The 288,358-nt window shown below is 44.6% G+C and overlaps 4 long non-coding RNA genes and 2 pseudogenes across 8 annotated transcripts; 5 read left to right on the top strand and 1 right to left on the bottom strand.

The window, feature by feature from the left end:
* The first annotated feature begins 3,064 nt into the window (after positions 1 to 3,064).
* Positions 3,065 to 3,343, top strand: LOC144299716 (protein S100-A10 pseudogene; annotated as a pseudogene).
* A 20,376-nt stretch (positions 3,344 to 23,719) lies between these two features.
* LOC144299718 (uncharacterized) lies at positions 23,720 to 25,298 on the top strand. The gene is made up of 2 exons (XR_013366382.1): positions 23,720 to 24,303; positions 25,045 to 25,298. It is a non-coding gene; the product is annotated as an uncharacterized LOC144299718 (long non-coding RNA).
* A 742-nt stretch (positions 25,299 to 26,040) lies between these two features.
* LOC144299719 (uncharacterized) lies at positions 26,041 to 27,746 on the top strand. Its single transcript, XR_013366383.1, has 2 exons — positions 26,041 to 26,565; positions 27,574 to 27,746. It is a non-coding gene; the product is annotated as an uncharacterized LOC144299719 (long non-coding RNA).
* Positions 27,747 to 29,964: 2,218 nt separating this feature from the next.
* LOC144299476 (glyceraldehyde-3-phosphate dehydrogenase pseudogene) lies at positions 29,965 to 31,105 on the top strand (annotated as a pseudogene).
* Positions 31,106 to 79,291: 48,186 nt separating this feature from the next.
* On the bottom strand, positions 79,292 to 107,766 carry LOC144299715 (uncharacterized). 2 transcript variants are annotated; one of them, XR_013366379.1, is made up of 5 exons: positions 107,382 to 107,766; positions 90,260 to 90,357; positions 88,117 to 88,222; positions 87,234 to 87,360; positions 79,292 to 82,113 (listed from the first exon to the last, which is right to left on the bottom strand). It is a non-coding gene; the product is annotated as an uncharacterized LOC144299715 (long non-coding RNA). The 2 variants fall into 2 exon arrangements; XR_013366380.1 differs by lacking the exon at positions 90,260 to 90,357 and having other exon boundaries at positions 107,382 to 107,746.
* Positions 106,255 to 272,448, top strand: LOC144299714 (uncharacterized). Of its 4 annotated transcripts, none has more exons than XR_013366376.1 (3): positions 106,255 to 106,345; positions 266,676 to 266,830; positions 268,025 to 272,448. It is a non-coding gene; the product is annotated as an uncharacterized LOC144299714 (long non-coding RNA). The 4 variants fall into 4 exon arrangements; XR_013366375.1 differs by lacking the exon at positions 106,255 to 106,345 and adding an exon at positions 145,883 to 145,981; XR_013366377.1 differs by lacking the exon at positions 106,255 to 106,345 and adding an exon at positions 145,903 to 145,972.
* Positions 272,449 to 288,358: the final 15,910 nt, after the last annotated feature.

The raw sequence follows: 288,358 nt of genomic DNA, 5'->3' as shown, positions 1-288,358 counted from the left end.
GGGATGCTACAGTTGCACCTGGAGAAGCATGGTACCTCTGGTGTCATGGGGCTGGGAGGGCCATGGGGCCTCCAAGCTTCAGGTCTCCCACTGGTAAAGGCCTGACTGCTGGTGAGGAGGCCCCATAGAGGTCAACAGGAATGAACTCGACCTGCAGAGAGCAGGCATTTCTGAATCCCGTTCCCATTCCCCTGGGGGTGCTGGCTCTTGCTCTGGACCACACCACTTCCCTCCAAGGGCATCAAACTCCCTCCCAGACACATGGACTTGGAACTCTGGTTCTTAGTGGATTCTGGAAGCATTTCTGTCACTGGCAACTAGAAAAGTCCTGGGCAGTAGAATGAAGTTCAACCAATATTTCCTGAATGTCAACCTTTTTCAAGGTGGCCTGCAGGCCCCTTATGATGACCAGAGAGGGAGCGAGACGTGTCCCGGGCAACCCCGCTGCTTGTAAGCCTTACTGTCTCCACAGTCTATTAATAAGCTTTTCTATGCTGAGAGGAGGTGGAGCCAGACCTGGCCCATTCTGCACGCTGACGTGATTTCTTAACCAGATGCTGTAAATATATACAAAGGATATTTCTGAGAGACAGTACAACCAGGGAGGTAGTAACAAATGGCTGCTATTTGCATACATTCAGCACGTCCTAAGGAAGTTTACAACACAGGTGGCCTAGGGGAAACATTCCTATTCAAAAGAAAAACCAAAGAGAATAACCAAGAGCATTTGAGGTAATGCTTTGAACTTGAAAAGAGAGGTGTTAAGTGAGAGAAATCTGCCATAATTGTATGCCCTCCGTGGAGTGAGCTCTCCATTCATTTAAAAATCTCTGTTGAAAGGAGCAGGTGTGAAGGAAAGAAGAAGGGGAGGGGAGGCGGGAGCCTGTGCTTTTCTGGGACAGACGGATCAGTACACCATCCTGATGGGGTCCTCTCTGCCCGGAGGCCCCACTATGACATCTTTGGTCACCATCCCCCAGTTCCCTAAACTGGCTATCTCTTTTGAAAGCCCCTCCCAGGGTCCTGCTGGCACCTCTGTTCCCAGCTTTTGGCTGTAAAAACAACTCCCCAAGTTTGAATCCTGAGCCTGCCACTTTCTAACGCCTACACGGGGAGCTGGAAACTTGGGACACCGTGGACGATGATATGAACTGCATCTAACAAGCGGGCAGGTTGCAGAGGGCCTGGCTCCTGCGCAGCTGCGGGGCAGGGGCCGGCGTGGCCAAGGGTCCTTGTGAGCACCACCCAGGGGCTCCTGCAGGAGGTCAAGGGGACCCATAGTGAGTGTATGGAGGTGGTCAGTGGGATGGGTAGATGCCGGGTAGCTCAGGAGGGGCAGCAGGAGCAGAAGGTGCCTGGGTCTCTCTTGGTTTGTGCACCTCTCACTAATGCAGCAGCGTGCAGAGAACCCTGCCCATCTGAACCCGAGCTCTCGGTCTGTGCCCCTTGCAGAGGGAAGCTGGCAGCGCTCCCACCTTTGTGTTTAAATGGTCCTGGCATTTCACATTATGATATTCTGTGAACATTTCCCTATGTACGTTCTTCTAGGTGTAGGCTGTTACCTGCTTCAACAGCTCAAATGCTGCAGGCAGAAAAGATATAATTCTGACAGACGTGCGGAGTCGAGCCCTGCAGCTAAATGTGTTAGTGCTCCAGAACTGCGCGCTCACACACGGTGTGCTGTGGCTTGCTGGCGCATTTGCACTTCTAAGGGGATATTTAGAGCAAGACACAGACACCCGTGGGCTAAGCAGTCTGCTAAATTCACCTCATGGGACCATCCCCTAGGAGTATCAGATGTTTGTCAAATTAGGCAAATTGATAGGATGGGGGTCTTGGGTGTGTGACTGCTCAGAGAATTCCAGAAGACTCTTTGAGGAACAAAAATGAGCTCTCAATGGTAGGGCGAATATATGAAGATGAAGTCAGTACTGGAATCAGATTTCAGGAGAGTCTGCACTAGATAAAATGATGCGGTTTTTACTCAGTATTTGGGGGCCCTCTCTCTGTTTAGTTCTGGGACTACCAGTAAGACTGTCCCATGTGAAATTGCTGACATCTGACCATTTCAACACAAAATTACAGCGTGATGTGGGTAAGTAAGCATCAGAGATGGATGCCATTTGTAGTCAGTGGACTTCTAGGTTTGACTGAGTAACCAACATGGCAATTATTATAAATTTCAGATCGCTGTCATAGAGTGGCCTCCTCTCTCAGTTTAAATTAGAATAAATGAAAAGTCAAAGTAAACTAGGGTACAGCTCTACTAGGGCCAGCGTGCTAGGATTCACCACACAAGGATAGAAATATGAAATTTTGTTTGCTCTCTTATCCATCGTTGCTCTTTGTGAGAGTCTGAAATATGGTGAAATATTCTTGCTAACAACACACTCTCTTGATTTCATTCACTGTGGAGAGCTGAAATGTGACAGAACTTTCCAGTATCACCCACCCTCGGCTCCCCCACCCCAGTGACCACGCACTGGACATTTGGGGTGTGCTCCTTAAGGATTTGACTTCATTTCGTCCTTTCAGTAATCAGGGAGGTTGCTGTTGGCAGGTTAACTCTGACTGACTAGTGTGGAAACTGAGGCACAGAGGCAGGAGGGTCCTGCGCAGGTCGTACAACCCGTAAGCAGCAGAGAAAGAACTCTGGTGGATTGGGTCCAACGCCGGGGCGTCCCACTCTCTGTAGAACATCTCTCCATGCAGCACAGGAACATATGTTCACAGTGCAGAGTTGGGTGAGTCTTCAGGAAAAGTCAGGGTCCCGCGTCTGCTCTGCGCAGTCTCACAGTCAGGCTGCTGCCAGGAGAGACCCAGAAAACAATGATCAAAGGCATGAAGATGAGATAAACCATTGAGGGCTTTCGTGCACAAACCAGAAAGATTTTGATGTTTCAGGGGCTTAGGATCTTTAGAAATTGGGCTGAAATTAGCTTTATAAACCACAAGAATGACTTTAGAAGGCTGCACTCGGCTCACTGGCTGTGCATCCCAGCCAGCCACCGTCCCTGCCGCTGCCACTGCACCTCTGGCCAAGGTTTCAACAGACCTCACTGAAATGCCACCTCAAATGGAACATGCCATGGAGACCATGATGTTGACGTTTTACAAATTGCTAGGAATAAAGTCTACTTGACAGGGGAGGACTGAGAGGACTCATGGGTTTCGGATAATCAAAAAGATCCTCTGTCCGTGGACAAAATAATGTAGGACTGAGACCAGTGCTGAGATGGCAAAGTGAAACTTCTTCTAGAGCTTCTTTTCACCACGTGCTGGGCTCTTCATTACATACAACGTCTATTCTGTAATACACATGAAGCAGGTGGGCAAGAAGTAGGCAACATTGACGACACTCCAATGAGGGTTCTCCCGAAGAGTCTCTTAAGGAATCTGTCCCACGGCTTCCCTATAGAACGGATTCCACCAGCAGATCAGGACCCTCAGAAAATGTACAAATAAAATCCAACCCCTATTTGAGAAGCAGAGAAAGAAGTCAGTGAAAGCCAGATAAGCTTTTGACTTTTACATTGCTTGCACCCTCTTCTCAAAAAACAAATTCCTTTTTAGTTCCTAAATAAATAAATAAATAAATAAATAAAGGCTGCACTCTTTCTGATAGGAGAAGTTAATGCATTTCTTTTAAAGAACATCGAAGTCTATGAAAATATGGGGCTTTGTAAAATACTTTTGTCAACACACCGTTCTTTGCCATTCATGTCTCTATTTCTAATTGCATGGGCTGTTTCAGGACCAAAGGACACTGTGTTCTAGAACATAGCTCTTGTAGGTAGGCTCCTGAAGCATCAAGAGTCACTCAGTACGTTGGCGGAGATACCCTAGCAGCTCATTGGATCACGTCTGTGCCTTTAGACTCCTGGCATCTAGTAGGTGCTTCGTGAACATCTGCAAAGGGACTGTATTTGGCGATATTTGCCCCAGGAGCTGGGGAGGGAAGAGCAAAAAGCATCAGGTTCCTACTCTGATGAGCTTAGATTGTAACAATGAAGGATACACACAACACACAACAGATTGAAATGAACTATTTCAGAGGTAAATGATATAAATAGAAAGCAAAGGTGGTGAGTGCCTCTCTGTCTTTACAGGGACCAGCCAGGGGGCCTCCCTGACAGGTGCACAGGAAGGAAGTGAACCACAGAAGATGGTCCTGCCCACAAAAGACCCCTCCCCGGCAGCATCAGAGAGAGGGGACATGCCTTCGGAAGTAAGCATCACCTACTATTTACATGCAGGGGTCTTCAGAGTCTGCACAGAACTTCACACAAACATATGCAATAGAGTGAGGGAGCCCATAAGGAGATGTCTTATGTCTTCAGGAGATGAGTGGATGCACCTTGGGATTGTCCCCTGTATTTCCTGGGAGAGCCACTTGGGCTAATTCCAGAGGTGAGGGTTTCTCAGTTCCGAGGTGGGAAGGTCCATGGCCTTTGTATTGTAAAGTCAAAAGGCCTGCCACCACCCTGTCCCCAGTTGGGGCCTGTTATGTGTTTTGGAGACACTCCAGAGAGGAGGGGCAGCCCTTTCTCCTCAAACGTAGTGTCTTCGTTTTACCTCCACACAGGCGGAGGGACCTATTGCACAGGCTAGCAGGTGGCAGTGTGCTGGGTATTTGAGGAAGGTCAAGGAGGAGGGATGGAGGGAGGATCGAGAGGCAGGAGGAGGGGAGGGAGGGGTGGGGGAGGGAGGGAGTGAGGAGGGGAGGCAGCCACTGATGTGCTTTCACTGTACTTCATTTGAGGAAAAAGTTTGCAGAATACTTAATATGACTGGAGGTCATTTAAGGTCATTAGCTCTCATTGAATTTTGCCTCCTTGAAAAGGCTGATAATAATAATTATTCTTATAATAGCTGCTACTTGCAGAGCAGATACAACAAGCCAGGCACCCTTACACTACACACACACACACACACACACACACACACACCCCATATGTACATACTACCTGCAGCACACGTGTGGCTCTCACAACAAGCCAGAGTTAGCTGCTGCCATTGTCATCGCCGCGGACACAGAGGATTTGAGTAACGTACACAATTTATTGTACTTTCTCATAGTTGCAGAGTGTTGAGAGGGGACCAGATTCAGATCCAAATCCCAGGCTCCAGGACCCCGAGGCCATGCTCTAACCATTACACGGCACTGCCTCTCTGGTCCCCTGCTCTGCATCCCTTTGTCCTTGGAGAGGATGTCCTTGGAGAATAACATCGCGCCACTAGCCTCTCCGACGCCCTTCCCACCCAGATGGGAATATCTTTCCTGATTTTAGGTTTCTAATTACTACATCTGGAAATCTCCCTTTAATTACTTTGCCAATAGGTATTAATACCCTCAGTTGGGAGCACCTGGGTGGCTCAGTCAGTGACGTGTCTGCCTTTGGCTTAGGTCATGATCCTGGGGTCCTGGGATTGAGCCCTGCGTTGGGGAGGGGGAGTCCCTGCTCAGCAGGACGTCTGCTTCTTCTCCCTCTTTCTCTGCTCCTCCCCCTTAATTCTTTCTCTCTCTCTCAAATAAATAAATAAAATCTTTTAAAAAAAGACCCTCAGTGTGTTCAGTAAATTACATGTATCCATCCTACAAAAAGGTCCATTGACTCTATTTAGTTATTCATTAAAACTCCTTAAAGATGTTCAACAACCCTTTTGTATTTTTAATAACTTGAATGAAAAGCGTTGAACATTCTGGTATAGAAGTAGTGAAGATCACATTATTGAATCACATTTACATAAAAAAGTCAATTGAATGTAGGATAGAGATTTCGTCACATGAAATCATTTCCCAGGGTAGGAGGCATCTGTGATGTGGGTGGCAAGTGCCCTGTGTCCTCCTTGTAGGTTGAGGCCTGTTGTAATCAATGGAGCTTGAACCATCCCCACTGGGTCGTAAGTCCTAGGAGAGCAAGGACAACGTCTCTCTCTTCACCTCCCAACCCCCGTGCTTTCATAGCCCAGAGCAATGTTTGGAACATCAGAGCATCAGTAGTATCTGTTGAAAGAATAAACAAATGGATGACTGAATGTAGACCTGTTCAGAACGCCCCTAGATGCATACTCTACAAATTAGCAGTGGTGACCGAGCTCTGGTCCTGTGTATGGGCCACATTAGCACCATTAATGTCAGAAATTAATCTGAACACCTAGAGTGGGCCTTGGGTTTGCCCACTCCCCTCTTCAGTTTGGGCAAAGGTAGTATCCCACGCTGTGTCCATGCCAGGTGTCACTAATCAATCATAGCATTGTCTCAGAAACCTTGTGACCTTGACACCCCACGTACACACAACTGACCTACAGAGGTGGCAGGGCATGTGGATACTCTCGACCAGCCCTCTGAAGAAGCAGAGTTGGAGCTTTGGGAACACAGACAAGTCAGCAGAAGAGGGAACAATGGTGGTACCTTTTTGCTGTGCCTCAGACATCTGTGGTTGGAGTCACCCTGCAAGCTGACTTCCTTATTGCTCCAAACCCCTTTGCAGTTCCCCAAACATTATCACACTCGGGTTGGAAGCAAACAGGTGCCCCAGCACTATCATTACAGACTGTTTCTTTAACCACAGGGGAGAAGAATACACCCTTACCCCATCTTAACTCTTTATTGACTCAAATAAAAACCATCCAGAAAGCCATTGAGCTGCATTAAACCTAAGTATTTAACACATACAATAAGCAAGGCATGATACTCTGGCGTGCTGATAGAGGCGATCAAAAATGAAAGACGGGAAATAAATTACAAGGTGCAAGTGCCATCATGAGAATAAATACACTGAGTGGAAGTGAGGCGCCCCAGTTAGATAAGAAACATCGCGCAGCGATCCTGGAAAGGTCGTGGACCGCAGAGCCCCATGCAGCCACCCTGCCTTGGGTGGAAAATTGTCCTGCAACAGTCTACCCCTTCGGCTCACCTTTAAAGTCAAAGCTTGTTAGGAGCACACTCTGCCAGGGCAAAATCGCTCACTGTCTCTTCTTCCATAAAAAAAAGGAAACAGCAGGTGTCTCCCAGCAGCACTGTCTAGGAGTGCCAACAGGACAGGAGTCAAAGTGTATGTTTCCTCCTGCTTTGTATGGACACATTCCAAATTCTGGCAAAATGAATTCGTTTTAGTGGGTGTTGGCTCACTGCAGTTTTGCTTTGAGGCATCATGAAGGTTAAGGGATTGGTGTTGCTATTGGATATTATGCCTCTAATGGAGGAGGCACAGACAGCCCAGGTCAGAAGACACCCGGACACAGCAAAGGATTTCAGATGGAAGGAGAAGCCAAAAACGCAGGTGTCTCCAGGATTGTGATGATATGCTGTGGTGTTTTCCATGCAAGCAGAGAAGGTGAGATGGGTTAACATTATCCCTTTCCCCCTATGCCTTATCATCTGTTAGGAGTAGTGGTGATTACTAGTAATGATAAGACCTAACCTTTAGCACTGATTAAGAGAACCAACATGTGAGCTAGTGACAGCTGTCATCTTGCCCATCTTACCATCGATGGCATGGTAGATGGCAGCTCTTCCAGGTAGAGTGTGATGGAATCAAGACTTGGACCCAGGACACCTGGCCTCAGAGTCTGTGTCTAATCATGGTGCTACACAGAGTTTCCCTGGCATCGCTCCTATCGTCCTCCACTGTCCTGAGGAACTAGAGTCTCACTATAGGCATCTCCCACATACGAACAAAAAAGGGCATGTTTCTCTCTCAGCTCCCTAGCAGCTGCTTCCAGAAATTTCCCTTTGATTTCCTGTCAATATGTTATAAACATCATCAATTGCACCTAGTGTCTTCTTGTCTCCCAGTCAGAAAAAGCCACACTGCAGTCATCAGCTGCTCATTGAAAATCACCTAATGACATTTATCAGTACTTTTATGGTATTTAATAGCCAGGAGAAAAATGCATCATAAAAGAGCAGTGATGGTGAGGAACAGGTTCTACATTACATATAAAAAATCAGATTGAACTGTAGGAAAGAACATAAACTGGTTTATTTCATTGGGTTAAAAAATACGTATTCCATATTGTAAAGCAAGGAACTCAGCACATGCTTGACCACAGATTTTGAGCACCCAGCAATTGTTCTTCCCTTGCATTTCCACAGTTTTAATTAACAGATGTTGTGTCAACTTGGCAGGTGTGAATTAGTTAAGGGCCCGGCCATGGGGAGAGTCTCCTGGGTTATGTAGGTGGCCCACTGTAACCACAGGATGCTCTCAAGTGAAAGAAGGATAAGGTCCGAATCGAATCGGAGGAGTGAGGGTGGAGAGGCGAGCAGGAATGCAGGTGGCTCCAGGAGCTGGGGAGGGCAAGGAATGGATCTCCCGTAGAGCCTCCGGGAGGAGCACAGCCCGGTCAACAACCATAGGATGCATTTCAGGCCTCAGACTTCCAGAACTGAGGCGATGCTCGTGTTGTCTTAAGCCACTATGCTGGAGGTAACTTGTTACATCAGATAGAAAACGGATGCATCTACTTTGAGGGGAAATTTTCCCAGGACTGGATAAGGCCTCTCCCATTAACTTCTGGAAACTCATAGCCTAGGGCAATGCATGGACCAGAACAGGCATCATAACCTACGTTGATGTAATGTGTAAATACAAAAATAAATGAGTGAGTGAGCGTGGATTCTGGCTAAAAGTGTTAAAAGCATCTCTAACTATAAATCCCACTAACTGACAAAAATGGCCTGGCTGTGGTCCCGAGTGTGGGCAGCAATATTCCGACACTTCTCCGGGCACCGGGCAGGGTTCCATCCCCTGGGCTTGGGGACCAGCTGCACTCTCTCCATGTCCTGTGGTGCAGCTGTAACTTCCCACGGGCCCTTTGCTCACCTGTGTAACCTGGGGCGGGGGGCAGAGGGGGGCACACGGTGGGCGGGGTGGGGGAACTGCACTAGGTTGCAGAGTCCACGCTGTGCAGATGCAATCTAGCTATCAGAGTTGATAGGGATTGAAGAGAACTGAGAATTAATTGATAGTATTTGCCAACTCTCTCTAGAGGCAGGAGGCACAGCCGGATCTTTGGAGTGTGCCCAGGTAGAAGGAAGGGCTTTTGGCAGCCGCAGTGGTGTTTCTGTTTAGCTGCTGACCTCCCCGGGTGGAGGCCTTTCTGAAAAGGCAGCTCACCTTCGGCCCCAGGCCGGTGTCACTGCATCCCTCTGGTCCAATGGAGGGGCAGTGCCCCTGACCAACAATTGCAGTTTGTTTCTTTACTCTGGAGAGGAAAACATCTTTGCTTTCTTCCCTCAATTACCACTTTATTAATTCAAACAGAAAACACCTCGGAAAACAAACACACACTTTAAATTAAACATAAGAATGCAACACACATAATGGAGCGCACAATAAGCAAGGCATTAAAATGGAGCATGCTGATCAAGGCAATCAAAAATGCAAAACGGAAAATAAATACTCAGGAGCAGCTGTCATCCTGAGAACAAATTCCCAGGCAGCAGAAGCAAAAGGTTGCAGCAAAGTGGAAAACTAGTAACCGAACAGCAGCAAGCTTGCTGGAGAAGACAGGCCCCCAGGCAAGAGGCTCTGCTTCTGCGTAAAAGTGAAGACCACTTTTTGCAAAATGTAATTGCTTTTAAAGAAAAAGCATGTGAGGAATGCAGTCTGTGGGGAATACAACACCTTGCTGTCATTCTATTTTTCTTCACCTAAAACCAAAGGAAAGCAGTAGAAGTCTGTTCCAATCTAGTATAAGTGTTTTCTGTGCTCCCAAAAGTCCTTGGAACGTGGGGTATGAAGCCTGAGACTCAGAAAGCGTCCCCACCTTCCCCAGCCCTTGCACCCATGATCCCATCTGGCTCAGGGGTGCTGCTCAGGAGAAAGGATTCTCAAAGCAGTCTAATTAATACTTTAAATCTCCACCTCCAATACAAAATAAACTTTGTTGATTCTTCTCTTTGCTTGTGTATTTAATCCTTTCCTTGCACCAGAGGTTCAGTTGACAATGAATAGAAGGTGAGTCATAAACCCACAGTCCAGGAGGTCATACACTGCCCCCTGGCAGTGGCCACCATCAGATGTAGGATAAAACTCGAAGTCACCTTCGTGACTTGGCACTGCCTCACTCTCTGGCCCCATCACGGCCCATCCTCCCCTTCCTGGCCACACCAAGCTCTGGTGTTCCTGTGAGATGGGAATTTTATCTCTGCTGACCTTTGTGCTCAGTTTCTTCCTCTTGTGAGTCTTTCCTCTATAGTGTCTGAAACCCACCCTGTCCCTTCACTTAGGTCCAGCACAAACATCCAGGTAAGACATTTGATCCACAACCCCCTCCCCCAGAGGTAGGACTGTTGTGCCCAAGATTGCGAATCCGAGAAACCACCAAGGAGCCGACACCGATGCAAACACACGAGGGTTTATTTACAAGCTCGAGCTTGGGTCCAAGTGCACCCGACAGGGACTTGGACCTGAGACTAAGAGGCTCAGCAGCTTTATAGGGGCCAGTGGCCCATGGGATACACAGAAAGTTGCACAGTCACGTTGGTCCACACGCAGGTGGCCGATGGAATTACACCTTACCCTATAGTATCCACTTGAGCTGGCCTATTACTTTGGTGAGAATCGGCGCGCACTTTTGGCGGGCACAAGGCCGGGTTACATAGTTATGAGCCGGTTTCCGATTAGGGTGTGCCCAGCGGCTCCACTAGGGCGAGGCAGCGCCTTAAGCAATAAGCAGGTCCTGTGGGGGTGATACAGGAGGTGGCGGGGGCAGCACAAAATGGAGTTAGTCCTGCTCTGCTTGTCCAGGGGCAAGGGATTTTGGTTAAATTTCCTGGGTCCCACAGGACCATTAGCTGGGAAATCAAGATGCTGATACAAAGACAAGGCAATCATATATCCTGCCTTCTGGCCCAGATTCTTAACCACCCACCAAGCTTCCCCTGTGTTTTCTACAAGAAGAATTTCTTTAAAAAATTAATTGCCCAGAGAGTGCAGTGGAATTCAACAGATTTTTTCCTTAAGAAATAAGAGTAACTCCTAACAGGCAGACTTTTGGTGTGCCAGCATGCTTCCAAGCCCTATCAATATAAATTATAACTACTTAATCCCCACAAGAGCCCTGCGAGACAGAAACTATTAATATTCCAGTGTTACTGATGACAAATTTATTTTTTTTTTCTTTTTTTTTTTTATTGGTGTTCAATTTCTGATGACAAATTTAATGCACAAGAGGTTAAGTAACTTGCTCAAGGTCGCACATCTTGAAATAGAGCTAGGATTCACACCCAGGTGGTCTGGCTCAGGATAGCCATGCCACGGAAGGCATCCATGTCTTCTAACGACATAGTTCAGTGACCAAAGACACAAAACCAGCCTCATCTATTTTAGAAAGAACCATATATCCAAGCTAAGCGAATTATCTCTTGCAGGCTATACATGTCTCAAAACCAAAAATTGAAGAAGAAAAAGTTTAATTGAATTGGACATCTCTATTTTGGAAAAGTTGTTTATTGGTATCTATTAAAACAGAACAAAATATATATACAATGGATTTTTTTCTTTCTTTTTTTTTTTTTTTTTTAGATTTTATTTATTTATTCATGAGAGACACACAGAGAGAGAGAGAGAGAGAGAGAGGCAGAGACACAGGCAGAGGGAGAAACAGGCTCCATGCAGGGAGCCCGACATGGGACTTGATCCCGGGTCTCCAGGATCACACCCCGGGCTGCAGGTGGCGCTAAACCGCTGTGCCACTGGGGCTGCCCTATACAATGGATTTTATTTAATCATCAAAAAAATGAAATCTTGCTATTTGCAATGACGTGGATGAAACTAGAGGGTATTATGCTAATACCCTCTGTCAGAAGGTAGACAGAGAAATTATAAATCAGAGAAAGGCAATTATCATATGATCTAATTCATAGGAGGCCTTTAAGAAACAAAACAGAGGATCATAGAAGGAGGGGAAAAATAAAACGAGATGAGGGAGACAAACCCTCAGAGAGGGAGACAAACCTGGAGAGACTCCTAATCATAGGAAACAAACTGAGGGTCGCAAGAGGGGTGGGCCTGGGGGCTGGGGTAACTGTGTGACGGGCATGAAGGAAGGCACATGATGGAATGAGCACTGGGAGTTGTATAAGAGTGATGAATCACTGACCTCTACCTCTGAAACTAATAATACACTGTATGTTAATTAATTGAAAAAAAGTTCGCTTATGTTGATGTGAAATAAATAGAAAAGAGAACACATAGCTTGAGATCCAATGAGCTCTTTCCTAAGTGCACACCCAACAGAAAGGTGTGAGGGTGCCCATCTAAGGAAAGATGCAAGAATGGTCATATCTGCACCATTTGGATGGGTCAGAAATTGGAAACTGCCCAAATGTTTATGGAGCCTAGGATGAATGAATGAGCTCACCAATCGTATGAGGCAGTAGTGAAGAGGAACGACCGACAGCTAGCGCGGCAGTAGAAGCGGAGCTCACCCATGTAACCCCGACGGCGCCAACCAGAGTTGCTGTGTGTTTATTCCCATAATGCTTAAGAACAGGTAATGCCCGTCTGCCCTCCTGGAGGTGGTTGCCCTTGGGGCGGGACGTGGCTGGAGGGGGCCCGAGGGCCTCTGGGGTATAGGTGGTCCCCGGCCTACTGGACAACCATATATACACTTTCCCAGGTGCGTTACATTCCAATGCAAAGGATTTTAAAAATTAAATTGATTTGCCCTCATTTCAGTATGTCCCACTCACCCTTAACTTTGCTTAGTACTTATTTTTTGTTTCCCTTCTTGAAAATTCAGGTATGTCTGAAATAATTATGTTTTCTTTGTTTTTCATGTTTTTTCCTCAAAGACAGCTTTTCCCATTGTAATAGACTAGTGATTACCTGGGAACTACTCATTGTTGTTTTATTACAACAGACCGAGGGGGTCAGAGAAGGTCGAACTCTCCTGGGATGGAGGAGGAGAGATTTCTGTCCTGGCCTCAGGCCCTCGGGTGCTGAGTCAGATCTGGGGATCCCAGCCTGGGAATTTCAGCTGGTGCCGGTCTGCAGCCAGGGAGCCAGGGGAGAGGGAAAGCAGGACAGGTCAGGGTGAGGGGCAAGAGGAGCCGGCCACCACCGTTTCTCATAAATGCTACCCGGAAAGGAAATGTGTACAGCCTCTGTGTTTGTTGACAAACCTCTAGAAATTTGTTTTGCAAAAATTCTCCTAGGAAATTATTCTGGGGGCGCCTGGGTGGCTCAGTCAGTGAAGCATCTGCCTTCGGCTCAGTTGTGATCCCGGGGTCCTGGGATTGAGCTCCCCATCGGGCTCCCTGTTGGGATAGGAGTCTGCTTCTCTCTCTCCCTCTGCCTCCTCCCCCTGCTCGATTTCTCTTACTCTCTCTCAAATAAATAAATTAAATCTTCTTTAAAAAAGAAAAAAGAAAATTTTGGAGGGGGAAAGAGTTACAAAAGTGATCAATCATGGTATCCAAAAAGGATTTATAACAGTAAAATGAATGAAACAGCTTAAATGTCTGACAACAGGGAAGTGCTGAAGTGTATTCCTGTGTGCACACGGGAATAGAGCAAAAGCATTAAGGAAACCAGGCTGGGAAAAGAAAGTACTTAATGACACAGGAAAATGGCAATTATAAACATTTAGAATTAAATCAAGTTACAGTGCAATGTGTGCAGCATGCTTTAAAAATCTATACCAACTTTAATATGTTTTTGAGTGAAATGGAGAATATTCTTCATACTTCCGATTAATCTGTACTTGAAATCTTAAAATTGCACTGAAACAGGATAATGGTTTTAGAAAAAAGAATGAAAAACTATATATCATTCCTTAGTAGAGCAAAGTAACTGCTTTATTCTTTAAAAGAATAATTTAAAAATAATTACAGATTCACAGAAATTTGTAAAGAAACATACAGGGAGGTCCCGTGCTTCCTGCACCCAAACTGTCCCAATATTAACATCTTGCAAACTGTGATTGCGTATAGAAATCAGAAAATTAATGACGTTGGTCCAATCCATGGAGTCTATTCAGATTTTAGGGTTACACATGTCCCTAAGTGTGTGTGTGTGTGTGTGTCTGAAATTTTATCACATGTACTGACTGTGAAGCCACCACCACAAGCAAGGAAGTAACTGTCCCTTGCTGCAAAGCCCCCCGATGCAGCTGTACTGTTTTACATTTCCAGTTTTTCCACAGCCTCACTGGCATTTGGTTTTCGGTGTGCTTTTGTGAATGTGTGTGCTTTCATAAGAAAAAAATGCAAAAGGAGCGTGTGGCTGGCTCAGTTTGTGGAGCATGTGACTCTTGATCTTTGAGTTGTGAGTCTGAGCCCCACACTAGGTGTAGAAATAACTTAGAAGAAAGAAAAATAAAAACATACCCAGGAAAGACTGCAACCACTTACACAAAAACCCATTAAGCACGGTGGGTGAGTGGGATTGCGAAGACTGCAAGTGATTTTTCTTGTTTCTCCCCTGAATTTTACACCTCAAGTGTGTGTTGCTTTAGTATTCAGAAAACAGGAAGTTACTCTTTTATTCAAGGAAGTATTTGGGACCTGGGGCATAGTCCATGGTGTTAGCCTTGATGGTTGAGATCGTACAGACTGAATTGTGCACGTTTCTACAGGTTCGTGCAACAACCGTCCCTCCCTGGCTGATCTTTATGAAAAAAATAATCTTGAGTTTGCTCCCTATTCATTATGTCACATTACACTATTGTGGGTACAGAAAATTTGAATTTAACCAAAACTTAAGTTAAACACAGGACAAGTTAGATTGGGATGCCTTGGTTAATTATAAATGAGTAAAAATACGAGATGCTTGAGAATCACAATTTTTAGTTGGCAGATGAAGAGGAAATCATAGCTGGTGGCATCTTGGTGATAAGGTATCTGAAGCAATCTGTTTGGTTTTGTTCTGAAATCTGAATTTGTTATTCCTTTCAAAAACCAGTTTACTCCAAAAAGGGACACATACAGGGGCACCTGGGTGGCTCAGTGTTTGAGCTTCTGCCTTCTGCTCAGGTCATGATCCTGGGGTCCTGGGATCGAGTCTCACATAGACCTCCCCACAAGGAGCCTGCTTCTCCCTCTGCCTGTGTCTCTGCCTCTCTCTGTGTCTCTCATGAATAAATAAATAAAATCTTTAAAGAAAAAAAAGGGAACACATACAGAGCCTATATTTAATGCTGGTTTTGTTATCAAAGTTTAATATTTTAATCTATTTTCATCTGAAACAAAGATTACAAATCGCTCTGCTTGTTATTCTGTTTTGCTCTACTCAATGGAGATCATTTTTTTTAAAGATCATTTTAACTAATCATTTTAATTTAATCATTTTTTTCTGACTTGCCAGAGTAGAATTCATTAGAACTGTGGACAGAGTGTATTTGTGCACAGGAGTTTTCAGAATTCCAGGGAAGTTTGTTGTTGCTGGGGTGACAGGCTTGAGATGGTAACTCATGCCACCACCACCCCCTGGCTCCCACTGCCCATGGAGAGAGAATACCTGTGACTTTGGGATTTTCTTCCCTTTTTTTCTGGAATCCCTAAAGTCTCCCTCTTCTTATTCTGGAACCTTCCAGAATAAGGACTTCCAGGCAAAGTCTTTCAAGCTGGAGGATTAGGCCAGCAGTCTTTATAGTAAGGCTGGTTAAAATAAATTAACCTGTTATCCTGAAATTTCTTACCTCTGTCAGAACACAAGGAGAAAATGCCAAACAGCCTAATTGCACTTTTAAGTTTTTGCCCAGACTTCAACTGACCTGTTCTTTTTCTCCGTACATGGTTGGATGAAAGTGGTACTTAGAGATTTCCCATAAAGGTCATCCTACTGTGGCAACAGAGGATAGGCCATCATTTCCTTTGGCCCTGTAGCCTCCTGCTGCTTCGTAAGACAGACTCGGGCTTTCACACTTTCAACTGAAGGCACAGAAATACGGGGGAGAGAAAGTGTGGCCCTGGTGACAGGCATCTGAGTCTCCCCTCCCCTAGTCTCCTGACCTATTTTGTTATGTGAGTAGGAGCAAGATGGTTGTTCTGACAAATGATGAGCTGTTAGCCTGTTTACAGAGTCAGCAAGAGTTTCTGGAAGGTTTTTTTCGTTGAGTCAGAGAGGATCTCTTAAGGAACATGGAGCTATGATTTCCTGAGTCCCTCTAGACCATGAATCAGGTTGACTTTTCTCAAGCAGAAAAAAAAAGGCATAAATCAAAAGAAAGATAAAGATGCATGCAGAGTGACGTTCCTTATGCACAGGTGTTATGATTTTTTTTTAATTTTTATTTATGTATGATAGTCACACACACAGAGAGAGAGAGGCAGAGACATAGGCAGAGGGAGAAGCAGGCTCCATGCACTGACGTGGGATTCGATCCCGGGTCTCCAGGATCGTGCCCTGGGCCAAAGGCAGGAGCTAAACCGCTGCGCCACTCAGGGATCCCAGGTGTTATGATTAATCAACAATTCAGCGCTGGAGAACTGCAGGCATAAGGCCTTCAGGTGCTATCGTTATACATGGATGCCTAATCCTGGGGCCCTCAGGGTACTTCTCTCTGAGCCTCACCACTGTCCTCTTGGGTAGAGAGAGGACAGGAACAAGACCCACTCCTGGTTCTTATGAGGATTCAATGAGACTGTGGGTGCAATGTGTCTGGCCCAGGGCCAGGGATCCAGTAAGTGCCAAGTGGAGTGCTCTGCGCTGATGCTGTATGTATGGCATTCTCAGTAACATGTGTTCATAATATAGCAACAGTCCTATTGTAATAATGAAAAGTGAAAGAAATAATTCACTTTTTTTTTTACAAGATTTATTTATTTGAAAGAGAGAGAGAGCACAGAGGGAGAGGGAGAAGCAGACTCCCATTGAGCAGGAAGCTTGACATGGGGCTCAATCCCAGGACCCCAGGATCATGACCTGAGCCAAAGACAGACGCTTCACTGACTGAGCCACCCAGGCGCCCAGAAATAATTCACTTTTATTTGGGCCTGTCTACACTTGCCTCTTGTGTGGGGGGGCATCAGAAAATAGGGATGTAAGTTGGGAGTTGTACCCAAGTCAGGGGTCACTGTGGAATTCTGTTAAATTCTAACCCTCTGGGAAGTCTGCAGAGGAGCCATCATCTCTCCAGCACCCAACACAGTGCCAGGCACATAGGGGTCCCTCAGTGAACACATGCGGACTACTGAGTAAGCCTTCAATGGGGGCACCTGCTCTTCTCTTCCTAGAAACCCCCTGGGGATCTGCCATGGCAGACAAAGAAGCTACTTCTTGTGGTTTGAATGTGTTTGGATGCATTTTAATTACAAGACCATTGGATAATAAAAAGAATAAGGATTATCACAAGAATGGCTGAATTTAGAGAAGTAGATATTCATGTATTGTGAGGAAGAGCTTTCTGATAAACGAAGCCATCTAAAACCTCGGCAGACCTCAGATGATTTTTAAATCCTCTGAAGGATGTGTATGTCCACGGTGAGGAAGGAGCCTCACAAAACAGAAGCAGATAACTTGCTCATAACCTTATCAAAAATTACTTCAGCTCTTCCATATTATCTACCCCAGAGTGAAGAATAGCGGAACACACGATTTGCCAGAGTCATGTCACTCCTGTAAGTCTGTGAGCTCCTGGGGACGGTTCCTTCCCTGTTAGAGCCAAGACAACATCCATATGCCCAGAATAGCACCTGCCATATTGTATATTCCTAGTAAATATGTGTTGACTGAATGAATTAATTAGAGGGATAGACCCATTAACCCAACTGTTTTCTCAACTTTTCTGCACCGGTGTCTCTCAAGCACAGCAAAGTCATTTCTCATGGGTACAACCCAGTTTTTTATAATGAGGCCTATTTTAAAACAGGGGGGCACCTGGCTGGCTTAGTCAGTGGAGCATGCAATTCTTGACTGGTGTAGAGATTACATAAGCAGATAAAAAATAAATATATAAAACAACCATGCAGGTTTAGACAGGTGCAGAGTCTGCACGATCAGATCTGAGTGGCACCGTGGGGAAGACATGATGGTATATGCACTGTCATTAGGGCCTAGACAGAAAGGGCTTTGGTTCCTTTTTTCAGAAGTATTTCAACCTCCAAAATTATGGAAAGTGTCAAGCCATGTTGTCGAATATCGCTGAGAAGTTATATTCCATGAATACATCAGTGAATGAAATCATGGGTGTCCCAGTCCTGAAGTGAATCCATAGCATTTCTGCATGAATATATACTGAGAATAGTGAATAACAAGATCTTCCTTAAAAGATGTTTGTAAAGGGGCTCATGGGTGGCTCAGTCGGTTGAGCATCTGCCTTCAGCTCAGGTCATGATCTTGGGGTCTTGGGATCCAGTCCCACATGGGTTCCCTGCTCAGTGAGGAGTCTGCTTCTCCCTCTCCCTCTGTTCCTCCTCCCACTTGTGCTCTCTCTTTCTCTCTACCTTAAAAAAAAAAATCTAAAAAATCTAAAAATCTAAAAAAAAAAAGGTGTGGTGGGTTTTTTTGTTTGTTTTGTTTTGTTTAGAACTTAAAATTTAAGTAAAAGTGGCATGATCCTGAATATTTCTGCTTGGATTAATAGCTAATGTGTCAAACTAGTATAAACCTAGAATCCAAAGTCCATTAAATTCCCTCCTTTAAATTCCCTATTTGAGAGAATTTCAGTGAGTTGCCAGGTAAGAGTCTACTACTAAATAATTTTGGGGATTAAGGTGATGTTGGAAACAGCTCTGCATAAACTGCCTTTGTAAATATTTACTGAGTCTGTTTTGCCCTAAAATGTTTCCATCAGTACCAAGATTAGGACAGCTCACATTTTCTCCTAATCAACTGTACAATGTCTATGTTACATAATCTATAGAAAATATTGATCTGGACATCACTATTAAGCTCACCTATGCCTCCCGAGGAAAGACTTTCATTTCCATAAACAACTTAAAGGGTAAGTAAGGAGAAAGTCCAAGCACTATGGTTGCTCTGCAAAGAATAATACCAAGAAGCTGCTACAATGTGTTTTTATAGACTAGAAGGTTCTCTGTACACAGGGAGGCCTATCTCAGGAGAAACTGCTTCTAGGGACCACAGTCAGATAGAGCAAGGTTCAAATCCCACCTCTAGGGACTCCCGGGTGGCTCAGTAGTTGAGTGTTTGCCTTTGACTCAGGTTGTGATCCCGGGGTCCTCGGATGGAGTCCCACATCAGGATCCCTGTGGGAGCCTGCTTCTGACCTCTGCCTATGTCTCTGTGTCTCTTTCTCTCTCTGTCTCTCATGAATAAATAAATAAAATCTTAAAAAAAAAAAATCCCACCTCTACTGCTTACCACCTGAGGGGTGGTGGACAAAGTACCTAACTTCTTTAAGCTCCAGATTTGACATCATTAAGTGGGGATGATGATAGGATCTACTTCTTACAGTTGCTACTATGAGTAAATTAGGTAAGAAGGTGCTTTTAAAGCTCTTAGCATTGGTGATTGGCACATAATTATGTACGTTATTGATCATTTTAATTCTTACAACTATTGCTATTATTGAGCTTTGAGCAGGTTTACTCTGCTTGCATTTTGAGGCAGAACTTATATCCAATGGAGATGTCATCCCTTAGAACAGGCTACTCTGTAAACAGCTCGTTGGCAGCTCTGATCAGGGATAGAGGCTGATCCTTGAAAGGAGAATACAAGTTGCTAAAGGCTGCTACTTGTTAACAATACTGGTCAGTTTGGTAGCATCCATAAGGAGTCAAAAGTCACATTTCCATCTTGGTTGTTAAATCTTCGATGTCTTGGAGAGACTGAGGTTTTTTTTTTTTTCTTAAGATTTTATTTATTTATTCATGAGAAACACAGAGAGAGAAGCAGAAACACAGGCAGAGGGAGAAGCAGGCTCCATGCAGGTAGCCCAACGTGGGACTCGATTCCGGGTCCCCAGGATCACACCCCAGGCTGCAGGTGGCGCTAAACCGCTGTGTCACCCAGCTGCCTGAGACTGAGTTTCAAGGAAGTGCACCTTTTAGATTGGTCTTCAGTAGGAGGGGTTCATTTAAGGGTCTTTGGTTTTAAAACCTCTGCCTCAGCAAATGAAGGATCTTATTAATAAAGTCTTCACCTTAAGTCTTCATCACCTTAATAATGAACTTCACCTTTCAGCCAAATTGGAGCTACAAGCATGAGATTTAGTCTCCCAGCTGCAACAACTAAAAACCAGATTAGAAATATCTGAAACATGTGTAGGATGCCAAAAGTAGATAAACAACAAAGGACAGAGAGACATGGAACATATGGTGAGCCCTACACCTGCTCCAGGTAGCTGTGTTGAGTTTCCTGACCGTGGAGTGGGATGGGGAGCCCTCTGGGGCTTGTGGGGAGCCCTCTGGGGCTTGCGGAGCCCCAGATCATAGATTTCCCCAGAAGCAGGGGTTGGGGAAAACCAAGCTTAGAGCTTGGAGGAGACATGACCAGGCAGAGACAGTGCTTTGTAGGTGTGCCTAGAGCCCCCCTCGAGTACACAGCTCACATGTGTGAGGTTAAAGCATGTGTGTGAGCAAAGACTTGCCAGATGGAACCGGAGCCAGCAGGCTTGGCACATATAGTGTTGGGAATGGCATCTGTCTCCATCAGCCAGATTAGCAAACCCTAGGATTCACGCGGGACTGGGTAAAGTCTGCCCAGGGGTCTTTCCTCAGTAGTGGAGAATGATTAACTTTCATTTGGGCTTGTTCCTTGCTCAGCTCACAAATCTCAAAAGCAAGACCTGTTTCCAAGTAACTGAACCATATCCCAGAGCAAAGCTCAAGATTTCTAAAATGCAAAAATGTCCAGCAGCCAACAAGGTAAAATTCACAATGTCTGACATCAAGTCAAAAGCTGAAAAAAACAAAACAAAACAAAACAAAACAAAACAAAAGCAAAGCTGTTAGGCGTGCAAAGAACCAGAACAGCTCACCAGTAATGAGGAGATCAATCAATCAACCAATCAATCAAACCATCCAAGAATTGATACAGCAATTGCAATGAGTAGGTAAAGACATTAAAAGTAATTGTCATGGTATTATTTATAGTAAGAGAATCAAGTTAAATTTTCTCTCTCATTTGTGAAAATATAGATTTTTTTTTAATTTTTATTTATTTATGATAGTCACAGAGAGAGAGAGAGGCAGAGACATAAGCAGAGGGAGAAGCAGGCTCCATGCACCGGGAGCCGGATGTGGGACTCGATCCCGGGTCTCCAGGATCGCGCCCTGGGCCAAAGGCAGGCGCTAAACCGCTGCGCCACCCAGGGTTCCCGATTTTTTTTTTTTTTTAATAACACTTTCCAGAAATCCTAGGAGGTCAAAGAAAAAATCCTAGGAGGTTTTTTTTTGTTGAACCCATACTCCCACTGTTTGTCATTCGCCACCCCACCCCCACCCCAAAGAGAAGTCAGTGTTTTCCTATTCCTGAGTATTTGGGCATTTCTAAACTTGTAGTGTTCCAAAAGACTTTCTTGATGATGTTAAATTTGGTTCTTTTTTCCAGATAAATTACGGTTCACTGGAAATCACACTTCAAACAATTGCTTCAAGCTGGTGTATCACCCAAAGGGGGAATCTAGGGTAAATGTGAACCAAAGTAGCAAAGGCATGTATATTCTTCAGCTTAATTTTGGGAGTCAAAGCCAGGAGCAAAGTGTCAGACAACTGAGGCTACCCATGGAAAATACTTCCTTTGATTACCTTTATTATATCCCAGAGGGTACACTGATGAACCCACGTGCAAGTCCAAGGGGTTTGTTTACTGATATGACAATATGCTCTATTACCTAACTTATGGGAATGAAAACAGTAATCTTTGCTGTTCCTCTATTGCTAATATCATTGCCCAAATTTCAGGACTGCAAATGGGGAGATTCAATCCAGAGGATTTGTAAAATGCCAAACTTGAATAACACTTTAATGGCATATTAAGGCTAATTTCATCCTGCTGCAGGATGGATCTGGTGCTTATTGCTTTGGGCATATGTTCCTGCGCTCAGGGAAGGGAGTGCTATATTAAATCAAGTGCGTTCTTCTGTACTTGAAAATACTGTGTAATAAGAAATAGATCTCCTTCTTTTTTGTATTGTCTCTTTACCTTTTGAACTTCACGGCCTGGCCTAAGCCCACATAATGCTTGAAGTAAGTGATTCGCTATAATTGGCCTAGAAGTAGGCCCAGGAAGGGAAAAGTGGTAGATGGTTCCAGTCAATTCATCTTAACACACGAAGAGTCTGTCTCTTCTATTTGGGGTGATTAGAATAACAGCACGGGCTTCTGCTCCTGGCCATGGTGAATTAGCTACTGGCGGAATAATCCCCCCTTTGAGGACGTGCCATGGAAAATAGGAACAAGGTGAATGAAATTTTACGACCCATATATTAAATCACAGAGCAGTACAACTCATTGGTTCGTAGGATATTCCTTTATTAATACATGTTTATATTTGCTATTTGCTGATAGATTCCCAAAGACAATTCACAGTACATTAAAACGTACACCAAAATCTCTCTTATTTTAGTGGGGAGTGAACAAGCAAATATATCAAGAAAGAAAGCAGGAGCTGAGAAATGAAGCTCATTCTTGTTTTCCCAGGAAATTTCAGCCTTCCTCCTTTCTAAATGTGGTGACCTGAATCCTCCAAGGACACACACCTACTATAGACTTTACATCTTCAGATTTTGAGTTTGGAACAATCTGTAGTTATAACTATCCTGTTAAGTCCTACCCCCTGAAACCTAAAGACAGCCTGGTAGTGACCACCATCATATTCGCCCTGTTACTTTTTTACCCCATTACCAAGGCTCCGAATCATGTGGGTAAGAAAGCAAAATTTAATTTCCTTCCCAGCAAATGTCACCACTGTGCCAGAGGACTAAGTTGGGAACACTGTTAGCAAAACATTTCATACAGCTTTCATGCTTAGAGTCAATATTTTAGCTTATAATTTTTTGTGTGTGTGGACTAAATGCTCACAAGAATTTCTTCTCAGTGTCACTTCAGCCACCCTGAAAGAATGGATGCCAGCATGGATTCTGTTTGGTGGCTTCACTGGGGAGCTCCCCAATACTGCTTTTTATGGTAATGAAACAACCATTTTCATGGAGGATGCGTGAAGCCTACTATGGCTACAAATGGTTTTCATGGCAGCTAGTAAAGGGAATCCTGGTGTCATTAGGACAGAGTTGGTCCATGTGCTTTGACATTATCCCCAAATGGACAATGGCAATTTACTTAATAATTAATTACAAAATATAGTATTAAAATTAATTGATTTTATAATAGTTTTGAATGTACAGAAAAGTTGCCAAGATAGTGCAGAGTTGCCATATACCCCATACCTGGTTTCCTTAGCCTTAACTTCTTAATGTCTTTCTTTTTTTTTTATTTTCAAAATTTATTTTACAGAGAGAGAAATTGTACACACAAGTAGGGGGAGTGGCAGGGGGAGAGGGAGAAGCAGGCTCCCCGCTGAGCAGGGAGCCTGATGTGGGACTCCATCTCAGGACCCTGGGATCATGATCTGCATCAAAGGCAGATGCTTAACCAACTAAGTCACCCAAGCACCCCAACATCTTAATCTCTACAGTATTTTTAAATCATAACCTTTGGTTCAGTATCCACACATTATTAACTAAAGTCCATTTTTATTTCAATTTCCTTAATTTTTACCTAATGTCCTCATTCTGTGCCAGGATCCCATTCAGAATATCACATTACATACCGTGGTCTGGTCTCCTTAGGCTCCTTTTGGCTGACTTTCTCAGATGTTCCTTGTTTTTTATGATCTTCACAGTTTTGAGGAGTACTAGTCAGGTATTGGATAGAATGCCCTTCAAACTTGGCTTGTCTGTTGTTTGTATCATGATTGGACACAAAGTTCTTTGAGATAATTTTTTATGTCTTTTAAAAAGCATAGCATAGGCAGTTTCAAGAAATAATAGTTTTATCACCACAAGAAATAATTCTTTGTCCTCTTTGCCCAGCACCCTGCAATGGTAACAGTTGTGACATCACAATTAGGACATTGGGGTTTGTGCAGCTCCCAGATTTTACTTCCCCTCCACCAGTTACACATGTAGCCAGCTGTGTGTCTGTGTGTTGGGGAGGAAGACCTCTCTCTGCTCTGTGGTCCTTCTAGCTGGACTGGGAATCAAACAGACATAAGACAAATGAACAGGGGAAAACCAAATTTAATGGGCATACCTATGAGGAATCCATGCATACAGGCAATTCCCCAGACAATAAGGCAACAGGAAGCTTCTGTGATCTAAGGAAAAAGTGGGAGTCTGAGGATACCAAGTTGAGAAATCTCATTGGCAAGAAGGTGAAAGCAGGTATTTGGAAAAACGAGGTCATTCTATTATGCAGATGAATTCCTTTGGGTTGTGGGGTCTCGGGGGCCTCATGAAAGCTTGTCCTCCCTAGACAGACTCTCCTTTTCAAGGTCAGTGTAGGTAGTTCTGGGGGAGGCAGAGAGCCTTTCCTGCATATGCTGGGTTTTGACTACTTTTAACTCAAAATAATCTTTTTGCCAAAGTGGCACATTTTGGGATGTCTCATCTTGCACCCCTTTGTGTGCCTGCATGTGTGTGTGTGTGTGTGTGTGTGTGTGTGTGTGTGTGATGTAGGAAAAGATGTTAAGGATCAAAGCCGATGGGCCAAGAAAGAATTCTTGAGATGTCTTTGGTGGAAAAAGGTAGTTTTATTAAAGCATGGGGACAGGACCCGTGGCCAGGAAGAGCTGCTGCCCCAGGCTTGTGAGGGATGACTGGTTGTATACTATGGAGCTGGGGGAGGTAAAGACAGGGAAGTTTCTAAAACGATTTTCATATACTAAAGAAGACCCAAGGATACTAGAGGCCTTGCTATTAACAGTAAAGCTAAGGTGGTTTTTCCCTCTAGCAAGGCATCAACATTAAGACAGTTGGGAGCTTCTTGGAGGAAACTTACACTCTGCCTGACTCACGTATTTGTCAATGGGCTGCAGGTTATAAGGACATTTAAATTTCTCTGTATTTAACTTCTGCCTTTACTCCCCCCATTAACAGCCTCTCCTTTTCTAAAATTTTTGTCAGCTCAAAAAACATTATATATATGGAATCACATAGTAAATGACTTTTCAGGATTGGATTTTTTCCCCCCGCTACGCAACATAATAGCCTGGAGATCCCTCCAAGTAATCATGTGTCTCAATGTTCTGCTCCTTGGATATGGCTCTGGAGTGTGCCCTGGTGTGGATGCTCTTCTGCTGACCCACTCACCTGCTGAAGGACACCTGAACTAATCCTTCTTTTGGGCTGTGACAAATAAAGTCACCGTGAACACACGACTGATGAGTTTTTTTCTTCCCTGGTAGGAAAGTAAACAAGCTCCAGATACAGCAAAACTCCTTTTCCATGATGGATTATTAGTATTTTTTTCCAATCTCCATGTAATGAGCAAGTTTCTGGTGAGCATCCCTTTGAGTTAAAAACCCTTGTCTCCTCCAAAACGTATCTTTGCAAACTATTCCCCAAATATATTATTTTTTTTTGGAGATTGGGCCTTAATAGTTGCCTCCCTCATCGCCTCAGAACTGTTTGTTATTTATTCCACTGCAGACCCAGAGTGGCCCCTCCTGTGTCTTGGGGACCCCTGCCACAGTCCCAGGACAGGTGTCCTTTACCTCTGGTTTTGACGATTGGATTCATGGTGTTGGAGAATTGGAAAGAGGATTCTGAGAGCAAAACACATCCCTCCCTTCATGGCCCAGTGGCCAGCAGAGGCGCTTTAGCTGTGCTTGGCACAGTGTTGAGGATCTGTGGTTTCTCTGTGTTGATTTTTTTCCCTTAAATATCTCCATTTTCCTTAAAACTGTATTTTACCCCCTTTTACACCTACGGCCATCTTCAGGATGGATATGAGCCCCTTGAAGACAAAGGCTGGAATTACTGAACACATCTCATTGCCATCTGCTGCCAGTTAACATAACTCAGGGAGCCTACGTGGACACACATTGAGGCTGGAGAGCGAGGTTCTCGTCTCATGAAGTTGAAGAATGAATCTCCAGGACAAAGGAGAGTGAGTAAAGTGTTAGAGTTGTATTAAGTGAAGATACAGAAAAAGCTCTCAGGAGTGAGAGGGGTCCGGACAGGGTGGCCACTGGGGGCTTGTAGAGTTGGTCTTTTATTGAAAGACAGTCAGGAACTTAAATCCTTTTAACATCTCTACTGATAGCATCCTTGAGTACAGACTAGTGATCACATTTTAATGGCTTACTACCTTTTTAGGGTCTGGTAATGTTTTTTGGTCACAAGTAGCTGTTAGAACCAGAACCCCTCTCCCTGATACCTGAGACAGGATGGTATGGCTTGTTTCTTCATCTCTGGTTTCCTTTCACCTTCACATTTTTGGAATTTTGTGAACCTGAACCCTTGGTCCCTTACCTACTGCTTCCTATCTGGCCCCGCCTGTTCCTTACTCAACAAGACTTGTCCAGACTCAAACCCTCCCCCTGCTGCCTGGAGGTGACTTATTCCTACAACCCTCCTGTTAAGAAAGACCAATCAGCCTTGGGGACAGAGCTACAGAATGGGAACTGGAGCCAGAGTGACTTGGTAAGTTGCCAAGGAAACATGAACCTCCCTAGCACTAGCACTGGTGTTGGGGTGCACTGACAAGTTAGTGCAAGCATAAGTGCTGGGGCAATCCATGGGTGGTGCAGGCAGGTTAACCATTCCCTAGCCTGGAGTAGATGGGACCTGTTCGGGCTGGGCTATCACAAAATACCACGGACTAAGTAGCTTACAAACAACAGAAATTTATCATTCGTGGTCTTGGAGGCTGAAGTCCAAGATCAGGGTGCCAGCAAGGTCAGGAGAAGGCCACTTCCTGTTATACCCTCATTGGGAAGAAGGGGTGAGGGAGCTCTGTGGGGTCTCTTTTACAAGAGCACTCATTCCATTCATGACCTAATCATCTCCCACAGTCACTGTGGGTAATAGGATTTCAACAGATGGGTTTTGGGGGGGACACTGACATTCAGACCATAGCGGTAACCAACTCTATGTTAGATATTACGGGAGATAATTTTTTCAAGTCCACTAGTTACCATCTGAAGAGCTTGCAGTTTGTCTGGGAAGACAAGATATAGCCCGTAGAAGGTGTGGGCAGGACATAAGGGCTAGACTGTATGGTGTAGACTGAGTGTGCTCTTGTGGTTTGGAGCCAGCCGGCTCATGGCTGAGGTGGGATGGATGGGGCATCCATGGTTCTCAGACGGGACATTGCAGGGGGAACAAACAGTGGAGTTGAGGTGTAGCACGCACGTGGGGAGGTGGCAGGTTGAGCTGGATGCAGAGACAGGAGATGGGGTTCTTCCAAGTCCCCCGAGCGGGAACCCCAGCAGACAGGAGCTTTTACCGCAGAGCCAGACTGCCCGGGTCTGAATCCCAGCTCTGCTGCTGCCCTCTCGGGGACCCCGGCAGGCCCTCAGTGTCTCTGCACCATGCTTGTCTGTAGAATGGGGATGCTAATCGCTCCTGGAGCAGTGCCTGATACTCAACCCAGGGGGATAAAACACTTAACATGGTGGCCTAAAAATAATTTCAAACCTCTCAATGCAGCGTATTTAAGATGTACATAGATGCGGGCAGCCCCGGTGGTGCAGCGGGTGATCCTGGAGACCCTGGATCGAGTCCCACGTCAGGCTCTCTGTATGGTGCCTGCTTCTCCCTCTGCCTGTGTCTCTGCCTCTCTCTCTGTCTCTATAAATAAATAAAATCTTAAAAAAAAAAAAGATGTACATAGATGTTAGTGGGTAATTTTACCTGGAAAGATATTTAATCATTCTTTAGATGGTTCCTAATAATTCCATTATCCTTTCTTCTACCTTCTCAAAGACACCCACCTATACACCTACCAAGAGCAAAGACCCAGCTGCAAGAAAGAGGTGATCGATAGGACATTCCAAAGAGGCTGTAACTCTCAGGGCACAAATTCCGGCCTAACAGGCTGTATTTGGAGGGAGGCCCTTCTGCATCTTGATGTGGGTCTGGAGCCCCCAGGGCAGGGACTGGGGCGTGGCTGGTCCCCGACAGGTGTTCTCAACATCTGTGCTAGCTGGGGACCTGGCTGGGCCAGGTGGCCACTGTTCATGCTCTGGCCTTCTCAGAGAGGCCAGGTCCAGGCTGCCCGAGCCTTCTGGACTTGGAACATTCTGTGCAGGTGAATCTCAGGTGAAAGCCTCCTGCCTCCTAATTTTAGAGTAGCCAGCTCTCTTCCCGAGCAGCAGAGCCTTGGCTTTCTCCAGTGTGGCTTTCTCCAGCTCCGGTTCTGCAGTTTGTCATCATTGATGTAGCTACAGACTGCCCCCCACCCTGCTGACCCAGCTTCAGTCCAGGCAAATGCAGAGAGGCCCAGGGAAGAGGGGATGGCACCCAGTTGCTGCCAAACCAAGCTCCCAAAGAGGGAACTCCCTCCCTCCCAGAGGGAGATAAGCAGGGCAGTGTTCTGCAGAGGAAGGTGTCAGCCCTCTTCTTGCCACTGGTCTCCAGGCTCTGAGGCCAACTGGGCCAGGACCTGGGGCCCGATACCCAGGTACACCTGTCTCCTTAGGATGGGGGATGTCCTGCCTGCCAGGGAGGGTGTATGGGAGGATGGACGTTTCCAGTGGTCCCATGTGCTGCCTCCCATGTGATGACATGAGAGTGGCCTGCGGTGAGTTTTACACCATCTCTACTTCCAATCTCCACCAAATAAAATATTTTAGAGATCCATAAAGACTATCTACTTCCAACAAAGCCATCAAGAGTGGAAACTAGTGCCACTTCTGGAAGGACCACATTTAGGAGTAGGATGAGCCTCCAGAGCCGTGGGCACTTATTCAACATGACCCCACGGAGTTGGAGCAGACCTGGGTAGGGAGGACAGGCCGTCCCCTGTATGCATGTAGATGAGACCAAGTTTCATGTGTGTGGGACCTGATTTGAAAGTTCAGATGCAGGGTGGTTGCTGCTCCCAATACCCTGAGATCTGTCCATCCTGCGTGCCCACCACAACGAGTGGCAAGGATCCCAAACATGGTGGACGTCGTCGAAGGCCAGGAGAAGCTGTGCTGCACTGTTGGTACATAGCTCAGCTGTGGGCTTGCCTGGATGTTCCCTAGCCCAGTCTTATTTTTAGGTTAAAACTGCCCACTTTAGGGCAGCCCCAGTGGCTTAGCGGTTTAGCGCCGCCTTCAGCCCAGGGCGTGATCCAGGAGACTCGGGATCGAGTCCCACATCAGGCTCCCTGCATGGAGCCTGCTTCTCCCTCTGCCTCTCTCTCTCTCTCTCTGTCTCTTTCTCTGTCTCTCTAATAAATAAATAAAATCTTTAAAAAAACCCTGCCCACTTTAGAGGTGTCCTTGGTTCAAATCAAAGAGTAAAAGTCCTCTCCTGCCTTGTTCTCTCCAATTTACAGCCAAGGATCTGACTCTTTAAAGACAAGTTTCCTGGGACCATCTCCATGGTGGTAGGTGTGCTGGGGTCTCAGTGTGAAGGCAGATCTACCACCCCTGGTTCATGTCCCATCCTCCCATGTGCTGTGCACCGATGTGGTCCTGGGGGCCTCCTGGCCACCTTGACAGTTGAGGCCCGGCCTTCAGGAGCTCACACACAAAGGAGGGAGGGTTTAGACCGTGCACAGGCAAATGAATAAACCACACACACACACACTCACACACACACACACATACACACACACAGAGGACTTCTAGGTGAGGATAAATGCTATGAAGGCAATAAATGAGGTGGTTTGATGAAGAGAGACTGGACCAGGTTGTTGGAGCTGCCAGAGGCAGCTGGGTCCAGGAGGCTTCTCCAGGAGGTGGCGTGAGGACCGAGACCAGGAAGTGGCATGAGGATGTCCCTCTAAGGAAGGAGGGGGCAAAGGAGCTAAACCAGGAGTAGGAGCTCCAGATAGCTCTCTGCTCCTCCCTGTTTGACAGACAGCCGCATCTTCTGGTGTAGGGCCAGCCGCGTCCCCGAGACATGATGGTGAAGGTCAGAGTGAACGGATTTGGCTGTATTGGGCGCCTGGTCACCAGGACTGCTTTTAACTCTGGCAAAGTGGATATTGTCGCCATCAATGACCCCTTCATTGATGTCAACTACATGGTGTACATGTTCCAGTATGATTCTACTCACGGCAAATTCCACGGCACAGTCAAGGCTGAGAATGGGAAACTTATCATCAATGGGAAGTCCATCTCCATCTTCCAGGAGCGAGATCCCGCCAACATCAAATGGGGTGATGCTGGTGCTGAGTATGTTGTGGAGTCCACTGGGGTCTTCACCACCATGGAGAAGGTTGGGGCTCACTTGAAGGGCGGGGCCAAGAGGGTCATCATCTCTGCTCCTTCTGCTGATGCCCCCATGTTTGTGATGGGCGTGAACCATGAGAAGTATGACAACTCCCTCAAGATTGTCAGCAATGCCTCCTGCACCACCAACTGCTTGGCTCCTCTATCCAAAATCATCCATGACCACTTTGGCATCGTGGAGGGCCTCATAACCACCGTCCATGCCATCACTGCCACCCAGAAGACTGTGGACAGCCCCTCTGGGAAGCTGTGGCATGACGGCCGAGTGGCTGCCCAGAACATCATCCCTGCTTCCACTGGCGCCGCCAAGGCTATGGGCAAGGTCATCCCTGAGCTGAACAGGAAGCTCACTGGCATGGTCTTCCATGTCCCCACCCCTAATGTGTCAGTTGTGGATCTGACCTGCTGCCTGGAGAAAGCTGCCAAATATGACGACATCAAGAAGGTAGTGAAGCAGGCATCGGAGGGCCCCCTCAAGGGCATCCTGGGCTACACTGAGGACCCGGTTGTCTCCTGTGACTTCAACAGTGACACCCACTCTTCCACCTTTGACGCCGGGGCTGGCATTGCCCTCAATGACAACTTCGTCAAGATCATTTCCTGGTATGACAATGAATTTGGCTACAGCAACCGGGTGGTGGACCTAATGGTCCACATGACCTCCAAGGAGTAAGAGCCTCCTGGACCACCAGCCCCAGCAAGAACAAGAGGAAGAGAGAGGCCCTCAGCTGCTGGGGAGTCCCTGCCCCAACTTAATCCCCCAACACACTCCATCTCCTGATCTCCAATTTACATCCTAGACCTGGAGGAAGGGGAGGGGCTTGGGGAGCCCTACCTTGTCATGTACCATCAATAAAGTATACTGTACCCAGCCAAAAAAAAAAAAAAAAAAAGGAGCTCCAGACAGAGATGAGGAGGGGCAGAGGTTGGGGCAGGAATGAGCTTGGATGGGATCCCTGGGTGGCTCAGCAGTTCAGTGCCTGCCTTTGGCCCAGGGCATGATCCTGGAGTCCCGGGATCGAGTCCCACATCGGGCTCCTGCATGGAGCCTGCTTCTCCCTCTGCCTGTGTCTCTGCCTCTCTTTCTGGGTGTGTCTCTCATGAGTAAATAAATAAAATCTTAAAAAAAAAAAAAAAAGGAATGAGATTGGCTTGTTCCAGAAACAGAAGCAGACAGGGTGGCCAGAGTGAGCATGTTGACCACCTGACCAGGTAGGTTTGAAGCAACTGGTTCTAAGTCTACTGAAGACCGAGGATAGCTCCAGCAGATGTTTTAATTACTTGTTCTTTTCCAATAATCTCTTACCTGGATGGCTGCAGGATGTGAACTGCTTCTCTTAAACCATTTGTGTGCCATCAGGGAAGTGACAAAGGCACCACAAGTGGACAGGAGTGTTGTTGACTGTGTGTCAGAACAGAGGCCTAGCGGTCTCATGGTGGGCGTGTGCCATGCATGCTTTCTCGTCAAAGGGGTTGATGTTGTCTCAAGAAATTCCACCGGCCAAGGCCATCTCCCACTCTTGCCCTTACAGTGATTGGTGACTCCTCCTTTGTTGTGGTAGCTGGAAGCTTTGTGTTCGCTTACATTACAATGAAAGCTGGTTTTACCTCTGGTCAGTGCTTCAATTTTCCACCAGGCAGGCTGGTAACAAAACTCATCTTTTAGGACAAACTAAACCTTGTTTTGTCTGTTGAGAATTAGCTTAAAATCTGCCAGAGACCAGGCTCAATCAGAAACGGCAGCCTTGGGCCATTTGGTGAAGGTGAATCTAATTGAAAGATTTGCAGAGTTTAATGGAAGCAAAACGGAACGAAATGTTGACACGCTAATCTACAGAAACAAAACATGAAATCACATGTGCTATAAAAAGGATTTAGAGACAGGTTCACACATTTGAGGAAACTCAAAAGCTTAGATGTATTCAATGCTATAATTTATTGTACCTCATTTTAGGCATGATACGGTGTCGGGATCACATGGAAAAATGGTTCTTATCATTCAGAGAAATGTACTGAAATATTTATAGATTATCCGTTGAAAAATCTGTCTCTGAAGGGATTTTCAGAGCTTGTAAACACTTGTGGGCACAGATGATTTTCAAGGCTCTGCTTCTCTGGGGAGGCTTATGCGGACCTGACTTTGTGAATGTTTGCGGATCAACTCCGGGTTTCCACCCATCATCACACAGCCCAAAGATCTCATACAGTCCCTCCGGACTTTTGAGGTTGTGCTTCTCAGGTACATGCTCATGATGAGGTCTTTCAGCTACACGTTTGTTTCCAAATATGCAGTATCGAATCCTTCAGGCGCTGGCTCTACTCCCATGTGTAATAGAAGCTTCCGAATGGGTGGCCATGGTGAGAGCCCCTTACTGAAAAGTCCACGGAATGAAGCAATTGCGTGGACATAGTGATGGGGCCCGGTGCCGTGTGAGACTGGAAATCGTGCTGTGTAAGTTGTGCTGAGTTATGATACAGTAGCCCATTATGGCACCATCTCCATCCCCATCGTTAAGAAGCTCATCCGTTTCTTTGATAGAAGTCCTTTTTGCGTTAGAGCCAGTGCTTCGCTCAGGAGAGTAGGCTGATGGGAAACGGGCATTTGCTGTGCGGAGGGCAGGGTGCGTGGTGGAAGGGGTGCCCCAGAGTGCGCTTATACCCTAGCCACAGAGCGGTGGGTACCGAGGGCTTGAGTGGTAAATCTTTCTTTTTAACAGGTGCCTTTTGCATGCTTAGATCACAGGGAATTCTAATATTAAATACATGATTACGATAGACTTCTCCATCAATAAATTAACAATAATACTATTAATAGAAATGATGAGGGCAAGGAGGGGGAGGAATGTGCAATGAGGCACCATATTCCTTGTGGACCAGCTCAGGAATTGGTTCCAGTCTCACTGTGATTGCTCAGAACTCTCCACTCTATCACTTATTTGCTATTTTAATTCTCAGATGAAGATATCATTTCTACTCTTTATTTGCCAGCAGCAGCCCTGGCCTATTCCTGCTGGACTTCCCCTCAGTGCTGGGATGAAGAGGTTGCCCACTGTCTCTCTCCACAGAGGCTGGTTAAGACATTGTTCTGGTGCATCTTCACCAGAGAAATCTCTCACTGCTGCATGCCGAGCAGTGTGGGGACCCCCTGCTGCAGCGGCCCAGGAAGCAGACAGCCCCTCACCCCTGGCCAGATGGCTGGCTGGGGGCGATTGTGTCCCTCCTGGCTCTGGGGAAACTGGAGCTGCCGACACCTGGACCCCACAGGGCAAGTTTCCATCACTCGGTGTGAAAGAGCTCCATCCCTCAAATGCATCTCTTGTTAGTTGGAGCATAGTTCAAGCAGAGAGAAATCATGCGTCGAGTGCTGCTTTCATTTTGGCCAGCCCAGGGGGAAAGGGTTATTATCGTTTGAAATAAAAGCCCTGGTTCATGTCTGAGAACCACTTGCGCCATGGTGAAGACCTTTGGAGAGGGGCAGACCTCAGTGACAGTGACTGTCCATCGCTGTACCCCGCTGCGGAGGCACCACAGTTTCTGTTTTTCCGCCTGCGGAGATGGGACGCTGGCCACCACCTCCCGGGGCCCTCCGGGGCTGCATCCATCCTGCAGGTTAAATCCTCAGCTCCGTGTGTGCCCCAGCCAGGGAGCTCCTCTGTGAGCGGAGTGGCGGCCTTCCTCTAGTTGCACTGGAGCCACTAAACCCCTCCTCCAGCTCCAGAAAGGTCCTTTGTTTATTGTCAGCATGGCCACTCTTGGTGGAAAATGATGTTTCCCACAAAGCTCAGGAGTGTAGGCTTCAGTGTCAAGTGTGGCACAAGCCCCACTAGCCCAGGGATCTGTGTGTGTGTGTGTGTGTGTGCGTGTGTGGCTGGCATTGCTCTGCACATACTCCTGGTGAGGAAGGTGTGGTCTGTGGGTTCAGGAGGGTCTGCTCATTTATAACTTAGTTTTAAAGTTCAGTTTTGGGGATCCCTGGGTGGCGCAGTGGTTTGGCGCCTGCCTTTGACCCAGGGCGCGATCCTGGAGACCCGGGATCGAATCCCATGTTGGGCTCCCGGTGCATGGAGCCTGCTTCTCCCTCTGCCTGTGTCTCTGCCTCTCCCTCTCTCTGTGTGACTATCATAAATAAATTAAAAAAAAAAAAAAATAAAGTTCAGTTTTGGTTGTGGGCTCCGTTATATGACAAGTCTGTTTCTCTGACTTGAGGGCCTGGGTTCTGTTCTTTTTCATCATGCTGATGGGAGCAAACACGTTGACCAGGTCAGGAGGAGTATGTGCCAAGGAGATTTAGGACTCAATTCTCTGTTTTTCTCTCAACATATCCATGCTATTTTTCTTATTCCATTTATAAATGCTTACCATTTAATTTAATTAACTTGGATGCAACCTTTCCTCCCTAAAGACCTATAATTTATGTAATGTAAGGTGCATGTGTGCTGTCCCGGCTTCTCTGAGTGGCACCACAGTGATGCTGAAGTTGCACTTGGATGACTTCTCCTCTGACCTGAAGGGTTGGCAGAGGCAGCACAGACCATACCTTCGATTAATGATTCCTCCCACTTTTCCTCACGAGAAAAGGACAGGTCTCCAGGTAGCCTGGATACTTCACAATGTTGTAATGGTGGGCAACTAGAAATTAAGCATCCATCTATTATGATGATGATGATGATCATGATGATGATTATCATTATTATTTGCAAAATACAGATTCCTTTATTCAGTACAAAATAATACGGATTATAGAAAGTTTTTCAAATGTACAGAAAAATAAAGTAAGGATACTTATTCAAACAAAAATGAAGCTTATGAATATACTGGTCTATTTTGTGCTTTTTTTCTATGCCTTTTCATATTTTCTTGTAATCATATTTATACTGCTTTGTATTCTGCCTTTTTCAACCAACATTAAATGTAAATATTTATCATATTATTTTAAGTTCTTTTTTTTTTTAAAGTAAGTTCTAAGCCCAACGTGGGGCCTGAATTCAAGACCTCATGGCGCTGACATCAAGAATGGCCAGCTCTATCCACGGAGCCAGCCAGGTGCCCTGTATTTTAAATTCTTCATAAACAGGAGCACCTGGGGGCTCAGTTGGTTAAGCGTCTGCCTTTGTCGGCTCAGGTCATGATATCAGGGTCCTGGGGTCTAGGCCCACGTCCTGCTCCCTGCTCAGTGGGGAATCTGCTTCTCCTTCTCCCTTGGCACCTCCCCCAGCTGTGTTCTCTCTCTCACATAAATAAATAAAATCTTAAGTAATTCTTCATAAACACAGTTTAATGTCTCTATAATACTTACTCTTTATGTATAAGTTTAATTTACTCAGTGCCCCATTTTCAGTATCAACATTCCTGACACGTAGTGTGATCTCTGTAGTATTAATAACAGACCAGCCGCAGTAACAGGCCGTGTTGAGTGCTTCCCTGGGGCCAGGTACCATGTGAAGCACTTTGTGTCATCTCCTGGGTCCTCATGAGCATGGAGGCGAAGTCTACTAGGATTGCCACTGGAAGAGTGAGAACACAGAGATGTAAGGGATTTATCAACATTCCCAAGGTCATACGGTCCAGGGTCAGGGTGGGCATCTAGTTTGAGGTGTTTGGATTGTGTTTGGATTCACGCCTGGAGGGGGATGTGAGGTTCCCTTCTGGTTCTGGTGCGGCAGCATAATGATCGTTTGTGGGAAGCAGGTGGCTGGCTGTGGCTGTGGCTCAGCCCTTGGTCCTCCTGGCTCTCTCTGGGGTCAGAGCCTCTGGGACCCCTATCCTCTCCACTCTCATCCTGTCTTCCTTAGCCCCTTTGCCAAATTTCTGAATGCTTCATGTGCAGATTCACTCATACACAGTGGGTCTCGGGATCAGATGCTTTCCACCCCATGGAGAAACTGAGGCTTGCAGGTGCTAAGGAACAAGTCCTCTGTTACATAGCCAGAGTGCGGCAGAGCTTGGATTCAAACCTGGTTCCTTGTGACTCCAAGGCCACAGCTCCTCGTCACTCTGCGAAGTTACTTGTCCTTATTAATGCCACTTTTCACTTGTTCTGGGTAATTTTGAAATTCTACTTTATTGCATTCAAGCTGTGTGTGTTACTGCCATCATGATAATCATTGACCACCAGGTTTATTTTAAGGATATCTTTCAGTTCAAAAAGACTTTTCAGTTTGGGCTTTCATAAAACAAACAAACAAACAAACAAACAAAAAACAAAGGGATAAGTAAGAGAGAGAAGGAAATACAGATAAAACACATTAGGAGAATATCAGGTTACAGTGAAAAGTACTTGCTTTGAAGTCTGATGCCTACAAATTCCAATCTTAAATCTGCCTTTTACTAGCTTTCTCCCCATTGATATTTTATTAAACTCTCTAGCTTTAAGTCTTTGTATCTGTCAAAAAGGAATAATAATAGTCCTTGTCTCATAAAATTGGCATAAAAATTCACTAAAACAATGGATATAAAATACTTAGCAGTGTCTGGTAGGTGGTGAATAATTAGGAGTATGAGTGAATGAATGTTGCAAAACAATCTTTTTTTTTTTTCCTTAAGATTTTATTTTTAAGCAATCTCTGTGCTCAATGTGGAGCTCAAATGCACAGCCTAAAGATCGAGTCACATGCTCCACCCACTGAGCCAGGCCAGATGCCCTCCAGAAAAACAGTCTCCTAATATCCCATGGTATTCTCTGTGTAATTGAATGGACTGCAAAGACATAAATGGTTGAGGAGATGTAAAGGAGCGTTGACCATCACTGGCCTTCATTGAATATTCACAAATGGAAATGAATAGTTGTTGAGAAGATACATGAAATCTAGAGGGGGAAATCGGGGTTGATCCAAATCAATACGATCCAGTCATTCGGAAAAAAATCATTCACTGATTGCACAGAGATGCTTTAAGACTATGGCAGGGCAGAGGGGGAGTGGTGGGCATGATCTCAAGTCCTCCCGGCTCACTGTCTTGCCGTAAATGTCAAGCCAAAATCAGGGATCTTGTCTTGGTTGTTTCCAACACACACCTGTAGTACAAGGAAGAAATTCCTGATGACATAATCTAAGCCTTTAAATTGAGACATCCCTGAACCTGGTAGACATTTACATCCTTACAGTCCTTTTATACCCTTAAAAAAATCATTCTCTCTTCTCCTACTAAAATTTAAGGCACCTAAGGAGAAAGACTCTGTGCTCTGTTTACCAAAATATTCCTACATTTACAGCAATGTCTATCACATGGTAGATACTTTCGTTTTAAGATTTTATTTTTAAGTAATCTCTACACCCAATGTGGGTCTTGAACTCACAACCCCGAGAGCAAGAGTTGCATGTTCCACTGAATGAACCAGCCAGATGCCCCCATGGTAGATACTCTTAAAAATATGTATTCACTGAATGACTGGTAAATATAGAACACTAAACTCCCATCTGGCTTTAAAGAGGATGTGGAAGATTGTGAGCACCATACAAAATTTCAAGTAGATACACTGTTGGGCCCTGGGAAGAAGTTGAGAAAGAATGCAACCAAGGAAGCCAATGAACAACTAACCATCTAAGTAGGATGGCGTAATGATGGTATCGATCATTTCCAATAAATGGAGCTGAAAATACACTGTAATTCTGTAACTGCTTACATCCTGTCTGAATGCATGTGTTTTGATTTTGGTGGCTCCATCATAAACTTAAATAATTCTATATTTGTGAATTGGCAAGTTCCTTTGTGTCTTGATTTCTGGTTTCCCCAATGTATGCCAATTTGAGGTGAGTTAAGAATAAAAAGTCTTTACTACCTTGATAAAGTTCTGTGACTTTACATTCATGACTCTGATAGCATAGATCGATTCAGCTTGGCTTTATTTTATTTTTTAAAGATTTTAATTTTAAGTGATTTCTACACCCAGCATAGGGTTTGAGCTCACTATCCTGAGATCAAGGGATGCATTCTCTACCGACTGAGCCAGCCAGGTGTCCCCTGTTGGTTTTAATTTAATTTCCTTTGAAAAGTGAAAATTTGGAGTTTCTTTTGACTTCATTCTTCAGGTGTCTTTTCTCTGTTGCCTTCCTGTGATGTCATACCCACCCAGCAAGGCCCACTTTAGAGCTTAATGCTGACAAGTCCTCAGAGGGTGGCTGTCTCTGATGAGATCCCCTAGAAGCAGAGCCCAAGACAAGGATCCAAGGGTGGGTGGTCAATTTAGGTGAAGGAAAGATCATCCAGGAGGTAGACTCAAGAAGTGAGACGAGAAAAGGTAGACAGACAATCAGGGAAGGGTCTGGTGTTCCAGTTACCTACCATCACAGGCTATGATGTGCTTAAACTCCCTGCAGAGACTTGAGAGACCAGGAGAAAATAAATCCCATACCCTTAATCCATGAGGGCCACAGGAGCTGGAGGCTGTGACCGATCCCCTCTCCTTATCCACGGATGAAGGCTCACTCCGCCTGCACCTAGGCCAGCACTCCCAGCCCGCGCGGGGAGACAGCACAGAGTGCAGGGCGCTGGGGGAGAGGCACGCCGGCTGGGTGGGGGCTCCTCTGGCAGACACCCACCTGGTAAGGGCAGGGGACGCGGGCAGGGGACGCCGATGACAGGAAGTTCAGGTTCTCATTCGTTTGGGGAATACAAAAAATAGTGAAAGGGAATAAAGGGGAAAGGAGAAAAAATGAGTGGGAAATATCAGGGAGGGAGACAGAACATGAGAGACTCCTAACTAGGAGTCTAGGAAACGAACTAGGGGTGGTGGAAGGGGAGGTGGGCAGGGGGTTGGGGTGACTGGGTGACAGGCACTGAGGAGGGCACTTGGAGGGATGAGCACTGGGTGTTATGCTATATGTTGGCAAATTGAACTCCAATTTTAAAAAAATACGTAAAAAAAAAAAAAAAAGAATAAGAAGTTCAGGTTCTCGTCGAGCACTCTTACCGGTGGTGAACTCGGAGGAAGGGAGGCCCCTATCGCAGTTCTGTCTGGGAACTAAAGACAAATGTCTGGGTGGCTCATTTCATGCTTTTTTGTTTGCGTGGTTTTTGTTTGTTTATTTTTAAATATTTTATTTATTCATTCACGAGACACAGAGAGAGGCAGAGGCAGAGGCAGAGGGAGAAGCAGGCCCCATGCAGGGAGCCCGATGCAGGACTAGATCCGGGGACCCCAGGGTCACACCCTGGGCGGAAGGCAGATGCTCAACCACTGAGCCACGCAGGCGCCCCTGTTTGTGTTCGTGTGTGTCCTTTCTTTCCCTTGGCCAGGGGTATCCAGTCCATGTCCCTCCACCCCGGCTGAGCAGGTCCTTTTATATTCCAGGACTCAAGCTGTGCCACTCAGGCCTGAGCCATTTCCGATTCTTTCCCTGCCTGTCCCCGTGACAGCTGGTGCCCCTCTCCTGCCAAGCCGCCCTCATTCCTGCTCCCCACGCTCCCCACAGAAGCCCACGTGACACACTGACCGTGCCCTCCTTATTTCAATGGCTCCCTACCTCCATTAGCCCAAATATGTCAGTGCAGCAAACAAGCACTCCCCCCCCCACACACACACTACATTTCCTAGTTATCATTTTTTCCCTTTCCTAGAACACACCTACCCAACAGTCCCTACTTCACCCTGCACACACTTCTTCCATGATAGCCCATCATTCTTTACTGCTATCATCTATTTACAAATCAGTCTTGGGGGGAAAAAGGGCAAAAACAAAAATAAGCACAAAAACAGATAAATTTGTCTGATCTGATCTGGCTCTGTGGCCTTGGTGCCAAACTCAGTGCTGGGAACACGGTGAGCATGAAGTAGGAGCTCTGTCCCAGGTTAGATCTGCTGGTGCTCTTGACCCTGCTCTACACAGGCATTAGTCAGAAGCTTGAGTAGAATAAGATCAGGTGGCTGCACACAAGCCCATAGAAACCTGGAGAATTATCTCAAAGTTTTCAATTAATTTCCACCTCTCTGCACAGTTAATTTTTTTTTCCACATCCAGTGTGGCAGGAAAACAGTCCCTTACGATATAAAATAACCTCTTACTGTTAAGAGAGGAACATAAAAAAAAAGTCACTACAATTGAAGAAGGACCTTCCATTCCCACCCAGCATGTTCTACAAGCGTCAAAACCTAGACATACTTAGGATTCGTTGAATCTACTGATAATTTTTAAAATGAGAACCTTAAGTTTTACATTCATTCTAATATTCTTGTCCCTATGGTGTTAGTATCTAGGGTGATTGCATGATCCTTTCAGGAGGAAATTAAGTCTGACTTTCTCTTCTTTTTTTTAATGGGAAATTTCACCATGCATCCAATAGAAAGGAGTCAGATGCTTACATGAACTCCCAAGGGCTCATCATTACTGGTTTCAACGGTTGTCACTTATACTAATCTTTCTCTGCACCCATTCCACCTATAATATTTATTTTAAACATGCCAGGTATCAAAGAACTTCAGTAAATACTTTATCTCTAAAGAGAAGAATTCTTTTTATTAGCATAACTGTAGCATCATCCCTACTTCTACTAAAATTAACAATAATTTCTTAGTACCCTCTGCTACCTAATCAGGGTTCATGTTCCCTGACCTTTTCAAGAATGGCTGTTTGCTGGTTGGTATGTGTGAGTCAGGTGTCCAAGAAAACCTCTTGCACATTGCACTTGTGTATCTACTTCCTAAATCTCTTGATCTATAACAGTCTCCCATCCTTTCCTTTTATGGTGGTGCTATTTATTTGTTGAAGAAATCATGGTGTTTGAATAACCATAAGGTTATTCATCGTGTGGACTTGACCAACCACATCTTTGTGATGTTGTTTACCCAAAGCTCACAGTTAATACTAGAGGTTTGATTGGATTTGGTTCATCTTTTGGAAGGATTAGTTCACGGGTAGTGCTTCCTATTGCATCCTATCTGGAGGCTCCAGTTCGCTGGTTGTTTTCCATGGGCAATGTTCCAAAAGATTCATGCAGAGAGATGCTCTTTTGATTCCAGATGGAGAGCTCAGGATTCTGTTCAAGTTTTGGAAGTGTTAATAATATATAAGTGATACTTTTTATTGTGTAATTTCTTATTTGGTTTATTGTCTAGGGTCTCTTTCTTGGTGTATGTATTGTTCTTCATAGGCCAAGGAAGATCTGTAACAGGATGACTGAGACTCTGGGAATCTACTTGTTGACATTTCCTAGAAGGGTCCAGTTAACTGCTGCTGACTTCTGGGCTAGAGAGGTCTTCTTTACATAGATTTCTCAGCCAAACCTGAGAAGGACATTATGTTTGGACATTCTTGGAAGAAAAAGAATCCTAAATCCCCAGGACCCTTCAAAATACTCCCTTTAGAGGCACATGCCAGACAGGTATCTCCTTCCTGTGGATGCCTGTAACATATGTAATCTATGTAGAAAATAATCTATAAATAAATGTACTTTGTAGGTCCAATGCTATTTAATCCAAGTTCCCTTGGGATTATTTTTATGGAACTTGGAACTATTCAGAAAATTATATGGCAGAGAAAAATAGCAGGGCCAGAAAGGGCTGGCTGTGGACCAGAGGAGCCAGCCCATGCCCCATCTGTAGTGAAGAGCCGTTGTTGGTAGGTGGCTGGCCAGGCTGGTCTGCATTCATTACACCCTTTGTGTTGAAGGCTGGCCCTGGGACCCGTTCTCACAATGGACTGGGAGCCAGTGATGTGTGCCACTTCTTAGCCTCAGCCTTAAGAAAGCCTTTGCCCTCTACTTCCTATCTCCTCCTCCATTTGTGGCCAGAGGTAGGTGACAGTGAGGCCAAAGTGACTGTGGAGCCACAGGATGGAAGGAGTCTGACTGTGATTCATGGCTAAGAAGAAAGTCACTTGCCAACCAAAATGCTTGCCTTGGACAGTTTGATGAGTGAGAAATAAATTCTGTGTTAAGATGCTGAATTTGGAGGTATGTTTATTATAGCAATCCAACATTTCCCTGACAATACAGAAGTATTGAGGATCATCACCTTGATATACCCTATAGTGCATAGGGTAGTTCTATCATAGCCTGATATAAGGACACATACATCTCAATGGCTACTGAGAAGTTGTCTTCTGTAAAATTTTAAATGTGCATATTTTCACCAATATGATTACTCCAAACCCGGATATTAGTAAGTCTTTTTTCTCAATCTTCCTAATTGCATTCACACACACACAGAGTTACCCTGATGACTTCTGAGTTTGAGAAGGATTTTATGTATTTTTAAAGCCTTTTTCTTTCTTTACATTCAAATGCTCTAACCATTTGAAGGGGGGTTGCCTGTATTGTTATTTCTAAAATATGGCAGTTCTTAAGATATCTGAATATTAATCATTTCTCTGTTAAATATATTATAACTTTTTAAAAAGATTTTAGTTTTAATTATCTCTCCACCCAGCATGGGTCTCAAATTCATAGCCCCGAGATCAAGAGTCACATGCTCCACTGACTCAGCCAGCCAGGCACCTGTAAATATATTATAGATACCATTCCTAATCTATCATCATTATTTTAATTTGGCCTATTGATTCATTTTAGTTTTTAAATTTTTCAAATTTATAAGTCACAATTTTTTGTTTCATTTATTATTATTATCATTAAGATTTTATTTATTTAGGGATGCTTGGGTGGCTCAGTGGTTGAGCGTCTGCCTTCGGCTCAGGGCATGATCCTGGGATCCAGTCCCACATCGGGCTCCCTGCATGGAGCCTGCTTCTCCCTCTGCTTATGTCTCTGCCTCTCTCTTTGTGTCTCTCATGAATAAATAAATAAATAAATAATTTTAATTTTTATTTATTTATTTTAAAATCTTTTTTTTTAATTTTTTTATTTTATTATTTATGATAGTCACAGAGAGAGAGAGAGAGGCAGAAACGTAGGCAGAGGGAGAAGTAGGCTCCATGCACCGGGAGCCCTACATGGGATTCGATTCCGGGTCTCCAGGATAGCGTCCTGGGCCAAAAGAAGGTGCCAAACCGCTGCGCCACCCAGGGATCCCTATTTTAAAATCTTTAAAAAAATTTTTTTTAAGATTTTATTTATTTATTCATGAGACACACACACACACACACACACAAAGAGAGAGAGAGAGAGAGAGAGAGAGAGAGGCAGAGACACAGGCAGGGGAAGAAGCAGGCTCCACGCAGGGAGCCTGATGTGGGACTTGATCCTGGGTCTCCAGGATCAGGCCCTGGGTTGACAGCAGCACTAAACCGCTGAGCCATCTGGGCTGCCCAAATAAATAGTTTTTAAACAAAAAAGATTTTATTTGTTTGAGAGAGAACATGTACATAAGTGAAGGGAGGGAGAGAGAATTTCAAGCAGACTTCCTGCTGGGCATGGACCACTCCCCCCCGCCCCCAAATGTGGGGCCTGATTCCAGGACTCTGAGATCATGACTTGAGCCACAGTCAGATACTTAACTGACTGAGCCACCCAGGAATGCCTAGGTTTCATTTACTATTAAGTATGTAGGAGCTTTCTTTCTTGTATCTAATACATATTGTCTTATATAATCTTCAAAATATTTTTGCAGTCTCATTATGCTTAGCTATCTACTTCATTAAGGTTTTAACTTTTTTTTGGAAGATTCAAAGTCTGGGATATTGTAGAGAGTTTGTGAACTTGTTACGTTGTTGTTACTATTACTATTATGTTCTTAGCCTGTGATGAATAATTTGAAAATCTTAGTATTTCCAGTAAGTAGTATTTTATTTTTTATTTTTGAAAGAGTTTATTTATTTTTAAATGATCTCTACATCCAATGTGGGATTCAAACTCACAATCCAGAGATCAAGAGTCACATCCTCCTCCAAACTGAGTCAGTCAGGTGCTCTCTGTAAGGAGTATTTTTTTAAAAAATATTTACTTCATGGGAAAAAGACAAAAAATTTAATATGAATTTGACTAATAATAAAACTGATTCTAGTATAAGCTTGTTCAATATATTTTGTTCTTTTACAGAATCTATGTGTGAGCCCTTTGCCCACATATGAATGACCATTCAACAAATAAAAAGATAAATTTTATTTTTAAAGGTTTTGCAAGAAAAATGTTTACATGATCATGAACTTTTTGGGATATTCCACATACCAGTGATTCTTACTAAAGAATGATTAAATAGTATATTCTCTGTTAGAAAGAGCATTTTCTAAAATGAAATAATCTTGAAAATAAAAATATCACACAAAATTCTAATATAATTTACATATAACAAAGAAATGTAAAATCTCAGTCCTATTATTCACTGGGTCAGGGGTTTATGTAATACTCCTTTTCCAAAAAGATTACACAAAATATAAAGCAAACACAAATAACGTGGAAGATAAAGTATAAAAACAGTGCAATAAAAGTCTCAAAATCATGAAATGCCAAAGGCTGAAGTTTATTACACAAGTTCATGATTGATTTGGTTTCTGTGAAGTACCAAATACTCCAAAATTTCATTTCAAGGCTCAAGTATTTGCCCAGCCACCTGGGACAGAGAGTTTATAGGAAAGTTTGCAGAAAATAAGAGTTCAAAGTTCTTAAAACTCAGGCTGTCTTTCTCCATCTCTGATTTTCATGGCTTTCCCCGGCCTCTGCTATTCTGCAAGGACAAGGTGACATGGGAGCTATTGTTTCCTGTTTCTCAAGGAGCCATGGACCCATACTGGAAACAGGTAGCTACCTGACCGCCCTGCAGTATGGCTGCTCACGTGTCCCCGGAGCCAACGCCCTACTCCACATGGGAAGAAGGATAAGATGAAGGGCTTTGTCCTCCCAGCTCCAGGCTTAGGAACTCTTGCCTGTTACATCTCAAGTGGGGATTCCTTTTCTGGGGAAGGAAGGACAAGATGGTGGCAGGGCAAGGTTGCAGGTAAAATTATCACAAACAAACATGCAATGAATCCCTTGTCCTTGCCCTGGTTTACGGATGGATTCCCAAGAAAACAAGGTATGCCCACCTACAAATCCAGAAGATGTGCAAAGGTCTCAAGGTCAGTGATGAGGAAAATAAGACAAATGGCAAGCAAGGGGGTGCAGACACACTAGAGAAGCAGGTTTTGTGAGTGTTTCATTCATGACCTGAGCTGAAGGCAGGGGCGGGAAAATTGCCTTTTGTCCTGTATTAACATTGAGGCAGCTGAATCTCTAGAGGAAGGTCACTCTACCTGTTTCAAGAATTTGTCAGTGGGTTGTAGGTAGTAAGGCCATTTAATCATTTGTCTTCTGCCTTAGTTTCCTATATCAGTGCTTGGCTTATAATGGTTGAAAAGGCTGGATGAGAGAAGTTCTCAATGACATTACTTGAGTACCCGGATATAATTGTGTTCACTTCTAGAATTTCCCTGGGTTTTGAAATTATGAGTTGATTTTTTTCCCCTTAAGACAATGTAAGTTAGGCTTACACCAATTATGCATTATTCATACATGAGAGATAAGCAAAGATTCTGCTGGATGATGTTCACATATAGATTTTTTTCTGACACTTGTATGTTTCAGACTTCATTAGCTGGTGAGGACAAATATGGCCCAAACTATGGACACATGCTCTGAAACACCACAAATGTTTATGGGTCCCAGGTCCATTGTGTCTCTGTGGAGAGGGTATCAGTAGCCCCATTTGCGGCTTACATGGTCTTAGACTGCGCTATCCCTTCATGAATCACTAACGCAAGAGTATGTATGCCCAAGTCAATGCGGTGACTTGCTGGATCAGGATGCATCCAGCCAAAAAAGCTTGTCATATTGAAATTGTTGAGCATTAAAATCAGCATAAATGTAATATAATTGATAAGGTCAATAAGACCTATATCCAGCAAGGTATTAGGCAGTGACCAAAAATAATTTTAAGACATTAATTTGCTCATTTGACAGTTATTTCTTGAGCAAGAAATATGGGTCTTCACCTTGGTTACGCCTCCTAAGACAACAGAGGAGGGAAGGTGTCTATCCTAACCATTATGCGGTGGTCAAGCTGGGCATTAACCAGGTAAACAAAGAGAAGAAATGATCACTGATAGCCGGGAAAGGGCTGTGACAAATGATCAGGGTCTGTGACAGAAAGAAAGAAGAGACTATTTTTCATAGGATGCTCTGTGAGGGGCCCATCTAAGATAAACGTATTGTGTTTAGTCAGAGGCCTAAAGAATGAGCAAATCTAGACAAGAATAGAACAGTGAAGAAAGTGTTTCTCAGGCTGTGACACTGTGATTTATAATAAGAAATGTATCTTTGGTCTTCATCCTGTTTCTGGCACAGAGCTTCTAAAATCTTTGGTATTTCCTAAGCGATGAGAGATTTAAAAGTGTCCTTTTGTTATGTAAATGGCCCATTCGGACCAAGCCTGAGGATGGGGACTGGTTGCCATGGTTGCCACCAACCTTGAATAGAGGGCTGGAACTTCCAGCTCCCTGCTCTGACGTCCTAGAGGTTCAATCCATTTCCAATGGCCAATAATTTAATCAATCATACCTGTGTAATGAAGTCTCCATAAAACCCTAAAAAAGAGGGAGTAGAGAGGGCTCCGAGATTGGTGAATATATGAGATGAGGAAATGCTATGAATGTTTAATGTTGTAGAAACATGTCCTAAATGCTGTCTATAGATTCAGTTCATTAATCTTCACTGCAACCCCTATTACTAAGCCCCTTTACAGATGGGGAAACAGAGGCCCTGAGAGATTAAGACACATGTCCAGTCCAGCAGTGCCACCTCTAAGAACATGCCTGATAGAAGCTAAAATACGCTCACACAAAGATTTACACACGTATGTTCATAGTCGCATTTTCCACAAGAGCCCAAAGTGGAAACTGTTGTGCCCAAGATTGCGAATCCGAGAAACCACCAAGGAGCCGACACCGATGCAAACACATGAGGGTTTATTTACAAGCTCGAGCCTGGGTCCAAGTGTACCCGACACAGCGGAGCAGGGACTTGGACCCCGAGGTGGGTTACAGCTGGGTTTTTTATAGGCTGGTCTAGGGGATTTTCAAAAGGGGTGGAGGAATTTCTCAAGTTCTGTTTACATTCTGATATGGGGCTTTCTAGGGCATTGAGCTCTGTTCTCATTCTGATATGGGCTTCCTGTCACTGGCTCGGGCTCTGTTCTCATGCTTTGAAGATTAAAACCGCTGTAACCCATGGATGTTTTCAAAATTATGTTAAGACAATGCAGCTGTATGGAGACCCATGGAGGATGGCGTTTGTGCTGCCCTCACTTAACATGAGCACCAGAGAGCTGAATTTATAGTTCCTTACATGAACAGGTGTGATCAACTCTCAGGAGAAAGCACATTATATATGGATGGATGAAAATGTGCACATTTTAAAATACATAAATGTGCGCCGTGTCACATGCGCACATACATTGCATGCTTAATGACTGATGGTTTTGGAGGCACATCCCATGTGTTTGTGACACAATATTCAAATCAATGGCGTGGGGCGCCTGGGTGGCTCAGTCAGTTAAGCACCCGCCTTCGGCTCAGATCATGATCTCGGGGTCCTGGGATAGAGACCCACATCGGGCTCCCTGCTCAGTGGGGAGTCTGATTCTCCTTCCTCTGCCCCTCCTCCTATGTGTGCCCTCTCTGTCTCTCTCAAATAAATGAAATCTTAAAAAAAAAAAAAACGTAATGAGTTAACGTGACCATTTATGATCTGTCTGGGATCTGTGTCAGTGGCCTGGGATCAGCTGCTGGGATGCTCAGGCCTCTCTCACTTGCTGCTACTGGAGAGTGGTTCAGGCTGCTGCCTTCTCAGGCAGTTGCAGGGCTGGATGTCCACCATGGCTCCTGGACATGGCAGTTGGTGCTGACACATGCATCGACACGTATTTTGCTCCTTACTTCTGAATGTATACACTGTTTGATTTGGTGCCCATGAACTTCCTGTAGACTCAGCTTCCCCCTTGGTAAGAGGAGAGGTAAAAGTAATCAGTGGGATGATCCGTGTGTTGGTCACAGAGCCATGCCTGAGCACCGTACTTGATAAAGTTGGCTGCTATTTTATTTACAAAGATGACAAAAGGATAATATACCTAAAGTGCCTCTTGCTGGGTCTAGCCCTTGGAGGCTGTGTAACAAATCATAGTCACAAAGTAGAGGCTTTTATGTTGCCATCCACGGACACACGTGGCTTTGTGAACACCAGCTGTCGGACCCATTGTCCTTGCTCCTTTGCTTTCATAAAGAAAGGTTAATAGAGAAGGCTTACCTAGCCACGAAGCAACTATGGGCTGGAATTTTATTGAAGATGAAGTCATTCTATTAGTGTTGCAGAATTCACCTATTAAAGACGGAATAAAACGAAAGGCAGATTTATCTTCATGTGCTTTTCCCTGTCCTTGAGATATGTCTTTTGAAAGCTGCAGGAGCTTTCTTTTCTTGAAACATTTAAATGTGTCCCTTTTATATCAGTAATAGTTGAATTAATGGAGGTGCTCAGGGCAAGCAGGGGACAGGCTGAATGGCAGGAGCTCTGGCCTCCTCCAACGGGTGTCCCTCTATAGAAACACAGTGCCATGTGTTGAATGTCAAGTAGATTAATATGTCAGACCCAGGAGCACTTGCCTGGTATCATTGTAGCATTTAGATCATTGAATACCGTAATAGCTTATTGTGTTGCTTAGTTAAAATATCAGATTTATATCATTCTTTGATGCAGGATTATTTTTTTAACAGTTTTAAAACCTTAAAAGTAAGGCAAGGTCTCGTCTGGACCCTGTACACAGAATTCTTGAAGCAGGTCAACTCTTGGCAACAGATGTATTTAGCTGGATTAATATGCACATTACCAAGCAAAGTTGAGTAGTTATTTAATGGAGCATGAAATGACTTCAATCTGTAAAACTCACTGTGGATTCGAAGCCTGACCTGCCTGTACTGAGTCCTGTAACCTGACCTGGGAGGGGTCTCAGGAGCTGTAACCTAATGACATAGGAAAGATGTTAGGGTTCGAAGCCGACACCAAGAAAGAATTCTTGAGGTGTCTTCGGTGCAAAAAGGTGATTTTATTCAAGAATAAGGACAGGATCCTTGGGCAGAAAGATCTGAACTGGGGTCATGAGGAGTGGTCCATGATATACTCTCAGCTTGGGAGACAGGGAGATCGAAAGTCTCCAAGGGGGCAGCCCAGGTGGCTCAGCGGTTTAGCGCCGCCTTCAGCCCAGGGTGTGATCCTCAAGACCCGGGATCAAGTCCCATGTTGGGCTCCCTGCATGGAGCCTGCTTCTCCCTCTGCCTGTGTCTCTGCCTCTCTCTCTCTGTGTGTATCTCATGAATAAATAAATAAAATCTAAAAAAAAACAAAAAAACAAAATAGAAAAGAAAGAAAGAAAGTCTCCAAGGAATTTGGAAGCAAGGTTTCCAGGACCTTGAGAGGGCTAGCTATAGCAGTAAGGAAATTCAGTCATTTCTCTTCTGTCTTTGTTTCCCACATCACTAAGACTAGGTAAGACCCCGCCTGACACATAACTCTCTTTTTAACTTTTCCTTTGCCGTGCAATTACAGATGTAACTGCATGAAATTATCTGCACCACCATTACCTTTTTTTTTTTTTTTGAAAGTCACATTTCTAAATGTAGTATCAAGTAAGGGACAGGTGGGACCAGACAGGGAGAAATAAGTAGGAGGCCACTGGATCAGGTTCACAAAATCCCCAAAATGTGGAGGTGAAAGGAAACCAGAGATAAAGAAACAAACCAGAGGATCCTGTTCTAGCTGTCAGAGGTGGGGTCTGGTTCTAATAGCTACTTGTGACCAATAAACATTACCAGATCCTAAAAAGGAAGTAAGCCATTAAAAGTGTTGTCACTAATCCTCTTGCAAGGATGCTATCAGTAGAGATGTTAAAAGGATTTAAGTTCCCTGACTGGCTTTCAATAAAAGACCAACTCTACAAGCCCCCAGTGGCCACCCTGTCTGGACCCCTCTCACTCCTGAGAGCTTTCTCTGTATCCTCACTTAATAAAACTCTATTGTTTTACTCACTCTCCTTTGTTCTTCAACTTAGCTCTTCCACTTCAATATTAGCTGGAGAGGCTAATTAAGGGCCGGAGCAGGAAGGGACAGGCATTAAGGGACTAGAACTGTGTGCCCCACTGCAGAGAAAAGCTAGCACTCACCTCCAGGTGGCTGTCTCTAGGCAATATAGATTCAAAGTTGATTAATCTTCCATATTTTATGTTATATTATATTTTATTTTTAAAAGTAAGATCTACACCTAATGTGGGGCTTGAACTCATGACCCTGAGATCAAGAGTCACATGCTCTACTGACTGATCCTGCCAGGCACCCCTCTTCTAACTTTAAAAGGAAGAAGGAGATGCTGTTTTTATATGCAATATTATATTTCAATGTCAATGATTAATTTAATTACAGAATATACACTGTGCCAGGCAGAGTTGACCCTGTACTGCCACTCCACAGAAGACAAAGGTGTGGTTGTCTTTTTGTCTTCAAGGTCCTTGGATCAAAAGGGAAAAGATCCCTTCTTTTTATCTTCACTTCATCTCTACACACTAGCCTGCTGTCTGACACATAAAAGAGACTCAATCTGTATTTATTAAGTGAATAAACTTGACAAATTAAAAGCTACCATGTATATAGTTGGCTTCCTTGGACAAGGAATGCTATTTATTCTAGACAAGAAATGTGAGAAATGCCATTAATTTCTAGCCATGGATTGCTTATAGTTACCAAGTTCCTTTGAGTTTGTTTTTGATTTCTTATTATGAAAGAAAAAGAGACAAGGATGTACAGTTTGTGGGCGGAGTATCATAACAGGAAGGATAACTCAGCTCTCAAATGCCATGCAAGTGGAGAGAGCACCATTACAGAGTTCATTGTCAATTTTTGCAATTTCAAGGTTAAAGAAAAGGGTCATTGGCTTGTTTTGGTTTCCATTAACTAAGACATTTACTAAGAAGCTTTCTAAAAATATCTCTAACTTATGCCCCAGGGCTGAGTGCAGCATGAATTAAAATCTACGCAAAAACAGCATTGAACTAACAAGAATATCATTAATATTATTAGTCCTCTAACCCTCTGTAAATGTCAGTGCCTGAGCTCCATTAGACACCACTTATTCTTTGGAAAATGAGATCACAGAAAATGTAAGGAACACATAGCCAAGCCCAGAAATGGGGATGCGAGTACGAGTCCATCAATGAGGAGCTTCCTGAGGTTCTGTGGAAGCCAGCCTGGGACCTGCTGTGCTCGCTGCCCATCTCACTTCTTCAGCCCCACCTCCCCACCCCCCCAACCCATCTGCAGGCCTGGCTGTGTAGCAGGACCCACCCTGTGTAGCCCGGTGGGTCCATGGATAGGCTGCTGCCAGCCCTTCTATGTTATCTTCCCTTTGTCTCTAAGGGAAGTCTTCACCAACAGAGACAGGTGTCCCAGCCAGGTCACGCCACCACACCTTGTATAGCACCTCCCTACACATGAGTGATTTTTCTACACATGGCCTAAAGTGATGGCATCATCCCACTGCTGCACTCTCGGGCTTCCACTCCCGGATTTTATGTTGGAGTCTGATCCTGAAAATATGTCTGTGGAGCCAGAGCTGGTGGTGGTCACCTGGACAGATTCAGCCACAGAAATGTCTTCTCCTTCCCTCCCCCATCCCCTTACTCACTCCCTCCTTCCTTCTGGGAGATCCAGGTCTTGGTTTCTGGCTCCAGCCAGAAGCTGTGTGTACTGCCAGCCGGCTGTGTGGCCTTGGACTGGCCCCCTGAGCCTCTATTTCCCCACCGGATAGTGGGGACCATCCACCTTGCATCTACCTTTTACTGTGGCTGGGAGTTTACAGAGGAACAGACAGGGTGACCACACATTATTGCTCAAGAACTATTTGTTGATTGCCTACAGTATAAGATAGAAGGAAAAAGTGAATTTTTTTTCTAACTCCACTCATATGAAGAACACCTTTGGGATTTTGGGGTCAATACCCCTCTAGCTCCTGGGAAGGTGACATGATGAGAGAAGTCCCAGGCTTTTGGTGGTTTTGCCTGTTACTAGGAAGGGCCAGTGCTTGGAACCCCTGGAGAGACTGGTCCATGCAGCCCGCAGGCTCCTCAGATGGGGGGTGAGGAGGACAGGACAATTCTTTGAGAAGGTTGCCTAGAGGCCGACTGGGCCCACAGGCAGGGCTCAGCTGCTCAAGCGTCTTGGGACAGGCCATCAGAAAGCAGGGGAAGGGGTGCTGCTGCTTTGGGCCTTTCTCCTAACACTGACCTGGAGCCATCGATAGGCTCTTTAGGGGCCTGGCATAGAAGAGCACCCCATCTTTGCTGATGCTCGGTGCCAGGCCTACCAGTTCTCAGGCCTCCATTTCACAGGCTTCTGGGAACAGCACATATAGGGCAGGGGGTGTAGCTCTTGTCCAGCGTGGGGTGGGGCCGTTGACCAGGATCTGCCCGAAGCTCTGCCCTCGGCTCCTGTTGGCAACACTGGGTGGGCAGGGGGAGCTGCACCCCGCTTTGCTGGCTCTCTATCATGGGTGCTGGGCAGGGCCCCAAGAGCTCCCTGGCTGCAGGACTTGTGGGTTGGGAGGGGTGAGGCCTCCTCCCCTTGAATCCTAAACATTAGGGTACCCGTCGGATTTTACTAGTTTGCTTGTAGAGAGCTCATTTGTCAAGAGGTGACTGTCACAGGCGGTCTAACACAAACGCATTCCCTACGATGCTCTGACGCGGTGGTTCTTGCTGCAGCAAGAGCTAAGGAGGTAGGAGAAGAAACACTGACATTGGTTCATTGTCCCTTTTCAGATCTTCTGATATCCAGCAGGGGAAACCAAGAACCTGGCTGGTTTCAGGCCCTGACCTCCTTCTCTCCAATCTCTTCTGGAAAATGGATAGGAGAACCACTGATTGACTGGTATTGTATCTTCGGCTTCCTGGCTCTCAGGGAAGTGTTCACCAACCTCAAATCAGAAATATGGATGCCGGCGTTGCAAAGGGGCCACGGGCCACTTAGAGACGTTTTACAAAAGGCTTATCTCTGCTCCCAGACAACAGGCAGCATTTATACAATAATCTGATTATTAGGATCAGGAGATCCTAAACGGGGGATCCTAAACATGGGGAGGCCCATGATGGGGAAGCCTTGTTAGGTGCATTGAGGTATATCTTTGTACTCGCTTTCCCAGGGAGCCAGGCCCTATTGTCCCTAGGGCAATCACATTGCTAAGAAATAGCAAAGGTGATTACTCTCTAAAAGGCATCCCTGTAGGAACTGAGGGAGAGAACTAGAAGGCAGTGAGCATTGCCTTTAGATAAATGGTCCAGAAGCCTGAGCTGTAAAAGGTACAGTGTCTACAGTCTGAAGATGGGGGCCGTGGTCTCTTCCACTACTTGCTCCCTCTGGACCCAATTTTTCTGTCTGTAAAAGGGATGTTGCATCCAAAGGTCAGGATCAATTACAAGGCAGGATTTGAAACACTCAGGCAAATTGCACCGGGGTAGGCTATTGATTCATAAACTTGGCTTTTGCTGGTTTTTCTGGCTAGACATTTACATTTAGATCCTCCTGACATTTGGTATAACACCTGCTCTTTCATAGAATATAGCATTCCTTTTAACCCAGTAGATACCTTACTAACTTTTAATATTTCAACCATTAAGGATGAAGCAAAATCCCAAATAAACCAACACTGGGACTTGTTAGCTATCTCAGTGGTTTGGTAGGAGAAGAGCATTGGATAAATGGCTTGCTTACGCATTGCTTTGTGGGCATCTGCTCTATTAACACTCCCCTCAGAAGGCAGAACCGAGGATGATCTGTTCTAGACAGTTCACTTTGAAAATAGGGAATATTGTCTACACCCAGGGACCAAAGAAGAGGAATGACTAGTATTTTGGAAGTTTTTATCCTTTCTGAAAGGAGCTCAGACTCCCGTTTCATAATGAACATTTCCTGACATGGCTAAATTGATGTGGTCATTATATTCACTACTTCAGAGATGACAGACAAGGGGTTAAAATACGTGTGGAATTCATTTATTCTGCATTAATATCGGACCAAAAGGCAATTCTCAGGAGAAGAGATAAAAATCATTAATAAGCACATGAAAAAAATCATTGATTATTGACAGAAGAATCATTGAAAATAAAAGAACAATGACAAGCTCTTACCTTCACTCATGGCAGGTTAGATACTTCTGGAATAACGCTAAGGTAACTAGCCTTCTCTTTGAGGGCAACAAGAAAGAATAAATGTAAATCACGGCAAGTGGGTTTATTAGTAGAGAATTCTCAGGCTAGTATCCAGAGTTTTTATAGAGACCCAGACCCAAGATATTGAGACGTCTCTTCTCCAGAGGTCAGTTCCCAAGGAATTAACTGAAATCCTGGAGTCTGGGAGGCTTGTTTAACAGCTGGTATGACCGAGGTGAAGAGGACGGCGTTTAGGGGGCACCAGATAGGGGCTTGATGCACTTGATGAGCTTCCACACTGTATTTGGGTCTTTTTAGGAGTAAATGTGAACCTGAATGAGGCTGTTCTTCACAAAAACTGCACCTCGGCCCAGTCCCATTCATTATTTAACCCCCAAGACACTGTCAACTAAAAACAGATCTAGACTAGGTAAGGAAAGGCTTTATGCAATATGATTTTTGCAATAAGGGGTCTGGGGACTCAGTGAGAGGAAGAAGGGTCATGATAATAGGGAAACACTCCACCTTTGAGATCAGCCAGGCTCTCCTAGCACAGGCTGAAAAGGAGCTTTTCTATTATAGGGAGGAGTGCCCAAGGCAGGAAGAGTCAGATGTCCCGGGTGGAATAATCTGGGGGATAGGCAGCACAAGTGATGGAGGAATATTTTCCTCAGAGGTCAGCTGATTTCAGGAGGGGCTGTTAGGAGAGGTTGTCCCTTCCTCTATGGCTTGAGGGTAGCTGCCAGGGAAAGGAGAGAAGCCTGATGAAAGTCTGGTCAAGTCAGATTAGTGGGAATTTTGTTCAATTGGTAGATGGGGAAAAACAGTTCTGCTAATCATATACTGGGCAAGGAATGGGAATTGGGAGGCTCTGTGTCTGGCCGTGGTATAGGTAAACAAGGGGTCACGTGCAATCTCACCTAAACCATATGCAGAAGGATGTTCTTCCAGTGACCTGGAAGGGTAGGAGGGAATTCCCGTTGCTGCTCGTTGGGAGCATGGAGCTCATGGAAAATTCGGTACTCAGGCAAGCAGGCCCATCTGCACCTGGCTGGCACCCCATCATTTGGGAAATTATGTGGCATGTTAAGAGTGGTCATTCTGGGTGCTGGCATTACAGATGCTTTTTCTTTCTTCCTGCATATCTGCAGTTCTATATTTTCTACCACTTGCCTCCGTTAGGTTGTTATGGTGTTAAATGAGACAGTACATGTAATCAGAAACACAACGCCTAGCAAATGGCAACTATCCAAATGTTACTTGTGGTTCTCATCATCATGATCATGAAATTAATGTGGGAAAATTGCTTTTTAAAGGAACAAAATAGAAAAATTAGGACCCTACAGAACCTTCCATTTCTATCAAGTTTCTCCATATGAACAAGCAAAGCCCAAACCTTGGCTCTTGCTCCTCTAACCTGATGATTATGAAGGTGTGTGTAATAAATGCCCCCTGAGCACAAAGGTGAGAAAATATTCCTGTGATTGATTATTGTCATTACTCAGCTAGGTAAGGTTCTTTACATGGGGGAGATCCAGGATTGTCTCTGCCAGACCCTGGGAGCCTTCTCCCATTCTAGAGCCATCTGGGGAGGTGTTGACTGTGTTATGGCATCATCTTGTCCTCTGTGGATGATGCTTTGTGGATGCTGGGAGCTCAGTTCCCATGCTTTTCTGTTCTGGCTTATTGTTCTGGAAGCATTTTAAGGGCTGGTTTTGGAGCCCCCCCCCCCCCAATCCTGAAATGCCTGCCTTTGGATTTCTTTTTCTTTCAATTTGTCCTAAAAATTAGAAAGGGAGGGAAATATTTCAAAGACTGCTTGATTTTTTATCCACTTCTCACTGGGTAATTTTGTCTGATAATATAGTGTGCTTTGCAGAAGCCCAGGATGTGGAATCTATGACAACTCCTGACACATGCTAGGAAGATGAAGAGGATTGTGTTCTTGGTCATTTCATTTCATTTTGAGGGTGACCTTGGCCACTTGGGACAGGGTCTTTACTTGGGCTTGAACATGTTTACAGCCCAATTTGGCTGGAGCTGGTGAGTCCCAGTGCTGTCACTCAAGCTAAATTAGAAAGTAAGGAAGGGAGCCACTGAGTAGAAAATCAGGTTATGGGCTTAGGCTTTAGAGTCCATTACATGATCCTGAGTTTATTCAAGTTAAATAACAACTGTGTGCCTTGGCTTCCATTGTCGTATTTGTAAAATGTGTCCAGAGACACCTATAACCATGACCAGCAGAGAGGGAGTGAGGCCAATAAATACCCCTGATTCTCTCTGCTCTCATCACCCACAGTTCTGCCTCTGCCTGCATTGGCTACACACTTCGGAAGTTACAGGGAAGGGAGCTCAGAGGATGCATTCCAGAGAGGGCTACCTCCAGGTAGCCTCTCCTGAGTGCAGAGTAGGGCCTGGAGGGGAAGGGTGCAAAGTGGGTCTGGAGAGGACACACTCAAGGCAAAGGAATGGAGAAAATAATGCCAATACGGTGGCAATCTCTCTTTGCTAAGCATTGTTCAGTGAACAACTGTAGAGACCCCAATAGCTCCCATCTTAAATCTATGACAACTTCCAATAATTCATCTAGAATCAGAAATGGTAACAATACCATCAGAACGAATAAACTGGAGCAAACAGGAACAGCAACCAGCATTTCTGCAATGCTTCATAATTTACAAATTTTTGTCATATATTAAATCACTATTGAACCTCCTAATGAAACTGTTCTGGTTAGCTCTTTAGAAACCATTTATAAATGAACAAATTGGAGCATGGAGGATTTGCTTGGCTAGGGTTAAGACTCATGTAATTTTAAAATATTGAGGTAAAATTAGCATAACATAAATTAACCATTTAACGTGAATAATTCAGTTGCATTAAATGCATTCACAATCATATGCAACCATCACTTGAGATCCAAAACATTTTCATCACCCCAGAAGGAAACCTCAACCCATTCATAATTTCCATTCTTCCCCAGCCTCTGGAAACTACCCATCAGCCTCCTGTCTCTATGGATTGGCCTGTTCTGGAGATTTCATGCAAATGGAGTCACAAATTGTGGCCTTTTGAGTCTGGTTTCTTCCACTTGGCATCATGCTCCTGAAGGTCATCTCTGCCTTAGCAGGTGCCATTGGGTGCTTCTGTGCGGTTTTCTGGCTGAATCATGTTGCGTTGTATGGATGGGCCATGCTTTCACCAGCTGAAGGACAGTTAGGGTGTTTCTACCTTTTAACTATTGTGAATGATGCTAGTGTGGCTCACTGTGTAACTTTAACCCATGTCCTGGTAGAATGTTCTAGGAGCTGGTTGACAAAAGCGTTGGAGCACAAATGTAGAATTCACCCTCTCTTCTTTCCATAGAATGATATGCTTGCCGGGCTCAGGGAAGGCCCTGTCCTAGTCCCTGAGGACACAGTAGTGAACATGACAGGTCTTGCCTCTCATGCCGCTGTCTAGTGAGAGAGACGGCTGGGAAACAGAGACAGGCTGCCAGGTGGCGGGAGGTGCAGAGAAGGCCAGGAAAGGAGTAGGGAAGCACCGTGGATCAGGGCCGCTGGCCCTCTCATGCTGAGCATCCTAACGAGGGTGTTCCGACAAGGGATTTCAGTGGAGCCCATGGAAATGCCACTGGGGCATTTCAGGGGAAGAGTGCTTTAGGCAAAATCTAACCAAGATTTGAATCCCAGCTCTACCCAACGGCAGCTATGTTGTCTTGAACAAAAGATAGGCTTAGTTTTTCCATTTGTAGGACAGGATAAAATAATAGCTGCCTCACATGGTTGTCTCCTTAGCACTTTGAGAATGCTATGAAGCGCTCTGTGTTTTAGCAGGTTTTCATTCAGATGTGCCGGGCTCTCCGCTGTGCAGTGTGAGTTTGGCAAATGCTTCGAGAGTGAAATCAGAGGGTGGCATTTACTTCTCTACACCTCTTTTCTCTCCATTTGAGGCCATGGCCCCTCAAGTCCTGGATTTTTTGGCAGCTGTGAACACAATTTTTGCCTCTCCATCCATGTGGGATTGCTAAAAGCCCTGCTGGATTCTTATGATATTTAATTCAAAAATACTCTCAAAACACATGCCTCCCACAACCAAAGCCAATTTGGCAGATGCTTTTCCAAGTGGGGCTGCCAGAAGCACAAGTACAGTCTCTAGTCTCAGGTAATCTGAAACAGCATCAGAATTCTATAGATATTGTTGCACTTAAAACATTTAGCAGTTGTTGTTAAAACGGACGTATCTTCCTTTCACTTTTCAACCCTTTTGCCAGGATCTGCCTTCAGTTGAGAAGCTGGGAAATCTCTGTAACGAAAAGCCACTTCCCTGGTCCGATGGACATCTATCTAGCCGGTGAAAGAGCATTCTCCCCTGAACGCCCTGGGTGATGCAAGTCATGTGACCAACAGTGCTTGGGGATGGTTATCCTACAAAGAATTGAGGAATGAGGGAAACGATGAATGTAAGAAAGAGGCTCGTCCAGTTATTCCCTATTATCTGTTGTGAGATTATTCCAAATAATCCACATACTGCTGTCCACTTCCAAGTCATGGTTTCTCTGTCCACATCTGCCTCTCTGTGCTGCTTGCTTATCTACTCACAGAGCTGTCCGGGCAATGAGGGACTTTGTGCGCCAATCACCTCCTGAATGCCCAAGAGGATGACATCCACAAGACAAGGGTTGCATTTGACTAATGCTGTTCTGATATGAGGTCACTTGAAATTACTTTTAAAATATTTGATTTCTAATTGAAGAAATAGAAAAAATCACCTTCCATGTTCCACTGGGGGAAGGTCTTTGCAATAGTTTCTAGAGCTGTGTTTTAGTCTGTTCAGGCTGCTGTAACACAATACCACAGACCAAGTGACTGTTGAAACAATAGAAATTGGGGCACCTGGGTGGCTTAGATGGTTGGGTGTCTGCCTTCAGCTCAGGTCATGAACCCAGGGCCCTGGGATCGAGCCCCACATCTGGCTCCCTGCTCGGCTAGGAGTCTGCCTCTCCCTCTGCCTCTCCCTTTGCTTGTGCTCTCTTGCTCTATCTCTCCAATGGATAAATAAAAAATCTTTAACAAAAAATTAACAGAAAAGGAGTGCTCACAGTTTTCGAGGCTGGAAGTCCAAGATGAAGACACCAATGTGGTCACCTTCTCCCAACGGCCTGCTTCGTGGCAACTGGAAAGGGCTTGGAGACTCAGCATCTGCACTGGTGTATTTGTACGAATCTTTTTGAGTCTGGGATAAAGTGACTTTGTTTCCTTAGGCCCTTATCTAAATCACCACTGATTTTTGGCACCACATGATCTCTGCGTTCCAAAATGTCCTTAGGTTAGAACAGTAAAATCTGCTTCTATTGGATTCAAGAAGCAGAACGTGACAGAATCAGAATGTAATTGGTCTGCAAAGCCACCTGTAGAATGTCAAGTGTCCTCTCCTGATCTCAGCCCACATACTCTATCCCAAGGGAACAGGTGGAGAGATGGTTGAGTAGAGAGAAGAATGGCAATGGCAGAAATGGGCACACGTTTGCTTTCCCCTGGACACCTGAGCTCCCTCCACCCCTTGCCTGCTTAGGTAAATTGAAGACCTTATTCCCTTATCTGCTTAGGAAATTTCAAGACTTCAGTAACACTCTGAATTGTAGATGCCGTGAGGTTAGGCTCACTGTGGTGCCTCTGGGCCTCAGTTTTGTTCCCTCTGTGATAACAAGATATTAGGTGTTTCCAACATCCTTTCCAGTATTAGAACCAGATACCAAGAAAGCCTTGGTTTCCACTTGATTCCTCTGGGACCCCTAGGCAGCTCAGTTCAAAGATCTCTGGGTTGGTGATCAGATTGAAGACATCCAAGCTACCATCTTCCCAGGAACCTGCTGTCCTTTGTTGCACCTGGCAGACTTCTATGATGGTGATGTGAGCACAGGGGTTCTGGCAGCACTTTGGGGTCTAGGTCTGGTTCCTGATGGAGGGACTCACTTAGCAGAGTGTCCTTAGCGGGGTCATGTCACAGCCAGCAGTGACCTTGTTTTCTCCAGCTTCTAGAGGCCTCCTCCATTTCTTGGCTCCTGGAGCTTACTATCCTCAAAGCCAGTGACATGCAGCCAGAGTGTCTCCCATGATGACAGTCCCCTGGTTCTTCCTCTTTGCTTCCTTCAGAATAAGGCATTGGGAATGGAAACACCTGCTGGGACCAGGCAAGTGAGGGGAAGGTGGCCAGACATCAGAGATGAAAGGAGAGTGGACCACCCATTCCTTAACTGTCATTGTGTGGACATGTGGCCCTTGCATGAACAGATATGTTGATTTTATTCAAGAGATGCCAAAAATTTAGAATTAGATTTTTATTGTTGGAAGCTAATTTAACATGGTCTAAGTCAATATCAAGAGAAGCAAAGAAGATTCAGAATAGATCTTTGAGAACCAAGGTAGCCTGCAGACATCAGGTGACAACCCCTGGCATCAAATGTGGTTTGGGATGTGAACTATGCTGAATTGTTTCAGATGACTGGTCTGTGCGCTGTGCCTTTGGCCTGGTGAGCCCAGTTGCTGAGTGTTCTAAGCAATCCTCCTGACTCAAGGCCATAGGGACCAGTTCTTGCTACTTAGGACATGGACTTCACGTCTGAGCCCAGAGCTATGGAAGAATGAGCTTGTGTAATTGATCATAAGGCAGGGTGCACAAAGTCTCCTGGCAAATTAAGGGCATTATCAATCCACAACTGATGGATTTCTTTCCTCTCTCCACTAATGTCTCAGCTCTGGGACGAATTTAAAGACCAGCTCTGAAAAACAAATATAGGAAAGAAACCATCAGAGAAAGTGAGGATAAACCTTTCTCCTGGAAAAGGTTAAAGGCCATGATCCAGTAACAATGTGTGGACAGGGTTCTCATTAAGCTAATGTGAGTTATATATGCAAACAGAGTCTATGAATACACAAGTTGCCTGTGTCTTGGGTTAAGAGATCACAATCATTTTAATGTTTCATGTTGTGTCTCATAATCTTAAATAGACTCATAAAGTCCACCTAGCAATATAATGAAAAGAAAACCAAGTTCTCCTTAAAGATACATTGATTTTCTATGGGCAAAGATGAAGCCAGTCTTTCTTTACATCTAGGTACTTCTAGGATCAGTCATTTCTATATGTTAACATGTTCCGAGAAAAAAAAAATAGCATTCTATTCCATAATGGAGGCACTGCGCCAAAGGTGCAGGGTTTTTTCAGTAGATAGAAATCATGAACCAATGCCCATGAGAAGCATCATCTAGGCAATGGATTTATGTTGTATTTGCAGTGAGTGACATGCTTTTTCTTTACCAGTTAATGAGATTCTTAGCTTTGTATGTATTTATCGGTGGTCATAAAAAAAAGAATCAATTCTTCAACCATAAATTTTATGAGGGCAGACATTAGATCTGTTTATGGGTCCGTGTCTACCCAGCATAGCACCTTGCACGTAAATAGCTCAAGCAATTTATGCCAGGGGTCAACAATCTTTTTCTGCCAAGGACCAGCTAGTAACTATTTGAGTCTTTTAGGGCCATTTATTCCCTGCTGCAATTCCTCATCTCTGCCATTGTAGCGTGAAAGCATCCATACACAATAGTAGCTGAGCAGCATGGCTGTGTTTCAATAAAACTTTATTTACAAAAAACAGCAAATTGGAGTTTGTTTGTGGGTCAAGGTTTTCTGTCTCCTGATTTGCACCACAAAGTGTAGGGTATTTGTTAACTGGTATGCTATAGAATGATTATAGCTAATAGGTAATTGGAATGTCAGAATTATTAGTTTTTTTAGCAGCATACCTGCTATTCAGTTGTAAACTTCACAAGGGCAGGTAGCATTTCTGTTTTATAAATTGATGTCTCTCCAAGTCCTAACAGAATGCTGGGCACACATTGCTCAGATACATGGATTGTTCTTGCACAAGTGTATGTAATTTGTCTTCTAAATCTCAAGGCTGAAGAATTTCTAAATAACATACATCAAATGGCAATAGCATCCAAAGAAGATGAGTGAGTGCCATGGATTTACTAGAGAAAGCTAACAAAAAGTAGGGTGAACAGGGAAACTCACATTCTAAAAAAGAGAGCTACAGGACTGATCCCCAAACACTTGTTTCCACGTCAAAATGAGGGCTTGATGCTGCCAGAAACCATGTGTTGGATGCATAAGTCACGTTTGTGAATGATTCCAGACATGAGTCAAGGATTTTTGACCTCAGTCTCTAAGATCCAGTGAATAATCAGAGTTATCAGGGAAAGAAGGACAGAATGTGAGTGGGAATTAAATGAAAAAGAAAAATAGTTAGAATCCTATCTCAATTCATCTTTTTTTCTGAGAATTCAATCTAACAGCTGAAATGAGGGCCAGACTGAAGCTTAGAGAAAAGATATGATGAAGAATTAGATGTTATCAATTCCTCTAAAAAATTTCTACCAGCATATAATAACTTTTCTGTTATTGACCACGTTTTGTTTAAAGATTTTGCTCCTAATTTTTGTTTCCTCTGTCCTCCCATAGACATGAAGCCAGAAACACCAAGTTTAATTCTGAGCTCTATCATTTATAAGCTCTGTTGTATGAGGTACATATCTTAGGTTCTTTCCTATAAATGAGGGTGTAGCAATTTTTATACGATGGAACAATTTCATATAAAGTAATATAACCTCAACTCAAATTGTCTTCAATGAAAAGACATTCTCTTATTCAACAACAGGAAGTCCAGTTTATACTGAGCTACAGAGTTGACTGATTCAAAAGTTCCTTGGGGTGGGGGTGGCATTCCCTTTTTCATGGTCTGGGTATCATCCTGGGTATGCCCTTCATCCTCAAGGAGATAGCAGGACTGCTGTGGTGGTATCCATCATTGCATCTAGACATAACATCCACTGCAACAAGAGAAATCATGTCTTTCCAAAGGCTCTCTGCAGAATGAATCAATTTTTTATGAAGGACTTACCAGCAGAACTTCCTTCTCCTTGGCAAATACCAGGTCATATCAATGGATGGACCAACCAGTGCCACTGAGAACCAATTGCCATTCCTGCAGCTAGAGTAAGAGGAGTGTCCCCAAGACTCATGGATCTGTGCAGGAGTGGACATCTGAGTGAGACTGGGACTCCACTGAGAGCAAGAGAGAGTGATGGTTGCTGGGCAGGCAACCAACAAAATTGACTGTAAAGGCCTACTTCATTGTTGCCAGTGTAAGGTGCCCTGCACATGAGTGCTAAGGTTATTTTCATAGGTTTGGAAACCTATAGACAAAAATCACAGAATGAATCCTCCTAGACCATTCAGGCCTTGGATCATTCAGTCTATCTTCCTGGTTTTATTAAACTTGTAACTTAGCATTTCTAACTAGAGCTCCAATATAGGGTCATAGAATGTTAAAGCTAAAGATCTTGGAAAATATTGTCTTCAGCCTATGCTTCACAAAGGCCCACAGTTCTAGAGGAGAGAACAGATAGAGAAAGAGGGACAATATTTTTCTTTACTGCAACAACCTCCCCCCCTTGTCAACATCCCCCCAAATATATGAAGTGATGATTTTTTTCCAGATACTGAACATCAGGCAATGAAGAGCTATGATTCCTGAGATACAGATGAGAAGTAGATGAGGTGAGCTGTATAGTTTTCCCCAGAGTAATGTCTGCAGAGAGATTCCAGACCATGGTGCAGAGAGGGAGAACCCAGGTGGAGCCTAGAGGTCTTGAGGAGATAGAGCTGGGAACCAAGGAGCTAGAATTTGCAGTGCAGAGTGTAGAGAGTTTCCCAGAGAGGGAGAGCTCTGGATCTTCAGAGGGTGGGCTTAGAGGATACAGTGTGTACTGATGTTTTTGTGTGAGGAGGGGACAATTTCCAACTAACTTTATGAGGCCAGGATCTCTGTGGGATATTGAAATATTATAGAAATGCATGCCACGTGAAGTAGATGCAAACATTTAGCGAATAGAATTCAGTGATACATACAAAGGAAATATATATCATGATAAAGTAGGACTATCCCAGGAATGGAAGGTTAGTTTGACATAGGCACATTACTCAATGCAATTCAACAAATTATCAAAGTAAAAAAAAGAAGACAGTTATCCCAATAAATGCACAGAAAGTATTTGACAAATGGAAATCATGTACCTGATCAAACTCTGCAAACTAAGTATACCTTCGACTCAGTGAACAGTGGCTATGACAATCCACACATACTAGTACTCATACTATTCATCCATGACAACCCACTCATGTAGTAATAAATGGTGAAAAAGTAAATGATCTCCACCTGAGATCAGGGCTGAGAAGTGTATGGGGAGCCACAAACCTACCCCCAGTTTTCATGATTCATAAAGAGGACCCATAGGACTCAGCATATAATTGGCTGTGATTTATTGCAGCTAAAAGACATGAAACAAAATCAGCAAAGGGAAAAGACACATCGAAATATCCAGAGGAGGGATCCCTGGGTGGCGCAGCGGTTTGGCGCCTGCCTTTGGCCCAGGGCGCGATCCTGGAGACCCGGGATCGAATCCCACGTCGGGCTCCCGGTGCATGGAGCCTGCTTCTCCCTCTGCCTGTATCTCTGCCTCTCTCTCTCTCTCTGTGACTATCATAAATAAATTTAAAAAAAATTAAAAAAAAAAAGAAATATCCAGAGGAAACCAGGCTTCAATTTCTAGGGTCCTTGCCAAGTAGAGTCACATAGGATGCACTGAACTCCCCCAGCAGCAATTTGTGACAACATGTCAGAAATGTCCTCTATCAGGGAATCTCATTAGAGACTCAGGGTGTTCACTGTGGGCTGGTCATTCAGGCCCCTATACCTGGCAGGTCCCCAAATTCCAGACTTCTGGAAGGAAAGCAGGTCCTCAGCATAAACCACACAATTTGCACAATTTAAGCCAGCCAAAGGCTTCTGAGGAGTGCAGTCTTACATATACTGTCTTTTTATACTGAGTTGGACTTTACACCATCTTAGATAAGGCAATTGTTGGCTAGTATCCACACAGCAGCTACTATAAAATTTAGGTGTTAGCTATACCTGGTCTGTATCTTGCCAACATAGAATCAAATTGTCTGCTTTCTAAGGCTGTTTTCTGAGCAGGGTGAAGAAATTCTCTGAATGTTGAAAGGTTTGTTTTAATCCTTCTAAGATCTGCTGACATAGAGATCATAAGTGTTTGCAAGAGAAATGTGCATTTATTAAGACTCTTGCCATGGAAAAATGTGCTTGGGGTGCTATGGCACAAAGGAGGAGGTTGGTAATTCACCTGTTCAGTATCTCTCTGGCTTGATCCTAACACTCCGCTACTATGTAAGTGGCTTGCTTTCTACCTACGAGAAAGGAATGCCTCTCTTGTCCTGGATTATTTTTTATTAATAAATTCTTGTGACTCTGACAGATGCATTTCTAAAAAACTGTGCAAATTAGTGACCCTCCTACTCGCTCTTTACTCAGAGAGAAACGCATCCTACTTCATCCACAAGTATCCACATCACTATCTTCTCATGAGAATCTTGGGGACACAGGGATGCAGAAAGATTAAGGAGGAGCTGCCCAGCGAAGACCCAAGGGGAGACATGGTCAAGAGTGAAACTTTGTCCATAAGCTTTTTGCACAATGTGGTGCATTGGAAAGAATAAAGTAAAAAACAATAGGCCTAATTGTATGTAAGTGATCTTCTGATTGAGAGGGAAATTGGATGATAGGTTGCAGTTTCCTCATTCCACTTAAGTGGGTCGTAAGATGCCCTGAGTAAAACATAGCCACCACCACCGCCACCACCACTGCCCCCCACCCCCGCCCCACAAGGGCTTTTGTGCATCATAAACGATCATTGTCTATCCCTTATTGTCTTCCTTCCCAGGTGCTTCCTCCCAAGGAGATAGACCCGAGGCGCTGGTGCGAGCAGGTGTTCAAGAACATTGCCCAAGTGACCAAAACATCCAAAAGAAATTTCCCGGAAGGTCTCTATGGAAGCCATTTCCCCACCCGGGCTGGTTCTGCAAGGCTGATGCTTTCATTATTATTTTTTCCCAGTACAAACAGGAGAGTAAAATCTAGAGCAAAGACCTTTGTGCATTCTATCTTGAGGTGCTTCTGTGTTCACCACCATTCTGACCCGCTTTTCTCATCGTTTGGAGACAAAGAAATTTCCCAGCAACACTGGCTGATAATAAGTAAAGAGGCTTTTTAAAAATACCCGGTGTGCATGTGACATTATTCTGTTGTCACGCACTCAATTCACTGAGTGAACCTCGGTGCAGAACACCATTTTAATGAAACGCTTTGCAAGTCTTAGCTGAAGAGATGTGATCAGCATTGCTGTTCAACAAATTGTTATGGATTTACTAAACCATGATTACATTTATATAAAAAAAACTTCGCATGAATAAAAAGGAATAAATATAATTAGTATTTGGCAGGGCAAGGACAGCTGAATAAAAATGTTCATCTTTTATTAATCACATACATTTTGCATAAGGAGATTATTTTTCCTGGTTTGAGCTAACATCACAGAATTATTGTACATAATTGTGGGAACAGTTGGCCTGTGACAATTTAATGGCATTTTGCAAAACCCTCATTTTGCAAGCTGCTCGAATCAGCCAACCTCTCCCAATTGTTTTCTTAATCGCAAATAAGTTCTGAGGACCGTTGACCCAGGCTAGGGGTTCGCACATAGTTGTTAAGTGTTACTAGTCCCCAAATCATAATCTCTGTCCAAATTCTACTGAGATGCCACCAGGGGAAGAACAATGCCTACGGTAATGGGCCGTGGCCACTGGCTTTGCTCTTAGTGTTCTGACCCTGGGAGTCTGCTCACTTCACATCTGCGCAGCTGGTGCATCACTTTGCTGGGGCTGCATAACAAAGCACCACAAACTCATCTCTTAACTGGCAGAAATGTACTCTCATGGTCCCAGAGGCTAGACGTCCAAGATCAGGTCATGGGCAGGGTGGGTTCTACATGAGACTCAGAGGGAGGATCCAGCTTCTGCTGGGTGCCAACCAGCCTTGCTGTTCCTTAGCTTGTAGAGGCAACGCTGCCATCTATGCCTTCATCTCTATTCATGGTGGTGTGCACGTGCATGCGTGTGTGTGTGTGTGTGTGTGTGTGTGTCTCCAAATTCCCCCTTCTTATCAGAACTCAGGTCAGATCAGATCGGGACTCCATCCTAAGGGCCTCATCTTAACTAATCACATCTGCAATCTTCCTATTTCCAAATATAGTCACATTTTGAGGTCCTGGGGGCTAGGAGTTCAATGCATGAATTTTTAGAGAATACAAGTCAACCCAAAACAACTGGCTACAATCGAAAGCTTCCCATGCATGGCTGCCTGAAGACCCGGAGGACAGAGTCACACAGTCAGAGGAGGACTGAGCTTTTCAGGAGTTGGGGGTGGGGTGGGGTGGAGGTCAGGGTGGCTAAGTAATGGAGAGAGACAAAGAGAACATTTTCTAATACTTGGGCCCAGGATCCAGGCATGCCTGAAGCCATGACTTTTTCGAATTATTCTGTTACTTCAGCACATGAACCCTCACATTCTCTTTTTCCTAAAACTAATTTTGAGATAGGCTTGTCACTTGCAACCAAACACCTGAAGTTAGCCTACATAGCATGGGATTCTTAGAAAGAAATTACCTTGAGGTTGGGGACACCTTGGTGACTCAGTCAGTTAAGCCTTGAGACTCTTGATCTCAGCTCAAGTCTTGATCTGAGGGTTTTGAGTTTGAGCCTTGCATTGAGTTCCATGCTGGGTATGGAGTCTACTTAAAAAATAGATTAGATTACCTTGGGGTAGGGATCCCTGGGTGGTGCAGCGGTTTGGCGCCTGCCTTTGGCCCAGGGCGCGATCCTGGAGACCCGGGATCGAGTCCCATGTCGGGCTCCCGGTGCATGGAGCCTGCTTCTCCCTCTGCCTCTCTCTCTCTCTCTCTCTCTGTGTGACTATCATAAATAAATAAAAAAAAATTAAAAAAAAAAAAGATTACCTTGGGGTAATGTTAAAATTGTACAAGTTTTTTTTAAAAAAGATTTATTTATTTATTTGAGAGAGAGAGAGAGAGAGAGAGAGAGAGAGAGTGAGTGCAAGTAGGGTAAGGGGCAGAGGGAGAGAATCTCAAGCAGATTCCAACTGACCATGGAGTCCGACAGGGCTTAATCTCACAATCCATGAGATCAGGACCTGAGCAGAAACCAAGAGTCGGACACAAAATGTACAAGGACTTAAAAAGTCCATTGCAGAAAAGGCATCTTTTATTAGACTTGCCTCCTGAAACTGTTTTAGTCATGCTGGCTCAGACATAAAATGACTTCCTACCTACAGCCCAAGTTATCCCACATAAGTGAGGCACTGTATATTTGAATCTGTACAATTTTTCACATATTAGGAAGGAGCCCCCCAATCACTTGGGTTTTTTTTTTTTTTTTGGCATTTTGAGAAAGACACAGTAAGTAGCCCAGGCAATCCCATTTGGTTGCATGCGTTGTTTCATAAACATTGATGAAACTCTTGTCAAAATCACTTCATACAACCCAAGAGAAAAAGGTAATGTTTTAAAATTTGTATAGCCTTTTAAGTCATTTGCTTAATATGCATGCGTAAAGTAACCAGTTAATGGTTGACCATAACCATAATAAGTGTGGCTATTTCATTTATGGTGAAAACTGTTTCAAAAATTGTAATTAGGAAAATAAAACTTAATCTAATTAATAACTTTCCAAAATGTTTTCTATGGGCTATTTATTGATATTCTGGGAAAAAATGTCCATTTCAAATACACACAGCCAATATGGGATTACACAAGGGTAAGTCTGTTCTTAAAATAGACTTCATACGATAGGACAGTTTTAAATTTATAGAAAAATTAAGACAATAGCACAGAATTTCTATGCTTAGTTTCCCCTGTTGGTAACATCTTAAATTTGTGTAATACATTTGTTACACTTGATAAACCAATAGCTATGGGTTAACTAAGTCCGGAATTTATTTAGATTTCTTATCTTTATTTAGTGTCTTTTTTCTGTTCCAGGACGCCTTCCAGGATCCTGTATTATATTTAGTCCTCATGTCTCCTTAAGCTCTTTTTGGCTGCAACAGTTTCTCATATCTTTGTTGTTTGGATGACCTGGACAGTTTTGAGGAGCTCAATATTTTGTATTGATGCTCTCTCCTCTCCCCACTGGAATTTGTCTGATGTTTTTCTCATGCTAAGACTGGGCTAGGTTTTACTGAGAAGATCCAGGGACAAAGTGCCATGTTCATCACATCCTATCAACGGTACATACTGTCAACATGACTTAGCACTGTTGATGTTGACCTTGATCACCTGCCGAAGTCCTGGCAGATCAGGTTCTTCAATACAGAAGAACCCTTTCCACACTGTCCCTTTGGGAGGAAGTCACTATGCATGGCCCACCCCCACGGAGTCAGGGTCAGGTCCCCCTCACTCAAAGTTGGAGTATTTGCATAAATCATTTGGAATTCTTCCATAGGAGTTAAACATCATGAATATGCCAGTGCTGAGTGTTGAATCCACACAAGGAAAAGACATTTCCAAATTTAATTTGACCACAGAACATTTTTAGGCAGGTGTCTTGTGGAATTAATATAGGATCCCATGTAACCTCTGCTTCTCATCATGTCAAATCAAATACGTACATGCCAGCAAGAAAACATCCTCCAAGGAAGCAAAAGTTTTTAAATTAATAAAATAATCATCTAGGGGCTCCTGGCTGGTTCAGTCAGACTATACAACTCTTGATCTCAGGGTCATGGGTTCAAGCCCCACACTGGGTGTAGAGACTACTAAAAAAATAAGCATAAAGATTAAAATAATAATCTAAAACTCATGCTATATATGTGTACACATAGGTGTATATACATATCTATATGCACACATGTACCCTTTTCCAGAAAATAGCCAACCCCTGAAAAGTAAGCACTTTTCTGACTTCAATCACCTTTCATTAACTTTGCTCCTCCTTAAACCAAAAACTGCATCTCCTTAAACTTTATATAAATGTAATCATAGAGTACGTTTAGTCCTCTCTCATAGAATATAAATTATATATAAAAATATATTTCTATTAAATATATGTATGTAAATATCCATGTAAATATATATATAATATTTATCATATATGTATATATAAATATATGCATATGCCATTATACATCTCTCACACACATGCACTCATATGCACACACATGAGCACGCACACAATACACACACACAGTGTATTGAGAAGGATGAAAGACAGGAAGCAAAGACAAAGGTTTTATATACCAGGCTCCACGCAGAGTACATGTGTTGTCTCATTCATTTCCTTAACTGGCTTGTAAGAAATGCACTACCTCACCCCTCTTTTGGTAAGTCTGCTGAGGCTCAGAGAGGCTCAGATATACTCCCCAAGGCCACAAAGCTTGTCCGGCAGAGCCAGTCTTCCCCTGGAGCCTGTCACATACCTGCTCTTTCTACCACCCAGCTCAGCTCTGTGTTGACAGACATGGGTGTTTCTGGGTGCAGGCTGCTGGAAAGAGAAAGTGGCATATTAGGAGCTGCCTTGTGGAGATAACACAGGGAACAGTTGCAGGAAATATTTCTCTGATAACGGGATGTTTGTACCTGCAGGTGCTGTTTTCAGCGGGACATAACAGGAAGCTCTGCTGCAAGTGCATCAACATCTATGGATGGTTTTACCTTCTCATGTGACAGTAAGTGCAGAGCTAGGGAGGCCATGGTTGGAGTGGTCTCAGTGCTGTCCTCGTGAAGCTAGCCCCTTGGGGCACCTGGGTGGCTCTGTCATTTGAGGGTCTTGATTTTGGCTCAGGGTCTTGAGATAGAGCCCCAAGTCGAGCCTGGAGTTAAGCCCTGAGTCAGGCTCCCTACTCTGCAGGGAGTCTGCCTCTCTTTCTCTCCTGTAGCCCCTCCCCCCACTCAAACTCTCTCTCTCTCAAATAAATAAATAAACAAACAAACAAATAAATAAATAAATAAATAAATAAATAAATAAATCTTTTTTAAAAATCCCCTTTTCTTTTCTTTCCCCAACATCCTCTGCCAGAGGCTTTCATCTTCATGGTCACAATATGGTTCCTCCTTCCCCAGCCATCACATACACACTTCTGGTAGGAGAGAGAGATGGTACAATGCTTCTCCTTGCAACCTGTGTTTTTTTTATTTGAGGAAAGGTGCTTCTCTAGGTGTTCCCACAAATCTCAGTGACTTGAATTAGGTCACAGAACCACCCTCAACCACAAGAGAGCTGCAAAGGTGAATGTTTTGCTTTTTGGTTTCTTTAGTAGAGGAAACTGGAGTGAGGGAGTCACGTATGATAGTAGAGTGGATAACCCAAGGTGTCTGCCACAGGGAATTACAACCTAAATGGAAGAACCCTCCCCCCACCACCAAAAGAAGAATCCATGCTTCCAGGACTCTAAGCAGTGAACAAAAATCCCACATGGTATTGGAGTATATCTGATGTGATCTAATCCGTACAGATGAATTTGTATACTGCTTCTAACAGGATGCTTTGAGACCATTTCCATTAACATTTAAAAATGACATATGAGTTTATTTCAGGAGGCATGCATCCTTTGAGACAAATGGGAGAGGAAATCGATCTGAAGCTGGGGGTGTAAATGGTATTAAATGGGAGTTTACTACCAGTGATAAAGAGCAGAATGAAAAGCTGGGGGCATCCCTGAGGATCTAGCACTCCCATCTGTGCAACAGTAAAGAAAGAACACGGGGACTCCTAATGACAGCTAACACCAACCGGTTCCACCACACAGTGGAAGCTCGGGGTACATTACAGCACTTAAATGCACATCTTCTTTCTGAAAGAAAAGTAGGTGCTTCACTGGGACCAGTGCCGTCTCTCATTCATCGATGATCAGGCAAGGCAGAGGGTGGCACGCACACCTGGTGCCACATTGGGAGGAGAGCCATGCCCGCTGGTTTTCTGGACAGGATCATTTGTTAGTAGATAGCTACCGTAGACAAGAGTCTGAGACAAGAGTGAGATGCACTATGCACTATGCACAAGTGCCCCAAGCACTTGGCAGGCTACAAAGTGCCCCTGACACTATAATAGTTTGCAGACAAGTTCCTTTACTCAGCTTGTCAGTAAACCAAAGTCACTAGGGGTGAAACCAGAAGTGTGTGTGGTGTGGATATTGATATATCAAACTTTTCTCAAGGGCTTCCTTAGAATCTTCTGCTAACCCATGGAGTCATAGACTTTTTTATAGTCAGGACGAGAACGGGAGATGAAAGGGACATGCATTGTAAAACATGTAAGGTTGAGAGAATGAACACTCTTCAAGTACAATTGAAATTGAAGTAATTATAACATTTTCCATGTCAATCTTGACTCCTTTTGTTAGAGAGGAATGTTTACTTTTGGAAAGAGGAGGGGTTGGAAGTATTCTCTGATTCCATTTATATTAGATTGAAGGGGATGCAAAGTTAATCCGAGGTGAAGGAAGTGAGGAAGGTGGTTGCTTTCAAGAGGTTGGTTATTTTCTGGAAAGGAGCTGATATTCCTGGGTGTTTGAACTACTATGTGTACTGATCTGGGTGATGCTTCTGTGAGTGCACAGATAGGCTTTAGGGGCAGGAGGTGCTCAGGGCAAGCCCTTCTAATAATCCCAGGAGAGAAGCTCTGCCTCCTCCAGCCTCCTCATCCCAGGTCTGGGGCCTCTGCTCACAAGTCGCATGACCAAGCACAGTGTCAGGGAGATGGGGATGGGTGGTTCTCCACTGCAATGCCACGGGGCAGGAGATGATAGCACACAGCATCAATACAGGGAGTGCAAGTGGCGTTAGGTATCCATTCTGTTGCAGTGCGACATTCTCTCCACTCTGCATGCTCTCTCTGCACGAAGCATCCTCACTGACCATGACCCCCATCAGACCCTTAATATGGTCCAGACACGGTACAAAGCACTTGGCATGAGTTCTCTCCCTAAATCCTCACAGCCACTCTGGCAGCTAGATGCAACATAACCACCACTGACACGTGACACGTCGCAGTTTCAGAGAGTTTAAGCAAATTCTCAGGGTTGCACAGAGCTGGTAAATGAACAATCTGGAAACTGGACCCTGATTCCAGAGCCCATACATGTCTCTCTCTCCTAAACTGTCCTTGCCAAAGGTGATGTGGGAGCATCTTCCTTCCTGCTCATCTTGACAAGTCTTGTTCTGGGTGGTAGAGGCAGCAGTGAACACAGCATACAAGACCCCTGCCCAAGGAGCTCATGTTCCAATACGGAGGGTGCACGGAGATAAGCAAACACAGAAGGAACTAACATAATTTTAACTAATGACGTGATGTTCCAACAAGAGAGCAGGCTGATGGAATCAAATGTCTCTAGGGTGTCAGCTGTGAGTGAGGGAGCCACAACTCTACGTAAATAGAGAGTCAGGGAGAGTCCTTTTGAGGAGGCAGGAATTCAAGGAGACTTGAATTCCCAGGGCCAGGAAAGACCCAGCTATGCAAAATCCAGGGAAATAACCGATCCAGGAAAAAAACAAGTGCCAAACAAGTGGCATATTTGAAGACAAACGAAAAGTTGAGTATGGGGGATCCCTGGGTGGCGTAGCAGTTTGGCGCCTGCCTTTGGCCTGGGGCACGATCCTGGAGACCTGGGATCGAATCCCACGTCCGGCTCCCTGCATGGAGTCTGCTTCTCCCTCTGCCTGTGTCTCTGCCTCTCTGTCTCTCTCTGTGTGACTATCATGAATAAATAAATAAAATCTTAAAAAAAAAAGTTGAGTATGGTTAGAAACTAGAAATCTTTTAATTTCTCACGGCCTCAATCTCTTCCATGTCAAATAGGAATTAAACTCTCTGCTCCCTTAGCTTGGCAAGGGTAATTGTAATCTCGTGTCTAAAACCTCATCCTACATTTTGAGATGATCTAGAAACATAAGCGAGTAAGATTACATATACATAAGTGTAGCTTAGGATAAAAGTGAAATGACATTTGGCAGTGGGTTTTCTTGCAGATTTCCCCCACTTGGCATGCAGGCGTCACTCCAGGATGGCTCGTGTCTGCTGTGACCCATCAGTTATCGGGCTGTGATCAGCATCTTGAAAGGCTAAGGGTCACACTTATTAGTTTCCTATCGCAAATGTAAACAATGACCATAAATTTTGTGGCTAAAACCACATCATTTTGAGCCACAGAGAGTTAGATGACCCTTCTGTAGGACTCGGATCCCATGTTCAAGTCCAAGTGTTTTAGTGGGTTTTGAGTGAAGTGTCCTTCCACTTGGGTGAGGGAGAGAGAAATCTCTTAGACATTCCACCCGTGAAATCTGAACACCCAGCAGTAGCAGGACCACAGTTCAGCCCAGTGGACTGAGCGCCTCAGCTACCCAATCTCCTGCCCTTGAGCTTGTGTTTGTGAGAGAAAGTGTATTCAGCACACCGGTCGCATAAGTACAACTGATGAATAATATATTGAGACAAATCTCAAATCATTATTCTCTGTTACCAAGAGCTTATGTTTTATCCATTTTAACAAAGGCTTTACATGAAGCATTGTGATGACCTTTTTATGGGAAAGGCACAGATGGGTCCTAGTGTACCGTGGGTGCACACAGTTTTTTTTCTTGACCAAGGATTCACATCCATGTCCACTTTTCCGCAAGTTTGTGGTTCTTCTCTTACCCGTCACTTCTCACTTCATTTCCACCCAGGAAGATGACATAATCCTTGGGGTTTTGATAGTTTGTGAAAAGTAACCATACCTAAAGAGAATCCCTCTAATCAGTAATTCTTTTCGATGCCTTATGTGCAGAACTCTCATGTTTTAGTATCTACTCCAGCACAGAATGGCTGTCTGTCTGCGTCTGTACTTTTATGCAAGGAGGTGACTGAATATGTCCTCTCCCTGAGACCAGCACAGTACCCTTGTCATTCCTGGTGACTCTGGCCACCCTCTCCATTAGGCAAAAATAAATAGTAATGCTATAGGAATCGTAGAGTTACAAAGCACTGCTGTTTGCATATTTATAGATTCTTAAACTCTGGTTAACTCAGAAGGGGATCTGAGAGAATTTTGGAACATATGAAGCTACCTGTAGGGTGGACAAATACAGATGTTTAAGGCCATCTTTACTTTGTGTGTATCTGTCAAGCCTATAACTTCTTCAATCCCATCTGTGCAATAGCACCTGGGGAAGCTCTGAAGATGATGTAAATGGAAAGACATACAGAACTCAGAAGAGCACCACACACACACACACACACACACACACACACACACACACCCCACCTAGCTGCTCTTATATCTGTGGTGTGGTTATAACCGTAACACTTCCCCATATAGTTGAGGCCATGGGAAAAGTGAGAAAGCCCTGGGTTGGGCACATGGAGATTGATAGAATATTAGGACCCATTACTAATGCCATTAACCATGATTTTTCCAGGTCTAAGGACATACACCTGGGGGCGACTTCGACCCTGGGGCCATCAATTTCGACTTGCTGCAAACCCCTTAAGTGGCCACCTGGTTTGTAAGGCAAAACCCTGGGCAGGGAAAGGCTCCTTTCTGCTAGGAAACACTCTGGACCTGAAAAGCTCAACTGGTTTGTCACCTCAAGCCATTCTGTAAGGCGAAGAAGAATATGGCATTTTTATAGCTTGGGATCCGCTCTGCAATTTTATGGAGTGCATATTAGTAGCAATTATAGCATCATTGTCAGGGAATTGCTCTGTGGAGATTTAAGAAGATCTCTATGATGTGGCCCAGGGAGGAGGGCCCCAGGATGAGGATGGGCAAGGGGACTGGGCTCCAGTCTTGGGCAAGGAGTCCCCTTTCACTTTGCCTGCTGCTCCCCCAGGCCTGGCCCTAGTGCGGGCTCAAGCAATTTACTGACAGCAATTATGGGACAGTTTTAACTCAGTGAAGGTGGCAGGGGCCAGACCAGGGCCAAGCAAGCAAATCTCTAGGGTGCAAAATGTGAGGAGTCCCTTGCTCTCTGGCGGTGCAGACCCAGGGCCAGCATCAAATGCTGGGCCTGTTTCACCCTAGTCCTGGCCCTGGAAGGTGATTTGTACCATGTAAAAGTTCAAGAAAATAAGTGTGATGTTATTCTACATGTTCATCCTCAACTAAATATCTCTAAATTGTCCCTTCCTTTTTTAAATTGGTCTGTAATGAATTATCTGAATTAATCCATTGCTCTTCTAGCCTCCTGAGTTGGAGCTGAAAGGCCTCTGGGCAGTCAAAGATAATTGATGCTCACACCTGACCTGCATGAAGCTTCATGCAGAGAAAGGGGCAGAAATAGTAAGTGGCTTTTTGAACTAAAGATGAGCTATCTCACAGCTGGTAGCTCCCCATGCCCTTGCCTTGGGGGGGCCACAAGCTCCGGCCCTGAATTTCTGCATGTTCGCCTACCCGTGGTTGCCCCAGGTGATGTTCATGGTGATGGACACTAGCTGAGACCCCACTGCAGGCTGCTCCCAGCATCCGGGCAGGAACCACTCAAACTCCCCAACAAGAGAGCAGCAGGAGAGCTAGTGGTCCAGTTTATAGGTGGCAAAGCTGAGGCTCAGAGGGGTGCAGACACACCCCTAAGGACCCTTGGCAGGTGGCAAAGCATGCCTGGAGCTCCAGCAGGTAAAGGGGAGCTCCATGTTTCTATTGGGCCTGCCATTTGTGGACCCCGTTGGAATGCCCTGCAGGTGTGGGTTGGGTTGCGCCACAACGAAGCCAATGAGGATATTTATGTTCCTTTGCTGTGCACTCCCAGATCATGCTAGTGGTACTGGGTTCAGTTTACAGCACTTGGTTTCATCTTTGTCCTCCCCTCTGTGAAAACAGGGGCTATATCTGTCCAGCTTGCCCCTGAGACCCAGCACTCAGTGTGTCGTGGTTTACGGCCCTGCAACATCAGCTGGAAGGATGATCCCAAAGCCCATGCTTTTTCCTCTTTCCACTTTACACCTTTGACTGATGTCATGAATATATCTTTTTTTTTTAAGATTTTATTTTTTTATTCATGAGAGACACAGAAAGAGAGAGAGAGGCAGAGACACAGGCAGAGGGAGAAGCAGGCTCCATGCAGGGAGCCTGACGTGGGACTCCATCCTGGGTCTCCAGGATCAGGCCCTGGGCTGAAGGTGGCGCTAAACTGCTGAGCCACCTGGGCTGCCCAATATATCTTTTTTTTTTTTTTTTTTTAAAGATTTTGTTTATTTATTTGACACACAGAGAGAGAGAACACAAGCAGGGGGAGCAGAAGGCAGAAGGAGAAGCAGACTCCCTGTTGAGCAGGGACCCCCCTCCCCAACATGGGGCTCAATCCCCAGACACCGGGATCATGACCTGAGCCAAAGGCAGACACTTAACCAACTGAGCCACCCAGGCACCCCCATGAATATATTTTTAAAGAATTATTATAGCTTTTTCCAGTTTGAATCCTAAAATATGAGTTTCCCAGATCCAGCTGACTGGTATTAATTTAACTGATCTGATGAGTTTGTTTAAGGGCTCACTTGTTTTTTTTTTGTTGTTGTTGTTGGAGAGTTATATAATTTTTCTTTTAACTAAATATGGATAAAATCAGAAAGTAAAAATAATGTTTTTTTTAAATCAGGTGATTGAATCTAGATTTAGCTAGAGTGATATGCTCAAGGAGAAATATGCTAAGACAAAAGTAGATTATATTTATTAATTCTCTTTAAAATTGAACTCCTATAAATAAAAATCAGGAGGGTTCTGCACAAAAGGATGGGATGTGAATGCCTCTGGGGCTGGAATGATGAGAAAAAGGAAGATATCATATTTTCATAAAAATATTTCAATGTAAAGATGTATGTAAAAATAAAATGTTTATGGATAGTTTATAATATGTATAAAATGTATTCTGAAATATTAAATGGAAAAAAGATACAAAGTCATGAGCACAAAGACACTGTAATTATCTTAGTAAATGCAGAAAAAGCATCTGACAAAATTCTATTGTCTATAATGTTAAAAGTAAACATGTAAAACCATTAATAGAAGGAAAACATGTTGACCTCTGATAGAATATCCACAAAACATAACGTACAGCAAATATCATATCTAATGGCAAAATATTGAAAGCTATCTAAGTCTAGAGGTGAGACAAAGATCTTCCATATCACCACGTCTATTAAACATTGTGTGGAATTCCTAGCCACTCTGATAAGTAAATGGAAAGAAATGAAATAATTGAGGATTAGGAAGGAAAGCTGTCATTGTCTGTAGATGGCATGATTATATATGCAGAAAACCTAAAAGAATATACAGATAATTTTTTAAATTAATAAGTAAATGTAGTAAGGTTACTTGCATAGAGATCAATATAAAAAATCAATTATGTGTTTGTATCACAGTAACAGACTGAGAAAATGAAATTAAATAATGTTGCCATTTAAAACCAAATAAAAGGGCAGCCCCGGGTGTTTCAGTGGTTTAGCGCCGCCTTCAGCCCAGGGCGTGATCCTGGAGACCCTGGATTGAGTCCCACTTTGGACTCCCTGCATGGAGCCTGCTCCTCCCTCTGCCTGTGTCTCTGTCTCTCTGTGTGTCTCAAATAAATAAATAAATAAATAAATAAATAAATAAATAAATCTTAAAAAAAAAATGAAACCAAAGATACAATAATGAAGGCTAAATCTAGTGAAAGATATTCAACTTCAACAGTATAAAGGACAAAGCAGCATTTGGGTAAATTAAAGATATGCAAAATGGGAAATACCATAGTTCATGAACTGAAGTCTTTTTTTTTTATTTTATTTTTAAATAATCTTTATACCCAACGTAGTGCTCAAACTCATGCCCCTGAGATCAAGAGTCACATGTTCCACTGATGAGCCAGCCAGGCACCTCCATGAATTGAAGTTTTAATGTTACAAAGGTGTTAGTATAGTTTCAGTGTAACTCCGATAAAACTCTCAGAAGATATTTGACCAGCAGATTCTAAAATTGATGTTGAAAACGTAAACGGCCAGGAATATTCAAGAGAATCTTTAAGAAAACAGGTGGATTTAAAGAAATTACTCTATCAGATAGAATAAAATGCCTTGTTATTTTATCAATATCCTGTTGGACCAGAGATAGAAAAAAAATCAACCAAAGGAACAGAATAGAACTCCCCAAGACATGGCTGTATGGACACCTGACTTATGTCACAGGTGGCCCTGCAATGTGTTGGGGGAAAGGGTCCCTTTTTAATGAATTGGTGCTGGGTTCATCAGATATTACCCAGGAAAAAAAATAATGATGATGACTATTATCTCACACCATACACAAAAATCAGTTTCATGTGAATTGGTGAGCTATATGCAAAGGTAAGTCACGGGATTCCTATAAGAAAGCTTACTGTTTGTGTAAACAAAGATCTCTTAAACCAAACACAAAAGCAACAGACACAAAATCAAACATTCATTCATTTGACTACATTAAAACTGGGAATTTCTGTTCATCAAAAGACTATATCAAGAACACAGAAAGACAAACCATAGAATGAGAGAAAATATTAGCACATATAAAACCAACAAAAGGCTTGTATCCAGGACATACAAGAATTCTGCAAATCAATAAGCTAATGACATTCATACCTATTAGAAAAATGGCAAGATTCTTGAAAAGACACCTTTAAATATCAGGGAGTGTGTAGTGGTGGTTGATACCCACAATCAATAACTATATCAAAATATTTCCAACCTCCTTCACCAGAGAAGTACAAATTAAAACCACAACGAGATAACTTACATACAGATGGCTAATAAATTTGAAAGCCTGACAAATGTCTAGTATCAGTGAGGATTTCGACTTACTGGAATTCTCACACACTTCTGATGGGAATGAAAACCTGTCTAACCTCCGTGGAAAAGTATTGGTCATTATCTACTAAAATGGAACACATTTACACCCTCCGATCCAGGAATTATACAAGTGCACCAAAATGCATGGACAAAAGTATTACTAGCAGCATTATCAAGACAGCCCCAAATCAGATACAACCTACATGCTCAGTACAATGGGCAAAAATAAGCTTTGGTATATTTGTACCAAATATGCCAAAGACAAAGTGTATTGAGTATAAAACAGGAATGAATGCATGGCTGATAAACACCAAAGATAGGTGACTCTCTCCAACCAAGTGAGTTCAGAATGAAAGCAGCAGGGCAACCAAATATACTTACTGTGACAATTCTATCTGCCCTGTGGTGTTAGGACATGGGACCTGGAGAAGCTAAGATGGATGGGTAGGTGATCAGAAAGGCAAACCACAAGGGATCTGGGTCCTGGGGACATCCCTGATGTTTTATTTATTGACCCTGGTGGAGGCTGCATATGTGTGTTTGCTTTGTAATAATTCATCAAGCTCTGCGCTTCTGAAAGTACATATACTTTCTGAAGTTCTGTTATTGCTCAATAAAAAAAGCTTTCAAAAATTGTTTGTAGGCATCAGTCCCATAATATTTAAGTAAAAACTATTGGACAAACTTGTGCCATTTATGCAGTGCTCTGTATCTTGCCATGAACAGTGATGAATTTGCATTTGTTCCCGGGAATAACATTGCTGTATTATTTGCTCAGAATGTACATGAGGGAAAGAAGTCTCAAATCAAATCTTGAATGTCATGAGCCACATTCTCTCTGGAACTCTAGAGGCGAGCATTCTCTTGTCTATGGAATTTGCATTGTGTTTTTCCTGGACCCTATAACAATAGATGAAGGAGAAATTGGAGCAGCTAGATATTTTGCTGCAAGCAGACAGTATGTGTAATTATGCAGATTTATCCGTGAGTTCATTTTCCCTGATGAGATTCAGATCCACAAAAATGAGATTGCTAAAGACCAAATAGAGTGGTGGATATCACACTTTGCTATTGACCCTGAAAAATGCAGGGATGGTGGGTTAAAATTATGAATTGAATATGCTCTTAAGAACTGGATGGCTCTCATTTATTGAGACGCCCAGCACACTTCATCTTTATAAGATTAGTAAGAGCTATGGGAGTCTCCACAGTGAACTCTGACTCATGTCATTTATTCTGCATCAATAAATATATTCCATTACCCTGGAGCAAAAATAGGCAGGCCTATTCTCAATTCTTTTGTAGGAAAACATTATCTTGTTTTATTTGGAAGGTGGGGGAGAGATGACATTTATAGAGACGGTTGATCAGCATTAGAATAAAATATTGATCTAATAGTCTGAGATTTCTCTTTAGAAGAGACTTCACCATTAGCAAGAGGCCCCTTCACCTGCAGGGACCATTCCAAGACTCCCAGCAGGTGCCCGAATCACACATAGTACCAAACATATGCTTTATTTGTACCTATGCATACCCACCTGTGACAAAGTGACGCTTATACATTAGGCACACGGAGAGATTAGCAGCAGTAACTAATAAAGAATAGAATACTTATAACAATATATTATAATAAAAGTAACGGGAATGCGCTCTCAGTCTCCCTCTCTCAAAATATCTTCTTGTACTGAGCTCACCCTTCTTCTTGTGGTGATGGTGTGGGTGACGGAATGTCCCCGTGATAAGAAGTGAGGTGAGTGACACAGGCATGCGATGTACGGTTAGGCTGCTGTTGACTCAATGATGCATCCGAAGGAGGATCACCTGCTTCGGATGATCCTGGCAGCATTCTTTGGCTTTGGCTTCGGCTTTCAACCACGGGTACCTGAAACCACGGGTAAGGGGGCGACAGTAGCAGATCATCTTAAAGAGATCCATATGCAGATGTTAGAACCTACTTCTGCTAAGGGCGAACAGTACAGTGAATAGCAAACGTGGTATATGCAAATAATTTCCATTATAAACATTCTTTTCTCTTTCCATAAACTACGGCAATCACAATAAAAATGATTAACTGTGGATAAGAAGAAAAAGGTAGCAATTGGGAAGCTGAGGGAGGGCATTTATGTTTGGCTTCATCAAATTATGTGCCTTTTTATCTTCTGTACTAATGGATTGTACTTAGAAGCTTTGCATATTCTAATTCATTTCCCCAGCCTGCAAACTGTGTGCCTTGTGCTGAACCAGCTTCCTAAGGCCCAGCGGACAATCCTGCGTCTTGGTTTCACCTGCAGTGTGCTTAGTGTGGATGGGACGTCCGGTCTGAAATAGTGGACCTCCTGCCCATCGTGGCGCTTCAGATCCGGACTCTCCCTGTACATCTCCCTGTGGGCATCTGCCATTCACACCACTCGCTGGGTTTTGTTCCCAAGTGATGAGCAAAGCAGTGTCACTGGAGATCCAGATCTCACTTGCTCAAAAACCCCTCCACTGAGTGAAGCTGCCACACAGCCTGCATGCTGTGGCCCCTAGAATATTTGCACTGTGACAATACGATCATGAATGTGGACACTGATGCGGACACTGGAATGGGGGTGGATTGCTTGGTTTTAAAGTGTCCCCCAGATGTGATTCAGATTATGGTCTCAAAAGTGATCAAGTCTGCCCTCTTGCTTAGGGAAGCTACTGGACAAAGTTTTCCACCAAAATGAGGGAATTAACTGAGAAAGAAATACACAGGGGATGGGGGCGGGAGCTGGGGCTCTGCCACAGGAAAGGGTGCAGAGGATCCCCAAGGTGATGGTCAAGGGAGCCCCTAGGGTGGCTGTGCAGGGACAGTGGGGGGCAGGTCAGCTGGGGGCTCTTTCCAGAAGACAGTCTGGCCTGAAGTGGTCTGCTTCCTGCTCTATTAAATGGAAATAACCTGATGGCCTCCTGGGCTGCTGTGAGGAGCGAATATGTTGCATATAGTTCTTGATCTTGCTCCATCCCCTTTCCTAAGAAAGAATTCCATTTCACATGTAAAATTTCCAGTTTCAGTTTTCTGCCCATCCAGAAGCAAAAAAATGGGAAATTACTTTTCCACCAAAGCGTGAGTTAATGTCACAGTTTGTAAATTGTTTTATTTTAGGAATGACATCGGATACATAAGAAACGACTATAACTCATAGCCATATTCTTAAATAAAACCATCCCAGTGGCTCATTATTGGATTGGATGTTAACATTTGAGTAAAGCACCGTATCAGGAAAGGAGTATTGAAAAGGCAGGTGGCTCTCCTTTCTCTCTCTCTCTCTCTCTCTCCTCTTTCTCTCTCTCTCTCTCTATTAAAAGGCCACGGCAGAAACATAAATTATCTGCTCTCAAAAGAGCCTCAGAAAAATTTCTTTCCTATAGCTTCAGATGATTTAAAATTGATCTCCTATAGCTTTGCCCTACTTTTATATTTTTAGCCGCAGACAAAATCATGGTTCTCAATTGTCTGGCAAAGCACTTTGAGGACTCAGGGTACAGCCACGTCGTTATTCTCAGGGTCTGCTCCGGGGGATCTCTTCCCTTTGTAATCCCGTCCTGGAGAGAAGAAATGTCCCACCACTTTGATTTAAACGCCAATTCCAGGCTGCAAGCATTGACTGTTCAGGCGATCAAACGCGCTCTGTAAGCAGACGCCGCGGCCGTGGCAGATAGGCCATCACTCGTACTTGTCATTCTGTGTGTGCGCTTAAGTATATTACACAAAAGGCAGCATCATTCGGAGGTGGACACGTTCGGCAATCTGGAAATCAGCGAAGGAGGGAGGGCTGTGGGAATGGCCCCACGGCTCTCCGCTGATGGGCAGGATTTTTATTTTTAGCCAATTTTCCCTGAGCATCTCCGGGTAAGTCCTTGTCAGGCCAAGGGGTCCGAGAGGAACGAAGACACAGTCCCTGCCCTGGAGTTTCTTAGTTGTGGGAAGAGGACACAGCGTGCGTTGAAAGCGCCATCGTCCAAGGCAGACACAGGTGGAGAAGTGGAGGAGGAGGAGGAGGAGGAGGAGGAGGAGGAGGAGGAGCGAGCCTAACGGCACAGGTTCTCAGCCATGGGAGCCTTGGGTTTCCCACAGCACGTGGGCGTTTGGGGAGGTAAATGTTAAGTTGGGCCTTGTGGGATGTTTGGGTCAAGAGGGAAGGAAAGTCAGTCCTTGGAGCAAATAGACAATGAGCAAAAACAGTGCCTGGAAGAGACGACAGGTGTTCTGAGTATTTCAAGCCAGGAAGGGAGGAAGTGTTTGGAATAAAAAGCACCCTTCAGAACCAGGGAGCAGGGTTTTTCTGAACTTAACCTTGGGGCCAGAATACCAAATTCAGGAAGGATGCAGAGTGGCATTACAGTCTTAACTCTTGTGTGCTCAGGATTCAGGACAGAGTGGGCCAAGATGGTCTTTCTGATACTTACTGGTTTCTGTTCCACTATAAGTGACCAGAGCAGCCTGCAAGTGTTTGCAGCAAATTATAAATAGTGGCATTGGGAGGACCGTGTCGGAAACAGGATGTGAGCTTGGGCCTAGCGACTTGTGTTTCAATGAGCGATGCCTGTTCACAAGATAGCACAACCTGTTTTACAAGGACCAGCAAGTTTTTCTGGGCAAGTATAAGTATGTTAGCCTGATAGTGCCTATAAGGTCAAAGGAATAAGAATGGAATTGGAAAATGAAGGGAAAAAATAAATAATGAAAAAGAAACAGGCTTTCCGTGAATCAGTGGTTATAATGTAACATTAGTCTGGGAGTGCAGCCAGCATAGTCCTGCACCCTGAGGGCAACATTCTTAAAAGATAAAAATCACATTTATTTTTAAAAGATGTTCCACAAACCAATGAGTGCAAACACATAAGTGAGCCCTATTTACAGGGCTTTACAGGGCTTTCTTTCTTTCTTTCTTTCTTTCTTTCTTTCTTCTTTCTTCTTTCTTTCTTTTTTCTTTCTTTCTTTCTTTCTTTCTTTCTTTCTTTCTTTCTTTCTTTCTTTCTTTCCTTTCTTTCTTTCTTCTTCTTTTTTTAAAGATTTATTTATTTGAGAGAGAAAGAAAGAGCAGGGGAAGGACAAAGGGAGAAGGAGAAAGAATGTCAAGTAGACTACTCACTGAGCTGATGTGGGGCTTGATCCCACAACACTGAAATCATGACCTGAGCTGAAATCAAGATTCAGATGCTCAATCGACTGAGCCACCCAGGTGCCCCTGTTTATTGAGCACGCATCTTCCAGGGGCTGCAAAAGTGGTCCGGCACCAATGGCTCAGTCAGTTGAGCGTCTGAATCTTGATTTTACCTCAGGTCATGATCTCAGCGCCATGGGTTCTGAAACCCACAGACTCTGAAGAGCTTAGTCTCCTCTGAGATGAAATAGAGAGGATGGCAAGACCTGGAGTCTCTAATCCAAATGTCCACAGGAGGCGGGGCAGGACATCCATCTGAGAGAGGCTGTGAGGCCATAGGGAGTGGTGGGGACTGCGGCAAAGTGAGTGGCACATGCCCTGCCCAAAGCGGTTGGTGTTTGTCCTCACTTCCATTGGATCACTGCTATGTGGGAATGCGGACTCAGTGACCACACCTGCAATTATTTTACTGAGACTCCATTTTCCCATATTTAATGCAAAATCTTCAAACGTATAAAAACCTGAGAAGGACAAAGGAATCATTTCTGAGAGCCAAATCCAGTCTCTGGGTCACCCTGGGTCCAGACCGTGCTTCACCAGCTTCCTTATTCCCCTGAATTTGATATCTCACATATTGCTCAAATATTTGACACATTTCCAACAGGAGCACATAGATTTTAATAAAATTTCCATTTGGTGGCAACCCAAACCTAAGGCGACCAGCCATGGTTTTTCACTGAAAAGATTTCTTTAAAGCTTTTTATTACCAATTTAAATATATAGACATTTGGACATATAGATGAAATAATTAAATACACATTTTTATAATTTACTCAGGTCTGTGTATGTATGTAAAGCCATATATGTAAAATACCAACGTTCATTTATATCTTCACATTCCATGAATTCGGTTAGCATTCTTCATGAGCACCTTGGATATTGGGGTCTTCATTGGCACCTCGGACTCCTCGAGCTTGGGTTTTTGAAAGGCTCCACTTTTGGGTCTAAGTCCTTTGAGACACAGCAGCTGCAATGCCCTTACTGAGAACATTCCATGAGGATGATTGTCCCAGATTGCCTGTGACCTGTGACTGCTAAGTATGTCCACGAAGCAGCCAATCATCAGACAGCATCTTGATGGGATATTGAAATTGCACATTCAGGGCAAATTCCTAAGGCTCGAGATTGTGAGTTTGAACACCCAGGGATAATGACAGAGTGTATATTTAATGACTTTGTCTCTCTCTCTCTTTTTTACCATTGGTTTCCATTTACCTCCTATGTTTCCAAATCCAGCACCAACCAAGCTGTCTTGGTTGATGTATGATTGAGTGTCTTCCCCAGACCTACTTCATTGTTTGGAATAATGTCACTATGACAGTACCTCATAGCACTACGGGGGTTTCCTCAAGGATCATTACTGGGGAACGCACATTCTCACAATGGATACCAACCCATTTGCTTGTCTTTATGTCACAATTGAAAAATCTGGACTAAGCAAGCTCACCTTTCCCATTTTATACTAGCCTGATGGAATTGATTGCTGTAATTTCCTAGGTCTTGAGATGTTACTTGAACAATACTTAGGGAGAAAAGTAAAGCTTAGAAAATCTGGATTGTTGACAGATTTGCTTCCAGTGTCAGGAAAAGGTCACTGGCTGGTGGATGCCATATGGCGTTGAATAGGAGTCACTAAGAAGTCTGTACAAGCACATGCTTGATCTACTGTGACAAGTGCTGTGTCGCCAGAAGGCACGTGGGTGCTTCCTATTGAAGAACAGGTCTGGGGGTGGATCTCAGTTTCCTGTGGACCTCTGAAGCCCACTACCCATTTAATTATCCCCTGAAACACATGGGTGTCCAGAGCACCTACCTGTGTAACTCTCTGGACTCCAGGAGGAAAAGACTGGTTCTCATCTGAATTTTGTCTGTTAATTTCTTTCTTTCCTCCTTGGACCACCTCGTGATCAGAAGTCTGTCACACCAATGATGTTAGTGGTCTGCAGAGAGAAAATAGCAGGTGCAGAAATTCCTTTTGATAAAACGTTGATGAAAGGTTTATCCTGAAATTATTAGGTGAAATGAGGCACAAGCCACTGTGAGTTCATTCTGCTATCTTCCTATATCCCAAATCACCTATCACATTAAATTGAATTCTGCTAGTTTCTAAAAAAGATACCTACCAATTGTCTGACTCTTGCATCGACTATGTACACTTCTGAGTAGATTCCTCTATATTGTGGAGCTCTTAAATTCTTGCTTCCTGCCAAAGCCGCTCTCAAAAATCTATCCCTCCATATGGTTCTCTTGTGTTAATGCTGTAGGGGAGCTTTAAATAAAGAAATCCAACACAGACACGGTGGGAAAGGGTCCCAGGGTTCAAGGATAATGAGGAAACTGATTTTCCTTATGCAAAGACAAAAGTGACATCTTCTAAAAACTGTTAATTCATTTTGAAGGGAGAAATAATGACCCCCTCTGGCCATGATATTGAATGTCTGTAGAGAGGGAAATGGTCTTCACCCACATTAACTCTGTGGGTCAGAGCCAAAAGCTACATTTGCCAAAAAAGGCTTCTTCAAGGGCATGGCTCTGCTAGATCAAAGCCACGGTCTCGAGAGAACAGAGCGTGAAAGTTTCGTGGGTGGCACTAGTTCGAGACAGGTGGGGACAGGTTCTATTTTTAATGAACCTCTCATGTACAGTAGGATAAGCAGGTCCACAGTTGGAAGCTGGGTGAAGCCAGGATGCTGTACCTGCAATGATTTCCGAAGTTCCCATTGATTCAAACCTGCGTCTGTGGATGTGGATGGCAGCAGTTCTCCTGGTATTGATCTTGGCGGCCATTCATACCATCAGATCCTACAACACAAGACAACCTCATCTTTACCCTCTGCCCAAGAGTATCCAGGCACTGATATCTTCTATTCATTTATGGCCACAGATGATGCCTAATTCTTAAGAATTCAAAGCCTAGTTGATCAAATGCAAAGTCAAAAAAGTGGCTCCCTAGATGATGGGGAATAGTCCTGCCCAGGAACATTTTCTCACCAGTATTAATGGGCTGTTCCAGCTGCAGCATTTCATACTGTTGTGTTCACATATTCAAACTCCCCTTTAAAAGAATTCTGCATTCTGCAATTAAGGAGGAAGTCAAATCAGGAGCAAAAGGGGAAGGATATTACTTCATTTTCCCAAATGCTGGAAGTCAAACATTCATTTTGGATGAATAGTTGCAGGATGATTGGCTGGTGCGGAAAGCAGAACAGGAAATCTAAAGAAATTTCCTACTGGTTTCAAGGATTGAAATTGCAGCATTGGATGTGCTCTAGTCTGTATGCATCCAGTCTGAAAATAATGAAGAAGCTGCTGTAAATAAACCCCTAAAACCGACAGCCAGATGGCAGTGGGGGTACTAGAAGTAGACAGTGGGAACCTCACCTAACTCACCTGGGTGGCCCTGGCACCCCACCAGCTTCAGGCTTTGTCAGTGGTGACTGAAAACATGATGCACCAATGTCAAGATACAGACAGAAAGGAGAAGAAATGGGGGAAACATTGAGGCAATGTGAGAAAGCAGCATGGGGGAGTGCTGGGTTCTAACCCCCTCCTGAGCTCAGAAGCATCAGCTACTCCGCTCTTACCAAATGAAGAGGCTTACTCTGAGGCTGGGAGCCCCCAGGCAGGCTTCCTGAACATCATGAAGCCCCGAGACAGAGAGACGCCTGCTGGCTGTGTTTAGGGTTTGGAGCTGATGTTACACATCAGGCACTGTAGCTCTATCCCTGTCCTTCTTTTACCAAAAATCTAGGATCACTTGGATGCATTAAGCACTGATTGGCCAGTGGGAGGTTGTCCCAGGGTTCCAGGGTGGTGATGGCAGAAGATTGTCCCTGGAGACACCCTAATGAGGACAGGTTTTGTAGGGATTACAGACGGACAGAGACTCAACCATCTACCCCTCTGCCCATTCATTCACACAACAAGCACAGATTGCGAATTTACTCTGTAAAGTAGGGCAGTGGAATAATTCCCCTCAGTTCATAGGCAGTGAGGGCCACTGGGCTCCATGCTCACGAGTTCAAGAGATTTGGGGGCTGAGCTAGGGAAAGCATCTGACCACCAGGTGGCAGTAGCACACAATGGGTTTATTTGGGGGACGCTCATAGGTTTGCAAGCAAAAGCCCCTCACTGCACGCAACCATCCAGAGGATACGGTTTGGGGGCCACTATCCAGAAGGGGAGGAGAACCAGGAAGCTCTGCAGAGACGGCTGGTGTGTCCAGGTGATGTTGCTCAGCAGCACGGCAGGAGTCTTGGTCAGAGAGCTCCAAGGGCCAGCAGCTGCTTGAAGTCTGGGGCTCCGGGGTTTATCTTATCTATGGCGAGCAGATGTGGGTGCAGTTTTGTGGCATATGGAAAGCAAGCAAGCTGTAAATAGCTAAAACGCACTTATTTAGGCTACACTTAAAACAATTGGTTGTATAAAAATTTTAGTCCATTGCCGGCAGGTTTTTGAGCTAATGCGTCCCAGCCTGCTGTGAAGAAATGCTCTGTCTAGGTCTAGGGACCAATCTGCAGGAACCCCCTTTAGCTCATTTACATAACAGGACGGCAACAGATCCTGCCTTCTAGGAAATCATAAATGGGGGAATGATAGGGAGACACCCACCTACATCCTTTCAGACAAGCAGCACTGACTGAGCACCTGCTTTGTCTGTGGCATCGGGCTCAGGGGAGGTCTGGTAGGAACAGATGAGGTCTGGTAGGAACCCATACTCCACTGTGTAGACAAATACAGATTCGGGGGTAAGTGAAGACCAGCCCATTTAGCAGACATCTGCCCCCAACCGAGAGCATGACAAGAGCACCTTCCCTGGACTGAGTGTAGGCTCCTTACCTTCCATGGCCATCCGTCTGGGGGCGAGTTTGTGTCTGTGTTTGTGTGTGTGGTTAGATGCCTCTTAGAACCTCGTGAACCTCGAAGGTTTTATCTCACTGGCAGTGAAGCAAGGGAGAAAAAGAATTTCATGTAGATATTGTTAATTCACACTTGACCACCATCATGTCTTCCCATTCCCCACCCCACCACTACCTGTGACCACAGGTGAAGGTGGAGGCAGCTTCTTGGAGATGCAGGAACCAAAAGCCCACCAGGGAGCAGACTTGAGCGATCTCCCTGCCCGAGACCAGGGTCCTGTGCTTTCTCTTGTGGTTCTGGAACACCTCACCTGACCTGTGAATAGTTTTTTTTTTGGTTGTTTGTTTGTTTGTTTGGTAAATAAATCCTTCTTTGATCAATCCTTTAAAAAAAAAAGATTTTATATGGCAGCCCAGGTGGCCCAGTGGTTTAGCACCACCTTCAGCCCAGGGCCTGATCCTGGAGTCCCTGGATCGAGTCCTGCATCGGGCTCCCTGCATGGAGCCTGCTTCTCCCTCTGCCTGTCTCTCTGCCGGTCTCTCTCTCTCTCTGTGTCTCATGAATAAATAAATAAAATCTTTTTTAAAAGAAAAATATTTTATATGTCTATTTGACAGAGAGAGAATGAGAGCAAGAGAGAGAGCACAAGCAGGGGGATGGAGACTATCCCCTGAGCTGAGAGCCTGACACAGAACTCAATCCCAGAACCCTGAGATCATGACTTGAGCCAAAGGCAGATGCTCAACCAACTGAGCCAGGTGCCCCGATTAATCCTTATTTGAGTGTCCCGTTTCTCACTGAAACCCCAACTGATGCTTGGATATCAGATTATGCCCACTTCTACTTTAGAGTTGTCATGTGAATCTTACTTTTAAAGTAAATATATTTACAGTTTTTTTTCGGTGACCATACGTAAATATATGTATTTATATTAAGTAAATAATAACACATGTATGCCAGGCAGGCATGAACCAGAGGACAGAAGCAATAGGGAGTGTATATTAAGAGATCCCTGGGCGCTTGGGTTGCTCAGTGGTTGAGCATCTGCCTTCGGCTCAGGGCATGATCTCGGTGACCTGGGATGGAGTCCCACTTCAGGCTCCCTGCTTCTCCCTCTGCGCATGTCTCTGCCTCTCTCTCTGTCTCTCATAAATAAATAAAATCTTTTTAAAAAAGAGAGAAAGATGACCCCAAGGAATGGGCATATACAACTATAGGGATGGCTGTGGAAATCTGGAATCCTTGAGGCATGCCATAGGAGGGGCAGCCTGGAGCTCTCAGGCATAGCTTGAAACTCCTGTTCTATAGGCAGGGAAGCCTCAGCTCTGCTTTTTAAGGGTCTTTTAGCTTATGAAGTCGACCCGGTCCAGATCATCTATAAAAATCTCTTGTATTTAAAGCCAGTTGAGCAAGGGTATTAGTCACATCTACAAAATGCTTTCAGAGCAACACACCTGGATTAGCACTTGACTAAATACCCGGGGAGTGCCACCAGCATGTGCACAAGCCTGTCCCATCATGGGATTCAGAGATATGCCAAAATCTCTTCGCCATGGTTGTGAATGGAAACAGTGACTCGTCTAATTAGTTTAGGGGAAGAGGGTATGTCCAAGTCACCCAGTTACTGGTTTTTGACACAGAACTAGAACCGAATCCTCGTGATTCCTGGCCCACTGTTCTTTTAATATACCGCATGTTGTTAATTCCAGCATTAAGGAGGTGGGCTAGACAAAAGTTGGTGTCGCCAGTCAAGGGGGTGGGAAATTCTCCCAACAGGGTATTGAAGATATTTGTAGTATTTCTTTAAATGAGATTTTCCGAATTAAACAAAGTCTCCTTTGCTTTGGGTCACTTAAAAACCTCTGCCTTGGATGAATATTTGTCTTGTTTTCCAAGGACCCAGATAATCCAGAAAATTAGCCCAGAGTCATATTACAAGGAAAATGGGGCAAATATTAAAACCCGGGGAAGCTCCAGGAGACAAGGCAGGCAACTGAGAACCTAGGACTGGCCAAGGAAGAGAATTCATGCACCAAACCTATGGCACTGGATTCTAACCTGCTGTGTCACAGCAGAACTTCCTAGAACAAGGAAATTGTGATGCCCAAAGCCCCCACCTCCTATTGGCACTGCAAGTACAGCCTCTCTCAGGTGTTATGTTGTACAAAATACTTCCCACGGTGAGCTTGTGTAAAGGTAACGAATTAATGATCAATAGCCTGGATTCATCTGTAGCCTTGTTTTCTTATTCCACACTATGGTTTTAGTTTTTTAAAACTTTGGTTGTATTAGTATCTAAGATGAAAACTTTGGAAATTTTCACATAAAAATCTAGATTTTTGGAGTCTCTTGAAGCTGGGAGAACTGTTCCTACATGGGAACAACTAGCCAGGGCTTGGAGGATCTACACCCTTCAATAAACATACTCTCAGGTTCCATGGGTTTAACCCGGAATCCTTAGTCAAATTTCTGCTCTGATCTCTCAGTGCATTCAAATTTGAGTACACAGAAAAAGGAGAATATATGGAGTGGCCAGTTGCTCATCCTTTGATTGTGAAAGCTCTTGAGATTCTCAGCCCTGGCTAATGGTCCACAGTATCATCAGCTCCAAGCCTGGTGGGGCTTCCTTAGGGTGTGTGAATTCTTAGGTGTTTTCTCTAAGCTTCCTTGTCTGTAACATCTGAACAGATCACTGCTTCTTTCAGATAACTTCTGTCTCCGATTTTATCCCTTTCCTTAATAACTACCTCTCTTTTGTTCTACTTGGGTGAACCCAATACAATTTCTCTGAACATGTGTAAAGTTAATTCATCTTTGGCACCTTGTATTTTAAACCAAACCCCAAAATGACACTAATCTCTAATTTATAACAAATCAGTGGTGCATGAATTTCATTAAATCATATGGGACTAAAAGATAGACATTGTTTTTTATCCCAATATATATTTGGTGAAGCCCACTTAATATCACATTTGTTCAGTGAGTTGAATAAAACTAGCTTCTCTGCTTGCTAGCGGGAGTATTAAGTGTATATTCAGCTTTTCCAACCTGCTGCTTCTTCCTAATTCTTAGCTGAGAATAATTCACCTCTGTCAAAAAGAAATATTTAGATCAGGTCATTTCTACTCTGAAAAACAGATGGATTAAAACTTCTTTTATGTTATTAAGCAATTGCACACAATTTACATAATAGGATAGTTCTGTTCACACAACCAAGTGAATAATTATAATGGGAATTATAATTATTACTAGGAAGTGTGAGATATCAAGAAAAATTCACTTCCTCAAAGGTAGTTCATTTCAATGAAGAATTTGCCCTCTTTCTAAGGAACTAATTTTGCATGATGAACCACAGCGGGGTGAGGTTTCTAAGTACTTGAATTAGCGTATTTTACTATTACTACCCAGGAAAGAAGAATCTAAGGTGGGGTGCATTTTGAGGAGATAAACTGACAACAAATGAGTCTCTCCCCTGATTCTGCAGGTACCCGCTTTCTCTGGGGATGGAAACTCCTGTAGGTCTACTCTCTGTAATTGGCAGAACGGAATGTGGCATAAACTTGACCAACAGAGCAAGTCAGATGGTTTTGAGGTGGAAATAATGTACTTAGGAGAGCCCTGTATTGCTAAACTCCATTTCTGACACAAAATTTAAGAAGTAAGTGGCAGCCCTCACTTCACTCTATGTGAAATTTCCACTCAAGTGCTCAGTGGCAGGGTGACTAGATAAAGGATAGGACACACAACACAATTTGGGATACATTTATATCAAAAATACAGTCAACAGATAAGATATAGGGTGGGCTGCAATTTGGGACATACTTAGGTTAAAAATTATTTGTTGTTTATCTGAAATTCAAACTTAACTGAGCTCCTGTATTTTTATTTACAAAACCAACAACCCTGGGGATGCCTCGAAGAGGACTCCCTTTTAATAGAAAAAGAAACAGCAAATCCACATCCTGCAAATGCTGGTGTCAAACTCACTAGTGTTGGCTAAGGTTTCTCTTGGAGTAAAGAATTGTGAAAAGTGGCTCCAGAAGCAATTTAAAGCACCCCCTCCTCATAGGACATTTGTGGGTTGAAGAGTACAGATCCTAAATTTTTATGTTTGGAAGAATTCACAATTTAACTTTTTTATAAAGATTTTATTTATTCATTCATGGAGACACAGAGAGAGAGAGGTAGAGACACTCCCTGAGGGGAGCCTGATGTGGGACTCGATCCCAGGACCCCAGGATCACAACCTGAGCCAAAGGCAGATGCTCAACCACTGAGCCATCTGGGTGTCCCAGGATTTACCTTTTTTAAAAAAGATTTTATTTATTTATTTGAGAGAGAGAGAGAGAGAACACGAGCAAGGGGAGGGGCAGAGGGAGAGGGAGAGGCAGACTCTCCGCTGAGCAAGGAGCCCAACATGGAGCTTGATCCCGGGACCCTGAGATCATGACCTGAGCCGAAGTCAGACACTTCACTGACTGAGCCACCCAGGTGCCCAATGATTTGACTTTTAACATATAGAATAGCAGTTAAGAACATAGCTCAATACTGTATCTTGTGTGATTATGTGTGTGTGTGTGTGTGTGTGTGTGTGCTTGTGCACAGCACAGGGGTTTTGAGGGAGGGTCTGAAGCCAACCTGTCCTGGGGTGGAGTCTCTGTTCTGCCCCTCACCACCTATCTCACCTACAGCAGCCATTTCTGATGTTTATGCTTGGCCTCAGGCAACAGGTAAAGTCATAATAGAATCCGTGCCATGGAGTAATTGAAAAGATGTAGCAAGTTAATGTATCTACGATAGGCACAGTGGTTAGGACAGTGCCTGGTACATAATGCATCACAGTACATGCTGATCCTTATTGCTGGTGCTGCTAGCATCGGTAATATTAAGCTCAGGTGAAGTTTTCTCTACCTTGAAACCAGTTAACCTCTTCCTGCTTCAATTTCTTCATGCACACACTGGAGACCATACTGGTGCCCAGCTCATGGGGTTGCTGGGAGGATTAAGTGTTTAGTTCACATGGCCTAGGGAGCGGGGAGTGGTTGAGAATGGGGACTCTGGAGCCAGCCAGCCAAGGCATACTTCCCCTTGACCGCCTGTTGGCCAGTGTGACCTTGGACTGCCCACTCAACCTCTCTGAGCTTGACTTCTCATCTTTGATATGGAGATAGAGAGAGCACCCATTTCATGGGGTGATTGAGAGGGCGGTGTCTAACCATGGAAGTGCTAAGAGCAGTGTGTAGTAGGTGCCATGGGAATGCCCGGATGCAGAATATTGGTGGAGGGGTTTGAATGCACTCCATTCCATCCTTCTTTCCCTGGGTCACCACCCCTCCACTCTCCTTTAGCTTCACCAACTTTTGAGCACTTTATGCCAGGGACTAGTGCAAACACTTTACAATTAAAGGTTTTTTTCATCTAATTTCACAATAGACCTATGGGGGTAAATCTGCAGTTTACAGATGCAGAACTGAGGTAAGTCCCTTGCCAGAGGTCATTCGGTTTGTGAAGATGAAGCCTGAGGGGAGTCCATGTGTCCACCCAGATCCCATGCTCTTCCTCACCACCAGGATGCTGAGTTGTGCAGGGGGCTCCAGGAGTGCCCCTCCTCATTCTGGTGATCTGAAACAGAGCAGGGGTGGGGGGCTGCAGTCACATGGGTCCCCCATTTACCTGGTCCCATGAGGCTTACTCCAAGGAGAGAGATATGGATATGTTGGATATGTTGGGGCTGACTCTGGTTCAGTGGTTGGGTTCCTGGGTCCCTGCCCCTTGCCACACAGCCTTCTGGCTGCTCAGTGACAGCGGGTCCTCTCTGTCCTTGTGCACTGCTACCTTCAGGGTGATTTTTTTTTTAAGGATTTTACTTATTTATTTTAGAGAGAGCAAGAGAGAGAGAGGGAGAGAGGGGAGAGGGCCAGAAGGAGAGGGAGAGAGAACGTCAAGCAGACTCTGTGCTGAGCACGGAGCCAGACTAGGGACTCAATCTCCCACAACCCCAATACCATGGCATGAGCTGAAACTAAGGCTAGAGGCATAACTGACTGAGCCACTCAGGTGCCTTCCGGATGATTTTCATGCAGAGAAAAGATCATCTGTGGCCACTTGGTTTTAAATTAATAATCAAAATATTAAAGCAAAATTCCCAAATACAGGATTGTCCTTAAGCCTTGCATTACTACTCACACATCCTAATATCCTCTCTGCAGAACTAATACATTTTAACATTTATTTTAAGGGATTCTTTAAAAGATCAGTTAATTAAATTTCTTTCCATATTTTAAACTATATTTGTAAATTTAATATACCTGCTTTCTTTTTAAGCAGTTCAAGTGTCATTTTATAAGCAAAACTATCTTATGTATTTAAACAAGGATAATATACTTAATAAATGAGCAAATTATCCTTAACATTTCATTATGATCTTAGTATTTAGCTAGATTTCTTTTAGTTTTCAACTTAAAATCGCAAGGAAAAAAAAATTGATTTCAAATCGCATTCTAAGTGGGAAACACGGCTGCTTCTGTGGTAAATGACCTTCACCACTTATAAATACTTCAAATACGACTGTTCTCCAATTATTCCTTATCTTAACAGAAAAATAAAATATGCAGGTTTGATAGAATTCATCACCACTGTTATCGATTCTAGGCTTTCCTGGGTCTCAAGGGCTACGAAGGATATAATTTTAGTATTTCCGGAAAATGGAGATCCCAAGCAACTTAGAATTTATTCTCCAAACATTGGTGAAGCTATCTCCCCAGTGGAAGGAGGTTACTTGGAGGTTGGAGATTTTCAGCTGGGACAGGATGTCTGAGGAGCAGCCACATGCTCTCACCACTTGGAGCGCCTTGGTGTGCCTTTTTAAGTGACTTTCTGTCAATAATGGAGAACACTCTGCTTCCACATGGACGATCTCACAGCCCAAGGCCCTGGACACAGGGTGACTGACTGCTTCAGCTTCGGATTAGATTAATCCATCTGCTACTTGCTTTGTGTTTCACATTCCTCCCAAGTTTTTCCTCTCCCAAACATTTCTGTGAACACACAGTGGGATCCACCCACCTCTCTGTCTGCCTCTCCAGTCTTAGTGGCTAAGGTCATTCCAAGGACATTCACCTTCTGGGCTTCCATCTTTAACCTGCCATCAAGTAAATCTTTGCCCTGTGGCCCCAAACATCAAGTGGACATTTTCAGACCTGTCTGGTCACTGGAGATAATTTCCTGCTTAAACTGGGCATCTGATAATCCAGACTGTCTAGATTATATATAAAAATATAAATACAAATGTGTGTGTATGTATGCATACATATATGACTTAAAATATTTTAAGCTCTTGAACATGCAGTAAGTACCACATTCATTAAATTTCTTCAGAGAAATGAAATGACATTTTTAAATGGTTGTTCTTTTTTAATTACTTAATAGACTCTACTAGGAAATACATAAAGATTACAATTACTATAAAATTTATTACTGCACGTACATTCCAGTATATTCTAAAACACCATATAATTGATGTAATTAATTTCGTCTCACACACATATGCAGCCATATGATTAGCAGGATAAATGAAATTCATACATGCACATATGTATGTGCCAGCACAAATACCATGCCCTTATTTAAATAAAAATATCCCATTATATTTTGCCTTTTGAATCAATTTTTTTTTCTCTGAATATAATTAACTCATTGCCTTTCACAGAGTCACTTTATTTCAATTAACCATAAACCATTACCATGAGTACTCTGGTTTTTAAATGCTCAAAATTTTCATAACTGGGCCAGCAAAAACCTTTAATTAAAGTTCTCGTCCCCTTTAGAATTGCCTTTAAGTTTTAAAACATATTCTGGCTTTCTGCTGACATCGACAAGCTGCAGACCTCCTGACTTTTTTGCCCCAAGGCTCAGAATCGGCTATTATCCCATGAGTGCTGGATTCTTATGGCTGATCAGATGCTGGAGACCAGAATCTGGGGTCTATGGGCATTGGTAGTGGGCATATGGGCCGCTTTGAGAGATTGATTTAGGTTAAATGTTGACCGTGGTAATTGAAATGTAACATCCTAGGCTTCGTAGCCCTCTGCTGTGTTTCCTGGGATCCCTAAAGCCCTAGGACCTTCTCTGATGTCACCTGTCCTCCTCCAGCTCCCATAGGTTTCCACTGGTCTGCCTCCCATTTACATGAGGCTGGTCCCAAGGTTTGCTTGATTTGGGGTGGCTGGTTCTTTGGTCATTTTTTGCTTCAGCCACCTGCTCTTCTCAATGCATATACTTTCTCAGTATCTTATTTGTTTTCATGTTTTGTTTTAAAGATTTATGTATTTATTTTTTATTCATTTGCAAGAAAGACAGAGAGAAAGAGCACAAGAAGGGGGGGTGCGGCAGGCAGAGGGAGAGGGAGAAGCAGACTCCTCACTGAGCAGGGAGACCGATTTGGGCTTGGTCTCAGGACCCCGAGATCACGACCCAAGTGAAGGCAGGCGCTTTTAACCATCTGAGCCACCCAGATGCCCCTAAAGATTTATTTATTAATTTAAGTAATCTCTACACCCAGTGTGGGGCTTAGACTCACAACCCCAAGATCAAGAGTCAGATGTTCTACCCACTGAGCCATCCAGGTGCCCCCGTTCTTGTGCTTTTTAAGCGACTATTATTATGATGGCAAATGCCAAACATGTACCTCTAGATCAAACCTTTCCTCTGCAGGAGCACATCACCAACTATAGAGTAGACCTGGAATTTTAAAATAAAGCTTTCAGCAAGTAGAGATGTTTTGCTTCACGTAGGGAAAATATCAACAGGGATGATCTCTCATTTGGCCAAATTTGTATTTCCAAAAACAAAATCCAATAGGAAGGAAGATCCATAAAGGGCTACATTCAACCCAATTTTGAAGAGTTACCGATTTTATAGATTCTTCAACAGAGAGAAGGAACAAAGGAAGAGGGGAGAATGGAACAAGGGAAGACAAGTGGGGATAATGGATGGAGACAGCTAGTATCCATCATCAGGCCCTTTGCAATGAGTAAATGGATGCTGGGGTTGCCAGGGCTTGGTGGCAAAGGCAGCTAATGATCAAGATTTGAATCTTGTGGGGCCTCTGGGTGGCTCAGCTGGTTGAGCACCCCACTCTTGCTTTTAGCTCAGGTCATGATCTCAGGATCATGAGATTGAACCCTTCTTGGGGCTCCATGCTCAGCAGGGAGTCTATTGAGATTTTCTCTCTCTCTCTCTCTCTCTCTCTCTCCCTCTGCACCTCTTGCCTGTGTGCTCTTTTTCTCTTCTCAAATAAGTAAATAAAATCTTTAAAAAAAAATAAAGATTCGAATCTTATGATGAAAGTGCTCCTGGGAAATTATACTCAAACTCTATAATTTTCAGTCTTCTCTTCTGTGAAGTGACAATAGTAGCATATATGAATTTAGAAAACAAATATGAATAAGCCTAATGAAATATCTGGCTCTTAGTCCTCAGTCTACTTTTGTCAAAACAGTGAAGGAGTAGGTGAATCAGTGACGTACACCTGGGGAAGTACACTAGAAGATCTGCTTTCCAGTGCGATATCACTCTGCCTTAAGCAGCCATTAGGAAGATGGGTGATGAAATGTAATGAAATGTGAATTGCATTTTTGATAGTTTGTATTATTTGTGATTAGCTCAAAATAGTATCTTTAACCTGAGTGTACGTTAGCCGCATTGATATTATACATGCAAAATTATTTCTTTTATGCAGGCTGATGAGGCTAAATACTGTTCAATGGTTTTAAAAATCAATGTTTATCCACAAGATTAAATAATTTTAATTTTCCCTCACAGTCACATAAATAATAGCTGATCAAAACTAGAACACTCCCATGATTAGACCCTTTGAGCTTTCCTCCCACTATCCTCCAGGCTCCTAAAGGGTATAATTTAAGGAGAAGTAATAGGAAAAGCTACTCTTCCCAGTGGGAAGTGAGTATATGGTACTCACAGTCTTGGAAGTCTGTGCTACTAAGCTTTGACAATGACAAAGGAGGGATCTAGATAAATTGAGAAAATTCAAATACAAAGCCATAAAGCAATAGTTGAGGTACGGAGGGTTGCTATGATCTCATATAACCCCACAATTAAATGCACAGTAGGGAAGCTCTGGGTATTCATGCAACATGTCTAAACTTCCTTTGTCCTGCCCTGAGCATCTCTCCATATCTTGCGATCTCAAAAACTGAGCTCAAGATTAACTTTACTCGAAACAAATATACCTTCTCTTTGGATGGTAAGCATGAGGCTTTGTGCATAGGTGATGTGCAAGGGAGAGTTGCCAAACGAATAGATGAAGGACTTAAATGTCATTTATGGTAGCACTAGCACTAACTGATTTTTATTGAACACTTAGTATACTTTCTGATATTGAGGGAAAAAATGTCCCAAGAGTTTTGGAGAGTAACAAATCAGGTCTTGCTCAGGCTGTATATGGTAGCTACTATAAGGAACCAGTAATAGTAAATTAAAAAGAGATGAAGCATTCCCATATACACCATGTCTTTTAGAGAATCTTCATTGATTTCAAAGGGGAATGGCCAGAGATGAGCAATTTGGCATTGAACTTTGGAAGCAAACACCACAATCTGTGCAGCATGTTTACATGTACAGGGAAAATCTGCTAAGAGGGAAAACAAATGGGTCCAACTACAGCCTTAAAATGTGTAAGTTGCTGAGCTCTGTTATACCTGTGATATGGACCCTGGGGCAGAGGCAAAGGGATGCTGCTCTGTGAGTTAGGGTACAATCATGTACCACCAGGCAGGAACTGATGCACCTAAATAAAATGAAAAAAACACACTCACAACCATGTACACATGAGAATGATCAGACCCAAGAAGCAACACCACTGTGGCAGTGTCTTAGCTACTAAGTCTACAGACCAAATTGACAGGCAACCCGCAAGGAGCACTGTCCTCAATCAACATGGAAAGTATGAGAAGATGCCCAATGGGGCTCTAGCCCTTAGGTCTGTGTCCTGGGTGAGACCCCAAATGGCGTGGACCACAAGACCCCTCTAGGAACCACTGTTCCTGCTGGTAGGACCAATCAGCAAGTAGCCAAGGGCTGTTTCTTTGCCTAAATCTGGATTACGAATCTAAACATTTCCAGGAGCCACGGATGAGCCAAGCTGGGCCAGTGGGGAATCTGGCACACTCCTGATTTCCAGCATGTTATTCATGGAAAGCCCTTCTTGCATCTGCCATTCATGGTTGACCTCCTCCATCCAGGCAGGCTCAGTCTTTTCCTTGGGTCTTGTGTGTACAGTGAGCTAAGTGGTGACCCTATGAGATGCCTGAGGTTCCATTAATCCATGATCTGTTCAGATTAAACATTGCCTTTTCTAGTCTTCTCTTTATGCTATAGTCTTCTTTAGCATTAAGAAGGTACTCCTTCTTATCTTGTTGAATCTTCTGACCTCTCATCGCTTCAAGGAAAATTTAACCTTTTCAAAGGTTAAATATCTCTTTGCTTCCTCTTCAGGATGAGATTGACTGCGTGAGTCACATGCCCTTCATGGAATCACCACAAAGGAATGTCTTCAGTTTTCTGTGGGGACATGGGACAATGACACCTAGGAGTCAGCATGGGGCAGGCTGGCTTGACATTTAGGATAGTGTAGCTCAACTGAAATTCATCTCTATGTCTTGCGTTATGGGGTATAGATCTCTGAGGGGCTTTATTCTTCTGGGTCCTTTAAAGCCTGTTTCTTTCTTCAACTGGTAGTTCTACTCTCCCTAGGCACTGAAATCATAAGTCTTTTCCCATCCACCATCAATAAGGATTCCAGATTTCCATGGATGACATGAGAAAATTCAAATACAAAGCCATAAAGCAATGGTTGAGGTACGTAGGGTTGCTATGATCTCCTCAAAAGGAAGAGTATATTTATGATTCCAAGAGATCTGAAATGTGCAACCAGGGCTCTGATCTTAGGCTTCCTGGTGTCAACAATCAACTACCCAAGAAATGCCACCAGATACACTGTTGATGAAGTAAAGCTGAGTTTTATGATAATAACTGCAGCAAAGGGGACATCACCTTGATTGAGTGCTAGCGATGTCTTTATGAGGGCAAAGCAAGGTAGGATGTGTGTTAGGTTACAGGGTCTCTTGTATAGCCAACAGCCCCAAGGCCAGTGGCCTTGGAGGGACAGCAGGCTCGGAGGATTTATTGAGCAGTTTTCACATCTGTACTGTCTCCAGAACTACAGAGTGTGCAAAATGTGACCTCTTGAATCACTCCACTGTATCCTGGATGTTCTTCCTTTTTCTTTAACAAGAAATAGAGCCCGTTTAGCCTCATTCCATGGATGTAGCATCAGGTCCTCCCTGTACTATTTTTCCTTCTCTTGCCCTGTTTTTGTTTTCAGAACAGAAGGCTACTAAGGGAAATTCTTTGTCTTAAAAACTTCAGATATCTAGAGAGAAGACTTTGCTCACAGAACAACCAAAGCTTAAACATAAAGCAGAGGCATCCGCATTGAGATGACTAATCATGAACATCTCTGCCAAAAGTGGCTTTGGTGGATGAAATGATCAGAAGTTGCTATTTCTGCTCTATAGTTCCCTATTTCTTTTTCTCCCACATTCCTGTGAAAGATACATATTTTCCTACAGGATCTCCTTGAGCAGAGTAACTACTTTCTCTCATTTCTCTTGACAAATGTTCTCAGCCTTAAGAACTCACGGCTCTTTTCTACCAGAGAATTCACAGAGCCTTATACAAGTAGTGGGAAGGCTTGCTGAGATCCCCAGAACCACTGATCAAAATTAGCAAACAAATATTCAGAATAACATTAGCTTTGAATTCACTTCTGATGACTTGTCCTCTGAACAAATGGAGTTCTAGTATGCATCCTTATGTGAAGTGTTGAAAGCTGAGCCAATAGAATCAGAATCAAAGATCTCAAGTCATGTTCCTTATGGATATTGACCCACCGTAGAAGAGCTCCAGTGAGAATTAGGAGATGAGGGTTATTTATCTTTAGGGCTCTAGACATGATGGGTGGTAAGTCAGGGGCTAACATTGCTGCCTGTCCATCAGTAAATCTCCCCTTTTCTTTGCTGATGAGATCTTGAATTTGTTGAGGTGCAACATGCCCATCCACAGTCTTTGGGTTCTGATTGGCCACAGATAATTGTGCTCACCCAGCTCCCATTTATCAAAGATTCATTATCTTGGCCTCTGCTGCAGCCAGGGGAGGAATCTCTGATGGGAACCTCTCAGATGAAAGCCACTTTGTCATCCGCTTCCCTCCTGCTTGGGACACACACATGTGATGGTTGGAGCTTCTTCAGCCATATAATCATATAATGAAGTGACAGTCAAGAGGATTAAGAGTCAACGTGCCAATGATACAAAGAAGAAAGATGGACAGCGGCTGAATCCCAGAGATATCACGGAGAACATGAACATTGTCACAGAATCACAAAACCCCAAGTTCTCTGTGAAGAAAACAATTCATGTCCTTTTCACTGAAGCTACTGTTGGGCAAGTATTTATCCTGCTAGAGCAGAAGCATTATAAGTAATATAGCTAATATTTGCACTTTAATTTTGTTTTTTAACCATGTATTAGTTAACAACCGTTCAAAACAGAAAAGAAAAAAGAAACAACAATCAACTGTGATCTCATCCTGTGTTAATATTTCTGAATTTCCATCCTGTTTGTTTATAATTCACATTGTCCTATTCCTCCGCCCCATGACAAGCAGGCAATATATTTAGTCTTTGGTCTGTCTTTTCCGTCCCATCTTCTGCAATTCTCCAACTACAAAATTAGAAAAAAGGAAGCCCCAACTTAACTCAACAGCATCATATTTAAAATCCTCTTCTAATGAATGTCATCCTGTATGGTGCTAACGTTTCGGCAGTTTCCCGCATGGAGTGGGCACCCAGTAGCTGTTTGCAGATTAAATAATTGGCACATTGGAATGCCCATCTTTTTTAGGAGTAAGGCTGGAGTCTGCTTGTTTATACTTACAGAAAGTCACTTGCTTATCTCTTGAGTTTCTAGCACAATCTCTTTGGAGTGTTGGCATTCTGGAAGGACCACAGTTTAATAGCCAGATAATCCAGTTACAATGACAGGCGACCTTCCGAAAGACGAAAATCTCCTGGCACTAGGATTTAGCTCTGAAAAGCTTTTTAGAGGCTGCTGGCCACACAAAGAAAGCAGCCTCTGTGCTGATAAGGGGGAGCTTTCCAGTCAGTGCTGCTGATAATTAAGTGGCCTTGTCAGAAAGTTGAGATACACACAGATGCAATTGGGGATATTTGATTTTAAAAGGGTATAAACACATAAGAGAGAATAAAAAAGGATTTTAAAGAATTGCCTTTAAGATTCTTTTGATGTCAATCAAACTTAAAATATGTTGCTGCCCAAAGACACTCAATCCTTATTCTGAGGCACCATTATAAAAATGTGGCTGGGCTTGGTGAAAGCTTACAATGTGCTTTTGTACGCTTTTTAACACTTAAACATGTGCATTGTTGAATTTTTTGTAAGCCAATCTGTGTTCTGTAATGATGGAGGCTGCTTATTTAGCAAATGCAGCCACATACATTTAAGGCAATTAGAACAGGACAGACGTTCAGCCAAACAGACCACACTGACGCAGAAATTGCTTTGTCACTAAGCTTGACCGGGACAGCCACACAGAAAGTGGATACAAACATACCACCTTCCTAAAAACAATCTATCCTTATAAAGTCTGCCATTAGCTGATTGATTTATTGTAAGTAAGGAGACTTTATCAATAGCCTATACCTCTCAATTAAGAAACAGAAACTGATAGTTCTGTATTATTCCGGATAATTGGCTTGAATCTAGTAGCTATCATGGTAGTTTAGTTACTCTCCTTAAGTTTTTGGAAAAGCACATTAGTGTAGTGGGGCATCACAGAACTGTGATCCTGCAGTGGGCAGGAGAGAGGTGTGTGTCGTGTGTGCAGTGTGACTCAGGAGCCAGATGGTGTGGGTTCAAATCCTGGCTCTATCACTTCCCAGCTGTGCACACCTGGGCAACATCATTAACCTCCATGTGCGTTATTTTCCTGTTCTGTAACAGAGGGATGATGCCAGAACTACCATGTTCGTTAAATAAATCAAGAATATGAAGAACTTAGAACAGTGCCTAGCATATGGCATGTGCTATATATGTGTTTGCTATCATCAGCCCCTAAGGACCAGCTTGGTATATAAATCAAGTGCCCCCAGAAGGGATAGAGTGATTCCGTTTTCCACTTGACCCCCTGACTTCCAGGAGACCATGAACAAAGGGCTGACTCTACTGGACAGGAAAATGAGATCAGGATCATGAAAAATGGTAATATCTCATAAAGCTATTTTAGCCACAAAATAATGTCATGAAACTCCAAGGAAATGTTCACACCCTATGCTTACATTACTGTGACTTCAATGAATATTTTTTAAAAGATTTTATTTAGTTATTTATTTTAGAAAGAGAGAGAGAGAGAGCATGAGTGAGAATGGGGGGAGGGGACAGAGGGAGAGGGGAGAGAGAATCTCAAGCAGACGGATCCTACGACCCTGAGATCACGACCTGAACTGAACCAAGAGTCAGATGCTTAACTGCCTGAGCCACCCAGGGCACCCCTTCAATGGACTTTTATGGGAAAAGTTACACTTGCAGCTTCTTTTTTGATATATGAAAAGAAGCAAGCAAATTTTCCCATTGACTACCTGGGGTGTCCAGAGGTTCCAGGCTCCTCTGAGGGCTTCCTCTCTCTTTCTTTTTTCTTCCCTCCTCCCTCCTTCTTTCCCTTCTACCCTCCCTCCCTTCCTTTTTTCCTTCCACTGTCATTGTTTGATATTCATCAAGAACCAGCAGTGCTGTTTTGAATGTACAAAAATAGATTCTTCCAAGTGACTTTCCCCCCCTAAGAGATGATAGATTGCTTTTTTCCCCTCAGTGCAAACCAGAAATTGAAGCAGACGGAGCATGTCTTCCACAGTGTCAGGCAAGGGAGTTGGCTTGCGGAGAGTCAGCCCGGACATACTGGGAGAGCAGGTAGGGGAGAAGTGACCATGGTCCACACCTGGGGGTGGGGATGGGAGTCCCCTCTCCCCGGGGCTAAGAATGCACCCTCACTGTGCAACATGCCTTTTTTGTGCTTTTGCACCTTCTTCCCAAAATATTGGCATTTTGACTGCTCAGAAGTAAATAAGTCGATTCAGTGGATTTGGGAAGTTTATTATCAATACTCGTGGCACATTCGCGGTTATTCGCGAATATGTGCAGAGCTGGGGGCAGATACCTAAGTGGCCGATAAGCCTGTTCAGGGCGAACAAGGCTACTCTCTGCCTCTTGTTTCAGCTCTCAGACCATAAGCAAGTGTCCTTTCCATGATCTATTTACTGCCACGGGCTTTTTTTGTTTTGTTTTTTGGTTGGGTTTTTTTTTTTTTTTCATTTCTGTGCTGTTGGTGATTTCTTGCCAAGCTAGTGCTGAAGAGCTGCCTTGTGCTCCTGCCGCAAGAAGGCTGCCATGTGCCTCCCAGAGAAGCTTCTTTAAATAAACTCCCTCAAGTACTAGTTCTACCATTGGTCCTGAGTTAAGCATTAATGAACTGACAATGTAGGTTAAATAAAGCTCCTTTAATCATAAAGACACAGGGGATCCCTGGGTGGCTCAGTGGTTTAGGATCTGTCTTGGGCCCAGGACATGATGCTGGAGTTCTGGGATCGAGTCCCGCATCGGGCTCCCCATGGGGAGCCTGCTTCTCCCTCTGCCTGTGTCTCTGTCTCTCATGAATAAATAAAATCTTTTAAAAAAATCATAAAGACGCATAAAAAAAGTCATTTTTATCATTTGATGAAAATGTGACGAGACACCCAGGAATTTAAATCTGTATTTCCTCTAGAAAAAATAGTTCAGGTTTTGCTAATTCAATGTTGGCAGCGACTGTATAGAACATATCTACGGTGGCCAACGAGAATCGGCTTCTATTTGGGGGAATAGCAGTCTAGATGATTCTTGTTTTTCCATCCTGGCAGATTTTTTTTCATGCAAAGGAACAGAACGTCATTTCAGGGTGAACACTCACCTCCACCTTCCAGGGTGGATCCATCCTTTTCCATACGCTGGTGTTTATTTCAGAGCTGGCTCCATTAACAGCATGGCAAGGAGGTTCTGAGAGGGAAGGGTATTTCCAGGCCTGTGCGTATGGGAACCGGCCCTGTTCCTGGCTGCTTGCAATATCTATTGTTCTTGGTCAGTTGGCATTTTTATGATGCCGTGACTCAGATTTTATAGCTGTTTTACGGGCTAATTTTCTGCGCTGCGTTTCGTCAGGCCTTTCCAGACACCCAGCGAGTTAACTCTGAATCACTTGCTGCTCTGAATTGCATCCCCCACCCCACGCCGGCCCCTCAAGCATCCAGAAAGCCTCTGGTGATCTGTGCTCTCCAGCAGTCTGGAAACAGAGGCCAGGGAGGAGAAAAATGCAACAGGAAAAGTCCCCCAGACCTTTCCTCATGTAACTATTGGGCGATGAGGAGACCCTCCCTTTTCTCTGTAATACGGCTACGGGTTGTGAGAGCCATAAAATGAATGGGGGCAAATGTTGAATTACGTCCCGGGTCTCCCCCCTAATAAGTTAAGATGGTTGAATTACTGTTCTCCCCTGTCTTGACAAAGGTCCTGGTGATATCTCTCTGTGATGTGGCTCAGATTGAGCGGGCTTTCATTTTCAGTTAGGGAAGCAGCAAAAGAACTGTGGCATTTCATTTCAAAATTTGTCTCTCCGTTTGAAGAATGGTGACCACATCTTCTTCAAGGACCTCGGCAGCCATGAGCACATATATTTTCAAACCACATTGCGGGTTTGAATTTTGGCTGTGCAGAAAAGCAGGTTGGGTTCCGTGCTACGGATGGCTCACGTTCCATTCTCTTGGCCTGCCAGACCTCCAGGGAGAAAACAGAATGTAGGGAGCATTACCTACTGGTGTCTGGGCACGTGAAAGCTGACCAGGCAGTCTTCTAAACCTTGGGGGACCGAGTACGCGGTATGCTTGAGACTGTGGTGTTTCCCAGGACATGGGGCGGTCAGTGCCAACCCTGGGAAGTTAGGACCCTTGATGCAGTGAGATTACTTGCAGATCAGTTGCAATCTGCCTTCCTTAGGATGTTTCTGTAATGGAAGCCATCAAAGGAACCACAGAACTTGGAGAAGAAGCCAAAGAGGAATCCCGAATGCTAAGCCCTTTTGTCTGTGAACTTACTCAGAGCGATGTGTCAGAGAAGCCCTTGGCCTCAGCCACTGCCCATCTCCCTGGACGTGCTCCCTGAGAGCAGCAAGCAATATTAGATGATCACTGCCAACCCAGCACCGAAGCCCCTCCACTTTAGAGGCTTCAAACGGAATTGGAAGAAATAAGATATAAAAAAAAAAAGGTTAAAACTCTAATTTATGTTCTTTTTTATTATTATTACATTTATTTAGCCTAGGTACCCATAAAAGAAGCCAAGGAGGAAGGACATTAGGGGTCCCAGCTGGGGTCTGCCCTCACTGGTCCAGGCACCAGCCATGCGCCCCCTCAGAAGAGGAGGGTCTGCTCCAGAGTTTCTGGCTGACGAGTTATTAATTCAAGACTCAACACCTGTGAAGCCTGTTCTCATTAGTGGCCACATTTGGACAGACCCAGATTGGCCCAATCTTGTTAATATTCTTGTTCACATACACGGGTTTTAAATAATAGATGGTCTTGAACGTTTCCCAGGTAGTTTTATTTTGTGTCATATATTTTATCCAAACTTCTTTGAATTATTTAGAATAAAAAAAAGCAGTAATCATGCCATTTACCTCTTCTGATTTTTCCCACTCAGCAAGATCTTAAATTATTCCGATATTTTGCATCAACAACAGAAATAAATAGCCGTATATAAAATTTAGGTCACATCAAGATTTTCTGACCCAATAAAAGTGTTAGTTGGCTAAGAAACTCTTCCAGGCAATTATAAATATGTCAAAATAATGTAAAAGTATGGCATTTGCAATGGAGTCCAGAGTTAGCATTTGAAAGTGGTTGTAAATTGTTATATTTACTATCAAATATATATTTAAAGATACACACTCCTGTGTACTCTTGAGAGCTGACATAACCAAAATTAAATTTTGAGAAACTCTGTAGAGAAGAAAGTCATAGTTTGGTAAGCAAGGTTTTGAGGGAGATCAGGAAATTAAAACAATACTACTACTACTAATGTTGATAATAGGAGTTCAGTTGGGTTGTAGGAGAAGATGGGAGAGGGGGGCTTCCTTCTGTCCCCTAAATCTTGAGACTGCAGGATTTGTCAGCCCAGAATTGGAGCACTAAAGTGGCATGAATTGAGAGATTTCCACTGTCAGAATTTCAGCAGGTCAGGTGGCTTTTTGTGTTACATGAGCTGTATTGCCTTGACCTCCATGGGTCAGTAGTTGGGACTTTAAGGATCATAGTTCATAGAAACTGCTGTCCATTTTTATCTGTTTATTGAATTTCTTATAACTGAAGTCAAACAGAAACTTCTGTCCACCAGTCCCGACAAGTGGAAGTTTTTAACCCTATTGATGCCCAGGGTACACCTCACTGATTCTTACTGAATTGACTAGGAGTAGAGTCTGGGCATGGGAGATTTTTCAAGTTCCCTAGATAATTCTACATATACCCAGAGCTGAAAACCACTTCTACAGGGAACCCTCTGAGTGCTGACATGACTTGATCGAGAATATAACTGAGCCCCCCTCCCCCCTTTTTTTTCTAGGACAGGGTTGATGTTGAGAGGCTGGGACATGTGATTTTACTCCCTTCTCAAGGAAAAAACTCATGCTGTGGGTTTCTCTTTCTAGAGGTCTGCATTTTCCGGACCACAGAGAATAGATAAGAAAGTTGGGCACTTTAATAAGTCTGGGTGTCTGGTGACAGGGTAGCTGTATTTTCCCAGTTGAAGGGAGTGGACCAATTAGAGGCTTTCTGAGGCAAGTGACCCAATTTGGAGGAGGAGGATGGAGGAGCTGTGGTTAGATTGACCAGCTGTCCTGGTTTACTCACAACTGAGGGATTCCTGGAAATTGAGGCTTTCTGTCTTTCTGCAGGAAGGCAAACGGGGATGGTGGATCATTCCATCTCTTAACTCAGATATGGCACCCAAAAGAGCCAGAATATCAACTGGAGGCAGTCAAGAACCTTTCCAGGCAAGGCGAGTCTCATGTCTCCATCCCCAGTGTGACTTAAAGGTGGGAAGCTGATGTCTCTGAGTGGATTCAATGGATATAGGTCAGGGGCACCCAGATAGATTGAGGACTAAAGGATCTCCTCAACTCTGGATTGACCAAGCTCTAGGAATCTAGAAAGCTCCATGACAGATGGAGAAAGCGTCCCTCGAAAATTACCAGGGTTGCTTCCTGCCAAACCAGTTGGATGCAGCAGAGCCAGACTGGATGGCAGTAAGAAAAACAAAAAATGTGATATGCATTGCACTTTATACATGATATACTCACCTTCTTTAAGTCCTGCATTAATTGAAATGGAGATATGGAAAGATCTACAAAAATCACTTATAGAAGGAGATAGAAGGGACTATGCCTCAGCTGTCCTAGCCCTTTCTTCCTGTGTTAAACAGTCCTGAGGGCAAGCACCAGTGACTGCTTAGCTCCAGAACGGGTATCTGAACAATGCTGAATGTTCCATGATGTTCCAGGCTCATGGAGACATACAGAAACTTGCATTCCCCAGGAACGATACCCAGGCGTGTCCCTGGATAGCTCCATGTCCCTGTCAGATAGGACTACCCACAGGACCCATGATGGACAGATTGTGGGTCTCAGACACAGAGGAGATGATGCCTTTGTCATCATAAACAGATGCTGTGCTGTGCTCTAGACATCCATACCAAGTGTAGAACCACCTTCCCTTTATTGCATCTCAAAGGCCCAGAGGCTCTGAGGTTGTTATGTGTGAGTGTGGCAAACCTCCCTTGAAAGGCACAGCTAGGGACAGTGACCATCTGGTGGCAAGACCCTGCCCTGGTCTGGCCCTTATTTCTACAGCCCAGGATCAGGTCAGGGTGAGGTGGCCTGAGCTCACAGCGGAGAGACATCACGTGGGGTGCATCCCACATATATTGACTGTGTCCAGTCCCAAGTAGGTCCCACCTCATGAGACCTGCCTCGCCATCACCCAGCCTGGGGTTAAGCTCTCTGAAGACTCTGCCCTAATTTCCCACTTCTTAACTCCACCAAGACCATCCGGGTTATGGCCTCCTGACTGCAAAATAATTAACTCTGCTTGCTCAACACGTTTCTCTTTCAGTCCCATTGTGTTGACATTGATAAACTAAGAAATCTTTCTCTGCTTCAAAGTCTTTAAATGTTTGAGATGACGTAGATGCCAGTCCACAGAGAGGTTTTAAAGAAGCACAAGGACAGTTATCCTAAAGGAAGGGGGGGAGCAGTGGATTCCTGGCATCTTGGATGTCTAGATTTCAATGACGATGAGGGTGGAAATCTATGAATACAGGTGTAATCGGTAAAACCAAGTGAGATGGGAAATGATCAGCATTAATGTTCTCTTCATTTGGCTGGAAGTTGGGGGAAAAAAGACGAATCCCCTTGTGCTCAACTGCATCATACAGATGTCTCTTGGAAGACCTTGTTTCATTTTCACTTCAAAAGAAGTTACAAAAATTAACCTTCATTTTAAAATAACATGACAAGGACATTTGTAAAGGCGAATTTACTGGGAATTATATAAGAATGTTGAAATCATTTTTCTTCTTGTAGTCGGGATCCGAGTTATTTTCTATTTATATGCAAATGTCAGATTCCTGAGCTTATTTTATTTTTTACAATGCTGAAATAGTATTTATTTCCTAAAATTTACATGAGCGGAGTCCCTGATATGATAGCAGAACCGTTCTGATAACAGATTTAGAAAATGCATTCCTGACTCCAAATGTGCAAAGAGCCAACATTGCTCATTTTAATTTTCAGATATGATAAATTATTCTATTTTTCACAAGAGTATAATGATTTATTGATTTTTAAAATCAGCACAGAATTTTAAAGAGAAGTGCTCACCTCTTAGAAGCAAAGCCAATGGGCAGAAACACCGGCTTTCTCATTAATTATCTGCAACCTGCTATCTGTGTAATGACTTCTGGGGGAGAGCCCTTAGTTCTTTTGTCTTTCCCTGGTATCTGTGTATCTGATTGCTTCCATTTTAACTGTATCTTAAGTCCTTTCTGGGAGAGCAACTTATAATTAAAATGATTACTAATTGTGTGTTTTTTAATTAGCTGACGCCTAATGAGAAATTACAAAACAATTTGGTCCCTGCAGGGAGATGAGTGACCAGAGAATAATTGCTATCTCGGGACAGTGTTCTTTATGTTTAGCTCCCTTTCTGCAAACAAGAGCTCATACAATTATAGCTTATTTAGAGCACGATGGAGTATAAACAGGAGAGAAAACAAGACAGTCAGATTTACTCTGCTGTTTCTCATAGTCTTACACGCAGACAAGGCCAGGAAAATCAAGCGGGGTCTGAGACATCTGCTCAGGACCCGCCCAAATTCAGCTTGGCCAGGCAACAGCATCTAGAAATTCTACAGACCTAGAGCCCCTGTAGATGCCTGGTGATGCTGAAAATAACCCAAGCCTCAGAGGAAAGATCACATTGGGAGGCAATTATCTGACCCTGTTGGTTTTCAGGGCTGCTATTAACACTGCAAAGCACTTGCTTTGTTCCCTCGCATCTTCTCTTTCCCAGCCAGCTCCAGTCCTCATTAGCCAAGGTCCTTCTTACGAGATGATAAATGAGAGGAGAATCCATTTGAAATGAATGAACATTATCAAGACATGCGTGCTTAGTGACTTGCCTGCAAATGTCATGTCTGTGTGTGCAAGGAATTCATTATAGCACCCATTTTAATGTAGTCTGATCAATGCAGGGACTCACCTTGCTCATACGGAAGCAGAGGCAGATCCCAGCCTGAGGTGATAGTGCATCTGACGTCATCAGAGTATGATTCCCCAAGGCTGCCATCTTTGACCTTGCTTACAGATACTTTTGTGAAGGAGCAACCCATAGCATGCTTTCAGGTAGGCTGTTATTTTAATCTCTCACTTGTGAAGATATTATAGGTCAATGGTTAGCAACATCAGAATCACCTGGAAGGCTTGTGAAAACGGACTGCTCAGCCCCAACCCCAGAGTTTCTGACTGGGCAGTTCTGGGACCTGAGAATTTTTACTTCCATAGCACCTTGTGGTGCTATGTCCAGAGAGCACTCTGAAAATAATGGCCATGGGTTATGAGGGACATTGCTGGAAACAGAATAATTCTATCTGGAGGATACGGGAAGTTTAGTCTCTGTTCCCGCTGTGGCTATCACTATTGCCCTGATCTGAAAGAGTTTTCTGCAGCACCAATGAATACAGTCTGTTTGCATGGCCTGCCTATAAGCAAGGGGCAGCAGGGGGGCGGCGGGGGGGGGAGCCTAGTGTTTCCAGAGGACTTCGGGCTTAGTTAGGAACAGCAGAGGCATTGCAGGGGGGAGTGGAGCCAATATAAGGAGGGAAGAGACCAAGGGACATTTAATTATGGAAATCATACTCCTTTGATGGTGATTTGAAAAATAAATAGGTAGAATCAATAAGACAGCCTAGACTTTGGAGTCAAATTGTCTCAGGGTCCTGGTTCCATGACTCAGCACTGTAAACTTGGCCAAGTCTCTTTGAAAGTTTAAGCCATAGTTCCTTCTCTGTAGAATGGAATGCATACAACTTACTTTGCAAAAACAAACAAACAAACAACTTACTTTGCAGAGGTATTATGGAGAGCAAATGGAATACTGCTTAGTGTAGAGTAAGAGCTCAATATGTGTTAGGTACAGTCATCCTCCCTCTTCTCATCAAACTACTAGTGAAAAACATAGATGAGTTGGGGTATAATCTTGGGAATTAGGAAGCCTTTCTAATATCTGTGAAAGCTCCTATTAAAAAGTGAAGTCTAGGGGCACCTGGGTGGCTCAGTCAATTAAGTGTCCGCCTTTCATGATCTCAGGGTCCTGGGATCGAGCCCCAGGTTAGACTTTCAGCGGGGAGTCTGCTTCTCCCTCTCCCTCTCTCTCACAAATAAATAAACAAAATCTTTCAAAAAACGTGGGGGTCTATTGTAGAATGGAAAGAAAATTAATTTATGTATAAGATTTTACTTAGTTGTAAAATAAGCTTTTCATTTTAGTTATTTAGCAATTATTTATTAATCAAATAATCATGCTAATACATGAATAAATATAAAAAGAGATGTGTTTTCTGAAGGAGAAAGAAAGACATGAGGTTGTTTGAGCAGTTGTAACATGGGGAAAATGGCCCACCAGAGGTTTAGAAAATGGTATTTCATGGCCTAAGAGTTAGGAGAAAAATTGGGAAAAATAAACCAGCATTCCACTATTCAAGGTTCCCAAAGTGTGTACTCCAACCTCTCTTTCCTCCCTGAACATTATGACCTCTGCATCTTATTTTCTTCCACATCTTCTTTTTCACTTGAACAATCCTTACTGAGCCTCAATTGCCCATCTGTAAATGCAGACAATAATACCATCCCATAAGGTTGTTGAATAGAGTATTTGAGCATACCTGGTTTGCAGTAAATGTGATATAAATGCTTGCTACTATTATTATTACCTCCTACATGATCCACTTCCAATGCCAACTTCCATGTTAGCCTCCCCTGGTGGTCCCAGCTGAGTGGCCATCTCCCCCACAGTCTCCAGAGAAGAACTGGCCAGAGGACAATCTGCTGGGTCGAAGCAGAGGAAGTGTATTATTATGTAGAATGAGCCAATAAAAGGTGCCTGGTTATCATTTTGGTAAAAATTCAGCTGTATAGAGGGTATTTTGAGTTTTGTTTTAAACTGAGAAGTGTTATATTAGGGAACCCAGAAAAAATATGTATCACGTGGGAAGATACAGAGGAGTCTGCAGAAGAAAACAGAGGGCTAGGATTTGTATATTGTCTCAACCACAGAGCCAACAGTCTGGGCTGAGACACATCACAAAACATCACATGCATGGGGTTGTCCTGGTGACAGGCACCTGCTGTTCTCACATGGATGATTCTAGAAGGGGAAAAAGGAATATAAGGAGGAAATGACAGTGATCAAGAGACCACGGGAGAACGTGGTCTGTGAGCTCCCTTTTAGGAACAATTTGAAAGGGAGTTCAGATTCATTTTCAGAGGCTGTGAAAAGTAAAAGTTCTGGTGAACAATGAAATTGCTTGATAACATCTCAGGACTGCCACCTGCTCATCAGTTCTCTAGCCCAGTGAGCGAGCCCCACACCCGCTCGATCTTGCCTGCTCATCAGTATGAGTGGATGCCTTTGGCTCTAAGTAATGACATTTGTGGAGGGCGTTTGAATTATGAAACCAAACCCTTTCTTGATGGGCCCTGCATAGAGTAATGGAAAACTTTTTAATTATTCCATTGATTGCCTAGTTGTTTAATTCTTTGGCTTCCTAATGGAGCCAGTGTAGAGTTTTATTGCCTGCACTTCTGTATTAGATAATAAAAGGAGAGAAGCCTTTCATGACCACATTAGATTAAGTTAAAACAGATTGATTTCTCCATATATATTAGCTCTTGTTAATGAAAGACAGAATGACTGCACTCAACAGGTGAATGCCTTCCACAGCTGAGCTCCAGGAGCTCAGAATATGTGTATGTGGATTAGGTCAGTGGTCAGTCAATAAACTAGTCTAAAGGGCCAATCCAATCTGCTACCTATTTTTGTATCACCTAGAAACTGACAATGAATTTTGCATTATTAGATGGTTGAAATTAAAAGAAGATATTTTGTGACATTTGAAAGAAATGTGATATTGAAATTCTGGCGTTCATAAATAAAGATTTATTCAAACACAGCCATGCTTCATCATTTATGTACCATCTTTGGCTGTTTTCGTGAGGTAACAGCCCCATTGAGTAGGAACAACAGAAACCTAAGCTGTTTACTACATGACTCTCTACAGAAAATGTTTGCCAACCTCTGGATAAGAGAAATTGCTTCTGAAATCTCATTTCTTTCATTTGGAGTAACAATCTCCCCCTTTCTTTCATTTATTAATTGATTAAGTCAACAAAGCTTTATTGATTCATTCAACAACCCATCCCTGGGTTTTCTCCCGATACTATGCTCAGCACTGTGGCTTTAGGTATAGATAGAGTTGACTCTTCTACCCAATGAGAGAATTGTCTAGATCTGGAAGGAGGCGCACCCCAGGGCACAGGCTTTGCTGCTTCCCCAAAGTAGTCAATATGTCCCCCCCAGCTCAAACGTCCTGCTGAGCAGCCACACCCCAGTAGTAACTATAACCTAGCCCCTCATCAACCTAGCCTGTTTTAGGGTATTGGAAAACACAAAGTGAGTAATATAGTCCCTTCCCCTGTGGAGCTTGTACTCAAGGGACAATCTAGTGTTGCAAAACAGAGACAAGTGAACAGAAGAGCACTGGGCAACTAGGGGTTCAATCAGGTCTTTATAACCAGTGAGAAAAGTTTTATTTTATTTTTATATTTTATTTATTTATTCATGAGAGACACACAGAGAGAGGCAGAAACACAGGCAGAGGCTCCCTGCAGGGAGCCTGATACGGGACCTGATCCCAGGACCCTAAGATTAGGACCTGAGCCAAAGGAAGATGCTCAACCACTAAGCCACCCAGTCTCCCTAAGTAAGAAGTTTCAAACTCATGCCTGAGCCATTAAGTGTTCACAAAATTAAAGAATTGTTAGTTGGTTAGGAAATGCTTATAGTCTCCTGAACATGCCGTGATCTTTTCCTTCCCTATACCTGGACTAGAGGCCCTCACTTCTCTGCTTGGACCATTTCTGCTCATTAGAGGCATCCCTTACCCTGAGAATTGCCCCCTGACCAACATATTGTGTCCAGACCCTCCTCTTCAGGCTCTGCAATCATTTCTGTATGAGACACACATTGCTGTATCGGAATGTACTATTTGATACATTTGTCTGTGGTTGACTCTGTTTTGAGGGAAGGATAGAATTCCCTTCATCTCTGCATTTTCAGGGCTCAGCACAGTAAGCCTGGGATGTAATAGGAGGTTAAATATTGTTGATAAATGATCTGAGAAGAGGTCACATATCTATAGGTTTTCTGGGACCAGGTGTGCCATGTATTGAGCATTCTGGGTGTGAGAGACAAGGGGGATGTTGAGGCTGTTGAGTGGGGAACCCCATTGCAAGGGACAACTGATCTTCAGTTCCTGGTGATTTGCTGCCACAGGGGCAGGTGGGGCTGGGAGGGTCAGACTTTCCAATTTTTTTTAAAGAAATGGCAAATTTTCTTTGTGTGCCATATGCACAACTAATTAAAAAATTAACAACAACAACAAAAAGGCACAGAATAAGGCTGGCAGGTCAAAGACATTTTCCTGTGAGGTGTTTCAGGCCAATGAGAAGTCATATCACTGTCTCTGCCTTAAAGGGTGGTTAAGCTCCAAATAACTGGCAAGTGAATGGCATTTAGAATGGCTGAAGGACTCTGTCTATTTCTTGGGCTCTACAACTTCCTTCTTGAGATTTATGGAAGAGAACAAAAACTCATTCTCTCAGCACCCATTCTGAACCACCTTCATCTTTGGTTTCTTTGTAGAAGATTGAAGAGAGAGAACCTTCATTCTCCACACTTCCCTGCAGCCTGGTGTGATGGTGTGACATAAATCTGGCCACCGAAATGCAGAATGGGAGAGTCCTGGGGTTTCTGAGAGGCTGTTGGCCTTGTTGATCTAGATATTCTTTCTCTCACTTCCCTCCTTCTTCTTGCTTTGGACATGACAGCTTTCAAATATCCTTGGACCATGAGGAAAAAGCTTGTGTCTGCTCACCCACTGCAAGCTGCACCAGCTACAGATGGCCTGGCTCTGGATTTCTTATTACAGGAAAAAAATACCACTGTTTAAACCAAGGTTATTTGGGTTCTAGAGGCAAATTAATTTCTAACCAATCTATTGTGGTTCCCTGTATCTCTTCAAAATCTGAACTTCAGAATGCCACTCACGAATCTTTTTTTTTTTTAATTTTATTTATTTATTGAGAGACTATGAGCAGGGGAAGGGACAGAGAGAGAAGAAGAAAGAGCCACAAACAGACTTTGGGCTGAGCCCAACATGGAGCTCAATCCCACAACCTCAAGATCATGACCTGAGCTGAAATCAAGAGTCAGACGCTTAACCCACAGAGCCACTCAGATGCCTCAAGAATCTTTTATCAATGCCAGGCTTTTTTTTGTTGTTGTTGTTAAGGAAAAAACAAAAACAGAAAAATGAAGTTTTTTTAGTTTCATAAGGAAACACTCTTTCTCCCAATACTTTCCCATGCCTCTTCAGCACTCCTGTTTGCTACAGACCCACCTGCCATTTCTAAAGCAGCTTATCTCTGGAATTATCCTGAGGGCAAACTCTCATCTCCTATGGGTCTCTTACTGAAGAGCTCCTAAGGGACTGTATACCTGGAAAATCAATCCATCTTGAAACAGGTGATAACAAACAGGATGGAATTGGGAAGGTCAGGATGGAATTGGTAATAGCAAACAGGATGGAATTGGGAAGGAATTGAGAAGGTATTCTGGTCACTACCTTCAGATGCGCACAGAGATCAGAGTTGTACTGTGTGTGTCTTACTGCATTTCAGCATCAGCTTTGCATTGCTGGACAGCAGCATTGGTGCCAATACAGAGAGCCACTTGAAGAGTACAAAAAGCATGACTATGTCACTTCCCCCCTTTAGAGCTTTTCCCTGACTCAACATGGCCTATAGGCTGCAGCAAAAGTGGTGTGGGTTGCTTGTTCACACAATGTTTACTTTACATGGGATAAGCATGTCCTGTGTGTCCCCACCCCCACCAGTTCCCCATGCCTTACCCTGGCATCTTGACATATATGTGGTAGCGACTTAGCTCAACACCATTTGATTTGGCAGCACGAGGTCCATTTCATCCCTGCTATTCCTCACCACCTCCTATGTCCTGAGCTTCGTCTAAGCACCATTTATTTTTCTAAATATTCTCTGCTTCTCTTAACTGAGGCACTTTGTGTGAAATGATGGGTGGATGGATGGGTGGATGGATGGGTGCATAGAAGGATGAATGGATGAAAAAAAGGATATGTTAAATAAAAGCTCATAGTAGATGTTAAAAAATATTTTTTTGAATTAAAATTTGAGACTTAAGTAAGTTGACATTTAGCAAAAGGCCTCCCAACTTCAGTAGCAACATTGTGGCAGGAGTTCAAACCATTGGGTCTTAAATGTCAAATGAACTATTTGAACCAATCTGATCACTGTTCTCTTTTAAGTCCAATGGCACTTTTTCGGTAGTCACTCCTTGGTCTGGTTCCAGACAACTGGGTAAGACTTGCAAGGATGTCACATACAAAATACCTAGCAGGCCAAAGGGAGCGAAGCTAAGGAAGTGCCTGACAAACTTCTAAGATAAAGGAAATGCTAATGGCCCTTTCGACTGGTGGCGATTGACTTGTGTCATTTTTCTTCCTGAGTTAATGGCAAGGCAGCCTCACTCCAAGCCATCTTCTCGACTGTTCTTGCCCCCATCCATCTGCAGAGATATTAAAGTTCTGGTATGCTGAATTTCTAAAGGCCAAGATGTGCATTTGGCTTAATGGTGTGACGCCAACCAAGGAAAACAAGGCCATAAAGTTAAACAGAGACACCGCTCCCCTAATTCATGTCCTGAGGGTCAGGAATTAATGGACGGGGCAAGAAGAAAGAGCAATTAGGATAATCCAAACCCCAGCTTGGTCTTCCCTATCTTGGCAAAACTGCTTTGTAGCTGATAACAAGCAGAGTGAGTGCCCTTAAGTCTGTGTGGTTGGGACCCTTACTCCACCTGAATAACAATAATAATAGTAATAACGACAAAAATTACATTTACTCATGCCAGTATACCACAGGCATTGTTCTCATTTGTTAACTCATTTAATCCCTGCAGTGGTCCAATTTGGTAGAAAACACTATGATCATCCTCATCTTACAGATGGAGAAACTGAAATCTAGACAAGTTAAGTAACTTGTTTAAGGTCACCCAACGAGTAGGTGCTTGGACACACCTCACTAGACCACCTGATGAGGGCAGTTCTCTCCTAGGACCAGAGAAAGACCTCCACTCATCTGGGCAGCACTGAGCTGTCAATATAATTGTGCTCTCCATCTCTCTCATCCTTATGTCCAAACAGAAAGTTTGCACAGGTTCTGGTTAAACACAATTACTTATTTGGTGTTGCTTTATTTCACTTTCTTCAGAAGTACTGCTAAAATTACAGTGAAATCAGTTCATAAAGACGGTGGGAGGTGGCACACACCCACAAGGACAAAGAAAAGGAAGATGACAGAGATCAAATTTGGAAGTGGTGAAACAGACGGATACCTCTTCTTTGTGCCAGTGGCTAAAGGTCATGTGTTAATGACCAGAATATGACATTTAAGTCCTAAACACATCCACTAAGTGGATTTCAGGAAATTAAAATGTATAATGAGAGAGAAATGACCATTTTTCTAACAACTCAAGTAATCCAAACATGACCTTTCACCTTTTCTGCAGTTTTGTAGGAAGAGCTCTTAGTTGTGGTCAGAGAAGGTGAAGTTACAAGAAGGAAAAACACACGCCTGTACATGGGCGCATGCGCGCGTGCACACACACACAGATTGCACTGGCTCGAGAAGCCTTGGGAGCCATGCTGTTCACAAAGAGACAACCCAAAAGGTATAATGACATAAAGACTTCTCTGCCACAGATGCTGATTGTTCGGTGAGAATAGCCTCATAAGCACATTGTGCTGAATTTGGATGTGCCTCTTGCCTTCTTTCCTGGCAAAGGAAATTACCAGAGAGTGGGTAAGAGCAGAATATTAGCATTAATAGAAAACTTTATTCCGCTGCCATCTGCTAACTTCAAAAGAGGGAGCTGTCCAATGACAACTACTTCCCCCAGTCAGGTGGAGAGAGAAGAGGGGTCCCTAAGGAATGAGCACAGTTGCTCATGGAGGGAACCTCACATTTAGGCCAGCTAGACATATGCTTGCCTGCTTCTTGTCAAACTCCTTCCAGCCCAAGAGGCCATGATTTCAGCAGAAGATAGACTGGGGTAGTTCATATCTGCTCTCTTTGCCTCCCTGTCATCTTTTTATCTTCCTGTGTAGCATCCTTCCTCTAGGTTCCCCAGCAGGAGAAGTGGGGACTGCAGTGAGGAAGGGAATGTGTGTCTCATCCAAAGGCGACAGCTGCTACTCAGTGGGCATGAAGTCCTAGTGGCGCCACAGCCTCAATTTTCCAAAGGAGAGATTCTGAAAGTGAAGCCAAAGCATAGAAAGACAGAGCCAAGAGTTAAGGAAAGATATTCCAATCTTTGAGTCCCTTGATTAAGCAGTGCGTAAACCAGTACTCAAAGGTTCTCAGTAATATGAGCCATTTAATGTCGTTATTTTTTTTATTATTATTATTAAGCTGGTTTGAGTTGGGTTTCTAGCATTCAACACAAAAGGGATCAGTCTACAAAGTCAACTCTAATATCAATAAAATGAAAGCAAAGTGTTAGGCAAGTTGAAGACCAACACCACTGGACTCATGCCAACCAGGGACAGGAAGTCTTCACAGAAGAAGTGGCATTTGGCCCAGATGGGACATAGTCATAGAGAGAGGAGGAGCTTCCAAAGAGAATGGATAATAAGAGTGAAAGCAATGGGGTTCCGAAATGCTGCAGAGCAGGATGTGCACACATCTGGTCCTGAAACATGCCTGCTGGCCTGAGAGGATGTTAACAGTGCTCCCTTTCACTCTCAATGCTGTCCTCGATTGGGTGTAATTATTTTTTGCTTAGGGAACCTGGAAGAACTCGAATTCCCAACACCTTCACCCTCCGTGTATATGGTCCAGATTTCTCCACCTGGCCACCAGTGCTGTGATCATCAGTTCCATCCAGGAAAGCAACGTGGAGCCAGAGAGAGACAGGCATCCTTAAACTGGGCCAGGAATGAGCTCATTTTGGAACCAGATGAGGGAAGTTTGCCTTCCTGGAAACAGCGGCACTTGGCGGACAGGCTGTCGGTGGAAGCGATGACTCAGTTGTGAGTTGCATGCTTGCCAGAAGTTTGTCTCTTTGAACTAATTATTGTCTACCAAAAAATGACAGGCATTGTAAAATAATGGGGGAAAAAACCCTCAATTCAAGGACACACGTCAACTTGGGGCAATTAACATTCTGAAAGGTCCATTAGTGTGGGAGGCTTGGGAAAAATCTTTTCTTATAAACTCCTAATCATATTAGGCATTTCAGAAACAGAGTTAAGAGGGAGGGAGCCATATGTTGGTTACACAGCACTTCCTGAATAAAGTGTGTCCCCAGAGACCAGAATCAGAACTTGGGAGAGTGTCTGGTTTTGGAAAATATATGCTTTTCTCAAATTGCTAGTGTGTGGTTTGTGGTGTGTGTGTGTGTGTGTGTGAGAGAGAGAGAGAGAGAGAGAGAGAGAGAGAGAGAGATATGAAGGGAAAAAGAAGCACTATTTGTCTCTGTGTGTGAACATATGTCAATTTCCTTCCTAAAGCACAGGATAGAATAAATAAAGAGTTTTTTAAATCTAATGATGATATTATATTTTAGTCTAGCATGTATATCTGGAAAATAGATTCTAAGGATTAGAAGGCAGTCCTGAGAATTTGGGGTATTTGCAGGTATGCCATACCCCGTGTAATTGGAATGATTTATTTTTTTTCTTCCCTGGATTCCTATGCCCTGATTCTGGGACTAATCTGATTTTCCATGGTCAGACCACCCCCACATCACAGTGACTATCAATGCCCTCCAGGGTGGGAATCTGACCCAAGTCTAGCCAATCAGTACATTCTATCAAATTGGCAGTGGTGATTAGCTCTGTGTGGTCACGCGACCCAGCGGAGTCCCACTTGCTGTGTCCTGCCAAGGGACAAAGGCAGTGGGAAGTAAAGCATCTCTGCACACCATAGGCTTCCACATGGTGATGTCAACCTGCCCTTGGCATTTGCCCCAGCCCAGCGCTATGGAGCCTAGTCTGTCTCAGGCTATCAGATTTGGGTTAGAAGCCAGTTTCTGATGTAGTAGGTGGTAAAGGTTCCAACACCGATGATGTACAGCCCTGTTTTCTCATGAAGCCTTAATTAATTGCACCAACATTTCCAACATTGATTTTTCCTATCTAGTTTTAGCTGTCAATTAGCAATTCCTTTCTAGACAACCTGGAAGGCAATGTCTCAAGCAATCACATGTACAATCAAGCTGTTTACTCCGGTCTCTTCTGGTCTAATGTGGCACCTGCCAGTGCTCCTGTCAGATGGATCCTCATTACATCTGGAAGAGAGAGGAGGTGCACTGGTTACTCTCACTAAAGCCTCAGTGGTTCTCTACTGTACTGGACAGTGGCCTGAGAGAGCGGGTGTCCTGCACGATGGCCCTGAATGGAAGCTCATCATCCAGGGACAGCCTGGAGCTATTTTCCCCTTAAGGCAAGGCAAAGAGCTCCTCCCATCTTGCTTCAGCCAGACCAGAGAGGCCACCTGTGTCTTGGACACCCTAGGACAGGAGATGTCTTCTGCCCCCAGGGGGCCAGCAGCTTTGAGAGGTATCAGGCAGATGCAATAAACCAGGTGCACATGCAACGAATCAGCAGTGAGTGCTTCAAAATCTGGATCTATGCCCTTGTGATGCCTCCTACCCGAATGGTCTTAGAAAGCTTGGGGCAGTGATAATCCACAAAAGGAGGGAGGAAAAAATAAGGCAAGGGTCAGCTCTTAGGATCAATTTAAAGGATCTCATCTATCACTGTTTTAGATACATGGAATAGTATAAAAGGATAGCAGGGTATATTCTTGCAACAAAGTTAACATCTTTTTAATGAAATCTTCATTTAAACAATGTGCGTGCATGCGTGCGTGTGTGTGTGCACGTGTGTGGTGAGTCCCAATGTAAAATGCCTTTTCTCATCATGCATTAGGAAAACGAAGCTGGGAAGGCACAAGACAACCTGCTGTTCCCAACACAGTCTTGCTCATCCTCTAAGACCTGGATAGAGTCTCACCGTTTCCAGCAGGCTCCCCGTCTCCCACAGCTCACACTGCCTCCAACCACCTCTGAACATGCTGAAGCAGCCGATTTCATGCCCAGTTTTATATTTCCCTGTACCGATCTTTATTACTGAACAAAAACTTTCCATCAATCATTCAATCAGCAAGTGTGTCTTCCCCACATAACAGTTCCTCCTGGCCTCATGTAGTGCCCCACGGCAAGAGCCAAGCAGAAATCACCTCAGGCCAGGCTGGCAGGTAAATGAGTATAACAGAATATACCCTGGTGGCAAGACACAATTTGCATATGAGACAAGAAGGAAGAGTTGTCATTTCCACAGAGAAATCTGCTCCCTTCCGTTTTGCCTGACACACACGGGCCACTCCATTTTTTATTCTCTCACGTGGATGGGGACATTGGCATAATATGTATTTCGTTATTGCCTTAGCTCTGCTGTATGGAAATAACAGCTCGAGTGCAATGATAAATGGCATTGGCGCTCAGTTTCTATGACGAGGACACAGGGAGTGCTGGGGACTTGCAGTGAGGCAGAGGATGCACGAACATTGCTACCCGGTGAGCTTGGAGTGTCCAGGGTGCCACAGCATTGGCTCTTCCGAGGGAAACCAGAAACCTCTGCAAGCCACAAGAGCTTGCATGTGACCTGTGGACACTTTCCCGTGCCGGGGACATGGGTGACAGATGCCACCTGATGGGGCTGTATTACAGTCAGACAGCCCGGGGTGTAGGCAACCTCTGGGTTCTGACCTGGGATGAAGTATCCTTCTCAGGAGCATGCATGGATGAGGTGCAATCACTCACATGTTGATATGGGATATTTTGCTTCTTAAAACACACACACACACACACACACACAGAGACAAGAAAAGCAGACTTATTATACCAGGGATGGTAGCCCTCGTGAGCATCTGGCTGTTTATCTGGAACTGATAATTATCCCCATATTTGTTTTCATCCAGGATGCTGTTTATTTTACCCCATTGGGTAGCAGATTCTCCATCTTCCTCCTCCTTGGATATGTGGGCCCCTTCTATGCTTAAAAAAGCATCCTTTCCCCCTTCCCATCCAGCTCTATTTTAAGCAGATTCTGGAAGGAACCTCAGCTCCCTTACCCTGTGTGGATAACAGGGCCTCCACCCCACTCTGTGATTTTGGGCATTGGTAGATCTGGCCTCTGAGATCCAAGCTCCTCAGGCTTTATCAACACCACAGTGTTCTCACACTGGTCCACTTGTATCTCTCTGGGGGTGGGAGAGCACTGTGGGGAGGGGGAAGTGAGACGTGGGGTGGGTTTGTGGTGGTGGAGTGCCCTGCTGCACAGAGCATGCACTGGGCTTCCCAGCCCCTCCTCTGGTGCCCAGTGGGTGGGGGCGTCATGCTTCCCAGTCACTGCCTGAATTTCTCATCCCATGGCATCCATCATCACACTCTCCGTGCTGGGCTATAACAGAAGCCAGAGTGGGGATGTTGTTTTTTGGATAGAATTACTGAGAAAATAACTATCATTTTGGTGAATGTTCTCAAAGCTCACCAGGGCCTCCTCCTGGAAAATAAATTTGGGTGTCCGAGCTCCACTCCAGGTAGCAGCTGGCAGAACCACTTACATGGGAGGCTGGTTGGGGTTATTACTGTGAAATATGGTCCAGGAATGGGGAAGGTATGAGCAGGTGATCGGATTCCAAAACCAGATGCTATGCTTTTCCTTGTTGGAGGGACAGCCCCTGGGACACACACCACTCAAGAAGCATGATGCATTCGTTATGCTTACGTCTTCTTGGGGATTATGGCAGCTGTCCAGGCTTGGGATTTGAGGAGTGAAAGTCACTTTAGGGCCAAAGCTGGTGACCTGAGGATCAATATCGCATCTGCTCATCGCTCACTTGTCACTTAGGCTGTGGTATCTTTTATTAATTCACTGAGTAATATTTTTTAAAATTATAAAATCATATATATTCATCGTAAAAACATAAAACTAAAAAAAAAAACTTAAAAATACATTACTTAAAGATAGCAGACTTATGTTTTAATTGATACACCCAAAGCCCTTCCTCTTTCTACACACGTGCATATGCACACAAGTGCTGCAAGTCAAAGTCACATACAAAGTCAATGTGACCTTGAGTATTTAGCTAACTAGCAATCCCTCCTATTGGAAGACAGGAAGTTCCCTGTCTTCACTCTGAATTTCTGCTGAGGGAATTAAAATTCGTTCCTTGAATTCACTCCATGAATGCTGTTTGGATGCCTGGCCTGAGGCAGGTCCTGTGTCAGGTGCTGGGGGGCACGCAGAAGGCAGATGGGCCCCTGCCTTGTGGGTCTTTCTCTGCAAAGTGGATTTCCAGTTCTGTGTGCTTGTGGGTTCCTGGTTTCTCCTCTAACTTCTGCTGTTTTCTGCTCCACCGATGCTTCCAGGGCACACAGTCACTTTTACTTGATCTCCCTACCAATTCTAAATATATTTCCTCTCAGCTCTAAATTCAGTCTTTTTACTTGGTCTGTTCCATGCTTAATTTTATGTGTCACTTTGACTGGGCTCAGGGACATCCAGATAGCTGGTAAATGTTATCTCTGGTGTGTCTGGGAGGGTGTTTCTGGAGTAGATTAGCATTTGATTGAGGAGACTGAGTAAAGAAGATCACCCTCGCCAACATGGGCAGGCATCACCTAATCCTCTGATGGCTCCAATAGAACAGAGTCAAAGGAAGGGCGAGCTCTGTCTCTGTGTTGGAACAGGGTGCCCATGTCCTCCCCTTGGATACCAGAGTACCTGGTTCTCAGGCCTTCGGGCTCTAGGGCTTGCACCACTGGCTCTCCTGGTTCTCCAGCATACAGATGGCAGCTCATAGGACTTCTTGGCTCCCATAACCAGGAGAGCCAGTTCCTATTCTACATCTCCTCTTATATATGTCCATATACTCGATGGGTTCTGTCTCTCTGGAGACCCCATATAATACAGCCTGTGAAAATGGATCTTGGCCCTTGGTTTATTTTGCTTTGTTTGTTTTGCTTTTCCTTTATCAGCTGACTTGAACACTTTTTCGATAGAGAGCACTCGATGGACATTGAGGGAGACATGTATGTAGCCTCTTGGTTCCAGAAGGCTACTCTCCTGACATTCCTTACAATTCTCTACTTCTTCCTAGCCAACCCACCATTACCCAGCTCCTGTTATAGTTAATAGATCTTTATATTGAACATTTCCTCTTCAATTCTTGGTAGCTTACTTCCAGGTTGGAGCTGAGCAGATACAAATTCTGTTTAAGGATAATGAAAAAGAGGGGCGCCTGGGTGGCTCAGCGGTTTGGTGCCTGCCTTTGGCCCAGGGCATGATCCTGGAGTCTCAGGATCGAGTCCTACATCAGGCTCCCTGCATGGAGCCTGCTTCTCCCTCTGCCTATGTCTCTGCCTCTCTCTGTGTCTTTCAAGAATAAATAAATAAAATCTTTATTTAAAAAAAAAGGATAATGAAAAAGAAAGGTGGGGTGAAAAAAACCCTTATAGCCATTTGTATGCATAGGTGATTTCCCTGAACATTTGGAGAGAAAATGGGGGTTCTATCACATCATGGCCAATGAGCTGACCTCATCTTCCCTCTTCCTCGCTATCCCTGGCCCCTGACCTGCTGCCTGGCCACATCTCCCTCTTGTCTCTCTCCCCACCGTCCCCTTCTCTCCTCCTTCACTGCCAATTCATTTATAGAGCAATTAAAGTATTTCTTGGTTTGAAGTCACTCATGGCATCAAAATGTTCACATTCTATCCTAAAGAGGTCACTTTCCTAATGCATCCCCCACATGCACATAAGTGCATATATACACACAGGCACACACACAAATACACATGACAGAAACACAGACCCAGACCAGACAAGCACACATGCGCAGACACACACATACACACACACACACACCACACATACACACACACCCATCTGCTCACATCCATTCTGAGGATACCTCTGGTGGTCCCTAACTCCCCCAATATAAGAACACCATGTGGTTTCCCTGGTTGCTGTCAGGGCCCCAGGGGTGGGCTGGCTCATGACAGGGGTGTGTGCACTTGCTCAGTGGTGGAGTGTTATTTGTATTGTATGCTTAAATCATTTTCTTTAATGTTCTATTGGGTTTGTTTGTTTTGGGGAAAAGAGATGGCCTGAGTGCTTGTAGTATATGAACGCTGTGTATCACATTTACGTTTTGATGGTGAACATAGACTTAAATATATAATCACTCTAAAGTACTCAGAGAGATAATGTAGACTATTATAGAGTCATTATGGAAGGAAAAGTGCCTTGTGTTACTGTTTATGATAATCAGTGGGTACTAATCGTGGTATTTGGAAGGCATTCCAAAATCTTCCCATTGACATTAATGGCATCTCTGTGCTTCACACACAGCTGTTGGAATGGTAGAGATATTTGGAGGGAATGATACACAGGTAAGGTAAAGTGGCGAGTACTGATGCACTGGTTATATCCACAGTTAATTTCCACTGCATCTTGAGCATCCAGCATCAGGTCAGATACATAGTAGACACTCAATGGATGTTGTTGACTTAATTCATTGCTATTGTTTATGCTTCCCAGTAGTTCCTTTCTCTTCTCCACCCAATAGTAGGGCAAGAGTGAGATGGTCTTGGTGACCAGATCACATGGGTCCTCAGAAGCAAAGTGAAGGCAGGTGGCTTTACCCCAAGAGCAGGCTGTGAGCTGTGGAAGGGTTTCTAGAAAAGAGCAATGTAATCTTGCTATGTTCCTCAAATCCCTCTTCGGAAATGTGAAGGGAATGGATGAATGGAAGCAGGTGTGGGTTTCGTCCTAGTAGCTGGGACTAGAGACCGAGGGAAGTGGGTGGACTTGAATGATAGGATAGGATGTGGCTGGATCCAGCAGGGAAGTGGAAGGACAGTGTCTTGGATGATTGCAGAGCTCTGGCTTGAGGGCTGGGTGGAGAGTGGTGCATTTAGCAGCACAGGAAAGCCTGGAGGAGAAGTGGGGGAAGAAGGCAGAGATACTTTTAGATAATCTGGGGTCCTGTTAAACTATAACTCCCCTAAGAGATGTGCACTAATATCCAACATTCACTCACTCAAAGAACATTTCTGAAAACTTCTATGTCCAGATAGCTCTCCTTGCTGCTTTTGGGAGATCCTAAGGCATGAAACTTGCCTTTAAGAAATACAAGGACTAATGAAACACAAATGACATTTATGTAATAGGGAAATAATCATTTTCATGAACATGAATAAGAAAATCATGAAAGAGAGGAATGAAGGGCATCAGGATCAGAGGAGGCTCCTGAGAAGCTCTTAAATGGGGAACAATGTAGAAATTTAGGGCATAGAGCAATTGCACTTGACCTTCACTATCTCCTTCTGCAAAATGAAAAAAAAAAAAAAAAAACCAATTAAAAGGTCCAATTGGCTAATGTTGCTGTTCCATTTACCGCTTCCTTCCTGGGCAGCTCTCCATTGGTCTGGGTCAAAGAAAAAAGATTTTTGTTCAGACCCCTTATTCTGATTGAATTGGTAGGAGCAGGATCTGTGGGGTTAGAATCAGTGGTTTAATTAACTTAAATTATTGGGTAAAATCAACCTCCTTTTGGCAAAGTTGGTTTCTATCTTTTAAGTAAATAAAGTTTTTTTCCCAAACATACTGTCTAGGAAATGTAGTTTTTCAATGACAACATTCACAGTCTTGTGATTAAAAATCAACAGTCTTTATAATGGTTAAATAAATTTGTCCATATTGGAAGAAAATCATTTGCCTTTCTATAATAGAAACAAACCCAGATTTATAATGACATGATACAGAATAAGCATGATGTATAAAAAAGAACTGATTTGAATGTTACAGCACATGGGGTTAAATATTTGTTTGCCTTTCCTTTTATTTATCGAAACGTTCATGTCAATAACCTCTTATAGTTGCTCCCAAAGTTATTAGAAAGTTTTGTGATTTTGTGCTTCATTTTAATCATGGCTGAATTAAGAAATTTGTGGATGATTTACCATACTTATTATTTGTGTTTACATCGTGTCCTTGATCAACAAAATAAGACTCGGGATATCCACACAATTATAGATGGGGTTTGGGTTATTACCTGAGTGAGTTTGATTCATATTTATTACTTCCACAATGTATGACTCAAATAGAAATAGAATTTCCAGTGAGTTCTTGATGAAGTTAGCTTTTTTCCCCTGTTGCTTGTTCTATACTAATTGTCAGCAAAATATTTTTTTTCCTGTGTGCATAACACTGGCATTTCACCAAGTCTTTTTTTCTCTGTGCATTCTTCTGTTTTTGCTAACATAGTTGTTTTGTTTACATTAATCTGACAACCTGGGTGGGAATGGATTCAGATTTACATTTTTGCTTTTTTTGTTGCTTGATTTACCCAGACTGCAAATGCAATGTAGGAATTTGTGCTACTGTCGTTTATTTTATACGGTATGTTGCTTTTTGGTCACCAATATTCTACGAGCTACCATACGAGCATTTGTTTTCATAATAATAAACATAAGGGATAAGCTCAATTTACTAACACGTTTGTGGTGTTTCTGCTGCCGTATTCTGGTATTCATTTACCAATGCCAATATACTTCTTATAACTATGTAATTTTATAATTTTTCAATACTTGTTGGCTATTAATTCAAATCCAGAACTGTTTCCTTATATGTAATATATAGCATATTGTATTTACATGAGCAACATTATGCAATTTCCCTACAATACCATTTTAAAATAAATAGTTTCCCTTCAATGTGGGATGGGATATAAAATACTTGGATTTTCCCCCATAAATATTTCCTTAAAGAAATTGGACTGTGTTTTATTCTCTGCTATGTCTTATAGACTAGGAAATATACTACTTCTAGATTGTTCTGCAAGGAATGCTAAATGAATAAAGAGAAACTAGCATTTACTAAGCACACATTTTTGTAAACTCTTTAGTTAACCCTCAGCGGGGTTGTCAGGTACAATTTAGGACACCCAGTTAAATCTGAATTTCATGGGGCACCTGGGTGGCTCAGTGGTTGAGCATCTGCCTTTGGCTCAGGTCTTGATCCTAGGGTCTTGGAATTGAGTCCCACATCAGGCTCCCTGCAGGGAGACTGCTTCTCCCTCTGCATGTATCTCTGCCTCTCTGTGTCTCTCATGAATAAATAAATAAAATCTTAAAAAAAATAAATTTGAATTTCATATAAACAACAAACACCAAATATTGCAGGGGGGTATACTTATACTAAAATCATTTGTTGTTTGGCTGAAATTCCAAATGAACTGAGTATCTTGTATTTTATTTGCTAAATCTGTTCACCCTTCCTCAAACAACCTGGATGGCTCCAACTTGCATGGCTTAGTCTTCACTCCCCCTTTTATTTCCATGTTCCCCACTAAAGAAGAGAGTTCTTTGGGAGAGTATGGGAAACTTGCAATAGCTTCCAAAATAGAGACTTGGATGCTTAAAATTTAAAATAAGGTTATTTTTATAGTCTTTCGTCTCATGTCTGAAAATATAGCTAAATGAAGACTATCTTGACTTTATATGGCATCAGATTATGGGTTTATAAGTTAGAATCATGGAATGTGCTTGCTGGAAGCCGTTTTAGTAGTCCTTTACCCAATGTGCCATTAGAGGGCTCGTGCTGGCCATTCTAACAACAGGACCTAGGCTCCTGGTGAGCTTTCTTGGTTATTTTCAGTATGGGGGGATATTTCTACTGCAGTGGTTTTTGCCAAAATGTGATTCATGGATGACACGTGAAATAATATTTAGGCAACACCCTAACCAAAGGTTCTCCCGCACCCTCCACCCATTCCTGCATTTTGGGGGGTGGGCCACAAAATGAAAAAGGAGGTCCCTGGGACAGACCTCCTTCTTAACACTTGCTTTCCTTTCAAAGAGAAGCCCAAAGGCATCTTACATCACAGACACAGCCTTGGGATATAATTTTGATAAATACTATTCCTTTTTTGCACATTAACAGAAAATGTCACCTCAGTGTTTTAATCTGCAATGCAAACTTAACAGGTTAGCTTTGCATTTCCCATACTCACATGGATGAGCTTTTAAATTCCACCCACCTACACTTCAGTGTCCGTGTCGGGCTAGACTTTTATAGCTCATGATCTGTGAGCAAATATAATGCTGTGGACCAGGAGGGCTCACATTTAAAGAAAGAAAGGGAGTCTCTTTTGGAATGTGAATAGCCATCACTATCTTTATTAATTCTCAAAATGCAAGCTTTCACGCTGAAAGTCTTTTCAAAGTTGGACCCAGCTGGGGAGTCATTCATCTTACTGCATATATGCTCATTCCAGACTGAAATGATATCTATGATTCAAGGATAATTACAATTGGACACGGCACCAAATAGCTTGCTAGGAGTGCAGACTGGAATACAGGAAAGGAGCATATGAAGTGCTGAGGGCTTTCTGAATTGATGGAATAATTTTTTTTGAAATAAATTAAAACTTGGGAGAATATTGGTGACCTACAGTCTGATCCCTGCGTTCATGAAAACATTTGGAGATTTCACACTAGTCTCCCAGCCTCTCCCCTGCTGATGTTAGTATTAGAAATAGCTCTTCTCCTTGATTCCAATAGGGACACGTGGGCCTGATTATCAGTGTTTTAGTTGCAAATACCTCCTCTTTTTTAAGGAATCTGCATAGGAAAATGCTTTCTAATCAGGCTTTTGTTTCAGTCTGCTGAATTAAAACTCAAAACCCCAAGACATCCTGTGAGGAACCACAATGAACCATAAAGAAGCTGGCATGTCAATAGTTTGTCTTTCCAGACCAGATCTGCACAGAAATTTCAATTTTTAAAATTTTTGTTTTATTTTATTTTTTAAATATTTTATTTATTTATTCATGAAAAACATAGAGAGAGAGAGAGAGAGAGAGAGAGAGAGGGAGAGGCAGAGTCACAGGCAAAGGGAGAAGCAGGCTTCGGAGGGGAGCCCGATGTGGGACTTGATCCTGGAACTCCAGGATCATGTCCTGAGCCAAAGGCAGACACTCAACCACTGAGCCACCCAAGCATCCCACAAATTTTTTTTTAATCTAATTCCTGTCACTACTGCCTGATTCCAGGAGCAGTCACTGAGCTTCTGAAGTGAATATTCACATGTTAATCTCAAATGTCCTCTTAAGTCTTTGTTAAAACTTGATAAAAATGCTTGGCTTGTATCAGTATACCCAAATTTTCACTTCAAATAAGCTCTAAAGATGGCAGTGAAGAAAGATGTGGGATTTGTGTGTATTTTTTAAAGGTGGACACTAGATATTTCAAAATTCAGGTTTAAATATACATATATATTTAAATATATATATATCCCCAAAATATGTCAATATGAAGAATTTAGGGAGGAAACCAAAGATTGACCTTCCGGGAATCATCTGATATTCACATTTTGAGTGTGTTTGGTGCAGGAGAGTCAGGGTGAGGTGGAGGTGGGTCTGCATGCAGGGGTGTCACCTGTCCCTGATGGACATGAGAGCTCTGATCCATCACCAGGAGCCATGACTTGAACCACACTCACAGCAAAGCACAGAGCTTTCAGAATCCAAGGCAAGTGAATGATGGTCGGGCCACCTGGAATGGGTTTCCCCAGTTTCCTCCCTCCAGGTCACTGGGGGTATTCTCTGTCCCTCCACCAAAGGCCACAGCTTCTATCAAATGGGGACTCATCCCTGTGGCACCATTTTCCTGGCTCTAGAAACCACTCTTCTCTCCTCGTGAGGCCCAGATAGCACCTGTGCTCTCAACTCTCCCTAACCCTGTGTTCTGTATTTATTTGGTGGTATTCACACTGTTCCTGCCTTTTCAAGGGTCCCATGATTTAACGGTCTTCAAAGTACCCAGGTGGATCGTGCACCTGTTTCCTACTGGGACCCCAGCTGATAACACCTTAGGGAGAGCTTCTTTTAGGCTTCATGCATTTCTATAATGGGGGAGTAGCCCAAGGCTCTGGCCAGCACAGCCTCAGGCCCTGGAGGGAGGATAGGACTGGTGGCAGCTCTGGGGCATGTGCAGGGAGGCCCCAGTAACTTCTGCTTCTGTTTTTCCCCCCGATTCCAGGGTCCTTTGTTTGCTTTTCATTTGTAACCAAATTTCAGGCAACCACGCTTCCTTCCAGTGGCCCAACGAATATATCTTCCTCCAAGGAAGATCTTCCAGCTCTGTTTCCAGCCAAGTTTTGATTGTACATGGCTGTTGGCAAGTCCTTGCCGGCTGTTGGCCAGAGATATCAGTTGCTTGCAACAGGAGCTTCTTCACTGGGCAGCTTAGAACATGGCAGCTTGTTTTTCTCTGAGCAGGCTAGTGAGAGAGCAGATCTTCCATCAAGCTCTGAGGTGATCGAAGCCTGGACCACAGCTTGATTACACACTTGTTGGAGCCTTGAGCCATGGGCCACCAATTAAGCTGTCTTGCAGAAATGAAGAGATAATAAATGGTTGCTGTTTTAAACTATTATAATTTGAGGTAATCTCCCCCCATCTTTACTGAAGTATAATTAACAAAAATTGTACATATTTAAGCCATACAACTTGATGTTTTGATGGACGTGTACATTGTAAAATCATTGCCAGAATCAAGCTAACATATTCATTCAATCTCCCCGTGGTTACTCTTTTCCTTTCCTTTCCTTCTCTCTCTCTCTCTCTCGCTCTTTTTTTTTTTTTTTTTTTTTTTTTTTTTTGTAGTGAGAACACTTAAGATCTACTCTCAGTAATTTCCAGTGTACAACAGTGTACCATTAACCATGGTCCAGTGCTGGATGCCAGAGCCTCAGCACTTGTTCATCTTATGACTGATGTCCTGTGCCCTTGATTAACGTCTTCCTTCTTCCTCTCCCCTCATATCCCACATCTCATTCTGTTCTCGGCTTCTATGAAACAATAACAAGAGGAATATTTCAGTGCCTGCAAGTGGAGTCCTGTCTCAACAGAAGCCTAATGATTCAAGGGTGGCCCAGAGCCAAGCGGTGGGCAGTCAGTGGGGATGGGAAGCTTGTCAGAGAAAGCTTACATCACCTGGCAAGGTGGCTGCAGAAATCTGGCTCCGGATGTGAGGATGATGGCAGAGAAGGCTCACGAGTGAGTGTGGAGCATTATCAAAAAATGGGAACGGGGAGATTCTGGTTATGGAGTGGCAGGAACCTCAAGGCACCTGTAATACTCTGCAGAGTAGAAAACATGTCCAATGACCTTGGAGCTCTAGTTAAGCAGCTTCTTGAGCAAAGCATTGAATGTGCTGGTGTCAGTAGAGCGTGTGATTAAAAAAAATAAAAAGTTTAATAAAAAAAAAGATGGTTTTGAAAATTCTCAGCTTCTTTCCATGGCAAACAATGCTAAAATTAAGAAAAGTTCCCCAAGCAAGGATGAAATCCAGGGGACTACCAGGAAAATGTTATCTTGAAACGAGGAAGGGTTTGATTGTAAGATGTTTGTTAAAATCTTAGGAAGTTCTAAGAGGGTACCTTAGGGAAGTATTCAGTCATTCAGAAGAGGCTTTGTAGAGAGACTTTACATCTGCCGCCTAATCGAACCATCAAAGTGTGTTAAGATTATATCATACGGAAGTGGCTCACAGATATGACTTGTATTGAATGCAGTGAGCCCCTGGTGTGATTCACAAGAAATCCACAAAGAGAGTAAGAGAATTTTATCAACAGAAACACCACTGTCTTGAACTCAAACAAATACAGACAATAAAATGCAAGAAAGCATATGGATCCCCAAAATTCTACAGATAGGAAGCCAGCCAGGAAAAGAACTCAGCAGCAAATACATGCTTTTGTGTGTGTGTGTGTGTGTGTGTGTGTGTGTGCATTCTCCACTCAGAGAACGGCACTGGGAGCCATGAGAATTATTCCCAGGCCTTGAGCCCTAATATCAAGAGACTCCCAGCATTTGGCTGGCTCTATTTTAGCATTACTACTGACCTGTGACTCATTTATGGATCTCATTTTCCTTTCTTTCGAACAGGAGTGTCTACAACGATCATCTTATATCTGTTTAAATGTCATACAGTGATCTGGGAGGGAGCACGTGACTTACTTTTTTTAGTTTCAAAAGTCTGAGTATGGAGAGGAATGGCACACCACTAGGGGTATTTACTACATCCTCTTATGAGGCTGGCTTAGATGATGGGCTTCTGAACTTTGAGCTGATGTTGTATTGTGGAAGGCGATGAAACTTGGTGGGAGGGAGTAATTTGCTATGAAGTGGTATTAACTATAAAGTAGTCAAGGTTTTAGCGTCAGATGAAAGGGAAAGTATTGATCATCTGCAGTGCCATTCGCAAGATGTAAGAATTGGCAAATCTATTTTCATGTATGTTGCATTTCCATTCTGGGGAGTGGAGAATAAAGCTGCAGGCAGGCAGGAAAGTTACTCTGCACGTTTTGATGGTATTTAACATTTTTACCAGTTTCAGGAATGCTAATCCACCTGCTTGATTGATTCCCCACCTTCGTCTGCACCTCAGGACCTCCCAGAGAGAGAGAGCCTACATCTGACAGCTCAGGATGATCACCATCCTAGAATACTGATTCACATTTTGGACCTTTTCCCATTAATTAAAAGTCTCATCCAGCGAGAATTACTTACCCAGATCACAGGGATTACAAACCAGAATCTTTATTTTATTGTACAACCAGAGGGTTTTTCTAGAAACCAAGTAAGATTTTATGAAAGCCATTTGACTTACTTGAATAAATAATCTTTGTTTACGATGAATTAATGGTTATTTGTATGAGGAGAGCATCTAGCCTGTTCCCTAAAGTCAGCATGATCTTCTCAAAACCACTCCATCAACCTCTGTGGACTTTAAGGAAGATCTATCTATCTATCTATCTATCTATCTATCTATCTATCTATAATTTTAAAAAATTTCTTTGCTAGAGATCTTGTTTGAACAGCACTTGACACTTTTATATGGATTTTGATGTTTGTTTTTCAACATGATCTTCAAAACAGCCCTGTGAAATAACCATGCCAAGTGACATCACCATTGTTGGGGGCAGGCGACATGTCCCTCTGGGGAAATGTGGACATGAGCATGGGGGCATGGCAAGCCCTCTCCAGGCTCAGGCAGGATGCCCACCTCCATCAGGGGGTGAGGTTTTCTCTTCACACCCCAACACTTCCAGATGGCTCAAGCCCTGTATCTCTGTTCCCTGTGTTTGCTTGTGTTGGGTTGGGTGCCGTCTCCAGGAGGTTCCCACTCAAGGTTCCCACTCAAGAGCTGTCTGAATGTGGTGGCTGAGTTAGGGCTCATCCCCAGCCCCCCTCACCCTTTCCCCTTCTAATCTCAGCCCCTGTTCCTTTGGAGCTCTTTCCTCCACCCCCTCTTTTCTAGTCTTTGGGATTTAAAAAGAATCACTTCACAAGTAGGCATCTGGAATTTTGTTTCAAATGTATGTCTTTCTCATCTTCATTGCCTCCTCTGTGTGAGCTCCTCTGTAGGCAGGCATGCAGCCCCATCGCCCCTCCCCCTTCCACTTGTGTGGACAGCACGTGTCACACCTGGACACGCAACAGCCAATTTCTCACCACGATGTGACATGCCCTGATGGTGATGGTAATGGGCAATGGAATAGTCCTGGGCTCTAGGATAAAACTGGGATGCCCCACAAGTCCTGGGCTCCCCACCTTCACACCCTTTGCTGTATGAGTCAAACAACCCTGATTTTTTTAAAGCTAAATTTAACAAACTGTTTTGCTAGTTCTGCCAAATCTTGATCTGCTAGACATGGCTCTTTCTTATTTCCATGACTGTTTTAATCCCTCCCCAAAGCACACACCATTCCTTAATCAGAGGTAGACAAGGCAGCAAGAGGTGGTTTCTCTTCAGCTCCAGAGCTCTCAGCACCAAGAGGCACGTACATCCAGGAAAGACCGAAAGGAAGATCCCTTTCTCACCTGTTTCAGGGGCTCCAACTTCATCGTCCAGCTCCCTCTAGCCCATGGTAATGACTGATCTGTGTGGCTCTTCTTCCCCTTCCCACGTGCATGTGAATTCAGAGCACTGACCCTCATAGCAAATGGCATCATCTTGTTCTATCCCTTTGCCAGTGAAGAGCCTAACGAGGTCATGCAGGTAAAAGGGTTATCTCAGGCTCTTGACCTGTCAGAATAAGTTGAGTTTGATCTGATTTTCATTTCATAAAGCAGGCTCAGTAGGGTGACACAATATCACAATTTCCCTTTTCGTTCAAGACAGGGTTTTCATATTTTGGTTTGGTTGTAAAATTAAAGAGGCATCTCTGGACCTTTAAGTAGAACCGGGACCTCTAACTTTGAAGTTTTTGCTGCACTCTACAATACTGGAGAAAACATTTTCCAAGCAGTCCTAGTCTAGGGGCTCCCATTCCACATCTATGCAAGTAGAAGTCAAATATCCTGAATTCTCAAAACCTGACCCAAAGGAGAGGACAGGATCTCAGAAGCAAGACACACAATTGCTATAGCTGTATTAGTCATCCCTGCAGACATCTTGATTTCTGCTAGGATCCACTTTACATTTGTGATAAGGTTTATGGCAAATGTGTATGTGAATTGAAGAAATACAGTAGGGTTGAATTTATGACCTAGGAGTTCAAACATATTTAAAATTACTTAGATGCTTCAATCCAAGCACTGTACCTCTTTTTATTATGGAAAACACCAAACACAATGGATCCCACTTACAAAGGCACCAATAGAATATAATTTATTCACCCAATTAAATCAATCAAGTCCTAAGTCACCTCTCCAGAGCTTATGAATTGCACCTTCTGGCAATATTAATCAGACAACTGAATGACCTGACTGAATTTAGAGCTGATGAGAATTATTATATCGAGTCCAATCTTTGAAGAGGAGGGAAGTAAGATGCTGTGTAGACAGAATGAGTTTCTTTTAATGACTCAATCTACTTGTAAGAGTGTACATTTGACATGGGGACTAGGAACCCTGCCAGATGTTAAAGGCTCTGTTCCTTTAATTCTCTGTCACCCTAAAAATCTTGGTTTTCTGATGTTGTCTGGGTGTGCAAAAATTTTGCAAATAACTCTGAAATGGCTCTTGTGTAAAAAAATCACTTATCACTAGGGTCTTAGAGAAAGGCAATCCCTCTCCTTCTCTCCCAGAGAGGGAAACAGGACAATCACAGGTGTTGGGATTCAGACAAGACTTGCTCTGTCAGCGTCCAGCTGTGTGCCCAGTCCTCTCTGGGTCTTGATGATAATGTCTGTAAAAATGGGACACGTAATAGCATCTGATGGGGTTACTCTGATGGATTGAGACATCTTGTGTAAAGATGCCAGTGCATGTCAGCTGGCTCCTTCAGAAGGCTCAGCTCCCTCCAAATTAGGTTTGCTGCTAGGAAAATCCAGTGCTCTAATGCTGAAGACCAAATGAATTAAACTCTAAGAGACTAACATTTTAGAACTCAGAAAGAGCTTAGAGATCAACTGGGGCTAGACAGTCACTTTACCAATACAAGAAAAAGAGAGGCAATGTGGACAAGTGCCTGCTCAAAGTCACACGACCAGTTAGCAGCAGAGCTGGGCTGAGTGTGCAGGTTTGAGCAGTCCTGAGTCTGCAGATTTGGCTCAATCATAGAAAAGTCACTGACATAGCTTAAAGATAATATTTAGTATCTCAAATAACAAGGGAGCAGCTCCAAGGTTGATAAAGTATGCAGCTTAGAGATATTATCAAAAGCCATGTTTCCCCCTATCTTTTGGTTGTATCATCCCATTTATCAACAATGTCATCAGACCAGACTCCAGTTCAAGGAGATGAATCCACACTGACCATGTGCACAGGAAGAAGGCTAATCTAGGCATGCATTGAATCAGATGCAACAGAATGGCTACTCTTCAGGCACGCAGGGAATCTAATCTGGTGGGTCTGGAATGTACTACATGCAGTTTAAGGGATCAGCGAAAGAGGGGTTGATTACTTCTGTGTCCAGCCCATGATACACAGAGAGCCATATTTTGGCTTAAATTAAAAAAAAATAATAATGATACATCCGGAGGTCCACACTAAGCAAAAGAAAGCTAAGTAGACTTGGGAGCAAGAGCTATGATCAGGATCAGGAGGGACATTATAATAAAGGGTTGATTCTGTAAGAAGACAGGGTCATCCTAGAGGTGTGTGCACCCAAGCCCAGGACGTTGACTCTCCAGGGCATCATGATGCTGGCTGCTGGTTTACCTAAAAACTCAGCTCCAAACATTTTATCCGAGTGGGTGCCTGTTAGTTCTCCCTCTGTGATCCTGCCACAAGGGACAGAGAGGATAATAACAACTAGGACAACACACTATGTTTGCATTTTTCTCCCTCCTAGCACTTCCTCAGCAGCAAATACATATGGGGTGTAATTAACGACATCGGTGTATTCAATGTCCAACCAATTTAAGGAAAATAACTGCAACTTGAAAAATAAAATAAGACATCCTTGCTTAGGGGTTCTGGAGCAATACTATGGACAAACATCCTGAGCTGTCCACCCCTTCCTGCCCCTCTGACTCTTCCTTCCTCCACAGCTGACACAGACAGTGTGGTACCATTGTCTCTCTCTCTCTCTCCCTCCTTTCAAGACATGGCAGGATTGCACACCCGCAATCCTTTTAAATTTAGGCATGGTCACATAATTTTGTTGGCCAAAGTGATGTGGGTGAGGATGATGTTGGGTCCCACCAGGATGGAAGCTCTATGGCCAGTGCATTCTCTGTCACATTCTCTGATCCAGCTGCCTGGGTTCCAGAGACGAAGACAATGGTGTACAGAGCTCAGCTGACATGCAGTGACATGAAGATGAGTGAGAAGCTTTGTTCTTTTAACCTACTGAGATTATGGGGTTGTTTCTTGTCACAGCATGACCTAGGCTGTCCTGGGTAATAAAAACAGCACCTCATGACAAGGGGGTTTTGTTTTCTGTTGTTGCCATAACAGCCTGCTACAAACTCAGGCACTTGAAGCAACACAGATTTATAATCACACAGCTTTGTAAGTTCAGAAGTCTGTTGGGCTTAGCTGTTCTCCTGCTCTGAGTCTCACAGGCTGAAAGCCAGGTGTCCGTGGGACTGCACCATTTTCCAGAAGGCATTTCTTCCTTGCTCATTCAGATTGTTGTTTGTACCTCTTCCTTATTGGCTTTGGAACTGAGGTCTCCATATCTTTGCTGAAGGAAGGCTTGTCCCAGCTGAGACGCTCCTGCATTCCTTGACCCTCCTTGTTCCATCTTCAAAGCCTCCAACAGTAGGCCAAACCTTCATAGGTAGAGTCTTTCCTGGATCCTCTGTCACGGCATCACTCAGCACTCATGCCACTTGCAAATGCCCGTGGGATAATGCAAGATCACCTCCCTACTTTAAAGTCTTTATTCTTAATTTTCTGTGCAGAGAGCCCTTTGCCATGAGAGGGACCACATTCCCCATGGTTTTGAGAACAGGATAGGGATATCCTCAGGGGACATTATTCAGTCTGCCACATCTGGGCTTAATCAGTTCCTTCATGACATGATCTCCTTATGTATTTCCACCTCGGATTATGGGTTCTGTGTGTTATACATCCTAAATAAATATCATCATTTGATCGCAGTTGTCATAGAGCATTATGGTTGTGCCAAAGCACTGAGGGGCATTAAAAGCAAATGTGTGAGGGAACAAAACATGGGTTTACAAAAGTGGTTCTTTGGACAGATTTGGATTGTATCCTGTGCTATTGTGATGTAATAAGACATGTATTTTTGAGTCTTTGTCTCTACTTCCTGACTCCCTCCTCTTTAATCCCTTGGAATTTCCTGGCTGATGGGGGTGTCTTTTGTTCTAAGGAGGTGACTCTTGGTGAGCTCCTGAATGGAGGCTAGTCACCAGAAAGATGAACCCATAATTAGGAGCTTAGAGATTTCAGCCCCAGAGAGAGCAGAAGGGCTGGAGATTGAGTTAATAATCTATCAAGCCTATGTGAAGAGGTCTCTAGAGAGATCTCTCAGAGGCCTGAGAGAGAGCTTCTGTGCTGGTGAACACACAGAAGTGCTGGGATTGTGACATACCTGGACAGGTCATTAAACTTTGTGTCCTTCCCCACATGCCTCCTCCCTGCATCTTTTCCATCTGGCTCTCCTGAGTTATATCCTTTTGTGATGGACTGGTAATCTGGTCAGTAAACTGTTTTCCTGAGTTCCATGAGCCACTCAGGGAAATGATGGAATCCGTGGAGGGGGTTGCAGGAACCACTGACTTATAGCTGGCGGGTCAACAGCACAGGTGACATTCTGGACTTGCAACTGGTGTCTTGAAGGGCACAGTCTTGTGGCACTGAGCCCTTGGAGCTGCATAGGGTCTGATGCCATCTCCAGGTAGATAGTAGAAGAATTAAATGGAATCCTAGGACATCCGCTTGGTGTCGACAAAGAATTACAGAATTGCTTGGTGGGAAAAACACCCACACATATAGTGGCCAGAAGAATTTGGTGAGTGTGGGAGTAAAGGGAAACGTAGAAGAACACATGTCTCTCTTGAGGAAGAACACAGAGAGGCAAGCTAGCAGTGTGGTTTGAAATGTGGACTCCGCAACCAGATTGTCTGAATTTGAACGCCATGGCTTCTCGTTACTGGTTTTTGATGAACACAACTCCTCTGTCTCTACATTCTTTCATCTTCAAAAAGGATTAGGAAAAACAATAACCTGGTGGGGTTGTAGGGAATCAATGAATTAATTCATGCCAAACCAGCTCCTAAGAAGGGTCATCTCTGAGTGTTAGCTCCCACTGTAATGTGTGCAAATTGAATAAAGGGAATGTTGATGTGATGCATGAGCTTCATTTGCAACCAAATCTGAATTATGCGATCTTTGATACTAAATGGGCGGTTTCCTGACCTTGAATCCAGAGTGGAAGGTTGTGGGTGGAAAGTTCACATTCTGCTCCTGTAAAGACCCTGTGCTTCAAGCAGTGACCAAGATGGAATGGGCTGAGGAATGAGTGGGCGTTTGGGCATCAATCATAAAAGTTGATTTTGCAGACAAAAGCTGCCTGAATCTTAATTGAGGGAAGCTGGGAGAGCATCTCTTGTGCAGACAGTAATGTCCAGAAACGCTGACTTCAGGATAGGCTTCACCTCCTGAGAAGAAACTGCTTTGGGTGCTTTCCTACACTATTCAAGAGGCAGAAAAACCTAGCCAACAAGCCCTGACACAGAAGGGTGTCCTTGGAAGAGAGAGTCAACACAGGTCATCAAGATACCTGGTGCAAAGAGCAGGTGTGATTTCTAAGCACTTCTTAGCACAAATAAGTCCAGTGAAAGGGTTACAAATGTGGGCTCTGAAGGCAGACTCCTTCTGTCTGAATCCCAGCTCCATCACACACAACCACTGTGGCCCTGGATAACTTACCGAACCTCCTTATATCTTAGTTCCTTACCTGTAAAATGGGTATAAAAAGAGCACATGCCTACAGGTCTTAATGAGGACTGACTTCACCAATATTACATTTATTTATTTTTATTTATTTTATTTATTTTTAATTTTAAAGAATATTTTATTTATTTATTCATGAGAGGCACACACACAGAGAGAGAGAGAGAGGCCGAGACATAGGCAGAGGGAGAAGCAGGCTCCCTGCAGGGAGCCCAATGCAGGACTCCATCCCAGGACCCCAGGATCATGACCTGAACCAAAGGAAGACAGTCAGCCACTGAGCCACCCAGGAATTCCTTTATTTATTTTTTATTTTATTTAAATTCAATTTGCCAGCGGATAGTATAACACCTAGTACTCATCTCATCGTATGCCCTCCTTAGTGCCTGTGACTCAATGTAATACCAAATATTACATTTAAAATAGTGTTATACTTGAAGCAAATGCTCGGTAAATGCTACCATTAGGTGATTTAACTTGGCATATCTCCATCTAGATCCCCTCATTGGTAAAATGGGCCATGATACCATGCAAATACACAAGATTCATCCATTTGACAACTGTGTACTTGAAGTACAAAGTGTTCGAACTGTTGAGAATTGGGGGTGGGGTGGGGTGGGTGGGTAGCAAATATGAAGAAATCCAGGCAGGATGTCTGGGTGGCTCAGCGGTCTGGATCGGCTCAGGGCCTGATCCCGGAGTCACAGAATCGAGTCCCACATCGGGCTCCCTGCATAGAACCTGCTTCTCCCTCTGCCTGTGTCTCTGGCTCTCTCTGTGTCTCTCATGAATAAATAAATAAACTCTTTTAAAAAATACGAAGCCATCAACATCGGGGTTGTGTTTTGGATGGGAGGAAAGGCAGGTAGTTGGAGACAGACTGCATGCAAATAGCCAAACGAATAAATGGGATAATAGTGAATTGACTATTCGACTAAATGCTCTGTAAATAGGGGTTACATTCTCCTTCTGAAAGGGACAATAAAAAAAGAGCAATCCTGTAGACCTCAATGGATTAATAGATGTAAAGCCAGCTCCTAGGGGACAGATAGGCTGGGGGGGGGTGGGGCAGGAGGGAGTGGGATGGGCAGAGGGAGAAGAGACAGCAGATGAGGCTTCCCCCTGCCCAAGGAGACGTCCTAAGTTACTTCCTCATAGTAGTTGATCTGGGATCTGCATTTGGCTTTCCAACTGGAAGGCTGATATTCCCCTGTGGAGAAGAAAGAAATGATGAGTGGGGAATCACACACCATAAACCTGCGGAAAGATGGCTGGTCAGGAGAGAATGGTAAGCAGGCTCCCATCCCTCAGCCAGGAATCATGGGATCTATTTTATTTCCCACTGATCTGGAGAAGCTAAAAATATTTCCTATGATGAAAACAAAACAAAATCCTCCAGCCCTTTGGGCTGCAAAAATCAACTCCCAGTCCCTACAGGAGGCTACAGGCAGGCTCACCGCACTTCCCCTCCTGGGTCCTGTCTGCAGCAGCCACCGAAGTGGACAACGCGGGAATTAGCATCATTCGTTCAAGTAAATAGTTCTCTGCTGTCACCGAAAACTCTAAGAATCCGTATTTTACACAACACCTTTAGGACTGGAACGTTCTCTTAGCCGCATCCTACTCCTCCAGGCCAACAAGCAGAACTACCTTTTCCCCCCATCTCCTCTGGCCTGACCCCTCGCTCAGAAAACCACGATTTCCAAGTGCAGGTGCGTCAAAGTGTTGTGTGCTTACACACAAACACACACACACACACACACGCACACACACCCGCAGAGGTCAGAGGGAGCGCCTACCACCCTCCACGCAGAGGTGCGGAGAACCGGGTTCGAACGTTCCAGGGCTATGCTGTGGAGAGGTAAGACCAGAAGCGGGTAAAGTAGAATTTAGGGGCAAGGGAAGGAATTCCCGAGGAGTCTGCTGGGGCCGCCCCTCTTCCTCCTCACCGAGGATTTCCCGCCCTCCCTCTTCCTCCCCCTCCCTCCTCCTCCCTCCCTCCGCGCGTCTCCCAGCAAGAGGACTCCGCTTCTGCACGTTCCATTTGCTTGAAGCTGGACTGGGACTGGGGCGCAGGTGTGCGGGGTGAGAACTGGGACGGGGCGGGGGCGGGGGCGGGGCGCAGGTGCGCGGGGTGAGATCCTGGACGGGGCGGGGACGGGGGCGGGGCGCAGGTGCGCGGGGTGAGAACTGGGACGGGGCGGGGGCGGGGGCGGGGCGCAGGTGCGCGGGGTGAGATCCTGGACGGGGCGGGGACGGGGGCGGGGCGCAGGTGCGCGGGGTGAGAACTGGGACGGGGCGGGGGCGGGGCGCAGGTGCGCGGGGTGAGATCCTGGACGGGGCGGGGACGGGGCGCACGTGGGAGGGGCGAGATCTTGGACCCTGGCCGGGGCCGGGGCGGGGCGCAGGTGCGCGGGGTGAGATCCTGGACGGGGCGGGGACGGGGGCGGGGCGCAGGTGCGCGGGGTGAGATCCTGGACGGGGCGGGGACGGGGGCGGGGCGCAGGTGTGCGGGGTGAGAACTGGGACGGGGCGGGGGCAGGGGCGGGGCGCAGGTGCGCGGGGTGAGATCCTGGACGGGGCGGGGGCGGGGCGCAGGTGGGAGGGGCGAGATCTTGGACCCTGGCGGGGGCCGGGGCGGGGCGCAGGTGGGCAGGGTGAGATCTGGGACCCGGCGGGGACGGGGAGGCGGGGCCCAGGTGGGAGGGGCGAGATCTGGGACCGGGAGGGAGCGGGACTGAGGAGCGGGTTGGCGGGGCCGGGACTGGGACCCGGGCAGGGGCAGGCTGGGATCTGGGCCCGGGTCGCAGCCAGGGCGGGGGCGTTGGTGGGAGCGGCAGTGGCTGGGACCTGGGCGGGGGCGGGGCGCCGAGGGCGGGGCTGGGGCTGGGCCCCGGGCGGAGCCGAGGGCGGGGGGAGGTGGGCGGAGCGGGGCTGGGAAGCGGCGCGGCCGAGGGGCTGCAGGAAAGTTGCGGGGATCGGAGCGGCAGCAGCCGCGGAGCCGCGGGAGTGGGGACCGCCCCGCGGGGGCAGAGCGGGCGGCGCGCACCGGGGCGGCAGGGAGCGCCCCAGACCCGTCTCCCGGGGATGTGTGGGGCCCCGAGCCTGGTGCGGGCGCGCGGCCGGGCACAGGTAAGGCAGGAGTGGGCGTCTGTCGCGCCGGCCCTTGGTCGGGCGAGGCAGCCTGAACTTGGGGTTCGGTGAGGAAATCTGTCGGGGCCGCGATGCCACCAGCGGTGCCCCAGCGCGCCCAGGGAGGCCGTTTCCCTGGATGGGAAGACCCGGGGGCCTCTGCGGGGCACTGGGGGCAATTTGGGCAGAACAGACCTCTTCAGAACCCGTACTGGGAACCATGGGAGCGCCGGGAACCTGACTAGGTTCTATTCCCAGAAGCGAGGAGCTGGAGAATGGCTGAGGGGAAGCGTTTACTGTCCCCCACCGCGAGTTTCCGTGGGGTCTACTCCCACTCCACACTGACCACGTGGTGATATTTAGGATCTATGAAGTGGGGCAGGTTATGTGACTCCCTGCCCGCAAACACCGGGTCACATGCTGGCTCCTCCTCCGTACCCCCAGCTTGTCAATTTGGCAGAGGGCCTGAGACTTGTTGCACCTGAACCTTCCAAGCCAGGTCCTAGAGCAGGCCTGGACCACCCAAGGAGGCAGTTAACAGAAAACTCTGGCTTGGTGGAAATCTGGGAACCACCCCCGACACCCCAGATTCAGTCCGATGGGATTTAGGGGGTTGCAGTAGAGATTATCAGGCTCAGAGACACTGGTGCCTGGGGAGAGCAGGTGTGAGTCTATCTTACAGGACTAGTTTTCCCAGGAGTCCTATACCTGGGGCTGTCCCCTCAGTCTCCCTGCATGGAGGGAATGAACCTCTTGGAGCTTAGGGGATTTAATGGGTACGTTGGGCACAAAGCACATTGCCTTGAGTGTTCCAGAGGCTGGCTGGCCTTATGACTCTTGCTATTTTATTCTGCACATCTAGGACCGGGTTCACCCTGTGGGGACAAGGCAGGAGGGGCGGGAAGAGGTGGTTCCCAAGGCCCAGGAGCAGCTGGCTGCACATTGGGATGGCCCTAGGACAGGGGCAGTGAAGCCTCAGCTCTGCAGGGACGGTGCCCGCGCCAACAGCTTATGCCAGGGTCCTGGGATATGGGTCCAGGAGGAGAAAACGAGAGAGTACTTCTTTCTTGCTGCTGCACAGGGGGGAGGGTCTGCAGGGCCTCATGGATTAAGCTGTCCCCAGGTTACACACATACCTGCACCTTGCCTGTGGGGCCCTGTGGGGCCACTGGTTTCCATTCCAGCCTCTGGACCCATTGGTTGTCAAAAGCCGAATCCACTTTAGTGGAGAACATTTTTCTTTTCTTCCTGAAACTGTTTCAGCTGGGCTTGAAGCACTTTGGTAGAACACCTGGACACTCTGCCAACTGAGATGAAAAGTTGCATTTGCTTCTCAGAAGTCTACATGCACAGCCTGAAATTCCAGAGAAATCACCCTCCTTATCAGGTACCCTGGCAGCTCAATACACTCTGTTCTCTCCAATAGCACTCCCTAAAGGTTATAATGGTGCCCCATCCACATGCTCTAGAAAAAATAAGGCCCCACATAGGCAAACGGTGGTGGTGTTTAGGGGGTTATCTTTCTCGTCTGTTTCATTTGAGTATTTGTGTGTACCTGGATTGAGGACACCATGAATTTCCCATCTCTCTCCTCCTCTGTTGGTTTTGACTATCAGTCTAGTCTTTAGGGGCAGGATTCAGACTGTGTGTGTGTGCGCTGTGCACATTTACTTGTGTGTGATTGTATGTATATTTATGTTTTTCATTTTATAAAAACATTGCCTGAACTGAAGTTTATCTAGAGATGGACCAAAGAAACCGTATTCTGGCACAACAGTAAACAAAAAGCTGGTTATGTTGGATTTATTAAGAGGTGGAATTGTTTTGTCCTTTATGGGAGATTTAAGATACTTTTTGGGAGTAATTTTGATGCCATACTTGCAGACTTCAGAAATTGAGTCCTGCATCATACGAGAAGGATGGGTTTTAACAAGCTGTTTAAACAAAGTGGAGCTTATAGTTTCTGGGTAATAATTTGTTTTGTGGGACCCAGGAAATTTAACAAAAAATCCCCTGCCCCTGGACAAGCAGAGCAGGACTAACTCCATTTTCTGCTGCCCCTGCCACCTCCTGTATCACCCCCACAGGACCTGCTTATTGCTTAAGGCGCTGCCTCGCCCTAGTGGAGCCGCTGGGCACACCCTAATCGGAAACCGGCTCATAACTATGTAACCCGGCCTTGTGCCCGCCAAAAGTGCGCGCCGATTCTCACCAAAGTAATAGGCCAGCTCAAGTGGATACTATAGGGTGAGATGTAATTCAATTGGCCACCTGCGTGTGGACCAACGTGACTGTGCAACTTTCTGTGTATCCCATGGGCCACTGGCCCCTATACAGCTGCTGAGTTTCTTAGTCTCAGGTCCAAGTCCCTGCTCCGCTGTGTCGGGTGCACCTGGACCCAAGCTCGAGCTTGTAAATAAACCCTCGTGTGTTTGCATCGGTGTCGGCTCCTTGGTGGTTTCTCGGATTCGCAATCTTGAGCACAACAGTTTAAAAAAAAACTAAGTTGCCAAGGTCGAGTGAAAAACAAATCTTCTCCTATCTACTACTTGAAAGAACCGCACTGCACAACTGGGTCAGCATGTAGTGTGTAAACCATCCTTGTTTTAGAAAATTCTTTCTTTGTAACTGTCTTGTACTCCCCTCCCACTCATAAATGCAAATAGCTCTTCTTGTTGGAGTAGACCGCATAGAAAAAAAGAGAAACACCTTTTGAGAGATTCCATTTTAAGTCAACCAGGAGGCCCGATCAGAGAAAGTAGTTACAGAATTGAAACAAATAATGCCAACTGCATTGATCACATGGGAGCAGGGTAAGGAGTGCATGTGGAGTGGAGTTTTGCTAAATTCTCTCCGTTCATGGGACTGTAGATGATTTATTAAGAACCGAACATCTATCATCCAGAAAGCCATTGTCCTTGTGCATTTCTCCCTATTTCTCGCCTTACACCTAAGGGGGAACCATTTTAGACCCTTTATCGGTTTTGTTTTTTATATCTTTGGGTGATTACTTCCTGGGGGGTAATAGGGCTGTTTGTTAGTGGGTCTGCCTCGAAGTCAGTAACTATTCCCCCTTCTTCCCTGACAGCCTCCAGATTTGGCTTGCAGAGCAGCGTGCCCCGCCTTGAAGGGAAATAGGGTTCGCAGCCGCCCTTGCCGGCCAAGAGTGGCCACGTGACGTGGAGCTGCCCTATGGGATGCGAGGGAGGCCTGGGGCGGGGCTTGGGGTCTGGGCCCTGGAGGGCGGCGCAGGCCCTGGCAGCGGGGAGCAGGGAGCGGCCTGTGCGCTGCGCAGCTGGTGAGCCGGCTGCCGCCTCCCGCCCCCGGTGGGTGTCTGTGCCCTCCGGTGCGGGCCGTGGGGACAGCTGAGGCTCCCCCCAGGTCCCTGGTTCTTCCCCAGGGGTGGGTCCCCGGGGGCATCTGGGAGTTAGTTTCTGTGACCGGCCCACCCCCGACTTAGCCACTTGGGGGGCCCCCCCGCGCGCTCCACGCTGGCGAGCATGCGCAGAAACTGGGCCTCCCTTCCACCGCTGGCGGGGGTGGGAAACGGGGTAACCGGTCCAGGAGAACTTGGGCGTTTCCTGCACACACACGCATTGCCAGGTGGGCCGCCGTGCACTGCCGGGCGTTTGCGGCGAGGCAGACCTGGGACCCGGCGCCTGGATGCCATGTCGGTGGCGGCCTCCTGGGCGGTAACCCCGAATCGGAAACCTCCTGCCGGGAATGGCCAACCCGCCCAACATGCGCGCCGCCGGCCGCGCGCTCCTGCTCTTTTGGAAACTGGACTTATTTTTCTGTAGATCAGAGGTTTCAACGTGAAGATCGTTCGTGATAGGTAGGTAGGTGGATGGATGGGCAGATGGCGGTGCGTGTGCACGGATGCGTGGGTTAATACGCATATGCACGTGGCCCGGCTCCTGGCTCGTCACGAGGGCGGTGACAGGAGCCACCTCCGAGCGGGGCCGCACCACGGCTCTGTCCTGCCCTCCTCGAGGACGGGCCGCATGCAGCATGCAGCGGCGGGTGGAAGCAATCTCGGAAAACACGGGAGCCGTGCAGCCTCATTGCTCATTCAGTGTGCGAACAGCCGCTGTGCCACCTACTAATGGAAAGAAGACTGATGGTACCGCACAGGATTTTGAGATTAAGCAGAGGCATGATGGCTTGTCGGGGCATGAGGCATCTATCAATACCAGTCCTTGTGGTTTCATAGCATATTCCTAAATCCTGATACAGCATTTCGTGGTCAGCTGGTTCCAGGACAAAATGAACACCTGCCTGCTGATGTGTATGACTTTCCATATAATAACCCTTCGGACAAAATTTGTCTTAAAATGTGCTTCAGGCCTGGTGGGACAAGTATAAACGTCCTCGAATTCCCAGATGAATTTGCCACAGTCATTAAGAAAAAGAATACACCTTAAATTTCTTGTAAATCAATCGCCTGGAAGTGTAATAAACCTATTTATAACTAAAGAAAAACTCGGGAGGCCTACGTAGGTCGTTGAGTGCCTTTCGCTCAGGGCGTGATCCCAGTGTCCTGGGATCGAATGCCACATCGTGCTTCCTGCAGGGAGCCTGCATCTATCTCCCTCTGCCTCTTTCTCTGTGTCTCTCATGAATAAAAAAAAAATTTTTTTTTAAAGAAAAGCTTACTTAAAATGCAAATTTCCTTTCATTTCCTTTTCTGCATGTGAAACTCATGGAGAAGTTAAAGGTTTTCCATAGGAGATCACTTTGAACATTTTACCCTCAAATCTGGCTGGTGTATATCTGCTTTTCTCGAATGGAGACCATTGTTATGCTGCACCAGGGGTTTTAAGCGCTTCACTTTGCTGGTATCAGTGCTAGGTGTGCTGCTTGCTCCTAAGCCCACTTTGTAGAGAGAGCTAGGAAATGTACGTATGCACACGAACCCATGTATCCGTGCGTGTACATGTGCACACACACATTTGTCCCTCTGTCCATCCATCCATCACAAACGAGATTTATATTGATACTTCTGATTGCGGTAAATAGTATCCCCCCCCTTTCTTTCTTTTACCTTCTTTTTCTGACTTCGAGAAACCTGGCTTTCATGTTCTGTTTCCATACTTACTCATTCCTGGTGTAAGCTATTTCAGAACCGTGCATTGTCTTCAGCCTTACAGCTTCCAGTCAAGAGACAGTTTCCAGAGCTATCAGGCTGGATCTTTTCCTTTTCATATCCTTTCATGTGGCTGTGTTGTTCATTTGTAATACAGTTAGGCTCATCTTATTCCATTCTAATCTCTTTCGTTTCTGATTTGTCCTGCTGACGATTATTTTTTCCACCAGTAAGCAGATGCATGTGCATTCTCTTATATCCTCTTCTTTCTGCACTAAGAGGAGTGTGTTCGAGATGCTCACTTGTATACTCAACAGTGTGTCCTGGAAATTGCTATCGATTCAGGTCCTCATTCCTTCCCTCTTCCTTTTAAATAGATTTTGCTTTTTATTTTTTAATTAAAAAATTAATTAAATTTAATTTATTAGAGAGTGAGTGCACAGAGGGAGTGAGAGAAGCAGACTGCCCGCTGAGCAGAAAGCCTGATGCAGGGACCCTGGGATCATGACCTGAGGCAAAGGCAGATGCTTAACTGACTGAGCCACCCAGATGCCCCTAGATTTTTTATTTTTTAATTTTTTTTTAGAGCAGTTGTAGGTTCACAGCGAAACTGGGAAGTACAGAGAGTTCCCATACATGCCTGCCCCTGATGTACACTACCTTTCTCACTACCACCACCCCGCCTCCCATCCTCTGCTGTGGCTGCCTAGTACTTTGCTTGTGGATGCACCCCAAGTTATTCAGCCACTCTCCTATGTCTGGACACTTCTTTATCTTATTGTTTACAGCATGTAATTAGGTTCAGGTTAACTATTGGTATCTAAATCTAATGATGCCTTGAGAAACTTCCAGTGTATGTGATGCTGGGGCTAGGCACCGTCGTAGTGGAATTGGGTTGATCCTGGTGCCAAGAAAATTTGAAGGAAACCCTGGGAGCTTTCATTCCTGGATTCCTGTAACAGCCCTTTCTCCTGTCACAGAGAGGCTGCTCAGATCTGCAAGATCTCATGGGATGGGGGTAGAGGGGATAAGAATGAAGACTGAGTTTGGGTCACATGTGTGTGAATCCCAGGCACCCCTGAACTAGCTGTGTCACCTTCAGCATGCCACACTGACCTCTCTGTGATCAATACATATTTGTTGGGTGCATGATTGACTTTAGAAGTAGTATAGGACTGATCCAGAATAAGGTATATAGATTGCCAACACCATAAAAATTGGTGAGTCAGCCAATAAAATATAACAAGCATGGAAGGTTAGGATACTTACGGACTTTTGTCTCATTCTGGAAGATTTTCTCCTCCTGCCTGGTCATTACAGCTGATTTATCATTTCAGATATACTTAATATGCTTTGTCTGGTGTTTCCTTAATGCCAGCTACCCAACATTTTGGTGGGTTTGTTTTTTACCGTATCAGTGATGTGCCATTTGCATGGGTTTAACCAGATATGCACCCTATGTATAATTATTTACTTGTCTTTAAGTCAACTCATTTTACAAAGCATATAAATTAAAAAGGAAACTTGATACCTACCACCCTAAATAGAAAACCAGCTTATGATAAAGACAAGGTTGTCATAGACATAAGGACCACACATATGAAACAACATTAAATGCAGTCGAGGTACCGTTACCTGCAGAAGGGCCTGGGTGGAGGCTTGCTCTCTCTCCTTCTGGAAGGAGAAGCACCAATGCCTGAGACAGTTTAGCTCAAGCCGAGACTTCTCCTTGGAGTCCGGACTGTAGGACTGAAGGAGGATGTGATAGAGATGATTGTCTCACTCCTTGACTTGGTAGTACTTCAGGTCACGTCTTTGAACCACTAGAATCAGCTCTAGATCCAGGAGGCACATCAGGCCTGGGAAAAACTGGCTTTTCACCATCAGAGATTAGAATCAGTCCAGGTGCACACGTTCCTGAGACAGCCTCTTGCTGGTCTGCCTCAGTTGCCCGAGGTCTTGGCTGCTGACTCGAGAAATCCCGTTCAGTGCTGTGGGGCTTGTGTCCCTTTGTGTGTGGCTCCTAGAGACGCTGCAATCAATACATTTACCATTTTACAGGTATTTCTGGTTATGTCTTATGTGCAAATCCCAGTTATTCTTAACTCCCTCCCTCCCTTCTCCCTTTCTCCCTCCTCCCTTTACTCCACTCTTTCTCCACTCCTCTCCACTTGTTTCTCTCTCTCTGTTTTTTTTCTTCTTCTGATAAATAGTCCTAGCCCTCATGGAACTCACAGACTATATAGAGGGAGAGAAAAGGCAAATGTGTAAGTTAACATATTCTTCCCCAAGCCAAAGTGTAACTTTGAGTAAATGAGTCTAGAAATAGATAGGAGTCTGTTTCAATAGTTCCATTTTAGGAATTAGAGAATGAGATGAAGCAATACTACTGTGATCCCACGGAAGGCATCGGAATTGTCTTGCTGGATGCTGAATCAGAGAAGACTGTCGATTAGCATGATTTAGCCAAGCATCTACTATGGAGGCCTGTGTGGTGGACTGCAAGGGACGTAGGCCCTCTGAGCTAAGAACTGTCAGAACATGCACACCACTGTTCAGGTCCCCAAGGAAGTGATGTGGACAGGAAGTGACCTGAGAGAACAGAGAGGACCGCGCAGTCCAGGTGGATAACCAGAGGAGTCTTCCTGGAAGAGGAGGCTTGGGAGGATGAGCAGAGCTTGGCTTGATGAATGCAACCTGGTGACGGTCTACTGCTTTTCATGGAGCATCAGTAAATTAAGATTGGACATTCCAGTCCCTGGGATTTCAACTCTGTGCTATTTCAGCATTTTGAAGATTCTGAAATGCTTTCCCCCCATCCGTCTCATTTAGTGCCTCGCAGTCCTCAGAAGTCCTCATGATTATGATCCCCATTTTCCAGATGAGCAGACCCAGAAGGGTGAGGTAACTTTCACAAGACGGGCAAGTTAAGGAAGGTATGTTTGAACTGAGCCTGTCATCCCCAGAATCTGACTTCTCACCAGCTCTCTGCTCAGAGAGGCAACATCTCAAGGCTTAATGTAAACTGAAATGCCCACCAACAGGAGAATGAGAGACAGACACATGTTCCTATATTCATCCAGGGAAATGCTAACCAGCCATGAAAAGTAATTAGTGCTGCATGTTTTCACAGGGATAAGTCTTTAAAACACAAAATTGAATATAAAAATTAAAAAGCAAGTTGCCAGAGCATACCTAGAACAAAATATCATTATATACAGTTTAAGACATGCAAAACAATTTCATACAATTTTTTGAATACCTAATTCCATATTGAATGTACAAAATAAAATGCATGGAAAATAATCTAAGTATTGGGATAATGGTGTCTCTGGGGAGGGCGGAGGGTGGGTGGGGTGAGGTGGGGGTCTCCAGGAGCTTCAGCACACCTGTAACTTATTTCCTGAGCTGGGCTGGGACAGGAGTGCTGTGTTATTTTCTATACTGTTTAGCTGCCTGATGTATTTAATAATTAAAATTTTATTTTATTTTATATATTTATTTTAATAATTAAAATTTTAATTAGGTGGCTGGTCGTACAGTGGTCAGGCGGGCACATTTTCCTCTCGACTCTGAGACAAGAAGCTTTTCCTGAAGTGATTGGAGACACAGATGAAGTAACACATGCTTTGACTCTCAGCTTAGCGTGTAGTGTAAATGACTGTATTTGGTGCACTGAAATGAATCTTGCATCAGCAGCCCCTACTGGCTGGCTAGGGCTTTCTTAGAGGCAAAGTGGAGTGAGCCTGTTGTTGGCACCTTTTTCTGGTTGAATTAGACCAAGTGTGTTCACTATTCTCAATTCTAAGAAGCAGAATCTGAACTGAATACCCAGGCAACTCTGAGCATAAAATCCAGGAGGAGCAACAGCATTGAGGTTGAGAGTAGAGCATGCCCTGCATTCATTCCGCAAATGCTCCTGTACATGTTCCAGGGGTTTTCCTAGACACTGGAGCTACAGCAGCAAATAGCAGAAACGTAGAGCTTGTCCTGGTGGAAACATTCACTCTAGCAAGTGACACATTTCCCCTTTGCTCAAAAACAAGCCAAGTAACAGAGGTAATAGGAACATTACTTAAACCGTTGCCAAAGTAAGTATATGTATTGGAAAGTTTGATTTGCTTGCAACTAAATAGCAGCACACATTAATTAACTTGTTAAATGCCATTTATGAGCCAGCTGCTTTCTTAAACACTGAGGCTGCAGCGAAGGTCCCAGGACTGCCTGTGATTGGTCTGATTTGAGCTAGAAGTTCATTCCTGAACCAATGACTGTGACCCAGAGGGTGGGATATTCCGATTGACTATGCTGGGTCACATGTCCACCCCTGAAACATTTGGGCTCAACTCAAATCACACAGGGATGCCTGGGTGGCTCATTCGGTTAAGCATCTGCCTTCAGCTCAGGTCGTGATCCCAGGGTCCTGGGATTGAGCCCAGTGTCAGGCTCCCCCCTCAGCGGGGAGTCTGCTTCTCCAGCTCCCTCTGCCCCTCCCCACTGCTCATTCTCTTTCTTTCTCAAGTAAGTAAATAAAATCTTAAAATACACACACACACACACACACACACACACACACACACACACACACAAAGCCCAAACAGAGTAGCTTCCTAGAAAGAAGGGAGCTCTTCCATGAACAAAGGGGATATATGGTGCTAGAGGGAGGATGTTACTAAAATTACCTCCTAGCTCCTTCTCCCTCCTCAGAGTTCCCCAGAACTTTCCCTTTGCCTTGGTTATTGTAGAAACTCATTCTGAGCCAGAACTCATCCCTCTACATGTGCTTGCCATGTTTGGCTCTTCGCTGGATTAGCGTGCCCTGAGCTCTGGACTCCCAGGACAGGGGAGCAGCATCCTTCCCTGGGGGGCTTCTCGATGTCACGGTTAAGCAGACAGATGCCTGGGGCTGATCGGTCTCTGAGGCTGACACAGGCCTGTCTGCTGAGAGTGAGGCCAGTGCACTGTCTGCTGCCCCCGTGCCTGGCCTGCCAGTCCACATCTAATTGATGAGGACATTGAACGCAACCGCTGCTGGTCACTTCACAGCTATGAGCTGATCCATTCACGAGACTCTGAAAAGATGGACAAATAAGTAAGACATTATTTTCTGCCTCAATCTGCATCACCTTTCTATTGCTGCCATAACGGTACCCCAGACTTAGTGCCTGAAAACCACGTAAGTCCTTTTGGAAGTCAGAAGTTGATGAAAAGCCGCACCAGGCTAATGTCAGGGGGTTGGCAGGCTGTGTTCCCCCTGGAGGCCTTGCTCAGTCAGCTTGTTTATTATGGTTTTGGGCCGGGGTCCCGGTTTTTTCGATAGCTGTCCACTGAGGGTCATTCCCAGCTTGTAGAGGATGCCCTCATTCCTGGGTTCATGGTCACTTTCCTCCATCTCCAACCAGCAATGGCAGGTGGAGTCCCTGCCTGCTTCCAGTCTCTTCTGCTTCTTTGGTCTTTACATCTCTCTGGCTGACTCTCTTGCCGTCTTCCACTTTTAAGGGTTCATGTGATTAGGGCCCATGGGGATAGTCCAGAACAAGCTGTCTATATTGAGTCCCTAACCTTCATTCTGTCTGCAGAGCTCCTGCCATTCTCTGTAACCTATTCACTCCCAGGTCTCGGGGAGTAGTAGGTCATGGACATCTCTCAGGGCATTGCCTATCACAGGAGCTAATCCAAAGGTCGAAGTTTTGTGGATGGCTAGGGTTGGAGTGGAAATTTGAGGTCACGGAATCCATCCTCTGACCTGAGCTCGACCTTTCCCGTGTACAGCAGGAGCCTGTTAACAGAGCAGGTGTATTTCTATCCCATCTCCCATAGGTGACAGAAGAAGCCCACCTTGGCTCAGTGAGGCTGACAGCCTAACTCATCTGTGAGCTGCTTTCCACATGGATATGAGCGAGGGGCAATGTGGCCTGCTGCTTGGGGCCATCTGGGTTGGAACCCCAGCACGTACTCCCCAGCCCTCCAACTTTGGATGAGTCACAAACCTCTCAACCTTGGTCTCCTGCTGTGTCCAAGACCCAGCCCTCCTCTGTGTAAGGCTCACTCCTAGGCCACGTGGATACAGCAGAACCAGGGCCAACCAAGTTCCACTCTCAAGGCGTTTACACTGTGGTGGGAAAGTCAGGATATGAAGAACAGGAGTCCTGGTAAGGCGGAACAGAATTATCAGCGGGGCTTGGGTCATGAGGAGAGCTCATCAGAAAATGTGCTTTAGAAAGATTTGCTGTGGGATCCCTGGGTGGCTCAGTGAGTGGTTGAGTGCCTTCAGCTCAGGGCATGATCCCGGGATCCTGGGATCAAGTCCTGCATCGGGCTACCTGCAGGGAGCCTGCTTCTCCCTCTGCCTGTGTCTCTGCCTTTCTCTGTGTGTCTCTCATGAATAAATAAATAAAATCATTAAAAAAAAAAAAAAAAGAAAGAAAGCTTTACTGAAACACCTGAATAAGGAGAAGGAGCCAGCCACGAAGAGACCTAGGGGGAGCACTATACATGGATGAAGCAAAGATGTGTAAAGGCCCTGAGGTAGAGCATCGCAGCAGCTGTCTGTGTGAGGAGGGGCCTGGGAGCACAGAAAGGCACCCAGGAACCTGGCCTCCGATATGTGGCCGAACTCCCTGGGGCCGTGTGTCTGACTCAAGCTAGTTTTCTTGTGTCCTAAATGCTGAAAGAAGCCTGACCCTGTGTAGAGGCAGAAGTGAAGCTCAGGCTCTTTCCTGAGAATCTGAGAGGATTTGTCCATTTTCCATGTGGATTTCCAAGAAATGCTTTTTTTGCTCACTTTAGAGGTGTTTTTTTTTTTTTTTTAACTTAAAGAAATAACAAAACTAGTTGTCTGCCAAGTAGATCTGTTCTATTTTTTTCCTGTCACTCATTGACGGGTAGCTGGTTCAGGTTACCTATTCCACATTTTATAGTCTTACAGTTTCTTTGCAATGATACAGTAAGCGATTCTTAAGAAAAATTTAAAGAGGCAGCACTAATCAGGGTGCATTTTGTGATTTCCTCTCCCCTAGCACGGCATTGTTTGCTGACACTTTCCTTGGATCTCTCTCATAAAGGGAGAACGCCTTTATCTCTGGTAATTCCATTTAAAAAATACTTCTGTCATGTTTTAGGTTGGCTACTGCTCACTGTCAATTAGACAGATGACTTCGGAGATCACTTAATGAGAGAAAGGAAGAAGATAATGTATGACATACCATTATAATTTATAATCCATGATTATAAAATGAGATATTTTAATTATGCAGAAGCAGCATGTTTTTGGATCCACGGGATCGAGGTCCATAAGGCTCTTTGGAAATATTTATCACATCCTCTTCTTTGCTGTCTTTACATTTTATTCCCAACACCAGAACTGATTATCTGAATTTGTGTCTGTCTCTTTGATTATGTGCTTCTCACGGAGGATCACTGACTGGTTGTTTCTGCATCCCCAGCACAGGATTGGCAGCTTGTTAGAGCTCATTAAATACTCGTTGAATTGAATTAAATTTGAAATACCATATTAAAAATCTTGCACCAACCTGCAGGGTCCTGATTTTTGTTCTTATCATGGCAATATGCTTGCGTTCACACTTAATAAATACATTGCAGTTTTCCCTCTAAATGGGAGTAAAAACTTTTATACAGTGCTTGGGGCTCCACTGGGTTTAGCTAAAGGAACATTCTGCCTGCCTTGGGGTTAGGTGTGAGGACCAATGTTCGGAGCTATCCTCTGGAGGAAAGAGAAGTTTCATGGAGCCAGCACAGCGACCATTTTGAATTGCTTGGGATCTGATTGAGGGCTGATTTGGGTATTTGAAATGTTGCTTGGTATAAAGTAGAAAGGCTAATTTTTTTCTCTGCAGATTTGAGAAGGATTTGATTCTGGACAGCTGAGTCACAGCAGACTGTGAGGAAGTTCAAACTCAAGAACGTCTCTGGGGGACGCCTGAGTGGCTCAGTGGTTGATCGAGTCCCCAGTTGGGCTTCCTGCATGGAAACTGCTTCTCTCTCTGCTTATGTCTCTGCCTCTCTCTCTGTGTCACTCATGAATAAATAAATAAGTAAATCTTTTTTTTTTTTTAATAAATAAGTAAATCTAAAAAAAAAAAAAGTCTCCAAACCTTCCCATCCTCTCTGACCTCCTCTTGCCACGCCACATTCCCTGTTCCTATGTTTCTGCCACATGGACCTTCAGGGGGCTCTGTGAATCACCAAGCTTGTTTGCATCTCAAGACAATTTGTGATTGTTCTTCCCTCTTCCTGGAATGCTGTTTGCATGGATCCCCGCATCACTGGCTTCTTCCTCATAGAGTTCCAAGCCCCAACGTCCTCCCTCTGATGAGCCTTCTCGTCCATCCCAAAGAGATCCCATCCAAAGCAGTCTCTCCCATCACTTAGCTTCACTGTTTTCCCTGCATTCATCACTCCCTGGGGTAGTTTTATTGCTAACTTACTGAACATCCGTGGTCCTCGTTGAGATGCCAGCTTTTTGCAGGTTACTCAGAGCTAAGAACAGGGCTTAATACATAGGTAATCTGTGGAACACACGTCCCTTCAGCTTCTGGATCTATTAGTTAACTCGTGTGCTGTGGTATCTTGTGATGGAAAGTAATAATGTGAGATTTGACAAATCCTATCAAATTTGAGATGCTCCGAGTCAGAGCCTTCATTCCTTGTCCCACCGGTATGATTCCTATTTTTCATACTTATTCATTGCCTTTGTGAAGATTTCAGGAGGGCAGATGTTAGTTGTGGGATGGATCATTTTGTTGGTGCCTCTGCTTGGCTAGTAGATGAGATGGGGTCTTCTGCTCTGGATTTTGGATCTCCTCATTGGGGACTTTCCTTTAGGATGGATACAGAAGAAATAGTTAGCAAGGAAAAAAAGATGTTCTCAAGAGCCTCTGACTTCCTGAAATTCATTTCTCTGGAATATCATCTTCCTTAAAATCTGAAATCTCAGGATCTTTCAGTCCGTTAGGGAAGATGAAGCAGATTAACATATGAGCTGTAGACAGTTTAGCCAAACCATCATGAAGGCACTTGAAGGCTGGGGACTCATCCATGATCATCTTCCATAGCCTATCTTCTGGTTCTACTTAACAAGCTTAGATTTTGGACATCACACAATTTCTTTAGGATTCAGTTTTTGCATCTTCCTATACCGAGGTTTGGTGGAACCAATTTAGAGACACTAAAGTAGCAAGAAGCTACTTGCTTCTTTTTTGCAGTTTCTAGAGGGCTGGGTGAAGGGCATGTGGCAGAGGGTGTGATGTGAACCTGAGCCAAGCACAGCCTCTTGTGAATGGTTTTCCAACCCAGTGGATATCAGAGTGCTGATAACTGGCCTTTTACATCCAAAGGAGGCTGTTCATCCATGAAATGATGTTGATCTAAAGCAGTGGTTCTCAATGTGGGCTCCAAGATCCCTGGGGTTCCTAACACTCTTAATAATCACCATTATCATCAGCAGTAGCATGTTGTTATTAGCGCTTTCACTTTCATTCTTCACATGTGTACAGTAGAATTTTCCAGAAGCTGCATAATGTGTGGTATTGCAACAGATTGAATGCAGAAACTGATGTGAAAATCCGGTTGTCTTCTCTTAAGCCAGTCATTTAGAGATTTGCAAAAATGCAAAACTCTGCCCCTCCTCTCAGGTTTTTGTCTTGTTTTGTTTTGTTTTGGAAAATAGTTATTTTTCATAAATTTGTCATTTATGTGAGCCTCTCCTGGGCTTATAATTGTATTTTTAATGAGTTAATAATTCTTTTTTAAATATCAGAAAAACCTGAAATAACTTTTTAAACTTGAATTCCACCGAGACACACAGGAATTCTCCAGTATTTGACTTATTTTTAGGGTTTGTATGGCCACCGAGACACACAGGAATTCTCCAGTATTTGACTTATTTTTAGGGTTTGTATGGTGCACAGCTCAGTTCAGCTCATCTCAGAATAGGTTTTTCCCTTCCTTGTCTAGAAACAGAAGGCAGCTGGTCTTAAGGGTTGCAGTAACTCAGGAATGCTTGTCATTTGCCAATTCTGTGAATCCGAGCCATTTCTTGCCAGGTTCAAGCTGAAGGGAGATAGAGATAGCCTCTGTCACTAAGGAGGTTTGTAGAGTGGTCCCCAAGGCTTTCTAGTACAGCTTCTACTGCACACCCCTGTCCCTCTCTTCTGGCCTCGTCAGCAGCAGTAGTTTCAGGTTTCAGTCAACGTGTATACCTTGTTGCTCGCTAGCCTGTTATAACTATGTGCTGGAAAATGGAGGGAACAAGGACAACATTTGTGGCTTAATGAGAAATGAGATTGTGCAGACATTCCTAATGCTACTGACAGTGTAAATTCAATAACTCAATTTTGGTGGCTTCGTGTTGGAGAGGAAAAGCCATAGGAGTTAGATTCCATTTTGCAGTGCAGCGGGGCTGGATTGCACAGCTGAAGGCATAGGATCGGATAAAGCATTTCCATCACGGAGCAGGCTAATAAAGTCCCTAATAGCATCTGCTGACCGTAAGAACCACAGACCAAGGAGCAGCAGCAAGATTCTATTTATTTGCCATTTGCATGTAAATTTCATATGTAATGGATATTGTGTCAGAGATTGTAGTGCAATTAGCTAGAACAGAGTACAGTAATATTTGAACTCAGATATAGAAAAAGACAACCTGGTATATATATGTGCATGTGAAAACTCCAGCTCATTCTTGATCTCTGTAAGAAATTCAGTCTCAGATCCCGACTCTGTGATCACAGTGGTTAAGCTCGGTTGGCTAAAAATATAGCAGTCACTCAAAGGCTGGGAGGTGGGGAATGAACTTTCAGTGAAGAAAAAACATCCAAGTCTTGCCTTATTAATAGCTCTTAGAATGCAGTGTCAATGTGTACTTTTACCAGTGACGCCTCCAACAACTATAAAAAGTGCTCTATGTGACTGAAGGACAGATATTTTTGGAGTTAATTATAGTTCGTCATAGATGAGAGAAACATTGTTCTTTGCTGTTTTTAAATCTAAAGGAAATGATCTGACATGATGAAATCAAAAGATCAGATTCAAATATGTGGATGTCGATTGGTTACATAACTAGTTACATAATTAATATTGGGATGAAGGAGGGAAGAGTGGATGCTTTAAAAACTATACATCGCACCCTATATACTTCATCGTTAACCAGCATGTTTGCTGAACTACTCAGTAATATTGGAGGAAGAGATAAGTGAGAGCCTCCGTCTTGGTGAGATCAGCATATAAAGTAAAACGCCTTCTTTGTAACTGTGTTTAAATCTCTTCCTTCTCTCTTCCCCAGTTATCAGATTGTGGATTGCCTTAGACTCAGTTTCAGTGCTGCAGAATGTACAAGATATCTGATCTCCTTTTTAATTTCAGATGATGAAGTCTCAGAGTGTTGAGATATCTCAACCCAACACATACTACTATCTGTTAGAAATGCTTTCATTGCAAGTAGCAGAAAACTCGGGTCACTTAATTCACTTGAGGTCGTACTTTGTTTTGCTTACTTATTAGCAAGATGTCTGGATCTCAGCAGCTGCTGGCATTAGTTTGGTTTTTCAAAAACATAAAGTCCCGCATACCATATGATTGGCTCTGACTTTCCCTCAGGGTCACAGGATGGCTGCCTAATTCCAAGCATCACAGCCATATTCAAAGCAGGACATAGTGTGGAAGGAGCTGAAACCAGAGATGCTTGTCTTTTTTATCAGGACAGTGGAGCAGTTGTAGAAGCCCCCAGCCCCTACCTCCCTGGTTCTGTCTCGCTGGTCAGGACTGTTTCACACTGGTACCTGGAAAAATGCGCATTTACTTTCTCAGCTGCCCCTGGGGCCCACTCACTGAATAATCAAGCAAACACTTACCTTACCGACAATATAGCTCCTGCCATGCAGTGCTCAGGGCCTGGATGTAGGGTAATGACTAAGATAAGCATGGTCCTCGGTGTAAGAGGAGTTTTTTTGAGATTATTTATTTATGGGATCCCTGGGTGGCGCAGCGGTTTGGTGCCTGCCTTTGGCCCAGGGCACGATCCTGGAGACCCGGGATCGAATCCCACGTCGGGCTCCCGGTGCATGGAGCCTGCTTCTCCCTCTGCCTGTGTCTCTGCCTCTCTCTCTCTCTCTCTCTCACTGTGTGCCTATCATAAATTAAAAAATAAAATTATTTATTTATCTATTTATTCATCAGAGGCACAGAGAGAGAGGCAGAGACACAGGCAGAGAGAGAAGCAGACTCCCTGTGGGGAGCCCAACGTGGGACTCGATCCCAGGACCCCGGGGTCACGACCTGAGCCAAAGGCAGGTGGTCAACCACTGAACCACCCAGGTTCCCGAATCCTAAGGTCTTGAGAGAAGAGGTGTTCAACCATCAGTTACCAGATGAGGGGTGGATCTACAGTTTGCTCTTCAGTGCATGCTGACGGGAGAGGTGGACCAGTGCTGTGTAGGCACATGGAAGACTCCTGCACTGAGTGTGAGCCGGTGAGCACAGGGAGTGGAGTGAAGAGAATGGCTATTTTCAGAAGGACAGTGTGGCCAGCAGGCACTGGCCCCAAGTGCAGCACAGAGGAGTACCCATTCCCAGACTGCAGGAAGTCAGCCTCGTTCCAGAGCACCTGCTAGGGCCACTGCCACCTGCTGGGAAGGCATCATCAGACACCTGTTGTGGAGTCATCATTGTGGGGATCATGAATCACCTTTGCCTGGCTCTTCTCTTTGGTTGATAACAACCAACACTTTTGCAGAGGATTGGATCCTGCTGGATCTTCAGGGTCTGTAGCTTTGCTTGGACTCCAGGACTTTTCCACTCTCCCCAGGGGCTTGTCTCAGGAAATCTGGAAGGGTAGGAGAGTCCCGTTGGTGTCGATTCCCCACCTTCGTGTCTGACAGGTGGCTGGAGTCTACCCATGAAAGCATCAAAGACAGCACATCATTTCACTCGTGTGTGAAATTTAAAAAACAAAACCGATGAACAAAGGGGAAAGGAAGGAAAAGTAAAATAAGATAAAAAAAACAGAGAGAGAGGGATCCCTGGGTGGCGCAGCGGTTTGGCGCCTGCCTTTGGCCCAGGGCACGATCCTGGAGACCCGGGATCGAATCCCACGTTGGGCTCCCGGTGCATGGAGCCTGCTTCTTCCTCTGCCTGTGTCTCTGCCTCTCTCTCTCTCTCTATCATAAATAAATAAAAATAAAAAAAAAAAACAGAGAGAGATGAATCTGAAGAGACTCTTAACTCTAGGAAACAAACTGAGGGTTGCTGGAGGGAGGTGCGTGAGGAGATGGGGTAACTGGGTGATGGGCATTAAGGAAGGCACGGGATGGGATGGATGAGCACCGGATGTGATATGCAACTGATGAATCCCTGACCTATACCTCTGAAACTAATAATACACTATATGTTAACTATATTGAATTTAAATAAAAAACGTAAAAAAGGATGTTGACGTGATTTGTGAACATAGATGCTGCTCATTCCCACAGGACTGATGTATTAGCCGTGAGCTCAGCAATGGGTATTTTCTTATATCGACAACTTTCCTGTCTTTATGTAACTTCATACCAGAAGAGGTTGTTCAACAAATATGTGGACAAAGAACATCCTGGAGAAATAGAAATAGGATGTAAGATGTGTCATCGGTCTCTCCGCGAGTAGGGAGGTTGCTGACATGTTTCATGCAGGTGTAGGTTTATTTTACTTTTTGTAGTGAATGCTATGAATACCAGCAAGCGTAAACTATTTTTTCCGGATGCCAACTTATAAGGATAATGGACTCTATTAGGTGTCTAAGACGTAGAATGTCTGGCATTAAAGGCCATATTTTGGTCACTAGGTCTGCATACTTGAGCCAGTATAGCTTCAGTAATTAACGTCTGGAGAATGCTTATTGCTGTTCAAAAAGATAGACTCTTCTACCTTCCACTTGCTAAAGCAGGGTACCACATCCTTCTCCCCTGGTCACCATCCTCGTCCGATTTCCTTCTATGGTGACATTTCAAATAAGTTTCCTCATCTGCCAAGTGGGAATCGTAATGCCACCTGTACCATGGAGACCTGAGAGGGTTCAATGAAAAACGAAATGTAAAATGTTTAGAACAACGCTTCACACATAACAAGTGCTCAGTAAACTTTAGTGCTTTTATTTTTGAGTGGGATCATTATGCCATGATTTTTTGATGGAGACACTGTGGAAGACAGAGGGCAGGCTGATCTGGTTGGGGGCCAAATCTGTTGCTGTTGGGCAGTGTTGATTGAGTTCCATCTATTAGGTAGTCAGCTAGAGGGTCTTTATGGACAGCCTAACACATAATTGTTTTCTTTCTTTTTTTCTCTTTAGCTTTCATTGCCTTTTTTTTTTTTTTATTTTTTATCTGCTATCCTCATGGGAAGGTGAACCATGGAAAATGAACAGTGGTCAGAACAGGCATGCCCTGTTCTAGAATGAGCCTTCTATTTGATGGAGAATGTGTCTTCATATTTTCAGGTGCCTTATGTACAGTAGGCGGCAGAGAGTAAGTCTTGATGAGTTTCAGAAGAATGAGAATATTAGCATAATTAGAATAGTGTTTCCAATACCAGCTCTCTCAAGCTTCTGCTTGGCATGCTTCTTCCTGTCATCCCTTTCCTGAGGTACAGGGGGAGAGGCTTGGCTCAGCTACTGAGTGATCAGATAAAACACGAAGGCTAAAGACACTTTTGTACTTTGGTTGTAAGTGTAAAGGAGAAAGATCAAAACACTTAGGGAGTCAGGTTTTTTGCTCATGAGTTGGAAAAAAAGTGGGGGCCAGTCTCTACCTTTGCCCTTGTCACCATCACCAGGAAGCTGGTGGACTCTGAAGTGTGCCCTGATGGCATTTGGTCATGTCCAGAGAGTGCAGCCATCCACAGCATCAGTGTACTACCTGCCCCTGGTCTAGCTAGGAGCTGCCCATCTAGGCTCTTGGACTGCTCACCATCCTCTCTCCATCACGGGTAAGTTCAAGACTCCCTGGACATCCTTAGCACCCAAGGACCAGAAGTGTAGCCCTTAGACAACACAACAGTTGGCAGAATTTGTAGGCAAAAGTCACCAGTGGGGCATGTATCAGTCAGACTTGAGACCTCTCAACAAGCGTGGCCTGGGCAGTGGTGGAACCCAGTGCCCCGTGGCTCTGACTTGCAGAGTGGACACGGATGTGAACTTGTTTGATTTTTGTGCTGGTGAGTCATAGGTGATGAAGTCATGCTGACTTACTTGGGTTGTGGGGAGATGTCCTGTGGCACATTGCTAATAATAATACAATAATCAGAAATTTAAAAATAACAATAAAAATCAGCAACGTGATGATGGTTTTTGGAGTAGGGGAAGAAGTGAGAGGGCAGCCCGGGTCAGAGCTCTGCTGTGCCTTTTCCCAATGGTGGGAACATCTGGCTTCTTGGAATCTTCCTCAGGAAGTGAGCTTTGAACACCTTACACCAAGGAGTGGTGGGCTGTGTCTGGTTCTCCTGAGGACGGCATGCTCCATCGTTCCTTCTCCCCGTGTGGTCAGGGCTGCCCGCTTCCTCCTCAGGGACCCTAGTCCCCTAGCTCTGTGTGCTCCCTCCAGCTCATGGGGACCCCTCCCCATCTCCAGGTGAAGAGCAGGCCGTGCAGATTCCATCCATTCACACCTGCCCAGACACACCTGCTTCCATTCCATCACTTGTGGCCCCTGAAGCAGATAGCGATCTGGTTCCCAGCGTGTTGACGAAACAGAAAACTAATGTGCTTGCCAAAATGCTGGGGCTCCTACTTCCGGGCGCTTGTAAAATAGTGGTTTAGTTTGCAAAGGCAAAGCCATTTGCTGTTTCCCTCCTCAAACCTCCCAGAGGAAAGGGGACACATGAAGATTGCCTTTCACCAGCAACCAGGACTCATCAGCACCTTTTTAGAAACAAAATGATATTATGGATACATCTTATTAGCATCATGAAGGCGGTCGCATGGAGTAGAGACAGTGGCAGTGAAAGTCACCGTGAGGACCAGTCGGAAGTCCCAGAGGAAACAGATGGTGGCTTTTAGACAACTCCTTTTAACCATCACCCACGCTGGCCACCATCCCGTCACCCTGACCCTGGCAAGTGTGAGGTCCTCACAAAGCAGAAGACGCCTGTGGGACCTGCCAGCGGAGTGTGAACTAGTGCGCGCTGGTGAAATGGTGCCTCTCAGTTGGTCTGGTAACCTGTTCCTTAGGGTTAGCAGCACAGCTCAGTCACTGGGCTTCCCGAAGTTTCTATGACTGGGCTGTGCTCCCATGGGAGGCTTTTATTACTCGTGCCTTTTATCCACAAATGACCTGCTTCTCTTCAAGGTGGCAAAAGTGACTTGAGCTCGTGTTTGTCATAAAGATGATTTTGCTAACGTTTTTCAAAGTTATGATTATTGTGTTTATGGTTTTCAGTACAGATTTGAAGACCAAAATGGAGAAAACAGAAATGATTGATGAAGCAGGAGTGAAATGGACACGTTATATGCAAAACAAGGGGGGCACTGGCTGTGGAGTAATGGGCCCTTTGTGCTGAAACGTGGTCGTGTTGCAGGTGGGTCTGCGTTGTGGGTTGCTGACCTTTTGCTAAGAGCAACAGTATCTCGGGACTTCATTGTATTAAACCAGATGAGCTTTGCATGTCTAGTTGGCCTGCTTTCTTCTCTCTCTAAAGGTCATTCTTGGCATTTATGGGGTTAAATCCACCCAGAAGCAGAAATAAAAGTCACTAATAGGAGCTTTGCCTCAAAGTATTCAACAGGCAAGAGAAGTTGTCGTGAAAGCCATCCATGGAACCCTTTGGTCTTTCTGACTATCTTGTTTATTTATTTATTTTTAAAGATTTATTTATTTATTTGAGAGAGAGAGAGAGAGAGAGAATGAATGAGAGAGCACACAGGGGTAGGAGGGGCAGAGGAAGAGGGAGAGAATCTTAAGCAGGCTTCCTGCCTAGCTCAGAGCCCGATGCCGGGCTCAATCTCACCACCCTGAGATCAGGACCAGAGCCAAAATCGAGAGTCAGATGCTCAACCAACTGAGCCACCCAGGTGTCCCTACCCTGTTTATTGAGTCACATCTTCCAGGAGCTGCAAAAGTGGTCCAGTTGATGCACATTCCGGACAAGGCCCTCCCCTGTGCGTTCCATTTGGAGTTTGGTACTTGTCACTATGTAGTTTGTTATAGTTTGTTCCCTTTTCTTTTCTAGACCATAAGCACCTTTGAGTTCATGGTGTTGGAAAGAAAGTGACAGGTAATCATGTGAATGAATGAGTGAGTGAATAAAGAATTATGTGCTGGGCTTGCCTTAACCATTGCCAGGAAACAGGGGTGCCACCTTCCTGGAAGACTGGATGAGCCAGACTTCATGCAGAACTATCTTGGGGATCCCTGGGTGGCTCAGCAGTTTGGAGCCTGCCTTCGGCCCAGGGCATGGTCCTGGGGTTCCCGGGATTGAATCCCATGTCGGGCTCCCTGCATGGAGCCTGCTTCTCCCTCTGCCTGTGTCTCTGCCTCTCTCTCTCTCTCTCTCTCTGTCTCTCATGAATGAATGAATAAAATCTTAAAAAAAAAAAAAAAAAAAAAGAACTATCTTTTGCCTCCTTTTCAAGTTTCGCTTCAAAGGGAAAAAGTGACCAAGCAATCTGATGCCGATTTCAAGATCTATATCCAGTCCAGCTGTCAGAAGGGACTGTAAGTCTGCCACCTTGTTTATGCTGTACTACAGCTGCAAATCTCTGTCTGCTGCTGAACATGTACAGAACTCAAGTGAAAAATACCTGGGAAAGAGCCTGTACTTCTGTAGCTTGCTTTCAACAACGTGAAATAGAAATGCCTGATTCACAGTGGCTTTGACAACAGGGCCTGTTGTCTCTTACTGTGGGAAGCCAGAGGGAAGTAGTTCCAAGGCTGGTGAATTCTGCAGCAGAACAATAACACCTGGAGGCTTTCCTTGGCCTTTGCATTCAAGCACAACAGCAAACTGATTCCCTCATGGCCTCAGTGTGGCTGCACAGCCTCTGGACATCACCAGCACACACAGCTCTATCAGCAAGAGGGGACATGGTTCTCATGTGTCTCGTTTTAACCATGGAAAAAAATATTTCCCGCAGTATGAAAATCACCCTATAAAACCCCATAATTCTCTTTGTTATCTTATTTCATAGTTTGTTGCCAGGGCAATAATGTTGTGATCGACATCACACACCTGTGTACTCCCACACAGAATAAATCCTTATCAAAGAAAATTTTTAAAAACTACATAGTTTGTTAGACTCTATGACTTAATGAGCTGTAATGTTTTTAAAAAGAGGATAATACAAACCGTGGTGATTTTAGTTTGTGAGGATGAGTTCTTTATTTTCTTTAAATGGGACAAAAGGTTATGGGAGGAGACAAAAATTTTAACCTGAGTAACATCAATAGGAGACAAGCTTACAAATATTACAGTATCCTGCCTCCTTCCTTGTCTGGTGCCACCGGATAGCACGGACAGGAGGTTGTTCCTTGCATGATTTCTGTCTGTGCCATTGGAAAGCAGTTCTCGAAGGAAATGAACTGCGTCTTCTTGTATGGCCAGAAAGCATCCTCCATAGCCTGCATCAACCTCCCCATTGGAAGGGACACTGAGTGCAAAGCTTAGTCCTCTTCCCCAGAAAGAAGAGCTCGTGCTTCGAGACTGTGGAAGAGTAGCAAAGTCCTCAGAGACATTTTTTTTAGGCTCCCACCCACTGTGTTCTATTATAATCCCAGCTCAAGATACCAGGAAGAGCAAAGCTGTGTTCTCTCTGAGGTGCTGCTGTCTTCTTTGGAAATTGAAAACCCACCTTTCTAGACTCCCTGTTTGCAGGGGTTTCCTAAAACAGGAACTGTTCTGGCATTTGAGCAGAAGCAAGGGTTATCGATTAGCTGGAGGCCCATGGCTGGGGGTGCAGCGAGAGCATTGATGGTGGCGGTGGTGAGTCTGGGTGGGGAGCTTCTGGAAAGAGTGTCCTGGGAAGACGGCCGCTTGGAGATGAGCTAGGAAAAGTTTCACGTTAAGGCTGAGAATGCACCGGCCATGGGAAGATCTGGAAGTCTTCTGAGCTGTTATAGGAGGGAGGGCAAGAGCCGTGAGTCCAGACAGCCCCTGGGGCCCACACTTAGGATACCAAGGCTGCCAAGCCCCAATCTCATGGAGGCTGAGGGAGTCATTCCAGAGAAGTCAGTTCTGGCATGCGGGGGGCTCCCCGTAAGCCCTGATTTTTATTCTCTTGTGCATGAGGGCTCTCCCCTCACCCCCCACCCTCCACCGGACACAGAGGTTTGTGCACAGGGCTCCAGCTCCTCCTGAACCTCCAGGTCTCCAGATAACCCAGATCATCTCACCAGCAGCAGGGCATGTGCTCTCTACTGCCTGGGGGACTGTCCCTGGGGGCTCCCCGGCCCGTGGGGTGCAGGTGCACCCCAGTCCTGAAGTGTTAGGCTCTCCTATCAGGCAGATCAAGTGTGCAGAGTCCTGTGCCACACACACACCTTTACTTTGAAGCACTCGTGGAAAAGATCGAGACTGGAATAATAGTTTAACTATAATTCTACCCACAGTCCCACAACAGAGGCGCCGGCTGCAGGGTGCTGGAGGGCGGGCGGCCGAGAGGAGCAGCTCTCCTGGGTTAGCCTCTTCCGTTTGCTCAGGAGGCTCAGGACCTCAGCATCTCCCACCTGGGAGTTCTGGAGCCTAAGGATCTGTGAGGGTGTAGTCCTTCTCTAACACAGGCTGTGGGGTAGGTGCTTTGCTTTGCATCTGGTTTAAAGGATTTTCAGAGGTGCTTTTTTTAAACAGTGACTCATTTTTTTACCTTATGCACACTGAACACTGAAGGCTTTCAGTAAGGCTTTCTAAGAACTTAACATTTTTTTTTATTTTTTTTATTATTTATTTTTATTTTATTTTTATTTTATTTTAAGAACTTAACATTTTTTTAAAAAAGATTTTATTTGTTTATTTGAGAGAGAGCGGGGGGGGGGGGGGGGGGGGGAGGGGGGGTGCGGTGGGCAGAGGGTGAGAGAGAAGCAGATTCCCCACTGAGCAGGGAGCCCAGTTCAACTCCCAGGCTCAATCTTAGGACCCCAGGATCATGACCCGAGCCAAAGGCAGATGCCTCACTGACTGTGCCACCCAAGTGCCTCAGAATTTAACATATTTTAAAGACTTCAGGAGGCAACACTATGTAACAGGAGCTGATGTGTATGGCAATTTTAGGTTTCTGATGGTGGGCAGTTAGTTAATCCATAGGAAACTTAAGGAAACCTAAGGATTTGTGGTGATAGGAGACAAGCCACCTATCCGGTCCTGGACAGGTGCAACCCTTAGAGAGCCAGGGAGGCAAAGCAAAACCATCCATTGCTAAGACACAAAGCAAAATTGGAGGCAAACAGAAAAAAAAAAAAAAAAAAAGATAATTTACTTCCAACCATGCTTCCAACGATTCCAACCGTGGATTCATTGGTCTGCCCTGCATTATTTTGGAAGCAAAAGGCTTTCTCCCCAGCAGAATTTTGTTTTAATTTTATTTCTTAAACTATGTACTTGACGGGATGAACATTGGGTGTTATGCTATATGTTGGCAAATTGAACTCCAATAAAAAATATATACAAAAAAAATCCACTATGAATTACTTTAAGTGTGCTGACATACGCAGAGCTTATAGGGCAACTATCAGATTATCTCACATCTTGCTTTCTTACAGATTAGCATTTTGCATTTATGGCTTCCAAAAAGTTTTTAAAAAGAGGAAAGTGTCTGTGATGTTGGCTTCCTCTGGGGGTGGGGGTGGGGGTTGTTTCAGGATCCTTTTGTTTTTGCTTCCTCTCCCTGGAGTGCTGAGAGCTGGTGGGAGGCAGTGGCTGCTCTCCCACTTGCTTCCCTCCCCCAGGCAGCTCTGATGCAGAGGCTCTGTGCTGCTCAGATGGGGCTGGGGGGTGGGAGTAGGGATAGGGGGGCTCCCCCCAGACTCCCCTCCCTCCAGCACATCCCTGGCCCCCTCTCCTCCTGGAGAGGTGGCAGCCTCTGGAAGGTCTGCGAGGGACTTCCCTAGATGTAATCTTGTCCCAGCTGCTTCCGAGTAGACTCCTTGTGTGGGACTGCCACCTTGCGGGCATGTATCTTACATGTCAGCCCTGGCTCCCTACGTAGATGGTTACTGACTCTTACACAGCACAAGCCTTGTGGCAGCCCCTCTTTTTATGACCGATTTCGGCCAGTCTTGTAGAGAGTTCATGCTCTGTTCATCACATCGTCCTCTACCCTGGTTAATGTTATGCCTGCGTGAGGCTGGCTAGACCTAATGGGGCTCCAAGCCTAGTTACCACTGATCTTTGGACATGAAGGTGGAGAGGGGCGTTAGGGGAGCCAACCTCCTGCACAGTACAACTTCCGACTTCCCAGAAACTTAACTGCTAATAGCCTTACTGTTGACTGGAAGCCTTACCGGTAGCACAAACAGTTGATTAACACAGATTTTGTGTGTTGTATGCATCAGCTAGTGCATTCTTACAATAAAGTCAGCTAGAGAAAAATTAAGAAATTAATAAGGGGGAGAAAATGTATTTACAGTACTGAACTATATCAAAAAGAGCCCACACGCAAGTGGAATAGTGCATTTTGAATCCGTGTAGTTCAGGGGTTCAGATGTCACACATCTCCTTGGCACTGCATATACATCTTTAGCTTTTCCACGGGCCTAGAGCAGAAGCTGCACATGGCACAGATGGTGATAGCATCGTTGTACCAAGTGGATTTTGTGGTTTTTGGAAATGCCACAGACAGTTCATTTCCTAGAGCATTCCTCCTGTGTAACACAGAGCCCGGCACACGCAAGATGCTCAGTGGCCATCGCTGCATCCACAACCCTCCGTGTTTCAGAAACCAGTGCAGTATATATCAGTTGTCCTTTGTGTTTTATGGCCTGCAGCGCACTGGGTGATTTTGCTGTTGCTCTAATATCTCCTTGTATAAAGCAGTCAATTGCCTTGAGAATGGCTTAGAATATATTGCTCATTAAATTGAGTTCCAGACAAGACTGCAAGGGTATTAGCCTGATGCTCCAAAGGAGCAGCAAGCCTCAAGGGCTTAGTGTGATTATTCATTTGCTAAATAACACAGACACACAATGGCTTAATTACAGTATTTTGCTGTGAAAAAGAATTGTAGTGATTTCCACATTAGAGTATCTCATTAATGAGATTTGCTAACTGTTATTGGCAATATTCGGAAATGCCCTTTTACTTTAAATCATTTTCTAAATTGCTAATGTCGTTTGTGGGAGAGGAGAGTTCCTAAAACCTCTTGTGGAGGTGAAATGTTAGTGATTCAGAAAATCCTCAATGTTAATTTCTTCCCGGGTGGCAAGACTTGATGGTGCGAGAAAAGATGCATTTTTGACAACTCTCTGTGTCTCCACCTCATCAGTATTCAAGTCATTATAAGCATCAAGAATCCAAATGTAAAAGAAAAAATCCAAATGTGAAGATTTTTTCCCCCAGGAGTTCATAAACTCAAGTATATTCACTGTCAAGTGTCACACATTCGTATCCTAGCCCTGCCACTAATGACCTTCGTGTTCTGGGCAAGATACTTAATATTGGCCGACCTCATCTACTGATCTAGGACATAACCAGGTTCATTCATGGATTCAACAGCTATATGTGGCCCTCTTTTAGGCACTTGGAGTACAGCAGCAAAAATGGGATTAGACTAGGCTCCCGATTTGCAGAAGCTTATATTCTAGTAGGAGAACATGGAATATATGCCTGGGATAGCTTAGGCTGCCTTTATTAGGCAAGTGAATTTGGGTGATTTGGTTGAGAAATACTTGGGAGTTTCTACTACGAGGAGTATGGCCAAGGGAAGCTTTCTGAGGATGCCAACGTATTAATAGATGCTAGAATAAAAAGGAGTCAGCTTTTGAAATTTTGGAGAGGAAAAAAAAGGAAATCTTGGAAGACTATTCCAGGAGGAGGGAATAATGAATATAGAACCTGGAATAAAAGTTCATTGATCTCTTAGAGGGACATCAAGCAATAAAATTCAATAATTTCTGATTCCTTAACTAAGCATGTGTACACTTGTGTGCCTTTGAGTGTGTGTGTGGGTGCATGCATGTGCACACACAGATATATTTAAGCCCCTCTTCCTGGGCTCCATTTCCATCATTCCTTATTTGCTCACACCCCACCCCTCCCAGATACCCAGTGCGACCAGCCAGTAGACAATAGAATAACAAGAAAATTCTTCCAGTCAAACCTTCTGGTGTAGATCCCAGTCTCCTATTTCTCCTAAGAACTAGGGATTGCCAAGAAAATGGATGGAATTGAAGGGATATAATTTACCTGTTTTCTTTTTTTTTCAGTTCTGAATATGAAAAGTGCAGACCCTAGATTCAGGTCCCCACTGTTTGAGACCCTGTTGCCAACCATGGGGCTCTGTCTGCTTGTTAGTTCATGTTCATGACTAGTTAGTTAGTTCATCTCATCTGGCATCATGGGGGCCCGCAGTGGCTCAGTCCACTGGTTCATCCATGCCTGTGCTTGCCTGGTCTCTGGAAGAATGTACAAGAGAGTGTGGAACATTGTGTGTAGGAGACAGAAAGAGCTGTCCCCTCTCATCTCGGTTGTCCAAGTTCCATGGCTATCTAGCTACTCACTCTCTTCCTTCCTTGTGACATTTGTCCCTTCCAGCCTTGTAGACATCTGAATTTGGTCACACTCCCAAGAAGGCAATGTCCATAAGAGCAGGCACTGTTGTTTTTAAGGCTGTTTATCCAAGATCTAGAGCCAGAGTCAGCTGGACGAAAGGGCCTTATCATCTTACCCCATGACCATGATGTGGCCAGGAGACCATGTGGGAAAGTGTGAACGTGAGAAAGAATTTAGAGCCATAATTCAAGTGGTATCTCATAGATAATTATTAAATTCAGCTTTTTTCTTTCTTTGTTTTACAGCTTTACTGAGATAGAGTTGACATATAATATTGTGTAAGTTTAAGGTATAAACCGTATCGATTTTATATATGGATATACAATATACAGTAGTCCCTCCCTCTTTACAGCTTCGCTTTCCATGGTGTCAGTCACTTAGGGTTGACCATGGTCTGGAAGCTGATGATTCTCCTTCTGGTGCTTTGTGGGGTCAGTAGCAGCCTAACGCTATGCCACACGCCTTTCTTGTTCACTTCACTTCTCATCATGCAGGCATTATAAGAAGAGTGAATCATTATAAGAAGAGTGAGTATGAATAATAAGCTATTTTGAGAGACAGAGAGAGCACATTCACATAACTTTTATTATAGTGTATTGTTATCATTGTTCTATTTCATTCTTAGTTACTGTTGTGAAATTCTATTGTGCCTGATTTATAAACTAAGCCTTATCACATGTCTATATGCATAGGAAAAGCATAGTACATACTACCAGTACGTTCAGTACTATTCATGATTCAGGCATCCACTAGGGGTCTTAGAATGGATCCCCCACAGGTAAGGGGAGACCGGGGTATTTTACGATTACCACAAGGTCATTAACACACCCATCACATACATACATCATTACAATTTGTGTGTGTGTGTGTACCAAAAACTTTCAAAAACTACTCTCTTCGCAACTTTTAAACACAGAGTAAAGTATTGTTAACTGTAGTCACCATGCTCAATACCATATCCCCATCACGCATTCACCCTGTAACTGGCAGGTGCCCTTTGACCTCCTCCCCGCCCCCTGCACCCCCTCACTGCCTCTGGCAGCCACCAATCCATTTCCCATTGCTATGGGTTTGTTTTATTTTAATTACACGCGTAAGTGGAATTACTCAGCCACAAGAAAGCCGAGATCCTGCCGTTTGACGCCTCTCAGATGAATTCTGCATTGTTTGTTGTCATTGGTTTTGCAGATGAAGTAAAGTCACGTGTGGAGAGATGAGGCAGGAACTGTAGAATCTTCCTTGGGTTATTTCATGAAGACTACAGGCTAAACTTAATAAAGTCAAATTTCTGATAAATGGGTTTATTAACAATTTCCATAAAAATGAATGGGTTTAATTGCTTCAACTTAAAAAGGAGTGATTTAAGGGACTATGATCTAATACGTTTGTACTAACTTATTTCTGCTTTGTGAATTAAGAGCATAAAGCAACTGGCTTGATAATCCCTTGACAGACTAATAAATGAGAACCGGGTTTTTAAAACAGAAAGTTGATATAATTAGAAAGCTATTAACTTTTTCTCCTACTCTAGCATCATGGAGTAAGTAAGCCATGGGGGACTTGTCCTTCAAAATAATTAAATTTCCGAATTAGCCTTTTGGTTTAAGAATGATCTGATTTAATCATTTTGTTAAGTTGAAGTCTGTGACTGTGGCTACTTGGAGGCTGGTTCCTGGGTTTTTTTCTCCCCGTAATTCTGGGAGCTTTAGAGCATGCACCTGGGGAGTGCTATGTATGGAGCAGGTGCTTCCTGCTAGGTGGGGCTTCTTGATCTGCACAACACTCTGATGAGGTAGGGAGTATGATTACTCACATTTACAGGTGGGGAGAATGAGGCACAGAATGTTGAAGTTACGAATCACCTTGGGGCTTGAATCCATGTTCTTATGTTATTCATTCTGCTGCCCTGATAAGTAAATATATAAACAGGTGGGAAGATAGAGATGGATGTTTAACGTAATCTCACGCAACAGAAGCCAGAATCTTTTTTTTTTTAAACATTTTTAAAATTTTTATTTATTAATGATAGAGAGAGAGAGAGAGAGAGAGAGAGGCAGAGACACAGGCAGAGGGAGAAGCAGGCTCCATGCAACGAGAGCCCGATGTGGGATTCGATCCCGGGTCTCCAGGATCGCACCCTGGGCCAAAGGCAGGCACTAACCTGCTGCGCCACCCAGGGATCCCAAGAAGCCAGAATCTTTAAGGGGGGCTGAGTGCAATGGTCCTTGACATCCCAGATTGGTTCCCTAGGTCCTACTCTAGGATTCCAAGAGCAAATTCTGTGGACTGACATCCCAGATTGGTTTCTTAGGTCCTACTGTAGTCAGATTCCAAGAAAAAAATCCATTGAGACCACTGGCTCTAGGACCCCTGGATGCCTTTGGTGTTTCCTTCTTGAAGCTCTTTTTAGAAAGACCTTCTCATATTTCCTCATCTTGCTCATCCCAAAGGGAAGCTCTGCAAGGGTGCTCATGACAGGGATATGGGGCTATACTAGTTTCAGGAATGGGTGGATCTAGGGGCTCAAGGAGTGTTTCCAGGATTCTGACTCTCTACAGCTCTGAGCTCCACTTTCTTCTGTGTCAGCTTCCTTTAAAGGCGATTCCTCTGTATCCTGAAAGACATAGCCACCAGCATCTGTGGGTTATCCTCCTACAGCTTAGCATTCAGGAGGGAGAATATATAAAAAATTCTAGCAAATAGCCCGGTGGATGTGACTTCACATTCACTGGCTGGGGTTAGGCCGTGCTTGCTTGTTCCCATGCTTATGTGTGTGTGGAGCCTGCAGTGCCATCACTGACCACCCCTGCCAAATTCAGAGTGGTTTACAGTTGTTCAGAGTTACCTAGGATTTTCTCTTTTCTAATATAGCATACCATACGCTCATTATATAAGTCAACAGATGTCTACTTACAGCCTAATAAGTGTTGGTCCCTAAAGGATATTAGTTTATGACAATATTAAGAACCTTCCACTTGTTTAATGCTTTCTGCTCTTCAGAACACTTTGGTGTGCATTGTCTTCTGTCATCTGGAGGCTCTTGTGATGGGGGTGGATGGATGTGTTAATCCCCTATTCTGCCATAAGAAATCACCACAGACTTAGTGGCTTACAACAACACAAATTTATTATAATTTATTATCTTAACAATTTTGTAGGACAGATCTCATATGAGCCTCACTCATATAAAATCGAGGTGTAGGGAGGTATCCTTCTGGAGGCTCTGGGGGTGGGGGGCTCATCTCCCTGTCCTTCTGGAGGGCGCTCACATTCCTCATCTTCTCCATCTCCAAAGCCAAGGTTGGGGGCCTCGTTCCTGTCAAATGGTATCGCTCTGGCTTGCTCTTTGCCTCTCTCACATTTAAAGATTGGCATCTTCATCTTAAGGTCATCTCATTAATAACCTTAATTCCACCTGCAGACTTCTGTCCTCTTTGCCACATAACCTGGCACGTTCATAGTTCCGGGGACCACAGTGGGGGAGATTTAGGGGGGCTGTTATTCTGCTGACCAGAACAGGACAGGGACTTCCCATGAGAAACTGCAGGGAAACCTCATGACTTGCGCAAAGCCACTTGAGTTGGAGCACTGCTGTCTCTGTTTTGTCTCCACTATGTTTATCCTTTGAAATGATAAGATCCTTTGGGTTAGTTTCATTTCATGCCATTTTTTAGTGGAAATACTCTAACTGCAACTCTTGAATGAAATAGCTGTCTGGAAGTTGAGGAGTCTGTGCGGAAGTCAAAGGCACATTATTCTTTCTTTTATTTCCATTCGGGAATTGTGTGTCATTGTGCTGGTATTGAGAATTGAGTATCATTTTCCACACCTTCCAACTGTGAGCTCAGATCCATGTTTCCCATGAGATTTCCTCCATTGTCAGGAAGGCCAGATCTGCTCTAGGAAGCATTTTCCAGCAGCAGTGAGTAGTCAGGACAGGTATGGCTTCATAAGTCCCCAGCGTTAAACTACACTTGATTTTCTCTTCTACTCACCATTTCTAGAAGGCAGGCACAAGTTAAAAATCCCAATTTGTTGGTTAGAGCTAGGGAACACCCCGTGGCACCATTAGAGTTCCGAGTAATGGATTGTATAAATGGATCTAAATGCAAATTTCTTTGTTTCTCCTTATTCTCTGGATGTGAGCTACTGCACCACGGCGCTTTATGAGCTCTATCTTAAGGGCATCTTTAATTGTTATTAAAGTTTGCAGAGCAAGAAGCGGCACAGAGCAGTTGTGAACAGGACATCACGGGAATTGTCATTTTGCAGCTGAGGTATGGGGATGGGTCTCATCTGGGGGCTCTGCTCCTTTCTGGATTTAATAAATATTAATTAAAGGCAGAGAAACAAAATGATGTGTATCCTTTGGCAACACGCCAGTTTACCTTTTTCTCTGAGAATCTTTTCTTCTTCTTCTTCTGTAAGTCAGTTTCTCTTCCCATTGTGGTTAATTTCTCCGGATGCTCCTTCTCACGGACAGTAGATTCACTGGGGAGGTGCGTTCTTGCTCGACATGCTTGAGATCGCGTGGAAGGCCTTCCCCTACCCCGTCCTGCTGAACATGTTCCTTGTGGCTCTGTCTGGAGAGAAAATGCTACAGTTTGTAGAGGGCAAACTCCTGCGCGCTGTGCCATGTTACATCTTTTTGGTGGTTTCCCTGCACAGAGGTGAGGTTGAGTGACACCACAGCGTCTGCAAGTGACAGTAGCTTCTCTGTAAGACCTCTGCTCCTCTCCCTGAGTCTTCTGAATTTCGGGAGCTTTCTGAGGTGGAATGTCTCTGTGAGACAACCTTGGCATCCTCTTCCCATCTTGACAGTAAGCCTGGCTGCCGCGGCCCCGGGGCCTTGAACCCGGGTGGAGGAGTTTGTTCCACTGAGAAGTGAATGCAAATCTCCGGTGCTGGTTTGGGTCTTCCCCGTCTGGAGTTGCAAGAGCTGTCGTGAGCCCTGTGGCTGAACCGAATGATGACTTGGAGTTAGCCAGCTCAGGGGCAGGAGTATAGACCCACCTACATCATTTCAGCAGGAAGTGTTCAGATGACTTCACTTTGAGAGAAGGCTTGAAGATGATTTTAGGGTTATAGTTGCCTCTGCGTTTTCAGCTTCACAGCATCATGATACTCCAGACATTCTATTCCATGCACTCTGGGGTGTGGTGAGTTCTGCAGGCAGCAGCCATCAAATGAGCGATACCCTTTATGTCACATTTGGGAAAGATACTTGAGTGAGCCTGAATTATTAAACTCTTCCCTCAAGCTAGAGTATAACAATACATACCTGGTGCCTCACTTTGGGTGGAAATCATCTGAACTCATCCTGCTGGATATGTTCCACAGGGCTGGTGGCCTGTTAGATATCATTCGGCTTGGCTGAAAGATCCCATGGCAGATCTTGTGATTATATGTGCAGCTGATCACATATGCTGAAATCTGTGGCCACAGGGGAAAATGCTACCCTGTGGAATTTTTAGAGTGTGTGCTATCTGGTCTGCTTTCTGCTCACATGCAAAATCCCATTTAATCCTCACAAATTACTGAGGTAGGCATTACTCTTATTTCCAGTTTCCAGATGTAGTCACTTTTCCAAGTCCCCACAAGGACTGAGTGTTGGAAGCAGGATCCAAACCCGAGTCTTACTCTAAAGTTCATGCTTTTTTACCACACCTGCATGCTTCCTCCAAGGAGATGAGACTCTCAGGGCAGGGGACATTTAGATATAGGAAATACTTATATATACATACAAAACTGGGTCCAGCCTAGTCTCCTGCTGCAAACAACGAGAAACATTAACAGCATGCAGTATGAGGAAAATACAAATTAAAACCATAGCAAGAACTACTGCACATGTACTACGAAGCCTAAACTAACAGACTGGCTGGACCAAGTGTTGGCCGGCCCATGTAGGTACTAGAATTCTCCCTCATGGGTCAGCCTGGTGGCGCAGTGGTTTGGTGCCACCTGCAGTTTGGAGTGTGATCCTGGAGACCTGGGATCGAGTCCCACATTGGGCTCCCGGCATGGAGTCTGCTTCTCCCTCTCCCTCTGCCTGTGTCTCTGCCTCTCTCTCTGTGTCTATGAATAAATAAATAAAATCTTTAAAAAAAATAGAATTCTCCCTCATATGCTGCTGGTGGGAATGTAAAATGGTCTGGTACCTAACTAAAATGCTAAACCTAATGGAATACTACAACGTTAAAGATATTATTGCACTTCATAAAGGATTTATTTTTAAAAGTTAAAAAAATTAAGTATCTTAGGGGTGCCTGGGTGGCTCAGGTGGTTGAGTGTCTGACTCTTGATATTAGCTCAGGTCATGAGATAGAGCCCCACATCGTGGTAGGCTTGAAGCCTGTTTAGGATTCTCTCTCTCCTCTCCCTCTGCCCCTTTACCTCTCTCTGTGCACGCACACACACGCTGTCTTTCTCTAACAACAACCACAAAATTATCTTAACATATCCTCCGTTAGATGAAAGAAGAAAACCAAAGCCCAGAAATTCACACAGGGGTGCAAGAGTGTTTCCACAGACCATGAGGGGGCAGCTGGGGATCAAGGAATATTCTGGAAGATAACACCACCCCGGAAAAGGGAGTGTGAGTGTACCAGTGGGGTGCATTCCATAATGCACCCCACTGGTACACCTCTTCCATTAAAAGCTCCCCTCATAGCTCAGAAAACTGATGGATCCCTGCAAGTGGATTTGTATACAGGGCTGGTTTGGCCCATTGGTCTCCACCTCCGTGCATGAAGTTCACAGAGGAATCTCAAAATCTTGCAAACATAATCAGCAGCTCACACTACAGTTAACAGAGGAGCTGCCCTGGCATCTAACACAAATCCATCAGATCTCCCTCCCTCTCTGTCCCAAGCCCAGAGTTTCATCAAAAGGTGGAAGACAGGTTTGAAGAGATGAATTCACACTTATTCTTACAGACCTTGGATGCTTCTAATTAGCTGTCGAAAAGGCATAAAACATTGGAGGATACTTCTAGACACTAACAAACATTTTAACAGCAACCGTTGGAGGAGACGTCATGAGACAGATGAAAGAGGTGGCTGCCGTCAAAACACTGCAGTGGGCTCAGTAACAGTCTGATACACGGGCCAGAGAGAACCATCCTGTCACCAGGTCTGGACAGGAAGAGAGAGGGATGCCAAGCTGGAAGGTTTCCATGCTCAAATGCCAGCAACAAACTGAAAAGATTATCATTCCTCCTGGACTGGTTTTCACCTTTTTCTTACAGCCTTCTGGTCCTCTGACTCTTGGACCTGGCCACTTGGTTGGCTAAGTTGGCAGAGCATGCATCTTTCATCAGGGTTGTGAGTTCAAGCCCCACATTGGGTATAAAGCCTACTCTAAAAAAAAAAAAAGAATTTTATTGGAGGCTATAGTCTCTAGTTGAAACACCAGCTCAAGGAATTCTTTTCCCTTGGGTTCTAGAGCTCAGGGTACTTTTGGCCTTATTATTATTATTATTAATTATTATACCACATTTGATTTCACAAATGAGTCCAGTGCACCGCCAAGAAATATGAACCTTTGTTTACCCTCATTATGATTGGATTCTGTTCTTTTCAAAGTAACGGTCCCTTTCTGGATCAGAGTCAGAACTGTAGTCAGTTCTCCAAAATCCATCTTGTCCACTTAGAAAGAAGCAAATCGAGATGCCTGACCAGCTCAGTAGGTAGAGCATGCAGTTCTTGAGCTTGTGAGTTCAAGCTCCATGTTGAGTGTGGAGATTACTTAAAAAATAAAAAAAAGAAAGAAAGAAAGAAAGAAAGAAAGAAAGAAAGAAAGAGAAAGAAAGAGAAAGAAAAAGAAAGAGAAAGAAAGAAAGAAAAAGAAAGAAAGAAAGAGGGATCCCTGGGTGGCACAGCGGTTTGGTGCCTGCCTTTGGCCCAGGGCGCGATCCTGGAGACCCGGGATCGAATCCCACGTCGAGCTCCCGGTGCATGGAGCCTGCTTCTCCCTCTGCCTATGTTTCTGCCTCTCTCTCTCTCTCTCTGTGTGACTATCATACATAAATAAAAATTAAAAAAAAAAAAGAAAGAAAGAGGAAAAGAAGCTAATTAAAATCCAAAGTACCCAGTGATTTCTGTTGAATTTTATCAAATATTTCTTTTTTATAATAAATTTATTTTTTATTGGTGTTCAATTTGCCAACATACAGAATAACACCCAGGGCTCATCCCGTCAAGTGCCCCCCTCAGTGCCCGTCACCCATTCACCCCCACCCCCCGCCCTCCTCCCCTTCCACCACCCCTAGTTCATTTCCCAGAGTTAGCAGTCTTTACGTTCTGTCTCCCTTTCTGATATTTCCCACACATTTCTTCTCCCTTCCCTTATATTCCCTTTCGCTATTATTTATATTCCCCAAATGAATGAGAACATATGTTTGTCCTTCTCCGATTGACTTACTTCACTCAGCATAATATCAAATATTTCAACAGTTGATCCATGTGAACTGAAACTGAAGGAATTCAAGTTTCTCAAAGCAAAATAAAATTTATTTCAGTAGGAAGGATAATTAAAGGCCTAGAAAAAAATTGTTCTTCTGGAAAAGAAAGAGAAAGTGAATAAAGAACTATCTCCCTTGCCTAAAAAATTCGGCTGAATTTTCTTTTTATGAGGCCAGAAGGTGGGTGGAGGGAGATGAGGAGAATGAGCACCACATAGGACAACAGTTGAATCACTTTACTATCTGGAGGGCTCGCTCATTTTTTGTTTTCTGATAGACTTTATAAATTAAGATACAATTACTTTTGAGTTTCAAACCTTTTATAATTGACTCAGGTACCTCCAAGTGACAGTAAAACATAGAGTATTCTAAAAAGAGGGGTATGAAAAAAAAAAGAGGGGTATGGATTTGTGTTTGATGGACAGCACTGTGGGGTAAAGCACGGGGGCCTCGCAGACACAGGTCATCACGGGCCTGGCAGGGAGGAGAGGCTGGTTCTAACAGAGCTGGCTTTGGGTCTGACTGCCAGTGTCCCGGCACATGTGTCTGCAGCACAGGACAGCACACGTATAGCAAGTCCCATCCACCCGAGAGCACAAGACCATGTGATGAGGGACGCTGGCCTTATGGTGTCCCATGTGGTGTCTCAATGTCATCTGTGAAGTGACCACACAGAGCTGTCTGTGTGGAAAGGTGCTCCAGATCCTGTGGGGTGGGTGCTCCAGCTTGCCGTTGGCCCTCTAATGTGAGCTGCATTGGAGAGCTTTCCCTTTCATTCTTTGACACCACACAACATCATGTTTTCCTCCTATTTATACCTTGTGTTATAATTTTCTTCTCCCCAGTATTAGCAAACACACACTGCGATCTAGTTATAATATGAGCAAGGCCGATGACAACGTCCCATTAACAATCCAGCACTGAATCCACCAACAGCTGTACGGCGAGAGCTATGCAGCAGCCACAGTGAGAGAAGCTTCGCCAGTGTCTCACATGACACCATGGAAGGCTTAAGAGCAGGACTGACTTCTAGAACTTTCTGCCATGATGGTAATGATCAATATCCATGCTATTCAACACGGCAGCCGCTGGCTCAGGAAGCGTTAGCAAGGGAGGGACTTCACTCAGAGCCCTCTGACCTGCCGCCTTGCCCCCAACTGGCTTTAGGCTGGGCTGGTATAGTGCTTTCTGTTTCGTGGTGTAGTCTGGCCACCATCATGAGGCAGCAGGGAAGGCCTGGGTCCAGATGCTCAGACATTGGAGGGGTGCCGGGGGTGATGGAGAGGGTGACCCTGCCTGTGTGCAGTCTGGGCGGAGGGCTGGGATGCAGATGCGGGGCACGTTTCACCTCCGGGGTGCTGCCCGCCGAGAACCTCACGTGCCGACACGGTCCCCTGGTCGCTCAGGTTTGCGATGCTGTGATGTGCCCACGAGGATATTCTTCTGCCTCCCGAAAGAGGGTGAAACCAGGCTGAGTGAAGTTCAGGTAGTTCCTGACTCACACAGAACGCAGGAAGTAACGGGGAACTGGGACTCCCGTGATGACAAACGACAGCAAACCCAGCTCCTAATGGGGTGCTTAACAAAGATAATTATAGGCTCATGGCACCAGAAAGCCCAGGCACCAAAGGAGCGGAAAACTTACGTCCACACAAAAACCTGCACCTGGATGTTTATAGCAGCTTTGCTCCTAGTTGCCAAAACTTCGAAGCAACCAAGTGGGTGGATGGCGAAGCATATTGTGGTCCATCCAGACAATGGAATGTTATTCCGGATGCAAAGAAATGAGCTAACAAGCCATGACAAGACGGGGGAAACTTAAATGCGTTTTACAGAGTGAAAGAAGCCAGTCTGCAAAGGCTACCTGCTGTATGATTCCAATTAGACGGCGTCCGGGAGAAGGCACGACTCGAGACAGTGAGAGGGTGCCGCGGCTGCCGGCGCTTAGTGGGGAGGGATGCGCGGCTGGGGCACCGGAGGTTTTTAGGGCAGTGAAACTAGTCTGCGTGACATTATGCTGGCAGACACATGTCAGTACGCATTTGCCAAAACTCCTAGAACGCACAGGAAGGGTGAGCCTTGCTGGGTGACAGTCGTGTGTCACCGTAGATTCCTCGGTGGTGGCCAGTGCCCCACTCCGGCGGGGGTAGGGCAATTATGGGAAAGCTCTGGACTCGCTGTTGAATTTTGCGGTGAAACTAAACGTTCTCTAGAAAATGAGGTCTCTGAAAACACTAAAACGGAAACGGAGCTGTAGCTGGATCCAGGGTCTAACACATTTATACCAGGACCCACCTTTCTGGCCATCTTTTGGCTCTGCCCCTGTGTCAGCTTCATCTCTGGCAGACTTTCGTCATGTGCCAACACACGGAAGCCCAGGCTCACCTCCCTGTAGCTCTGAGTCCCAGAAGAACACGGAGGTGCTCTTCACCTGTGATTCCTAAAAGTTTCTTTTAACAGCCTGTCCGTAACCCCTGGCCCCATGGGGTCCTGTGGGCTTTCCCGCCCACGTGGGTAGAATGCTCTGGGGGGCAGGGTGGGGCTGTGCTCCTCCTTCACTTGGGGAGCAGGGCCAGCCCCACCCCCACTGTGTGCAAAAGGGGAGGGCTGGGATTAGAAGCAGTGGGAATCAGCTCTCGTACCCAGCACCCACGCCTGCTGTGGTTTGTGAATGGATACTCTTTAGAGAAGTTTCCAGGTTGCTACCTACCTCCAGGCTGGAAGCGTTTGGCTCCGGGCACTCAGGAACTGTTTGCTTATTGTGAATGAGTCTAGTCAGAGCTTCTAGAGGGTTTTGCAGGGAGATCACGGCGGTGAGCTTTGCTATGTGAATCTGGACAGATGCCTTGGAAGAAGAACCTGTCAACTGCGCTGTCTGTTCGGAAGTCATGCTTATAATTAAAAATGAGGTCTAGTGACCATTTAACTAGTCAGTGACGAGTTTGCAATTTCCGGACACATTTTCAAAATGGGATCTTGGAAAGAAAGAAAAATGTAGGCTTTAGCAGAAAGTCTATTGCCAGGATTCCCACCCTAATCATTCTGACCTCCCAAGGGCCGGGGTGTTTTAGTGCAGGGAGCTGGCCAGTTCACTACGTGGAGAGAAGCGTCCTGCTCAGATGGCCGGGAAAATAATTAGAGGGACAATATATATGAATGTAATGCAAATGAGGCTATTAAGAGTTGAAGCTTGACATTTCACTTTTTTTGCATTATTAGTTATATGTGTAACAAGCCATTGCACTAAAAACAAAATGATGATAGATCAGCGAGTGTAAATTAAAACATCCCATTTACGCTGCCTGTAGTTCGCAGCTCCTCTTTCTTGCTAATCAGTCTGTTAAGCATAATAGTCGTTCTTGGCAGGGGGCGTCTCACCCCGTTTGGAGTGTGGTTATCAGCAAGTATTAGCAATGGATGGTGTGAGTTTCCAGCACCGAAAGAACGAAAGAACGGAGACTGGGCCTTCTGTGTGCAGATGATTTAAACAGCAGCAGCCTGGTCCTGGGTGGAGGAGCTCAGAGGGCAGCATTCAGAGTCCAGATGAGTTCACAGGGGTTCCGGCTGCTGAGGCCTGACTCCCCTGAGGCAGGAGTCCTGCGGAGGTGTGCCACGCCGCAGTGCATGGTGTGGGGGGTTGGGGGGGGGTGCTGGCTGCCGCCGGATTCTGAGGTCCTGTCTCAATGCCCTGATGCTCTGAGTGCTTCTTCTGTCACCGGACTGTATTAGCTGCACAGGAGGCTTGATGGCAAAGCATGGCCTTGTTAGCACACTCCTGGGAAGGCGAACACTGTCCTCAGCTTTCCCCTCCCCAAAATGTATGGTTTATATTTGGAGACTCTTCTCTGTACCCTTTCCTGTCCTATTTCGGGGTGAGATGTCTTGTTTTCTGCATGAACAGGAACAAATGAATACATTCTTTGGAATTAATATATCTGATATATTTATAATATAATTATATCGGAATGAAGTGAGTGAGATCCTCTGTGTTCTATTTTTATTAATCCACGCAGGTGGCAACCGCAGTGACAAGAGTGCCGTGCAAGCCACCCAAAGACACATGGAATGGAAGGCATCTTGTCCTGCACTTGGGAAGTACCTTCAGTGATAACCCCGTGACTCAGGTCAAAGTACCGGGTGAACAAAGTGGTCTAGGGAGGAATGCAAGGTCAAACTATTTGGGGATGGTTTAGGGAGATTTGATTTTTCCCCTTCTTTAGTTTGAACCTGGAACTTGTAGATTAGCTTGGGCTGGAGAATGTAAGTACCCAAGGTAATACTCTGCCCGAAGGTGACGAGGATGCTTTTGAAACTTTAGACCTGGGGTGCCTGGGTGGTGCAGTCGGCTGAGCATCTGACTCTTGGGTTCAGGATCAAGGTTGTGGGTTTGAGCCCCATATGAGGCTTCGTGCTCAGCAGGGAGTCTGCTTGGGATTCTTCCTCTCCTTCTGCCCTTCCCCCTTTATCTGTCTCTCAAATGGATAAATAAATCTTAAAAACAAACAAGCAAACAAACTTTAGATCTGGGGCACAACAGTTTTCCCTGATTACCAAGCGGTTCCTGGAGCACTGGAGAAAGGCACCATGAGAGGAAGGGGTTGGGGGGGGGGTTCGGCACTCCAGAACCACTGCCAGCAGAAGGGGTGCCCTTGCGTGCTCACACCTGCTTTCGGGGGCTGGACCATCTGCAAGTATGTAGAGCCTCAGCCTTTTCTGCGGGGGCAGAAAAACAAGCCCCAGACCAGATGCAGTTCCAGTCCTGAGGTAACATGGTACAGTAGAGGGAGCAGGAACTGCAGTGTGTTCACTGTGACGACTTCTCTCCTGTTTTATTTAGTGTCACTTGATGGTGATGGTAGCTTTCTCAGAGGGTGACTTTGAAATGTAAATGGAAGAGGCACTTGGCCCCTCCACCCGGAGGGCATTCAAGGGGGTGTGGTTTAAAATGCTACGTTTGGGGCACCTGGGTGGTTCAGTAGGTTAGGCATTTTCCTGCCTTCGGCTCAAGTCATGATCTCAGGGTCCTGGGATCGAGTCCTGATGGGGCTCCCTGCTCAGCAGGCTCCTGCTTCTCCCTTTCTATCTGCCTCTTCCCCTAGTTGTGCTCTCTTGCTCTTTCTCTGTCAAATAAATAAAATCTTTAAAAATAAAATAAAATAAGGTGCCAGGTTTTAGGGCCATGTAGGTGTATAAGCCGCAACTGACTGGAGATACGCACACACCTCTCAGACCTCCAGTTATTTCAGTAGCTGTCTTCGATGTGTGCTGGTGGCCAAGCAGGTGTCAGTGCTGTGCCCAAGATTGCGAATCCGAGAAACCACCGAGGAGCCGACACTGATGCAAGTACATGAGGGTTTACGAGGGTTTATTAGCAAGCTCGAGCTTGGGTCCAAGTGTACCCGACACCGCTGAGCAGGGACTTGGACCCCGAGGTGGGTTTCAGCTGAGTCTGGCTGGTCTAGGGGACCTCCAGAAGGAGGGGAGGAATTTCTCAAGTTCTGTTTACATTCTGATATGGGGCTTTCTAGGGCGTTAAGCTGTTTTTTTCCCGTAACTGAAGTAAAGTTCAGCTCTATTCACAGGGGCCTGAGATGGCTGTACTTGTACTAATGCTGAACTTAAGGTGGAATGGCCTTAATTTTCTCGGCCTCCACAGTTAGCTCTTTCTGTACCCAGAGAAGTACACACACATTGAGTGTGTGTTCTGGGAAAGGCAGCTAGTGCTCGGATTGTGCAGCATTTTACCAAGTGGATTCCCACCACTGATGGCCTGGATCTCCTAGATGTGCTTGCAGGGGTCCACAGGGCGGCCCTTCCTCATCCCCTGGCTCCCGCTTGTCTCTTCCCATCTTTGCCTTCGTGGAAGAGGGTGTGTGCATGTGCATGTGTGTCTGTGTGTGTAGATTGCTTGGACACGAATGACATATTGTTGCTACCCCAGGGCCTTTGCTCTTGCTATTCCCATGTCTCAAACCCTGAGATCTCAGCTCAGATTTCAAACCCTCAGAAAAGCTTCCCTTCACTGAATTATTCCCCTCTCCTTCACATCTTTGTGTTTGCTCGATCTCTGAGTCAGCCTCATGGACCAGCTCATGCTGAGGTCCAACAGCTTTAAAATGTCAGAGACTGTAAATAACACAGGATTATTTCTCACTTGTGAGAAAGATAGGGTCATCTTGGGTCAGCTGGGAGACCCTGATCTTAGTTGCCCAGGGGATGAGGCTCAAGGAGCAGCTGCTGATTTGCATGTCACTGGTCCTCCGAGGGTCTTGTGATAGTGAAGCAATGCTGCTGCCTGCAAATGAGACACATCGCTGCCTCACAAAGTAGTCAGAGAGCTAGCCCCAGGGCCCAGCTGCCAGGGCGGGCAGGAAGCCTACTGCTGTTGTGTGCTGGCAAAGGTGAGGGCTGGAGATGTGTGGGGAGGGGCACCACCCATTGATGGTCACATTCACCTTCCACAATTTACTTCCTCCTATCCTCCTACGACAGTAAGAGGAGCAGGAACCACACCCTTGCCTTGGTCACCACTGTTCACCGGTGCCTGGAACAGAGCTGGCACTGTCCTTGTTCGGTGCTGATCTGTGTCCGGGGGATGTGAGTCTGCGTGAGGTGCGGGCATGTGTGGGATGGGACGGGCAGCGGTGATTGCGTGTCTTCAGTGTCTTGTCTCCTCATAGGTGCGCTGGCCTGGAGTTTCTAGGATGGCCCCAACTTCAGCTATTACACTCTTTTAATAAGATAACACCTAATAGACTCTGTGTCTGGATTCTGTATTCAAAGAGCATGGTCTCTATCCTCTGACACCCTTCTTTGGAGCAAATCATTTCTTCCTAGATCAGAGAGAGGACATGTTTTTTGCTTTGGGACTCAACAGTCTTTTGTTTGTTTTAAGATTTTATTTATTTATTCATGAGAGACAGAGAGAGGCAGAGGGAGAAGCAGGCTCCATGCAGGGAACCCGACCTGGGACTCGATCCCAGGACCCTGGGATCAGGATCTGAGCCGAAGGCAGATGCTCAACCACTGTGCCACCCAGGCGTCCCTCAACAGAGTTTTTTTTTTTTTTTAAAGATGTTATTTATTTATTAGAGACACACAGAGAGAGAGAGAGAGAGAGAGAGAGAGAGAGGCAGAGACACAGGCAGAGGGAGAAGCAGGCTCCATGCAGGGAGCCCGATGCGGGACTCGATCCCGGGTCTCCAGGATCACACCCCGGGCTGCAGGCGGCGCCAAACCGCTGTGCCACCGGGGCTGCCCTCAACAGAGTTTTTAAAGATGCTGGGCTCCCAGGGCCCATGCAAAACTGAAGTAGAAATTCACTCTTTGTTGAGATCCTGGCTCTGTTTCCCACTGTGTTCTCCACCCTCCCCTGTGCCGGCAGGTGGTGCAGAGGAGACATGCTCATGATGGCAAAGGTCAGGTCTCCTCAGTGGCCAGTGAGTGGCCTGCAGCCCTTCATTAGTGCTGAGTGGATGGAGTAAGGCCAGCTCAGCCATCAGAAGGGATGTTCCCTCTCATTCTGGGGCTCATTAGTGGTCTTCAACCTCTGGGGCCTGGCCTGGCACTGACTCCCATCCGGATTTTGTCAGTACCTGATGTCTCTGTCTGAAAATGCGCTACTGATGCTGCCTCTGAAAACCCACATTGTAGCTCTGCCAGTGTGTTCCAGAACCCCGAGTAAACTCATTTTCTCCTCTCCTGGAGCCCAGAAAAACAGCTCCTCAGAGTAGTGAACGAGGAGGCCATTTTATACCCCAAACCACTTTGATTTCCAGGGACAAAAGGGAAACATACCATTGTGGTCACTATTTGTCATCACCTCATATGTGCATTTCACTCATAATTACTCACTTAGAACAAATGAATTTTTCCTAATCAAACTATTGCCAGTGAAGATATGGGCACATTTCCACATAAAATATTTCAAGAGTGTTGGAATGGATCCAATGAGCAAAGGAGAAGTAAGAGTCACAGACACATCATTCTTTCTAAATGCACAGTTAGACTGAATGACTTTAGAATAATTATCCTTGGCCAGTGGTTTGCCACTGGGGTCATTTTGTCCCCAAGAGGATATTGGGCGCTGTGTGGATACATTGCTGATTGTCATGCTGGGACATTACTGGCATCTAGTGGGTAGAAGCTGGGGAAGCTGCCGAACATCCTGTGGTACCCAGGATGGCCTCCACACCCCCAATCCCCACCTTACAGAAAATAATTATCTAGTCTATCATATCAGTAGTGCCCAGGTTGAGAAACCCTGTCCTCTCAAAATGAGTTTGAGGCTTTTGTAATTAACACAATGAACCCGGTAGGAGATGTGACCGAATTATTGGATTTCCATTAATTGGAGACAGAGTATTTCATTTCTTCTGAAGGAGAGCTCATCACTTAGGACTATTTACACACTTTGGGTTTACAAGAGCCAGCAAATACCTTCCATTGAATTTCTGCCCAGATGAGAAGTGTTGGAGAGACCCCAGGTTAATTGAACATTATAAGAATTCTGATTTGATTTTTTTTATTCAAATGGCATTCAGAACACCACTGCACTTGTGGGCTGATCGTAACTCCTTCTCTAAATCCTCAAGCTTCCTGGAGCTGGAGGCACCATGTAGGCCTGTCTTTGTAACCCCAGTGTCCTTGCACTTAGGGGATGTGCAGGACACATCCCTTCTTTGAGGAGTTTTTGATTGTTAACTTGCGCTCTTTCTTCTGAATATATGTGTATATGTGCGTGTGCATGTGCGTGTGTATGTATGTTTGTGTGTGTGTGTATATAGCCACACATACATACATCTGTAGTCTTGTATTTAGTTTCTTTCTTTGTTCCAGTGGCATTTAAATAATCACCAGTGATCACCGGTGTTTCTGCAGTGCCAGGAGCTCCGGCTTTACCCCCAGGGCCAGGTCATCTTTACTCTCCTTATCAGTACTGAGTCAATTATAACAAGACCTGCCTTCAAAACATTAACATTTCGCTGCTTGCCTTGCTGAAGGACATTAAGTCGTTTTTCTCTCTGCTGTGATGATTCTTCCCAGATAGTTATCTTGGGTGGATCACTCTAAATTTTGAGAGTAACAAATATTTATTGAACACTAATTGCCTCGCAACACTCTGGGGGATTTGGCAGCGAACTCAATCTAGTCCCTGCTTGCAGTAGGTTGAACACAGGCCCTCTGGCCTCAGTATATCCAAACTTCACGCCCTGTCAAGAGTCAAGAGGAAGTTGACTCCAGGATAGGGCCCAGGTTTTATAGCCTTCCTCTGTGCTGGTGCTGGCTCCTCAGTGGGTGCTTAATAAATACTCCAGGAGAAGGTGGCTGTACCAGCAGCATGGATACCAATTAAATGCAAGGACCAGACCTCATACTTGACTTGAGATGTTAGTCTGCTGGCTTTGCCATTGTCTGCTTCTGGACAGTGGAAGTCTCTGCCTCTATTAAGGGACAGTGGGAATTAACTTGCCTGTCAAAAGTCTGAAGTCCAAGTTTGAAAATGTGGGAAGATGGTGGTGGATGCTGAAACTAAGACAGGGACAGGAATGTAGGCAGTGCTGGGGTCACGGGCAGGGCTGGAAATTTGAGCAGCAATAAGATGAAGGGATAACACATGGAAGTGACTTTCCTCCGATGCTCTCAGCTGAGCCATACGGCTGTTCACTTCTCATTCATGTATGCATTCATCCATTCATTCATTCGTTCATTTATTCTTGATATATTTATGGAGTGCCCACTCTGCCAGCTGCCGGTAGAGAAGCAGCAGCCAACATGATACAGAAAATCTCTGCCCCAACAAAATTTTCCACCTGGGAAGGCACATGATAAACCTGATAAGTAAGTAAAATATCTGCGATGTTAGATGTTAACTTCTCTGCAGAGGAAATAAAGCAGGGGTGGAGGTGGGGGTTGTGGGAGATACAGAGCACCAACACAGATGAGGGGATTTTAGGTGAAGCCATCAAGGAAGACCTCACTTAGAAGGGTTCGTTTGAGTGAAGAGCACCTTATCAGATATGTGATTTGCAAAATGTTCCTCCCATTCTGTAGCTTGCACTAGTTGGTTTTTATATCTATTTCCTGGGTAGAACTAACTGTGGGTTGCTGATGGAGCCATGTGAGCTGCTAAGGAAAGGATCGGTCAAAGATGGCCAAGGCTGAAGTCTGGAAGGGTGGAGGGATTATTAGCTGGGATGGGGAAGGTCCCACCAAGACTTTGTGGTGGCTGGAGCTGGTGAAAAGTGGGATTTCAGTCTCCAGCATTTTGAGTCTGAGATGCCTGTTAGGCATGCAGTGGAGAGGTAAAACAGGGGATCAGATACAGGGGCTTGGGGTGGGGGCTTGTGAGAAATATCTGGGCTTTTGCGATACATCCCATGGCTTTTGGACCTTAGAGCTCTACCTTTGTCCCAGGGCAGTGACTACCCCAAAGAGACTGCAGCAGGGTGTCCAACTCACCTGGGACCTGGATCTCTGCAGCCAGCCCATCTGGGACCTGTGGCAGTGCAGCCACGAACAAAGCCTGTGCCATCTCATTACTAGAGTTTCCTGAGTGGAAGCCACAGCATCCTCCTCTGTGCATGAAGATGTTGTTGCTCCTGAGAAGCCAGGACGAGGCAGGAGTGGGAGTGGGAGCACATCGCTGCTGACGTCAGGTGCAGCTGCTCGTTGGTCCTCCACTGACGGAGCACCTGCAGCTGGCTGGGGTTTCGAATGCCCTCTGAGGCCTCGGTGGAGAAGCTAGCTGACCAGCAGCCCCAGGGTGTGCTCTGGCCTCGTTCACCACTGTTCTCATGTGGAGAAGCCAACCTGCCCTGTAGTGATGAAGGCACCATGGCTGATGCAGAGGCAGAGAAGCCTTGCTTGACATGACAGAGGTGCTGCTTCACGTGCAAGCAGAAATTTTGAGAAGTTGAATGCTCCATCTTAGGGTCCTCCTCTCTGCTTCCTTAGTGTGTGTGCCGTCCTGTCTGAGAGATGACCATGAACCAGTGGTAGAGAGTTAAGATCAGGTTCTGAGTCCTCAGAGCTGGGTGTGGAACCTGGCTCCCCTAAGCCCTGATGTTCATGAGACTGTTCACCCATGTATCCCTGGGGTTTCAGCTTCTGGGCAGGTGGTAGGATTGCATTGCTGGCTCTCTGTGGTCAGATGGGATGTGCGACTGCTCTGGCCAGTGACACTGTAACGGACATGTCATGCATCCCTTTCAGTCAGGGTTTTCCTTAGCTATTGGAGGACCACCAGTGCTCCTTCTGTTGGGCCAGACCAAGTGTATGGCTGTGCACAGTGGACACCCTTTGTGCAAAAATGGGATGAGAAGGAACGCATACATTTATTCATTTTAGATGCGTTGCACTATCTTTGCCGGGTTAATAAAGAAATGTAATAACATTGCTGACCTAAACCAGGGGTGTGGAGGATCTGGGGAGAGCAGTGGGAGACAGAGTTTTCACTGTATTACCATTGTGCACCTTTTGAAATTTTAATTGTGTGGGAATTTGTTATTGATTCAAAATATCATTAAATTAAACAAACCATAATGCGGATTTCCCAGTTCCTGGCTCAGACAAACCCCAAAACCTCCACCTCAGGGACAAAGAGAACTATTACAGATTAACACTCACTCATTGTGAACACTGTCAGGGTGTATCACATTCTTTCTTAAGTCAATAAGCATGGATTTCATGTTTCACGTTAGTAGACTCAGAAATAGCTATGCTTCCCAGGGATATTTAAATTATTATGCACGATAAGAGCTTTCATTCTGGACGTTAATGGGGAAATCAGAGAGCGGGACATCTCCTAAAGGCTGCATTTAAGGAATCCGTGTAAGATGATTTCTGTGCCTCCTTTTCCTGGAAGGGTTTTGGGATGTTGCCAAAGACAGAGACAGAAAAAAAATATGCAACTGGGTCAACTGTCTTAGCTGTACCCAGGCTTGTCACGGTGATTTCTACAAAATCTAGTGAGCCTGGAAGTTAGCACGGGCTGTTAGTGTGAGAAATGGCTATGGGTTTGGCGGCCAAGGAAACTGAAGTGCCTGCACATTTGCTCATTATCAAGAGTTATTGTTTTTGGCTCTGGAGAAGTGTTAGCTAAGCAAAAATAAGGTCACCCAAACCAATCCTCAAGGTAGATTGTGCTTTAATAGACTAAAGGAGAAGAAAAACAGAAAGAACCTAAAATAATTTTCCTGGGGTTGTAAAATAGCAGAGTGGCTTGGTGGAGCCATTTTGAGTTGAATTAAGAGTGGGGGGATTGCTTGGAGCATTTCTGATGAGGTATGTCATTGAGATTCACACAGCCAAGCACCATCCACAAGAAAATGAGAGTTGGGATGACAGCATTCTATTTTTAAATAGTCCGTTTCCTGTTTATAGACAGCCACACACTGTGGCACAGCAAACATCCAAGCACCTATCATTCCGTTTGTCAAATCTTAATATTTTGCCAAATATCCTGTACTTTCTTTAACACTCTATGTTAAAAACTGTCATGTTTAAAACATAACAGAAGCAGTCAAAGCCTTAAGGTACCAATTCCCTGATTGTATTCTGGTCTCTCCCTCCCTGGAGGGAGCTCTTTGCCTGCATTTGGTCATTCTGAAATATATATATATATGTAAACATTCTGGAAACGCTCTACTTATAAATAGAAAGTTATCCCAACTCTATGGTTTGATGGAGATGTAGTATGTCATATATAATAGATATGATGATATATGATATATGATAGTATGATATGATGTGATAGTATTGCACTATTATACTGTGAAGGTCCATTTTTGCAATTAGCTTTCTCTTTCAAATTTATGGGTTTTTCTGTGTGTGTGTGCATACATATGCACTATGGATATATTCATACATGTGTATATGCATGCATGCACACATACACATACCCACATACGTGGCTTTTTCTGGAATTTTATACAGATGGGCATTATGAAATCTTATTAGCAAGTCTTTATTTATATATTAGAGGGAGAGGGAGTGAGAATCTCAAGCCCTGATACAGGGCTCGATCCAGGACCCTGAGATCATGACCTGAGCTGAAATCAAGAGTCAGACTCTTCCCCAATGGAGCCATGTAGGGATCCCAGCCTTCTTTCACTCACTATAATGACTTTGAGGCTCATCCATGCTGTTCTTCTTTCTTGCTGATTATGCTCCCTATGTGGACATTCCAAAACTTGGTCTTTTTAATCATTGTCAAAAGGTATTTGAGTTTGTTTCTAGTTTTTGAAAATATTTCTGCTGAGCGTCCATGCACAAGCCTTTGTGAGCATGTGGGAGTTTTTTTGCTCTTAGGTAAATAACTAGAAGAGGAATGGCTGGTCATATGCTATATATGTGCTTAACATTAGAAACACGCTGACCTGTTTTCCGAAGGCATGGTGTCTGAGAACAGCTCTGGTGCTTCATTTTCGCCAACAGTTGCAGTGGGCAGTTTGTCTCTTTGCTTTAAATTTAGCCACTATCATGGGTTTGCCCCATTCTCTCAATTTGATACTAATTGCATTTCTCTATTGTCTAATGATTTCAAGCATCTTTTCCTGTGCTCACTGATGAATCATGTTTCCTTTTCTGTAAAGTGTCTTTTCAAATTCTTTGTCCATTTTCATGTTTTGTTGTTTCTTTTATCGTGAAGTTACAAGAGCTCTTTATAGGGTGTCTTTATTGGGTGTATGTGTTGTGAATACTCTAAGCTTGTGGCTTGCCTTTTTGTTTTCTTGATGGTGTTTTTCAAGGATCAAAAGTTTTAAATTTTGATGAAGTCTGATACATCACATTCTGTGATTCACACTTTTTTAAAGGTTTTATTTATTTACTTGAGAGAGAGCATGAGGGGAGGGGAGGAACAGAGTGAGAGGGAGAAGCAGATTTCCCACTAAGCAGGGGTCCCGATGTGGGACTCAATCCCAGGACCCGAGATCACGACCTGAACCAAAGGCAGACAGATGCTCAACCACTGAGCCACCCAGGCTCCTCAATATTCTGTGATTCATACTTTTAGTGTTTCATCTAAGAACCATTTACCATAATCAAGTCTGCTAAAAATTTGTCATATATTTTCTTACAAGATACTTTTTAAAAATATTTTGTTTATTTATTCATGAGAGATGCAGAGAGAGAGAGGCAGAGACACAGGCAGAGGGAGAAGCAGATTCCCCACTGAGCAGGGAGCCCGATGTGGGACTCAATCCCAGAACCCCAGGATCACACCCTCAGCCAAAGGCAGACACTCAACCGCTGAGCCACCAAGCTGTCCCTCTTACAGACACTTTATAATAAGATTATATTTAGCTATATGATGCAGTGTGTGTTACTTTTTATGTGTGGCATAAGGATGGTGTTCACTTTTATATCTGAATATCCAGTTGACTCATTACCGTTTGTTGAAAAAGCTTTTCTTTCCCCATTGAATTGTCTTGTCATGGTTATCAAACATCAAGACCATCTATATGTGGGGACACCTGGGTGGCTCGGTGGTTGAACATCTGCCTTCCGCTCAGGGCATGATCCCTGGGATTGAGTCTCCCATCAGGCTCTCCGCAGGGAGAGCTTCTCCCTCTGCCTGTGTCTCTGCCTCTCTCTCTCTCTCTGTGTGTCTCTCGTGAATAAATTAATAAAATCTTAAAAAAAAAATAAGACCATGCGTATGTGGATCTACTTCTGAATATTATCTCATGCTATTGATTATGTCTATCTACCTTTTGCAAACACAATCTGATTTGTAACTTTAAAGTAAATCTGGAAATCAGATATGTTAAGTCCTCCAATTTTGTTCTTAAAAACAATACTTTGGTTATTCTAGGTTGTTTGAATTTGCACACAAATTGTAGGACCAATTTGTCAATTTCTACCCAAGTCTGCTGCTGTCTTGATGTGGGCTACACTGGGTTTAGATCAATATGGTGAGAATTAAGCTTGTAATCATTGTGAGGTTTCCCACCTGTGAACATGGTATACCTTTTTACTCATGTAAATTTTACTTCATTTCTCTCAGCAATGTTTTATAGTGTCCAAATCTTGACTATTTCAGTTAGATTTATCCCTAGGTATTTTATATTTTGGATCTGCTATAACTTTTTTAAGATCATATTTTCCAGTTGGCTGCTGTTTTTAAATCCAAATGAGTATTTTATTTTTTTATTTTAATTTTTATTTTTTTCAACTGAGAATTTTGAATTTGATATCCATAACCTGGCAAAAATCGTGCAAAAGAAAAAGTTTTGGTAACTGTTTTGTAGATTCCCTGAGATTTTCTATCACCTGTTTGTAGGAACGATTGTATTCTGACCCCCAGGTATATTTTCCTTATTTGATGCTATGCTTTCTATTCTCTTTTATTCCAAATTTATTTTTTGCAGGGTTCCGAGATGTCCAGAACAATTTTGAATAAAAGCAGTGAGAGTGGAGTCCTTGCCTTGTTTCAGATCTGAGGGAGAAACCAGGAGCAAATCTTTCTTTGTTGCCTGTGATGTTTACTGAGGTTTCACATAACTGTCCTTTACCATTTTGGGGGTCCCACACTACTCCTCTTTTCTTAGAGCTTTTATTATGAATGGCACTAGGATTAGAGCTGCTCCCAAGAAACAGAGAGAAAGGCCACTGTGGGGTCAGACGGACTTGTCAGCCTTGCCACTGTCCCCTGAGCTATCTCTGGCTCTGGAAGATTTTCACTCTTGGCCGATAAAGCGAATCATTCTAAATGGTGATTGATTATAAGGTCCTGCTTTCTCTCCAAGTGGGGCGGAGGGCTTGCAGATGGAGGCAGTAAATTAGCACAATAAGCTGTCCGGGCAGTAGGAGGCCTAATGGGACAGAACACAGTCTAATCTCTGAGGGGCCATCCCTCCACACTGTGATTATAAGTCCATGTCCGAGTTTCGCTGTGACTCTTGTGAGCTTCTGTAATGTTTACGTTTGGGATGCAGCCCTGTATAGCTAGCATCATTTCTTCTGTGGATCTGGACAGAATAAGACAAGGCTGTCCTGGTTGCCCAAATCAAGGTGGCTTTGACTTTCTTTTTTCTTTTTTCTTTGTTTTTACTTGCCAAGTTTTAAGGAAACAGGGTCCCAGAGCACTGGCCCCCACGTGTGGCTGCATCAGACATCGTTTGTATGAAGAAGATGTGCTGACAAACCCCGGCGCAGGGTAGTGACACATCTATTGTAAAAAGAAGCTGCTATTAATTCAGAAGAGAGACGCTCTCCAGGGGGGGCCTCTCCATTCTGAACTTCCAAACTGTAAAGGGGCAGGAAAGCTCACCCAGTGAGGATGTCTGCCTGCTATTATTACTCCTGACTTCTGTGAGGATCATTTTGTCTCCCGAGGGCCTGGCCACATCTCCATGTTTGTGAAACGCGGTGCTTGGCATGGAGCTGCAGACGCCACCTGTCCAACAGGCTTGAAATAATTTCTCGAGAAGTGGGCATGTCCCATAGATGACTGAACGAGAAGGGGTATAAAAGACATTAGAAGAGCGGGGCTGGCAGGCTGGGTGACATGGTCCTGTTTAAGTAAAAGAGGCCCCGGGGGGCAGGCTGCGCTGATTGCCTCTGCGTGGGAAGGGGAGACAAGGAAGGCCAGAGCCTCCAGTTTTTTCAAAAACAAGCTAAAATCAACTGTTATTTCTTAAGAATTTTTTTCATTTTAAAAATTAGTTCAAACAGACCAGCAAACAGGTAAAGAGCACCCATATTTGCAAGCTTTGTGGACAGTTATTAACAATAACCCCCTTAGAGAGTTGTGTGGACCGTGTAGCTGGTGGTTTCTCCTCGGTGCGGCCTGCAGTGTGAGGGGCTGCTGGGGACTGTGCTGGCTGTCCCTGGGGGGCAGTGGGCAGAGCGTTGGTGACTATGTATGCCCGCGGCCCTTCCATATGGCTCTGATGAGCCTTCCTGCTCAGCCCCTGTGTGGCCCACCGTTGCGGAGAGTCGTCGGGAAACCAGGAGAGGAACCCAGTGTCCTGAGATCACTGATGGGTAATGGAGAAGAGGCGTCCCTGACAGTGCTCCTGCAGTGATGGCACCCCCTGGAAAGCTCTGATAACCGTCTGTAGCCTTAGGCAGGTCCTCAGCCTGGGTGATTCTGTCCCCAGGAGACAGTTTTGTACCCTCCCCGAGGGCGGACGCTATTGCCGCTGGCTCCTGGTGCGCAGAGGTCAGGCCAGGGACCCACTGCAGGCCTCGGACTGCCCCTTCACAACAGGGGAGCATCGGTAGGACTCGGGTGGAGAGAGCCTGCTTCAGTGATACCAAGGTCACGGGATCTTGCAGCCACTCTGCTCAATTTGCCTCGTGTTCGTTTTGGTTTTTAACCAGGACTCAGTAAAAGCACGGGACTAAACCCTTGGGTCAGAGAGACATGGGCACTGTTTGGATGGTTTTGCATGTCCGCTGGCAGGAACGAGCCCGTGGGCCTCCGGCCTACAGATGGGGCTCTGCGTGGCCCCTCACCGGCCCGGGCACCTTCTCCCTCTGGAGTGTCCACAAGTCCTCATGGAGATCCGGCGCTCAGCCTGGCCCCGGGCGGTGGACACTGGTGGCCTGGCTTTGGTCTCCATGGTTGTGTCTGCTCCCAGCTGGCCAGCGCTCTGGGGGCTCTTGATGCAGCCACTCCAGCCAAGCCTGGGCCATTTTTTGAGCATGTAGAGGTTAAGAGCACAGACCCTGAAACTGGACTAACTAACTTCAAATAACAGCCCTACCACTTGTCAGGTTTCTTTTTCTTTTTCTTTTTCTTTTTCTTTTTCTTTTTCTTTTTCTTTTTCTTTTTCTTTTTCTTTTTCTTTTTCTTTCTTTTTCTTTTTCTTTTTTTTTTATTAAGATTTTATTTATTTATTCATGAGAGACAGAGAGACAGAGAGAGAGGCAGAGACCTAGGCAGAGGGAGAAGCAGGCCCCATGTGGGGAGCCAGATGTGGGACTCGATCCCCAGTCTCCAGGATCACCTCTGGACTGAAGGCAGCGCCAAACCACTGAGCCACCCGGGCTGCCCACTTGTCAGGTTTCTAAGTGGAGAGGCTACGTAAAGCCAGAGTATCAGCTTTCACACCTGCAAAATGGAATCAGTGTTAGGAACCAGTTCCCATGGCGATTGCAACCGTTGGATTACTTGATCCACATACGTGCTCAAAACACCACCGACAAATGCTCGCTGTATGCTGCGTACTCACCGTCACTGGTAGCTTCTTCAGATACGCACTCTCATGGGGGCATTGCTTGCGAACAACCAAATCCCATCACTGCTGAAATGGTACTATTTTGTTGAGTTTCTCTGCAGTGTTGATGAGCAGAGCCTAGCTAGGCGTCTCCCAGCGTGAAGAGGACTGTGTGTTGGCTCGGAGTTTAGCACAGGTAAGGACTCGCTTTGCAGAGTGCCGTAAAGAAGGCCCTTTCTTCTGGACACAAGCTGGATTCTGGAGAAGATTTTACTGGTTCCATTACCTTCTGAAAAGTGTGGACGTAGGACAAAATTTTGGGAGAAAGTTCTTTGGGGGAAAAAATGGCTCTGAAATGCCTGTTAACAATTTTCATCCTTTAGATTTTCTACAGTTTAAGGAGGTTTATCATAAATGCTTGGGAGGAATTATAAAGGAGATGGTGCAGTGTCTGCCTTCAGCCTGGCCAGCACCTGCATGCATAGAACAGTTGGAGAATGTGGAGGCTGAGAAAATTAAGGCCATTCCACTTGAAGTTCAGCGTTATCACAAGTCCAGCCATCCCAGGCCCCTGTGAATAAGAGCTGAACTTTACCTTAATTCAGTTACAGGAAGAAAACAGCTTACAGCTTAACGTCCTAGAAAGCCCCATATTAGAATAAAAACTGAGCCCAAGCCAGTGGCAGGAAGCCCCATATTAGAATAAGAACAGAGCTCAATGCCCTTGAAGGCCCCATATCAAAATGTAAACAGAACTTGAAGAATTGCTCCAGCCCTTCTGAAAATCCCCTAGACCAGCCCATAAAAACCCAGCTGTAACCCACTTCGGGGTCCAAGTCCCTGCTCCACTGTGTCGGGTACACTTGGACCCAAGCTCCAGCTTGTAGATAAACCCTCGTGTGTTTGCATCGGTGTCGGCTCCTTGGTGGTTTCTCAGATTCGCGATCTTGGGCACAACAGAGAATCACCAGCAGGAGGGTCCTGAGTGAACGAGAGCCCTGTCATCATTTCTTCCTTTTTGGGGCTGAGCTTGACTCTGTGTCGAACAAGCATCTGTTGACCTAGACTAAATCTTGGAAAGGCTTCTGGTCTCTACAGAGAAGTTCCAGATGTCAGCCCTGAGTCCACTGCTTCCGTGGGAAGGCCCAGTCTCTTTTTAGCCTTTCCTACAGATGACTCTGAAGATGATCAAAAGTCACGTTTCTGGGTGGCAGGCACTCAGCAAGGCGATTGCCATGTGACCACTGACCCTTACCCGTGAGGCCCGAAGACAGCATACTGGGCTTTTTCATGGAAAAGCTGTAACTGGAATTAAGTAATAAGTGATGAGAGTTTATTGAGAGATTACCAGAGCCAGTGATGCCTCTGCTGCTTCCTATTCTATGGAGGAAGGAGAGATGAAGCAGGGAGAGGAGATGCCCTTGCTCCGAGGAGAGGACGAGCCAGGTCCTCGCTGGCCAGGGCCTCCCCGGGAAGCCCCAGCAGGAAGTGGGAGAGGGTGGAAGACTGTGCCTCACAGCCGTTCTGTACGCTTCGAACCAGCTCACCGTGTTTAATTAAACAAGATTTCTGTCTGTAGCACACGGATGTATACAAACCCAAACAGAGATGTCTGTAGGGGAAACAACAGCTTTCACTTAATCCAAAGCAGGTGTGTTGCCAGCGTGAGCTCGTGGCGCTCGGTCATTCTGTCACTGGCTGCTCTGTGCACTCGCTGCTGACAGGGTGGCAGATTAGGAGCAGATACTCCTGCCAGGGTCCTTCGCAGACGCCTCGGAGTCATCTGGTTCGGTCACCACTTTGGCCATCCATCTGCCTCTGTGCAGGAGAGTCCAAGACTTGGTATGCTGGAGGAGAAGGGGAAGTGGAGGCACATACCACCGCTATTCAGGGAATTGTATCTGGATTCAGGAAAATCTCCATTCAGGTCTCTGCCTTGACCAGGGGGCACTGAGACCTGTGCCTGTGTCCTGCATCTCAAGTTCCCGGGCAGACATGGCCCGCGGGCGTGTTGTGTTTGCCCGTTCAACATGTGAGGTCCTGTGCGCTCCTTTTCAAGACTGGAGTTTAGGAATTTTACCTGATGTTGAGACATTAGAAGATCTGGCAACTCCAAGCCAATGGACTTGTAGCAGTTGGAGCCACAAGATAGTCGTTTTGAGCTCAAGGCCATCGTGTGGTGTGTGTTCTTGGAAGGATGTCTTTGTCTCCAATTGCCCTGAGCTTGCAGATACCTTGATGAGCAATGCCTGACTTCCCACGACTGATACCAATTTTGGCCTCATTCTGGAACTGAAAAGGTCAATGATTCTGTTTGGCTCAAAGCTTTCTGTCATTTGTTTAAGTTCCTCCTGGATAGTTTTGTTTAGTGGTCTGCGGTGGTGCTTGTCACAAGGGCAGAGCTTAAGAGGAGGCTTTTGAACTCAGGTGCGAGGGGTACAGGCGGCCAGCTGATAAAGCCGCTCTGCACTGTTACGGTGATCCGTGGTTCCCGAGTGCTTTGTTACACACCTTGTGGTGTGATTTCCACTGTGGGGTGCATAGGGAAGAGACGATGACGTTTTCCTTGAGCATCTGACAAAGCGGTTAACTTGATCCTCGTCAGACATTGTGTTCACTTCCCATCTGGGAGCTCCCCTTCCTCTCAGCCCTTTTTAAAAGATGCCCTGGGGTCAGGTAGGACTGAAGGCCACTGACGTAATGGGCTGTATCCGTCCTCTCTCGCTGCTGTAACAAATTAACCACAGACCATGGCTTAACGGAAGGGCATGTATTCTTCTACAGCCGTGTGTGTCACACGTCCCACATGGGTCTCCCACCCTGGGCCCAGCACCGGTCCCCCCTGGGGGCTCCAGGGCAGAATCTGTTCTCTCACCTTTCCCAGCTTCCAGAGGCTGCCTACACCTGTTGCCTGGGGACTTCTCCATCTTCCAGCCGGCAGCCGGCACTCGGACCCTGGCATTTTTGTCCTTCTCTTTCCTTGCAAGGACCCTTGTGATTATATTGGGCAACATATTCGTAGGTTCTGAGGATTAAGATGAGGACATCCTGGGGGCGTTATTCTGTTTATTGCATAAATTTAAGCAGGTTCATCTCTGGTGAACCACTCAGAGCCTTTAATATGCAAAGGGCGTGTGATAATCCACAAAGGGAGGAGTGGTTAGTGTCCCCACGACCCCAGGGCTCTTGCACTGTCCCCCTTACAATGTTCTTTTGTGTATTGTCACAGAGCACACCCCACTCTCTCCAGTCTGTGCAGCCCATCTGGACGGCTCGGTCCCTGCCTCCTACTCCCACTTACATCGATACAGCCTCCTTGACCCCTGCCAAGTGACAGAAGGCACTGGCTTTCTGCCCAGCTGTTGTGAGCACCCCGGCTCAGCTCAGATCTGCTGTAGGCCATTGCATTAGCAGTTCCCTGGGAAAGCACACTCCCTGAGGTATTTTCCTAGTAAGCTTGTCTCTCATTCAGGTCTCAACTCAGCTGTCATTTTGGGCTACCGTGGATCCTTCTCGAGTGTCCCTCACCCTGCGAGAGGCTGGCTGGAGGAGGAACTCAAAAGGAGCATGGAGCTTATTTACATCAACCCATTGGGTAGCACTGAGTTACAATCCTGTCACTGCAAGCCCTTGCCTGAACAAGTGAATCTTCAGTGGGCAGTTGAGATGCTCTGTGTCTGTGCTTTCACCTAGCACTTAATTTGGGATCAATGTGAAGCCGACTTCTTAATGATTTCATATGTGTTTATTTGTTCTTCAAGTGGGGAATGAGTACGTTATAGACCCAAGTCACCCCATTAGTGTGTTTAGATAGATTTGTATCTCCCAGGACCAGTCTCGTGGGCCAGAGATCGTCAAGGAAACCCTGTGGTCCAAGGACTGTGGGAAGGCCTGATGAGAACTTTGGTTTGCTCTTCCTTTGTTTTGTAGCAGTTTCCTTTTGAGCTTGCACGAGGCTGTCCTGGAAAGCCCCTTACCGATGATGGAGCACTGTCGCACTTACAAGTTCTATGTGATGTGCAAGGCTGTCCTAATCTGGGTTTCCCCTTCCCAGCCCCAGTACCCTTTCAAGGTAAATGTTCACATTTATAAGAGAAATCTCCACTTGTAAGGGTGTGTTTCTGTCTGTACCAAGAAGAGGGGGAGGGCTCCAAGATTCTACAAAGTCCTGTCAGTGCAGAAGGCAGGGACTTAAATCTGCACCACCACACTACCCTGTTTTGTCCTGTTCACCTGTTATTGCATGAGGATCTCAGCCAAGAACCCAGAGGGCAGAGGGGACATGATTTTAGTGTTGTTCCCAGATATTTCCAGGTTTGGGGCACATGGGTCCTATTATGCAGGGCAGTGCAACTGGCAATTGAAGTGTGATCCCAGTCATAATCATTTTGGGGCTGAACACATTATCATCATTGCAAGAAACCCCTGAGAATTTCTTGTATGTGCGTGTCACTTTTCCATGGATGTTGTTCCAACATGGTTCCTGGGACATGGACCCTGTGTGTGCAGGTGTGTACAGCAGTCTTTAGCTAACCTGGCATGGACATGTATGTGAGTGGGAAATTAGTCTTTTTTGTTTGAAGCCTAGATATGTGAGTGGCTTTGTTTTTTTACAGCAGTATGTCTCCTCTGTCCTGTTGGATTCACCATCTCATAGGGTTGTCTGGAGCATTGATAGTTGACAAGCAGGGACAGCCAGAGCGGGGCCTGGCCTGTGGGAATGAAAAATACAGCCGCCTTTCCTGTGCTTGGTGGGTCTGCTGGAGCTGGGTGTTCTGTTTGCACGTGGTCCTGGCCAGCCCATCTCAGCTGGATGGGGCACAGTGAGAGTGGGTGACTGCATCCTCTTTCCTGGGAAGCTCTGCATTCAGAACAGGCAGCGAGCCCGGTCTGCACTGGATGCTAAAGATGCTGTGGGCATCATGATCCAGTGGAGAGAGCTATGAATGGGGAGATGGGAGTCCAAACCCTCATATGGTCGGGGAGACCCTTTGAGATCCATGTTTTATTGCCCACAGCTGTGGCAGGAGGGGTTGAAGTGGGTCAGCTCTGATCCCAGTGGTATTCAAACTGCAGTCTTCAGGGACACACCAGAGCAGCCTCTTTGTCTTCCTGTTTCAGAGTCTGGGTCTCTGGAAACTGCAGTTCCATTTGAGGGGAGCAGAATATGTGACCCCAAAATGTGCCACTTTGGCATATGGATTATTTTTTGAGCTGAAGGCAATTAAGACCCAGCAGATTCAAGAACAAACTTTACCTCCCCCTTAACTACCTATAAGGAGTATAGGTAGAAAGAAAGCTATCCCCAGAGATAGATTTTCTCTGAGAGCTTGATCTGTGCGGCAGAGCAGACACCTGCTCCCTTCCTCATCCTGTGAGTCACCGTCCCCTCCCTCAAAGCGCCTGGCCCTCTCCTATTCCTTCACTCAGGATTGCATATAAGCCCCAACTGCCCAATGTGCCTTGAGTCTCCTATCTTTGGCGCTCCCATACTTAAGAAACTAAATTTGTTTTCCTTCTGTTAATCTTCGTCACGTCAGTGTAATTATTAGACCAGCTGGAGAGCCTAGAAGGGAGCAAGAGAAATTTTCTCCACCCCTGCAGGTTAGAAAGGGGACCCACATGTTACCCAAGGTGACATTTGGGCTGGAAGAGCCTTGCCCTGGGGCTGCTGAGTGAATCCTGGCTCTCCCACCTCCCAGCTGTGGGACCTTCGTGAACCTGTCCACATTCTTCAAGCTGGCTCCCGTTTCCTCATCCACAAAAGTCGTTCAGTAATTGGATGCAGTAAAAGCATTCTGGATTCTCAGGACATGCCAGGCACTGTTCTAGGCAAAGGAATAGGTGACAGACACAGTGCAGATGGAACTGAGAGTGTGGTGAGCGCAACTGTATCTTAATCTCGTTTGGCTGTAGATCCTTTCCACAGCGTGGCATAGCCTGCAGACTCAACTCACGTTCATGTGTTTAAATGCGTACTTAAAATACGTAGCATTGTAAAGGCAATGAATTACACTGAGATGCAGTTATCAAAATCCGTGAAATAGGAGCATATGTACTTCTTCGTTACTGCATTAGTAACAAGATCAAGTGGCAGGTCCAACAGCTACTATAATTTTGCAGTAGTGCTGGGTGTAATTGACATTTTGAAACATCTGCTGTGACTGTAATATATGAAAATATCTGTCATTTCCGCTGGTGATAAAGTCCCAGATACTGCTAATACTACTATGTTTTGTTGCCTGTATTTATAATAGAATCTTTGAAGGAAATGTTAACTTTACATTAGAAGTTTGTGAACATAAAAACACCATTTTTACTGCACCCAAGACGATGAAATCTATCTCTGGACTCCCTAGCATCTTCAGATCAATAATCCTGAGTGGAGAGATGCAAAATAGAAAGATTCATGAACAAACATATGCGATGGCAGGATTTTTAAGCATTAGAAGTCAAAATGAAGTAAGGGGCAGGGGAGAAGGAGAGGGTGAGGGGACCTCTCTGAGGGGGCGGAGTGGTCGTAGAGAAACTTGCAAGCAAGTGGTGTCCCCAGAGAGACCTAGAGGGAGTGAAGGAGTGAGTAGGTCTTCCTCTGGAAGAGACCCCTTCCCAGGACAGGGAACAGGAGTTGCAAAGCCCATGAGGTGGGGGCCTGTTTGGTGTATTTGGGGAACTGGAAATTTGTCTGTGTTCACAGCAGAGCAAGTGACAGCGGTGGGGGATGTGCTCAGACAGTTCACACGGGGGGCACCCAGAGTGGGCTTACAAGATGGGGCCACTTGTACCTCCATCAGCGTACTGCTGAAGGAACAGAATGTGTGGAATACGCATGGTCTTTGAGGTTTGCGGGGGACACAATATTTAAATCTACTTGGATACTCAAAACGTAATGGCTTGGGGCTCCTGGAAGAGTACTGCCGGTGATGCTGGTGGGGAGAGAAGGGCGTCCTCCCGCAATGTGGACGTGGAGCGGCCTCCCTTGGGCACCACTCTGGTTCCTCAGACCTTCCGAACGCCTCTGCTAAGCAACCTGCCCCTTCCCAAGACAAGACCTCCCTCCTCCAGCAGGTGTCCTGCGCGACATTTGAATTTTTTTTTTTAAGATTTTATTTATTTATTTGAGAGAGAGCAAAAGTGAGAGAGAACACAGAGGGAGAGGAAGGAGCAGACCCTCTGCTGAGCAGGGAGCCCAATGTGAGGCTCCATCCCAGGACCCTGAGACCATGACCTGAGCCAAAGGCAGACGCTCAACCAGATGGTTTGTTTCTTTTGGCTTCTTGTTTATATTCCCCCAACGTTTTATATCTCCGAAGCATTCGGTGTGTCCCGCTCTGCGTTCTCTGCAGGCTACCCCCACACATTTACAGCACCTCCCTGTTGGCTTCTGACGGCTCGTCTTACATGTTCACAAAAATGCCTTCATTCTATACGCACCTCTTTACAGATCACACTTCCCACTAGAGGTCAGCAGAATATTTAGTCAGTTTATAATATTTCATAATTTCAATGTGCATAATTTATTCCACCTTCCATTTTATTTGGCTGTTCACGCTATCTCCAGGTTTGGGTTTCCCTGTCTGGTTTTGGCCCTCCCCGCGCAGCGCTGCCACGGACCACCTTTCACACAGGTCCTTGTGGCTTGTCCCGATAATTTGATCACACCTAGAAATCACGGGCAGGATCAAAAAGTGTGCATCCTCATTTCCATTGATTTCTGTCAGATTCGTGTTCCTGCGAGCAGCACAGAGAATGCAGATTCCGTCCCGTGCTTGGCTGTGATCGTCACTCTTTGAAACTCTCACCGGCCACGAGTGGGTGGACCCGAGAGGCTCCTCTGTCTGCCATCTGACAGCTCCAGCTTCTGAGGTCCTTCGGGGAAATTCAGTCTGAGGTGCCCCAACAAGTTTGATTGTTCGCCTTTAAAGACACTTCCCTCTTCCAAAGCTTTCAGCCTTGGACTGTTAAGTAGCAGCTGCCCTGGGGCATGCAAGTGTTTATGAGCACATAGAGGACATATTTAACTCGGATTTTGAAGGAAGGGGGGAGCACCGCTTGCCCTCAAAAACAACAAAAGACATTTAAGGTCAAGGTCACACACAATAGCAGCAGCTCAGCCCCGTAAAGCCAATTGCAGGGACCACAGATCAGGGTTCAGAAAAGCCCCAGCTTGAGATGCAGATGGGGGACGCCTGGCAGCCAAGCATGTCCCAAACCCAATGGCAGTGGAAAGCCATGACCTGGGGACCCAGTGGGGGTCAGGTGCAGAGCAGCGGCAACTCCTGCCTGACAGCCCTGTGCTGAGGCTTTCTGAGCCTGGACATCGGGGTACAGCAGCCCCTGGGGCCCCTAGGATAGGTCTCATCATAGCCATAGGTCCAGGCAGGGAAGACGGGGGAGCTGGGTTCAGCGTTGGTGAAGACAGTGGGGTTCCGGCGGCAAAGGGGCAGGGGTCCACACTGGTGGGCTGGTGGAGGGCTCTCCTGCTGCCCCCCCACCCCGCGGTGAAATCCCTCTCGGGGACTGTCCTGGAGCCCAGGCACCCGGCGAGGACTAGGAGATGGGGTGATGCATCCTTCACTTTGCCTTGTGTCGTCCTCTCTTTGGGGGGCTCTGCACTCCCTGTGCGGCTTCCTCCTGGCCTGGAGCTTTGGCCCCTCGTTTTCGTTGTTTGGTTGCTGAGACCACCTAGCCCTGCTTCTTGCTGAGGTCTCTCCCACCCCCAGGTTCTCTTCCAGGAGTCTTACAGCTCCGGGCCTGACCTTTATGGCTTTCACCCTCTTTGAATCTGTTGTCGGGTGTGGTGTTAGATAGCGTCCAGTTCTGTTCTTCTGCACGTGGGATCGGGTTTTCCCAACACCCTTGTTCGAGGACCCCGTCCCCGCACCCCCCACTCTTGCTCCCTTGTGGAAGATCACGTGACCACATCCATTCATTTGGGGCCGTCTGTTCTGTTCTATTGCTCTGTCTGTCCTTATCCCAGTGCTGTGCCATTTTGATTATTCTAGCTTTGTGGTATAGTTTAAGACCAGGGAGTGTGAAACCTCCAGGTTTGTTCTTCTTTCTCTACATAGTTTAGGTTTTGTTTCCTTCTTAAAGGCAGTTAGATCCCGTGCACTCTAAGTTACCGGATCTGGCAACAGCCTCTTCCCTCCAGGTGTGCTTCACCTGCCTCCCAGGATTTTTTTTTTTTTTTGCCTCCCAGGATTGAACACAAGCCTTTACATTGAAGGATCAAGTGACAACATGCATTATTTTTCCTGTCCGGTAACGGGACTAGCTTCAAACAAGTGCCTAAAATTGCCTGCCAGGGTCTCCCCTTCCGGATGGAATTTACAAGAGTTGGTGTCCATGAGCTATACCCTTAGCAGAAATCATCAGCTGTGCTGATTTAACTATGCCTCTCATTTTCCGTCTCTGGTGGAGGCTGGCACAGCTGGCGTCCGCCCCAGCATAAGCTTCCAGGGAGTGACCACTCGAGCATAGCAAGGAGCAGGGTTATTATAAAGCAAACATATTTCAAACCTTCGATTCCTGTTGACCCCTGCATCCCAGCTGGTGGCATCTTTTAGGGAAGGACATGCGATTGTCAGCTTTGAATAGGACACAGGTACTTGTTGGAAACGGCTCAATTAATGGTCCATTTCTCTCACAAAAGTAGACATGCGTCCTAATCTGGGGTGATCCTTGGAAGCAGTGGTGCCACCTCTAAGACTGCTATGGGCTGGTAGATGGCCCAATACTGTGACTCTTGTAACAGAAACAGAGCCGCCTGCATTGGACAGTCCATCCTTCTGGATTTTATGAGTCCTTTGTAAATCAGAAAAGCAAATAAAAAGTCATAACAGTTTCCTCCTGTTTTTGTTAAAGGATGAGAAAGATTGGGCTTTCTTTTCAATAGGTAGTAAATAATACTTTTGTGTTTTTCTTTTTTTAAAGATTTTATTTATTCATTCATGAGAGAGAGACAGAGAGACAGAGAGGCAGAGACACAGGCCGAGGGAGAAGCAGGCTCCATGCAGGGAACCCGACATGGGACTCGATCCTGGGTCTCCAGGATCACGCTGTGGGCCAAAGGCAGCACTGAACCGCTGAGCCATCTGCGCTGCCCTTTTGTGTTTTTCTAAAGAGGAACAGGACCGTTTATTTTCTGTGTTGTTTTGTGTGGTGTTAGGAAGTAAATCGGTGCATATACAGCTGTGCTGTGCAGGATGATGGCCGCACGTGGCTGTCTGAATTTAAATCATTGCAAAACTCAGTTTCCCAGTGCTCAGTAGCCACTATGCTGCCTGGTCAGCACAGGTGATAAAGCATTTTCATCTCATTGCACGAAGGTCTGTGCACAGGTGAAGACACAATGCTGTTGGATGGGATGAGATGCGGGAAGCTGAGAACAGCTTTGCAGGAAGCACTTCCGTAACTAACCTGGGTCCTAGAACATTATGGGTGTGCATTCAGAAAGCACATCAGAATTTCTTTGGATTATAACAATTTAGCAGATCATCTGACTTAGACATTAAGCTGCTTCAGTTGATTAATACTGCTTTCCTCTTCTCTCTGAAGGAGAAGGCAGTGAATAATTTATCAAATGGAAAAAAAATACTTGTCATAATTGTCCTCGTAATTCTTTTTGTAAATGAGGCATTAGAAGAATTCCTGCAGCTTCTTCTTCTTTTGAAGATTTTATTTATTTATTCATTAGAGACACACAGAGAGGCAGAGACACAGGCAGAGGGAGAAGCAGGTTCCTTGGGGAGCCCGATGCGGGACTCAATCCCGGGACCCTGGGATCATGACCTGAGCAGAAGGCAGATGCTTAACCACTGAGCTACCAGGTGCCCTTCTTTGGCTTCTTCTGATGTGAATTCTCTTGGGCTCCATCTAGCGCCTGTGCTTCCTTTTGGTGAATACAATGTGGCAGGAACAGTTCCAGAATTTATAACCTAGAGTTATATATAATTCACATAAATATAATTTTCAGAGAGTCTTATTCTTTGGTATATTCTTATCCAAAAGAGAGAGATTAAACTGAGTTGGGGGAAGGAGAGGGATCAAAATTCTCCATTGTATTTTCCCTAAAGAATAGGGAAATTTTCCCAAGTTCTAATTTTCCCCCTTTATTTTTTTTTTGAACAATAGAATATTTCCGAAATAGGTCTTTAAAGATTATTTATTTATTTATTTATTTATTTATTTATTTATTTATTTATTTTATTCACAAGACATACAGAGACAGGCAGAGAGAGAAGCAGGCTCCCATCCCAGGACCCCAAGACCAGGACCAGAGTCAAAGGCAGATGCTCAACCACGGAGCTGAACTGTTTCTACTCTTCTGTGGTGCATCTTAGATGCTGGGTTTTGGGTCAGCAGAGAAGGTCCAGGGCCCAGGAAGGGGACAGGGTGCTCTGACCTGCCGGCACACCCGGGCACCAGACCCTGCAACCTCAGCCACAAGTCCAGGAGACTCAGGCGCCACTGTGCCGTTCGGTGCTGTGTCCTGAGGCACCCTCTGTGTTCCCTGTGGCATTGCGGAATCCGCGTGGACCCCTCCTCCCCTTGCCCACGCTCCCAGTGCAGGCAGCAGGCGGCCGAGCTACGGGCAGTCAGCCCGCTAGTGGCCACCGGATCCCACGTGGCACCTGCTGATTGACAGGTCCTATTACACAGTTAAATAAAGTCGTTACTTCAGGCTGGATTTTTTTTTTTTTTTTAACAGTTTTATGCTTTCCCTCTGGAGCGTTTCCCCGCCGTGGTGCCGTCTAATCAAGTTTTAAGTTTTAATTAAACAGCTGTCATTTGCTTGTTAGTCCTGTGGCAACCTGATGTTTTATTAAATTTTAATCCAGCCCAAGCCGAGTGAGATTTATTGAGACAACAAAGGGACGGAGCAGAGGGAGCCCAAGGGCAGGCCAGGGGCGGGGATGGAATGGGAGAGCGGTGCAGGAGGAATTTTCGGGAAGTGGTGCAGGTGGGGTGAGCGGAGCGGGGCAGCGCGCGTGGTGTCCCCGAAAGCTCAGCCTTGGCGGTGCCGCCTTGCCCTCCTGCTGTCCCAGGATCAGCCCTGAGGAGTGGGTGAAAGAGCGGGGCCCTCCCAGGTCCCCGAGGGAACCTTCCCTCTCCCAGTGATAAATACCTTGCTCGTGACCAGAAATAAAGCTCCCGGGGCTTCCAGAAGTGCGTTCACACGCCACCTTCACAGTGTGGCCAGCAGCACACAACACTGTGCCTTTATATACTTACATTTTTCCTTAAAGTAATTCATCTTTTAGACTTAAAAAAAAAAACAAAAAAAAACAAATGTAGCCACACTCCAAGTCTACAATCTAGAAACATGAGTTTTGTGTGTGTGTTACGAAGCATCTGGCTTTTGATTTCAGCTCAGATCATGATCTCAGGATGGTGAGGTAGAGCTTGTCATCGGGCTCCCCACTCAGCGCAGGGTCTACTTGAGACTCTCCCTCTCCCTCTGCCCTTCTCCTTGCTCACTCTCACTCTCTAAATAAATAAATAAAATCTTATAAAAATAAAAGAAATACATATTAAAATATTAATAGTAAAAAAACACCAAAATCTCAAACCAAAAACAAAAATAAATTCATATATGTACCACTTAAAATAATTTCAAGTATTACCAGTGTTAAAAATTCCATAGTTTGGCTGACTTCTTCCAGAGCACTTTTCCTGCTTTTTGTTTGTTGGTTGTCACTTTTGTTTTGTTTCTTTCCGCATTTGACCAGGATTACAAATCTGTCAGAATCCAGCCCCTGGCTCTGTGGTGCTCGTTGCAAGGGTCTGGGCCCCAAATCCACTTCTCTGCATGTATGTAACACACTGATTAGAGTTTTCTTTTTGTAGGGGAGCCCTAGAAACATCTGGGGATGTGGGGAAGGGAAGGTCAACTTTTCAGTATCATTTGTCCTCTGAGTTGTTCAGAGTCCCTTATGTCCAGTCCCTTCATTCATCTAGAAAGTAACGGTAGTGTGGAGTTCTGATGCAGATGCAGGACCTAGTCCTGTACCGCTGGCAGCTTGCACTCCGCTCAATCCCAGACCCTTCAGGACAGAATGAAAGCCTAATTCAAGTTGCTTTCTTGGGGTACGGCAGATCTGGGAAGAGGCATGTCCTTATTTCAGCCTCCCGGTGAGGGTGGAGGCCTTTGGAGGCAACTGCCCCTCACACCAGAGAGAAATTTGGTAGCCCATATATACAGATGGGCAATTTCAGATAGAAAACTCGATTCCTTCTTATCCTGATGAGCTTAAGTGAGGCTCACCTTCCCCGTGGGAGACGTCACCCAGGACTGCCCAGCACCTGACCCCGTCACACCAAGAGTTAATCTTCCTTTTTCTCCTTGCATTTGGTTGTTGCTAATTGATGGGTCAAAGGGGTAGAGGAAGTTTAAAGGAGTAGAGGAGTCACAAATAAATATTACTTTTGTCTCTCTTTTATTCTTAGCATATGTTAAATGTGTAAGTAGTTCAGTCTCTTCTGGGGGGAAACCAGGTAAGACAGCATTTGTAAGAAGGACCTCAAAAATGTTTGATCTGCTGTATGTACATGTAAGTATTTATTTGTGTTTTCACCTCCACCCGATTGGATGCTTCACGAGCTCTAGCACTGCGCCATGGGGAAGGGATGGAGGGAGGAAAGAGGAAAAGAAGGGAGAAAGGAAAGCAGGAAGATCCAGTGATGGCGTGAGCACCTGTGTGCGTTGTCCCATGCTTGATGTTTCCTGGAACATCCCCTTGTGAATTCCTTTTCACTAGAAGGGGATCTTAGAAATATGGAGCCTCTATAGTCAAAGGAGCTTTCAATGGGTGAGGCCTTGGATCTTGGTAATTAGATACTGTGATCCAAGTTTTCTCTGGCCCTACAGAGTGTACGTATTCTCCAAATATTCACTGAATGTTCACCCCGTGTCGTGTAACGCTTCTGGAGCCCAGTGGCTATAAAAGTGGAATGCTTATGGTTTCTGCCCTTAGTAGTAGGATGTAGACAGTGGATATTAGTAGTGAAACTTGATTGTTGGCCAAGCACTGTTATAAGCACGTTAGCAGTGTCTGGTCATTCATGCTTCAAACAGGACTTACAGGTAAGTAATGCTACTAGCTAAATTTTATAGATGAGGGATCTATGGCCCTAAGGACATAAATGACTTCTCCCAGGTCATCCAACTGGTGGGCGGTGGAGCCAGGGTTCCTACCTGGTGGCTGGCTCTGAGGCTGCACATCACTGCTCTGTCATACTGTGTTGCGGAGGATGAGAGGCATGGATCCCCTCCCTCCCCCATGGGCAGCCAGATCAGTGGGATGACGATGCGCTTTGCTGAATTTTGTTAACACACTGTTGTTTTCAGCCACCTCCCCTTAAAGGCATGTTTTCTTTTCATTGCCAAGTTTTTTTGAAGATCCTCACAGTAAGGATGAAAAAGGTATTTCCAGAGTGGCAATCTTTTTATGCCTCTTTTTCTGATCAAGTGATGGGTAGGATTTTGCTTTTATGAGCTAGTAATTATGAAGTTTGTGCATAAATTGTAGCTTCCTGGACCCCAGAAGCCCATCACGCTTCATTAGCAGGCTCTCAACTCTTTCCGTCTTGAAAAAGAAATAGAAGTAAATCCATGCTGGCACAGAGATAGTGCCCACCAACTTATCTCCATGATAATTGTGTCCAGGCCTTTGGATTCTGCTGGACTAGGCGATAACGAGATGCTAAAGACCTAATAAAAAGACATTAGTGAGTTATAAGACTTGCCTGCCCCAGGAAAGCCCTTTGTTTTTGAGTCTGGCTTGTGAATGCTTAAGGCAGTGTCTTCTGATGGATGAGCTGTCCCTGGGAAAATTCCAATGGCCCTGCTACTTGCTTAGAAATGTGTAGAAACCTGGCTTCTAAAGACAGAAAGGCTTTGGCTTTGAAATAGCATCTGCATCACCAGGGTTAAGGCACTGCCTCTGGCAAAGAGCTCCTGGAGGTTGGGTGGAAGGAGGGTGGGGGGTAAGATGGCAGGGGCAGGTTTTCTGCATGGGACACCCTGGAGAGGACACTCGGAACCACAATAACTGAGACAAAGGCATCGCTGCAGACTTGGGTGGAGAAGCTGTGGACAGGTGTGGGAGGCTGGACCTGGCAGCTCTCAGGCTCTCACGCAGCTCCCGGCATTAATTGGACTTGTTTTTTTCTTACAAGTGAGGAAAACTCACATCAGATTTTGTTACCCTAAAAAGGAAATTGGTTGGATCATGTAGCCAAAAGGGGCCAGTAAGGTTTATTGCAAGTCTGGATGGAGAGCTTTCCTAGAGCCTGGCTTCTCTATCTGTTTCTCAATCCTGATTCCTCGGTGTTGGACTCAGTCCTTGTCAGACTCTACCTGTGTTGGGGCCCTCACAGTTTGGGGGCGTACATCATTGTAGCTTCCAGTCCAGTGGGAAGAAAGCCTTGCTTCCCAGCCATTTCACCAAGAAGCCCTTGTTCTCAGGCCCCATGCAAAGCAGCAGCTCGTGGACACAGGAGAGTGTGCTGGCTGGCCAGACTTAGGTTGCATTCCAGCCGTGGGCCTGGAAGGAGCGGGCAGCCTGAACTACTTCATACTGGGGTCGTGGAGAAAACAGCCAGTAGGGCATGCAGTGTGGGCAGGCAGGGAATCATGGATGTGGATTGAGCTCCCCATGAAGAGTGAAGGTTCCCTTTCCTTCAGGAAGAATACAGCCAGCAGGTGTTGCTAGAAAGCCTACCATGTGGGGGCACCATGGCAGATCTCCAGAAGCCTTTGCTTCTAGTGGGTTGGGAACCTGGGAATGGCTCACTGCTTAGGATAGTTTACCATCACGTGGGCCTCTTCATCAGAGCCACTTACTTGTCCTTGTGACATGACAGCTGGATTTCCAGAGTGAGTGGTTTGAGAGAGAGAAGAGTAAACAGAGAGGGAGAGAGGGAGAGAGGGGGAATTCAGAGACTTCCATGACTATCCTTAATTTCAAGGATACACACTATCACTTCTGACATATTGTATTCAAGACAAACTACTCACTGAGTCCAGCCCACCTTCAGTGAGGGGGGGACTCGTTCTCCACCTGTTAGGGAAGAAATGTTGAAGATTTGTGGACATATCTTAAAGTAATCATGATCTACCCTCTGACCCCAGATTATTTATATTCCTCCTCTATGCAAAATATACTTACCCTATCCCAAGACCCAAAAATTTATTCTTCCAGAGTATCAACTAAAAACCTAGGACTTTGGGATCTATATCAGATGTGGGGTCCAGTGTGATCCATTAGGAAAGCATATGTATATCAGCAAATGATGCACCTAGTCTTGAGTTGTGGGCAGGGATTTGGAGTTAGGTATGGCTTCACTTCTGTTCTTGGCTTAGTTCTCATTGTGGAGGAATATTATTTGATTGGCTGGGCCCAGTTAGCCACAGAGACCACCTGTGTATGTAACAGTGTTGGTGATGGTGTACACTGATTGGGCACTTCTGTGGGCTAACAAGCCAGGCACTATTCTCCATGTTCCATATGTTTATTAACTTGTTTAGTCCTCAAACAACACATGGGGAGAGAACTATTGAGAATCCTATTTTCATAGCTCGGGGAGCTGGTGCACAGAGAAGGTAGGCAGTTTGCCCCAGGTGACCCAGTTGGCCAAGGACTCAGTGAGGGTGTGAGCTCCAGAACGTGTTCTCTTCCCCAACCCATGGGCAGACACTCCAGCCTTCCACTGAGAGCAACCCAGAGTGAAGGCCGATGTGGCTTCTTCCACAGGCACTTCTATTTTATTTTCTTGCTCTTGAATTATCCACAAAACAACTTGTTTTAAGTAAGATCAGACAGTTTCAAGCTATTGTTTGTCAGAGATGAACATGTGTCCTTTTCTTTCTAAAATGTTGCAAACAACTGAATATATATTGGCTTATATTAAGAATTAAGGAACACACAAGACCTTACAGAGGAGACACTGAAACCTTTCCTAGTCAAAAAGCATTTGCACCACTCGAGGCAGAGATGAGAGAGGACATAGCTCTCTTATTGCTCCTTGAATATGTGGGGAATTTAGTGACTTAGTGGCTTTTTATTGATGCATATCACTTAGATCCTATGAATGCTCAGAAGATAGTTCTAGCTTTAGGAGCTGGAGGATATATAAATCATAGCTGAGCTGAGAAACCCATGAAATGATAAAGCAAGAGAAGATTTCAGATTTACATAGCTCAGCCATTAAACAGGGACATGATGCTCTCTTCTAGTTATTATCAAGTGAGGAAAGTAACCAGCAGAAAATGATCATTTCCAACCATATCCTTTATTCATTCTTTCCTAATTACATCTCCTAAACTGCTGTTTGGATTTTCCATTGAAGTAACATGGACACTAGGGTGGAGGCCACACTGGTGAGGGCCCCATGCTCCTTCACCTGTAACTTCTCTTCCCCACTCACGGCTTGCATTAGCTTTCTGGAAGGTCACCTCTCCCAGGTCACCTCACTGTGGTGACAAATCAAGTGTCTCTATGTTACTGACCTTTGCTAAAGCCCAATTGTCCAGTCCCTACATGACTGTTTTTGGTTTATTTTTCCCCCGAATTAAAGCACCAGCCCATGTTCTGCTGCATAAAGTCAACTTCTTACACTTTCTCTGGCCAGCAGCCATTCTTGTTAACTAAGGGTTTCAACCTTGCAATTTCCCAGTAGACATGTTACCCAGTGCAGGATGGCAAATAAATCAAATATTGCCCAATATCCTTTGAGTGTATTGTTCAGTGAATATGTGGGCTACACTCTCAATTTGTTTTCTTTTGAGGACAGTTGTGCACAGACATCCTAGACATCCATTATCTGAGAACTCACTGTGGGGTTTGCATTTCTCATACTCCCTACCGACAGCCCCGAGTGCTGGTGATCACAGTGTATGAAAAATTGCATATTTGCTAGCTACGGTTCTTCGTTTCTTTACCGCAGCCTCTACTGGGGCAGAAGGAACTGTGGTCTAGCATATCAGGTTTGTACCAGAAATTGCCGACACCGTAAACAAAACAGTTATATTGGGGTTCTCTGGACACACAGAACCAGTAGGATATATGTAGGTAGATAGAGATTTATTATGAGAGATTGATTCATAAAATTATGAAAGGTGAGAAGATCTATGATTTGCCCTGTGTAAGCCAGAGGCCCAGGAAACGCTACCAATTCAAACGATGATCCCATCCAGAACCACCCTCAAAGACACACCCATAAATAATGTTTTGCCAGCAGTTTAAGGGTTGCCCAGGCATCCCTTAGCCCAGTCAAGCTGACACATGAAATTAACCATTGCAATAGTATATTAAGAATACCTACTACAGAGTCTGGCATATGGTAAACCATTAATAACTGTTAATAATCATCACTATGATTGCACTTTTTTTCATACAGATTTCTTTTATTTATAAAGGGATAGATAGTAGGGAAAAAAAACAATAGATCAGGATTTCGAGAGACAATGCTTCACTTCCTGCTTTGTCTTACTGGTACCACCTACAGGTCCTGCTGTTAGCAAGCCACTTAGCATCTCTGTCTTCACTTTACTCTTCTTCCAAAAAATGGTGGCAGTATCTGCCTCAGCTACTCTCAGCAAAAAGATTCTTATGGTCCCTAACCATCTATAGAATGCAAGGGGGATTTATCTCCCCATATAAATAAATATATGCTATCCTGTGCTTGTAAAGAGAGACCATTATAACTCTGCATCATCATGTCATCATCCTACGATTGGAGAGCAGGGCCATGCCCAACACCTTCCTTATTACCTATGACAAAGATCTAGGTCCACATCATTCAGAAACTTATTAAATCCAAATGGAAATCTGTCAGTTTTCTTAATAAGAATTATTTGTTGATAATTTTCAAATCCTCTCCCTTCGTTTCAGAGTGTCCTTCACCCCCCAACCTTAATTCCGAAGTAGGACAGAATGGAGACTCAGATTTACTGAATATCTTCCAGATGCTTGACGTTCCTCTAGGACCCTCTGTTGATGGGTTGTTTCATGTGAAAGCCACACTAACTCTTTATAATGAGTAATATTGTCTCGATTTTCTGGATGTCAAGGAGATGAATGCTCAGAGAAGCTTCGTGTCTAATGGAAATAGATCTTGGTTTTGGATTTACCTTACCCTGGGGTATGTATTCTGTTGGATGTATGGTGCAGGCCATGATCTATTCGATAACACTTATGAAAAAATTAATGAATCTCAAGGATTTCTCATTGCGGTTAGGCTATGTTTTTGTGGGATGGCGATGATGGGAAGTACCCAGCATTTTGATTGAACAAGTTTTCCCATGAAGACTAAAGGATGTGGTACTCGAAGCTGTGGTTAATCAGGGCTTGAGAATAGGAATTTGATTCCCTAAAAAAGACTAGGGAAGAGCAAACACTTTCCTCTTGTCCCACCGCAACACATTAGAGTTATTCTCTTCATAGAGCAATTGCGTTTTATTGTTGGCTGAAAGGAAGCAAATGGACTAAGACTGCAGAGGCCTTTCCCTGTTGAAGAAGACATCCCTCTTGTTTGGATCAATGGGAATCTACTAGTTCTCTGCATTGCTCACTGGTGCACTAAAAAAAATCAGTGATTTGCACTAATCTATAGAACTTTAGTGACCGGCCCTTGTTAGACAACACAAAGCCCCAAAAACCCATAGGAAAGTCAACAGCTGCTCTAATCAAAGAGTGTGATATTTAGAGTTAAATCAATAGGCCCCCATTTCTAGCCTGAATAAAACATGAATCTCTAACAGAGTTATTTCAGAAAGTCAAGTCTAATGGGCCCTGTAGTTCCAAGATTTAACTATAAAGATCAGGCTGTAATGATTACAAGAATATGGACAAACAGGGGATGAACAAAATGCATTTGACATTTGCTCCAGTGCAGGCAATGTGTAAATGAAAAGCAGTTGACTTGAAGCAAAATCTTTCCCTCTTTGTAGTGCCAACATTTATTCCTTACAATGTTTATTCTCCTCAACAGGGAGAGCAGAGCATTGGAATTCAGAATTAGAAGGAAAAGTGAATTAATCCAGTCTTCCTAGAAATAAGTGGCAAGATCAGTCCCACCCACATCCCAAAAGAGATGGGTGAGGAAGAATTTATCCACACTCAGACAAGGGAAAGATGGGGGTCCTCATGATGACAGTTAGAAGAAAATGACCTGCATCGGGGTTCTTTGTATTTCTCTTTTATGCATGAGTTTTATTTCCCCAGATGAACTCTTCCACAAGGAAGATATTGAGGCCAAATGCACAATAAGGCTCCTACTTGTACATATTTGTAATAAGAAGAAAAAAGACATTTTATTACCAGTTTCAGTTTATAGTTTCCTTGGGAAGAGCTCTCACCCTGCTTGGGTTCCCAGACCATGGTCCAGGCCAGTTGCTGGTGGGGAGGATTGTTAAGGTGCTGGCTCATGCACCCACTCCTCTATGGTGGTCCATGGCCTGAAGAAAATGGAAGCATTGACAGGCAGCCACAGAAAATGAGATTCCCCTCTGCAAGGGTTTTTGCTTCAGAGAAACAAATTGAAGATGTGAAGCTATTTCCAAGCTTAGCCATTGATTTGGGAAATTCAGACACAGGGACATTGACTATAAGTTACCTGAACCTTCTCTGAGAATTCAGATGTGAAAGAAAAGTAAACCTAGAATCGATTCTTACTAAACTCTATTTTGATGACTTGGAGAAAGGTTGAATTTGGTCTTAATGGTTATATGAAGATAGGTAGTTAGTGAAAAAAGAGTCTCCTCTGGAAGGAACAGCTTTATTTATTTATTTTTTTAAATCTTATTTATTTATTTGTGAGAGAGGGAGAGAAAACAGAGCACAAGCAAGGGGGAGGGGAAGGGACAGAGGGAGAAGAAGCAGACTCCCTGCTGAGAAGGGAGCCTGATGGCTGGGGCTCAATTGCAGGACCCTGGGATCATGATCTGAGCCAAAGGCAGATGCTTAATGAACTGAGCCATCCAGGCCTCCCAAGGAACAGCTTTAATAAAGTCTTGCTTCTCTGGCAGAAGTACATAGATTATAGGGGTCAGGTCAGAAGGTGAGATGGGGAGAGCATCCAGGCCAGATTGGGATGGTCATATCAGCCAAGGCAAGGAGGGTGGACTATATCCTGTCACCACTGGGGAAGCACTGGGAAATGTTAACTGGGAGGTATTTTTTTTAAAAAAATATTTTATTTATTTATTCACGAAAGACACACACACACAGAGAGAGAGAGAGAGAGAGACAGAGAAGCAGGCTCCCTGCAGGGAGCCAGATGTGGGACTTGATCCCCTGACTCCAGAATCACGCCCTGGGCTGAAGGCAGGTGCTCAACCGCTGAGCCACCCAGGTGGACCAACTGGTAGATTTTAAGAAAGTCCCAGAAACAAATGAAATTTGGCAGGATGTGGACTGGAAAGAAGAAATCCTTGATAAATTTCTTTCTTCTATCTAAGGAAGAGAAATCATGGGAACCCTTAAGTGGGGGCTGAGAAAGTATTTATGGGTTAATTAGGTTGGAAGGTAAAGGGAGCCGGGTGGTCATCACAAGTTCATGCTGGCCTTCACCCACTCCAGGCAAAAAGTCCCCAAAAGACCTTCCTCTATAAACATTCCCCTGACGAGACTCTCTCCATCCCACTGTCTAGAATCACAAAGGGTCTGAGATTCCAGTCTACTGACACTATAGCAATTTATCTTCCACAGTTTCATGAATGCCCACAAAAGACACAAGACTCCAGGGCCAGAGACAAAAGACTCAGTCCCAACACACTTCATGTTTGCCTCAGCTCTCCCTGTGCCCTGTGACCTCCACAGGAGGGATGCAGAAGGGCATCTGCTATGTCAAGAGCAGGGCTCATTCCCCTAATAATCCCTCTCTAGTCACACAGACAAAGCTTATCATGGTGCCGACTAGCAGTGGAAACATATCTAAAGGACCCATATCCACTTTTGAAATGCAGATAATAAATGGTGAATTCGACAATGAAGAGAAATAATGTAATAGCTAACGCACTCCTCAAAAGACTCTCTGGTAGTCAAATGAGATGTTTTAATGTTCTCTAAAGTGGGGTGGAAATGGTTTTAGAGGATGCTGGGATCCTATTTAAAAAGAATACTTGGGTAGTTTTTTCAATATATTCGTTCACTGGTAACTGTGTTAGCATTTGATTACATAAAAAAGAACAGTCAATTTAAAGGGAATTCTTAAGAAGTATTAAGTAATATTAAAAGTGGTACTAGGGTATGGGAAAGTTCTTGAATAGGAATAACCACCATGGTTAAATGAACTGGCCTGAAAACATAATCGGTTGTATCAATAATGGTATTTTGCTTTTATTTTAATTATAATTATTCTTAAGATAAAAGAAGAGAAAAAGAAACAAAGCAGCTGAGATTGTAGTACCAGGCAGTCAACTTGGGATTTAGGTGTGGAATGAGGCAGATACTACAAAATCAGAGAAGGCCTGCATTACCTGGGTGAGTTTCCTTTGTCTCTTTCTGGAACAGTGAGATGCGTTCTTGCTGGACAAAGGAGGTGTCACTCGAATGGGCACACAGGATGTCAAAGCACGAAGTCAGGCAAATAACCAGAACCCATTTCCCGGAGAAAGCTGGCTCCCTGTTTGTTTTACAGGCTATTCTGGGCCTTGACGTCACCAAGCCTGCCTGCCTACTAGAGCATTTAGTGGGGCAGCCGGCTTCTTTGTGGTGGGCAGTGCTGGTGACCTACTTCGACAAGGATGTCCAGGGGCCATTAGACATGGGTGTCCATATATTAAAAATGATTACTGTGATTTTGAATTGTACTTTTCTGTGATAAAAGGGAGAATCAATAACTAATTCCATTTGTAAAGGAATAAAAGAAGATTACGCAGGCTGCAGTCTTGTTAAAATAAAACTGCTATGCATGGGCTGTTAGTGGCTGGTATTTAGGGTATAAGAATTGTGTGTGTCACACCATCTGTTTGAGTGATCTTCACGATGCTCACCAAGGAGGAAATGCTGTATTCCTGGGGCTTCTGCTTAATTGTCCATAAAGAAGATATCCTCAAGTCAATGGCATCTTCAAAATGATGGATGGATCATCCATGTGATGTGTCAAATGGTGTGCTTTTGAGGACAGATCACTTAAATCATTGTTTTCCCAAGCAGGGCGCATATGCCACTGGAGGTTTATAATGTGGTTTTTCATGGTATAGGGACATGCTTGTGTTTTATTATTTAATATTTTTTTGAATACGTGTCAGAAATTAGTTCAAGTACACCATGAAATCAATGACTAAGGGAATGGATGCTGGAATTATAGGTATGTGGGCAGGTGTGCCCATGGATATAAAACTTTAGCAGTAAGCATTGCCTTCCACCACAGCAGATGGAAGAGTAGAGACATCAGGTCACACAAATCACCAACAGAATTCCTCACTTTCTAAATTTAGAGCACCATACTATACTGTATTCCTTGCAGTGTCACATAAAAATTGTGAGTGGGGCCCTGGGTGGCTCAGTCAGTTGTGTCTGCCTTCAGCTCAGGTCATGACCAAGCCCCATGTCGGGCTCCCTGCTCATTGGGGACTCTGCTTCTCCCTCTCTCTCTGCTCCTCCCTCCACTCATGCTCTCTCTTGCTCACTCTCTCAAATAAATAAGTAAAATCTTAAAAAAATAAAAAAAATGAGTAATTTCTAGAATGTGGACATAGCAAAAATTTCGTAAAAGTATTGCATGGATAACCAAAGTTTGGGAAAATTTGACCCAAGGGAGGCCATTGACTTGCATTTCTGTGTAGTATGGTGTAATTGCTTCATCCATCCACCCACCCTTCCACCCACCCATCCATCCACCAAGTGCAGGATCTATTTTTGCCTAGATGCTAGGGATACACAAGTGATTAAAACACAATTCATGACCTTGAATGGCTCATACTGTATTAGGAGAGACATAAGACCCTTAGAAAAACTGCCCTGTAAACACGACCACATAGAAGAATCAAGACAGGAGAGCTAGGGAAGGTACACAAAAAAGGTGCCTCTGAATCAAATGGCAAATTTGAGTGGGAATTGAGCAGGATGGCATTTCAGACAGTGGAACTCCTATTAAAAGTTGGAGACAGGTAGGAACATGGTGCGATACATCTTTTTGTACTTGTGTACAGGGGCAGGAGGTTGTAGGAGATACATATTGGGGGAAAGAGATTGGCAGCGTATGAGGCTATAAACGTGGATGAGGTCTTTAAAAACTTTGAAATGTGTGTGGAGTTTGGACTCTACTTGGGAGCCCAGGATGGCAGAGATCAGACTCACATGTGGCCACACACTCCCTAGCGTGTGCTCATGGTAGACATAACTATTCAGTTCCAGTGCTGCTTCCTGTGAGAGCCCATTCCTTCCCAAGACAGAGCTGTCTCCAGCTGCCACTGTAACTGCTACGACACGGCAAGTGGGATGAAACCTATCTCCTCTTTCTGGCAGAGCATGGAACTGGAAAGAACTTCTATTAAGGATTGGAGCATGGTGCTTTATACACATAAAACAATCAGACCAACAAACTAATAGAAAAATGCACATCAGTGTCTTTCTGGTGGAATCAGAATGGCCAATCAGGGGTGACAAAACGGTGACTCCTGAGGCAAATATAGTTCAAGATCTGCACTGTTTGCTTTAAAAATATATATATTTTTTACTAATAATGAAAAATTAGGAAATTCTCAATGTCTTGCATTTCTTGAAAAATTTGAAAATTCACAAGCACTGTGTCAGCATTTCCATTTGCAACAGTTGGGTCCATCTGATCAGTGGCTGCCCTTCTGGTGGGAGTATGTTCCTTCTCACTGGTCACCATAATGGCATTCCCTAATACTGACCCCAGACCTTATCCCCTGATTCCTGTTACCTGTCTGAACCCTATAGGGATTTTTTTAAATTTTAAATAAATTTTAAATTTTAAATAAATTTTAAATTTTAAAATAAATTTTTTTAAATTTTAGTTCCTGCTTATGTGTCCAACAGTATCTCATGAAATATTTCTAGATAGCAACCCTGGAAAAATTATGAATAGATGACATTTTATAAATTGAATTCTGAATTCTGTTACAGATAGATTAACTTGAGATTTTTTGTTTGTTTGGTTTGCTTTTTTTGCTCATGCAAATTCAGGTTTTCCCATATCATAGCTTTTCAAATGAAGGATCTTAAATTTTGTTCTGATAGGATAATTTCTCAGGCTGTGCCTAACAAGACAGTCATGGATTCTAACCAGCCCTTTTAATAGTAAACACAGTTGAACACAACATGTTATAAAAAGGCTTCCATTTCTTTTGCATAAAAAGAGCCTTAAGATTTCCAGGGCTAGTTCTGATCCTGTGATTAAAATGGGTGGTGTTTGGAGTTCCATGACTGGCTCAACCGGTAAAACATGCAATTCTTTTTTTTTTTTTTTAAGATTTTATTTATTTATTCATGAGAAACACACAGAAAGAGAGAGAGAGAGAGAGGCACAGACACAGGCGGAGGGAGAAGTAGGCTCCATGCATGGAGCCCGATGCGGGACTAGATCCCAGGACTCTAGGATCACACTCTGGGCCAAAGGCAGAGGCTCAACCACTGAGCCACCCAGGCGTCCCGAAAAGCATGTATTCTTGATCTCGAGGTTTGTTGAGTTTGAGTCCCATGTTGGGGGTAGAGATTATAAAACAGAAAAGAAGGAAGGAAGGAAACAGGAAGAAAGAAAGAAGAGAAAAAGAAAGAAAGAAAGAAAGAAAGAAAGAAAGAAAGAAAGAAAGAAAGAGAAAGAAAGAAGAAAGAAAGAAAGAAAGAAATAAAGAAAGAAAGAAAGAAAGAAAAAAGAAAGGAAGGAAGGAAGGAAGGAAAGAAGGAAAGAAAGAAGGAAGGGAAAGAAAGAAAAAGAAACAAAAGTGGGATATAGTTAAAAGGTATTCAGATGTTGGTAAAGGGAAAATTTTTAGTTACGCGATGGATAAGTTCTAGGAACCAGATGTGCAGCATGATACTACACTTAATGATACTGCATTGGTGTTTGCATTTGGCCAAGAGAGGAGATATGGAGTCTTCTCACTGTGCATGTGCTCGCATGCATACACACACACACACACACACACACACTATATGAAGTATTACCACAATAATGGTAATCTTTCACCATGTATATATACATGTGCCCAGTCATCACATAGTGTACCTTAAACATACACACTTTTCATTTGTCAATTCTAACCTCAGTAAAGCTGGAAGATATGTCTTGAATCAGGAATTTGACGGGGGTGGTGGAGAAGTGAGCAGACATGGAACATGTGGGAAACAAGAATTGGAAATCTCTTCAGATGAAGTCATTTGAATTTATTATTGTCTGTAGCAGGAGGAAGAAAGTTCTAGAAATAGCTCATGAAAACCTGGGATAAAGTGTACGTCAGTGTTTTCATCAACTCAAAACCCTTCTTGCTCGTAGGTGGGCATGCATGCTACCAGCAAGATTGGACTTTGAGTCCTGGCGCCTGTGACGGGTTCCGGTGACCACTGGCTACTCCAGGAGCCGCACTCTGGGTTGCAGGACAAGGGGTTTCTCTCTGGGGGTGTCCACAGTCCCCCACCTGAAGCTGTGGCATTTGGGCTCCATGCTGTCGGGATCAAATGCTTTTAATATATCAGGAATGTGGTCAGCGACTCTGTTTTCAGTTCTTATTACAAGTCCTGTTATCATTTGCTCTTTACAATCCGGGACACAGTAATGAGGTTTTAAATCCTTCAAACATGCTCTAAAAGGCTCTAAACCAGCTCTGTTAGTGTGACCTTTTCAGAGCCACATGATCTACGTGGTTGGCCATTTGTCTTCCTCCTTTTTAAATAACAGCAATCAAAGGGAGGGATGGGAGAGTCAAGAGGGTGTTTTGGTGAGGACATGGAAGGTTTACAAATGCTCTTCTACTGCCACCCTGCAGCCTTTGGCATTTAAAAGGCATGACGAGGTTTTATTAGGCTGTATATTGTTCCCTGGAAACCTGTGTAGCTACAAATCTGGGAAGACATGACCTCCTGAGCATTGTGTCTACCAGGGACCTTGGTGGTTGTCCCCATATACCCCTTTTCTTTAGGAAGGAATGGAATTCTATTTCAGAAAGCCTTTAACAATATACTCAGGAGCCATTGAATGTCTAGATCACTGCTTTTTAAAATTTTTATTTATTTTTTTAAAAAAGATTTTATTTATTTGAGAGAGTGGAAGAAAGTGTCAGAGCAAGAAGGAGAAGCAACCCCCTCCCACCCCCCAACCGAGGAGCCCAATACAGGGCTCCATCCCAGGACCCTGGGATCATGATCTGAGCAGAAGGCAGATGCTTCACCGACTGAGTCACCCAGGTGCCCTCCAGGTCGTTGGTTTTTTTAGTTTTTGTTTTTGTTTTTTAAGCCCACCTTGTTGAAGTATGATGAACATACAGAAAGCTGTGCATATTGAATATATACAGCCAAATGAGTTTGTGGAGAGATATGTACCGTGAAACCATCACTGCAACCTATGCCATAAAAATGGCCATCATGCCCAAGACCTTCCTCCATACCCTTTTTTTTTTATAATTGCTGTTAGCCTTTTCTGTGATAAGAGCACTTAAGAGATTCTAGAGCCTCCTGATTTAATGACTAATAATCTCAGAGGCTGTGCAGTCAGTACTCCGCCTAAGCGACAAGGCCCTTCTGATCTTAATGTGAATTATTTTGTTTGGGAGAATTTCTTCAATGTCTTTGTTTATCTCACTGATTGAAATTGGATCATTTAAAAATCTCAAGAAGCTTCAGGCCATTTCGGTAGATATTCGTGCCCGATAGCCTAGATGGTAGTACCTGCATTACTCCTGCAATCATAGTAACTCACCGTCTGATCTTATTCCTCACTTCTCCCACACTTCTTTATCACTAATGCCTGAAGGAGGAGAGCCAGACACTAACCTTCCTGGGTGCCTGGTCTGCTGTCCCAGGTGCACAAATATTGAACAGAGATCACAAAGCCGGAGGCCAACAGAGCTAGGCAGGTGGCACAAGTCGGTGAGTGGATCATTTTGCATTTATTTTATTTTTGCATATTAAACCCATAGATGCATCATTTACTTTAGAGAGCAGTGTCAGCCCTACTTTTTTCTTCTAAATCACATCCCCGTAGGCTCCCTGACATTTCCCACACGTGAGGGGACATGCACAGAGCAAGCAGGATGATAAAGAGCTGACAGGGGTGAAGCTCTGTTAGGGCCAGGGCCCTGAATGTATAAACGCAGACAGTTCCAGCCAGTTGGCACCGCGCAGAACTGTTGATTTAGTTCCCCGTTATTTCCATATTTTTCAAGAGAGGGCCAGCAGTTTGAATTTTTAAGTGAAAGTTGCCAATTGAAAAATATTGGCTCAACTACCTTTGAACTGCCCAGTATAAGCAAATCAAAATATCAAGCAAAATAAATCTGTGGACCCCCTGCCCAGCAACTCCCCATGCACACACATGACCAGAGCTAATAGTATTAAATATCTACACATTTGTACTTATGGAAGCATATGATTGCAGAGGATCTCATTTTGAACAGATTTCCAGTAGTGTTTACATTTAAGTGTATCAGGGATAACACATTAAGTATATATTGAGTGTATTTATCTGACGTAGAGGAGACATTATATGACAACATAGATTCAAGTACATTTTAAGGCATATAGATGCATATTTGTAAATGTAAAATGCTTGATCCTGTGTTGTTTTGACATGGAATTTGGGTCATACCTACTTTTCAAGAATACAGTGTCCTTAGGTCCATGAGAATCCAGAGTGACAAGTGTATGACCCACCAGGGGTCAAAGGCGATTCTGTACCCTTTGCTCACCTACTTACTCCCTTGGTGCCCTACTGAGCCCTGCCTCCTGCATTTGCCCAATTTGCTGCCCATCTTCTCCCCCGGAGCTGAAGCCCCAGGAGGGCAGGAGGTTTTCTCCATACGGTTCTGTAGAGCATCTGTCACAAGACAGTAGCTCTCTGAAAAATCCCTGAGTCGCTGAGTGAACCGGTGAGCCACCCTTTGGGAGACCGTAGGTGAGCGAGGCAGGGAAGGGTCATCACCGCTCTCCCCTATTCGACTACATGGGCACCTGCTCTGGCTGGGTCCTGTGTTCTGTCTGCAGCAGTGAGGGACCCAGACAGGGCGAGGGGCACACCGGACAGGGCCTGACGGCCACGGTCCCCAAGTGCCTCTCCTTGGCTTGCCTTTCCGGACCCCTGCATCTCTGAGTGGTGGTGGGGGTAACCCTACCCGGACACCAGGAGGAAACAGTCTGAGCCACTTCCCTGGCCAAGGCTTTTGAAGCCTCCCCCTCTCTGCTCCACCGCTCCGGCTGCTCCCACTGCTCCAACAAAACACCACTGACCGGCAGCTCCAACCACAGACACCTCTTCCCCACTCACTGTTGGTCGGCAGGCTGCAAGCCCAAGATGCACGGAGATTGAGCCAGGTTCCAGCGAGAGCTGGCCTGGCTTACAGACGGCTGCCTGCACCCTGTGTCTTCACACGGTGGAGGGAGGGGGGGGAGGGGGATAGGGGAGGGAGGAGGAGGGAGGAAGAGCGAGGGAGGGAGGAGGGAGGGTGGCAAGGGAGGGAGGTCTCTGTCTCTTTTCACAAGGACATTCATCTGTTGGGCCAACGCTCCACCTTCATGACTTCATTTAACCTCAATCAGTTCCCTACTTCCAGGGCAGTCACATTGGGCATCATGCCTCCAACATGTGAACTTTGGGAGGACAGTTCAGCCCAGAGCACCTGTATTCTCTGTGGCCCCCATGGAAACCAAGGGCTCACAGAGGGGATGTCAGAGAGAAGGCTGGGGAGATCTCCGGCCCCTGGGCCCAGATCGCTGTGGGAGGCATAGGGCGTCCAGAGCCCACGGCCGGGGCAGCGGCATCCATGGGGGGTAACAGTGGTCTGTGCTTGGGCTTCAGACGGGTCTGGCTCTGCCCTGCACATGGAGGGGGAAGCCTTAGCAGGCGTGGAGACCATGGTCTCAGGGGCAGATGCTGCCAATGCAGCAAGTTTCATGGGAGAAAAATGACTCGATTTCCCCGAGCCTTGATGATGTCACCTAACATGTGAATGATAACAGTGCCTGCTTCGCAGGAGTGCTGTAGGGTTCAGTGAAACAATGACAAAATGCAGCCAGAGGCTTAAAAGATCATCATTCATCCTGCACTCTCCTATTTTTTATGATCTATGTACTACTTTTTTTGTTTTGTTTTGTTTTGAGGTGGGGGGCAGGGCAGAGGGAGAGAGAAATAGAAAGAATCCCAAGCAGACTCCACACCCAGGGCAAAGTCTGACATGGGGCTCCATCTCAAGACCCTGAGATAATGACCTGAGGCTAAAGCAAGAGTTGGATATTTAACCAACTGAGGCACCTGGGCACCCCTGTATTATTCTTGTTAGATACTGACCTGTAAATATGAACCAATGTTTATTATAGTGTTAAGATTTAAAGTGTGGGCTCTTGAGTCACATTGGTCACTTAGAGCCCTGTGACCTAGGACAAGTTACATAACCTCGCTGTTTCTCAGTTTCCCCCATCTATAAAATTGGCGAGGCTGCGTGGAGTTGTTCTGAAATTTCAATGTAATAATGCAAATAAAACACTTAAAACAACACCTGGCATGCCATTAGCATAAATGTTACACATTTTTACTGCATCAGTTAGAACTGTGTATTTTAGTGTGTTGGTTAAAATCACGTTGTAGGAAATAGAACCCAGGGGCCCCATGGTTCAGACACAGTAGCAGTGAATCTTCCCACACAGTACCTCCGGGCTGTGGGCAGTTCTCCTGCATGCACGGACTTGAGCCCCAGCTGGGCCATTTCTGTAGAATCTCAGCATTGCCTGCTGCGTCCAGCTGGCAGAAAGTGGAGAACATGAAGGATGCAAAGCACTTTTCTTTTTTTTCCCCTAAGATTTTATCTATTTATTTATTTTAGAGAGACAGAGTATGGGAGAGAGCATGAGAGCAGGCAGAGGACAGAGGGAGAGGGAGAGAGAGAATGTCAAGCAGACTCCACACTGAGCCTAAGCGGGGATCCCATGATCCAAGATCATGACTTGAGCCAAAATGAAGAGTTGGATGCTCAACTGACTGAGCCAGCTAGGTGCCCGAGATGATGGGGTTCTTCTCCAATGGCCCATACCTTGTTCTCTCACAAGTCCTGGCCCATTTTCTGGGGTGGAGGCTGAGAGGCTGGGAAACAGAAGGCTTGTCCAATCTGCAGTTTCCCGTTGGCTGCTGGACACGGTAGGAGAGGAGGGATTTTGATGAAGGGCTGGCCATCTCCCTTATGATCCCCTTTATGAGCATCTGCAACTCCAAGATGTAGTCCTTGTTTGGAAAAAAAAAGTTCCCCCTTATGTTGGGTCCCCAGGAACTGACCACTTCTCCCCAGGGTCTCTCGAGGTTCTATAGGCTGCCGGGCCCCAACTTTCTGGTTATTGGTTAGGATATATTAAATTGTCGTGAACAGCCTCAAGCACTTCAGTTGCACCGCCCTTCCATTTCTGCTCAGACCATTGGGTGTCTTTCAGCCACATTCCAACTCTCAAGACATAGGAAGCCAAAAGCAAACTTGTACAGAGTATAGCTGTTTCCCTTGTGGCCAGGTGTGTCAGTGTGTGTTACTGCAGGGTCTGGGAGAAAAAGATAAAACACAAATTACAGGATGATATATATTCATAGCACTTGGAATTATTCAGCAACTTTGCCTTAGGAGAAGTACATTAATAACACATTTCAGAAAATATTTTTATTATTTGAATCGAGGAGGCATTTTCTCCTTGAAGAGAAATCTTTCAAGATGGATATAGATTAATACACTCCACCTGCAGTAGGGAGAGAACCCTCTTCATTTGGTCTGATCCTAGAGAGTCCAGGAAAGTATATATTCTGTGCCCTGACACTGCAAGTTTTAAGAATATGATCAGTGGCCTGAAGGAGGGAAGATTAAAACCATGAGTTTCTTTAGAGCCTAATTTAAAGGTTTTGGCTCAAAATAAAATTTTAAAAATACATTGAAAAACCTTGTTTCTCCCCATTTATCCCCACCCCATGCCCCCACCTGAAAGGAAACCACTTCTTATGTAAAATGTAGCATACTGTATGCATTTCTACAGTTTGCTCATTTCACTTAATATGTCCTGGGGCCCTTTCCATGTCTGTATAGATAGTCCCTCATTCCCTGTCACAGCTCCTTGTGTGTAGGGTGGGGTACACCATACTTAGCTCTCGATTTCTTAATACTGTAATTGACTTAATACTGTCAATCGAGCCTGCTGGCTGCATTCATGGCTCTGAGCAGGACGTGACCTGATAATCGTTTGAGAGTTCACCATTTACAAGTCCTCCTAACCTGATGCCTCTGACAGCTGGAAAGGTAAGTGTTGATGCCCACTTGCACAGCTGTAACAGAGGTTGCACACCCCCTGACACTAGCACAGCCTTCACATCCCCCACAACCACCTCTGTAACCTCGGTTCTCAGGTGCACCACGAGAGGGCTTCCTGCACCCGGTGCTCCCTTGGATGTCTTCTACCTGCCACCCCACACTCTTGAGCTTGACTTGTCACTTGCCCTGAGATATCCATCTCTCCAGAACTGCATTTTGGTTTGGAGTCCAAGATTATATTATAACAGATAGGTAGATGTGAAGCCCCGTAATCCATGAGCTGTGCACCTGCCCCTTGACATTCAAGTATTCTTCAAGGATGGGAGAGAAAAGCCAACTGATGTTTTTTTAGAAAATTAAGAAAATAGTGTGAACCACTAGAAGAATGAGGTCCAGGCTGGTGTGCACCCCCGCGGGGTTGCGGGGGTTGCCACCAAAGCCCATGTGAGCATGGAGGAAGGAAGCCTGGGTGGCAGGTGTTTCACAAGGGGGATGGGAGTTCCTGGAGTCCCTGAGCCTGTGGATCATGTGCTCCTGGGCCTGGTGCTGTTGGGGGAGCGACCTAACCCATGATGCCCTGATGTCTGTTGCCCAGGTGTGCAGAGCAGAACTGCTGCCCTTGGGCTTGGGCCAAACAAGAAACTTTCCATAGGGAAGCCTGCAGCCACTTTAAACTCTACAGCTAAAACTCAAAGAGATAGTTGAAAGCAATGGAGTTGGAAGAATAAACCCAGAGGGCGTCCCAAGCAGGTGCGGATGCCCACTGGACACAGGGGCCTGGATCGCAGGGGAGATGACCTACATGGGCCACCTGGAACTAAACCGGTGCTTCCCCAGCAGGGTTACCCTTTCCTCTTTGGTTTTCTCCCTCTGCTCCTGGTGTCCATACCTTCCTGGAACACAGAGATGAGGCCCTGGCCCTGGATAAAGGCAGGTTGGGCTAACTCTGTGCAGAAGGGCTTGTTTGCTCCAGTCATAGTTACAACAGCCACCTTCTTCTGTACTCTACACTTCATATGGAAGACTTCACACACTGACCTACTTGATCCTACTTGTCATGCATGTGAGAGAAGCAAGGGATAGTCATTGTTGCCTTTTACAGGGTACAGAAAAGGCATTGTTTCAGAGGGGGAGCTATCTTGCTCAGGTCACATAGCTAGTCAGTGATGGAAACAAACATCCAAACAGGTCTTTGGTCTTCAAATCTTCTGTTCCACCAACTAGACCAGACTTTTTCTCTGCATTGCCACGCTCTGACAAGACTTGAACATTTTAATGGTAATTCCATGGACTCATTCCTTAGAGTCTAATTTAACAGTCATTTATATGAAGTGGGATCCTGGAAATGATGGATTTTTGGGGCATCTGGGTGGCTCAGTTGGTTGAGTGTCTCTGCCTTTGGCTCAGGTTGTGATCCTGGGATCAAATCCCACATCCCGGCAGGAAGCCTGCTTCCCCCTCTGCCTATGTCTCTGCCTCTCTCATGAATAAGTAAATAAAATCTTTTTGAAAAAATGATGGATTTTTAGAGAATTCTTCTGGTGATAAAAAGATTTGAAAATTACTGGATTGTCCTCAATTTATCATGTAGCTGAATTTCATACGGAGAAAAAGGCTCTCCACTCAACCCCAGTTTGAGCCTGTGGTGGCTAACCTTGTCCTCGACAGCACTTAGAAGAGAAAGGAGTCGCATTTTTGTGATTTCTCTCAGTGTTGCTTCTCCCATGATTGCCAGGCTTACGCTCCGAGTCACAGAGTCATTATCTTTCCTTTCTGTTTCACAACATTCATCACTTCCTTCATTCAGCAATAAATCCTTTATCTGCTGCTAAGATCAAACCACTGTGGCATGCCCCAATAGAGATAAACCAACAAATAAGTTATGGTTCCTTTACTCAAAAGGATACATGCATTGTGTCTGTCTCTTCTAGAAGAGAAACAGGTGGTTAAGAATAGCCTCCTCAGTGTAGAAAAATGCTGATTTATTTTCCGACACACCTTTAACCCTGGGAGTGAGCTTGCTGAAGGCCCTGCCCATCGCTGCTGCTGAGGCAGGCTCCAGAGAATTTGTCCAAAGGCATGGAGGTTAGCAGGCGGGGGAGTTTGAGTTAGGAGAGGGTGCAGAACCAGAGGGACATGGACACATTGTGGAGAGGACACCCAGGCAGAGGGGGCACTTAGTACCCAGGATGCTCCTTGTCAGTGGAAGGTGTTTGGCAGTAAAAGAGGGTTCTGTCCGGGGAGAAGAGAGTGAGCTGGACATAGAGGCAGGGGATGGGCTTGAAGTAAACCCAGGATGCGTGCCCTTCCCCCTTCCTCTCCTCTGTTACTCTGTGAGTGATGCTGCATATCTTAAGAAAATAGGGGATGGATTTGAGCCCAGAAATATAGCCCCACTTTGCAGAAGGTAAATGTGGTTCTCCGGAGCAGGGAAGTGAGCTGCGTAGAGCCGGTGGCATTGTTAGTGGAGGGCCAGGCACAGATACAGATATGGATATACACCTTTATTGGACAACAAGGGGATGCCACCAACTGCGAGCTTGGGCCTCACAGAGGGGCAGCGTCAGGCAAAGGGGGAACAAGGTGTGGGTGGGACACAAGATTCGAGCCAGGGACCCAGGCTGTCCCATTCAGAGACTGTGCTCATGCATTCCCTTTGCCCAGACAGCTTATCAGGAAGACTGGCACCCTTTGCTATAACCTAAACCTTCACCACAGGGCATCAACTCAGAGAGGACTGGCGCCCCAGGCCTGGAGTGGGGGGATACTCAAGTTGGATACTGTGTTTCTAATTCTGTGGTGTCTACTGTTACTGTAAAACAACTAACAGCAACCACAATTCACTTTTATAACAGCGGTTCCGTTACCCGTGTATCAGAGAACCGACAAAAGGGAGGTGCACCGTATGCAGGTTAGGAGTGAAAAAAGCAAGCCCTCCCCAACCACCATCCCAAGTAAGTGTTTTCTTGTCCTTCGTTTTGGAAATCACTGTAGGCTCAGGAAATCAAGAATCTTGAAGCAATAAGATCCCCAGCACAGGGGCATAATGAGAGACAGGAGGAGCGCCTCGGGAGCCACATGGGATGCTCAAGGCGGGAGAAAAACCACGAGGAAGGACCGAATCGGGTCTCCTGCGGCACAGCTACAGAGTGAATTGAACGGGCAAGGCTGTGTGCTGAACAGTGTCTTCTGACTGCCTGCGTGGCTGGCGTAGGCTGGGCATGGGGCGGGGGGCGGCCGGGGGAGCTGCTGAGGCCGCTCTGCGCATCCCTCCACTTGGCAGCTGCTCGCACTATGAAGGTGGAGAGCGAGGAGTCTGGCTTCTGATCGGGCCGATCCTGGAGGTGGTAGTGATGGGCTACTTGCCTCCATACGGGGGTCCCGCTGCCTTCTGGAGGTGCTGCGTGAAATGAGAACTTAGGAGGGGAGAACAGTTGTTACAAAGGCTGGTGTCCCCAGGAGCCAGCTGTGTGCCTCTTTCTGTATGTTCTATGTATGTAACCATCCTAATGATCTCAGGTGATATGGTTTTATTACCTCCTTTTACAGATGGAGATCTGGGGGCGGTTAGCTGAAATATTCTACCCAAGTGTCTCAGTTGAAAGATGTAAAGATGGGGGATGCCTGGGTGGCTCAGTGATTAAGTATCTGCCTTCAGCTCAGTTCTTGGTCCCGGGGTCCTGGGACTGAGTCCCACATCAGGTCCCCTGCGGGGAGCCTGCTTCTCCCTCTGCTTGTCTCTTGCCTCTCTCTCTCAGTGTCTCTCATGAATGAATAAAATCTTAAAAAAAAAGCCCAGGGAAGAACTCTGATTGGCTCATCCCAGGCCACATACCCACATTTGGACCAATCACTGCATTTGGAGGATAGAATCCTGCAAATGTTTCTACTTAGTGTCTGTCCAGCATCAGGGCACTGGACCCACACCTGCGTGTTAGTATCCTACTGTTGCCATAACAAATTGCCACAAATTCAAGGGCTTGAAACAACAAAAATGTGTCTTTTTATAGTTCTGGAGATTGGAAGTAGGAAATGGCAGTTCCTAGGATGAAATCAAGGTATCAGCAGGACGGCACTGCCTCTGGAAGTCTGTTTCCCTGCCTGTTCTCTCTTCCAGAGACCACCTGCATCTCTGGCTCATGGCCCCTTCCTCCATCTTCAAGGCCAGGAGCACAGCATTTTCCATTTTCTCCAAAATCACCTTCTGAGTGAGCTCAGAACAGAATTCACACAGAGCTCACTTTCTCCTTCTGTCCACTCACCTCATTCTTTGACTTTCATGCCTGCCATTCTTTGTTTATAATTATCCTTGCCATCTGTACTGTCTCTGCTACCAGCTTAATTGTGTTCCCCTCAAATTCAAAGTTGGGGCTGTAACCCCCAGTACCTTAGAATATGACTGTATTTAGAGACAGAGCCTTTAAGGAGATAATTAAATAAAAATCAGGTCATTGGGGTGGGGATGAATGCAGTCTGACTGGCGGCCTTCTAAGAAGAGGACATGGGATACACAGACACCAGGGGGCTCAAGCACTGAGGAGAGACAGTGAGGATGCAATAGGAAGGCCAGCATCTGTAAAGCCAAGGAGAGAGGCCTCCAAGCCTGCAGACCTGGCCATGCAGCTGGGGGCTGGCTTGTTTCTTGCCCACTGCAGCCTCCTAGAGCGGACAAAAGAGCCATCGTCTCAACAGTGCCTTCCCAGAATGTTCTCCAAGCCCCACAGTGGCTGGGATTCCAGGGTCCTTTTGTCACTGATCGGTCAAGATCACTTTTGATGATTCCATCCTGCTAAGGAGATCAGTAGAGCACTTGTAGCCAGGACTAGTGATCCTTGAAGCTTCTTCTTACCTCTCCGGGAGACACGCACCATGGCGTGCATCCTTCTTCCTCTTTTTTCCTCTTGTCTGCCTACCGCAAGTCCATGTGCTATATGCTTTACAGTGGGCTGATCTGTGCTAGGCCCACTCTGCTGCTAGACTGTGCCAGAAGGATTAGATTTTTCCCACTTTTGTCAAAGCAGGTGTTTTTGATATTAGAAAATGCAATTTCACCTACTTGAACAGGCACAACTAATAGGCTCCAGATTGCTTTAATAATTGTCACCTCTAACATTTCTCACCATTTTTAAGACTTAAGCCAATGATTATAAAAGGATGCCAGGGCCACTATATTTTTCACAACCTGAGCCAAAGGCAGATGCTCAACCACTGAGCCACCCACAAGCCCCTCAAGCTCTTTTTAAGATAGAAAGGTAGAAATGTCCAGGCTTTTCTTAGAGTTCTCTTTGATTTATATATATAGTTTGTTTGGAATCTACCATAGAGGGTGCCCATTTTGATTTAGTTTGCTCCATTTTTTTTTTTTACACTCCAGTGCTTAGAGGAAGTATCCAAAAAGCTTATCTTCAATCTAACCTGCCTTCTTTTCCTCTTTTAAGTCTCTTATCATTGGACAAAGATATTTTGAAAAATTCATCCTTATAAACACAATTGGCCATCATATCAGGAAGAATCAACATTCTCTCTCTCTTTTTTAAGATTTTGTTATTTTTAAGTAAATTCTATACCCAACATGGGACTTGAATTCATGACCCCAAGATCAAGACTCACATGCTTAGCCGACTGAGTCAGCCAGGTACCCCTAGAATGGAGTTCTGAAAAAAGAGTACATAGTTTCCCACCGCCAAATACACAGATTTCATGTGTAACCAGATGCTGTCTAAAGTCAGTCCCCGTGTCAAACCCAGAAGCACATACAGTTCTCTATACACATCTATGCAACTTTAAGTTGAAGAGGGATGTAATTTTATATGTCTCTTACAGAAATTCTAAGATTAATCCAAAACAGACTTAACAAGAAAACTCAGAAACATGTACAGATTCATAGAAACATTCTGCTCTGCTTCCTCGTATCCTCATTTATAATTAACTGGTATGATTTTCACGCAGTCCCAAGATGCTTGTAGAGTGATCACAAGATAATCACATCCAATCGAACTCCCATGTGTAAACAGAAGATTGCTGTCTAGGGACTCTGTTTCTAACATCTCAGTCAGGCTTTTTAAACCACTAATTAATCTAACTGGTAATCGTTAATGAGTATCATTTTTTAGCAACTTTTTTTTTCCATGGGAGAAGGATGCGAACCCCCGGCAAGCTAATTTTTGTCTTCTGACAGTTGGAAAATTATGGGAAAACAGCAAAACACACTCAGGGGAGAAGAATAAATTCCAATTAAACTGGCTGAATTTATGCAATCACTTTATAATCAATACATGTTATTATCCAAACAAAATTTGAAAATTACCATTGATGTTCATGAAAGAAATATTGCCTAAGAAATAAATTCTGATCTAAGTTGTCAATATACCAGGAAGAAAAAAAAAAAAAGGAATGATGGTTCTATTTCCCTGCATTTAGAAATCCATCTGTAAAATGATCACAGTCTCACAAAAAAAAAAAAACAAATAAATAAAACTTCACAGTTTGTACACGGACGGATAAAGCAGGAGTATTTTCAAAACAGACAAAACTTTTGGTTTAGAAACTTTTGGTTTCTAAAGTGCAAGAAGCAGCTGTTGTGGAAAAGACAGAGGATAAGAAACTCAAGTGCAAAAGAACTAGAAATATCAAGACCTGGGTAAAACTTTTAAGGAAAAACATCTGTGAAAGATTAGCATAAATAACTATAAGCAAAATAAGGATTCCAGATGCAGAGTTTGGTACAAAACGTCCATTGTTTAAACTGGACTTAGCTGTTGGAACAGTATTGCCCTAGCATGTGGAGCCCCTGGCATCTCTGAGCAGAAGGATGCTAAGCAGTAGGAGTTGGCAGGAACATCAGGATGTCATCGGAGTTAGTGATGTGACCCCACAGGGCTGGTGACAGTGTTATTCAGAGGAGCTCACCGCCCACTTATCCTAGATTTTCACAGGTGGGAACACTGCAAACTAGCCTGAGTTTTATCACACAGAAGGCAAGTTCTTTTTTCTTTTGTTCATGGATCACCATCTATTTTGGAATCAGGTACAATCACAGGTGCTAGGGAATGCTGAGTGTGATCACAGCGCCTGCAGGGCCTCACAAGTGTGAGACCCAGGGTGCTAGCCAATCGGAAAAGCCTACCCTCTGACCCCCCACCAGGTAAACTTCAGGAAGTGACCTTGTGGAGGAGAGCTGCTGGAGCTGCGTGGCCCCAGCGCCCTCACCACATTTACTGTTAAAACTCGATCTGTTCCCCAGGGGAGGAAATGAACCATAGGGCTGGAGAGCAAATGAAAGTCTGCGGGAGGTGAGGGTATCGTTGAACTGGTCTCCTATTCAGCATGGATAATAATCAGTCAAACAGAAAATCATTAGATGCTGATCTGCTCTAATTGTTCCATGTAATTTAATTAGGCACCAGAGCTGCATCCATATCCTATTCTTCTTTTTCCCCAAAAAGTCCCTTGACAACAAACAGGTGTTGTATCCTATGACATAAAAACCAAGGGGGGGAGAAGAGGAACATATATATAGTCCCTGCCTGCAGGTCTCTGGGGTCATAGCTCATTTTCCCTGAATTAATCCATGGTTTTAGTGTCTGAGCTGTCAGGTTATTGATTGCAAAGCATGTAGGTCAACTCCCTGTCTTTCCTACTGGATGGAATAGCCAGGAATAAGGCAGAGGCAGGTGTTACTCTTCCTCCCTCAAGAGGACAGCAAGCCTGTGATCTTGACCTGATGAGGGCTCAAGGTGGGAGGTCCTGATGCCACCCTAAGACCACACAACCCAAAAGGTGAAAGCCCTCCAGCTCAGATCCCATGGCCCAGAGCTACCACCATAGAAAGAGATACTTCGGAAATGTACTCAGAATATTCAGATGGAGAAGCGATGGCCATATACAAAGCACCAGAGTTTAAGCTGGTAGCTACACAAAATTTGAGAATAGGCAGAAATGGAAAACACTAGATGTTTTTTATTTCAGGAATGAATAGCATCTTTAGCAATCCACAAAAATATGAAAGGCATCTATGAATTTTATGTGCAGAATGCTAGGACAACAGTGAAGGAGCAGCAAACACATGTGGGTGAATTCATCTGGAATCTACTTGTGATCAAGACATATTTTGTCTTAGTTCAAATAATAAGTCTACTCTTGATTCTCTCTGTGGACACAGCATAAATGATTCTTAAAGTAAGCAGATCTACTTCTATAAAATCAGCCCTGGAACATGTAGTACACACTACCTTTTCTACAAAAGAGCAGCATGTTCAATGGATGGTGGAAAGTCGTGCTAAGACGCAAATTACAGCATTTCACATTTCACGAGTGCAAGGCAGGGGGATATAGTAGAGCACTAGAAGTCATGTTGCTGGAGGAACATCAATAAATCAAAGTGTGCACTGATGGAGCAGGCTTTAGGCTGCCTCTGTGGCTTGAGGCATTTGCGGTGTTTGAAAGACAGCGGCTGTGACCTGCGAGGCAGTTGCCCTGCAGCAAGACAAAATTCCACCTGATCGTCCTGCCGTCTTACTCTGTTGTAGCTATACCGACCTTTTACAGTTTCTGTTTTCCGTGCTCTGTGTTGGAACACGCCAAAACTTGGGGTCTTTTTATTTTCTGTTTTATTTGCCTAGAGCAGCTTCTCCTCGATCTTTGCAGGACTGGTTCCATATTGTCCTTTTGTTCGTAACCTGAAGTCCGTGGGTCCTCAGGCCTTCCCAGGTAGTAGCATCGCTGGCTACCACTGGTCACAGTATTCTGTTATCTGGCTTTATTTTCTTCTTGTCATGCGACACTTGCTGAAATAAGCTTGTTGGTTTTATAATCAAGTATAACAGGTAACATATTTATATATATTGACATCATATGTCAATTATAGTCATGTTATAGAGCATATGCTATTTGTATTTGCAAACATTAAATATGTTCTTCTACCATGTTTATTATTACATATTAACACATATTTATTACATATACATTCCATAGCTCCCAATGAGTGAGTAAATGTGGCCATTAAGTGTCATTGGTTGCTAAGATTAATAAATAAGTAAAGCTGCAACCCTTGAATTTTGCTAAACACTAACTGTCATTATTCCAAATACATTAAACCTGAGTCTTACCCAGCTGCAATTTTTCAGGGAATATAAAAAAAGAGAAAAGGCAAACTGCAGGTCTGGGAAATATCCTAGGTCATGGAGCCCTGATTCTTCAACAGATAAATTTAGGGAATAGAGGATGATCCTACAGATTAAAAGAGATTTGAAGGAGATCTAATTTTTCAAAAGTAGACAAGTTGATATTTTGATAGGGATTGCATTGACTTATAGACTGCTCTAGGTAGCATAGAGATTTTAACAATATTTGTTCTCCTAATCCATGAGCATGGAACACTTTTCCATTTCTTTGTGTCTTCCCCAATTTCTTTTATGAACGTTCTGTAGTTTTCTGAATACAGATCCACTTTTTCCACAGATCTGGAACAAATAATCCTAAAATTTGTATGGAACCAGAAAGGATCCCAAATAGTCAAAGGAATGTTGAAAAAGGAAACCAAAACTGGTGGCATCACAATATTGGACTTCAAGTTCTATTACAAAGGCATAATCATCAAGACAATATGATACTTGCACAAAAACAGACACACAGATAAATGGAACAGAAAAGAGAACCCAGAAATGGACCCTCAACTCTATGATAAACTAGTCTTTGACAAAGGAGGAAAGTGTATCCAATGGAAAAAAAAAGTCTCTTCAAAACATGGTGTTGGGAAAATTGGACAGCCACATGCAGAAAAATGAAATGGGACCATTTCCTCACACCATGCACAAAAAAAGACTCGAAATGGATGAAAAACCTAAATGTGAGATAGGAATCCATCAAAGTCCTAGAGGAGAACACAGGCAGCAATCTCTGTGACCTCAGTTGCAGCAAATTCTTGCTGAACACATCTCCAAAGGCAAAGGAAACAAAGGCAAAAATCAATCATTGGGACTTCATTAGGATAAAAAGCTTTTGCACAACAAAGGAAATAGTCAACAAAACTGAAAGACAGCTGACAGAATGGGAGAAGATATTTGTAAATGTCTTATCAGATAAAGGGCTGGTATCCAAAATCTGTAAAGAACTTATCAAGCTCAACACCCAAAGACTAAATAATCTAATCAAGAAATAGGCAGAAGACATGAACAGACACTTCTCCAAAGAAAACAAAAAAATGGCCAACAGACACATGAAAAAGTGCTCAACATCTCTTGGCGTCAGGGAAATACAAATCAAAACCACAATGAGATATGACCTCATACCAGTCAGAATGGCTAAAATTGACAAGTCAGAAAATGAGAGATGTTGGTGAGGATGCAGAGAAAGGGGAATCTTTCCCTGTACACTGTTGGTGGGAATGGAAGCTTGTGCATGGAAGTTCTTCAAAAAGTTAAAATAGAGCTATCCTATGACCCAGCAATTGCACTAAAGACACAAATGTGGTGATCCAAAGGGGCACTTGCACCCCAATATTTATAGCAGCAATGTCCACAATACCCAAACTATGGAAAGAGCCCAGATGTCTACTGACAGATGACTGCATAAAGAAGATGTGCTGTATATATACAATGGAATATTACTCAGCCATCAAAAATGTAATCTTACCATTTGCAATGACACGGATAGAGGGTATTATGCTAAGCAAAATAAGTCAATCAGAGAAAGACAATTATCATATAATCTCACTTGTATGTGGAATTTAAGAAACAAAACAGAGGAGCGTGGGGAAGGGAAGAAAAAAATAAAAACAAGACAAAATCAGAGAAGGAGACAAACCATAAGAGACTTTTTTTTAAAGATTTTATTTATTATTCATGAGAGACACACAGAGAGGGAGAGGCAGAGACACAGGCAGAGGGAGAAGCAGGCTCCATGCAGGAAACCCGATGTGGGACTCAATCCCAGGACTCCAGGATCACACCCTGAGCCAAAGGCAGACACTTAACTGCTGAGCCACCCAGGTGTCCCAAATTTAAATCTTTAAAAAAAGGGGGGGGATTCCAACACATAAAAAAAGAATAGGCAGGACTAAACTATTTAGAATAGGGTTACATAGTGGATGATAAAACAATACACCTTTCAAGCCATAGGTGGGAACTTGATCACACCCCTACTTCCTTCCAAGAAACCAAGTTAGAGCCAGGGCTCAAAGTGCCCTTCCATCTCACACTCACTTCTAGTGGACTAGAATTTGAAGAGGACACAGTGACAGGAATTCTGTGTCTTGATGCCTTTTACTGCAGCCAGTAGACCACAGCCAATACCTGACAGACTCCTTTCTGCTAGGAACTTCTCGTTTTTGGAAGGAGACACTAGATAACAGTGAAAAATTCTCAAGTGGCCAAATATACATATAATTGGAGTCCCTACAACAAAGGATAAAGAAAAATGGAATATTTTTAAAAACCTTGAAGAAATTACAGCCAGTAGTAGCTTTTCAAATCTGATTTTAGAAGAGCAAAATAAGGGATGCCTGGGTGGCTCAGCAGTTGAGCATCTGCCTTTGACTCAGGGCATGATTCCAGGGTCCTGGTATTGAGTCCTGCATTGGGATACCTGCAGGGATCCTGCTTCTCCCCTCTGCCTCTGCCTCTGCCTCTCTGTCTGTGTCTCTCATGAATAAATAAATAAAATCTTTTAAAAAAAGATCAAAACAAAACAAAAATAAAAACAAAACACCCCATAACCTAGAGAACCAAAGAGTTCAACAGACCCAAGCAAGAGAAACTTGAAGAAACCACACTAAGACACAGAGAAATTCTAAGCCAAAAAGATGTCATCCTTGTAAAGGGACACAGAGATGACAGCAGATTTTTCGCTGGGCATGATGAAGGCTAAAGGAGAGTGGAATGGCATCTTCACAGCTGGGTAAGGAAAGAGAAACTAAAAGCAACTGTCAACCTAGATTTTTTTTACCATGAAAACATCTTTTAGGATGAACGTGAAAATGTTCTTCACCAGAATTACACTACAAAAAAAAAAAATTAGTCTTGTAAGTAGATGACAATGACACTGGCTGGAAACCTGGAGCAACTGAAAGAAAATAAGACCACTGGAAATCATGGTTTCATAACTAAATATAAAGACATTTGTCTTATTACCTACATAGCTTAAAAATATCAATTGTTTAAAGCATATACAGAAATTGTATGTCATCATGGGGTTCATAACAGATGCAGAAGTAAATGAGTTACAACAACACAAACAATAATGAGAAGAAGAAAAGGAAATACACCATTTTAGTATTCTTATATCACATATGAATTAGTGTACTGTCACTCGAGGGCCAACTGTGTTCAGTTAAACATGCATACTGTAAACCCTAAAACTCAAACTAAAATAATAAACAGAGGTACAGGTAATAAGTCTCCAAAAGGAAATTAAAAGTTATACAATTTTCGAAGGCATAAAAGGAGAGAAGAGGGGCAACGAGAGATCAGATAGCAGGATTGTAGATTCAATGGACAATATCATTAGTCATTGTTAATGCAGATAGTGTGAACTCCCCAGATGAAACCCAGAGATTGTCAGATTGCCTTACAAGGGCAGATGCAACTAAAAATATTAGAAAAAATGTTTTCTAATTTTTTATGACTTATTCTTTAATCTATTGGCCAATTAGAAGTTTATTGTTTGATTTCTGTATTTGAGGATTATCCAAATATTCTGTTGTTGATATTAGTTAATTCTCCTATAGTCAGAAAACACACTTTATGTGACTTCAATGAAATATAATTTGTGTACATTTATTATTTGGCCTAGATTATGATATAAATTAATAAATGTTCCATGTAGCCTTGAAAATAAATTTATTTTCTGCTGCTGTTGGGTGGACTATTCTAGAACTGTTTTTTGGTTGTGTCTCTGTATTGTTTGTTGTTATGGTTTCTTCCTTTGTTCTCTTACTTTATCTGCTTCACTGAGATATAATTGCTACACAATAAATTGCATATTTTAAAATGTAAAATCTGATGTTTTGATGTATATATATACACATTTGTATATTTGATGTGTGTGTGTATATATATATATATATATATATATATATATACATCCAGAAAACCTTCAGTACAATTAATATCTCTATCCCAACACCCTCAAAAGTTTCATCATCCATCCCAATCCTTCCATCCCCCATCCCCAGGCAAACATTGATATGCTTTCTCTCACTATAGATGACTTTGAATTTTCTCAAATTTTATATACACTTCAGAGTAGCATAAAATATTTTTAAAATTTCCTATGTTCTCATCCTGCATAATGAATCTGAGATTCATACATGTGTATATCAGCAGTGTACTCCTATTAATTATTCTGTAGTCATCTATTGCATGAATATACCACAGTTTTTCTCATTCACATGTTTTGGATTGTTCCCACTTTGGGGATATTACGTTAACAGTTGTGCCTCAATACTCAGGTGGACAGGTGTTTTCATTCCTGATTGTGGGTAGTGGTCATCTAAGACTATGTAATTGTCACCCCTCATAGAACTATACACCAGGGTAAATGTCACCGAATATAAATTTAGAAAATGCACCACCTATGGTGCTATAAACATTCCCACTCTTTGCTGTCCCCGTCTGTTCCCTTGTTGGTTACAGCTCAGGCATTGGGCAGAGACACCTTACTTCATCCACCCTGCCATGTGGTCTCTTGATGCTCATGACCAGAAAACAAATTGGTGGTCACCTTGGCCACACTGCAGCAATGCTGATGTACCCATTTTACATCCGAATTATTTTGATTGATACATAAAATTTGTAACTGCAGGATTCAGAAAGATGATGAATTTAATATTGTAAATAACTCAATATTTAAATGACAAATAGGCTTTTCCTTTGTTCAGGGAATCAACTCACTATTTCATTTTGCCTGGCTAATGTTCAGCATGTGACAACATACTGCAGTTATTTAGGGTTTGATAGAAAGAGACATTTCCCCTGTTACCTGGAGAGCCTGCTCATGTCTTTTAGGCTGATTTAGGTCTTCCGGTTCTAGGGCTTCCCAGTTTCTGCCAGGAAGAATGTCCCAGCAGGCTGGGAACGGCCCAATGGCTTCCAGAGCTCGGTGTGAGAACCAGAGACCTGGATAATTAGATCAATAGCCAGGTCTAATTATGAATGGATAATGGAATAATATTCAGGCTGATTAACTGTACAAACCCATTATTTGCTCTAATGGAAAGTTCACATTCCTCTTCATGAGCCGAATCTGACTCATGGATGGGTTTGCATGCTGTGTGTGTGTGTCTGTGTGTGTCCTACGGACGCCAGCTCAGCCCCAACTGTGTGTGTTAGGGCTTGTGTGGGGAGGTTAAAATATGGCCTGGGGGAGGGTGAAGTGAGTGGGGCAGGACAGGGCAAGGACAGGGTTCCTTTCTGCCTTTATTTACATTTTGATACTTTGTCCTTCATAGATATATTTGGACTAATTTTGATTATTTTCAAAAATGTTGCCTTAAGATATTATTTATCTAGATTGCTGAAGTGTGGTGTTTTTTTTTTTTTTGTTTTTTTTTTTTTATTCCCCTTATATTTTGCACCTTGCTTCATGCTCCTCACCCTGGTCCCGGCCTGAGTGCCAGGTACCGTGTTTTGTGTGCAACACACACCATCCTGCTTCTTAATACCCACACAGTGCCCCACTAGCAGTGAGAGGCACAGCGGGCTGCTCTGCTGTGATCCCTCAGCATGCGGGGCTTCCTGGGGAGGCTGCCAGGAGCCACCATGGCTCCAAGGGGCCCGTGGGTGAGAGGCAGGAGGGGAATTTATCCTTCAGGTTCTTCCCATGTCCTCTTTTCCCTTGGATGGAGCTCCCTTCTGGTCTCACTATCTGCGTGGGGTGCAGAGCCCAGGTCACTGCAGGGAGGCATTGGAGGAGCAGGAGGGCCCAGCAACCACAGGTGTTTCTGAGATGCCATGCAGGAGCGGGCTCAGATTCCCAGGCGAGGGGCTGGTCAGGCCCCAGGGTGGCAGGGTGACCTGGAAGCACATGAGCCACTCTCCAGAGGTCTCTGGTGTTTGGTTTGTTTTGCTTTTGTATTCCATCCTGTGTTTAGTGTGATCTATGGGCGCTGAGCTGCAATGGAATTACTCCTTCTTCCCCCTGACATCTTTGCCATGGATGGAAATAACGATCAGGATCTAACTTAACCAAAGTTTGATCTCCTCTGTGAAAGTGAACATAAAGTCTGTGAGGTCTGTCAGACTCTTCATGTGGGACCAGGAGGAAATTACCCACGTCAAAGGAGCCGGGGCAGAAGTTGTGTTTTGTCTCATGCTGCACATTTACGTTCATTACGTCAGATACTCATGGAATTGGGAGGAAATGTGAAGAGATATATATTATGAATAGCATCATGATGTTAAAATCATGAGCTGCACTTTCTTCTCTGCTCCATGCTGTCCCAGGCGGGCCGGCCCTAGGAGGCCACAGCGCTGCTGAGACCTGCCTGTGTGACCTCCCAATCCCAGGGCCACAGGATGTGTCAGTCCAAATATCTTACAGCTACTCAGCCTTTTAAAAGTGCTTCACATCAGCGCTTCACATCAGTGACCTTTCCAGGGCCCTAGGGGAAGGTCAGATTAGGGTTGGAATGTACACTGGGGGTGGGGAGACCAAGCCCCTGTAACCGGCCCAACCTTTCTGAGCGCTGATGGAAGATCCATGGTCAGAACTGAAATCCTCAGACTCCTGGGTCATTACTGATCATTCCTGACCCCAACATGACACCAAATGGGGAGCAGGCAGCACTGCTGCACCACCGAGCGCGGAGGGTGCGGGTGCCACCCCTGTGCCACCCGTGAGGTGCTTTGGCTGGAGGAAGGCTGGGCTGCCTGCAAGGGTGCGAACCAGGGAAAACCTCAAGCTCCCGAGAGTGGAGACCCTGCCGCAGCCCAAGCCTGTGCAGGGCCCGGTTCCGTCCCCGCAGGGAGGAGGAGGAAGGCGCCCCGGGGTGGGAGGAGGGAGGAGCCCAGGGCCCCACCACGCTCCGGCTGGGATGCACGCTCATCCCTCAGCACCCTTGGGTGCGCCTGGTTAGCGCGACCTCCCGAGCCGGGGAAGGAGGCCCAGAGCTGGCTCTCCTCCGGGGAGGGCTCGGGACTCTGGGAACCCGTCCTGAATTGATCAGCATCTCATTTGAATAAGGCCGCAGCCCGTTTATTTTATAGCTGCGCTTCCCCAGGAGCGAGGAGGCTCCCTGCTGCGGAAGGCCCGGCGGGTCCTCGGGTCCTCACTCGCAGGAGGAGGCGAGTCGCCTTCAGCTCTCCGTGCCGGAGGAGACGCGGCCGCAGCGCTGCGGGGCGACTCCCAGCGCCCGGCCCCGCGGCCTGGGGCCCGAGCATCAGCCCCCCGACCATCTCGCTGCGGCTCATCCGGCCACACCGCGGGCATCGCCGGCCCGGCCGGCTCCGGCCTTACAGCCCCACAGCCGGCCCGAGCGCCCGTTTAATGCAATCTCTGCTTACACTGGGCAGAGGGACCAAGGCGGATGGCACTGGGAGGGGGCGTCCGCCCACCGGGCTGCGGGGGGGCTGGGGGGCTCAGCTCCGGAGGGGGCTCTAGCTGGGAAGCCACCTGGGCTTGTCCGGGAAGGATGGGTGTTTCTGAACCAGAAAAAAATATATTTGTATTTACAGTTACCTAAGAGGGCTTGAATTTTTCTTTTCATTTAGCAGGTTGACCAAGAGAAGCTTCATAAATAGGTGTTCTTTCTCCCCCTCTGCTTTACTGAGAGAGAACTGACACATGACATCGTGTGAGTTACAGGTGTACAGTGCAATTATTTGATACATGTATATATTGTGGAATGATTACCATGATGGAGTTCATGGACCTGTCCTTCACATCCCATAATGATTATTTTGTTGTTGTTGTTATGGTAAGAACGTTTAAGATCTACTCTCTGAGCACCTTTCAAGTGTAAAATGCAGAATTGTTAATCATTGTCACCATGCTGTACATGAGATTCCCAGAACTTTCACTGGAGGTTTGCACTCTTTGACCACCATCCCCTCATGTCCCCCCGCCCCCGGCCACCACCAGTCTACTCTTTGTTCCTATGAGTGTTTTTTTTTTTTAAGATTTCAGATATAAGTGAGATCATGGAGTATTTGTCTTCCGTGTGACTTGTCTCACTTAGCATAATGCCTTCAAACTCCATTCATGCTATTCAAATGGCAAGATTTCTTTCTTTTGATCATTGACTAATATACCATCGGATGTACGTGCCATATTTCTTTATCCACTCACCGGTCGGTAGACACATAGGTTGCTTCCATGTCTTGACTATTGTGAGTGATGCTGAAGTGAACATGAGAGAGCAGATATCTCTTTGATGGTGATTTCATATACAGAAGTAGAATTGCTGGGTCATAGATTTACTGTTTTTAGTTCTTTGAGGAACCTCCACACTGTTTTCTAGAGTGGCTATAACATTTTATATTCCCACCAACAGGGCACAAGTTATCCCCTTTCTCCACTTCCTCGCCAGTTTTTGTTATTGCTTGTCTTTTTGATAAGAGTCATTCCAGTAGGTGTGGATAATATCTCATGTGGTTTTGATTCACATTTCCCTGGCAATGAGTGATGTTGAGCATCTTTTCATGCACTTGGCCATTTGTGTGTTTTCTTTGAAAAAACGTATACTCAGGTCCTTTGGCCATTTTTATTTACTTTTATTTTTATTTATTTTTAAAGATTTTATTTATTTATTCATGAGAGACACACAGAGAGAGAGGCAGAGACATAGGCAGAGGGAGAAGCAGACTCCCTGCAGGTAGCTTGATGCAGAACTCGATCCCAGGCCCCTTGGATCATGACCTGAGCCAAAGGCAGATGCTCAGCTGCTGAGCTACCCATGTGCCCCCCTTTGGCCATTTTTAAATTGGATTATTATTATTGCTATTATTATTTTGCAATTGAGTTGTATGAGTTCCTTATATATATATGATATCAATCCCTTACTCATAATCGTGGTCTGCTAATATATTCTCCCATTTCTTAGGTTGCCTTTTCTTCTTGTTGATTATTTCTTTTGCTGTTCAGAAGCTTTTAGTTTGAATAGCCTGACCTGTTAATTTTTGCTTCTATTGCTTGTCCTTTTTGTGTGTCATATCCAAAATCCAGAAGCTTAATTCCTATGCTGGCTTCTAGGACTTTTATGGTTTCAAGTTTTACATTTAAGTCTTTAATCCATTTTGAAATAAGTTTTGTGAGTGGGTAAGGATTCCAGTTTCATTCTTTTGTATATGAATTTCCAGTTTCCCTACATCATTTATTGAAGACTTTTAGCCATTGAGTATTCTTGGCTCCCTCATCAAGTGTTAGTTGACCATATATGCATGGGTTTATTTCTGGGGCTCATGATTCTATTGCTCTATATGGGGGGTTTTATGTCAGTAGCATACTGTTTTGATTACTATAGTTTTGTAATATAGTTTGAAATCAGGGGAGAGTATTATGCCTCCAGCTTTGTTCTTTCTCAAGAGTAATTTGGCCATTCAGGGCTTTCTGTGGTGCCATACAAATCATAGGATTGTTTTTACTATTTTTGTGGAAAATGTCATTGGAATTTTGACAGAGATTGCATTGAATCTATAGATGACTTTGGGTAATGTGGGCATTTTAACAATATGAACTCTTTTGTGAACTCCACCTATGACTATGGGATATTTTTCTATTTGTTTGTGCCCATGTGCCTATTTTCTATATGAAGTTCCAACAGTTGGTAATATAGGGTGATTGTACCTGCCAGATGGGATAGAAAGAAGTTGGCCAGCTTTCTGCTTCCATTTAGTTCCTCACACTTCTGGTTTTTATCTGCATCTGGCAGCCTTTCTTCACTGAAATGGCCCACCCTACAGATCCAGGTCAGAGTTCTGAAATGTGAGCAAAGCATCCAAGTTGTTCTTTCACTCTCATGAGTGTGTCATGAGGACACACACCAGCATTCACAAAGACTCACACAGGGATGAGACAGCACTTGGAAATTGTTCTGGGAAAGATAGTACTATTGTACTGGGCCAGTTGCATGCTTCCACTACACAATGTTCTACATTTTGCATTTGTTGGGGTCTTAGGAAAGGTTGCATCCAACCCTTGACTATCTTCTTCATATAAATCAAAGATTTTGGAATTTCACACTTAGAAGTTTAGCTCCTTTGTGAGTCCTCTGATGGTGCCTTATAATAATAATGGATTATTTAGCTAAACAAAAAAGGCTTAAAACCCCCAAAAGCTTAATGATGGAAAGTTTTAAGTTTAGTTCAGCTGTTCTCTGTGTTCACCAAGGACCCGGGCTCACTCAGATCTCTCTACTGCACACACTACACATAGATTAATCCTTTGTCTCCTCTCCTCATGGTCACAAGGTAGCTGCCAGAGTGCCTCATATCAATCCACCCTTACTTGTTTACATTCAAAGGCAGGAAGATAGTTTTATGCACTTTTTTCTTTTTCTTTTTGTTTCCTTTTCTATTCTTTTTTTTTTTTTTTTTTTTTTTTTTTTTTTTTTTTTATCTTTAAGGGAGGAGCAGCTTTACAGAAGCCCCTGTCAGTGTCCATTCAGGTCTCAACTGTAAGGTGGAGTCATAGTAGTTCCCCTCCTATGGTTGCTGTGGTGACCAAGTTTCCCCATAAAGCTCAGGGCATGGTTGGTGCTCTCTAATAGCAGCCTGCGAGCCGGCTACATTTCTTTTAAAATATAATTGCCTCTCTGTTGCTCAGGATGTCATCAACTTATCAGTTAAGATGCTTCCAATATTAAATTCATGAGCATTCACAGAGTCATGCTATAATTCACTAAAATGCCTTGGGAAGCAAATCCAGATTAACAGCACCAACAGAGCAAAAGGTGGGAATATTACAACATCTGAAGGGAAAATAAACATGAAAACAAGCCCCCAATTCTTCTGACCCCAAAAGATAATGAGGATTCACTATGATTACCTAATCTTTTAAGAGTTGTTTTTCAATGTTATTCAGCCCCATTTGAGTGATCTTAACTAGTGATAGTAAAATAGTAAAATCATATTTATTTTTTAATAGCTTATTCAGTAATAATAACTGTCTAATAGCTTAGACAGTAAAATCATATTTACTTTTTAGATTTCATGATTCAAACTTTAACAGTCCTAAATTCCCCTAAATTAGTACTGAAGAGTTTTAGCTGGACTTGAGAATCCTTACTCTTTGAGAAGGAGACTTGGAACTCACTCATACTCACACCTTGAGGAGACTTGGAACTCACTCATACTCACACCCTGGCACTGCTCCGTTCTTCAGGAATACTCTCTTTTACAGGAATGTTAGGCTCATGAGCAGTAAAAGGACACTGAGAAATCATCTATCTTGATAGAGGAGAGAGCTCTGCATTCTGTCCTGGGAAATGCCTTAATTTTTGCTGCACTTCCCATTCTAAAGATGATGACGGGCCTAGTGTGTGGTGCCCGGTAGGGCTCCGAGGACAGAAGAGGGTCTCTGCTCTTTGGGGTGGACTGAGTTTGTTTTTGTTGGAAATAGGACAATGGACAAGATAAACACGTCTCTGTTGGCCCCAGCAGTCGTGAGGGACTAAGCCTTGACCCTGCTTGGATCACAGATAGTAGAGGATCATGGTTGTTCTGAGCCACACTGACCCCACTCCCCCCTTTGTCTCTGATTGGACGAAGGTCAGCATGAGATACAGTCCCTGACCCTGAGTCAGAGGGGCTCAGACCAGGGAGGAGAGCTCCCAGATAAACATGTCTTTCCAGGGGTGACCCTTCCCCCCTGACTCATGTTCCCAAGGCTAATGTCAGAGGATTTCATGCTTAAAGTCACTCATTACACATCACTCAGGGAAGGCCAATAGAAATGCAGAGACACACAGCTCAAGATCTCTGACATTTTCTAGCTCCTGAAAAAGCCTGGAGTCTGGTCCCTCTTCCTCACATGAGGAATTAAAAATCTCTCTTATTATGGCACTGTCGGTTGGGACTCAGACAGCTATAATAAAACAAAATGTAACTGCTGTAAGCACACACTTTTCTGGTTAGATTCCAATTCCTGCAAAGGCTCTGGGCTCAAGGCCAGGTCTCTCCAGGTTAAAATGGGTATTACCAAACGTTAAAGTTGTTAAAGATTTCTGACCTCAAAATGAAATTTTTCCCCTTATTATAATGGAAAGGATTGAAAGAAAATTGAAAAGGAAATAAAATTCTCACTACGTGATTCTAAGTTCTAATGTTCTACGTGGGGACCACCTAAAATCACACAGCACACTGCCCATGGGGAGTCTCCACACTAGGAAACACTATTGCAATGTATAGTGAGCAGAATTAATATTTTTTTGTAATACCAAGGGCATATGATATATTAGGTCAAAGCAAAGTTTCAGAGGGCATGAACTATTGCTTTACCCATCGTGACTTTGGTAGGTTTCCATTTTAGTAGTCATGAAGAATGCATGTGCATGTACATGCACAGGCTTGTGGATTCTTCTGGTGTTTTAGTACCAAAGTTCAAGTCAAGGAATCAATGTATTGTTGATCATCAGCCTGTTTTCAGAAACAGAACTAATTGTGGCAACAATCAACCACAATCAGCGAGAAATGCCAGCATGGCATTAGAGCATAATGAAATAATAAATGTTAGTTAATGAGCACACTCATCGCAACAGGAGATTTTGTTGTGGATGTTTTTTTGAGTTCACACAGTACTGTGGGGGGGAAACACAGCCCTGACAAAAATACAGATTCCCACTGATTTTCTCTGAGAAGTTACGCTGCCAGATGTCACTTGTTTTTAGACTTCTCACTCCAGAGGCTCCTGCTGCTCCCATTCTTCCTCTCACATTCTTCTTCACAATGGCATTTCCCGATGTTCGACATTTTATGTTGCATTGATGAATTTTGCTTTATTTATTGTAATAAAATATTTGCCAAACTCAACATATAATAGTGTTACTTAACACAATCCTAGAACATTTTTTTTAACTTAAATACTTATATTTCCAAAGGAAATGAGATCTGTGTTACAAATGGGAAACATTATCATTTGCTTAAGTAGCAGACAGTTATACATGAAATAGAACACAGGCAAATGGTCATATTTACAAAGCGAATGTCTGCTTAAGACTTGGGATCTGAGTCCTGCTTCTGCTCAGTTGGTGAGGGAGGGTAATACATATCAGACTGATGTTAGAGACGCAGGAGCAGCAGATGGAGACTCTGATGTGACTAGAATGACCCGGCGAGTACCAGAAGGGAACTATGTTGTTACCATGCCATTAAAAGTCATTTAAGCTTTGGGGTTATCACAGTGAAAACCATCTAGCTCATCGTGTGAGACCCCAAAAATATGCACATCCCAATACACTTTGTTTCTGATACTGCGGGATGCCTGCAGTGGGTCTGTTGTCATTGTTTTCAAACAATCACATGACCTGCTTCTCTGGTCTAAGATGGAGCATGGATTCCTGTTCCGAAAGGTCCTCTGAGAAATACTCTTCCTACGCTGTAATATAAGAAGATCCTTCTTTGGAAGGGAGGGCGTCCCTCTTCTCCCAGGGTGCACTATGCACTATAGAACTGGATGCCTAAGACTGAGCTATGGAACTTGATGCCTGGGGCTGTAGCAGCCATACTGTTCCTATGAGGTCCATATCTTCTGAGTAAGTCATATGCCCATGATGGAAAACTGGAGTACAGAAAGAGCTTTGCTGGCACCTCCAGGATGCTGAACCAATACTGAGTTCACCTCCAGACAGCTTATTGGAAAACTACCTAATATCGCTACAGCTAAAGGACCTGTTTGCTGAATGCTTGGTTGCTTCCTTGCAGCTAAACACATTTAGCCTCTTAGTCATGGATATCCCCAGTGATCATCCTGGGGTGCATATCATGAGCATGTGTTTCTTCCCTTAATCAATACAAATTCCAACTCTCCTTCTAGAAACTGGTCAAGATTTACTCTAAGCATCAGAATCTAGGGAAGAATTCTATGGGTTAGAATTTTGGGAAAGGTGACTCTGATAAAAATGATTATATTTATTTTACATATCTATATTTTAAATACATAAATATAATGATAAATATAAAAATTACAATATAAATGTTAGGGGTGCTCAATCGGTTGAGTGTCTGCCTTCTGCTCAGGTCATGATCCCGGCTGGGATCCTGTGATCTAGCCCTGCATTGGGCTCCCTGTTCAGTGGGGAGCCTGCCTCTCCCTCTGCTCCTCCCCACTGTGCTCTCTCTCCCTCTTTCAAATAAATAAATAAAAATCTTTTAAAAAATATGTAAATGTTAAGGTTATATCTATAAATATATGTTCAAAGAATTTATATATTTATAAATGTTATTACATATTTAATTATATAAAACATACATATTTATATGTAATATGTATTTACATACAATATATAATACTATAAACACATATTAGTACTTATATATATAAGTATATAAATTGTGTCAATGTGAATATTGATAAATATCCATGTTATAAATATGATCTAGCTTGTTGCACTAGTTGGGATTTGGATTTGTGGAGGAAATAGAATCAACCACAAGCTTTATAGGAGCAAGAAATTTACAGTGGGGAACAGATCTTAGACAAGCACGGGTTGGGTTGAACTGGGGGTGGGAAGCTTGTGGAGGACGCAGTGGAGCATCCTAGAAGTCAGTACTCTCACGGCTTCTCCTGAAGGTACTGGGGAAGTCAGCCTCAGGAAATCCGGCACAGTGCTGTGAGCACAAGGTGACAGCTCCTGGAGAGGACTGTGGAACCACATCTGCCTGGCACGGCCTGTCTGTGACAAAGGCCCCTGTTCCACTTCTGCTGACCACATATCTCTCGGATTCCCCTGACTTCACACCCCAGGTGGTAGCCTTGGATGGGAGTGGATGCAGGAAAGCAGGGCCCTGGCCAGGAAGAGGATGGTGGCAGGGCTGAGCTGCCAGCAAGAAAAGTAGCACAGACAGGTAGGTATGTGCCAATAAAAATAAATGTGGAACTACACTTCATGTATTCATTTACTTATTCGCTCATTCATAAAATATCTCATGAGCACCTGCTTTGCAACCATCCGTGTCCTGTCCTGGGCTATAACGGCACAAGCCCTTCCTTCTCCTGCTGTGTCTCTGTACTCTTGCTGCAAACTTGAGAGCACCATTTCCTCCTCCTCCTCCTGTTCTTCTTCTTCTTCTTCTTCTTCTTCTTCTTCTTCTTCTTCTTCTTCTTCTTCTTCTTCTTCTTCTTCTTCTTCTTTTCTTCTTCTTCTCCTCCTCCTCCTCCTCCTCCTCCTCCTCCTCCTCCTCCTTCTTCTCCTCCTCCTTCTCCTCCTTCATCTTCTTCTTCTCCTCCTCCTCCTCCCCCTCCTCCTCCTCCTCCTCTTTCTTTTTTAAAGGCTTTATTTCTTTTTGAGTGAGAAAGGGAGAGCATGAGTTGGGGGAGAGGCAGAGGGAGAGGGGAAGCCGGACAGGGAGCCCAGCCTGGAGCTCGATCCCAGGCCCCTGGGATGGTGACTTGAGCCGAGGGCAGGTGCTTCACCAACTGAGCCACCGGCGCCCCTTGCCTTTGCCTTCTGCAGAAGCATGAGCACCATCTTCTGACCGTCGTGCGCTGCTTGGAAAGCCTGCTTTACCCGGTTGACTTGCAGAACTCTGCCCAGCCTGGGGCTAAGTGGGATATCGGAAAGGGATGGAGCTAAAAACTTCAAAAAGAAGAGAAAAGAAAAGAAAAGAAAGCAGCAGTCACACCTTCTCATTCCCCGTTGGCTCTCCGTACAGCCTTTTCCTCCTCCCCTGGAGCACAGGCTTCTGCTTCTTCCCAGATCCCTGGGTGCCTTGCTCAGGGGACTGGAGGTGCCAGGTGGCTGGCAGGTGCCAGGTGGCTACCGCCCCTTCAGTGCTGATGGAGGACCAGTGACCAGCTCTGCAGGCTGGGATCATTTCTGAAAATTTCCCTTTATTTCAGGGGTCTGTTCTCACTGCCAGCGAGCAGCGCGTGAAGACCTCCCGGGGTCTTGTGATCGGATTGTTACTGGCTGGGAGCACAGGCCCGTCAGCCCGGGTTTGGGCCAGTGGAGACTGGGGCAGAGGCGGCTTGCCCCACAACTTTCAGGAGAAAGGCAGTGACGGCCTCACAGCCCCTTTGGCGCTGGGCCCCCAGGGCACGAGGGTGCTGACCAAGGGCAGTGAGCACCCTCCACGCACAGGGTTTCCAAGTTTGGTTGGACAGTTTTACAGTTTTAAATGTAGTGGTTGCTGCAGCAAATACCTGTATTTATGTCCAGATCAAACGGACAGAGTGGAAACCACCAGAGCCAGCAATTTCTAGGCCACAAATGAAGGATGGCTCCCAATGAATTTCTGATTCTTAAAGGTTTTTACGTTAGTGGATTCACAGTGAAAACAACTGGGGGGAAAAGCCTATCAGAGAAGATACATCCTAGGTGAGAGTGGTTGAGGGTGGGAGGCTCCTGCCCTTTATTGGATTTGCTGTAGAACTTCTCAGAAGCCTGTAATAGGTGTTGGGCCGTGGTGGTCAGTCTGGTGAGATGGAAAGGTACATCGGGGGAGTGCTCAGAGGAGGTTGTTCTTACTTCCTTCCAACTTCCTACGGTGCTAGGAGGATTTGCCCAGGGCAGGGCTGCAAAGTAATATCCCCCTCATTTAATATGGAAGATGAAAGCAGTGTTATGAGTCAGAGATACCTTGGCCCCAGAGCAATAACGGTATTGATGGAGTCAAATGTGTTTTAACTCCGACAGTGAGACATCCCATCTGTGGGAAAAAACCACAACTGCCAACGGAGAACGGGAGCGGGAGTCACAGTGGGAATGGGCTGGTAAACCAGATATCTCGAAGCCCTGAATCTGTGTGTCCTACTTGTCTCAGATTTATGCGTGGATGCTGGTGGAGCCACATGCACAGATAGCTCACGGATGTACAGTGGGCCGGTTCCAAAGGCCCCGAGTTAGAACCTCAGGCAGGCTGTAAGGTTGGAATGCCAGTTCGTGAATCCATATGTGTGCCTGGGGACCGTTTGCAGGCCATTTGCTGAACAGTAAACCTACAACTGATCTTGTTTCTCTCCACATCCACAATAGCACACAGAGGAGGCCTCTGAGAGGAAGCCTCCTTACATCTGTGTAAGCAAGTGCAATCAGATGGGATGGACCCAACTGGCCTATGGGTTGCAATGAAATGAGAATTTTGCCCAAGAGAGAGATAAAGAGGAAAATGCACATAGATAATTGGCTCACATAACATCTTCTGTTTCCAGAAGTCACAAAAAATGGAAATTGGATGGTGTAAATTAGAGAAAACCAGGTAGCAGATCACAGAAACCCCACCTAGGCATTGCAGAGAGTCTGCTTCTTGGGCATCGCTCGGCCACACCAGCCCCTCCACATTTGAGATGCTTCTTCTTCCTTCCGATGGGCCTGTCAGTGGTTGGAGCCTGGGTTTCTCAGCCAATAAAGTGTGCTGTTTTTTCATACCGCTGTTAGGGAGATCAGGGATACTCAAGAGTATATATAGAAAGATGGAATAGGGGCACCTGGGTGGCTCAGTGGTTGAGCATCTGCCTTTGGCTCAGGTTGTGATCTTGGAGTCCTGGGATTGAGTCCCTCATCGGGCTCCCCGCAGGGAGCCCGCTTCTCCCTCTGCCTGTCTCTGCCTTTCTCAGTGTATCTCTCATGAATAAATAAATAAATAAACTCTTTAAGACAAAAAAAGAAAAGTGGAATAAAGTACCTTTTCCAGGGGAATGTAATAGATGTCCTCGTGGTCCTGTAAGGCTCAAATGGAAGGTGAGTCTCATCAGCTTCCCCTCTTTGAGCCCAACGGCCCCGTTTTAGGCAAACATTTTCTCTCTGTGGGTATTTACCAAATTATTAGTCCTGCTAGACTTTAAAGCCAGAGGAGGAAGGTGGAGTCCTCTCTGGCAGAGGGAGCTAAAGAACATGACTGCTGTCCTTAGTATTAAATACCAGGACCCCATCTTCTCCTGCCCATGGGATGATGCTCTGAAGCAAGTGTGCTTCTTTCAGGGGACCCACAGGGTGGCTCCACGACTTCATGCTCTTTTACTTTCCCTCCCTCTTGCACATTCCCATCAGTCCCTCCTTGTGATTGGCGACAGAAGCGTCAGAGTCTCTGGTCACATCTTCAGCTGAAAAGGATGAGAAATGTAGGAAATCCCTGTGAAGCCGTCCCAGATGTGACCTGTTTCCTGAACTCTTCTCCACCAGCAATGACTTTGATTCCTTCTCCCATGCCTCCCACCATCCTGCCCATGACTTTCAAGATAACGATCATGGTGACACTGATGTTCTTAATCAAGCAGTTAGCACATGCCAGTGCCAGGAACTCCTTCAAGAGCTTTGTATCTGCCACCTATAGTCACCACTCCTCGCCCAGCCCTGAGAAGCAGGGCCTGTTCCTATCACTATCACCGCGGCGGGGCAAGAAGGAAATGACTTTCCCAGTCACTGCTCCGAGGGGCAGCAGGGGCAGGACTCGGAAGCCCTGTCACATGTGGCCAGCCACACCACCACAGTTGGACTGGAAGATTACCAGCCATTGCACTGGGAGCCCGGACGCCAGAGCCAGACTGGCTGGGGCAACACCCGTCTGTACGGGAACTTGGCCTAATGACTCTGGACGAGCTTAACTCTCTGCCCCTCAGTTTATTCACCTGTAAAAGAAGAATCTGTGACATAAGCTGTGAGGACAGTACCTGGTGCATAGTAAGCACTATATAGATGTTCATTGGTATTATTGCTATTTTTATTATCATATTTATTATTTTTTTCATTATCATATTTATTACTTGGCCTTTCTGTGTTTCTATCCCCACGTTGTTCAAAGATCACCTCAGGGAAGCATTTCTTAGCTACCTCATTTAAAATTTCAATCCTCACCCACAAAAATCCCTATCCCCCTTCTGGCTTTATTTGTCTATATTTGTGTTCATATGATGTACAATATATTTTACTGCAATATATATATTACAATATATTTTATTTTATAAACTTTTTTGTCTTCTCTCAAATGTAAGCTCCATGGAGACAGGATTGTCTGTCTGCTTTGCTCCCTGCTACATCTGGGTGTTCAGACCAGCGCCATGTGCAGAGGGGATACTCAGTAAACAGTTGGTGGACAGATTTGATCAGGGTTGCCCCTACCACCCTCAAAAATGCACCCCTCTCTGAGCTTTGGCCAAGAGATACTTCTTCAGCAAGATGGGCTTTGGGGGAGCCACTTGGTCCTCCAGAAATGCCTCCTTCCTCATGGTGTAAGATCCCAGGGTACCATCAGGGATCATTTTGCTGCATCCAGCAACCGCTAGGTGACCATTTTACAACCAGCTATTCATCCTGCTGTCCACTTTATGGAGGTGTTAGAAGAAGAAAATGCCTCCAGCAGCAAGACTGCTCAACCTTTAGAGCTCTGGGATCACAGTTAATTCAAGTGACAACTTCTTGACATTTTGTCTGGATGGCATTATGTCTGTTTCCAGGAAGCGAGGTGGTGGTGCTAACACGCTAGTGAGATCTACAGAATGTGCATGGAAGGCTCAAAGGGAGACATCCCCGGTGCAATGAGGCCTGTCATTTGTGGGTTAGAAGCACAGCCTGCAGTGACGGGGTGAGGAGCTGCCTGCAAACCACACGGAGCACTGTCTGGATGCCAAGCACGATTTTATCGATTTCATCCTACCGAGGCCTTGGATCGTTAGCAGCTGATCAATCGTTCTCTGGGGCCAAATGACATCCTGTTATTTGTTCCTTCTCTGATTTTTCCTTTCTAAACCACGCCTCAGTTCCCTCATGTGTAAAATGGTTATAATAATACCTACTTCGCAGCTCGTTGAGAAGCCCAGTGCTTAGCACAGGGTCTGGGATGTGGTATACTTTTAAAGAGTCTGTACCATTACTATTACTGTTCTCCAACTTTTCCATGCTCTCATTCTCCTTACTCTGTTAGGTTTCTCTGCTTTGGGGTCCCTTGGTACAAATTAAGCCCGGGAAACTAACGGGTGTAATTCCAAGGATAAAGAATCTGATTGGCCTGGCCGAGGTCAGATGTTTACTCCTGGACCACGCATCTGTGACTGGGACATGGGGTCATCATGTGAGAAGGGTGCGGAGGCTCCTTTCAGGGAGTAGCAGGGGCTGACTTTCTAAACCACAGGCCGGCCAGTGAGGAGTGCTGTGGTCAGGAGCTGCAATGTTTTTCACACCGCGAGGATGGAGAATAGTGCATGCTGACTACAGAATAAACAGGGTTCATTAGCACAATGTAGATTTAATCCTTTGAACAATTCTAATTTTATTTTCCTGTTGAATGCTTATCAACAAATTCTATGCAATACAGACATCAGCCTCTAAAACTACATTTTTTTTTCCCAAGTTCTGGACATTGGGGCTTCGAGAGAACAAAAACACGCGTTTGGCCAAACCCTCCCTAAGGCTCATGACTGCCATTTTTAATTTGTTCTGGGATTAAAAGACATTTCAATAGTTTATTTAGGTACTTATCCCAAGATAACACTCTATTTGGTTCATGGTAAGCCGAGGAAAGCAGAAAGAGCAGGGAACTTCCAACATTGACCTCAGCCTATGCTTGTGTCCACCACAATGCTTGTACCCTTAAGTCTATGCTCAGGTAATGCTTGAAAGACCTGGTATCTCATAGGACTGGAGGGCCATCGGACCCTTGGTCTGAAGACAGTGTGGAGATATATGTATATACGTGTCCCCCTGAGCTACGGAGCAAGTTAGTGGTGAGGCCAAGATTTATACCCAGCCTTCCAAACCCAGAATCCAAGATCTTAATCATGAACCTGTCTTAAGGCTGACTAGCATCACATAGAAGAAGTTCAAAATGCCATCACTTCCCTTTCCAGCCCAAGTACACATTATGGGAGAGTAGAACCAGTGGTGTTCTGGGTTGTAAAGGATCCCAGTCTTAGAAAATGACATTAACAGTTACACGTGCGGCCTTTCAATTTTTTTTTCAACCATTTAAGATATTCCTTTGGTTCCTAAAATGTGGTAGGAGATTAGGACCTGGCTAACCTGAAAGAGAACAGTTGGACTAGAAATTGTATCTGCAGGGGCTTTTGGGTTGACCTTTTGGGAAAGGGTCAATTATGAAGATATTACAACAACCTTTCCTGGTGCCTATAGGGAACAAACATTCTGAGTTCACATACCCTGCATTCCTGGGAGGAATGTATTTGAGACTCATACATATTTATATCAAGTAACAGAGTAAATGTCAGCTTCTTTTTTCTCCTGTTAACTTAACATGCAGAAAAGTAAATGACCCATAAAGAAAAAGAAATAATTTCCTCTACCATGAAAGCCTTTAAATATGCAAACATTTTGATACCTAATAGAGCAGGTCATAAAATGAGTTTGATGCATTTTCTTGAAAGAGGTTTTATAAGGTTTTATAAGGGTTTTGGTTGATGGACAGCATTCAATATTTTATTCTATTGCATCTGGAAACTAGTTTATTGGGTGATTCATATTGCATAACATTGACGTCTCCATAAATGCTTGATCTGTGTTGGGGTAAAGAGTGAACACCAATAGTGTTCAACCCATACTAACTGTAATTGGGGTGGGGAGGTTATTATTTTAAAGGTGCCTGGACATTTTAGGGGTTGAAGTTTTATTTCAAAATTGAGGATGGGGCACCTGTGTGGGTCAGTCAGTTAAGGGTCCGACTCTTGATCTCAGCTCAGGTCTTGATCTCATGAGTTTGAGCTGAGGATTGGGCTCAATACTGGGCATGGAGCCTACTTCAACAAAACAACACAAAACAAAACAACACAAAACAACAAAATGAAAATTGAGGGCATAGTGCTTTTCTATGGGGATTTATCTATTTTTCAGGTTTTCCTTGTTTTAAAATAATTTCTATATCTTGATATATTTTGGTTGTATCCCTATGTTTTGAGCTTGACTTTTTCTTTTGGATATTTCCTTCACCCTGCGTAGCCTCTAATTTCTTTAAGTTGCCTTCTCTTATTTGCTGGTGTCTATCTTTTGCCTGGAAGATTTCCTTCTGTATGATTCCAGTTCACTCCTCCCAGGATGAAGGGACAGTGATACAGAGTGCACTGTGGAGACTGTTCATGGCGACCTGGGCTGGAGTGATCTGGCTGGGCTATTTCACTGAAGAACCCTCATGTCAGTACCTTTGTGCCTTTCCCCCTTGGCTTGTCAAATTCCTCAGAGGTGGAGCCCATGAGCACCTGCCAGGAAGACCTGGTCTGGTTCCCCTGACTCTGGAACCCAGCAGGGGAGGTGAGCCTGGTCTCATTAGGATCCGAAATGCCCCTGCTGGTGCTGAGTGTGAGTCTTGCCTTCAGGTGTACCTGAGCCTCTTCTGTTTCGATGTCTGCAGGAGGAAATCACAGGTCCTGCCCACATAATGGGTACGGCACATTCCAGTTGCAGGGGCTAAACAGTTCCCAACTTCTAGTGCAGAGCTTTGTCATGGACTCTGCCTTTGCAGCTGCTCCTAGAGGCACCTGGTGCTGTGGATTCCTGAACCTTGTGGGGGCTTCTTTGGAATAAACTGGGTTGCTGCTCAGCTTTTCCCTGTTGGAACCTGATTTAGCTTACCTTTCAAAATTTTTGTTTCTGTGCCTCCTCTCTCCCTTTGTCCGTGGTGATTTATGTCTTAAAGGTAAAATCGATTCACAGTGATTGCAGCAGCCATTTGGAAGGAAATGAAAGGAACCCTCTGCGTCAACCTTCCACCTTTTTCACAGACTGTTGGCCGATTCCGTAAAGATTCCGTCTGAACGAAGGAACTTGGCATCAAGAGCATTTAATAGCAGGGTAAATTTCAAACTTCTCATATGAATGAATTCAGTCCAAAGTCTTTTTCAGCCCCTTACAAGAGTTGTCCATTTCGATTATTTCATGATGTCCCATTCTCAACTTTCAGTGCCTTTCAATCAGGAAAACCAAAAGACATAAATACCATTTGTTCTTTGTTTAATGTTTTCAAGTTGATCAGAGATGAATGCAAGCCAGGGTTTCTAAGAAAAAAGAAGAAAAAAGAGCAAGCATTAAAGCAAAGATTTTATATATATATATACATATTATACATACTTATACATATGATATATATGTATGCATATATAATTTTTCCCTGACTTACTAGATAGAGTTGCCTTGTGACCATCACTCTGGAAAAAATAAATCTAATGTCAATCAGGGAGCACACAGCCTGGCTCCTGCAGTGGAGTGGCACTTGGGCAAAGGATCCCTTGTAACATGCATTTCCCTCTAAATGATTCTGTCATTGGATGGATTTTTTGTGTCAAATAATGATAATTCATCTTGAGGTCTAAGCATATCATACCACATGTTGATTAATTATTCAGGGAAAGTTAAGAAACATTTTCATTTTCCTAAACAGAATCAACCAAACAGAAGGAGCCTTGGCGGGCAAACCCATGGATCCTGTCACCTCCACAATTCAGATGATTCCTTTGCCTTCCTCTTAGTAACTGTTTTAAGTGCATACTCAGTCCTCACCTCATGGTAGATGATGTGTCTGCAAAATGGTGGATTTTTTATGTGTTTTACAATAAATGAGTTAGAAAGTTATTGGAAAACAGACATTAGAAGGAAGATTTCCTCCTCCTTCTTCCTTCCCTTCCCCCTCCTTCTCTCCTCTCTCCCTCCATCCTCAATTCCTTCCTCCCTCCTTCTGACCCTCCCTGCCCACTTTGTTCCAGAGTTCAGTCTATGAGAAAGAGAAGAAGAAAAGAATAAGAGACATTGCACTTGACCTATGGCTAACCCCCACCCGCCCCCCCTACCCCGCCATGAATGACAAGCCAGCGTCCTTAATTTTACATCCACTATTTGTGCTTTCTGAAGTCTCCTATTGTTTTACTCCATCGACTTTATCCTTTTTCTAAAGCTATGACCTCACTTTTATTTTCCCAAAGTTGTCCTTTATACTTTCTTAGAAACTCAATTTTTATCTTAATTCTACAGTGATTGCTATCTTGTTTCCAGAAAAAAAAGAAAGACAGGAAAAGAAAGAAACACAGGCAAAAAGCAACGACTCTGCTGACGAAATCCCATGTGGAGATTAGTTGCTGCAGCTCTGGAGGACTTGGGGACAGTGTGCAGGCAGCGACCCACACCACGGCTGTGCATGGTCGGTGCACAAACATCTGGGTATTTGCAAGTATCCTCATCCTGGGGTGGCACATTGGGAGCAACCATCTGGATGTGTGGCTACATTTCTCATTTCTTAGATGGGTTTTTAAGACTGTTGTACGGGAACTTTCAGCAGTGGGGCATGAACAGTAAATTCAAATGGTGTTTTTCACACTGCACAGTGCCAGACGAGGACCTCCACGGTGGGCTGTGCATCAACATCTAAGTGGTATAATTACATGTAGCTAGCACAAGCGCATACAAATTACTGTCATGTGCTTAAAGTATTAATTCAAAGAATGTAAGCCTTTGAAATACACCTTAGTTTCTATAATCTTATATTGACATTGCACCATTAAATAAAAAATTGGCCTGTTGGGTAAAATAATTGTATGATTTCGGCCTCCATCAAACTTTGGTGAGCCTGATTTCATAAGAAAGCCACTGCTGATGGGACGGAATGTTAGAGGAGGAGGGAGTTCAGTGCCAGGAAATGGGGTGAAGTTGGTCATGTTCAGTGCCTGCTCATGGAAATGTCTTCTTGCATCTGGGGCCACACAGCCATGTAGCAGAGTCCACCGGCAGAAGCCGGAAGTCCCCACAGCCTCATTTTCTCTGGGGCAGAACCTTCCTCTTCTATCAGGGAGTGAGGAAAGACAGCCTCCCCCTCTACCAGGTAGACAGGATGATGGCAGAGGAAGGTGCCTCCCTGTCAGTAAGGTGAGTGAGCAGCAGCCCAGAGCACAGCCCTCCAGCCGGTAGGCAAGCACAGGGTCACGGCCTCTGCTGGCAATGCTACAGCCCTGATCTTAGGGACACGGCGTGCTGAGGCCCAGTGGAGACACAGCTGCACAGGGCTGGTGCTGGAGACACGTGCCGGGCACCTGCCCGCCGCCCCAGCTCGCAGCTCACAGTAACCGGTGACCTTGGAAATCAGGGCTGATCCCAGCCTCACATTTATTCCAGCAAATGCTACAACTCCTTTCAAGAACTAATACATTTTAATTAGAGGGAGGGCTGAGCCTCTTGTTTTGGTGCCATTTTTAAAGACATAAAATACTGACCACAGTAGCTTCCACAGATGGCTGAAAAATGGACTGTGGAGTGGTGATAGCACTTTTATGTGTTTTAAAATTGTATTATTTCCCAAATCTAAAGAATTAATTGGCTAGAGCGTCCCATGGCTTCCTAATAGGAAACAGTGTTAGATGTAGTTATTGAAAAATGAAAGCATTTTCTCCTGAAATTCTCTAGATCTCAACTCTTGAATAACTGTGTTTCTTTAAACAAAATGTTAGTAGTCGATATTCTGTTTTCTAAAGTGGAATATTAGTTTCAGGGTCAACTGTTTCTGTAATGCTCGTTACCTTCTCTGAGGCTTAAATAAATGTTTGCCTTGGATAGTCAAGTACTTGAGAGATGTTCCCACTTCTCTTTAAGGACGCGAAGTGTCCCCTCCCAGAGCAGCATGTTGGGTCCCCACAGCATGGCACCTGCACAGTGTCCCTGCCCATCACCAGATGGCAATGCATTGGAAAGGAGGGGTGGAAGCCAGTGTATCCCATTTATACTCAAGATAGCCACAAAAAGGGGCATCTGGGTGACTCAGTGGTTGAGCATCTGCCTTTGGCTCAGGTCGTGATCTTGGAGTCCCGGGATCGAGTCCCACATCGGGCTCCCAGCATGGAGCCTGCTTCTCCCTCTGCCTGTGTCTCTGCCTCTCTCTCTGTCTCTCATGAATAAATAAAGTAAATCTTTTTAAAAAAGATAGCTACAAAAAACTGAGGAACTTATATATTTCCCAGAGCTTCCAGTTAACCTGCTGGTGGGTACAAAATAAATATATAGATTTTTTGTTATTTCTTATACTTACATTGCCACCAACCACCACAGAACAGGAGCTAATATTTTCTGCTGAATTAAGCACCGTGAATTCTCCCTGTAGCTTTCCGCAGCTCCATCACACATTTTACTTACTTCTCTAAGCTCCATCCTCCACCCACCATGGGGTGTTTTTAATTCTTTTCCCGTATAAAATGTGCTATCAGCAATTCTACGGCTCTGGAAAACAGTGCCCAGGAATTAGCAGGATCGAAATCTGTAATTAGAGAAAAACACATATATACTCACTTTGTACTCTGACCAACTGTTTCCCTTGACAGACACAAGCACCCCGTCACATTTTAAGTCAATGTCAATTATGAATAATGGATTATTTGCAAGAAAACAACACAAAAGTAGATTCTGGACTTCTATCTAGGTTAGAGTGAGTTCACAACAGATTTCTTTTTTTTTTAAGTATCTTCCTTTGTTAGTGCTGTTGGTGGCAAATGATTTATTGGACTAAGTAATGCAAAAGGTAATGAGATTACTTGTTTTTGAAATATGAGTATCCGTTCGGTCTGAGAACTCCCAGTCCACACTCCTTTATGAATAATCTCATGCAGTGTTGTGGACGGTGTGTTCTTGCACTCATTCCAGGGAGCACCACAGCCGCCCAATCCCAGGAGCCCCAGAGGATGCCACAGTGAGGACAGTGGTTATACTGAGGGAAAGAAAGAGAGACTAAAATTGGAAGAAAGCACCCAAGAGGCTTCAACAAGGTTCCTAGTGTTTTAACTAAATTCTACCATGTGAAGCTGGGCATTGGTTGCATTATTCCTTGTTCTGTCCCAGTGTTCTATGGGGGTTCTTTCTGGGTAGAGCAGTGGTCCCACTTGCCAAAGGGAGGTGCTGCCGCCCATGCACAAGCACATCACCAGGATGTGACAGCAGTGGAGATGAAGTGCTCTGAGCTTTGGGTGGAAGAGGAGTTGCTTTGGGGAGAGTTTTATGTGAGCTGCAGGCAGTAGGGCTGGCTCCTCTCAGCTCTTCTCAAGTCTGCTTCATGTAGGCATGACTCAGGTGAATTTGGGGTGGAGGGCGAGGGATGATGGAAATGTTGCTGGATCCTGATCTAGAGAGGAACAAAAGTAAGAAGATAGCCCTGGGGCTCAGATACGTGAGACAGTGGAGACTCCGGCTTCTAGAACTTGATGGTAGAAGAAACCATGCAGGCACAAACTCACTAGGATTTTGCAAACACCTCAGGAGGGTTAGGGTTAGGGTTAGGGTTAGTCATCCCAGAGAAGAATTTTCATGGCAGAGGATGGCATGACCGCAGGCACCAGGTGAGCTGCTCATCTGCTAGGGTTTAAGTGTAATGACATTGATCCATGAGACTGTGAGTCTCATGTGGGTAAGGTGGGTAGGGTGATGCCTGTGTTTCTACTGTTAGATCTCCAGCTCCCAGCATGTTCTCTGGTTGGAGGCACATAGGAAGGAGTGAAGTTCCAGGACCATCCAGGGGGACTAGAACCACAAAAGGCCTGTCAAGTGGAAAATAGAGCTTGGGGTCAGAATCAGCCACTTGCTGAAAACCAGACCTGGCGAAGAGAGCAAAGCGGGACATACCTCGACTCTTTCTCCCCTCTCTCAGTCTATCCTCTGTCCATCAGTGCCTCCCAGGGGCTAACCCAAGTCTTTATTGAGATGTGATACACACATCATGAAATCCACCTCTTTAAAATATACAACTCTGAGAGGCAATCCAAGAAACAGACTCTTATTTCTGGAGAATGCACTGATGGTCACCAGAGGCGAGAAGGGGTGGAGGGAGGGGGGCAGTGGGTGATGGAGATGAAGGAGGGCATCTGTCGTGATGAGCACTGGGTGATGTGTGGAAGTACTGAGTCACTATATTGTACACCTGACACTGGTATAGCACTGTATGTTAACTACACTGGAATTAAAATCTTATTAAAAATAAAATACACAACTCAATTCAATGGCTCTTAGTATATTCACAGAGTTGGGCAACCATCACCAAAACCTAATTTTAAAACTCTTTCATCGGTCTGGAAAGAGACTGTGTACCCATTTGTGGTCCTCTCCACCCGCCCCTGCCCCAAACCCTGGGCAACCACCCATCTACCATTTCTATGGATTTTGACCTTTCGAGATGTCTCATAAAGTGGGAATACGAGATAATGTTGTCTTTTGTGCCTGGCTCATTCCATGTGGTGTGTCTTCATGGTATATCCTTCTAATGGCTGAGTAATATTCTATGGCATGAATACACCACATTTTGCTTACCCATTCATCAGTTCATGAACATTTGGTTTGTGTCTAGTCAAATACAAGTTTAAGTTTCTAATTCTCTGCAATCCATGTTAACAATATGGCAGGAAATGGAATGTGATAGATACAGCATCTTCAATAAAAGATCTAAAAACACATATTGATATCGTGCAAATGTTAATGTGGGAGGCAGTTTTAAATGTTTCTGGGACATATTTTTTGCATTTCCAAGTAGATTACATTTTATATATGGGAGTAACTTATATGGGAGTAACTTATAATTAGTTATGGGGGTGAAACTTATCTGAAACATGTCTTTAGTATAAGCTGAATATCTCAAATCTGGAACCAATAGATTAAAAACTCCTGTAAGAAATGGGTGATTTAACCCATTAAAAATTCCTAATTAAAGGAAAATAATTCCCGAGTCTTTGCCTTAATGACTTTTTTGGCTTGAGAATAGAATCCCCTTCAGGGCCACAAGAATAGAGCTTTTCTAAAAATGGTATTACAAACTATTTGAATTATCCAGAATTTGGGTTTGAGACTGTTTATATTGATCTTTTATATTTCAGGCTACCAGTAGGTATCTCAGTACCTCCCTTAGTACCAGAGTAAGTACACGAACTCGATGTTGAGATCCTTTCCAGTGCTGACGGTAGTTAGCTGAGCAATTCTTTTTTCCCCCATAAGAGCCAAGGGACAATGCCTAAGTGTTCAGTGTGCTAACTCTTTCCCTGAAAATAAATAGTGCTTTGGGTATTCACTGCTATGTTCATGCTGTTTTTTTGGCCCTGTAGCCAGATATTCATTGCCAGGCAAGAAATGGTCGGGGAATTCCTTTTATGAAGGACTCGCTGATCTAGATACCTATTAACTCACCAAGCAAGGTCACTGAGCATCATTCTACGTGAGCCTCTTCACCTCCTCTAAATATTTCCATACATGTGGGATTATAAGGGAGAGCTCCCGTCACTCCAAATAATCAAATCCTATTAGAAATCCCGGGTACCCCATTATCTTTTCAAATTCTCAGAATGCCGATGCTAAAGAACAAATCTCAATAGCTCTCGAAATAGCTCCAGAGACTTGTTTTCAGCCAACCTGTGGACTTTTTCATTACTCATCCTGCTGAACACATGAGCACCTCACAGCCTGGGAACATGGCAAGCATAGCCATTCTAGAAATCTCTTCTGCTCATCCTTTTTAAAAAAGGTGAGCGACACCATTCCTAGATATCCTAGTCAAGAGCACCATGCTGCCAGGACAGCGGAGAACCTGAAGTACTTGCCCCCAGTTGTGTGTCACTGTATTCCCCAGCTTCCAATCACTTCCACACACTATCAACCTGCCGACCGCTGGGCGCTTTTCGTCAGCTCCAAAGCAGTGCAGTTTAGGGAACTAGCTAAGTACTATTCAGCCCAATTATGGAGAAGGACGATGCACAGCAGAACAGAAGGAGCGTTCCGAGCCTGGGCTCCCATGCCAACTTTACCATCAACTCTGCTTTCTTAAATGACCAGAAAATGTGGGAGAGAAAAATGTGGCTTCTGCAAATAAGTCCACGCTCTTTTATGATTCACAGCATGTTTTATTTTTTTATTAATGCACAATTTTGTTTTCCATATTATTAGTAGTTGCTCCCTAAATTCAGATAAATTATTTTTTTAAATAAGAGATAATATCTCGAGTAAGATAACACTGCTTAAACAGGCATGAAATGATGCCTGTTCACAAAAGTATCGGTAACTAGGTAACTGCTCACCTGTCAGCCACATGTGATGCGGCCCTATTTATGTGTATTGTCCTAGCTTATTATTTATAGCATCCCTTTTCCTCTCCCAGAAATGTCCCAGTGCAGGCAATAAATTATTTCCCCATCCTAATTATAAGCTTCTTTCAGGGCCTTTGCTTTCTTGGTATTTTCATATATCATTTGATTTAAGATGCTTTTTCAGAATCCTGTCGGCCGAGGAGAGGGAGAGGTGGATGCCCTGACCCTGTGCATGTGACTCTGCATGGAAGGGGGGATGGAAGGAAGCAAGGGGGAGGCTGGCAGGCTGGCTGCACACGTGGGATGAAGTGCTGGCTGCCTCAGGCCGGCCACATACCAGAGTCTTTGCCTGGAAATATGTGACATACGGTTATAGATAAGGAGCAACATTCACCACGAGAAATTTCTTTCTTTTTAATAAAAGAAACAGCAACAAAAATGAGTAATTTTGTTCTTTAAAGTTTTTTTTTTTTTTAAAGATTTTATTTATTTAGCTCCTACCTGCTTTGCCCTGGAAGAAACCCCCTGCTCTCCACCTGAGAGCAAGTCCTTCAGAGACCTCAGAGGAAGCTGAGTGTCACGCTCTGCTGGCTGTGTCTGCTCTGAGGGTCAGAAAGTGCCCCGCTGTGGCACCAGCACTGAGGTCACATCAGTCCCACTTCCCCACATGCCTCAGGACCATGGATCAGGGGTCCAGTCTTCTCTCCTGGCACCACCATAGCCTTTATAGCTCTTCTTCCTACACTCCGTACCTATTTATGTGTAGGTTTATTTGCTTAAGCTCTGCCTCTCCAGGATGTGAGGGCTGGGGTAACTTTGTCCTTTTTTTTTTTTTTTTTCCTTACTTTTCACTTTGGAGGGTTGGAGTCATCTATCATCAGATCATATAATGCTGAGCACCGAGTAGGAGTCCATTGAAGCAGGCAGCTAAAGTGGCCATACGTGTTACCTTCACTCACACTCCTTTGCAAATGACTTTTCCAATGCTCCCCACAAAAGTGGGATCTGTTTCCTCACCTCATGGCCTTGGGGATTGCTCTGATCAATGGTAAATTAGTAAATATCGCTTACACAGAGGATTGAGAAGTCCTTGCCTTTGAACCTTATTCCCTCTTGCTCTGAAAGTCCTGTGACTGCCACCCCTGCATAAGCCTGAACTAGCCTGGGCAAGATGAACAGGTGGCCTATGGCCTCCACCACCTCTGTTGAAGGTGAACACCAGCTACTGGACCCTGGTGACTGCCCATGCACGGTAAGCCCATCTTAGCTGAGGGCAGAGCACACCTCTCATCCAGAGCATCATGAGTAAACAAATACAGTTGGGGCCCTTTATCCGTGGCCAACCGCAGCTGGGAAGCAGATGATCCTCCTGACTTACTATCCTAAGGTCAATAGTAGCCTGATGCTACTTCCCAATGCCTGCATCATGCATCTCACTCCATCATCACATGGGTATTTTACGCTGTCTCAAGAAGAAGAGGAGTGCAGTACTATGAGATATTTTGAGAGAGAGAGAGAGAGAGAGAGAGAGAGAGAGAGAGAGACCACGTTCCTGTAACTTTTATTACTATATGTTGTTATAATTGTTCCACTGTACTATTGTTGATCTCTTACTCCTCAGAATTTATAAATTAAACTTTTCACAGGTGTGTTGGCCTGGGTACAAACAGTGTATACAGGATATGGTACTATTCATACTTTCAGGTATCCACTGAGGTCTTAAGAACGTAAGGGTAAGGATGGATGACTGTAGTTCTATTTAAAGCTACTTGCAGATAGTTTATTACGCAGGAAAAACTAATTGGCATATCCAGTAAATTGCGGAAGGAATGAATGAGTCATGGTCTCAGAACTTGCAACAAACTAGACATCTGTGTATGTATATTTATTTTTATACATATAAAGCAACGTGGATGTTATACATATTTATGTCCCTCTGGTACACATTAAGGAAGTTCAATTCTTCCTATTAGTATTAGAGTTCTCCAGAGAAACACCCAAAAGGAGATACCCCCAACACACACACCGAGATTAATTGTGAAGAATTGGCTCTGTAGTTATGGAGGCTGGAAAGTCCCATGATCTGCAAGCTGGAGACCCAGGAGAGCCTATGGTGTCATTCAGTCTGAGTCCAAAAGTGTGAGAAGCAGGGGAGCTTATGGTGTGAATCCCAGTCCAAGGGCAGGACACATGTCGGGGCTGGACCAGGCAGGCAGGCAGGGGAAGGGGATGATCTTTCTTTCCTGGGGCCCTTTATCTATTAGGCCCTCAACAGACTGGATGATGCCATCCACACAGGGGAGGGTCATCTGCTGAGCCAACCCATTCAAATGTTAATCTCACAGGTAAACACCCTTACAGATGCACCCAGAATAATGCTGATCTGGGTGCTCCCTGGCCCAGTCCATTCAGACACATAAAATTAACAATCACATTGTTAGAACACTCACTCACTTTGCCGATTGGTTTTCTACAGCTATTGCCTTACTAAAATTACTTGTCCAGATGATTTCCAGCTGGAATCTGAAGTATTGCCAGCTGGCTGAGCCTGAATTTAGAGGTGAGGAGACCGAGTCCAAGAAAGGACTGGGGACATGCCTGAGGTCATGGCGCTATCAGCAGTGGGCCAGTCTCAGACCCAGAGCCTGGCGCAGTTAGGAGACTCCGAGCGTGGAGGACTGTGTGACCTCCCTGGGTTCTATGAGCAGAGCTCCCTACCTGGCGGGAGGCATCTGTGGTAGAGTAGGTGCTCTGTTGGAAGGCCTGAGGGCCCAGTCCTGCCGTCGGGGCCTTGGTGACAAGGGGTGGGTGGTGGGGATGGCAGTGGTGGCCGTGGCAGTGGTGTGCATGCTCATGTTCTGCCTTGAAGCCCGTGGCAGATTCAGGTGCAGAACGTTGTGTTACTCAGGAGAGGGAAAATGAGTCCTTGATGTCCACGGGACCACAGGCAAAGCTACTCGTTCCATTTCTCTGTTTTCATAACAACGTCTACAAATGTCCACTGGCTGAAAAGTTGTAGATGCATCTGGGTCATTGGAAGAATCTCTGAGGACAGGAGAACAAATGTTTACTGAAACACTAGATTCTACATTTCTGACATGATCTTAGTGGTCTCAGTCATTGAGTCTGGGAGCTTCTTGCCTCTGGCTCCCTTTCCTTCTCTCTGGAAGCTTTAGATTTTGTCTCTAGTTTTTCAGGGGGAAAATTCTGATTACTTGTGTCCTAGAAGAAGAAAATCACACAAGCCTACAATATAAAATCATGATTGTCCTCAGTGCATAGCTTTTAGTAGGGCTCTACTACTGAAAGTTCATTAAAACCTTTTTGGTTTTGTTCATTAAAAGACAACAACAACAACAAGTTTTTTGCCCCTGCTCATTAGGCTTCCGGTAATATTTATATTTTGTAAATGTTATGAGATGGTCAGTCAAGTGCAGCCACAGGAAGAGACTCAGGAGAGGCTGAGCAAAAACAGAGTTCATGATGCTTACAGGTCCCGGGTACCCAGCATGTGATGTAGTGCCACATGCAGAGACACTAGTGTGGTGGTGGTGGTGGGGGGGGCGGCGAGTGGCAGCAAGGGTTGAAGTGGGTGGAGGTGAGAGGGAGGGCTCAGGCCCTGACCTTTATGGGGGTTTCCTAGGGAAGGTCAAGGCAGAGCAGGGTATACAGGCTTGGATAATTTGGGTAATTTGGGTGGGTTTTGTGCTGCAGGAGCCCCCCTGGCTTGCCTGGCTTGGCCCCTGGGATAATTAAGGCAGAGGATAATGTCTCCTGGGGTTTGGGGCCAGAGAGGGAGGTGACTCTGGCTTGGTTAGTGTGTCTATCAAAGGCATGTTCCTGGCTGGGCATTTTGCTATCTCCCAGACTTGGCTAACTCCAGGAAGGGTAGTCTCTTGCCAGCCCAAAATGTTTCTGAAGATGCAAAATACCATAATATGCAGAAGATTTAAAGTATTTACACTATAGTTTATATTTCTCATTTTAGATTCTTATAATAAAGACAAAAGACAAAGAAAAGTTAAACTTTATAAATATCCATAGATAATCAAATTTGCTTAAAACAATCATAATTAAGGCAGGGTGGATGCAAGGAAGGAACAAACACCGTATCCAAAAGGCTCACCATTCAACTGATAAAAGGCACAGTCAGCTTCTTGCCCAAGACCCTTGCCTCCTCCAAAGAAAGAGGAGAGGTTTAAATGTCTACAAGGCAAGGTGAGAGGAGTGGCTTTGTATTCTCAGTTGTTTCAGATTTCACTGATGCCCCGCGAAGCCAGCCAGCCTGGCCCACATGCCCGGCTAATCAGCAGGAGGCCGACCGCAGGGGCCATCTGTGGACGAATGAGGATGCATCCAGTCTTAAAATGACAGTGCGCGGTCCAGATTGAAAGCTGCTGGCCATTCCATGGGCTAATGGATTATCGATCTCAATGGAGGAGACACATTTAGAAGGTAGAGGTTGGGCTTATGGAGGGTTTGTAAGGCTGCGTCTGCGTGAAACAGCACCACACAGAGGTACAAGCTTGGTACTGCTTCGCCCGGGATGTGGCTGCGCTCAGACACAGAAGGTCTGAACAGGTCTGCACAGAGGCGAGTCTTGGGAATGTGTACACTCCATCAGAGAAACATTGTCTGACCTGTAGCTCTTCCATATTATATTCCAGTGGAAATTGCATGTTTCTGGATCTTGGATATGTTATTTAAAATTGAATTTACTTAGAAACATGAGGCATTGTTACTGGAAAAAAATACAGCTAAATATAATGCTCTATATTTAGTTTTGTGTTTGGGAAAAATTACCAAATATCCTCTGTTTTAGCCTATTGGTTGGTAGGATATTGGTGATTTTACATTTTATTTCTTTTCAAAGTAATCTGCATGTTCTGATTATTCTAAAGTGATTGCATTTCATGTAATTCAGTGTATTTACAAGAAAACCAGAACGATGGTTTTAAAAGGCAAACGTTATTAGTCTGAAAATGAGGCTGTGGGTTAGTCTTCTTTCAGGGACATATTCTCTTATCTGCCTGCTTATTATTGTAATTCAGTCTGATGGAAAAATGATGCTCTCCACTGCTGTGATTATTTCATGTTAATTTATATTCATCCTTGCTCAGACTCATGACTTACAGAGACACATTTTTCCCCCTTAAAAGCACCGAATGCATGAATCATTGCTGAGTGCCTCCATGATTCAGGGTATGTTTGTGGCAGAAATGCATGAATGAGTGTGGTGGCCATTTACTTATGAACCTAGCTGGAGACTCAGCCATCAATCTGCCCACGATGAATTCATAAGGACTTGAGCAACATCCATGCAGAATGAATTACAGGGCCTGTCACTTTGCAGTGGGCATGCATGATACACAGATGTGTTTACCATGTTATTACCGCCAAGGTACAAACACCTTTAATTCTGTTGGTTATTATATAGCTGTTAAATTGCCAAATGTATACTTGTGGCTGTTTTGCCAGTCTGAAAGGAATGCTGGAAACTTCTTTAATTTCTGAAACATGACTTGTCGATACAAGATCAGATTTAAGAAGACACAGAATACTCAAAAGAGAAGACTGCAAAATAAGCATTTTTAACATTAACTGATTCTTTTTTTCCTTAACCACTTTGAAGGGTCTCAGATTTCTTAGCTGACCTTGAAAGAATTCTATCTTTGCACCTTGGAATCAAAATTTACCAAATCTATTCCTATCATTCGACTCTTCAAACACTACTTCTGCTTCTAATGAATCGATGTGCCTCTGGGATGTCATGGCTAATGGAGACAAAGAGCTATGTCCTTCTGGTTGGATAAAATGGAGAAGATCGACCTCTGGGGAAAATAGGGTACAGTTTCAAAAAAAATTTAAAAAGCAGTCCTTCCTAACTTCTTTCTCCTTGAGAGCAAGGTCAATTTTGAATTTAAGTGGTATTTATTTTCTTTTAAAGATGCAATAAAAAAAATACAACAAAGCCAAAGAAATCAGAGTGGTGTTCCTGTATCTTCCCTTCCCCTACTAGTGCTGAAAAATCCTCAGATCTGTTAGCCTGCTGTGGCTGTCACTATTTACTGCCTCTTCAGCTGCTACCCTCTCCCTTCTTTTGGCTGCAGGGACCTGATCTGGTCTGGCCACCCCATCCCACTCGGGGAGATGAAATCTAGTCTGAGCCAGGCATGCCCACTTGGCGCTCCTTTGTGATTGGTCTAGACACGAGCAGGTGACCCACTCATGGCTAATGACACATGAGGAGGGCATGCCAGGTCCCTGGGAAATAACTTTCCTCTTTAATAAATAGAAAATCAGGGCCTCTGGCTGGCTCAGCAGGAGGAGCACAGAACTCTTGATCTCCTGGTGGTGAATTTGAGCCTTAGGTAGAGCATGCTTAGATAAGTAAACAAACTTAAAAAAAATAAATAGAAAATTTTTACACAAGGTAAAGATCTTTTTGCCATCCTCGTATTCCTCCCTGTTCTGTGTGCTGTTCTGGAGGACTTGACATGTGGGTTTGAGGCAGCCACGTTGGGGTCATGGGGGTCTAGCCCTTTGGAAAACAGGCCAGGAATATAGAGTGAGATAAGGGGGCAACTGCCCCAAGAGTGCCCACCATGGTAGGCAGAGTAATAGCGAAGAGGTGTCTGTCCTCATTCCCAGATCCTGAGAATATGGGACATCGTGTGCATGGAGAGCGAGAATAAATGGAAGACTATCCTGCATTGAGGGGGGGGTTGTCCAGCATCACCACAAGGTCCTTAAATGGGAAAATACAGGCAGAAGGGTCATTGTCACAGTGGTGCAACATGAGAAAGACTATTCTGGCCGTTGCTGGTTTTGGAGACTGAGGAAGGGCCCAAGAGCCAAGGTATCCAGGCAGCATCTAGAAGCCAGAAAATACAGAGAATTGGGTTTTCCCCTAAGTCCTGCAGAGAAGAATGCATCCTTGTAGACATCTGGCTGGAGCCCCATGAGGCCCATTTCAGATTTTTGACTTCCAGAACCATAAGATTTGTGTTGTTTTGAGCCACTAAATATAACTTATTATAACAGCAGCAGAAAACTAATATACCCAATTAGAGATGTTCATTTTTGAAAGCAAATGGCTATATGAAGCTTCTGTCAGCTCAGTTTTCTGTTCTTTCTCTCTGAGCTCACATGAATGGCGTGTGTGAGCGTGCCTTAGCCTCTGCTCCTGTTTGGAGCATTAGGAACAAAGGCAGTGATGAGCTCCTGGAACGTGTGCTTTTGCTTTCCATTGACATGCATCTTGCACTCATGCCGCATTCCCATGTTCCTGTGGAAGTGTTTAGCTTGATCTCTGGACTGTCTCAGAGCAAACTGAGGGCACTGTCTCAGCTCCAGCTGTGAGCTTGGCTCTGCTCCATCAGGGACCTGACTGTGGAGGCTGCAGTGGCCACTCACAGGGCAGGCCTACCAGGGGAGGGGCGCTGGGAGTGCTCCCTGTGCAGTAGACTCAGAATGATCCTACTAAATGTCTTTTGGGTTCTCATGGAAAAAATTGTCAAGGCAGAGGGATGCCTGGGTGGCTCAGTGGTTGAGTGTCTGCCTTTGGCTCAGGTTGTGATCCCGGGATCCTGGGATCGAGTCCTGCATTGGGTTCCCCCCAGGGAGCCGGCTTCTCTCTCTGACTGTGTCTCTGCCTCTCTCCCTGTGTCTCTCATGAATAAATAAATTAAATCTTTTAAAAGAATTGTCAAGGTGAAGAAACAGCTGAATATTTGAAACTAGGGACATGCTCGTTTCTTTGACTTTTCCTTTCCTTGTATTTGTTTGGATTTGGTTCTCTGAGGAAAAGCCTATGAAGACATCATGGCCATCATGGAGCTGCAGCAGTGAGGGAGGAGTTCAGAGTGAAGTGATGGGGGAAAGGATGGAACCCTGTAGCCTGACAGCCAGGATTCTCAATGACAGAAAGCTGGGTGGATGGATGGGACTGTGTCTCCCTTGAACCCCTGTCAGAGATGGACAGAGTCCAGGTTGTACTTGGCAGTCAGTGAGGACAGTGAAGAGATGAGAGAGGCGATGTTAGACCAGGTATAAAGGTCTCTGAATTTAAAGTCAGGAGAATGAGCTCAGTGACAAATACTCTGACATGAGCTGAGGTCCACGGTTGAGGCTTTACAACATTGGAAAACTGTGTGGCACCGTTGGCTATTTAACTATGTGGCCATTAACTAGTTAGCCATGGGGCACTAGCTAATAACTGTTAGCTAATTAACTGTGTGGCACTATTAACTAGATAACTGTGTGGCCCCATCAGCTAATACTAAAAAGCTACCTGCAATTATTACCCAGAAGTTGTAATTCCTCATTATCTACTCAAGGGAATGAGTGCACATGTCCATCAAAACAGGAGTACAAGGCACCTAGCTGGCTCAGTCAGTAGAATGTATGACTCTTGATCTCAGGGTTGTGAGTTCGAGCCCCACGCTGGGTATAGAGATTACTTAAAATAAAATCTTATCAAAAAAAGGTGTACAAGTGGCTGATAGCCACTTTGTTCATAATATCTAAAATCCAAAAATAATCTAAATGATTATTAATAACTGAATGGATAAAAATATTGTGGCCTATTTATACAATAGAATATTGTGCTACAATTAAAAAAGGAAAAAGAAAGAATGATTGCTACACACACACAACTTGAAACTCATAGAAATAGTGTTGAACAAAAGAAGCCAGTCTGAAGACCTGAATCCAGAATCTGTGTTATTCTATTTATAAGAGATTTAAAAACAGATACAATTGAACCATGGCAGGAAACATACCTACCTTGGTGGAAAGTATTAAGAGTTTAAAAGGGCAAGAAGGAGTCTTATGGGTGTGTGTGTGTGTGTGCACGCGCGTGCACTTTGGTCAAAACTTTCACTGATAAATTTTAACCATTAACTATTTAGAATATTAGCTTTTGGTAAGGATATTGTCATTTATAAATATTATCATTTACCGCAGATCTAATTTATATCCCCAAGCCTCCCAATGAGTTAAATCAGACACAATATCAATTCTGATCATATTAACTCATTACGTGCATTTCTACAATTTTTAATTTTACTTATTTTTTACTTAACTGTTTATTATTAAGAAAAGTACATCCATATTTTCTGTTTTTTTCCCCATTAACGCAAGGATTAGGGAGATAATTCAGCTTTGCTGTTATTAATGATCAATTCCTTCTGCTGTGATGCACCAAAGCAAGCCCATTCCCTCTGGAGGTGAATTCAAGGTGGGCTTGTGGCCTGTAATGCATTTCAGAGTTAGAAAAGAAGCCAGCTCTTCATCATTCCGTGAACAAATGTTTTTGATAAGTGTTTCACATTGTAATCTACAATTTATATCAAGTTCTCACTGAGCTCCTCAATGCAAGTATTTTCTATGGGAAGATAGTTGCTGAGGGCAATAAACTTGCCATGAGCAGGTATTTTGAGTAGGAATTTCTTTCTTCCTTTCTTTCTTTCCTGGCTTCCTTCCTTAGTTCTTTCTCTTTCTTTTTTTAAAAGATTTATTTATTTGTTTGTTTGTTTATTTATTTATGAGACAGAGAGAGAGCACAAGCAGGGGGAGCAGGGGAAGCAGACTCCCCACTAAGCAAGGAGCCTGCCATGGAGCTAGATCTCAGGATCCTGGGTTCATGACCTGAGCTGAAGGCAGATACTTAACGAACTGAGCCACCCAGGTGCCCCGAGGTAAGACTTTCTAATGGCTGGTGGGACTCTGAGAAATCATCACCACTGTAGGTATGCCAATGAAATTGTGAGTGAATCACAGTATTAATTTAGCAAGCCCAGGTAGGATAGTCACAAACACAAGACTATAGATGAGAAGGTCTTAGGCAAGCTCTTAACCTCTCTATACTTCAGTTTTCTTACACATAAACTTTGGGAATAATATCTACCTGTTTGTACTATTGTGAGTATTAAACATTTTTAATATATTTTAAGTGCTTAGAACAGTTCCTGGCACAGCCCTTGTGCTGGGGAAACTCATTACACAGCAATAGCATGGTGATAGGATTATTAGCTATCTGTGTTATGACTGTGGTGTTGGGGGTAGTAGCAGACGAAGCTGTAAGGATGGCTCCAGTGCCCCCCACCCTTGTATATCCCCTCCCCTTGAAGCATGGATAAAATTTGAAGGGATATTGATATGGGAAATAAAGGCAGAAGAGAAATTATTAAATTTCCTTACTATCTCCAGCCCACTGACTAGTCCTTGAAACAGGCAGAGTGAGTGACCTTCTTCTAGGGACTCAGCTGCCTTGATGTTCATACTTTGCTAAAGGCAATGGGTAATCTTAGCCCGACCCCCAGGACCCTGCGAGTCTACTTTAACATATAAAAAGTCCTTTGGACTGGTGCAGCCACTCTGGAAAACTGTGTGGAGGTTCCTCAAACAGTTAAAAATAGACCTGCCCTACGACCCTGCAATTGCACTGTTGGGGATTTACCCCAAAGATACAGATGCAATGAAACACCGGGACACCTGCACCCCGATGTTTATAGCAGCAATGGCCACGATAGCCAAACTGTGGAAGGAGCCTCGGTGTCCAACGAAAGATGAATGGATAAAGAAGATGTGGTTTATGTATACAATGGAATATTACTCAGCCATTAGAAATGACAAATACCCACCATTTGCTTCAACGTGGATGGAACTGGAGGGTATTATGCTGAGTGAAGTAAGTCAGTCGGAGAAGGACAAACATTATATGTTCTCATTCATTTGGGGAATATAAATAATAGTGAAAGGGAATATAAGGGAAGGGAGAAGAAATGAGTGGGAAATATCAAAAAGGGAGACAGAACGTAAAGACTGCTAACTCTGGGAAACGAACTAGGGGTGGTAGAAGGGGAGGAGGGCGGGGGGTGGGAGTGAATGGGTGACGGGCACTGGGTGTTATTCTGTATGTTAGTAAATTGAACACCAATAAAAAATAAATTAAAAAAAAAAGTCCTTTGGAGGAGGACTTTCTATATATATACAATGGAATATTACTCAGCTATTAGAAACAACAAATACCCACCATTTGCTTCAATGTGGATAGAACTGGAGGGTATTATGCTGAGTGAAGTAAGTCAATTGGAGAAGGACAAACATATGGTCTCATTCATTTGGGGAATATAAAAAATAGTGAAAGGGATTATAGGGGAAAGGAGAGAAAATGAGTGGGAACTATCAGTGAGGGTGACAGGACAAGAGAGACTCCTAACTCTGGGAAATGAACAAGGGGTAGTGGAAGGCGAGGTGGGCGGGGGTGGGGGTGACTGGGTGACAGGCACTGAGTGGGGCACTTGATGGGATGAGCATTGGGTGTTATGCTATATTGAACTCCAATAAAAAAATATAATAAAAAACTGAAGGAGCTAAAAAAGAAAAAAAAAAAAGAACAATGAACAAACCACAAAGCAACAAAAGGAAGGAAATAATAAAGATTAAAGCAGAACTATGTGATACAGAAACTTAAAAAAATCATAAAACAGGTCAATGAAAATAAATAAATGAATAAAAAGTCCTTTGGAAGCTTCCTTTGTCTCTACCTGCCAAGATACATGTTGGCAATCATCCCCCAAGCATAAGACCCACTGATACGTATCTGAAGGGTCTCATGACTCAGGTTTTACTAGACGGTAATAAATGGCCCCTTCCCAACAATAGCTAGCCCCTGCAGGGTCCTGGAAACCTTGCTTCCAAGATTCCTTAAAGACTTACACTCTCCCTAACCCCCGCCCAACTTGAGAATATATCAGGAGTCACTCCTCATGACCCCAGGGCAGCTCTTTCTGCCCACAGGTCCTGTCCTGTGCTGTAATAAAATCACCTCTTTGCACCAAAGATATCTCAAGAATTCTTTCTTGGTCATTGGCTTTGAACCCTAACCTCTTTCGTACATCATTATCATTCCTGTAGCTTTTGCATCTTGTATGGAAAAATGGGGATTACTCTTGTGGTCTAATCTAACCATACGGACCTTTTAAAAGTAGAGTTTTCTCTGCTCATGGACAAGAGGCAAAGGCAGCAGAAGAGGAAGTCAGAGAGTGCAAGCACAAAGGGGACTGGACACATTGTGCTGGCCTGACAGTGGAGAGGGCCCCTGGCTGACAGCTTACTGGGAAACAGGGACCACAGTCCTACCACCACAGGATATGATTTGGACCAAGAAGCAAAGGTGATGAGAAGCAGATCCTAACACAGAGCCTGGAGAAGAGAATCCAGCTGACCAACATCTTAATGGTGGCCTTCCGCTTCCCCCTGTGGAGCACCCAGTCAAGACGGCTCGGACTTCTGACCTACAGCATTGTGCAATCATGAATCTGTGTTATTTTTAACACCAAAGTTCACAGCTCCGTAGTGGGACTTTGTTATGCAGTAATCAGAAAACTAATATAGTAATAATGCTTAGAAGCAGGGAGGGATCACAATGATGCTTCACAATTGCTAATACACACAGACCAAACACTACTTACCGGGCTCCGGGATAAGTGCTCTGCTTGATTTATCTTATTTAATCTCTCCACCATGCTGTAGGGTACATTCTCTTATTTACCACCAATTTACACTTGAGGACCGTGAGGCTGAGCTAGGCTGGGTCCCCAGGAAAAGGTCATGCAGAGAGCAGGTGGCTGGGCAAGGATGGGATTCACAGTGTGTCAGGTCGCATTCCCAACCACCAGGCAATAGGGCCCAGTTTTTGTCTTTATGGGAACTTTCAGTCTATAAAGACAAACACGACAAGCATTAATTATAGAGGGAATAATTATTATGGGAAAGCGTGACAGGGGTTCAGAAGTGTCTAGGCTTCTCAGGGCTCTTGTCGAAAAATCCCTTTGTTTTGAGAAAATGTTTCTAAAGCAGTCTATTTCCAACTGCAGTTAAAGATCCGCTACAAGAATGGTTTTGTTTGGGAGTTTTCATTTTGAGGATGGACAAAAAGCTGACTCCATCCTCTGCCACCTGGATGACCACCACAAGGCTGAGTCCGCCTCACGATTTTGAGCATGAGGCTCTGCGTTAGGTTTTATAATCATTACCAAGCAGGATTTCTCTAACTGCTTTAGACTAATTAAGCAATGATGACATTGAAAATGAGACAAAATGACATTTTTGCGCCAAATAATATTCTGGTGACCTCCTGACATCTCATACAGCCACTCACTTCGTTGGGTTCAATCAGAGAGAGATTGCAGGACGGTGGAGCCACTGACACATCCGGCACTGGCCACACCGCTTGCTCAGAGCAGCAGGCAGGGCGCAGGCTGGTCATTAGCATAATCGCATTGCAAGCAGTGGACGGGTTTCAGGCAAACCAATATCATTATCATATTAGTGTTCTTCAACTGAATTGTAATTGCCATGTAGTTTTGTTTTGCATTTAATTAAAAAATTTATCTTAGTTGTAAACTTCCATAAAGGCGATAAGCATGAGCAATTATCTATTCCATGCTTTCCGGGTCTAAGAATCTCGGTGATATTATAATAATAATTTCAAGGAACACTAGGATGTGTAAGAGTTGTTTTGCTTGGAGGGTATTTCTGCATCAGTGAAGGTGGAGGGGCACGGCTAAAGATGCAGGGCAGTGCCATTGGGGCCTGTGGCCACTGCTCTGGGTGCTCCTTCAAGCAGGACAATCATCCTGCTTACTACATCCTCCTCTTCACTCAGGCTCTGCCTCCCTCCTTCTCAACAAGGCACCTGGCTCTTCGCAGATGGAACCGCAGTGACATGAGTGGGCACGCAGGTGAATGTGGGGTCCTAAGCATGAACCTCCCCCCCCCAGTGGGAGACATGGAGGCAGGGAGAACAGGGTGCTCAGAAGTCATATAAACTAACCATTCACTCATCCCTTTGACCAGCAAATCTATGAACTCAGTGGTTTCCAAACTTTCCTGCACATTAACATCACCCAGAGAGATTTTTAAAAGTTCCCTGCTTCCTAAAAAAAATACAAAGGTGAAGCCCTGTACCAATACCACCAGGATTTCTAGGTGCTGGGAGCCAGGCTTCGGTGGGTGGCAGGTTTGGACACTACTACGCTAACCCCTTTTTTCTTTTCTTTTCTTTTCTTTTCTTTTCTTTTCTTTTCTTTTCTTTTCTTTTCTTTTCTTCTTTTCTTTTTTTCTTTTCTTTTTTATAAAGATTTTATTTATTTATTCATGTGAAACACAGAGAGAGAGAGAGAGAGAGAGAGAGAGAGGCAGAGACACAGGCAGAGGGAGAAGCAGGCTCCTTGCAGGGAGCCTGATGTGGAACTCCATCCTGGGACTCCAGGATCACACCCTG

Source organism: Canis aureus, chromosome 27 (genome assembly GCF_053574225.1).
Source record: "Canis aureus isolate CA01 chromosome 27, VMU_Caureus_v.1.0, whole genome shotgun sequence".
NCBI lineage: Eukaryota > Metazoa > Chordata > Mammalia > Carnivora > Canidae > Canis > Canis aureus.
Note: the sequence above shows the minus strand (reverse complement) of the source record. Positions and strands in the feature narration are given on the sequence as shown.